The sequence below is a fragment of the Arvicanthis niloticus genome, chromosome 3, assembly GCF_011762505.2.
Source record: "Arvicanthis niloticus isolate mArvNil1 chromosome 3, mArvNil1.pat.X, whole genome shotgun sequence".
NCBI lineage: Eukaryota > Metazoa > Chordata > Mammalia > Rodentia > Muridae > Arvicanthis > Arvicanthis niloticus.
Window position 1 is genome coordinate 108,525,056 of NC_047660.1, and position 277,762 is coordinate 108,802,817.

A 277,762-nucleotide genomic window follows, 5' to 3' on the forward strand; every position below is an offset into this window, starting at 1 on the left:
GCTTTACTCTCCTATCTTAGACCCACTGAGAAATAGTTACACAATGGTTAAAGTTCTTCTGGACTCCACAGAACTCTGAGCAAAAGGAAGAATTAGGAAGAGCAGGTAGGCCCTGCCTGGACTCAGACCCTGGATCGATCCCTCTTGAGTGAGTTTATTCTCCATGAGCCTCAGCTGAGCCAGCCAGATGGCTCAGCAAGTAGAGGTGACTGTTGCCAAACCTGATAACCTGAGCTCAGTCCTCAGGATCCACATAACGGAAGGAGAAAAATTCCTCCACATTGTCTTCTGATGCCCACACATTAGCCAGGGTATGTGAGCATCCATATGCATGCACACAAAATAAAAATATAAAAATGTAATTAAAAATAAAAGTGAACTAGGCAGTGATGGCATAAACTTTAATCCCAGAACCTAGGAAGCAGAGGCAAGCAGATCTCTGAATCTGAGGCCAGCCTGGTCTGTAAATTGAGTTCCAGGATAACTAGGGTTACTCAGAGAAACCCTGTCTCAAAAAAAAAAAAACAAACAAACAAAAACAAACAAACAAACAAACAAACAAACAAAAAAAACAAAAGGAAGGAAGGAAGGAAGGAAGGAAAGAACGTAAAAGCTGATGAAAGCTACATGTAATACATGCAGTATAGGCAGGAGGATTAGAGTTCCAGGTCTGCCTGGGCTACACTGTGAACTGGAGACCAGCCTAAACTACAACAGTGAAGAGCTGGGTGTTGTGTTTTATAAAAAAGAAAAGGAACCAGGGATATGTTTGATAGAGGCAAGGTATGGTGTGGGGTAAGGGAGTCCCTCTGCGGGTCCATGCTGAGACATCCCTTCCCACTGAGGTACCAGCCATACAATGGCTATAGTATGAAATAGAGTTTATTTAGGGTATGGGGAAGGGAGTTGAGGAGGGAGTAGAGACAGCGGAAAGGAAGGGGGTGGGAGAAAGAGGAGAGGCCCACCATAAACATGGGGAGAAAAGGGACAGAGAGGGAAGAAAGTAAGAGGGGAAGAGAGTGAGGAGGGGGCAAGCAGCCCCTTTTATACTGAGTCAGGCACACCTGGCTGTTGCCAGGTAACTGTGGGGTGGAGCCTAGAAGGAATGTTAACACTGGTCTTTACTTTAGCTCCATGGTAAAACACTAGCACACATAGGGTCCCAGGTTCAACCTCCAGTACTTCTGGGCCTCAGTTTCCCTATCTGTGAAAGAATAAGAGCATCTTGCATTGAGAAAAAGAGACCAGAAACTAAATGACCCATCACAGTGAGCTCTCAGTAAGGGCCAGCCATTACAATATCCCGCCACTTCATAACAGGGTCTGGCTCTTAACCTTGCTTCTAGTAGGCACAAGGTCAAGATTCATAGCCATAGCCTCCTGACCCCAGCTCTCCCACTCTTCTATACAGCCTATACTGCCTCTGGTAAGACCCTAGCTGCCACTTAGGAGCTCCAGTGCTATACTAGGCATGGTACTGTAGATTGCCGCCTTAGGAATCCCGACGTGTCTAATCCCGACGACCTTGTGAAGCACCAGATTCTGTCTTCCTTTTACAGAGCAGATGAGCAGAACTTGGAGAGGGGAAGTTCCCCAGGGTTGCACAGCAAAATCAAACAAAACCCACCACCACTACCATCAAAACCAAAACCACCTAGACTTGGCCCTTCCTAGTGGCCCTAGAAGGTCTGCTCTTTTCTCTATGTGGGCCATACAACAGACAGACTTGGCAGCACCACCCTAGGTCTTTCTCTTTAACTCAGCCCTATAAGGGGATTTCCTTGGGAAAAAGTCCCACGTTCAGAATGAGGTTGCTTAGGACAAGTTTCTCTCTCCAACCCCACTGCACTCCAGGAGGAAGCTGAGGCCTCAGGATGTGGGGGTGGGGGAGGTGGGGGTAAAGATTTCCTAGCTGTAGGGCAAAAGAACTTGGACACCTACACCGATATGCCAAAGCCCCTTGGTTGCACCTTGGCCACAGACTGCCCCCAACTGGCCTCATCCACACACCCCTTTTAGCTAGGCTGCCTGAAGACTAAGGGCTGGAGCCAGGCTTGATCTTAAGGCCTCGAGGTTGGAAAGAGACCCTAAGGCCGATTGCCAGCTTCTGGGGATTCCCATCGCCTCAGCGCCCCAGCTCCCCCTGGCCAGAGATGGCCCCCAATAGGCTCTTTTCCCACGAACTTCCCAGCAGCGCTGCAAGTCTTTCTGCTGCCAGAAGCTATATCCACAAGAGTCCCAGAGTCCTTCGGATGCCCCTCCTCATCTCCCCTCGGATAAGCTAGCCCTCCTCCACCCTCCCATTCTGGGTACGGGAATAGAAGTTCTGTAAAAGCTCTGAGGTCCTACTCTTGGGACTGGGAGCGGCCACAGCCGCTGCTGCCACTCAGGATAGGGGAGGGGCTGCAAGGAGAGGAGGGCTCAGTGGGGGATGGGACTCGAGTTGCTCCCCAAGTCTTTTCTTCACAGGTCCATACCATCACAGCGCAATCCAGAGTCCGGGTTTGGGGGCTCCAGGCACAAAAACTCAATATGGGGTCAGCACCCTAATTTCTGTCTTTTCTCAGCTTGGCTCAGTATCTTTTCTCAACTGGGTATCTATCTGCTCCGTCCTGCCTGTCTCTACAGGGTGACCCAGCCTTCCAGCCTCACTCGGGTCAGAAGGGCTTCCGGCCTGACTTGGGATCCCCACCCCCACTCTTAGGTCTCAGGCCGGCCTCTCTGGGCCTCCCAGCTGCTGGCCCTTTCCAATTCTTTCTCCTGGCACCTCCCCCAACCCCGGCCAGATTTAGCTCCTTTAATCTTCCCTGAAATCCAATCTGGCCGTTTCCTGAGCACAAGCTGCACTTCCCAAGCGGCCTGTCACTGGAGAGGGTCCCAGCCAGGGAGGCCTCAGCTCTTAGCTAGACTGAAGGAACCCCACTTCCAATCCTGGACCTCCAGGTGAACCCCTCTTCTTCCCACCCCAGGGAAGCCCTGGGGAATTCTGGTTGTGTAGGGTTCAACTTGGCCTCTATAGGGCCAAGGCTAGCCTGTTCGAATGGGCTATCTCTCTGCCTGGGGCACCTTTACTCAGAGTTCTTTTCTACCATGGGACTCTCCTCTCCTTTCACACTGCAAGCTGCAGCGGGACCTTCCAGTTCTCTTCTTGGAGCCCAGACTGGAACCAGTACACCCTAGGCACTCACCTGAGCTCTTCTTCCCCCTGTGTGATCTTGGGTGTGTTGCCACCCTCTCTGGATCTCAGGATATGGGGATCATAACTTCATGACCCGTAGCTTAGGTTGTGTCTCTTAGCTAAGAGACCTCGTGCCCGGGACAATTCTGGGTGCACGACAAGTACTATTTAGGCACTAATCAAAGGGCTTGAGCTATGACTCGATGTGAGAGTGCGGAACCAGCATCTGCAAGGCCAGGGCCGACATCCCCTGGACTACAAACAGCAGCAACAACATGTTCATTACAGTCTGGATTCTTCTGAGAAACCTTTTAAACAGTGTCCAGTGAAAACGCCATCTCCTGCCTCGAAGCTCTGAGACTTTCTTCCGTGTTAAGATACCATGGATTGTGAGACACTTCATTTATTTAATAACCTCGTTTCTGGAGGAAACAGCAACATTACAGTACGAAATGTGCAAAACTGTCAGCCATCCATCTTCTGAGCTCAGATTGTGTGAATTGGTCTGGAATGCAATGTCTGTGTAGCATCCCTGCCTCTATCCAGACAGAGATCCCCCCCCCGCCCCCCCTCCCCCGTCGCAGCTTCCTTGTATTTGTTTGTTTGTGTACTTATTTATTTTACTGTTGGTGCTTGGAGACTGGGGTTCATGTTATTTCTACCAAAGGCTTTTTGTTGTTGTTTTGTTTTGTAGCTAACTGGCCTTAGGTAAGAGCATTGATTTCCTCATGCCTCGGTTTTTCCTTAAGCAATTCACAATTGTAGTGAATATTAAACAAAATGTATGTATATATTTATTCAGCACTGAATTGGATATTCAACACACGGGAGCTATTATTATTGTAACGATTTTTGAAACGTTTGTTGAATTGAATCCCTTTTCCAAAGATGTGGGAGATGGAGCTGGGTATTCCATGGTCCAGATGCCCTCCAGTGGTCATCATGGGGAATGGCAGGCTTCCTGTAGACTTTGGGACTCCCTTAACTGGTCCACAAATTCATTAAACTACCCACACCCACGCCAGGCTCATCCAATCCTCCTGAAATTCTTCACATTATCCTTCCTTTTAAGGAGACCTTAGGGATTTCTAAAAGAGTAATGAATGATATCAGCGACTAGAAAGCAAGGTTTAGCAACTGAGGCTAACGTAGACACATTGTCTCAGAGTCCAGAGTCCCACAGAAATAGACTGTGTTAACCCCAAAGATGGGAAGAGAAAGACCACTGACCCAAATCATCACGAGCAAATTAATGAAAGCAAGCAATTAATTAAAGCAAACTTTTAAATGGGTACAAGGGTTTCCTCCCACTAAGGCAGGATTTGTGAGGGCAGTTTGGATGTGAGGAGACAAGGTTTTTATAGCTCAGGGGTAGGGAGTTTTTCAAGTTTGAACAAAATAGGCAGGGTTACAGGAGCAGAACACATTAGTCATAATGACCTCTTGAAACAAAGACATGATTGCAAGGAAGTGGAAACTACAAGTAGTCCTAACAAAGTAGCCATAACAACCCGTTTGAAACAAAGACAGGGTTGTAAGATGGTTATTAGCTTTTGAAACAAAGACATGACTGCCATTCCTGGAACAGCAGTACAGAAGCCTTTGTAGTTAAGGTTGCAGATGGGGCACAGCTCAGTCCTTGAGAATCTGAGGTGTAATCACCAACAGGAATGAACCTAGTTTGTCTTTACTGTAAGATGGCTTTTAAGCCTAAAATGGACGCAGGTTGGTTCTTCAGCTGGTGGAATACTATAATCAGCACACCATTCTTCTGTGACCCAGACACTGAGGGACCTGGCCTGTGAAAACATCCTCCTGCTGCCATCTCCAAAAATCCAAGCATCTGTATCTACGTTTAACGGATCTATCCTGTGCTCACCCAGACTGTCTTTCCTTCCTCCATTTATCCATTCATCAATATGTATTGAACAGTGGATATGTACCAAGTCTCATGTTCTAAGTGCTGGGCGTTAAAAAGATCAATTTAACACAGATACAGACACAAGGACTAAGAGTTGTTCACAATGTCCCAGACACCACATGGGGAGCTAATCCTTCCATTCAAGTGTTTACAGCGTCCTGTATGGGGGGAGGTGGGAAGCAGTACCAGAGGCAAAAAAGCCAACATCACATTAGATTCCAGCTGCCAGATTTCCTGGACAAAACATGGCCTGGTCTGACTACAACCTGGCTTCCTTCTCCAGGGTCACTGTTGTGTTTTATTAAAAAAAAAAAAAAAAAAAAAAAAAAAAAAAAAAAGTAAAAGAAGCCAGGGATGTTTGGTGCAGATGTGGTATGGTGTGGGGGAAGGGGCTGCCTTTGTAGACCCATGCTGAGGCATCCCTTCTCCCTGAGGGACCAGCCATATGATGGATATAGTATGGAATAGAGTTTATTTAGCACATGGGGAGGGGAGTTGAGGGGGTAGTAGTGACAGAGAAGGGCAGAGAGAGAGAGACACACACAGAGAGGTAGAGGAGTAGAGGCCAGCCATGAACACATGGAGAGAGAGGGTGGAGGGAAAAGGGGAGAGAAGAGACAGAGAGGGACTAGAGAAGAGCAAGCAGAGCAAGAGAGTGAGGAGGGGGCAAGCAGCCACTTTTATAGTGAGTCAGGCACCCATGGCTGTTGCCAGGTAACTGTGGGGTGGAGCTTAGACAAAATGCCGACTATCACCCTGTTCCCTGGGGAATCCTGCCTCACCTCAAACAGATTCCCACTTCTAAAGACACCAGAATAAGAAGACTTCTCTCCTTTTCTGCCATGGCCCTTACCCAGGCCCAGAGCTAGGAGCCAAGTAGGAGCAAGGTTTTTGTTTTATTTGTTTGCTTGTTTGGTTGGTTTTTAAAGACATGGCTTCTCTTGTGTATCCCTGGCTGTCCTGGAACTCAATCTATAGACCAAGCTGTCCTGGAACTCAGAGATCTGCCTGCTTCCACCTCTATAGTACTGGACTTAAAGGCATGCATCACCACTGTCTGGCTGGGAGCAAGGTTTGTTTATTTTTTGAAGAAGGATCTCATTGTGTAGCTCAAACTGGCCTCATGAACCTCCCTGGGATTACAGCTGTGAGCTGTCATTCCTAGCTTGGAACACCTTTCTAAAACCCATGCTTGCCACAGATGGTCCAGCTGGGGACTTCACTCACCAGTACTTAGCATGGGAACACAGCTTCCCACTTCTGGCCAGATCACCTTCTGGGATCACAGGAGGGAGGGAGGAAAAGAGGGATGGAGGCTGCAGGTGTTTCAGGGTCTGTCCTGCTGGAAGATGGCCGGAGGAAGGTAGAGTCCATAAGCACATGTCACTGGTGTATACAGACTCCTGAAACTGTCCTTCCTTTGTGAGAATTTCCCAACTGTCCTCCCTCCTGCCCTTTTCTGGCTCCTAGCCAGCTGGGCCCATTTCCTCAGAGCCCTTCACAACTTCAATAGCACAGACCATGGTTCCTTCTAGGTCCTCTCAAGAGCCAGGCTGGTGCTGTCCAATAGAAACATATCGGGGGCCACACAGATAACTTTAAATGTCCTAGAAGCCACATTTTAAAGAAGGACACAAGAAACAGATGGAATTGGGTTCAATAACTGAATATAGTTATTCTACCTGAAATACCACATGATCAACATTATGAACATATACATTTTGTTTATAAGCTGATGTGGACACTCCCTTCTACTGCAGCGCCTCTCGGCGTGCAAAGTGCTTGAGGGCATAAGTCCCTTTCAGAAGCTCAGCAGCCACATGTGCCGTGCCTGCTGCATTGGACATCAAGGTTCTAGAACCTTCCTTTGCTATTTGGCATATACTTTTTTTTTTAACTCACGTGGTTCATCATCTCATCTCTGGGTATCTTGTCTCTTAGGGAGATTAGGAGCTGCCTTGGGACGGAGTCTTATTTTATCCTCCTGCTTATCTCCCATGACACCTAAAAACTGTGCTCCACACTCAGACGACGCCCAGAGCATGTTTGTTGATGGGAGTGAGCATTGGGGGATTGATTTTTGTGGTTTGGTTATGGCTGTAAATGGTGTTTTATAGATTGCTTCTATAGAGGCTCCCTGCCGCAATCATAGCAGAAACAAGCAGCCGTGGTTGTCAGCAAAGGCAGAGAGGCCTCGGGGCAGATAGGGCTCCCTGAATCAGGAGGGGGAAATCCTGCTAGACAAGACACCATTTCTCTAACTTAAAAACCTGTCATTGCTGCTGCTTGTTCTCCCGTGCAGCCCCATCTCCATCAGACCTGAGATCTAGGCCTTGTCAGGGCGCATTATACAAAGGATGTGTCTCCGGTTTCCCACTACCAGCCTTGTAGCAGCTCAGGGTTGAAAAGGAGTTATTCAGGCTGACAAGAGCCTGGCCCACAGCAGATGCTCAGAGCATGCTGTAGGGTGAGGAATTGGATGGATCGTGGGTGGCAGGGAAGCCTTTCATTCAAGTATTCACGTGCCAGACACATGTAGGGAGAAGCAGCTATTGGGTTCTGGGTTCTAGACAGAACAAGGCAGGTGTGTCCTTGCCTCCTCATGGGAGCGGACAACCATGGGCACACCACTGCATGTAGATAGAATAACTGTTTAAACACGGGATCTTACAAGCTATCGTGGGACTCTATGAAATATCTCTTCTAAATTGCACTCAGATACCGTAGCAGGCTAAGGCATTGCAGTGAGTATCCTTCAAATTGTGCCAGAGGGGTGCTTGTGTCCACACCACCTTGGAAAATCGGGACCACAGCCTCAGGAGGAGTGGCCAGGTCACCATGGTGCTCATTCTCTTGCCAAGATCTGGGTAACCAGGTAACACCTGAGTAACCAGGCCCATTTCTCCTGTGTTCAATGAGAGTGTCCTGGCCTCCTCGCTCCAATGACAACTGTCATTAGGTGCACTGTCTTAGAAACTATGGGGGGTACATGGTCTCTGTCTTCAGTCTGCCAACAAATGAGACCTGGAGCAAGAGGCTCAGCAGAAGATTGCTACTCATCACCCTGCCTTACTCTGGGTACAGTGCAATCATTCCCAGCAAACCAGTTTGTCCCTAGCTCACTGTCCCACCCAGCAACATAGCAATGAGATGGAGTGGAGCCTGCCCAACGCCCATCGGCACGGGGGTTTTTGAGATTCTAGACCACTGCTCCTCTGAGAGAGACCCAAAGATAGCACAATCACTTGCTGTTCCTGCTAAAAATGCAAATCCTCAGGCCACAAGCCAGATCCTCCAAACCAGGGTTTTCAGGTGTAGGCCTCATGAATGTGCATTTTAAAAAGCCCTCCTGAGAATACAGACCCTCACTCTTGCCCTAAGGTTTAAAGAGTCGCCACATTTCCCCGGGCTGGCTGAGCAGGGTGGGGGTCGGTTTCTCTTTTCAGTTGAGTGTTGGCTTTGACATTTTTATTACTGATGAAAAGCCATGATTCATGGGCTGTTGGTGACCCCCCCCCTGTCAGCCTGGAAGAAGTCAGAGGCCACTCAGAACAGAATCCTCCTATCTGTTCGATCTATCTATAAAATGCTTACCTGAGCAGACACTGTTTAAAGGCCATTAAAATACCAGACACAGAATAACCTGGTTCCTGGAACTTTATAGACATATTTACTCAAACCCAAGTGCTTACAAAGAGTAAATAAAGGGGAGGCAAAATGAGTAAGCACCCCCAGAACTAAGAACCGAAAGTCAACAACCCTGTTCACTAAAATAAACATGGCAAATCCAGCAAGGATTAAATGACTTCTAGTCAGACAGGCTAGGAGTCAAAAATGCTCCATGCCAGCTTCTGGGGGCAGGGGCTGGGGGTGGGGGTGCTGTTTCTGCTACCTGGAGAGAGGGCTCCAGGAGCATGCACCATTGGAGGTGAGGGCCAGGGGAAGGCAGTGCCCTTGTGTCTGTGTAGAGTGTCCCAGAACTCCACATCAGAGAGCCCCAGGGCCTGAAAATCCCCAGGATGGAAGAGTGTGTCTCTATAGGCAAAGGCCACATGAGAGTTTCCTAGAGGCATATGACACTAAGTCACTAATAGGTGCCACTTATTTAGGAATTCCACAAGTATTTATTTAACATATAATATATAAATATTTATTAAAGAGGCCAGAATGAGTAAAACTACATATACACACACACACACCATACACACACACACACCACACACACACACACACACACACACACACACACACACACACACAAAGACCAAAATATAACCTCATCCTCAACTTTCTCAAAGTTTAAAAACAAGACTGTATATAGTAGGGGCGATTCCATGAACTACCATTTGCTGTTCGAGGAACGGATTAAGTCATAGGAACTTGGTGTGTTACCTCCTTTAACCCTGACTGTGTTCAAGATAACTGCTCTTATCTCCTTCACTTTGTTTCCAGAGGAGCAAACTGAGGCTCAAAGGAGAAAAAGAGATCAGTACCAATTTGTGACATCTGCCGATCTGGGTGGCGTGCTCCCAGGCTGTTTCAGTCACTGACTAGAAAGTAGCAATGAGTTGAGTGCTGGCTCCAGCACCCCAGGGCAAACACAGCCCACAGTTAATAAACGGACAGACCAAGAGGTATGATGAGCCAAGCACACATTCATAACCACTTTGTTATATGGCCAAGAGCTGCATGGCATTGTTGACATGTGAGGGCGACACTGCGTGGGGCCTTTGTGAAATGACATTTTTACAGTGTCTCATAAACCCATGAGGCTGGCAACTAGTGCTTTTTTCTCTCTGCCTCATCCAGCAGAAGTGTCTGGTTTTCCTTCTAGGGCTGTTTAATAACAACAACAACAACAAAAAACAAAAACCCCAAACTGTTCATTTAAAATAATTTTATACTCCCAGGGCATTGCAAAAGAAGTACAGGGAGGTCTGTGTTTCTTTCCCTCAGTTTCCCCCCAGTGATTACAAAACACGTAACTATAGCCAGAAAATTGGCATGGTGAATGTGGGTGTATACTAGGCCATTCTCTGCCCCACCCACCCACCTAGGATTGTCACATTTAGTAAATTAAAATACAGGACACTATCTTAGTATCCTAATTGTCAACTAGACCCAGCCTAGAGTCATTTGAGGGAAAAGCCTCTAGTGAGGAATTACCTAGAACAGACTGGCCTATGGGCAGGTTGGCTTGATTATGAACTGATGTAGGAGAGCCCAGCCCACTGTGGGTGGAACCATCCCTAGGCAGTTGGTCTTGGGCTATGTAAGAAAGCTTGCAGAGCATGAATCTGTATGTGAGCCAGCAAGCAGCATTCTTCTATGGTTCCTGCCCTCAAGTTCCTTGTCTGACTTGCTTCAGTGATAGACTGTGAACTGAAGTATGAGCCAAATACACATTTTTCTTCCCTAAGTGTCTTTTGATCATAGTGTTTTTACCACATCAATAGACGGGAACTATGACAAAGACTAAAAAAATTATTTTTAGCATAAGTATGCACCATGCAATATTTGGAACATATATTTTCTGAAACTATTTCTTGCTTACTTTAAACTCATGTGGACCTGCACAAAGTTTAGCTGGCAGATTCTTTCTGCTCCCTTGTGCTGGGGACTCAGTCCAGGACCCTCTGCATGCTACACAAAAGCCCTGCCACTGAACTGTTTACCTGATCCTTGGCAACCCCTATTTTATTATGTGCAGACTCACAACCACCACTATCATTAAAATACAGAATTATCCATCACGCAGATGTTGCAGATGAAGCCAGATGTGGTACTGCATATCCAAAATTCCCAGCATGTGGGAGGCTGAGGCAAGAGGCCTGCCTGGAATTCAAGGACTACAAGACATAGCAGGCAGGCTCCGAGACTATACTTTAAACAAAGAAGAAACAACAGAAAGATGTTGCTCATGCTTTTTTTTTTTTTTTTTTTTTTGGTGCCACACCTACCTTCCTCAATCCTCCCTGCATCTGGCAATCACTTCCCTATTCTTCCCTTCTATTCTTCCCTTTACTGTGTTGGTTTTTTATTTCAACTTAATGTCTGTGAGATCCATTCAAGTTGTTGAATTTAGCAGGCTTCTCTGCTTTTAGCTGCTCAGAATGTCCCATGAAGGTCCTTTATTCCAAAGAACTCTTAGTTTTGAGACAGGATCCTACTCTGTAGTTTGGCTGGCCTCAAACTCATGACAATTTCCCTCTCTTGGCTGCCCAAGTGCTGGGATCACAGTCACGGGCCATCACGCTCAGCTAAGAACAGTTATTTTTTTTTAATGCCAGAGTGTGAATGCATGCGCTTTATGTATAATAAATACGATGTGACATTTATGAACATAATATTTTGTCTGTGTGTATACGTGTGTACCATGTGGGTACTTCAACCTGCAGCTTCAGAAGACGGTGTCAGATCCTGGATCTGAAATTACAGATGGTTGTGAGCCACCATGTAGACACTGGAAGCTGAACCTGATCAGTTAAGAGCAGTAATTTCCCTTAACCACTCACGTGTTTCTCTCATACTTACTGCCCATCTCTGTGCCCCAGGGGCTGAGACTTGGCACTAGCAAATGAGATACATTACCTGTCCCTGACCTGCAGGTTATTCTCAGCTGACAGATACTGAGACTTCTGTGGACCCTAAGAGGTGACACCGGTACCAGGAGGAGAGGACAGGGGAGCAACTTGCTGCCTGTGGAGATGCTCTGGAAGGCAGAGACGGCAGGATATTCCGATGGTTTGTACATATGAGAAAGAGAGGTATGGAGGATATAGTGTGAGATCTGATGAGAAGCTGTCAGAGCAGAATTGTCCTTTACTGAGGACAATTGAGTACGAGCTTGCTAAGGAGACATGGTCTACTCACCCTAGCCAGAGAAGAAACCAGCAGACCAAAGAAAGATTCTGGAGTCCATGTTGGCAAAGTAATGAATTTATTGGGGTTCTGTTCAAGAGCTTGGGGTGACTCGCAGATAGCTGCACAACAGAAAAGGCCTACTCCCAGCCAGTTTTCCTTTTCTGTTTTAGAGTAAGGTCTCATGTAGCCCAAGCTGGCCTTTGTAGACAGAGATGACCTTAAACTTCTACTTTTCTTGCCTCCACTTCATGAGTGCTTGAATCACAGCCACAGGCCACCGTACCAGACTTTGAATTTTTTTTTCTAACCTGTGAGGCAAGCTGCATCTGTATCCCACCACTATTATGTATTTTAGCAGGGTTTAAAGCATTTTTAATGATTTATTTTATGGGCATGAGTGTTTTGCCTGCATATGTATGTGTGTGTACCACACGTAAGCTCAGTGCCCTCAGAGGTCAAAGGGGCATTGGATTCCCTAGAACTGGAATTATGGATGGTCATGAGCCACCATGTAAGTGCTGGGAACTGGACCTGGGTCATTTGTAGGAGCAACGAAGCTCTTACCACTGAGCCATCTCCCCAGCCCCCTTTAGCAGATTTAAAGTTAATGGCAGCTAGAGTCGGAGGGGGTAGAAGTTGGAGTCTCAGGGAAGAATATTGTGAAGATTCTGTGACCTGTTCCTCCCTCTAGGAGCAAATGATCAGTACCATTACCATAGACTTAGCTGTCTGCTGTATGGTTGGTTCTGTTTGTCCCATCACCATGACAGCAGACCTAGGCCTCCTTGTACAGGCTGGTTTGGTGTTAACTTGACACAAGCTAGAGTCATTATAGAGAAAGAAGTCTCAGTTGAGGAAATAACTCTATGAGATCCAGCTGTAGGGCATTTTCTCAATTAGTGACCAATGGGAGAGGCCCCAGCCCAATGTGGCTGCTGCCATCCCTGGGCTGATGGTCCTTGATCCATAAGCCATGGGGAGCAAGCCAGTAAGCAGCACCCCTCCATGACCTCTGTATCAGCTCCTGCCTCTAGGATCCTGCCCTGTTTGAGTTCCTATCCTGACTTTCTTCAGTAATGAACTGTGATGCAGAAGTGTAAGCAGAATAAGCCCTTTCCTCTCTAACTTGCTTTTTGGTTATGGCGTTTCACCACAGCAGTAGAATCCTAGTTAAGACACTTCTGTAGGTCACCACAGTGTCCTGTCCCAGGTTTGGTGAAACCCAGAAGTAATAGCCATGCTACAGTGAAAGAAAGAAGAGATGGAATCACTTTAGGGGAACTCAGAACGTGGTGGAGATTCCCATTAGATGTACACGTGGAAATTTTGAATAAACAGACAAATGTTTGGGGCTGCAGTCTAGAAGATGAAACATCTGGAATAAAGTAGGTAAGTTTGGAAATCAAGGGTTAGACACTAATTAAAGCCATGAGACTGGATCACATTCAGCAAGGGGTGAGAGTGGATGGGTTTCTAAGAACTCAGCCTAAAGCTTTGTCTTATAGACTGTTCTATTGCTGTGAAGAGACACCATTGTAATGGGAGATATCTGGAAAAGGCTCAATGGCTGGCTATCTAATCGGCAGGGCGGCTCTGCTTAGCTCTGGCCGCCATGTTCCGCACTAGAAGCGGCCAGAAGCCAGGAGTGCCACAACTAGACCTACAAGATGCTAGCATGGGAGATAGCTCTGACAATCCACCACACTGCATCCACAAAGCTTGGCTGAACCCCAGACAATATCTTCCATACTTGTGGTAACATGTAGAATGAAGATTCTTAATGCTTAAAGATTATCCAGTGGATTTATATTATTTGGAGATGCTCAAATAACAAGATGCCCACACAATTAGAATTATTACCCAATATCTAACATTTTGATAGAAGTTGCTACTCAGGACCACTTTCAACCCATTCATCCTCTTCTATGGTTGATAGCCTCCTTCTTCTCCTCCCCTTCTTCTCTTTCTCCCCTCCCCTTCCTCTCCTTCTCTCCTCCCAACCCCTCACTCCGCCTACCTTTCATACTGCCCAATCACGGAGCTCCACTGCATATACAGTGTAGCAGTAGCAGGAAATTATCCTGCTACACACCATGACCAAGACAACCCTAATAAAAGAAAACATTTAATTAAAGGATTGCTTATAACTTCAGAGGGTTAGTCCATCATCGGCATGGCAGGAGTGTGGTGGCAGGCAGGCAGGCATGCAGGCAGGCATGGTGTTGAAGTAGCTGAGAGCTTTACATCCTGATCCATAGGAATCAGGCAGAGAAAGACACTGGGTCTGTCCCCGGACTTTTGAAACCTCAAAACCCATATCTAGTGACACATCCCATTCGAGGCCATGCCTCCTAATTCTTTTCAATCAGCTCGTCAGCTGGGGACTAAGCCTGCCAATACATGAGTCTATGGGGGTCACGTTCATTCAAACCACCACAGGCTTAACGCTTGAAGTTGATAAGGCTGGAAAAAGCAGGGAAAGAGGGTGAAGGACAAGTCAGCCAGAAGAGTAACTAACTTGCTGCTGAGAGTTTCTGAGAGGGACAGAAAGTAACTGGGTGTGGCCTGTGGGTCACATGTGATGAGGCCTGAGCATTGACCACTGGCTTCTGAGTTGTGGTGGTTGTTTTGTTACCTTGATAAGAAAAACATTGATGGAATGATTAGGTGAAAATGTCACTCCAAAGAGTTTGCAACTGAATGAGGGATATTTTAGACAGGAGTCTTGATAACTGTTTCCTAAAAAGATTGACTCAAAAAGGGAACAGAAAAAATAAGGCCGTTGTTGGAGGAAAGCTAAGGAATCATGGACCCTTATATCTGCAATCCCAGGGTTCTGGAAGCAGGGAAAGGGCACCCCCGGGGCGAGCTAGCTAGCTAGATTAGCCTAATCTGTGAGTTCCAGGTTCAGTGAGAGACCATGCCTCCATAAAATGGAATCTGACCTAAATCTCTGATTCCTGCATAGATGTATATGTGCAGCTGCTCACACGCCCACCCACACTTATTTGAATACACATATATACATATACACATACCATACGAACATACATCCGCAAAACAAACAGACAAACCCGTAAAAATACTCACTTAAAAATAAAAGAGGGGGGCTAGAGAGATGGCTCAGTGGTTAAGAGCACTGACTGCTCTTCCTGAGTTCAATTCCCAGCAACCACATGGCGGCTCACAACCAGCTGTAATGGGATCCGATGCCCTCTTCTGATGTGTCTGAAGACAGTGTACTCATATACATAAAATAAATAAACAAATCTTTTTAAAAAGCTTTTAAAAAGATAAAAAATAAAAGTAAAAGAGAAATGGAGGAAGGCATGGAACCTTGTATGTGGGTGCTGCAGCTCCTGGATGGGGCCCAGTGGATGGTGAGGGAGGCTCCATACCTCTCTACACACAAAATTGCTTACCTGGTATCAACAATGGGAACCAATGTCCTGGTTTGAAAACCTTCTCCTTACCTGGCTGTTTCCTGTATTGACCCCTGTGCTTGCTCTATGCTGTATCGTGATGCCTCCTCCTGCCTACTCCAGTTTATATGGCATATACGTGTATACATGTATTGAAATAATTGTGAGTGCACATGTGTGCAGGTGCACATATACATACATGTAGACATCAGAGATTTATATCAGATTGTCATTCCACCATATGATAAGGTCCTAAAGTCAATCAAAGATACCTACCATGACACAGCTCCTTGCCAGGGACCAGCCTTGGCTTGGAGAGGGGTTCTGAGGAAGGGGTGTCTGGGAGCGGTGGAAACAAATGATTCAAAGTCAAACTGTGGGTCCAAGCTGGCGGCCTATGTTCTGCTGGAGACACCTTTCCGGCCTGGTTTCTCTCTGTTCTGCTTTCTTTCTCTCTGATCTGCTTTTTTCTGGAGATTTCTCTCTATGTTCTGCTCAAGACAAGCAGTTCCTTCTTGCTATTCTAAAAATTTCTTTGAGTAGCTCATCTCCTGCAGACTGTAGTAAGCCCAGTCCCTCTCCCTCTCCCCTCTCACTCCCTCTCCCCTCCCCCTTCTTTCCCCTCCCCTCTCCCTCCCCTCTCCTTCCCCCTCCCCCCCTCCTCCTCCTCTCTCTCCCTCTCCTAGTATTGCTTGTTCTCCCAAGTCCCAAACCACCCCTAACAATCCAGGGACACATCATCACTCAGGCAGCTTCTCTAATAAGCTGATGGACCAGAAGGGATTTGCATATTGTATCAACTCCCAATGAGCTGCATAATTGATTGCTATACCAACTCATAGGTCTTTGTACTTTAATATTTGTTAAATTGAAATGATGAATGAATAATGATGATGTTATAAACACCAGATAATGCTGCTGAGGAGGATTTGCTCAGAAGGCTGAGGGCAAGAATGACTCTCAGAGACTTTTTGGCCAGGTGTGGTGGCACATGCCTTTAATCCCAGCACTTGGGAAGCAGAGGGAGGCAGATCTCTGTGAGTTCAAGGCTTGCCTGGTCTACAGTGCCAGGACACCCAGGACTACACAGAAAAACCATGTCTCAGAAAAAAAAAAACTGTTTGGTCCATCAGTCCTTCTGACTTATCCATCCCAACCTCATGCCCATCCTATAATCCCACAGACAACTGCTCTTCCAAACCTGTTTGTGTAGATACATATATTTTTCTAGAAGTTAAGTTTATTATGTATTTTACCTAAATGTATTTATTTACCTAAGTGAACATCTTAGAAATGACTTTTTTTTTTTTTTATTTAGCAATGTAATTTGAAACCATGTTTTTAGGTGGTAATATAGAAGGATGTACCTTAAGGTGATGTTTTGGTTTGGTTTCTGCAGCACAGAACTCTGAAACACTGCATCTTAAACTTTAACGTTTATTCAGATCTTCTAAGTTCATCGTGGTGGTGTGTTACAGGATATTTGATCACATTGTGAACCCCAAGATTGTTTCTTGTTGTGGTATGGCTCAACCCTAGCACATACCTTTACCTAAGAGCTTACTGTAAACAAGATTGAATAAAGTCAACCATAGGCCATGAGGCAGAGCAAGCAACCAGTTGACAGGGACTGAACATAAGAAAACACAGGAAATAGAAAGGAGGGACATTGAAACAGCATGAAGGAGGAGAAAGGGCTTGTTCCCTCTGGGATGTTGGTGGTAAAAAAATGAGCTGGGTGTTTTCTCTGCCCCTCTGAGCTAGCAGGCTTTGCCCCAGTGTCTGGCTGTCTGGCTCCTGTGTCTTCATTGATAAAATCAAATATTTGGGGTTTTGTTGTTTAAAAAACATTTTGGTATTCCACCTTCTGGCACAAGTGCATGAACAGAGAAATCACTCCAGCTGTGGACAAACTGAGAAGCCATCAGATTTGGTAAGTCCCCAAGGAGAGCATTAAGGATGGAAGTACCATAATAGAAGGCTTTAGGACCCTGTATAGTGCTACTTTAGATGACTCAAAAATAGAAGCAGGAAATGAAAAGATAATAACTCAACTGAAATTGGTTCAGTATTGATTATGATTATTATCATTATGGTATTTCATACTTTATCCTTAATAGCGAAAGTAGGCCTCTGTACACACTCAAAGAAAAACCCTTTAGAGATACAGGAAAAAGAAAGACATGAAAAGTGTATTGATAAGATACAAGTCTTAGAACGAAAATTAGAGAGACTTATAAATAAAAATGAGAAAAACACTCAAACACAGATAGGAATATAGACAAGCCTTAGAAAGTCCTATAATGAAAATAAGAAAAATACTCAGACACAAACAGGGAAATCTAGACAAGCCTTAGAAAGACCTATAAATGAGAATAAGAAAAATACTCAGGCAAAGACAGAGGAATTTAGACAAGGGCCTAATACTTCATAATGAAACTGAAAGAGAGTGGCCCAAGGTTGTTAGAAAACCAACCCTATAGTTTATCCAGTTACTATAAGACATGCCAGCAGATGATAAATACCCCCAAGATTATGGAGAAATTAAATAGATCCTATAGACATATTAGATTTAAGAAGATTTAAGAAAGCAATCATTACATATGGCACGCATTCACCCTATGTGAAACAGATATTAAATTCTTGGGAAACTCAACAGAATTGTCCCCCGAGACTAGAAAGACGTGGCAATAGCAATATTGGAAGCTAGTCCTCAGTTACAATGGTGAACATAGTGGGAAGAGGAAGCCAGGGCCATAGAGCAATGAAGTCAGGCCAGATGTATTGATATTTCCAAGGATCCGTTGCTAGGTGAAGGTCAATGCACTAAACAAGGTAGTGGTAGTTCATGCCTTTAATCCCAGCACTTGGGAAGCAGAGACAGAGGATTACAGTGATTTAATTTTCAAAGCAGCTTGCAAAAGTCAGGCTGAAATTCAAAGTGAATGTCCCTTGTGGTCTAAAAATAAATACACTTAAACTTTGAAATTATATATAAAGAAAAAGAGGAAATAGGTGTATATATATCCACCAAGGTATATTTAATCTTAAAGTAATTTTAAAAATTTCAATAGAAAGATAATACTTTTTCTATTGCCAAAAAGTATTTTGCCCTAGGAAAGATATAACCCAACAAAAAAGAAACCACCAAGAGTTAGGGTTGGGCAGAGTTTTACTTTTATCTTTCCAGGAAAATAAAAACATCCAACTAAGGAATCTGGATATCACTGGACAAATAAAACATCTGAAGAAAAAGGACAGATCATCAAGAGAAAATGTCCCAAGAAAAGGAGTAAATTGGCCAAGTACTACCCCACCACCTCCATCTTGTCTCTGCTGCCCTCTACAGACATAAATGCAAATGGTCTTTATGTGGTCCCAATTCAATTAAAAACTAAAGCTGGTTTTGGGGTTGAACTGTGGCTCTTTCTTTCTGTAAATCCATTCATGCCTCTTGTTAAAAGAAAATCCAAAATCTCTGTCTCACATCAGAAGAGCCACCTGGGAGCTGGAGAGATGGCTCAGTGGTTAAGAGCACTGGCTGCTCTTCCAGAGGTCTTGAGTTCAATTCCCAGCAACCATATGGTAGCTCACAACCATCTGTAATGGATCCAATGCCCCTTTCTGGTGTCTCTGAAGAGAGCAACAGTGTACTCATATACATAAATAAATCAATCTTTGAAAAAAAGGGGGGATTTGATAGGGGGTTTCTGAAGGGCACACCTGAAAAGGGGAAAACAATTGAAATGAAATGTAAATAAGGAAAATATCCATATATATTTTTATATATGGATATTATATTTATATATAATATATATGCACCACCTGGTATGGGACAGAGAAAAACAAAATATAAAGAACTATTCTTTTTTTTTTTTTTTTTTTTTCCGAGACAGGGTTTCTCTGTGTAGCCCTGGCTGTCCTGGAACTCACTCTGTAGACCAGGCTGGCCTCGAACTCAGAAATCCGCCTGTCTCTGCCTCCCAAGTGCTGGGATTAAAGGCGTGCACCACCACTGCCCGGCATAAAGAACTATTCTATTGTCACTAATCTCAAAATCTTTTGGTTTTCTTTGACTCTCTAAAACTTTCTTAAGGTATAAATATTATCTCAAAATGTATAAGGTTATTATGTATATATAAACTTTCTTTCGTGATACTAGTAGTCTTACATAGTATTAACTAATTCTAGAAATAAGCTTCATTTAGCTTCCTGTATGTATTTTTAGGTTTGAGTCTGAAGCAAGGAACTAGGAACAAAGTTTTTGTGTCTCTGATATATTTAATAGGCTGTGGTCCTCAAACCTTTCTGAGATCTGCTGAATATGGAATTTAAGATGTAAGTTTTTTACCATTCCTAACAGAAACCTTTAAGGTTTCCAAGAAGATGATGGGGCCCCACAATGACAAATTTACCTAGATTGTGACACTTCTGCTGGGTAAGACTGTCCCATGCCTCATGTGCTGCTAGGTGCTGTGCAAACAGTTGACACCTGTAGGTTGATTGCTATGTTCTACCAAGCCAGGATTGCCACTAAGCTGACAGATACCACCCAAAGATCAGCTTCAGACTACAAACTGCTCAGGACATTCAAATTGCTGAATTCATATGAGACTGACAGATTCAACAGGACTTCAAACTCAAAATACTTAGTCCTAAGACTTCCAAATATGTCCATGCTGGACATTGTGGAAAGCTTGGCAGAAATAGCTTCATTATTGTAACTAGTTTTACTGTGTTAAAGTTAAAAATATTTCCTTTTTATATATAGTAAAAAGGGAGATATAGGAATAATATAAGAAAAATAAGGGAAAAGGTAGATTATTGAATCTACTCTTATAGATCTTTGTATATTGATATAAAAATAAGATTGTATTTGGTTACATTGGTATAGATCTTTGTATACAAAATTAAGGCTATCTTTTAGTTACAACATACTATCTATCAACTTCTTTTAAAGTATTGTACTTATGTAATTCTTAAAAATGCAATGTGAAGTTCTAGTCCCTTTGAAAGCTATTATTACAAATTGTTTAGGATAGTTAAGAAAGTTAACTAACTGTCAAACTTGTGGTTTTGTTAGGTACTAGTTTAATCACAGATATTTTCTTAGTTAATCAGATAGTAATAGCTAGAGACAAGCAATATTTGCCAATTCAAATATACTGAGTTAGTTAGATGGTCTTAAAAATGAGAGATCTATAGAATATGGCATTTAAAAATGTTTTATTTAAGACTTTTTTTGGACAATGAGTGTCAGCTCCTGGCAGTACCTCCATTACTTTAAAGAAGATGATAAGCATTGAAGAACCTCTTTCTGGAGTTTGCTTCAGATGTGGCAAGCTGCTACTGGGCACGAAACTGCCCTTGCTTCAACTGCTGACAGTATGTTGTCCAAGCTGTGGACAAGCAGGACACAAAGAATGTTGACTGCCAAACTCTGACAGGACAAGATAGAGAAGTCCTTTATAGTTCCTGCTTCACAGAAAAATCTGTCAGATATTCTGGGCCAGTAGGCTGAAGTGACAGATGCTCCAATGTTGCAGAGGAATCTTGGGTGGCTGTCCAGGCAGCCAGCAGTCTCCATCACTTCTATAGTTTTGGAAGCTGCTTGCTCTGCACTTTCTGTTTACTCAGGTAATATTTATCCTTTTTAGGGCTCTAATGGGTTTAAAGACTAGATAGTTATAGTCTCACAGTTAAGCTTAAGTTGTTTAGAATTTAAGAAAATGTTTTAAGGACTAAAAAGATGGTTTTAGGTTGATAAATGCAAGTTATGATAGAAATTGATTTAGGTACAGAACTCAGGACTCATCAAGATAGGATAGACAGTAATTTCTTCAAGGTTATCACATATAAATAGATTGGACATTGTGAATGTAATTCTTACTAAATAGTATATAGTTAATTTATGTTAGAGAAAGAGTCTTTTATTTAGACAAAAAGGGGGAAATGTTACAGGATATCTGATCACATTATGAACCCCATGCTTGTGAATTAGAAAAACAAGTTTCTTTTTGTGGTGTGGCTCTGCCCTAGCACACACCTTTAATCCAAGAGATTTCTGTAAACAGCATCAAATAAAGTCAACCATAAGTCAAGAGAAGGAACAAACAACCAGTTGACAAGGAGTGAACATAAGAAAACACAGGAAGTAGAAAGGAGGGACATTGAGTTGAAGGGTATTTAAGACAGCATGAAGGAGAGAGGGCTTTTTCTCCCTGGGATGTAGGTAGAGTAAGAAGTTCAGCTGGGTGCTTTCTCTACCTCTCTGAGCTAGCAGGTATCACTCCAGCATCTGGTTCCCGAGCCTTCATTGGTAAAATCGAATGTTTTGAGATTTTTTTTTTTTTTTTTTTTTAAATCAAAGAGTGGTACCCACTCACAATCCCACTACCCAGGAAGCTGAGATAGAAAAAACAAGGGTTCATGTTCAGCCTGTTCTATATAGTGGCTACCTGGCCAGTCTGAGTCACATAGTCATACACTGTCTCTACCACAGCAGTAAAATCAGGCTGGAAGTGTGGCTCAGTGGTAGAGTACTCATCTAGCATTCACAGCAACCTGGGTGTAGTCCTCAGCCCTGAAAGAGAGAAATCTAGCAATGCTTTGTGTCTGCTGGTAAATCCTGTGTCTTAGGGTTTCATTGCTGTGAAGAGTCACCATGGCCATGGCAACTCTTACAAAGGACAACATTTAATTGAGGCTTGGTTAGAGGTTCAGAGGTTCAGTCCATTATCATTATGGCAGGAAGCATGGCAGCGTCCAGGCAGGCATGGCACTGAAGGAGTTGAGACTTCTACCCTCTTGTTCCGACAGCAGCTAGAAGACTGACTCCCATGTGTCTTGGAGGAGGGTCTCATTGCCAAAAACCACAGTGACACACTTCCTTCAACAAGGCTATACCTCCTAATAGTGCCACAGCCTGGGCCAGGCATATTCAAACCACCACACCCTAATTTTCTCCATTTCTAGAAATTTCCCAGATACTGATTTTGTTGGTCAACTTGATGCCAGATGGTGGAGATCCTATGGCACAGAAGCAGCAGAAATAAGATCAAACCTTATAAACCCGTGGTTGGGGAGGCTGAGGCCAGAGACTCACTGTGAATTGAAGGCTAGCATGGTTTAGATATGGGTCCAAGAGCAGCCTGGGCTACTTGGTTGTGGGGAACTGACAGAAGGCAGCTATCATCCTTGCAGCCATCTTGAGCCATATACCCTGACAAGAGACTTGTTTACAACAGCCTACAACAGCTGAGCACACTCTGATAACATCTTGTTTTAGATACCCAGGATCTTCCCTTGGGTGTGTGAGACTTAAAGGCATGACTTAAAGGTGAAATTTAGAGATAAGACTTAAAGGCATGACTTAAAGGCGTGGCTTAGAAGTGAGACATATAAAAGGCAAGAGGCAGACAGAAGAAATTATTAGATATTTGTACTTGGAAGAGTACTTGAGACTTGAGACTTGAGACTTGGGAAAGAGACTAGCAATTTAGAACTAGGATTAGGACTTGAGACTTGGCGCCAAAGCCCAGGACCTGAGACTTGGTACTAGGAACTAGGGACTTGGAGAGAAGAAGAGAGACTGAAGAATAAACAGGATTGAATCACACTCTGTCTGGTCTCCATTCTTCGAGTCTGTTCGCACTCTCTTTCTTGCTGAACCCCGACCCGTGGACTGGAGCAGCTTGGGGCAGTGTGGGCTCTAACAGTTTAGCCCCCAAGGCTTTTGGCAGTGTGGGTTCCAACATTGACAGAGTGGTTCGTGACATTTTGGCCCCCAAACGTGGGGTAGTGCAGTTCTTAACACTTGGTGATACCCTGTCTCAAAACCACATACATACATACATTCATACATCCATGATGTGGTGGTTTCTATATGCTTGGCCCAGGGAGTAGCACTATTAGGAGGTGTGGCCTTGTTGGAGTAGGTGTGTCATTGTGGGCATGGGCTTTAAGACCCTCATCCTAACTGCCTGGAAGTTAGTATTCTGCTAGCAGCCTTCAGATGAAGATATAGAACTCTCAGCTTCTCCTGTACCATGCCTGCCAGGATGCTTCCATGTTCCTGCCTTGATGATAATGGACTGAACCTCTGAACCTGTAAGCCAGCCCCAATTAAATGTTGTCCTTATAAGAGTTGCCTTGGTTATGGTGTCTGTTCACAGCAGTAAAACCCTAACTAACTAACCCTAACTAAGACACGTGGGGAGGGGAACAAATGGGGGAGAGGAGGATACCAAGCCACATATTGCAGACAAGACAGACAAGTAAGGCATCTTTACTATAGCTTCAGACTGAGCCAGCCAACTTCAGTGTGAGCCAAAGGAGCACGCTGAGCCATGATTGAAAGGGAGAGCAGGCTGCTGTTCACTGAACAGAAACAAGCAGCAAAGTTTCATTGATTTTTCTGGAATGGATTAAGGCTTAGTAATTGCCCATTGGTCATGGGAAAGATTTCGAAAGATCTTTTCCTTCTTGGGCAAGAACATTCTGGTCTTGTGGCTTGCAGGCTAATGTGTAGTGACTTAACCCAGGAACCACTGAGTCACTCATTGTCACATAAATGTCCTGGCCCCTGGCTTTGGTCTGAGCCTCCTGAGAAGGCTGAGGAAGGCCCGGGCTTGAGCTGTGTGGAGAGGACAAGGTCAGGGTATAAGATACTCAAAGCAGCTGTAATGGTGACAGGCTAATCCAGCATTATAGTCTTAGACAACTTAAAAATGTGTGTGTGTGTGTGTGTGTGTGTGTGTGTGTGTGTGTGTGTGTGTGTGTGTACTTGCTCATGCCATGGCAAACATCAGGGCAGATGACAATTTTCAGGAGTCAGTTCTCTCCTTCCACCTTATAGGCTCCAGAATGGAACTCAGGCCATGGTTCCAGCCCTATAGGGACAGATACAATATGAAAGACGAGCCAAGGCTTTTGTCCCATTCAAGGATCTGAAGCATAAGTGAAGACCTCATGTTTTCAGCAAAAGTGGCTTTGAGTTTCTCCAAAGTAACTACTATCACAACAAGCCTGATGCCAGAAGTGTCATAGCAAAGCTGGAGGGACAGTCGGTGTATAGCACAGTGCTCTTAACCACTGAGTCATCTCTCCAGCTCCCAGTCTGGTATTTTTGTGGCAGTACATTTCATAGTAAGGATGGTGAGTGTGGGTGGAGTACTGAGCTGCACCAGTTCATGAGAACTGACTGTGAGATTCCCAAGGATTCGGTGATTCTGTTGTTAAACGGGGCAATCATCAAAACATTATGGTACAATTAAGCAAATTATATTGCAGAGACAATAAAAATTTAAAACCATCATATTTTCAAATATCTTACCCCATTTTAAAATTTCTGCTATAGAGGTTATTTATATCCGGTGCATCTGCCAGGCAGAAGCACACACACTGGCTTGCTTTTCTGCACACCTCTTCCCAAATCCATGTTCAGTGACATCGTGTTCATAGTTTGAAAACGGCCATATGGAATATTTACATTTCAGAACATCAACTATAAAGGCAAGTGTCACCCCAAGCCTTTTCCAATGCCTGACGTTGCCAAGCATTTCCATTTTTGCTTATCTCATCAATTAAAAATGGAACATCATTTTAAACTCACATTTCCTAGGTTGACGTGAGACAGGGACTTTCATATGTTCATGCCTAGCAATTTAATAGTATCTCTGGCTCTCATAAATAGCATTTAAAAATATGTTTATACTTTCTACTTAGTTAATACACAGGACCCCAAATACTTAGTTGGATTCAAGGATGCAGAACCCACTCATACAGAGAACCATACCCTGTTTCAGTTATTAGTAGCTTAGAATGTAGCCCCTCCCCCAAGTTACAAGACCCTAGAGAACAGATAAGAAGATCCTTCTCATGGTCCACTTAGCCCTGAGCTTCATACATAATGCGACTTATATAGACTTATATAATTATTAAGGAGTATTAATTGTACAAATTAGTAGGGTTACAATGATATCCAAAGAATGACCAAGAAACTACCCAGATGTAGTCTGTCACCCACTGAAAGGATCTTGAAACTGCCCTGTTTGAAGTGAGGGTGGCAGGACATTTCCAGAATCTATTCCTGTTCATTCCCATCACAAGTATAAAAGCAGCAGATGGCCCCAGAGACCTGTGATCCCTCAAAGACTATTATTACATTCTTGGCAAGTCGATTCTGTTTTGAACAGAGCCACAAGAGTCCTGATCCATTGATGTATGAATGAGTTTTAAGATTGCTACGCAATACTTTTGACATGGAAGCATAATATTGGAATTGTCTCCAAGAATACACGGGGTCTGCTCCCCCCCTCCCCTCAATTATTTTAAGAAGTAGAAAGAGTCAGTAGGGGCGGCTCATGCCTGTATCTCCAACAATAGGGAGATTGAAGCAGGACTGCCATGGTTTTGAGGCCAGCCTAGGCTACATAGTGAATTTTGAACAAAACTGAAACCTTGTCTGAAAGAAAAAAAAATTATGAGTATCAGAATAAAATTATCAAGGCCACCCAAACAGCTGTGTGATCTTGAAAAGGTCACTGACTTCTGTGTTCCTTGGAGACCTACTGAATACCTTAACATTTAACGAAGGAGGATAAAAAAACAAAAAAACAAAAAAACAAAAAAAACCTACGAAGCCTCTGCAGTTGTTCTAGGCTCTGCAAACAAATTCATGGAGTCAAAAGCCCAGCTGTGGCGTCTGTAACTAGAGACGGATTAATCTAATTCCGTTAATTCGTCTACAAAATGCTGACAGTAAAACTGTGAGGATTACATGCGATAACACGTTTAGATTTATCATTTAACATATGCTCAAGGAGGTCAGTGGCTGTGCTAACACCGCCGGGGCGCTAGAGGGCCCTGCTGCCGCGGTGGGCTGCCCCGCCGAAGGTTCTCCAGGAGCTGAACTCCTCCCGTCAGCTTCAAGGTTGCTGACAAAGGGAAGGACGGAGGGAGTCAACGCCGGTAGGACTCCGCTTGGTGGAGGCGGGGCGAGAGAGGCAGAAGGGGCGGGGCCTGCCGAAGAAGACCTGAAGGGGCGGAGCTAGAGGAGCAGCCGGGGCGAGGTCTGGAGAGTAGGCCTGACGGGGCGGAGCCAGTGGAGCAATGAGGGCGGGGCATGAGACGTAGCTCCAACGGGGCAAAGCTAGTGGAGCGGTGGGGCGGGGCGCGGTATGACTGGAGCTGACTAGTCCACGTGGTTAGAACGCAGCCTGATTGGGGGAAGGCGGGTCGGTGAGGCGGGAGCGGAACCGGAACGTGTCCTGACAGGGGCGGAGCTCTCGGAGTAGCGAGGGCGGGACGCGGCATGACTGGCACAGAAGCAGTCCGCGTGTTTGGAACGAGGCCTGACGGGAACTGAGCGAGAAGTGGGGGCGGAACCCGATCGAGGCCTGACAGGGGCGGAGCTCGCGGAGCGGCGGGGGCGGGGCGAGGCCTGGTAGAGGCGGAGACCCGGTGCGGCCTGACGAGAGGCGGAGCTCATAGCTCGGCGAAGGCGAGGCCTGACCCGGGAGGGAGGAGCGGAGAGTCAGGGGCGGGCCGAAGTCCGACCCCTTGAGAGGAGTGCCGTGGGGCTATGCAGGTGGGTGGCTGCCGCCGGTCCCTCTTCAACTTCGGCTCCATAGCAGGCCGCGCGCCCTTTCGGAGCTAAGCTTAAGGCGGGCGTACTCTGGTTTCAAAGTAAAACTGAAATCCTCCGCGGTGGTCTGACCTTCCCGGAGCCGGAAGGGCTGTCCAGTGACTGACTGGGAGGGAGGACAAGTGTAGTGGCGCTTGTTGCCGGACATGCTAGCGCGCCGGCTAGTGGCCTTTTTCAGATTTGAGGTCCTCTCTGAGGCGGGATTTCCTGGCTGGGCGGGGCGTGAGTAGGGGGCGGGCCTTTCCTGTAGCTCCAGGGGTAAAACTGGGTGGTCCTCTTGCCCTGGAACTGAACCTTTGAGCCGAGAGCGATCGCGTTAGCAATCCACATCTGTCGCTAGTGAAGCCCCGGAAGCAGAGGTTGAGCCTTGGAGCTGTCATTTCTAGGGGGTTGGATCCTCGGGGCTCGGGTGAAAAAGAGTGGTCCTAGACCTGGCAGCAGCCTGAACTCTCCCTCCACCCTGTAGGTGGCCATGAACGGCAGGGCTAGGAAAGAGGCCATCCAGGCCACAGCCAGGGAGCTCCTCAAGTTCGTGAACCGGAGTCCCTCTCCTTTCCACGGTAGGTGACCAGGGTTAGGGAGGCTAGAGTGGGAGTGACTTGACCAACTTCCATCGCTATGAGAGCCCTTTTCCTACAGTCGTGGCCGAGTGCCGCAGTCGCCTCCTCCAGGCTGGTTTCCGTGAACTCAAGGAAACAGAGGGCTGGGATATCGTACCGGAAAACAAGGTACTAAGGGATAGAGTGGGGACAGACCCTGTTTCAAAGGCCTGTGTTCCAGGTCATTAAGCAACTCACGCCCCTGTCTTTCAACTCTCTCCCCCAGTATTTCTTAACCAGAAACTCCTCCTCCATCATTGCTTTTGCTGTGGGGGGCCAGTATGTTCCTGGCAATGGCTTCAGCCTCATTGGAGCCCACACGGACAGTCCCTGCCTCCGGGTAAGGAGTTCGGACTTGGCTGGACTGAAGGGAGGTGCGGGGGCAGTTGGGATGAGGAGATCCAGGAGGTACAGTTTGGAAGGCCCTACCCTACGGTCCCATGCTCCCCCGCCCCCCACAGACACTTTCAGCTGTCAACTGATGATATTTACTCTGTATAACGTATTACCCAGGTCTCCCTTCCAGATGTCGTCTTTCAGACATTTCCCTTCTTTTCATTTTTATGCTCAGGTGAAGCGCAAATCTCGCCGAAGCCAGGTGGGCTACCACCAGGTCGGTGTAGAGACCTATGGTGGTGGGATCTGGAGCACATGGTTTGACCGGGACCTGACCTTGGCTGGACGAGTCATTATCAAGGTGGTATAGAGGGGCTAGGAACTGGGGAGGTTCTCACTTCGGCAGCTTGAAGATTGAATGTCACATTTCTTCAGTGTACCAGTGAAGAGTCCTCCTGGGGAAGAGGGGACATGGTTATTCTGGGTTTAGTAAGGGATTTTGTCAGCTGGATTTGGGAGGTGCCCAGTTCTGACCTGGCCAGTTGGCCACAGTGCCCTACCTCAGGACGGCTGGAACAGAGGCTTGTACACATAGAACGACCCATTCTGCGCATTCCACATCTGGCTATCCACCTGCAGCGAAATATCAATGAAAACTTTGGGCCCAACACAGAGATGCACCTGTGAGTCTCCATCAAGGGCTGTGGGGGTGAGACATGGTACTTGGGAACAGAGGATCCCACTGGGACCCAGAGGACCACTCTGTAGTGGCTATAATCGAGTTCCACTTTTGGAAACCAGTTCTGTCCATTTAAGGAATACCCTGGGAGTTGGAGGACAAGAAGAGGCCTATGTTCATGGCTGTTCCTCTTGCTTCTCTCAACCCATTTCTCTGCAGAGTCCCTATTCTTGCCACAGCAGTTCAGGAAGAGCTGGAGAAAGGGTCTCCTGAACCAGGACCTCTCAGCGCCACTGTAAGAAGCTCCCCTGCCCCAGGGAGGGTGGGCAGAGTGGAAACAGACCAACCCCCTGGAAAAGGGCAAAGAGATGAGCAGATCCAGCTTCCAACATCTCTTGCATTATAGGATGAGCGGCACCACTCAGTCCTCATGTCCCTGCTCTGTACCCATCTGGGCCTGTGTCCTGACAACATCATGGAGATGGAGCTCTGCTTGGCAGACACCCAGCCTGCAGTAAGGAGTAGCTGTAGGATCTTGTGTTGGGGTCCTCCGGGGTCCCTGCCAACCATAGCATATCCCTGAAGCTCCTCAGTCTCATCCTTGTTCTTCCCAGTAGGTAGCTCTTCCTTTGCTTTCAGTAGTTCCCAGATAAGCAGAGCATCTCCCCAGAAGACCTTCCTACTGAGACTGGTTGTGATGTATGAGGTGGGCCCTGTGTGCTTTAACCTATGCTGGCTCTGAACGTCTGAGGGCAAGAGCCCTAGTGCCTTCCAGGTGCTAAGTATGGAGCTGCTAAATCTTTGGATCCTCCATCCTAAGTTTCTGTTGGCCGTTTTCTTTCTTTTAGTTGGCATTGTTGTTTTTACTAGACAGATTTTTTTTCTGTTTAGCTCTGGCTATCCTAAACTCACTATGTAGACCAGGCTGGCCTCGAACTCAAGAGATCCACCTGCCTCTGCTGCCCAAGTGCTGGGATTATAGGTGTGTACCACTACTACTGTCTACTTTTCTTTTTGTGGTGACCACTTAGCCCCCCTTTGGCCTGCCTCTCTGGAGAAGTCAGATTCTGTAGGCCGCCCTTTCCTGGCCTTCATTCGCTGCCAATCAGCAAGAATTGTTCCTGGTCCAACAGTCAAGAGTTTCTCTGACCTTCACGGAGAAGTGGTGAGGGGCCTGCCTGGATACTTAAGTGTTTATCCTGTCTTTCTAGGTCCTGGGTGGAGCCTATGAGGAGTTCATCTTTGCTCCTCGACTGGACAATCTGCACAGCTGCTTCTGTGCCCTGCAGGTGAGCAGCCAGAGCAGAGGTGGGGAGTTAAGAATTGACATGGGAGCCACAGGAGATGGTAAGAGATGACTGCTTAGCCAGGCCTTCACCCAGCTGGCGCTGAGGAGGGCCCACAAGCTGCAGCCTTGACGTCATTATTACTGTGCTGGTCTGGGACCAGGAGCTGAGGTGTGAAAAGCTGACAGTGTTTGGGGGGGCCATGGTGTCTTCTACTTTTCCTTAGAAAACAAATGCCTTGCCTCCATGAAAAACAATTCTCTCACTTTCTTCTGCTTCTGTCATTCTGCCTCTGACTTAAGGCTCCTCTTTGCCCCATACCAGCCTTATTTGTGATCCTTGGAACCTCAGTAGGGCTGTCTGTACCTCTTGGTCACCTTTGTGTTCTTCAGTTTCTCTTTACCCGAGTCAGGCTATTTCTCAGCTTTCTACTCTATACCCCTCCTCTGCTTTTTAAGTTGTCTTTCCCTGCCTGTCTTGTGATGGAAGTAGGCTTTGGGTAGTAACTGTAGGGCTGGGGCCTGTGTCTGCTTCTGAGCCAACCAGCTGGGTTGTCTAGAGCTGTTAATGGAAGCCCATCAGTTTGACTGATCTTCATAATCATTGGCCTCCCAGGACTTAATTTTCAGTCTGTCTTCAACATTATCCTCCTGCCTTCTTCATGGGAGTGTATGAGAGCAAATACCCAGAGAATGGATTTACTTATTTCATTAGAATGGTTCTCTTCCACCCTCTGCCAGGCACTGCCCTAAGGGAAAGGTTGCTGAGAGCCCAGCCCACTTCCCTGGCAGGGCAGCATGTCCCTCCCAGGTACTGACAAACAAAGTTGTAAGAAGCAAAAAAAGTCAGGGATAATGAGCCTATTTCCTTCCCCATCTAGGCATTGATTGATTCCTGTGCATCCCCTGCCTCCCTGGCCAGGGATCCACATGTGCGCATGATCACACTCTACGACAATGAAGAGGTATGTGGAGGATTCAGTAACTATCTGGTGGTCAACACTCAAAGTGAGCAGGGCATTCTAGAGGCCACAAAGAGGGAGGAAGGAGAGCTGCCAGTCCTTCCATAGCACTTGTTCCCTTCTGGCTCTGAAGAGATCTTTGTAACGGATTCCATAGCCCATATTCTCTGTGTACCTTGCTGCATTCCTACCCCAAGGATGGGTGCATTACACAGGTCATCTTTCAGGTCTGTGGCTTGCTTGGCATATAGTGGGTCCTCAGCTGTGTTGTTTAGCTGTAATTTTAAGATGCTTTAGTGGAGCTTGCCAGGTAGATAGTTCTCTTTCATGGAACTCCCTGGGTCAGTTAGCAGTTAGGATAGGTCTCTGGTCTATTACGCTAGTTGGCTGTTCCATCTCTGGCCATCTTGTCTATACCCAGTCAGCAGTAAAGGAGAGGGCAGAGAGAATAGATGCCTGTGTCTTCAAGAGTGTGGTCCTGAAATGGAATTCATTATTGCTACATTTACAGAACTACTTAGTGTGGCCACATTCAGCTACAAAGGAAACTGGGAATGCTATCTCTAGCTGGGAGGTCAGTTGTATAACTTTAGCTTGAGTCTTGTTATGAAAGGTATCATGGATAGTTAACAGTCTCTGTCACATGATTCAAGGGAAATAATCCAGGGTGTTGTAACACCTGCCTAGCCCTAGATGTAAATGTGGGGGCCAGTGTGGAAACCCCATCAGTAAATGCTATTTCTGGCCCATAAATGACTGGGAATCAGTCTGACCCTAGTCCACCGTCAGTTGTTCAGGAATGACCTGGGCTTAGGAAAGTCTCTAAGGATACCTGTCTCTACCAAGTGACTCAGGCAGAACTCAGGCGGATCATGGGCCGTTCTGAACACTGAGCTCCTCATAGAGTCCAGGCCCATGTCCAGATTCCCACAGTCAAATCTCTGCCATCTCCAGGTGGGGTCAGAGAGTGCACAAGGAGCACAGTCTCTGCTGACAGAGCTGATACTACGGCGTATCTCGGCCACCCCTCAGCGTCTGACTGCCTTCGAGGAAGCCATACCTAAGTCTTTCATGATCAGTGCAGACATGGCCCATGCTGTGCACCCAAACTACTCGTGAGTCTTCATACCAGACAGTGCCTATGCTAGAGACTTGGCATAGCCCACTTGCAGGCTAGTTTCTGGTCCTACCTTCCTCCATCTGCTGGGAGGTTCAGGAGGCTTCTTTTGATTGTTCTAAGGCCAGGCTTAATCAAAGCCTTGTGTTGCCTAAGCCAGGTGTATATGTTAAATAAGCTTTGTCTGTGACCTTGTTTCCTCTCATGGCTAGAATCTACCTGGAACATTTGTTCTGATGCTCTTGAGGACATGCAGGATTAGGTGGGAAAGAGTGCCATGACTCATCAGGGCCATCTGCCTTGGAAAGGGTGGTGACTGTTGACAACCCCCACTACAGTGTGCCATCCTGACCTTTATCACCTCTCATAGGGACAAGCATGAAGAAAACCACCGGCCCTTGTTCCATAAGGTAAGATGCTGCTTCTCAAAGATGTGGCGGCCTGGCTGACTCTGGCCTATGTGGTTCACACAGGTCTCACATCACCTCTGTTGTTTCTCCTTGACTTTTCCCAGGGTCCTGTGATCAAGGTGAACAGCAAGCAGCGCTACGCCTCTAATGCAGTGTCCGAGTCCATGATTCGAGAGGTGGCTGGCCAAGTTGGGGTGCCCCTGCAGGTGAATGTGCATCTTTTCTGGGAAGGCTTAGTGGAGGGAACATAAACTGATGTGCCCTCCAGTGAGTGGGGAGCATAGGAGAGAGACTTGAGGGAGTCCCAGTGAATGAGAAGATCGGGGATTTTGGGTGCAGAGCTAGGTTCAGTGCTGGCTTTGTGGTGACTTTGGCTTAGTTTGCTGGGTTTTAGTGTGCCCATCTGTAAAGTGAGGGTGATAATGAACCCTGCCTTGCTGATTTCTGTAAGGATTACTCCTACCACATGGTAGGTTAGTCCTGCCCTTTTTCTTTCTAATACCCGACGTCCCCTGTGTCTTTCTTTACTTGTACCTCAACCCAGAAGGAATATTCAGGACTGGAGAGCCTAGAATCCCAAGTGTTCATTTTTTCTCTGGCCTGAAATCACACCCATCACTGTCCTCAGTTGCCCTGCATGTATACACATGTACTCCACATCAGGGATTGGGCCCAGGGCAGTCCAGTGATGGACAACACCCAAGTTCTGGGAGAGGCAGGAGTAGACTAGGGCTGTCTCTGCATCAGTGTCTCCATCTTGTCCCATGTAATGTCTGATCATTCCACTCACAGAGAGGTCTCTGGGAGGAAGTGAGAGGCAGCCTCTGAGAAAGAAATACTATGGGAAGGTCCAGAGAGAGAACATCTCAGTCAGAAGGAACACACAGAAAGAGCCCTGGGGGGAATAGGATTGAGTTAATCTAGTAGCAGGAGAGAAGGCCAGAGTTGAGAGCAGGAGGGACAAAAGAAGAGACTCACCTAGACCAGTTCGCTTCTGAGGCTCTCTTCCTGGTGCCACGCCTCACCTTCTCTGCATGACCCCTTCAGTCCTGACCTTCAACTGCCACTGAGGCTGCACCTTCACCAGTGGCCTCTGCTGGCCTCCCAGTGTCAAGCCTCAGCTGTTTTCCATGACCCCATCATTGCCTTCAAAACCAGTACCACCTAGATGACTCTTACACATTATCAAGTCCAGCTGCAGTGCGGAGTACAGAAGTACAACCTTGGCCGCCTCTGAAACATAGCTTCTCTGTGCTCTCAGAAAACACTTCCCAGAAGACTTCACCTCAGTGATGATCTCTTCTTAATCACTGCAAATTTCTTAGCTCCAGCTGACCAGCATCAATTGTTCTAATAATGTAAAAGTTTCACTTTCAGTCCCAGCAAACCAGAACCACAGAATCTTAAAATCACAAACAACTCTGATAGAGTCTACTCTTCCCTCTGAAATTTTACAAGCCAAGCCTCTCTCTTCAGCACTGCTCTGAACATTCTTATCTTCCAAGCTCCTACAGAACATCACACTGAGGTCTTAACACTCAATGGTTCTTCTAGCTCAAAGTTCCAAAGTCCTTCCACAATTCTCCCCCAAAATATGGTCTGGGTTGTCACAGCAATATCCCACTACACTGATCCCTGTTTGTCTTAGTCAGCGTTTCTATTGCTGCAACAAAACACCATGACCGAAAGCAAGTTGAGCAGGAAAGGGTTTGTTCAACTTACACTTCCAGATCTAAGTTCATCACAGAAGGTAAGCAGGATAGGAACTCAAGCAGGACTGGAACCTGAAGGCAGGAGCTGATGTAGAGACCATGGAAGGGTGCTGCTTACTGGCCTGCTTCACTTGCTCAGCCTGCCTTCTTATAGAACTCTAGACCACCAGGCCAGGGATGGCACCACTAACAGTGGGCTGGGCCCTCTCCCCCATTGATCACTAATTGAGAAAGTACCCTACAGCAGGATCCCATGGAAGCATCTCCTCAGCTGAGGCTCTTTCCTGTCTGATGACTGTAGCTGTGGTGATTGACACACAAACCTACCAGTACAGAGTTAATACTGTAATTCTCACTTGACTAAAATTTGACTTTTACATTTCTGTTTTACACTTAAAGATCTTAAAATCTAGCATTATATTTTGATTTCCTTGGGGTTTTTTTTTTTTTTTTTGATAGGTTCTTATGTAGCTTCAGACTTACTATGAAGCAGAATATAACCTTAAACTCCTGACTCCTCCAATTCCAAAGTCTTGGGATTACACATGTGCACTACCATGTATGCATTGCTGAGGATCAAGCCCCGGGCTTTGTGCATACTTGGCAAGCACTCAACCAGACCAACTAGACCACTAGCCCAGCAGTAATTTTTCGAACACTAGAACTACCAAGTTTTTTTCCTTTGTGTTTTGGGGTTTCATGTTGTGTTTGAGGGTAACAAAAATGTAGAAGACATAGAACTAGATGATCTTCCAGCCCTGTGGCTCTAGGGTAGCTTCCTCCTTGATCTTAGCATATCTAGTGTTTAGCTTTTGACCTCTCCTCTCGCCAGGACCTCATGGTCAGGAATGACTCCCCGTGTGGTACCACCATTGGACCTATCTTGGCTTCTCGACTGGGGCTTCGGGTGTTGGACTTAGGCAGCCCCCAACTGGCCATGCACTCTATCCGGGAGACAGCCTGTACCACTGGAGTTCTTCAGACCCTCACACTTTTCAAGGTAACTCCCACCTGGCCTTCTGCTCCACCAGTAAGTGGCTAGTCTCAGTGCTGGGGGCTGATTGCTGTGGAACTACAATGTAGAAAATTGGTCCCTGTGTCAGTTTCCAAGCAGTTCATAAAAAGTCAGCGTTTCAGAGGCTTTAGTCCATGGCCAGCTGGCTGTTGTTGATTTGAGGCCTATGAAAAAGCAGAATATCATGGCAAGAGCACATGTTAGAGGAGCTGCTGCCTTGAAAGTTGTCAGGGAAAAGAGGGTGTTGGGAGGAGGAGGAGGAGGAAGAGAAGGAAGAGGAGGGAGAAAATGAGCTCCAGTGTCCATCAAAGGTATGCTTCATCCCGGATGACCCGACTTCTCTTCAGGCCCCACTCTCTCCCAATAATGACCACACCTTTAACACAGGCCATACCATTCCTCATTTTCAAGGCCTCAGAGGAAAGTGGTTGTTTGGAAAGGGCCCGAGGGATGAGAAGGCAGGCCAGTATATCAAGCATAGAAGCCTGGGTGCTTCTGTTGATAGACCTGGAGGTGCGTGGTGGGGCACTGCCATCTGCTCACTCACTAATTCCCAGTTCTCTCTGCCTCTCATTTTAGGGCTTCTTTGAGCTGTTCCCTTCTGTAAGCCGTAACCTCTTAGTGGACTGAGGCTGCTTGCCAAGACTTGTCTTCCACTCCTTCGACTGAGAGAGGAGGATCTCAATTTAGCTGATGCTGGATTATTAAAGTAGATTTTTACTCCAGCTCTCTTGTGCTTTTTCTGAAGCTGCTGGGTAGAGGCTTGAGCCTGGCCTGAACCTCTGGAACCAGACCAGAGGTGAAGGTCAGGTGCACATAAAAGGTTGTCCTTCCTCACATCCTACCTGAACCAGAAGCTCCTGTTTACAAGGGACTTCATGCCACTTGTTATTTTATTAGATCTATTTTATGTGTATGAGTGTTTTGCCCACTTGTATGTATATATGTGCCTGGTGCCCATAGAGATCAGAAGACATTGGTCCCTTTGGAACTGTAGTTGAGTCACCATGTGAATGCTGGGAACTGAACCCAGGTCCTCTGCAAGAATAAACACTGAGCTGTCCCTCCAGCCCCAGCTTCACACTTCTTTTTTTGTCTTTTCGAGACAGGGTTTCTCTGTGTAGCCCTGGCTGTCCTGGAACTCACTCTGTAGACCAGGCTGGCCAGGAACTCAGAAATCTGCCTGCCCCTGCCTCCCAAGTGCTGGGATTAAGGGCGTGTGCCACCACTGCCTGGCAGCTTCACACTTCTTAAAGCACTGCCATTCACTGTGATTTCGATCTCCCAGACTTTTAAGAGGTTAGGCTATGGGGCCAGAGAAATGGCTCAGTGGTTAAGAATACTGGCTGCTCTTGCAGAAGATCCAAGTTCAGTTCCCAACACCTACATGGTGGCTCACAATCCTCTAACTCCAGTTGCAGGGGATCCAGTGCCCTTATTTCCATAGACACTGCATGTACACCCATGTCATGCACAAACATACATGTAGGCAAAACACTCATCCACATAAAATTCTTTAAAAAAAGAAGATGGTTCAGCAAAACCATGTATGTGTTTGTATGTGTTGTATAAACAGATTTTTTTTTTTTTTTTTTTTTTTACCACTGGTTCAAAAAGTATTGACTCTGGAGAGACTGGTATTGAGTATATTATTTCAAGTTTTGTATATATGTATTTAAGTCTTTTTATATTAAAAATGCAGATAAAAATTTAGAAGTTCAGGAAGAAGTGATGGGGAAAGAAACTCCAGTAGAATTAAAGCACATAGTGGGGCATGCCTGTTTCCCTATACTCACTGTGGAGGTTGGGACCAGAAGGTCCAGTTTGAGGCTGTCCTGGGCTACATAGAACATGTCTCAATATTTCACAATCCGCTATGTAAAGAGAAATTACAAAGCCAAGGCATAGAGCTGTGTTTCAGTGGATAGCACTTGCTACAAAAGCCTGAGGACTTGAGTTCAGATCTCAGCTCCCATGTAAAAACCTGTGTGCTGTAACCCCAGTGCTTAGGAGGTAAAGACGGGGATAAGTGGGGTGTGCTAGCCCGCAGCTTGGTTATAGTTTTAGTGGGAGACTGTGTCTCAGGGAAGTAAGGTGGGGAGATAGCAAATGCCACCTGACATCCTTGCCCCATACACACACACCCACACAGGAGTGCATACACGATAACACACACAGTTATAAATCAAAAAGGAATAGGTGGACTAAATAACTAAAAAGCTTGCCAAACTGAATGTTTTCAAAACTGTAGCTGACCCACATGGCTGAAGTTAAGCTGGGGGAATACAGGAGAGCCCTAGCCTTGGCCAGTTGTGGGTGACTTTGGTACTGTAACTGGTGACCTTTTCAAGCAATCAGAGGTTTTTGAAATTCTGAGGTTGGTATAAATCATAGACTGTGACATAGTTGACAGCTGTTAAAGGGCCCCACAGTTGGAAGGTAGCTTTACATTGGGGAGGTGCATTTTCTTCTGTGTGATCAACTCAGGAAACCAGGAGTCACCCTGGCAGCAAAAAGTAGGCTGCTGTCTATGGCTGAGTCAGCGGTGCTGTTGTGGGTACCATATCTGTTCCTTTTATATCATGATAAAATGCTATGACTAAGACAAGTCATTTATGGAAGGAAGAGTTTGTGGGACTTACGTTCCAGATGGAGAGTTCATCGCTGTGGGAGATCACATCCCAACAGGACATGAAGCAGAGACAGCAAACTGAAATGAGGTTACAAACCCTTAAAGCCCACACCTGACATACTTCCAAGACTGCATCTCCCAGAGGCTCTATAACCTTCCAACTGGGTGGGGACCAGTTCAAAACTTTAGTCTCTGGGGGCCATTGCTCATTCAAACCACTACAGGTGTCACTTTGCTGTCTTGATGTCTGTCATGTTAAGCTTTACCATTTACAGTTTGCCCTCAGTTTGCTGAAGATGCACAGTGATCTCCAGGCCAGTTTCCACTCTCACCTTTAGTTAGAGTCCCCACGAGATCAAGGACGCCTTAGGATTGCTCTGCCTGTGTGAGCTGTTCAGTGAGGTTTCAGAAGACCTGGTTACAGCATGTAAGACTACCATGTGCAAATACAGAGACAGACATTTAGTATATTTTTCTACTTACAGGACCGTGGCGGGAGGGATAAAAGATACTATTTGTTTATTCACATTCGGGTTGCATTTGTGACCAAAATAAGTGTCTGACTTAGAGAACATGTAAGAAGTACTTCGACAAAAGACCAAAGAGCAAATAATGAAACAGGACCATTGTTTTCTTGGTGACTTATCTGATTGGTTTTATGTGCATAGTTATTAAGACAAAGGGCTCCTGGAGTTTTTTTCTTTCCAGCTGTGAGACATGCTTAAAACAAACAAACAAAAGTGGACAAAGCATCACCTGTATGATCTGATTTTTTTTGTTTGGTTTGATATTGGTCTTTTTGAGACAGGGTCTTGCCATGCAGCTCAGGGAAAGAGTCCCTACCTCATTTGTAGAAGCAGTTTCCCAGGTACTATGTATATCAGTCAGAATTCCTAGAATTGTATGCTTTGAGCTGGCCAAGCTTAAAGAGAGCAAGCTTGAAGACAGAGCCTCTCAGATACCACAGGCTAGCCTCAAGCTGATTCTCTTTCTTTAGTCCCTCAAGTATTAGGATTATAGTATAGTCAATTCATTTAAATTTTACCTCAATGAGACCAAAAACATTTTTAAAATCAAGTCTTCACTGGCCACACTCTGGAAGACATTAAGGATGGGCATCTTTATTTAACAATTGTCTTCTGAATATACAGGCACACAGCCCTTTGTGAGCGTGTCTTTGTGTTCAGTATACACATTAATATGAACAAGTTGAACAAGCCAATAAAACGGGCAATGAGTGAATAGTAACTTCACAAGCAAGTTTCTCAACAAAGAAACACCAGGTTGGGGGGAGGGGCTGGGGCAGTAGCTCAGTGCATAAAGTTCTTGCTATGCTTATATGAGGATTGAAATTGGACCCCTAACACCCACATAGAAAGCCAAATAGGCATAGTGTGCCACTTTGCCATCACCTCTTCCTCCTCATTTGGAAACAAGCAGACACTATACTTTCTATTGGCGTTGGAGTTTTAAATAGAGCCATGTAATATGTGTTCTTGGTGAGTGTTTGTCCTTACAGTTTCACATGAATAATTAGGTAAGTCCTAATTGGTTATTCCTATGGACTAGTACTTAGTAAGCTGCCTACCACTGAGCTGTAATAATCCCCAGCCTGGTGTGTGTGTGTGTGTGTGTGACAGAGAGAAAGAGACAGAGAGAGAGACAGAGAGAGAGACACACAGAGAGAATATGTATATAGTGGAGTTCTGAGGAGAACGTTGGTTCAGTTTCCTGCTTTATTTTTCTGCCTTATTTCCTTGAGACAGGGTCTTTCATTGAACTTAAAGCTAGGCTGATAGCAAACAAGCCCTGGTGGTCCTCTTGTCTCCATGCCCCCAAGTCTGCCCCCAAGTGCTGGAATTACAGGCAGACACAAGCCATACCCAGCTTTTTACATGGATTCTAGGGATTTGAACTCTGGTCCTCAAGATTGCATACAGAGCAGTCATCTCCCCAGACAGACCCCTTTCTATGTTTGAGACAGTTAAGTTACCTTGCAGGGCCTTGAGCTTGGAGCTCTGCCTCAGCCTCGAGTAGCCAGAACTGCTGAGCTGTGCTACAAGGACCGGCTTATTTTCTGAGCCATTACTTCTGTTTGATGATATTTTATTTAGGAGTTTTGCATCTGTATTTATAAATAAAATTAGTTCGCAGTTTTCTTTTTGTACTACCTAGTTCAGACACCAATGTTACTATCACTTCAGAGACTTTTAATGTTCCGGAAATTTTAAATAGCATTGGGACTTTTGGAAGTCTATAGAGTCAGGCTCTCTGACAAACTGTGAATTTAATATTGTTCTGGGAAATTGTTTTATCATGTAGAAATTAGTGCCCTTAAGCTTCTGCCTCTAAATGAACCGATTTTCACAAATTTCATATGAATACTCATGTAGGCATTAATATTTATTTGCATAAGTTTTATAAAGTCTCTTACTAAAGTTTTTTCATATGTTTAAGCTTGCTTCTGTTAAATTTCCCCTCATTATTTTAACCCCTCCTTCCCCTTTCTTTCCTTCCTGTTTTTTTTTCTGCTCCCCAGCTCCTCCTTTCCCTACGTTGTCTAAGATTTTTTAATTCCTCTTTTTTCTTAGCTAGAACTTTGTCTGATATCTGATGATTTCCCCCTCCCCATTACCAGCATTTTACTTTGTCATTGCTAAGTGTGGTAATAACACCCTGGTGTGGGTTATGTCCATCCCTGGGCTCTCAGTGGTGGCTGTACTTTGCAAGCCAGGGTTAACAGTCAAGATGCTGTTGGTGAACTCAGTTCCTCATGTTGACTGATGGTGAGGACAGAACTGCAGCACCAAAGAGCCTGGATGGCAGCACTCTGTCATCAGACTCTGTAGTCTTTTTGTGTGTCTTAACTGTGCTGTTTTTCTTTCTTTCTGCCTATTTCAACCTAAATGACTTTTGTAGGTTGTCTAAATAGACTCAGACTCTGGCAGCTGCCGTGATTCTCTGGAGACTGCCCGTGTTATTTGTACTAGTAATATGGTGAAGGTCCTTATTGGTGACCCTGCCAGCAGCTCTCCTCTGCCACTCCTGTGTGTGTGATCACCTCAGCTGTCAAGATCTAGACTGCTTCGCCTGAGCGCTTCCTTTTGCTGCTTCCTTTTGTATGTGTCTGAGTGTTTCGCCTGTATGTGTGTATGTATGTGCACCATGTGAGTGCCTGGTGCTAGACAGGTCAGAAGAGGGCATTAAGTCTCATGTGACTGAAGGTAGGCATGGCTGTGTGATGGGAACTTGTTTGCAAGAGCAACAAGTACTCTTAAACACTGAGCCATCTTTTCAATCCCTTGTCAGTGGAAGTGCCAGGGAATTCATGCTCCTTTCTGCAGGGCAGCTGCATCCCCGCATGACAAAGCTTTTGTGTGCGAATCCTCCCACTTCCTCTGAGCTGAGAGGTTCACAGTCACTCACTGGCAACATTAAGGTCCAGAGTCCAGCCTCATGACTGCCTTTGCTGCTGTTCCAGTGCTGGGATAAAGAAGTGTGAGCAGCTTAGCCTTACATTCAAGTCTTTCTCAGGTCTACTCCTGGGGAGACCCACCCTCAGTCAGGATTCCTTTAACAATGAGAACTGGACAAGAATGACTGCTCTTAGCCACTCTTCTACAGAAGAGAGGCAATAAAGAAACACAAGGTACAGAGACTGGAGAGAGAGCAGCAAAGCTTATTTCTGAATGCCTTTGGCAGCATAAAAAATCCCAAGATATTCAAATTAATGAGAATATTTATCAAGAAAGCTAGCCAAAAAAAAATCAATACATTAAAATCAGTTCCATTTTTTACTTCTAGCAATGACTAGTTAGAAAATAAAATTTTAAAGAGGCTTGCTTCTACCAAGTATAAAGAATGAAATACCTGTGATTAAATATAAAAGATGTGCGAGATCCCCACAGAGAAAATTTGGTTCAAATAATTTGACAAGGTCTTTTTTGTAGATGCAAAATTTATTGTAAAAATATTCATTACCCATCAAACTGATATGTAGGTTCAGTACAATCCTATAAGAATGTTAACAGGTTTCTTCTTCTTGATTTTCTTTTGTCCAAGTTTGCAAGCTGAAACGTATACACACACACACACACACACACACACACACACACACACAGAGAGAGAGAGAGAGAGAGAGACAGAGAGAGAGACAGAGAGAGAGACAGAGAGTGTCAAGATACATTTATTTATTTATTTATTTATTTATTTATTTATTTATTGGTTATGCATATGCCAGAGTGCACACAAGGAGGTCAGAGGATAACTTGGGGGAGTCAGTTCTCTCTATTCTCGGAGTCCTGGGGATTGAACTCAAATAGGCTTGGTGACAAGTTCCTTACTTATTGAGGCTTTTTGCTATCCCTAGACAAGATACACACACACTCACACACACTCACACACACTCACACACACACACACACACACACACACACACACACACACACAAACACACACGGTATATGTGTATGTATGTGCATGTACATACACACACACACACTTTCCCTACCATCATGGGGTTGGACTCTTAACCCTCTGGCAACAAAATCCCAAGAGATGGATGGATGGATGGATGGATGGATGGATGGATGGATGGATGGATGGGTGGATAGATAAATAAAGACAGACAGACAGACAGACAAAGATGTGTAGCTCTGGCTGTCCTGGAACTCACTGTGTGGAGCAGGATGGCCTTGAATTCACAGAGAGCCACACTCTATTGCCTCTCAAATTCTGGGATTAAAGACATGCACCACTACACATGGCTCTGCTCAAGATAATTTTAATGAAGATAATGGCCCAACCAGTGTAGAAGCTTATTACAAAGCTGCAGTAATTAAGAGAGTATATTTATTATTAATTCAAGGATGGCCTGAACAAAGAGAACAGCATAGAGGTACATGAATAGCTGATGCTTGATTTACACCGTATGTGGTAATTCAGCTGGTCTTCTCAGTAAATGAGATGTGAAAAGTATATATTCATATAGAAAAATGAAATTGGAAAATAATGGACAAAACTAATTACAAGTGTATATTTAACTTAAATGTAAATTGGAGAACAATAAAGTGCCTAGAAAGTACTAGAGGAAATTCCTTTCTGACTTTGGTTAAACAAGACACAGTAAACACTAAGCATAGAAGACACTGACAAATTTGATCCTGTTAGAATTCAGGCACTGGGTCTGGGTATGTAACTGGGTTGTGCTATTGTATGTGAGCCCCAGGGTTCAACCCCCAGCACTGGGGACAAAAAGATATAATTAAGAGAATTAAGGATGGTCATGGTAGCATACCTGGTAAATCTCAGCACTCAGGAGGCAGAGTTAGGAAGTTTGAGGCCAGCCTGGCTCAAATGAAACCTTGTCTCAAAAGCTGGGAAGAGGGGAGGTGGTAGAGAGAGTGCAGGGAGCAGAGGGAGGGGAAATTATGGTTGGGATGTGTGGCAGGATTTTTCCTGCCCAGTGTATTTGCAGTAGAGCTCAGTGATTGGGCAGTAGAAAAGGTAGGTGGAGCTGGAAGTTGGGAGGAGGAAGGAATGAGGGAGGAGAAGATGGCCGAGGATGTCCATGTGGCTTTAGCAGTCTCAGGTAGTTTATTTATTCAAGGTTAGGCAATTGGGTTAACAATTCTAACTGTGTGGGCATCTTGTGTATTGAGTATTTGCTAATATAGAAATCCACTGGATAATCTTAAGCATTAAGAGTCTTATTTCTACTGGGTACTGGGAATTGTTATATCTACCGCGTGGGGCTGGCAGAGTTAGCCCTTGAACCATGCTTAGAGCCATGGACTCCACAGAGCTGACCAGTGGAGGCAACAGCCAAACCAGCGTCTCGTGGGTCCCAGGCCGGCACTCCTGGCTAGCCAGTGCCGTTAGTGTGAGAACAACATGGAGGCTAGCAGCTAGCTGAGCGGCTCACCCCTTCAAACACCTCCCACAACAGGGATGTAATATATGAGAGAAGAATAAAAAAGGAAAAAGATACATAAATGAAAATATGCTTGTTAGTCATCAAATAGCAATTCAACTGTGAAACTGGCTGTGTATGACCTGTAAAATGTCAAGTTCATATAATTTCATGTAAAATATAGATACATGTGTAGGTATACATTTTTTTGCAACCTACTTTAATAAGGATTCAACCTCTCCTCTTGCCCACCACCCAGCAGAGGTAGAGGAAGAGAAAAGTTATTAGGATATGGGGAAGTGGACCTGTTCAGCAATAGTTCTTTGGGGGAGAGCTCAGTCTTCTTTCTTAGCAGTCCAGTCCCATAGCAAACACCAGATAGGACTGGGCAGCTGCAGACCAGTCCTCTAGGCAGGCAGACAGCACACAGGAACCGGCAGCTACAGACCAGTCCTTTCAGCAGGCAGACACCAGGCACGAACCAGCAGCTGTAGTTGCATCCTGGAGAAACCGCAAGGCTCGCCAGCTGACCCGAGACAAGGCTGTGGAAGCAGCAAGCTGCTGCAGGAACCTCACGAGCAGTTCTTTGGGGAGTTTCTCTCAATGGCAGCATTACCACAAGTGGAGCTCAGCAACACTATTCAGGCAAACCAATACATGCATGTAGTTAGCGAAGATCGTCAGGGCGGCAGGGCAGTGCTCAGTGCTCACCTCCCACTGTCTGGGGTCACATTCATACTCCTTCATCATGGCTCCTTTCACATGTCTGCTTTATCAAGAGACCCTTTCACCTGTGTGCCCCAGCAAACCATCATTTGACATAACTAATTTTCCAAAGAATCTAGAAGCATCCACTCCATACATGCTAACACAAAATACAGATTAAAACCATGTAAAGAAACCTGTACACACCCATCACAATAGCTCTGATTGTTTGTCTTGACCAGCAACTTGATTGGACTCGGAATCACTCTGCAAACAGACCCGTGGGGCTGCCTATGAGGGATTACTAGCCTCAGTTAGTAGTCTGGTCGGCACTATTCCATGAACTAGGGGGCCTGGACTGCAGAAGATGAGAACGCAGAGTGAGCACAGGCTTTCAGAGCGTCCTGCTTCCTAACTGTGGATCCAGTGTCACCAGCGAGCTCTGTTCCTGTCACCACACCTTCCCTGCCATGATGGACTCTGGAAGCTAAAACAAACCCTTTGATAGATACTTTCACACACCAATGAAACAAATAACTAATATATATTTTAAAAAATTAAATCTGCCTATACTGAGTGTTGGTAAAGCATCACAGTCTTAGCAGGAATGTAATCTGGCCTTGTCTTAGGGCATCCCTTTGGCGTTATAACGCTGTAACCTGGGTGTACATCCTCAGCAAGTGTGTCTGTGTGTACATTGAGATATATGTATGAATATATATGAGCACCACTCATGAGTCCCAAACTGAAAATAGCCCAAGAGCCTGTAACAGTGCAATAGACAATTCCTAGCGACAACAGCTTTGTGGTGTCTGAAAAATACAACTTTAAATATTTCTTTATGTGGAAGAATGCAAAATTACAAATACAAAATTTAGTACTACAGCAAAACCATGAAGAATATGTTTAAGGGAGACAAGGTATGGTGGTTTGGATGATAAATGTCCCCCAAAGTCTCTGGCATTTGATTGCTTGGTCCTCAGTTGGTGACCCATTTGGAGAGGCTTAGGATATATGGCTTTGCTGGAGGAAATATGTCACTGGAGGCGGGTCTGGGAGCCTAAAGACTTACACTGTCTCTGCTTCCTTTTTGTGGTTCAGCATGTGAGCTCTCAGCTTGCTGTTCTGGGCATCAAGCCTACTTGCTGTCTCTCTTCCCTACCGTAATGGTGATGGACTCTTATCCCTCTGGCTTTGTTAGCCCCAAATAAACTTTTCCTTCTGTAAGTAGCCTTGATCATGCTCCCAGAAATAGAAAAATAACTAATATACCAGGCTTCTGCCCTTCTGGGTTTTAAGGATAGAATTTGAGTCATTGATAGGGGGGGTAGACTGGACTCCCAAGGGAGGCTGCAAATGAGATGAAGCAGAATTTGATTCATGATTCACCTCAATGGCATCTGCTTCCTCAGCAGTCATTTCCCTTCCTTTCTACACCCTCATTTATGAGAGCACAAGGCAGATATATTTCACGTACTAAAGTCCATTTCATTATTCAACACATTTATTTTTTGACTTTCCACTCTGAGATGAGCTCAGTGTCCCATGCTAGAAACTGAGGATGGGATGATGAAGAAAACATGGGTGTCCTCTGCTCTCTTGGAATTTAGACTCCAGCTGGGTGACATGAATACATCAACAAGGGCATAAGTCAGTACAGATAGTGATAACACGAAGGTCATGATGTGATAATGGTTGTAAAGAAAGTGGAATTGTTGGTGAAACAGAGATAGTCCTGGAATGCAAAGAGAGAGAAGGTAAGGTTGGGCTTTGCAGGCCAAGGTCAGGCAGTGTCATAGTTACTGTTGTATTGCTGTGAATTGGCCAAGGCACCTTATAGAAGAAAGCATTTAGTTGTGGGCTTGCTTATAGTTCCAGAGGTTGGTCCATTATCATCATGGTGGGGAGTGTGGTGGCAGGCATGCAGGCAGGTATGGAGCTGGAGAAGTAGCTGAGAGCTTTACATCGGATCCATAGGCAGGCAGCATACAGAGAAACATTAGGCCTTTCATTGCTTTTGAATCCTCAAAGCCTGCACCTTCTCCAACAAGGCCACACCTCCTAACCCTTCCCAAACAGTTCCACTAACTGGGGACCAAGCATTCAAATATATGGGTCTATGGGGTCTGTTATTCAAACCACCACAGGGGCTTAGCAGTTATTGGAGTGGTAAAGAGATTCTTGAACAGTGCTAACCAAGGAAGTAACATGCTTGGGCTGAGAGTTTAGAAAGCTTCCCCTGGTGTTTGTGAAGTTATAAGGAGGAGGCAAGACTTGAACAACACATGTTTGGCAAATATTTTGAGGACCAACAGTGAGCCAGACACTGTTCTAGGCTCCTGGAACATACGTACCCCAAGATACCTGCCATTTCAACTGCTCAGTAACAGGTAGAAGATGATGGGTGAAATGATGGTGGTCGCATTGAGTCTGGAAAAATGTCGGTTGACAAGAGAAAATGTTTCCCAGAAGAAATAACAACAATCTGTAGGAAATGCTAACGGCCAAAAAGCAGAATTGGAGAGAGTAGCTGTATCCCGTCGCTGATGTTGAGTGTTGACCATGTGTCAGTCTGACGTGACAGACATCATCCTACAGATGTGAAACCTAGGGCACAGAGATGTTACAAAGCTGCTGGCAAGTATGTGAGCTTGATCACAAGCAGTCTCACCCCAGGACACGTGACTATTGTATAGCAATTTCCTCCGAGTAGAAGCATTTCATCCTGGAGGAAGTTCCTTAAGACTCGGGAAGTTCTAAGGGAGGCTTCCTAAGACTCAAGATCTAAAGGGAGCAAACAACTCAGAAGCCTCAGGAAGTCCCTGAAACTTTCCAGATCACAAGGCCCTTCCTTCTTCATGGTTATTTAAGCTGTAAGGACTGTTTAGGAAAGGAGTCTCTGAGCTATGGAGCTGCTTGCAAGTTAAGTACAGGGCTCCAGAGTTAAAGCTCTCATGAGTCACTAGGAAGCCTGTTAGTGATGCTCCTGTCTTTTGACTCATCCCTGCTCTTAATCTGTAACCTTCACTCATAGTCCTGTAAGAAACCCCAATAACCTCATGGATTCATCAACTTGGGCTTCAGCTGTATGGTTACTTTGGTCTGTTGTCAATTTCTTACCTGGGATGAGTAGATGTTTATCCATGTCTCCCCAGGAATAATGTCACACAACACCAACCTTAACAAGTGACTGACTCTTCTGAAGAATGACACCAGGTGCCCTTACTATATGAAGCTATGGATTTTATCAAGGCCTTTTCTCCTCTTTTATGCTTGGTGATTGAGGCAGTTATGGCAGAGCATTGTCTTAAGCAGCCTATGGAGTTCTCCTCCCCTCTCCCATTTGGGTGCAGCCAGATCCTTGACTTCATTACAGAAAAGATTTTCAGAACAAATCAGAATGAAGGAAAGTTAGCAAGTTTATTGAGATAAAGAATGTCTGCTTTCAGGCTGAAGTAAGTTTTAGAGAGAGGACTGTGTAGGAAAGGGAGTGTACACAATCCCACAGCATTTGTGGGCTTCCCAAGGGAGAGAGCTGCAGTTAGGTATCATTACAATGATCATTCACATGCCCCATGGCTTTCTTTTTACATTTTCATTACTCTCTCTCTGTGTGTGTGTGTGTGTGTGTGTGTGTGTGTGTGTGTGTGTGTGTGTGCACATGCATGACGCATGGAGATCAGAGGACAACTTATGGGAATTAGCTCTCTCTTTCCACCCAGAATCTCAAAGATACAAACATCTCAGTCCTAGGCAAGTATAAGGCATTTGCTGCTTTTAACATCCTTGTTTGAGATGTCTATAGGAAAACATTTTCTCTGCAGGGAATTTTGGACTTTGTTGCTTGACTTTCAGCCAGGAGGAAAGGCAAACCAGGAGCGTCTTCGCTTCTCATGCCCCACTAGGTTTTCTTTTCCAGCGTGTCTCAACAGGAAGAGGGGCTTGGTGGAAGTGGGAGTCTGGGCATGTGTGAGGGCTTCTGGGCAGGGAGTCTAGAAGAGAACCTATTGTTTTTAGGAGACAGCCTACACTTAGAGCTTATGACAACAACACCATGCTGAGCTCATGCCTGGAGAGATGGCTCAGTGCTTAAAAGCACTGGCTGCTCTTCCCAACATATAGGGCTGTGGCTATGGGTCCCAAGGCTGCTGTGACACTGTGTTCTCTGTGCTCCATTGCTTGTTTAGCTTCCGACTGACTTTGTCCCTTTGTATAGTAGTGTTCTGTTAACTCTGCCCGCCTTCCCACACACAGTGTATGTAAGATGAGGCATTTCTTGCCTTATTATTGATTATTGTGGTTGATATTAGGTTTTTTGTTTGTTTGTTTTGGGTTTTTTTTTTTTTGTTTTTTGAGATAAGGTTTCTCTGTGTAGCCCTGGCTGTCCTGGAACTCACTCTGTAGACCAGGCTGGCCTCAAACTCAGAAATCCATCCACCTGCTTCTGCCTCCCAAGTGCTAGGATTAAAGGCATATGCCACCACTGCCCAGCTTAGTTTTTCTTTCAATACAGGGTTTCACTATGTAGTTCTGGCTCTCCTAGAACTCTCTCTGTAGGCCAGGTTGGCCTTGAACTTGGAGATCCACTTGCCTCTATTCCCCAAGTTCTAGGACTAAAGGCATGGTCCACTATACCCATGAGTGCTGTGTTTCTTAATAAACTTGCTTGCATAGGTCATCAGCTTGTGCAAGACCTCCTGATCCCAAACCTCCCTATCCTTTTATCATCTCATCCTCAGGCTGTTATCCCCCCCTTAGGATCCTGCCACTGAAGAACGACCTGCTGGTCCATGTCAGACATCAATGCAGGCAAAACACCCATAGACATAAAATAAGAATAAATTTAAAAAAAAAAAAAAAAAAAAAAAGCTGAGTTCAGGCTAGATGTGCTAACACATGCCTGGAATCCCAGTACTTGGGAGGCAGAGACAGGCAGATCTCTATGAGTTCAAGGCCAACCTGGTCTACAGAGAGAATTCTAGTATAGCCAGCTCTACACAACACAGAGAACTCTGTCCCCCCAAAACAAAACAAAACCCACAAACAAACAACAAAAAAACATCCCGAGCCCTGACAGGTAGCAGAGGAACTGGAAATGCCAGGCTGGTTTACTGCTGCCGTTGGTGGCACCCACTTGGCTGGGGAGGATGGTGCTGAGCTCTCACGGGAGCTCCTTGGGGATTCAGGCCCTAGAACTAGTGCACCCAGGAAGACTGGAGCAATGCATCCGATGCTATCCCCTGCTGCCAAGCACCTGGAGATGTGAAGAGCATGGCTGAGATTTTATCAGCGCTCATCATGAGAAGGAAACCCGAGTGAAGGGCATGGAGCTGTCTCCAGGGCTGGTTTGCAGGATGGTGGGCGTCCCTAACTCTGAAGCTCTGCAAAAGGAAAGGTGTGGGTGCCAAGGTTTAAAACAGGAAGACAAGTGTGGGAACTAGGAGACATGGGTAATGATGAAGGTTCAACAGGAAGGATAGAAGGGGACCCTGTGTGAGTCAGGGGACTTAGAACTAGATCCCAAGGCCTATCACTGAGGAAGAATCACCAAACCAAGGCAGGCGGAGCAGGAAGCCCTCATCCAGTGCCTGCTTCATGAAAGGCCCAGGCTGGAGGGATAGGCTGTTAACACATCATGGGAGGAGACAGGAGTTCTAACCACTGTCACATCCTACCCCATCCATCCTGGTAGTAAAATTTGGTCCTCAACACATGACTTCCTGGGGCAGGGTAGATCATGGAGGGGCTTATGGAGGGCAGATACAGAAGAGAATGCTTTCGCCTTCTACTGGAGCCACTTTCAGAATGACACCCGTCCCTCTGGAGTTTGTCCACTGGTGAGGAAGGGGAAGTGCCTAGGGTCATCAGGTTCATTTGCTTCCTGGGACCATTATTTTAGAGACTCAGCTTCTTCCCAAAGCCCCGCCCCCTACTGGAGAATGCTGGCACTACAAGGTCTTTTACATTGTTCATTTCTAGCTTCTATTCATGTTAAGAGATATCATTTTTTATTTACACTGTCAAAATTGTCTTTAAAATAATTTTACTGGGCCAAGCTGTCTGAGGCCCTGGGCTCCTATCTCTCCACAAGATGCCTCTGCCCAATGGCTGTTCTTACTTAAAAGTCTATGCCCAAGCAGTGTGAGGGCCACGGAATGAAGACACAAAGAGAAGACAGGAAGAAAGACAGGGGACAGCTCCTGGATGGGAAGGCAGGCATTGGGATCAGCAGGAGGAAGAGGCTTGCTGATCCAGGACCAATAATAGCTAGGATTCTGCTTCTCAGTAGCTAGGACTTTTTCAAGACTTTGGACCAAGTCTCTGCTAGGACAATTCTTGTGCCCTTAGAGGATGGACCCAGTCCTGGAACCTGAGCCCAGCAGGCTCCCCCAAGAGGTCACGAACTCCATCTTTCACTCATCTGGTGAGGTGTGCCTGCCCTTGTGCCTCAGGGTGAATGACGCCTGGGAGAGGTAGGGGAGACACAGTTATAAGGGGCTGTCAACTTGACCTCGAAAGTCCTTCCTAACCGCCCCCCCCCTGCTGTCTGTAACTGCCTGATCTTACCCAATTCTGGAACCTCACCTGCCAGCTCCCAGCCAGAGCAGGAGCAAGACAGAAGCCACTGTACGACCACAGGCGAGAGCTGTTCACTTGAGGAGACAGAAGCTTGGAGAGCTGACAGAGAGTCCCGGCTGCAAAAACAGAATTCCTGTGAGATTACAGCTGACCTCGATCAACCTAATATTAGTCAGTCTCAAAGAAGAATGTTTGCAGAGACAGCCTGTCTCCCAGGATAGTCTGTCTCAACTGAGCAAACCATCTCAGGAAGGAGAAACCACAGGTCCACACATAGTCCCCTGGGGCAGCATGGACTTCCTCAGTCACAAGCCCCTTCCCCACCTCTCTAAAAGGTCCCAGCTAGCTTTCCCTTTTGCAGGACCTCCAACCTGTGGGAAGAACCTGGCTGTCCTTCACTGTCTGAAAGGAACATTCTCTTCTCTTGAGGTCATTGCTGGTCTCTTTCTGCCTTCTCGCTCTTTACTCTGCACGCAAAATCTAAGAAAAGGTTCCTGGAGGAACCATCACCGTTCTACTTAGGAAAAGCCATCTCTGGTGTTATTTGGCTGGCCAAGAGCCAGAAATTATGGAGTCTTCTGTCACACCCTAAGACAGACAGACAGACAGACAGACAGACACACACACACACACACACACACACACACACACACACTCCACTCAGAATTGGAAAAGCTGGGCCATTCAGAATGTGACAAGTTGCATATCTACATGACAAGGTGGGAAAGAAAGAGGTGACATCATGGGGGAAGGGTCTTTTAGACTGTCAAAAGACTTATCTGTAGCCAAATGTGACATACTGTGCCTGTAATCCCAACACTTGGGAGACTGAGACAGGAGGATCAACATGAGTTTGAGGCCAGCCTCATTACATAGTGAAACCCTGTCTCCTGTTTCAAAAATAAATAAAACCAGGCCAAAGGGCACGTCTGTCTTGAGTTCAATTGCTACTAATAAGCTGACAATGCAGTATGTGAGAAGCAAGTGACACCCTGACATTTTAAAAGCAGTTTATAACCCCAGCCTTTTGTGATTCTCGGTGTACTTAGCAGCATTTAATTGCTTAAAGCCAAAAATGAAGCAAATAAACATGGACACGTTACTTCATATTCTCTCAGCAAGGCCGTGAGACTTAATAATCACCTCATGGGTAAGAAAACTGAAGCTCAGCGGATTCGAGTGTCCCAGGACCACAGCGCTCGTAAGAGCAGAGACTCAAATCCTGAGCAGATGGGGAGCTCTGGCACCCCAACAAGTCTCAGATGTTCCAGATGGATCCTCCAAGGGGGACCCTGTCCAGGCCAGCTGGACAGTCAAGTGGGACCCTTAGACCCTGTGGTGATGACTGAGATGTGTGAGAAAATAAGGAGGCACAGCAAGTTAGGAAGTCTGATCAAGCTGGCAGCATTGTTATTGTTCACACAGGTTATATACTCTGAAAACAGGATCTGGGGAGGGGTAGGAAAGGAAAGAGGGCTTTGTAGGTGGAGGAAGCTGGCTGCAGCTGTGGGGTCTAACTAAGTTACTCTCACAAAGCCTTGCTGTTACCAGGGGTTCTAAAAACATCTATCTAGCAGGATGTTGTCTAAATCTAGAGATCAGGAGGAAGGGTTACTAAGGTGAGTTGCTATGAGGCCTTGTTTGAAGTTCTGAGAACTGACAAGTGAATCATGGAAGGTAAGCAGAAAGAAGAATAATAGATAGGAAAGCCAAGGGTGAGTGTTTGCCAAGAGTAAGGCCTTGCCATGGCTTCCCACAGGACCCTATGCAGTTTGGGGAAGGGACATCTCTCTCTCTCTCTCTCTCTCTCTCTCTCTCTCTCTCTCTCTCACACACACACACACACACATACAATCTCTGTTGTTGTTGTTGTTGAAACAGGGTCTTTTTTTATAGCTTTGGCTGTCCTGGGACTCCCTATGTAGACCAGGCTTGCCTCAAACTCACAGACATCCGCCTTGCCTTTGGCTGTCACGTGCTGGGATTAAAGTCATGTGCCACCATGCCCAGGGGAAGGAGGAACAGTAATCACACCCTAGTTTTCTGGGATGAGCCTGGTAGATTTCCCCAAGTATCAGTTCTTCTCACCGGTTCACCCTGTAGGAACATTCTGGAAAGATATCACTTAAAAGTGTGAAGCCAGAAGACAAGCACATGTCCTGGTTCCGGTCCCAGAGAGATGGAATCCAGGGATCTGATGGCCAGTTTTCCTGCCAAGATCACATGGATGAGTTCTCAGGCCCATGAGTGGTCCGTGCTGCACATACCCAGTACACAGGGCAACTGGAAAGGACGTGAGTAATGGGACTGCAGAGCGGCACTGCCGGGAAGCCAGTGAGCAGGCCAGTGGTCTTGTCTCATGTCAGCCGAGAGCCTTTGGTCCATGGCTGATGTGTACGGAAGGACTGGATTGAAAGCACGCCTCCTGTTGCCTACCTTTGTCTTCTAGGGACAGTCACAAAATGAAAGGAGTTCTGGTGACTTACGGGGAGATTACTTATCAAGTGCAAGTGCCTTCTTTCGTTTGGGCCCAGCCCTTTCTTTTTGGACCTGCTTGCTCTTCTCTGATTTGAATTCGTGGATCCCTCCTCACAAACCCCATTGACAGGCATGGCAGGGAACAATATTTAACTTGGAGAGGTTTCAGGGATGAGCCTCGAAAGACACACTGCGACAAAGCCCCGCAGTAGGCGATGGACTGGCCCTGTCTGCTTAAAGATGGAAGCAGGGGGACGGAAGAGTTTAATATTGGCTAAGAAAGCAACAGGGATTCAGAAGGAGCACAGCATAGTGGAGAACCTTCTGGAAGTGGGGGGGTGCCTGGTGGGTAGGCTCTGGATTCCCAGGACATTTCTGGCTCTGTTGAGACCATGGACATATGACTTCAGTTCTTCACACCCTCCCTAACACAGAAAAGTGGTATGGTTACCTTCCTGGGCAGGATTAAAGTCAAAATATGAAAACTCCCTGAAGGAAAAATTCCTCATTTCCCCACTGGAGGGCTCCCCAGTTCCTGTCTCTCAGTCACTGGTAAAGTTCTCTTCCAAGAAAATGAATACAGGCACTGGCTTTGGAGAGACTAGGGAGATCAGGAAATCAGCCTCAGGGGTGCAGATTGAAAGTGTAGATAGGCCTACCATGGTTACATCTATGCTAAACACACAAAGACTTTTCCCTAAACCATACAGTATAACAACTATTCACATTGTATCATCTGTTACACCTAGAAATAAATAAAGCACCTAGAAATAATTTTCATATAAAGTGAGAATGTGTAGAAGTTATGTACAAATGCTAAGTCATTTCATACAAAGCTTTTAAACATGTTTGGACTTTGACAGCTTTGTGGGGAGTCCTGGTGTGTGTGTGTGTGTGTGTGTGTGTGTGTGTGTGTGTGTGTGTGTGTGTTTCTCCCTGTACCCGGTCTCTCCTTTGCTCGTTTTGAAGAATCCGAGCACTTTGGGGCCCTGATAAAATGCCATCAATTTGGTACCTTCAGCCATCTTTATAGAAGGAAAACTGATGTCAGGCTGGGCGAGGGTGGAGCAGGGGTCTTCTCTGCATAGACACACCTCCTCTCAAAGGACCCCAGATGGTTTACACTGCAGGCTCCTCCACAGTTATAGACTTGAGAAATAGAGAGTAGGAACCCCTACAGTGAGAGGTTTGTGATACAGCTGCTTAGATGAAATTCTAGGCCATGTGTAGAGACTGACAGAGCAGTTCTCAGTGTGGGGAATGGGTTTCCAGACCCATGAAGGTCTGTTTAGGCCTAGCCTCTGGAGGATCTTGCTCTGTGTGTAATTTTTATTTGTTTGTTTTTAATTTTGTTTTTGCTTTTGCTGTTGTTTTTAGGGAACTGGGTTTTTTTTTGTTTTTTTTTTTGGTTTTTTTTTTTTTTTTTTTTTTTTTTTCTTATTCAAAGAACACTGGGCAATCATTGGTTTTTAAAGGGATGATATGATGGGTGTTATATGGAGATATAGTGATGCCAACAGCTAATGGATGATGAAGCATAAACAGTATAAATAGGTAGACAGATAAAGGGCTCTGGAATTAACCCAGGAGGAACCTGCTGGATCCTGCTAGAGGGTGGGAACGATGCAGCTGGAGAGCCAGCTGGAGTCTGCCCTGGTCAGCCTGCTTCCCCCTCACCCTCCTTTCAGAGAAATGGTCCCTAGCCTTGTCACCATGGCAGCCAGTCTCCTCAGCTTGGATTGGTTGCTGGGTCACATCATTAGTCCTGTGACTGACCCTGTGATGGGAAATGGTTGCCATGGTTCCTTCAAGTATGCAAACAAGCAGCTGCTGTTCTCCAGGCTCCAGGAGCAAAACCAGAGACCAGTGTGTCCAATGGAAAATCCTGGGAAGATTTGGAGAAGCCTGAGTTGTTTTCCTCTGGGCTTGTTTGACTGCTACCAATAAATGTTCTGCATTTAGTGGAAGGGGAAGGAAGAGAGGGGGAGTCTGGGCTCTCTGTGCATCAGGTGAAAATGCCTGTTTCCTCAGTGGCTTAAGAGCACTTTCTGCTTTTCCATAGGACCCAAGTTCTGTTCTCAGAATCTACATAGCAGCTACCAACCCTTACACATAGTGCATAGACTTACATGTGCCAGCAAAACATGGATATACCTACAATACAAATACATCTTAGAAGAAGAAATTTCCTTGTTTGTTTTTGAGACAGACACTCATGTAGCCCAGGCTGGCCCTGAACTCTATTCCTCCTGCGTCAGCCTCCCAAACGCCAGGATTCCAGGCATGAGCCATCACAACCAGCTTTCAAGCTAGCTCTTTCCAGATGTCTTTGGAGGCCCTGTGGGTGATCTCCCAGCCTTGTCAGAGTCTCTGAGTGAGAGGCAGGAACAAAACACATGACAGGGCAGGGGCTGTGAGAGCTAGTTGTGGCAGGCTTTCCTTTCAGACCCTAGGTCACGTTTGTCCTGCCTTCAGATCCATATTCCCCTCTTGTCATTACTGTTCTCTGTAGGACAATCATACTAACCCCACCATTAACCATCTACCAAGATAGATCTTCACCAAAGACTGTGGAAACGTTGTATTTGGTAGCTACGAACAGTTGCCCCTAGGAAAGGAGAAGTCCAGCCATCAGTGCTAAACCCAGTGAAATTCCAGCATGTTCGAGGAGTCCAGTTCTGTGTAGCTCAAAGCACATTTACACTCAGTGCATCTTCAGACTCTCTCCAGTCTTCAGAAACTGTCTCCAGTACAGATATGTATGTGCCCAGCCCACCTACTCAGGAAATACAACAAGACAAGCTAAGATCCTCTTCTATGCAGATAGAATTAATACACATCCTCACACACACACCCCTGATTCTTGATTGTAAGGGTACAGCTAAAGGTAATGTTGGCATTTAGTCTAGGCTCCAACCCACAGTTACCTGGTGCCTGACTCACTATAAAAAGAGGCTGCTTGCCCCCTCCTCTCTCTCTTGCTCTCTTGTTCTTGCCTTCCTGCTCCCCCCCCTCCACATGCTCATGGCTGACCTCCCCCCCCCCCCGCCTTTCTCTATTTCTACTCCCTCAACTCCCCTCCCCAGGCCCTGAATAAACTCTATTCTATACTATACCATCGTTGTGTGGCTGGTCCCTCAAGGGGAAGGGCTGCCTCAGTATAGGCCTGCAGAGGCACCCCTTTCCTCACACCTAATGGCACCTCCACCAAACATATCTCTGGTCTCTATCTTTGTATAAAACACAAAAGGTAACTCATAGCAAGTCACATTTATTTACTTCCGGTTCCTACCAGCTACTTTGACTGCTAACACCCACCTTCTTCCTCTTCATCTCTCCTCCATTCAGCACGCTTTAGAGAGCCCTGGACTTCGCTCTGCCTGGCCACTACAATGCAGTTGCCTTGGTTCCTGCCCACAAGGCAACTGAAAGCTCATCAAGAAAGTTCAAAACACACACAGTGTACATAAACTACATTCATCCAACAGGCATGAAGAGCCTCTGCAGTAGAGGCCATGAGCACCTGCTCCAGATGCCCTGGCCTGACTCTCAAGTCGCCTGCAGTAACAGGCAAGTGGTCAGTACAGGGCATGAGCTTCCTGTTTAATAAGCCCTGGGAACACTCCACTGCCATCGTGCAGATCTTCTGGAATGCCAGACTCGAATAGCTGTGTATAGACAGCCCCGAGGTGTCTAGGACTTAGGATCCTATGAAGGGTGGGTGATCCTTGACTTCTTAGGAGGCTGAGTGAGTGATAAATATTCTACATATTCCTCCCTCGGAGGGCAGGGTTTTGAGACAGATTTTCTTTTCTTATGTAGCCCTGGCTGGCCTGGAACTTGTTATGTAAAGTCACAGAAAATCCACCTTCGTCTACCTGTTGAGTGAGTACTGGGATTAAAGGTGTGAATCACCACACTTGGCCATCAGCAGGATTGATCCCCACATTCACACAGAAGGGACCCTCACCGATGTGCCCTGACTGCCTTCTGAGGTCCACAGTCCCCATGGCATGATTCTTCCTTTCCCTTGCTTGCCTCACCTGCAACCAGTGCTTACTTCAGGATTCCTTTTGGAAGCTCGCTCTGAGAGATCTTGGATAAGACTCTTGTCATGCAAGCGTGACAGTGGGAGTGCAGGTCCCTAGTACCTACATAAAGACTGGGGGTGGTTGTCTCTCTGTAATCCTAGATCTCAGAGGCAGAGAGTGGATTCCCTAGGGAAACCTGGCTAGCTAGCCTAACCCAGATCACAGAACTCCAGTTTTAAGAAGAGATCCTGCCTCCGTTAATGAAGTGGGAGGTGACTGAATAAGACACCTTGCCTCTCTGTCTCTCTGTCGCTGTCGCTGTTGCTGTCTCTCTGTTTCTCTCTCTGTCTTTCTGTCTCTCTCTCTCTCACATACACACACACACACACACATGTACATACTTAAATGCCATAGCCATGAACTACAGGAGCCTCCTCTCTGAGAGAGGGAAAATGTGTGTTGATAGGTTTTGGTGACTGCCTGGTTTCTGTGGAGAGAAGGAAAGGGAGCCAGACCTAACCTTAGAGAACTGTTGGCTGTGGGCGTAACTGTGGCACTGGCAGAAGCAGGCACTGGCAGAAGCAGGCACTGGCAGAAGCAGGGAATGATTTGGCAGAGATTGTTTACAGCTAAGAACTGAGGACATAAGCAAACTTAGGAGCACGGCTCCCGCCAGCCATCCCTTCCTCTCTGCTGCTGCTTTACTGACGTGTTAACTTCCTGTCACCCCTAGAGGGTCCTTGTGCAAATGGATCAGAATAGTTCCCATATGAAAAAGTAAAACAAAACAAACAAACAACAACAAAACACAAAAGCTTGGTGTGGTGGCTATTCCTGGTTGTCAACTTGACTGTAACTGGAATGAACTACAATCCAGAATTGGAGGGCTCACCTGTGATCCTGATCTCGAGGCACAGTGGCTATGAAAAGCTTAGGCCCAGGCAAGGTTTTAATCCCATGAGACTAAGGCAAGTCCCAGATCCAGGCGTGTTGGTACACACCTTTGATCTGGGCTACACCTTCTACTGGAGACCTACATCAGGACATTGGAAGAAGGAAGATTTGCTCTTCTTCCCCTGCTTGCCTTGTGGGACTGAGCAACGGATAAATCTTGGACTTTTATTCACAGCTGCTGCTGACCATTGTTGGGGAGTTGGACTACAGACTCATCAACACATTCCCTTACTATATAGAGAGACTGCCCATAAGTTCTGTGACCCTGACTACTACACTTGGCTTTTGTTCCTGGAAGTAGTAAGCTTGATCATTTATATCAACCTTCTTGCAAAAGACACCTCCACTTGCGTTCAATCTCATTGCTTGCCTAGGAGTTAGGTTCGAATGCAGGAAGGTTATTTGGCGCCATTATCCTAAAGCACAGTGTAGAGACTGGTCTGCAGCTTCCCAGTGAGCCCGAACCATAGCTCTCCACAGTGATAAACATGGACTTGGGTTGCTTTTCTGTATTTTTTTTTTTTCAGGTTTTGATTTTTCCAGCCCTGTTGTTTCTTCTGCTTCTCACATCCATGGTCTTGTGTACTTTCATGACCAAGTTTTAAAAAAAACCACAAACTATAAAAATCTCATCCAAGAGAAAAAGAAACAAGCTACTCATAACTATCAAAGAAATGGAATTCATCTTAAGCTAGTCTCCAGGCCAGGATGGTTTCACTGGCAAAATCTACCAAATATTTCCAGAAGAAATAAAATAGGGGCTGAAAGATGGCTCAGTGGCTGCAAGCATGAAGACCTGAGTTTGAGTCCCAGCACCTACATAAAGTCCTGGCACAGCTACGTGTGCCTGAAATGTCAGCACTGGAGACACAGACAGGAAGATCCCGAGAGCTCACTGGCCAGCCACACTAGAAGGAATGGCAAACTTCCCACTCAGTGAGAGACATTGGCTGAAGATAATTGAGCAAAGAAGGAGAACAGGAAGACACCTATGACCTCCTCCAGCTTCCACATATAGGCATGGGTGTATATGCTTTCACACTCAGGTGCACACACACACACACACACACGAACACACATGCATGCACACACACAGGCACACACACACGTGCATACACACGAACACATACACACACACACACACACACACACACAGAGGCACCATTGGCAGTGACGTTGAAGTACACGGTGGAGTTGACCATGGCTGCAGCAAGCGGCAAAAGTGACAGTAGCATCTGCCATAAACAAACATTTTAAAAGAAGAAACGAAGCATCTTTACAGTCTCCTCCATCAGAAGAGGGGAGAGTATTTTCCACACCATTAGATAAAGTAAGCAGTGCCTTGATACCAAACCAGGAAACAGGGATAGGAACTGAAGAGGGGCGTTGTTCGTGTACACAAATGTACACAAAGACTCTCTCAGGCAAATGACTTTCTGTTTCAATAATTTGTCTCCATTTTTCCCTTCCAGATTTTATTAATTCATGCTATTATCTCTTAATATAGAGAATCTTTTATTTACTCTTTGACAATTTCATATGTGTAAGCAATGTACTCTGATCACATATACCTCAGCTCCCCCATTCCCAGGAGCCCCCAGCTCTCCCTCCCTCTACGCTTCTCTCCAGCTGCTTCTTCTGATGATTTTTCAGACACAATCACTTAATGCCAGCAGCTTCACGGGAAGCCACTCCTTTACCTTGTACCATGGCTTTTGTTCTGTTTAAAACTCTTTTATTGCCTTTAACACTTGCTCTCTGATGCATGGATTATTTAGAAGTGATTTTGTTGGTGGCGGTGGTTTTTTTTGTTTGTTTTGGTTTGGTTTTGGTTTTTTCGTTTTTGTTTTTATCAGCTAAGTGTTTGAGACTTCTCTGCTATTGATTTTCTGTTTTCAGTGTTATGGCCATAGAACATTTTGTACGGTTTGTTTTGTAATAGAGGATAAGGATAAAATTTCATTATGCACTTGAAAGAAATATGCATTCACTGTTGTTGGGTGGAGTGTTCTACAGATGCCAATCAGAAACAGCTCTTGATGGAGTGACTCAGTCCCTCTGTTCATGCTGCTTTTGTGCCTAGTGGTTTCTCTTGGTTTCTGAGAGGAGAATGTTACAGTCTGCAGACACAGGGGTGATTTGTCTGTTCTCCAGTACTGTTTGTTCTGTGTCGAATGTTTTGAGGCCCTGGCAGGAACACGCATGTTAATGCCTTCTTGATGAGTTAATTCTTTTATTAATAAGCAATACTCTCCTGTATTCTGATTTTCTCTGTGCTAAAAGTCAGTTCATCTAAAATTAATACGAATGCCTTGGTTTGGCTCCGGTTTGTGTTAGCATGATCTCGGCTTTTTTAGCTTGATCATTTCCTATCCACGTATGAGTTTTTGCTTTGCATTTTTTGAGACAGGATTTCAAATTCTGGGATTACAGGCCTACACCATCCCCCAGCTATGAGGTCCTGGAGATCAGATGCAGGGTTTTGCTCACCCTAGGTAAGTACTCCACCCAGCTATACCAGCAGCTCCTCATTTGCATATCAGTTTTGTGTGTGTGTGTGTGTGTGTGTGTGTGTGTGTGTGTCTGTGTCACAAGGTGGGAGAAGGGTTTATTTGGCTTACAGTTTGAGGATACACTTCACTATGCCATAGAAGACATAGCAACAGCAACTTGTGGCTGCTTACTCACATCTGGTTAGATCAAGAATCAGCGTGAAGACAGGAAGTGATCCCACAGTATAAAAACTTTGTGTTTGCCCCTAGTGACCCACTTTCTACAGTGAGGCTCCATTTTCTAATCCTCCAATAACCTAAACAGCAGCTCCAAACTGGGGCTGGCAGTGCAAGTCTTTAATACCAGAACCTGGGAGGCAGAGGCAGGCAAATAGTTGTGAATTTGGAGCCAGCCTGGTCTACATTGTAAGTTCTGGACCAGCAAGAAAGACATAGTGAAACCCTACCTTTAAACAAACAAACAAACAAACAAACAAACAACCAGGTTGTGGTGGTTCAGGCCTTTAATCCCAGAACTCTAGAGGTAGAGGCAGGCAGATCTCTGAGTTTGAGGCCAGCCTGGTTTACAGAAAGTTCCAGGATAACTGGGGCTACACAGAGAAATCCTGTCTTGAAAAACCAAAACCAAGAACAAAAAACAAACAAACAAAACAAACAAACAAAACAAAATGTCATTAGCTAGTGGCCAAATATTCAAACATATGATTTATATTTCATATTGAAGCCATTTAAGCCCCAGTATTTTACTTTTTAAAGATTTTTTTCTTTTTATTATGAGTATGGACATTCTGTTCACAGGAGTTACAGGTAGGTGTGAGGCACCATGTTGGAGCTAGGAATCAAAGTCCATCCTCCACAAAGTAGCATGTGCTTTTAACCACTGAGCCATCTCTCTTCACTTCTAAATGGAACCTGAGAAGAACAGACAGAATAGCCGTAAGGAGACAGAGCTCAGGAAATAAACCCAAGATGACCATAAAGGTCCTTGTAGGGAACAGTAAAGGGTACAAGAGGGGACTTCAGGGAAAGGGATGGTATATGACGGCATAAACAATTTCAGGACTATCCTAGAATTGTTGGAGAATGACCAGCCAAGGCAAGAGTGGACTGGATAAATCTGCTGAAGGCATTGTCACGGCCTGAAGATGCCTGGGGTTTGGAGGTTCAGTGTGCTGGAGCTGTGCACCGTGCACTTTACTCACGCATTCTCACCTCAGGGAAGGAAACCCGGAGTCTCCTGAGTCCAAGGAAATTGCTTCTGACTTCCATCACCATGGTGGATGTGCTGCTTCTGCCTGGATGGGTTGCCAGGGAGACGTTAACTGCACCGAATAACTGATTCCCACAACGATATCTGGTTGTCATGGTGCTATGATGTATGCTAACAAGAACCTGCTGGCTTCCAGTTTCTCATCTCACTCTGCACAGGAAACCAGAGAGAGTGAGAAGACCCGAGTGTGAGAGTCAAGAGGAGGCAAGCTATCAGGCCATGCTGAGTCACTGTGCCTCAATTTGCCCAAATCAATGCTGCTTGTACAGCCCTCTTTGGAGTGGCCTGGGAGAAGGGAGGCCTAGAATGAATGCCCAAAGTTCCAACCCCAGCTTCCTCCCATTTTAAAGCTTCTTTAAAATTTTTCCTTCCCTGAGCAAAACTCTATAGCAAACTAAGGCTTCTCTGCCCTTGCTACCTACAAATCAGTCTAGATTTCTTAAAAAAGGACTTTTTATGAAAATGTTATTTGAGCCTAAGAGGCAGAAGAGCAGGCCATAGCCAGAACCTCTGAAGTGAAATCCATAATAAGATCAGTACACAGGTGTGTCGGGAGGCATCAGAGAGGAGAACAAGGGAGCACGGTGTCTCCTTGATACGGATGGAGACCGCCTTTCTGAATAATCCTTTCTTCCAGGTATTACTCCTAACAAGAATGCAGGACAAAGAAGGACTGACAGACTGTAGCCTTCTCTCACTTGCTGCCCACAGTCATGTGATGTAATTCTTTTCCTTCTCTCCATGGATTAGAAAGTTAACCCCCGCCTCGTGAGCTCTATGTTCAGTAGGCTTGAGATTCCACGGTCTTCTAGGAACATCAGTTGGCAGCAGAATCCCCATCTAACAAACAGCAAAAAGAAAGAAGATCTATGCTTACACATGGTCTCTTTGTTTAATTTGATATAGAGTTTCACTACGTTGTCCTGGCTGACCTGAACTTGCTATATTGACTAAGTTTGTCTCAAACTCACAGATAGCTCCTACCTGTAGGCTTAGAGTTTTCAAAACCTACTTTAATTATGGTCCTTTAATACTTCAACCTCCCTTCTAGCCCACCACCCACCAGATGTAGGGGAAAATAAAGGTTAATAGGAAAAAAAAGAAAGGTTAATAGGAAACAGGGGTTGGGGTCTGTTTAGAAATAATTCTTTGGGGAGATTCCAATGCTGTATGTATCTTGGGGGCCTCATAAAAGCTGGTGTATGCTGCATGATTGGTAGCTCAGTGTCTGAGAGATCCCAGGGCTCCAGGTTAGTTGAGACTGCTGGTCTTCCTGTGAGGTCACCCTCCTTTGTTGTCAGCAGTCCAGTTCACTAGCAAAACACCAAACACAATCACCTAACATGAATCAGTAACAGTGGTTTGATCCAGAAGAGATTACAATGCTCGAAGACCCAGACAGAAGCAGCCGGAAAGAAGCAGTTCTTTGATGTGTTTCTCTCTATAAAGTTACAAGCGATCAGCAAGGTGAACCGATACAAAAGCTTAGTTCATTGCCTGTCGGGTTATACTTAAGGCTTCTTCCCAAACATCACACACCTCTCAAGAGTCCATTCCAGCAAAACATCACATGCCCTTTCACCAGGCAGCTTCAGAAAAATTCCAAACATCCTCTCATAAGAGAGTTTCCAGAAAAATGTCACACAACACAACTGAGTCTCCAACTGTTTTAGTTAGGATTTTACTGCAGTGAACAGACACCATGACCAGGGCAACTCTTCTAAGGACAACATTTAATTGGGGCTGGCTTACAACTTCAGAAGTTTAGTCCATTATCCTTAAGGCAGGAGCGTGGCAGCATCTAGGCAGGCATGGTGCAGGAGGAACTGAGGGTTCTACATCTTCATCTGAAGGCTGCTAGCAGAATACTGGCTTCCAGGCAGCTAGGATGAGGGTCTTAAAGCCCACACCCACAGTGACACACCTACTCCAACAGGGCCACACCTTCTAATAGTGCCACTCCCTGGGCCAAACTTATACAAACCATGCCAACGAAACCAGAAAGTCCCATTTCATATACCTTTGCTTCTCAATTCCTGTGATTAAAGGCTATTATTTTGGTAGCTAGTCCCAGAGATACTGGAATCTTAAAAGGGAAACGATTCAGGTATCTTTTTTCCTGTGTAAAAGCAGGCTCACATTCAAGTGATCCTATGCCTCAAGTTAATTTATTTATGTATTTATTTATGTATTTATTTATGTATTTACTTAGTTATTGGTTTATCTTCTCCTTTTTAAAAAAGCATTTACTATTTATTTACTATTCTTTAATCTTTTTTATAGTCCAGTCATTAATCCCTCCCAGTCCACCCTCTGACTCTTCTTCATTACATTCCTCCTTCTCCCACCCTCCCATCACCACCCCCACCACACCTCCCCACTCCCTGGGGCCTCAAGTCTCTGGAGGGTTAGGTGTGTCTTCTCTTACTGAGGCCAGACCCAGCAGTCCTCTGCTGTATGTATCTCAGGGGCCTAATATCCGCTGGTATATGCTGCCTGGTTGATAGCTCAGTGTCTGAGAGATCTCAGGGCTCTAGGTTAGTTGAGACTGCTAGTCTTTCTATGAGGTCACCCTCCTCCTCAGGTTCTTCCAGCTTTTCCCTAATTCAACCATAGGGTTCCCTGGCTTCTGTTCTTTCAGCTTCTTGTTGGGCCTCTTGGAAGGCAGCCATGCTAGGTTCCTGTGGTCTGTAAGCACACCATAGCATCAGTAATGGTGTCAGACCTTGGAGCCTCCCCTCGAGCTGGATCCCAATTTGGGCCTGTCATTGGAACTCCTTACCCTCAGTCTTTTCTCCATTTTTGTCCCTCCCTGCAGTTCTTTTAAACAAGAAAAAATCTGGGTCAGAGTTTTTGACTGTGGGATGGCAACCCCATCCCTCACTTGATGCCTTGTCTTTATACTGGAGGTGGACTCTACAAGTTCCCTCTCCCCAATGTAGGGCATTTCATCTAAGGTCCATCCCTTTGAATCCTGAGAGTCTCTTATTGGTTTTTCAAGACAGGATTTCTTTGTGTAGCTTTGGCTGTCCCAGAACTTACTCTGTAGACCAGGCTGGCCTCAGACTCAAGAGATCTGCCTGCCTCTGCCTCCTGAGTGCTGGAATTAAAGGTGTGTGCTACTGGGGCTGGAGAGATGGCTCAGTGGTTAAGAGCACTGATTGTTCTTCCAGAGGTCCTGAGTTCAATTCCCAGCAACCACATGGTGGCTCAGAACCATCTGTAACAAGATCCTATGCCCTCTTCTTGTGTGTCTGAAGACAGTGACAGTGTACTTACACACATAAAAATAAATAAATATATTTTTTAAAAGGTGTGTGTTCCCAATGCCTGGCAGGTTGTTTTGTTTTTAGTTACATTTATTTCCTACATGTGGACACATATGTGTGTGTAGGTCAGAGGACAATTTTCCCTTGTGCCATGTGGGTATGAACATTTCAGTTGTCCCCATTGTTTATTTAACCTTATACATTTGATCATTTTCATTGACTTCGTGGAGCTCCTGAATTGTTTATTCTCTGAGACTTAAGAAGCCCTCCTTTAGGGCTGGAGAAATGGCTCAATGGATAAGAGCACTGACTGCTCTTCCAGAGGTCCTGAGTTCAATTCCCAGCAACCACATGGTGGCTCACAACCATCTGTAATGGGATCTGATGCCCTCTTCTGGTGTGTCTGAAGACAGTGACAGTGTACTCACATATATAAAATAAATACATCTTAAAGAAAAGAAGCCCTCCTTTAGAAATCTCTGAGTCTTGTGCCATATTGTGTTGCACACCCTTAATCCTAGTTCTCAAGAGGCGGAGGCAGACAAATCTCTGAGCTCAAGGCCAGCATGATCTACAGAGTGAGTTTCTAGATAATCCTTGGCTGAAAGACCACTTAAAGAAAGAAAAAAAGAAAGAAAAAATAGAAAGAAAGAAAGGAATGAAGAAAGGAAAAAAGAAAGAAAATTCCCTGAGTCATAACAAGTTTCCCTTTATGGTTTCCTAAGTCTTAAAAGGTTCTCTAGGATGGAATATATCAATTCATTGTTTTATAACACCTCTCAAATTGCTTCTATAAATCATTTAAAAATAAAATGTCCAGCATGTAATCAGTGATAACAAGACAAACTTTCAGATCCTGGCATGGGAAATCAGCTTGTGCCAGATAGTCCTGATAATATGTACTGACTATATATATTCCAGACAAAAGACAAATGAAACTGTGTGGAGACACGTAGTCCAAGCAAAAGGAAGAAAAGTAACTGGGATCATAACCCTTGATGAGTAAACACTCCACCTGGTGAGTTCCACGTAAAACGGGCATTTCCCCCAAGACACTCCACCGTTCCCTGCAGCATAGAGGGAAAGCGGACTTGGGCAGATAGTAATGGTGTAACTGGCTGGGAAGCAGAGCTGTAAGTACTTAGATGCCAAGGCAGCCAGAAATTGAAGAGAAATTCTGGGCATTGACTGGTCTATAGAGAGGGAACCTAAAATCTGAATGCAAATTTCCCCCAAATTTTCAGCCGTCTTCTAAATAGCACATACACAGGGTGAGATTTCCAAGAGCCCAAAGGAAAAGCCAAATATCTGAAGAGAGATTTTGGCAGTTGCCGAGGTTCTAGGGAGGCTAAGCCTGGAGTCCAGAACCCACAAAATTAGGGAGCCCTTCTAAACACCTCTCACTGAGTCTCAAAAGACCCTGAGCAGTTAATACTAAAGAAAGATAGTGTAATCCAGAGACTCCACAAAGCATCAACCCCAAAACATCCAGTTTACAACAAAACTTACACTGGAGCTTAGAAACGTGGCACAGGACACGTGGCAGTGGACCAGGCACTTAGTTATTGAAATGGATCTATTTTAAAGTGTACGGTGGTTAGGTGGTTAGGATTAGGGCAACCGCAACGGCTGTGAGGAATTAAGGATGGGCATTCAATGTTTTGCGGGTTGAACCCATACGGTTACTAAAAGATTTTAAATGGATGAAGATAAAACGAGGGCCAAAAGCAATAACCAGTCATCGCGCTGAGTGCTCACTCTTACCTCGCAGTTCATATTTAAATATCACAACCAAACCCATGAAGTTGGTTCCATTTCCACCCTCATCTCATAAGCAATCAATTTCTCCATCCTTGGCGATTGAGAATGGAGGCTTATCTGTAAAAGTGCGTAGAGGGTGGGGGCAAAAATTCCAAAAGGTCGAATGGAAAGAAGCCAAAGGGAATGGCCAACTTGGGTAGGCGGCTGCAGGGGCAGAGCCTGCTTGTGATTGGCCGAGTTGCAGAGGAGGGCTCTGCAGATCTCTCGTCGCGTCGCTAGCGGGTGAGAAGTGACATCTTGGCACAGCCCCCTGGCTGTTGTTGCTACTTCCACTACGACCTAGCTCGAGGAACCGTGCGCTCGGATCCAGCGAAGATGCAGAGTTCGTTGAAGCCCGCGGGCTCCGGGGGTCTTCAGCTACTGGTCTGCTTCCTTCTGCTTTACAGTCGTCCAGGCAGTTGCAGCGACATAAATGCCCACGGTCAGGAGAAAACTTAGGGTGGGGGCGGGGAGTGCGGGCAGGGCCAGAGACCAATTCTGAGAGCAGAGGATCTGGCCCTCAAGGCTAAAAGACTCAGGAGGAAAATCGTTTAGGATGACAAGAGAGAAACGCAGAGGGTTTCAGAGGGACAGATGCAGTCTTGGGACTTGGTGTACAGGGTCTAGACATAGAAGGAGCGGACACAGGCAAAGGTTGGGGGTTGGGAAAGAGTAGGGAAGACAGATGAGCCAAGGGGTGGCTGCGGTATACGCCAGACGTTTCAGAGGGGCCAGGAAAGAGATAATTTTATTGGAGAACCGGGAGTGCTTGTGTTTGGTTATCTGATCAAGGGAATAGGTGGGTGGGGCTGAGAGACGGAATCAAGGCTCAGTCGTAAACCCGCAGAGTCCAGGGGCTGGAGTCCGGTTTCATGAAGTGGGGAAAGCTAGGTTGGGGTAAAACAGGTTGGGAGGAGACCATTCTACTTCCTCCTGCTCTGATCTGCGCCATCCTGGATGGATCTGGCGCGCACTCACTTCTAACAGTCGGGGACAGACTGCGCAGTCTCAGAATACCTGCGCAGACCATTGCACAAAGTCCTAGTCTGCCGCCCAGTCTCCCTGCGGGATTCTTGAGTTTGGAAGCCAATGCAGAGGATTCGCAAAGCACTGTGGGTGGAGACTTGGTGTCAAACGAGGGGAGAACTGGGGCGGGGTGGGGACGGAGTAGAATGGGGGTGGGTTGTGAAGTGCAGATACCGAGGCGCCTCTCAGTACCGCCCACGGTGACTACTTCTGACTCTCAGCACCACGGACAGCTCCAGCCATTCTGTGGATCCGGGTGTCCGCACACCTACATTACCGCCCAGACACCATCTCAGACTGAATACCACCTCTTCTCTGGAAGTTCACGTTTTCAACAGGACGGACGCTAGAACATCTATTTTTTTCTAGGGCCAGGAGACTATTGGGCATTTATCTGAATGAAGTGAGGGGGAGAATTGCCCATTCTTGGGAGACCTATAATTAGAGGCTTGGGATACATAGCAAGAGTCACGGTTTTTGTTGTTTGTTTGTTTGTTTGTTTTTAATTAACTGAAGTGAGGCAGGGAGAGTTTTTTCTTTAACCCTACTCACTTGTCCCTCATTCCCGCCCTTCTCTTACACACAGTTGAGCAAGCTGTGTTTCAGGAGAAAAATACCAACCTTCAGACCCTACACGTAGGAATACAGTCAGCTCTCTCTGCCCTCACGTTCTTCATCACGGAACTCTGCATCCTCGATTCTACCAACTGAGTAGATTGAATGCAGACACCACCCCCCCCCCGTCATTATTCTCAGGCACTGCATAAAAACAGCTATTTACATTATATATTAGCTATTATAAATAATTGGGAGGTTATTTAAAATATACAGGAAGATACTGGCAGGAGGACTCAGTCAATACACAAGGTTGCCACCAAGCCTGACAACCTTGAGTTGAATCCTTAGGGTTCACATAGTAGAAGGAGAGAATTGACTATGGAATTTGTCCTCAGATCTCCAGACTCATGCTGTGCCATATATTTTTATGTGCATGTGTACACATGTGTGAGTGCACACACGCACATAATAAATGCTATGGAAAATAAAGTGGGCAGGAGGATATTTATAAGTACCACACAAATAATGTGTTGTATTAGGGTCTTGAAAATCTTCAGATTTGGTATGGTGGGTATCCTGAGACCCAACCTCTTGAAGACACCTGGGGAGATGGTACTTTCTCTTTCTAAGGATTCAAGTTCTTTTCCATAATCCTTCCTGACTTCCAAGTTTTCCTCAAGTCAGCTCATCCACTTCATGCACCACCTGTTCTGACTGTTCACCACATGTGGACAGCTCCCCAGGGTTCTTTCCATCTGCATCTTCACATGATACTTTTGCCTGTGTGCTTGGTTCTTGGCTAGATACTGATACCAAAAGTGAACGGAAGCCAGGTGTGCTGGTGCACGCCATTAATGCCAGCACTTGGAGGCAGAGGCAGGCAGATCTCTGTGCATTAGAGGCCAGCCTGGTCTACATAGTGTGTTCTAGGACATCTAATACTATTTTTAAAAGGCCCTATCTTAAGCAACAGTAAGAAGAGTAAATGGAGTTCAGAGGCTAGTGGTGATGAAAGAGAAAATGAGAAAGGGAAACTTGAAGAGGAGGAAAGGACCTGTCTCTGTGTTAACCATGGAGGAAAGATATTACCATCTCTTCAGCTGGGATTTGGAGTGATTCTGACCAAGATGCTTGCTGACAGCATTGTTTTGCCCTTAGATGGTCAGAGCCAGGTGGGATCAGAGCAGCTCTGGACGTTCCAAGGACTTATTACTTCAGTATTCCAGTACTTACAACTTATTTTCCACCAGATTGTACCCCAAGGTAAGCAAAGCTGCAGAACAGAGATGGGGTCCTGGTCAAATATTGGGAACATTAGTGAAAGACTATTGGCCAAGGGATAGAATTTCTGTTGTCGGTTCAGGTGTCTCTAGTTTCTTGTCACCTTAGTGGAAGGGAACAAGAGGCTGATGAACACCCAGAAACAGAAGCATATAAGTTGTTGGGACTGGCCCCAACCTCTATCACAGTCTGAGGTTTGAGTTTTTTTCCAAGAGCTGGGATTCCTTAAGTGCTCAGCCAAGAGACCTGCTGCAAACCTCAGCTTTTGTATAGGAAGCAGGGAGACCATGTAGTGGAGGAGAGATATGGAAGGGTGAATCCATTCTTGGTAGAAGGCTGACCCTTCCATAGAGGTTCACATGCATGTAGGTAGAAGAGGAAGCCTACCTTGAGTCCACATGACCATACCCAATACTTTAAGGAGTATGTGATTCCTTAGATCAGTAAGTCTCAAGGTGCATCCTACACCAGCAACATGGGTGTCATCAGCAGGGAATCTGTCGGAAATATTAAATCTTAGGTCTGGGGAGATGGCTCAGTTGGAAGGTGTCTGCCATCCAATTATGAGGTCCTGAGCTTTGATCCCCATCGTCCACACAGAACAGGAGCAATGGGCGTGTCAGTGAGACCAGTGCATGGGGTGTGGGTGGCACGGAGGGCAGAGATGCAGACAGAGGTCCCTGGAGATCACTGGATAGTTATTAGTCCAGACTAATCAATTCAATGAGGGACCCCGTTTCAAAAAACAAGGTGAAGAACCAATGGGATAGCTCGCTAGGTAAAGGCACTTGTCACTGAGCTGGATGAATTGGTTTCAATTTTTAGATCCTTTATGAAGGTATAAATCCTACTCTGACCTCCAACAACCATGCACATGTACACACACACACAATGATATTGATAATGACGTATAGAGTAAAATGAAAAGTCAAGGAAAAAATCAGTCTCAAAAAAATAAGGTGGAAAGTAATCAATTGAGGAAGACACTCTGGTCTATACATGCCTGTGTGGGTGAGCATGCACACACGCACAAACACACACACACACCACAGACGCACGCATGCTTGCATGCAGAGTAAAATATTAAATGTACTGCTCTGGAGGGGTTTGAGGGCTTTTTGTCTTGTTTTTGTTTTTTTTGTTCTGTTTTGTTTCGGTTTTGATACATTTCTGAACAAGTGAACCAGTAGACTCCTTAGAAAGGTTGTGCAGGACTCTGCTCAGCAACCTTTCCACACCACAGCATCTAACTTTCTCCATTAAATGTGGTCTCACATAGACTTGAAGAAGAGGTCACTCTGGCCCCTGGTGTCAATTCACTCCATCCTTTCACCCTACAGGCATGTTCTGGACAGATGACATAGCCTATGAGTTAATGACCAAAAAGGTGGAACACCTCAGCAGACTCCACCCCCAGTATCCGTGCCGGAAGGATGTGAAGGCGGTTTCCCCCACTGCAGCCACTGGGGTGAGGTATGAAAACCTGTGGTAGGCCTCTGCTATTTAGGGTACCAGCACTGTACATAGAAGCTACCAGAAGTACTGGGCTCCAGCAATCATCAGTAGGGAACAGTTCTAAGGGGCCAATAATTGTACTTACAAAGGGGGAGAGGGGTTGGTGGGTCTAGGTTCCACCTGTCATCCCTGACTCTTCTAGGGGCAAGCAAGAGGAGAAACTTCGACTCTTATCTCCCCAAAAGGTGAGACTATCTCCCCAAATTATCTTCCCAAATTGGGAAGCCTTGACCTGGGTTCCTTTGGATTTCCTCCTAAGACCATCTCATCCTTCCTGCCTCCTTCCTTACTCCTGATCCCTCCCCACCCATTAGAGTCCAGCAGTCAAGGTGAACAGGGACCGATGCTTTACCACCAAAGTAATCCCAAAGGCCACCAAACAAGAGGCGACCCGTCCCACCAAGGTGAGTGGCTCAGTTTTCCCAAGGAGACTAAAACCAAAAGGGTGTGTTTAAATGGGCTCAGGGGACAGGTACAAAAGAGGAAGTGGGTATTGGAATAAACTCTTGTACCCAAAGGGTAGCCCTGCTTGTTTATAAACTACTATCTAGACATCTAGATGAGAGCGGAGGGCTGGGCCATGACAAGCTCCTAAGGACAAAAGCTTCAAGATCATGCATCAGACTTGATTTAAAACAGGAATTTAAAGAAAAAAAAAAAAAAACAGAAGCATCGTCAGTTTAGATATGAGGAACCCTTGTGTATAGTGAAGGCAGGGCGCAGAGGCTTCGACCCCATCTGCTTTGCTTTCTTTATGGTCCAGGCAAGGCTCATCTCCTTGGATTCCAGACTAGAAATCACCCTTTACAAATGAAAACTGGGGGCACAGGCTGGTTATGCGACTTCCTCAACCTGCCATTGCTGTGTCTGTGCTACTGGACCCAAGCTGCCCAGTTCCCAGCCTCCCCTGTGTGATTCTTGCCCTCTCTCAAGGCCTGTTCCAAACATCATACTTATCAATAATGAAAAGTTTTGTTTAGGGCTAAGACATGAAAGACAAGAGAGTGACAGTTGGAAGAAATCACAAAGGAAGGGCATTGTAACCACAAATGTCCGGAGGCAAGAATGGCCTCACCCTCCAGAGGAGCAGAGCATCCAGTGACAGAGATGAGCACGGAGAAGGAAGGAAGCCCATGTAGAGGCTCACAGAGCACACTTCATGTTTTATTTCAAGGATGGCGGGGAGCTACTGAAATATTCTGAGGAAGGAAATGTCCTAATGGGACATTTAGTTTTTAAAAGGCCACCCTAGATGTGAGATATGGTGGTACATATCTGTGGCCCTAGTACTTAGGAGGCTGAGGTAGCAAAATTGTAAGTTCGAGGCTACCCTGCTAAAAAAAAAAAAAAAAAAAAAAAAACAACCAACCAACCAAACAAACAAACAAACAAAAACACTACAATGAGGTTAAGTAAATGGAAAGTGAGAAGAGCAAGAATGAAAGCCAAAAAGATGTGAGAGAAGGCCCATTCTGGTCCAGAGAGGTGGGAAAGGCTTGGATTTGGGCAGAAGCAAAGGAGCTGATAATTGTCCCTTCCTGCTTTCCGTATTCACACCTACCATCTAGAGACAGCCTGTGAGAAGTGGGTCCCAGCCCTTGATACTGTCCAGGAAAACAGGCTCCTGTTTCTGCAGCATGGCAGCTAGAGTTCCTAAACCTGGATTAGTTGCTGGGGTGACACAATGTGAGCTAAAAGGCAGAGACCCACCTGCGTCACTTCCAGGAACACGAATGAAGTTCTGCCGTTCTTCTCCAGCCCCCAGTATAATGGAAAATCACAGAAGGAGGAGGAGGTGTATGTGGGAGCCAGGGGCTTAGGCTAACAACCCTTGGGCTGAGTCACCATGGGGAAGGCTTACTCAGATCAAGCGATTATTATTTGAGGAAGGAGAGCAGGTAAAGAGGCACAATGTCTCTCCAGCCTAACTTCAATTTCTTGGTTTCTTCTCTTTTAGGGTTTCTTTGGGCCGTTCCCCACTGTGGGCCTCAACCTTGTTGCTGACTGAGATCTCACTGCATAAGATCCTTTTCCCAGGGAACCTCCTCATTGCCCTCCAAGGGGCAATTCTTGGATGATCCAAATATGAATAATTAAAATTGATGTTTATGCAAACACTTTCTGTGAGCTTGTCTTGAGGCAGGGTGTGTGGAACATGGATTGGCCAGATGTTCCCAAGGGAGAGAAGGGACAGAGAAAGCACAGCTCTGAATGCTTGGTCAAAGGCTGGTTTCTGCCCTCCTCCCATCACCTTTTCTGAAATAGAGAGCATGAGAGGTGACCACAGCTGTCATGGCGGCCTATTCATGTTATTCTCCAGTGGCATCCTATTCATGTGGCATGATTTGGATACCAGCCTTTCACTTATTGGGGAAGGAAAATTCATATTTGCCTCTAGTCAGTTCTTTTCATTCATCTGTTTTTCTTGGACCCATCAAATCAATTAACCATTGCTACTCTTCCAACCCCCCCTCCTGTACCTTTCTTCATTTGTTTAACCCTGAAAACCATTGAGCCAAGCTCCTGTGACTGTATTTGGTACCTCTGTAAATGTATTTAATAATCTCAAAACCCATGAAGTCTGGGAGAGTATAGATTTGTTCAGGTGTCTGAAGAGAGCACATACAGTGGGCATCTCATCCCTTCGCTCCTGGACCATATCTTCTTCACCCAACCTCTGCAAGTGAATAGTTCCTGTCTCCATTAACATCTTCCCATCCCAAAGCCATGGACTTCTCTGCTTCTCATCTGGAGATGCATAGACCATGCCTTTCTGTGATTTAGACTGTCTGGAAGGACCTGGGATTTTATAATCTTCATACTGCTCCTGGGGAAGCTCTCACATAGAGAAGGACTTTAGTTAGCTTAGTGTTAAAATATCTGATTCCGCCGGGCAGTGGTGGCACACCCCTTTAATCCCAGCACTTGGGAGGCAGAGGCAGGTGGATTTCTGAGTTTGAGGCTAGCCTGGTCTACAGAGTGAGGCCAGGACAGCCAGGACTACACAGAGAAACCCTGTCTCGAAAAACAAAAACAAATCTGATTCCCCCATCCTTGTGGACAGTTCTGAAGCATAGTCAGCATTCTTGAGGATGCCAGTGACATTCAACACAGTGGGCACCAGTCCACACTGGTGGTGACTTGTACAACAGCATGCTTCAAGGATTGTACCAGGGACCTTTTTCTTTCTTTTTTCTCTCTCTCTCTTTCTTTCTTTTTTTCTCTCTTTCTTTCTTTCTTACAGAATTTCTCCGTATGGTCTTGGTTGTCCTGCAACTCGCTCTGTAGACAAGGCTGGCCTTGAACTCAGAGATCTTCTTGTCTCTGCCTCCCAAGTGCTGGGATTGAAGGTGTGTTCCGCCATCACCCATCTTTAATATGACTGAGTTTTCCAGTTCTAAATTGTGATTTCCAGTATTGTCTCACACAAAAACTACCACACCTAACTTCTTCCCTTTTGACTCAGCTCCTACTGAGGTTACTGTGTGCTACACACTCCTCTAGGCCTTGATGAGCCCTTTAAGAATAATACTTCATTTATAATACTGTTGGGGGGGTTGTAAATAATTTTCTAGGGAAAAGTCCAAGCAATAATGTGTCTAGCCAACAGAGTAGCCAAATGCTTGCCTATCCCTTCAGTCCACTCGGCCTTCCCTTGCTGGACTCACTCTAGCAACTTGGTCCTAATTGTATTGCCTAGGATCTATGCATCCAGATCCTTGCATGGGCCATTACTTTTACATACAGGCACCTCATTCTCAACACACCTTCTCAGTCACATCCTAAAAATCCTAAAGTTGACCTATGTGGTCCAACCCTAGTCTGAATTTCTTTCTTTCTTTCTTTCTTTCTTTCTTTCTTTCTTTCTTTCTTTCTTTCTTTTGTTTTTGTTTTTTTGAGACAGGGTTTCTCTGTATAGCCCTGGCTGTCCTGGAACTCACTCTGTAGACCAGGCTGGCCTCGAACTCAGAAATCCTCCCACCTCTGCCTCCCAAGTGCTGGGATTAAAGGTGTGCGCCACCACTGCCCGGCTAACCCTAGGCTTTCTAATATTTCCACCTCCAGAAAAAAAAAAGTGGCAAAGGTTAGAAAGAAAACATGGGAGTGGAGGTTTGGAAGTCTGGAACTTTGAAATTTGAAACTTGAAACTGTGAGACAGATTGAACAGGTGAAAAATGGGAACTTTTAAAGATTTATGTGTTTTTTATCTTATGTGCGTGAGTGTCTGCCTGCACGTAGGCATGTGCACCACATGTATGACTGGTGCCTTCAGAGACCAGAGAAGGGTGTTGGGTCTCCTAGAACTAAAGTTACAGTTAGCCACAAACCACTTTGGGAGCTGGGAACCAAACCCCAGTCCTCTGCCAACTGTTCCACTGCAGACAAAAACTTTTAAAAAGAAGGTAGACCTATTTTTTGTTGTAGAGGACCATGTGACACTACTTGAATCACACTTGACAGACAGGAATCACTAAGATCGTCTGAAAGAGGAGGGGCGTGCAAGTTATAGCAAGGTAAGGTTTCAAGCTTCTGTATAAGAGTGGGGTTAGGAGCAGGAGGAGCAGGGATTGCTCCTGACTGAAACACAACCCAAAAGAGAATGAGAAACGATACCAAGAGGTCTTCCAGATGAACTCACAGACCCAGCAACTGTTAGGATGATTTAAATTGTCTCCTCCAAACTTATGTTCAAATCCTAACTTCCAGACCCTCCAGACATGACCTTATTTGTAAGTAAGGCTATTGCAGCTAAATTAGTTAAAATGTGGTCATCAAAATGAGCTTTAGTCTGAAAATGAACTTTTAGTGGCTGCTGTTCTTACAAAAGGGGAAGTTGAAGACAGGGAATCACAGAGAAAAGATTTGAACAATTACTTTCAAAAAGTATGACATCATCATCATCAAAAGAAGGAGAAGGAGGAGGAGGAAGAAGGAGAGGAGGAAGAAGAGGACGAGGAAGAGGAGGAGGAGGAGGAGGAGAAAAGCTACTTATACTAACCAATGATTTCTACTAAAAAAAAAAAAAGAGAGGGAGAAAAGAAATTTAAAAAATGGGTAAATAAGTGGGCACTTTGTTTTCTGCTGCTGTAATTTTCCGTTCATTAATTTTCACCTCCTTTTCTGTTCCAAGGGAGTTTTGGGAATAAATACATTACATTGTTTTGCAAAAGGTTCTAAATAAAATTATATAAAGAATATAAGGCACTTCCCTGAAACTAAAAATAAACTGAAACAACAGCCTTAATTATATATCAAATTGCCAATCATAACTACATGAACACAACCAAAAGAGATGTTTGAAACAATCATAAAACACAGTATTTTGATGATATATTCTTAGAAGTTGTGTTTAAAGGCAAAATTTAGGCTAAGTGTTTATGGAGATGCACATTTTTATTCCAGTACATGGGAGGCAGAGGCAAGAAGATCTCTGTGAGTTCCTGGCCAATTTGCATAGAAAGTTCTATGCCAGCCAAGGCTACATAGTTATCTAAAAGCATGTATTCATTGCTTTATTTTATGTGTATGCATGTTTCCCCTGCATGTATGTATGTATGGGCACCACATGCATGCCTGGTACCCACAGAGGTCAGAAGAGGGCAGTACAGATGGTTATGAACCTCTTCATGGGTGCTGGGAACTGAAGCCATGTTCTCTGCAAGTGCAGCAGGTGCTCTTAACCACTGACCTATCTCTCCAAGCCTTCGCTGTTTTATTAGTAGAGAAATATTTGTATTGTTCTATGTTAGGTGTGTATCAAACATACAAGTGGTTATATTAATGTCATCAGGAACCTGAGTTTCCAGCAGAATAATAAAGAACTGTAAGTGTGGAGAACTCAGTAAAGAGCATGATTAAATATTGGCTGGAGTGTTCATATATATATGTGTGTACATGTGTGTGCATGTATGTTCATGTGTGTGTTCATGTGTGTATGTTCATATGTGTGTGTTCATGTGTGTGTGGGGGTTCTATCTTAATATCCTCTGTTCATAGAAAATGTCTAGAGTCAGTGCCCCTCAGTTGCCATTATCACCCCTGGCATCCAGATCCCGGCCTCTAAAACCACCCTTACTGAGAGCTAAGGCAGCCCTGTAAATGAATGGCTACTTCCATATTGCAGAGAGAATGAAAAAGAAAAACCTGGTACAAAAACAAATGCGGGTTTCGTGATTGATAGGGTGTTTCAAAAGAACATTGGAATCTGATTCAAGGGCCTGTCACTGGCTTGTTTTAGGATAATTTAAATATCAAAAGAGTAATTATTGTGACTGAACAACATACATTGAATTTACAAATAGAAATGTTCAAAAAAGAAAACTCACAAGAATACTCTAGGAAAACTCGTTAGCCACTACTGAGGTGACTTCTTCAACTGCTCCTTCATTTGCAAGTAGGTAAAGAGCAAAAGTTAAGAATATATTATATTCTACTTCCAGTTGGCATTTTGGCATTGTATTTCAGGTTAATGACCAAAAGGCGATAAATATCCAAAAAAAAAAAAAAAAAAAATTGGAAAAAGAAAAGAGAGAAAAAAAACACAGTCTGCAACGTGGAATGAAATATTTTAGTTGGTTACCATTGGGACTAGAGATGTAGCTCAGGGTATAGGACTTGTCTAGCATGTCAGAACCACTGAGTTTCATACACAGAGCAGAGGAGGAGGAAGAGGAGGAGGAGGAGGAGGAGGAGGAAGAGGAGGAGGAGGAGGAGGAAGAGGAGGAGGAGGAGGAGGAGAACTATGAACCTAGATAGAAAGTGGCTGGTTGATGGGGAACTGAATGTTCCTGTGTTGCCAACATATTCACGCTCATCAGATAAAAAAAGATGGGCCTGGCTCTACTTTAAACTACTTATCAGTTTTAGCATCTTTATGTAGTAGCATAACCAGGTGTTATACATCTCCTGGAGTAAAGCAATATTCTGTTTACATTTAAAAAAGATACAACCCAATTGGCATGTCAAGAATAATGTCTAGTTTGCACAGGGGAATTCCGAGGACATGTGTGCTGCACAGAGGGGCCACACAAGGAGAGGCCACACAAGGAGATCAACCATCAATTGAGAAGAGGAGGAATCCACAGAAAATAATGACCTGCTTTCTGTTCTACGTGATAATGTGAAAAATAGAAGAGGGATGACTTTGGGTGTCTATGTTAAGTTAAAAAGAATTAAGAACATAATTATATTCAGCCAGGAGGTGGTGGCACAGGCCTTTAATCCCAGCACTCAGGAGGCAGAGGCAGGCGGATTTCTGAGTTTGAGATCAGCCTGGTCTACAGAGCAAGTTCCAAGACAGCCAGAGCTATACAGAGAAACCCTGTCTCAAAAACAAAACAACACAAAGAAGGAAGAAAAGAAAGAATAATTAAATGTAATAGAGATCCCTGGTTGACTCCTATTTGAACAAACAGCCAAGAAGACATTTTGGAAACAGTTCTAGATAGTTGAGCATGAACTGAGTTCTAAGTGATATGATTGTAGGAACACGTCCCTAGTTCCTAGAGATGCATATTGAAATATTTATGAGGAATTTCATAATGTCTACCATCAACATTAAAAGGGAGCAAACACATCCCAAATGCCAATAACTTGAAGTCTAGATGAGTGTTTTTTTCACTAAACCATTTTGGGTCTCTCTCTCTCTCTCTCTCTCTCTCTCTCTCTCTCTCTCTCTCTCTGTCTCTGTCTCTCTCTGTCTCTCTCTGTCTCTGTCTCTGTCTCTCTCTGTCTCTCTCTCTCTCTCTGTCTCTCTCTCTCTCTCTCTCTCTCTCTCTCTCTCTCTCTCTCTCTCTCCCCGTGTGTGTGTGTGTGTGTGTGTGTGTGTGTGTGTGTGTGTGTGTGAGATGAAGAGGGCATGCCACAGCACTCATGCAGAGGCCAGAAGGCAACATCATAGAATTGATTCTCTCCTATCTTTATATAGATTCAAAGAATCAAACTCACGCCATCAGGTTTGGATAGTGAACGTCTTTACCTGCCGAGCCATCTCAACGACCCATATTGTCTTAAAAACGAGACAAAATGAAACAATAACTAGAAAGCAAAAGGGTAATGTAATTGATTTGAACTTTAGACAACTCACCCCTTTGCTCACTGGATAAATAAGAGTATTAAAAAGCCACGGAGGAAATTACTGTGATAAGGCTTGAGGAAATGGTCTAACCAGAGCAGTGTGTGGGGAGGAGGGAGAGTTGGTCTGATGTGATGTGTACCTTATGTAGAAATCATAAGACCGTCGATAAGGGACAGTCAGAGCTAATAACAAATGGTGGCACTCACAGGGGTGCGGCTGGGGCAGCATGACTGATGCTCTGTAGTCCAGCAGGATAACTACAGGCGCCCACACTCAACGGACTATTTCAAATTAGCTGACAGCAAAGATTCTGAGTGTTCCCAACACAAAGAAATGATATATGTCTGAATAGACGTGCCAGGTATGCGGATCTGATCATTAAGCATTGCATACATCCGTGTACATGTACTGAATGTCACACTGTACATTTGTGTACGATTGCTATGTACCAACTAAAAGAAAAACAAATATTAAAGAAGGAAACAGTTTCAAGAGCCAGATGAGTAGATTGCAACGGGAAAAGAACTTAATGCGTAGGAGTGTTTACGATGTGCAGGTCCAGGTCTTGCTGCAGTATCTAGTTACATAAATTCTCACCACCACCTTGTGGGGCAGGTGCTTTTTTGCTTCTTCAGACAAGGGTAAGCAACTATCGCATCCCTTTCTATCCCAGTGCGCGTGCCTAACTATCTCTGATTTTCGGGATGACGCCAATAACCGTAATGGAGCCGCGGTAAGAGTTCCTATTCTGGTCTCTTAGCTTCTTGTACCACGGTTTATACTCCCTGGCCCACGTATCTTTCCTGTTCCCTATAGAAGTTGAGTCCTTCGTACCAAACCTGAGCCAGGGAGACAGAGGCGGCGGACCTGAAGAAGGTCAGGTCAGGAGTGGGTGGGCCCAGTGGGAATTCTAGGGAAGAACCTACTATATGGTGGAGGAGGCTTAGGTTGAGTAGGTCCCTGGCTAAGAAGGGGCTCGTACGCCAGTATGACGCAAATAGGCATAAGAGCCGGGGGGTGGAGATGTCGTCATTGCACGCCTGCAGTTGGCCAGGTCGCCTCAAGAGGGGCAAGTAGACCCCGCCTTGGAGGTGGGTGGGAAGTGGTAGACTCCGCCTAGGCTCCCACCAACGTCGCTGAGACTCTGGCTGGAGAGCGAGGGCTCAGAGCCGGGAAGGATGAGGCGCCCGCGGCGGCCCGGGTGTCCCGGGGGCTCCGGAGGCTCCGGGGGCCTCCGGCTGCTGGTCTGCCTGCTGTTGCTGAGCGGCCGCCCTGGGGTTTGCAGCGCCGTCAGTGCCCACGGTCAGGAGGAAACTTGATGGGGGTGGGGGGAGCGTCGCAAAAGCAAGAAGCTCGGGTAGGATAAATGTTGGTGGGGTGTGTGTGTTACGAGGTGAGGAAGATGAGAGGAGATGAAGGGAGACGAAGGGAGATGGAGGTGAGGAAAGGGGCGTAGGCTGGGAGGTGGAGCCGGGATTCGCAGGCGGGACCTGGAAAAGTGGGCTCCAGGGAAGACTAGGTTCAGGAGGAGTGGGGGTGCGTGCGAGTCGAAGGATTTAGAAGGACTACAGGACCGTGGGAGAAGCCAGAGGCATCGAGGTGGAGACCCGGGATGAGAAATCGGAAGCCGAGAAGGAGAAATTGGCGACCACCGGCGGCAGGAGCCTCTCCTCTGTCACCCGACTCCAGCTTCCTCGCAGGACTGGCTAGAGACAGAGCAGGGTTTATCTTTTTACTCTAGAGAGACCATTTGCTCTAGTTGGTCTGCTATAAGAAGGGGGATACGCGGGGGAGGGAGCGGAAGAGGAGTAAAAAGGGAGGGTCCTCTCCTTGTCCCCCTCCCCGCAGCCGGGCCTAGTGCTGACTCACATCTAAGCAGACGTAGTCAGCGCTGACTCATGGGCCCGGGATCGGGGTGGGAAGGTGGAGCGTGGGGGAAGGGGCGCAGCCTCTCCATCTGGCTCCCTCTTTCCCCACCCTGGCTTGGAGTGCGTGGTACTTCCTGTGAGGCCCAGAGTTAACAAGATAGAGCGGAAGGATGAGGTTCTGTGGCCACTCCTTGTCCTGCCACCCCTCCCTTGGTAAACGGCTTCTTTCCCGACGTGCCCTTAGCTCCCAGCTTCAGCACCACGGACAGCGCCATCAACTCTGGCCTGGGACAGGCTGCCTTAGAACCAAGCACCTGCACCCCTTCCCTACCACGCGGGGGAGGTGTGCTGGAGTTTCCGTCTCTAGTTTCAGGCTACTAGAATTAGGATGCTTTGAGAGACTTGGGGAGCTACCGTTTCCTTTTGAATTTGGCCACGAATTCTCCTGCAATGCTACAGGATCTACCCTCCCCTCCTTCCATGTTCCAAGTCCCCCTTAGGCAAATTGAGTCTTTTAAAGATTGAAAATAAGATCTTCAGACTCCAAAGCTAGACCTCATACTTCCTCAAGAATTCTAGGCCTTGGGACTGGAGAGATGACTCAGTAGGGCGCTTGTCATACAAGCAGAAGGACCTGAATTTGGATCTTCAGCACCCATATAAAAATCCATGCATAGTGACTGATGCCTAACCCCTGGGAAAGTGAGACAGTCAAATTCCTTAGGTGTGCTGAGTGAATGCTAGGTTCAGTGAGATACCCAGTTTTAAAAATACAAAGTGTGAAAGATACCCAACACTGACCACATATATAAATGTGTATGCAAAAATATGCCAGGGCCGGGGGAGGGAGTTAGTTCTAGGCCTCTTTCCCACCGTCCTCCCAACTTAAAGTCTTCCTTAGAAAGAAATAATGAGCCATATTTCCTTCCCCTGCTTCTAAGCCATCTGACCTTTCTCTGTGTTCTGAACATCCTCTCTTCCACAGGCTGTCTGTTTGACCGCAGACTCTGTTCACATCTGGAAGTCTGTATTCAGGGTGAGTAGGGCCCTGGCATAGGATTCAAAAAACAAGAGTGGGGAGTGACAGGCCAGCTGTAAGAAGGACAGAGGAGCAGAACTCTAAAGCCAGAGAAGATGGAGAGAACATCTTCCATCTGCAGCCTGGACTTTGGGAGGCTTCCTGCAAAAGCCCTGACAAGACCTTTGTGCTTTTAGATGGCTTGTTTGGACAGTGCCAGGCGGGGGTGGGGCAGGCACGGCCCCTCTTACAAGTCACTTCCCCAGTTCTCCAGCGCTTGCAAGGCGTGCTCCGGCAACTCATGTCCCAAGGTGAGGTCTGGTTGCATTGGAACACAGAGATTGGAACTTGGTGGGGGCAGGGGAGTAAATGGCCACCTCACCCAAACTTTTTCTCCATGAAACTTAATTATTATATCTATTCATGAAGTCCTACCTAGATTTTGCTAGATAAGGGTCAAATAAACATGATGATATGGTCCTAGAGATGGGCTGTTCACATTCTTTGGAGTTGCACACAGAAAGCCTTGCAGCTGAGGTTGCTGGAAAGGATTAAGTTTGTTGGAATCTTGCTTGCTTGTTTGTTTTGAAACAAGCTTTTGCTGTGTAGCCCAGGCTAACTCCAAACTTATTACATCACTCAGGTTTGCCTGAAATTAATGGTAATCCTTCTGCTTTAGCATTCTATGTCAGAACTACAGTCATGTACCTCTGCATCCAGCTTCTGTGTATGTCTTAAGCTTGCTGCAACAAAATGGCCACTTGGAAGAGTTGATCGTAACAGGAACACAGATAGTTCTAATGCGTGAATTGAATGTTTGCAGATCCCAGGATATGAGTCATGAGTAACCCAGATTATGAATCCAGAACAGGATGTGGGCAAGGTGGCATGCAACTGTGATCCTAGCACTTGGGGGGCTGAGGCAGAAGGATCCTCATGAGTTTTAGTTCACCCTGTGCTATATAATGAGACCATGACTCTAAATAAATAAACCCATAGAAGGAAGAATGGAGGAGAATGAGGTATGGTCTCTCTAGAATGAATGAGACATCTCTTCTGAGAGCAGAGCTTCATGGGTGATGAGTCAAACAGATGCTCCATGCTGCTGCTGGGAGATCATGAGAAGGATGGTAGTGAGGATGGTCCAGGTGTTTGAAGCAGGCATATTGGGGACTTCATTTTCCTGACCATATTTTATTTCTACAGAAGCCTACAGAATGTGGTTTTTTTCCCACTCCATAAAAGATCCAGGCTCAGAATGGAGACCTACAATGGTGACAGGGGCAGTGGTGTTTGTTAAGAGTTTTCCATGTCACAGAACTGTTTTCCAGGATAATTATCAACAACAATCTTAGGAGTCACATATCCTCAAATGAGAAAGTTGAGGTCCAGAGAGAACCAAGATGAAGGAATGAAGGTTTAACAACTTGCCCAAATCCCCCAGTTCTTTGGGAGCCAAAGCTGGATTCCAGCCCAAGCAGTTTGACTCCAAAAGTTGCAGCTGAGGATAGAGGCAGGGAGGCAGCTCAGCTCACCCACTGTGTCTCCAATCCCTGGCACCTCATCCCACCCCCACTCTGCCCATCACAGCTCACTGTAGGGAATGGGGTGTACTGACCACCACTGGCTCTGGAACTGGGACCCCAGTCCCAAGTCAACTTTGCCCTGCCTTTCCTCCCAACAGGCTTGTCCTGGCATGATGACCTCACCCAGCATGTGATCTCCCAGGAGATGGAACGCATCCCCAGGCTTCGTCCCCCAGAGCCCCATCCAAGGGACAGGTAGGCAGCCTTTCTCAACAGCCTTAAATTGTTGAAACTGCTGATCTGTGACCTCCCTTATAGTCTGGGAGGTTGGAGGGGCCAAGGTCCACAGACTGGGACACAGGTTAAACCACATAGAGAATGGTCCTTCCCTCTGATAGGCTCATGTGCTCGGCAGGAGCTGAGTTTATCCTGGAAATCCAGCAAAATGGGACACTAATGGATACTTTGAGAAAACGTTGGCATTTGATGTCCTAAAAGAAGAATTAAAGTAGTTGTTATGAACAAAATAGAATTTCTCTGGACCTAAGTAGTTTGTTCCTGTACGAATTATGCACAGCAGGAAACAGCACTGTCTCTGTGGTGAGAGCCTCTACATCAGCGGTTCTCAGCCTTCCTAACGCTGCGACCCTTTCATACAGTGCCTCGTGTTGTGCTGACCCCAGCCATCAAATTATTTCTTTGCTACTTCATAACTGCAATCTTGCTACTGTTATGAATCATAATGTAAATATCTATGTTTTCTGATGGTCTTAGGTGACCCGTATGAAAGGGTCCTTTGACCCCCAAAGGAGTCAAGACCCACAGGTTGAGAACTGCTGTTCTAAAGGCAATTCTCAGACAAAAGAAGGGCATGTGAAGTTCAGGTGTGACAAATGGTCCAAGAGGGAAATAGAGTGGTGGGGCCAGGAGGTCTCTGTTGTTTGAACATATACTTAGAGAGCTCGGGATGGGGAATGGCACACAGGGACAACAACGCAGAGGCACCCTACAGTCACAGTCCATCCCATGTATGCCCATACACCTTCCCCTGCTCCCATCTCCCATACACCACCCCCTGAGCTTCCCCAGCCTGTGCAGCTGTGTTTAAAGACATGCATATGGATGTAGTACAGTGGTAGAGCGATCATCTTGCATACATAAGGCCCTGGATTTGATTCCTAGATAAACACACACACACTCATACACAAATTCATATGCACATACTCATACACACATACACTCATACACAATACACATATACACACTCATGCACACATACTCACACACACACTCATACACAACACACATGCACACACATACACACACTCATATACACTCATGCACGCTCAATCACACACACTCATGCACACATACTCATACACACACTAATACACAACACACATGCACACTCATACACATATACACACACAAATACACACGCACACACACCTACACCCCTGTTCTTTTCTACCAAAACCAGAGACATACCAAATTACCTTGGCAAGCTTGCCTCTCTAGCCTACTTCATCTCCATACCCTCTAGCCTGTCTCTCCTCTTCATTTCTTGAAGGGACAGGGCTATTCTAAAACACTGACTCTGTCCAACTTCAACCTTGTAAACTGTCCACACCTTTGTCCTATACAAATATACAAATAAATCTCTCAGCTGGGTGGTGGTAGTCTATGCCTTTAATCCCAGCACTTGGGAGGAGTCAGAGGTAGGTGAATCTCTGAGTTCAAGGCCACCCTGATCTACAAAGTAAGTTCCAGGACAGCCAAGACTTCACAGAGAAACCCTGTCTTCAAAACCCCCCAAAAAAACAAACAAATCAATCTCTCTCTCTCTCTCTCTCTCTCTCTCTCTCTCTCACTCTCTTTCTCTCTCTCTCTCTCTCTCTCCCACTCCTTATCTCTCTCTCTCTCCTTTCCTCCCCAGGTCTGGTTTGGTGCCCAGGAGACTAGGCCCTGCAGGGGAATTGCTTTCTCAGGGCAGTCCCACTGGCTCCTCTCCTGCTCCCCAGGGGCTCTCTCGGCCTCCAGGGGGTGGGAATGGAGCTGGGGTGGGCTCCCCACTGTCCTCTCTGCAGGCTGAGTTGTTGCCGCCTCTCTTGGAGCATCTGCTAATGCCCCCACAGCCTCCACACCCTGCTCTGACGTATGAACCTGCACTGCTACAGCCTTATCTGTTCCACCAGGTGAGCCTTCCGCTCTGGCCACGCCCCAACCCCAGGTCCCAGCCCTGATTCGGTTCTTACCCACATCTCTGGTTTTCCACAGTTTGGCTCCCGAGATGGCTCCCGGGGCTCAGAGAGCTCCTCTGGGGTAGTTGGTGCTGGCCACCTGCCCAAGGCAGAAAGTCCTGCAGTCTTCAGCAGAAGTATCTCCAAGGCCATTTTGGGGACTCACTCTGGACACTCCTATGGGGACCTTACAGGTCCCTCACCTGCTCAGCTTTTCCAGGATTCAGGGCTGCTCTACATGGCCCAAGAGCTGCCAGTGCCTGGCAGGGCCCGGGTGCCAAGGTTGCCAGAGGAAGGGGGCAGTAGCCGGGCAGAGGACTCTTCAGAGGGCCATGAGGAGGAAGTACTAGGGGGTCATGGGGAGAAGTCCCCTCCCCAAGCAGCACAACCAGGTAACAGTGTCCTCGGCATCTACCTCTCTGTCTGCCAGGGGCCTATATTATATTTTTATTTTTAAGATGAGGTCTTGCTGTTATCCCAGGCTATCCTCATTTTTAGTTCAGGCTGGACTCAAACCTGCTGCAATCCTCTTGCCTCAGACTCCTGAGGACTGAGATTACAAGTGCGAGTCACCACAGTTGGCACTCTGCCTTTCAGTCACACATTTAACTGTCCATTGACAAGCTGATCTACAAAGATCCTAGCATCGATGTGGGGACAGTGGGGTGTGCACCTGGCACACCCCGAGTATGTTCCAGGTCTGGGAATGGGCATCCGTGTCCTAGTGTTTGAAAAGAATTCGAAATGTGCTTGTCCCGCCCTCCACCCCCCATCCACCTATCAGCATTGCATCAGTTTATTCCTAAACTCCATGTCTGGCTCCCAGCAGATGTAAGTCTGCAGAGATTGGCTGCGGTACTAGCAGGCTACGGAGTAGAGCTGCGTCAGCTGACCCCGGAGCAGCTTTCTACCCTCTTGACCCTGCTGCAGTTGCTGCCCAGGGGCACAGGAAGAAATCTTGGTGAGTGTCCAGCCAGGGAGGCCAGCAACTCCCTTCTCCATGGAGGTTACTGTACGGGAGAGTTCTCGGGTTTTCTTCTTCTCGATATGGGGTCTTGCTGTAGTCTAGGATGATTTGCAAGCTCACGATCCTGCCTCTACCTCCAGAGTGTAGACTACAGGCATGGTCCAGCATGCCTGGCTGAAAAGAGAGTTCTTCTGAGGACAGGGAGCAAGAAGCATTAGACCAGGAAAGGACTAGAGAGTGAGAAACTCCGGAGATGGTGAGCGGCTGCCTGGGTGCAGGGGACGGCATCTGAGGATATTAACAGGATAGGGGTCACACAGATGGAACAGGTTCAAGAGCTCTGGTCCTTTCTCACCTTGGCATTGACTCTCTTTCCTAAGACGATTGCTTTTTGTGTCTCTACAGGTGGAGCTATAAATGTCGCAGGAGCTGATGTCAAGAAAGTGAGTTCCCCGCACCTCCCTGTCTCATAAGCCGCCCCCTTTGCTTCGAGATCACAGCACAGAATCTATCCTCTGGTCCCTCACTTTAAGGCTCAGAGACTTCAAATGATCCCCTGTGGCCTCAGCCCTCTCTTCAAGTCAACAGGACAAGAAGCCAGATCCTTAATTTGCTCCTCTTTTTACCACAATCCTCTCAGACTCCCGTGATTCCTACAGTGGCGGCTTTGGTGGAGGCTCCATCCTGCTGTAGCTGGATGGGCTTTGTTTGTTTTAGGTGTAGGCCTCTAACGTGCTGCCACTGAACAAAAGCCTAAAATCCGTTGCCTTTCTGTTTAACTTTCCCGATTATCAGGCTCACTCCCCCCCCCCCCACACACACACACTCTAGCCCCACTCTGTGATTTACAGACCACACTTCACTCGCTAAACCCTATATTCTCCCATTCATACATTTGACTCACATTTCATGGATGCACTTTCTGTTATCCATTGTGTGGGCTTCGGGGGTGAAAAGCTAAAACATTCCTAAATTCCACTGTAAAGAGTTTAGAGCCCAAAGTGTGACCGCCCCCCCCCCCAGCCCTTCCACTCTAGAGGTCACACCTGCATCCTGTCTTGTAACAGACAATAGAAGAACAAACACAGAGGAGAGACACAGCAGAGGCTCGGCCCCCCATACCCTTGCTTCCTGGACACCCCACCTCCAGCCCCACCTCCAGCGAAGTTCAGCAGGTGCTGAGCCCTGGTTTCCCTGAACCTCCCCAGACATCCAGTCCTCTGGGCACCTCATCTGTCCTACTGGAGAAGAAAAGTCCCTTGGGCCAGAGCCAGCCCACAGTGGTGGGACAGCCGTCAGCTCGACCATCAGCTGAGGAGTATGGCTATATAGTCACTGACCAGAAGTGAGTGTTGCAGCCTGGGAAAGTCTTCCAGTCCCTGTGGGATTGGGTTAGCCTGTCTGGCAAGAAGCAGAGAGCAAGAATCCAGCTCTATTTAAAAAAAAAAAAAAAAAAAAAGGCAGAGAGGCAGGGCGTAGTTCTACACCTCTTGAGGTGGCCTGTCTCAAAAGAGTGCCTGAGAATCACCACGCCCCTGTCGCTGCCCGCTCCCCTCCTGCAGACCCCTGAGTCTGGCAAACGGAGTGACGCTGCTGGAGATCCTGGCTGAGCATGCGCACATGTCCTCGGGCAGCTTCATCAACATCAGGTGGGGCTGCCATTTTGGGACAGCACGGGGGTCTCGCCTGAGTGAGGTGGTACTGAAGGGTCTAGGGAAGAAAGGAAGACAGCTCTGGGGGTCAGGGTCCTCTCAACTTGTCGAAGTAGGAGAGCCACATGTAGGCCTGCTGCTAGCCCCATCCTGAATCTGCCTGTATTAGACACACTCGTGGGAATCCCTGATCCGCAGTGCTGGCCTCTTTATTTAGAATCTAGAGTCTCGGGTGGGTAAGGGAGTAACATATTTCCTATTTGGCAGTGTGGTGGGACCAGCTGTCACCTTCCGAATCCGGCACAATGAGCAGAACCTGTCTTTGGCAGATGTGACCCAACAAGCTGGTAAATAGCACCCTATCCTTGAGCCCAGGCTCAGCATGACCCCAGCCTTGACTCCCAGGCCTGTGCTGATGCTCACCTAAACTATTTCCAGCCCACGTAGGGCTGAAAAGAGCCTGGCTTGCACCCTTCCTGCAGGGCTGGTGAAGTCTGAACTGGAAGCGCAAACAGGGCTCCAGATTTTGCAGACAGGGGTGGGACAGGTAAGCACTAACTGTAGAATCCGTCAAAGCCCTCGTAGGTCAGACTCTGAGCACAAAAGAGGAGGCAAGAATAAGAACCCTTTTTGGCCCTTTAAGGGTTGAAAGTTCATTGGGTTCACCAGCCTTCTTTCCCACGCAGCCCACCTCTGTGTAGTTCTCATTTTGACCATCAGATGGCGGAGTGGCGCTTTCCTGAAGGATCATTCTTAAAGCTATACCATCATTTTCTTGACTTCTTTTCTCTTTGGGGGTCACCCAAAGGCTCTGGCTCTTGAATTGGTCCAATGTGGACTGGGAAGGAATCCGTATGCCCTCCTGCCTGTTACCTTCATATCCCTGCCTTCACAGCTTTGTCCCTAGAGGTGGCCTAAGAAGGAGCCAAGGTCCAGTCTCCCCTGCCATCATCCCTCTGATTCCAGCTTTGTTCCCACAGAGGGAGGAAGCAGCTGCAGTCCTTCCCCGACAAGCCCATGGCATATCTCCCATGCGCTCAGTGCTGCTTACTGTGGTGGCCCTGGCAGGTGTCGCTGGGCTGCTAGTGGCTTTGGCAGTGGCCCTGTGTATGCGCCATCATTCCAGACAGCGGGATAAGGAGCGCCTGGCAGCGCTGGGGCCGGAGGGTGCCCACGGTGACACTACTTTTGAGTACCAGGTGTGAAGCTATAGAAGCAAGCTCATGGAGAGACTCAGTCTTGTGTGGAGTGAGCATGTGGACAGAATAAGGTCCTGTCTGGGTAGAGGATGGAGAGGTCCTGGAAGGGGTGTTGGGACATACTTTTTAAATGAATATGGGCTGGGATAGTTGGCTCCCGGGATGCCTCCCAGTAATCTGATACTGGGGTTCTACTTTGTGATATCTGAGGTTGTCATAAACACCCAGGCAGGAAAGAATGAAGTTCATGAAAGACAGACCTTACTCACCCCATAGATCAGAGACAAGCCTAAGGCTCCAGAGTGGAATCCGAGGCATTGTTTGGAGCACTGGAAACTGAACTCTGCATGCTGGGCAAGCACTATACCTGCAGGACCACTAAGCTCCAGCCTGTGGCTTAGAAACCTTTGTAGAGGGAGTTTAAGGAGCCCTGGCCTCACCCAATCCTTCCTCTGCAGGACCTGTGTCGCCAGCACATGGCCACAAAGTCCCTGTTTAACCGGGCAGAGGGTCAGCCAGAGCCTTCTAGGGTGAGCAGTGTCTCCTCCCAGTTCAGTGACGCGGCCCAGGCCAGCCCCAGTTCCCACAGCAGCACACCATCCTGGTGCGAGGAGCCTGCCCAGGCCAACATGGACATCTCCACAGGACACATGATTCTGGTCAGGAAAGGGCCCAAGCCTAAAGTGGGGAGGGAACAGGATAGCAGGAGAGGCAGGACGGGCAGTGTGGCCCAGAGCCAGGCTGTGGTGCCCCTACAGGCATACATGGAAGATCACCTTCGGAACCGGGACCGGTTGGCCAAGGAGTGGCAGGCCCTGTGTGCCTACCAAGCAGAGCCAAACACCTGTGCCACCGCACAGGGTGAGGGCAACATCAAGAAGAACCGCCATCCTGACTTCCTACCCTGTAAGCAAGCTGTGGGCCAGCCTGGCCCCACACTCTACTAGGAGCAATTCGTGGCTGGGGGAGAAGGTGCCAGGCTCCTGGTTCGGGCTGGGTGGCAGGGCCCTGGTGCCAGAAGGTGATTTGTGAGTTCTGTGCAGATGACCATGCCCGAATCAAGCTGAAAGTGGAGAGCAGCCCTTCTCGGAGTGATTACATCAACGCCAGCCCCATTGTGAGTGGCTCTGATTCCCACATTCAGTCTGCCCATCTTCCCTGATCCTCTTAATCCAGCCACGCCCTGAAACTGTAGAGTCCATGTCCTCAAACTAAAATATAGGCTTCTCAGCCACCCCCCAAACCCCCACACATACCCTGGCCCACTCTTGACCGAGCTTCATCCGAGCTGGCCCTTCTCATTCTGGCTCATGATGTATCCTCTCTGCCTTTAGATCGAGCATGACCCTCGGATGCCGGCCTACATAGCCACACAGGGACCGCTGTCCCATACCATCGCAGACTTCTGGCAGGTGCACACTTGGAGGGGGGTTTTCTCAGAACCAGAGGCCCCTGACCCCAGCCAAGGCTAGGGAGGCTAGAGGGCCGCTTACCTGGATCTCTGTCCTTAGATGGTATGGGAGAGTGGCTGCACTGTCATCGTTATGCTGACCCCATTGGTGGAGGATGGTGTCAAACAGTGTGACCGCTACTGGCCGGATGAAGGATCCTCTCTCTACCACGTCTATGAGGTCAGAGTACCCAACAGTAAGGAGTGGATGGTGGCCTTTTAAAATATGAATGTATGTATGTATGTATGTATGTATGTATGTATGTATGTATAGACGTGTTCTCTCTCTCTCTCTCTCTCTCTCTCTCTCTCTCTCACACACACACACACACATACACACATCATACATACATGAAAGCTTGTGAATTCTGTCTAGCACCAAAAAGCATTTGTAAGGACTTTGATAAAACTCAAGAGCCATGCGTATGTAAAACAGGGAAAATAAATATCCACAAACTGAAATTACCGCCTTTAACCTCCTCAAATATTTAGCATTTGCACTACTTGGGAACAGGAGGGTGGGGACCGGAGCGGAGCGCGTGCGCACCTGACCTCAGACCCTGCCGGCTACCTGACAGGTGAACCTGGTGTCGGAGCACATCTGGTGCGAGGACTTCCTGGTGCGGAGCTTCTACCTTAAGAACGTGCAGACCCAGGAGACTCGCACGCTGACTCAGTTCCACTTCCTCAGCTGGCCGGCAGAGGGCACTCCTGCCTCCACCCGGCCGCTGCTGGACTTCCGCAGGTGAGCAAACTGCCAGCAGCCACCCATCAGCTTTTCCTGCGGACCAAGGTCTGGCCTGGAACCTCGCCCTTGATCTCTGTCCCTTCTACCAGCCTCCCGTCCCCAAACCAGTACAGACAGTTTGGCCGTCCCACCCTAACCTGGTGCCCTTCTCTCACCCACTTTCCCACACAGCCGTTCCACCATCTGGCTCCTTTGTCGGCTTCCCTGGAGGCGAGGGAGTGGGGGGTGGGAGGTGGGAGGGTGGGGGTTTTCCTGTCTAGTTCCCTCTCCTCTCCTTCGGCTGGGCCCTACTTTATCACCTGCCTTGCCCTCTGGCCCTCAGCCCTGTGCCTGCTTGCTCTTTCACTCTCTCCTGTCCAGCTTTCATCCTTTCTGTCTTTCTGTCTTTTTGGCTCTATTTTTTTTTAATTTCTTCTTTTCTTTTCTTTCCCTCTTCCCTCGCATATCCGTCACTCTCCCCGCACCTGTTCTGTCTTCATTTCTCCCTCTGCACCTCTCCCTTCTGTCTCTCCCTCCCAGTCTCATGGCTGCCAGCATCATTTATTTATTTACTTTTGTGATCTCTGCTGATATTCTCACTTCTGTTGAACAGCCACAAAAGTGGTCATTGGCAGGTGTGGCAACCGCAGGGATGGTGCAGGCAGGCGGGCGGGCGGGCGGGCGGGCGAGTCGAGAAGGGACCGGCCTGAAAGCTGCTTGGAGAACTGGGCCAGGAATTTAGAAAGAGACCAAGATTATCGTGCAGGAAGTTCATGGGCTGGTGGGGAGGTGTTTTGGGGGGTTCCTGGGGTGGTGGTGGTGGTGCTGAAGCAGAAGCTTACAGAGGGACGTAACTTGCAGGCCGGGCATCCAGCATCCCTTGCCATTCCACATACACAGGTGGCAGAGAAGCCTCTGTACTGAAACCTTCTGTTCCTTTGTCTTGTGCCAAGCTGGCCTGGGTTTCCAGGCAGGCAGAGGGGCAGAGTTGAGATGGGGACCTTGGTAGTTTCTGAACTCCAGGATGACAGTGATTTCTGACTACCCTGCAGCACATTTTGAAAATGATGTCAGAGTATTAAACTATTTCCAGCTTTTTCCACATTTAAAAATGCATAGTCAGAGGCAGGCAGATTTCTGAGTTCGAGGCCAGCCTGGTCTACAGAGTGAGTTCCAGGACAGCCAGGGCTACACAGAGAAACCCTGTCTTGAAACAAACAAACAAACAAACAAACAACCTAAAAATGTCTAGTCAGCAGAGATGGCACACACCTGGAATTCCAGCTGTGCAGGAGGCTGAGGCAGATCTGCAAGTTCAAGGCCAGTCTGAGCAACTTAGTGAGACCCTGTCCCAAAAATAAACAGTGAAAAGGGCTGGGGATGTAACTCAGTGGTTGAGAACTTTCCAGGCATGCACAAAACCCTGGGTTCAGTCCTTCCTGCTGAATAATAATAATGTTAATATTTTTAAAGTAAAAGATTTTGAAGATTTATTTAGTTATGTTTGTGAATAGCCTGTTGCTGTCTCAGACACACCAGAAGAGGGCATTGGATCCCATTACAGATGGTTGTGAGCCACCACATGATTGCTGGGAATTGAACTCAGGACCTCTGAAAGAGCAGTCAGTGCTCTTAACCACTGAGGCATCTCTCCAGTCCCCTTCATTCATATATGTGTGTGTGTGTGTGTGTGTGTGTGTGTGTGTGTGTGTGTGTGTGTGTATGTGTGTATGTGTATATATATATGTATATATATATATGTAAAATTCTCCCCTCCCTTTTATTGAGAATGGATTATTTTATCATACAATATATCTTGATTACAGTTCCCCCTCCTTTTACTTCTCCCAATTTCTCATCACTTAAGTAAAGGTTTTGGTTGGCTCAGTAATAGAGTATGAATGAGGTCTTGGCTTGACCACAAAAAACACTAGCAAACTCCTTCATAGAGGAACTAATAAGGTCACTGCTAAACAATCACTGGGGCTTACAGCAGAATTCCATACATTCAGCTGGCATGTGACAGCTAGAACAAAGTCGTTGTTGCTAATGAATGCATTTTGGTGACCTGATATCAGGGCTGGTGTGGACCAAGGGCCTGGGTAGAAAGGCATGATTTTCACAACAGTAGAGGAGGAGGCCTGGAAGTTACCAGGATGCCTTGGATTTGATCAGAACCACTTGCTCTTTCTCCATCCTTACTACCACTTATGGAGAGCGCCTGTGGCCTGTTGCATTTCATAAGAATCCTAACAAATGGTCCCTGTTATTGGCTCCCATTTCAGGGGTATGGGAACCGAGAGGTTAAATTGTTATTCCAGTTGACAGCTTGGGTGCATGGCTCCCAAGTAACAGATCAAACCCAGTGCCAACCCCCCCCCCCCCCCAGTCAACTGTGATCCTTTGTCACCAGCCCTGAACCTTCTCTCTCTCTTACTGCTCTGTGATTGCCACAAGGCAGGAGAGTAAGAAAGCCAGCGTGTGGTCACATGATGCTGTATGCTTGATGTTCTTCTTTCCGGCTAGTGGTCTCTGGCCTTCACACTCACCTCTCATTGCAGGAAAGTGAACAAGTGCTACAGAGGCCGCTCCTGCCCCATCATAGTGCACTGCAGGTGGGTAAGGACCAGCCACAGAGGCCCTGGGCTGGGGCCTTCCTCATTCCGTCCTTCCCTCTGGTCCTTTTCCCTGTGCACAAACCATGGGCACACTGCCTGTCTGCCTGTTGAAGTTGGTGAGCAACAGACAGGAGCCAGATCTGGCACACCCTGTCTTTAATGAGTTAAAAATAGCCACAGGCTCGTGCGCGCACGGGGGCACACACACATACACACACACACACACACACACACACACACACACACACACAAGAATGTCAGCTCACAGCACTGGAAATGTTTACTCTGAACAAAGCCTGACCCTAGGCTGTAGAGGGCCATTCCCCACTCTGTCCTGCTGCCTCCACTGAAAGTGGAGCCATGGCTGTCTTTTCTAGTTGTCCCCATGCCTGGGGACATGCTAGGGCTCACAGGCCTGCTACTTGGGGCCTCTGTTGTCTCACCCATGACTCACTAACATTCTTCTCAGGCCAACTCGAATAATCAGCCAATGTCTCCACCCCAACCCCCATGGCTGCTCCCTTCCTGCCTTGTCAGGGCTAAGCCTGTCTGTCACCATCTCCTATTTCAGTGATGGTGCAGGGAGGACAGGCACCTATATCCTTATTGACATGGTCCTGAATCGCATGGCGAAAGGTAAGGTCCTGTCCCCACAGGACCCACAACCCCTGGTCCCTCCTGGCTCCCCAGCACCCAATGGGCCTGAGAACCCACTGGGGAGCATGTGTTCCCATCTCTCCAACCTTTGCCAAGAGTGCCCAGGATGTATGGGACGTGTTCTCCCCTGGATACCCTCTTAAGCATCCCTTACTCCATCCTATCTCCAGGAGTGAAGGAGATTGATATCGCTGCCACCCTGGAGCATGTCCGTGACCAGCGGCCTGGCCTTGTCCGTTCTAAGGTGACAGTGGCTCCCTGCCCACCCCTAGTTGATTCTCTTTCCAAGTACTCTCTTCATGGCCACCATGAAGAAACCAACAGCAGTCTGCCCCTCCCACATCCCTCAGGAAGACTCCCCTTTTTCCAGATGCCCAGCACCCTCCACCCCTGCAAAGTCCCCTGGGGCAGAGGCAGAGGCAGAGGCTAGGTTTCCCCTGACCCTTCTGCCACTGGCCTTGCACAGGACCAGTTTGAGTTTGCGCTGACGGCCGTGGCGGAGGAGGTGAATGCCATCCTTAAGGCCCTGCCCCAGTGAGCCCCCTGGGCACCTCAGTGGGCATCCTGGCCTCTGCTCCTTCTGCCTGTGTGAGCATTTGTGCACCCACTCTTCAGCCCCTACCCATCTGCCACCTTGGTCCGACTTGGGCATGGTAGCCCTTCTCAACCCAGTGTGGAAGGGAGTCAGGAGGGAAGGGGTAGGTCCACCCTGCTTTATCCATGCTAGAACCAAGGTATCCCATGGGAAACAGACAGCAGGCAAGGGGAGGAGTGGACACCAGCAGCAAGTGTGCCCGAGCCCCATCCTACCTGAGTCTCTGTCTCCCTCTCTGGATGTGTACCTCCCCACTCCCACCAGCCTATTGTGTATAGACAAAGCAGAATGAGAAGGCCCCAGCTCCCTCCACCCTGCTACCACTGGCCTGCCACCTTGACCCTGCTTAACCTTCTCCCTCTAGCACAAGGGAACATTTCTAGAAAAATCTACTTTTGTATCAATGTGAATAAAGTTAGTGTGTTGTCTGTGCAGCTGCAACATGGATACCTTCGCAGTTCTGTCTGTTAAACTTCCAGGCTCCAGGCAGTGTAGCCTGCCCTGTCTCCCTAGAGACTCAAAGCTGAGAGCCAGGAATGACACTGGCTACAGAGGCTGGCTGTCCTTGGTTTGAAAAGTAGTGCCTAACAGCACGGCTTCTGGGTGGCTGTCAGGTTCCAAGTACCATGCATGGATTAGTCTTATCTTCATAAAACCCAGTAATGCCTCATGCACAAAGAGAACACAGCATGACCCTTGCTAGCCCAGGCTGTGAAACTTGTATGGCGTGGAGGCGGGATTCAAGCCTGGGCAGCCATCCTTCATAAAGCCTTCCCTCCCGGCTCTTTGGCTACTTTGTGCCCTTCAACCTCAGGAATGACATTTGTGTCACACGGGACGGAGCTCGGGGCTGTGGAGCGTCCACCCGATGCCTGGCACATCTCAGGCCATAGACGCAGCCAGTTGGGGACGACACACTTGCCCCTTTCACCTTACCCAGCCTCTCTGCCCTTTACCTTTAAGGTGGCCCTTGTGCCCCTCCCCCAGGCGCCCTCAGATACACACACACACACAATGAACTGAGATGAAACCCTGGGTTCATCTGGGCCTGGGGCTATCGTTCATGATGGAGTTCACTCCATGAACTTCTGAATGCTGGGGCGAGCGACAATGCCCATCCTACCGACTGCTCAAAAGGTCTACAAGACAAAGGCTCTAAGTGGGCAAAGCACCAGTTCTGCAAGGCCCAGCAGATGATCAGAAGGGGGGCTTGGAATTCCCCCTCGGGAGTGGCTGCTGCTTTAGCTTCCTGAAGTCTGCTATGCCCTTGACTCCAGATTGTGAAGCTGACAGTGAATTCTGGGCTAAGGAAGCCAGGGCCACATCCTCTTGTAGAAAAAGCACAAAGGTGTTGGTCCTGCAGTTAGAGACGGTGAGGGGGGAGGAGCTCCTGATTCCTTTATCCCTGGGCCTGGACGACGGGGATGGTAGCATTCTGCATGCTCCTGGATCACATCCCCTGGAAGGGCTTATTCTAGGGCCCTTGGGTGCTGTTTAAAATCATTAGGCATCATCTGAGTCCCATGCTTCCAATCAAGTCTTAACTTAGTGTGAGCCTGGCTGGGCTGCAGAGAACCAGGAAATGCATCCCCTTCCAAGAGAGAGCCCCAAGATGAAGCTAGTTGTGGGGCCCTGGAAGGGAGGGCAAATAATTCTAAGCATTTTTTTTTCTATCATCACATGACACATTTGGGGAGGACAACCTGGTCAGAGTTTGTGCCTCCAGTTATTCGGCATGAAGGAAGATGGAAAGCCTCGAGTGTCATCTGGCAGTTCTAGGGGGTCTCTGAGCCCCTGTGGAAAGGAGGAGCACAGGCACCAGGCTCTCAAAACTCAGCTTTATTTGCCTCCATTTCCCCTCAGTCTGAGCTCAGCTCATCTGGCTTTGATGGGTCGCAGAGGCTCAGTGTTAACAGAGGCTGGCCACTGCCTGCTCGCTCCACCAATCCCCTTGCTGGCCTTGGGCTCCCCAGGCAGGAGGACAGGTGGCTCATGGAGGATGAATGGATGATAAGAAAGAATGGGAGCAAGGTCAGAGGTCAAAGAAAGCCATTCAAGCAACATGTCCAACACTCCCTCCGCATGCCAATCCTTGCCGTACACATGCCAGCCAAGGCAGCCTCCTCTCCCAGGTTCTGCCAGCCCACAGCCATCCAGGACCATGCCCTACCTACTCCATCCACTGCCCCGTTAGCTTATTCCTTTGGACCCCCAGGTTACCCAAGGGAAAACATCCTCTCTCAGATGCTACAGGAATCTGCTCACTCCACCCTGGGTCTAGCACGAAGGGTCATAGGTTCTGGTCATCTACAATTCTCACCACCCTGGCCAGGGACAAAATAAAAGACAAGATCTCCCCATTCTGAGAGTGTGACAGACTGGCCAAGGTTGGAACTACATATCCCAAGAAGCTCAGTTTTCTAACTGAGCAGCTCTTCCTCTGGGATAAGAACTATAAGAACTGAGGCCAGGGTACATTGCACTCTGGGACTTGTAGTCCACAAAAGATGGCGCTAAGCACCCAGGGAAGAGAGTTCAGAGGCTAAGACTACAGGTGCCTCCTACTCAGTCCCCACCCCCACCCCAGCCCCCAGCTCTACACTCAGCATAAATGAGGGAGAGGAATGTAGTATTCCCTCCTAGCACATTGGGGAGGGCGCTGTCCTGATGGAACTGCAGCAACTCTGTATCCAGGATATCCAGCTCAGAACACATCTGGGGAGAGAGCAGGGGTGGGTGACAGGAGAGAGGGTCAGCTGCAAGCAGATGGAGGATGGAGCTGAGCATGCACTTCTAGGCCAGCCCTGTGGCCGGCCCCTGAGCTCTGATGGGCAGGTGGTACAAATACAGTCCCCACCTAGGCCTCCCTCTGGGTCACCCTGGCCCTATCCCACCTCTCCAAGGATAGCCAGCCTCACCTCTGCCTAGTCCTATGGCCAGGGCAGGCTGAGGCAGCAAGAAGAAGGGAAGAGGAGTTGACTCTGGTTGAGACTCTGGAGGGCTGAGAGGCTTCCACCCCACCTAGCTAGCCTCCCCAGAAGATCCTATGGACCCACTGGCCCCAGCATCTTCCTGGGCTTCAAAGAAAAGGAGAAGGGAGACCTAGCCAAGCAGCAATGAGAGCAGGCGTTGCGGCTGAAGGGTGGGCGTTGCAGAGAGTGGAGTGGGAGGAAGGCAGTACCAGAGGGGAAATGAGATGGTGGGTGAGAGCTCAGTGCTACACAGAAACAGGGAGGGCTGCAGCTGGCCAAGGACAGCAGAGGCTCTGCTCGGCCTGCACTGTTCCCTGGGGGAAGCTGCCAACTCAAGCTCAGAGCATGCCAGGCCAAGTCCTCCTTCCTTGACAGTATCAGCAACACAAATGGCAGAAAAAGACTCGGGCACAAAAAGCCCACCCCAAGCCCACTAATGTCCTTCAGCAGTGTCTGATCCAACCAGTGCCTCTGAGCTCCACAGGCACTGATGCCCCCACCTCCAAATCCTGGGCTTTACCCAGGCACCTATCAGCCCTGGACAGAGTACAAATTCCTGTCCCCGCTACAGGACGGTGGGCCTGGGAGGGAAACGTGTAGAGGGACAGAGTTTGGAATCCTGCAGCTCAGGCCACACTATTCTGCACTCCTGACTGTAAGCTGGACTCTGAGTCAGGACCTGAATCAGTCCAGGCTCGTTCTGGTTCTCAGAGAATGAGGCAGCGAGAGGCCTTCTCCTCTGAGGATGGGCTGAGTTTGGCTGCCTCACCCCTCACCCCCTTGTGTGTGCCCCCCATATCAAGGTCTCTGTGCTGGGCCTTGGGCTGCCCATGCTGTCGTTGCTGTGCCCCCCGCCCACCTGCTGGCTTCTGCCCAGCTGCCTCCATCTCTGACAGGCTGTAAGCCATGGCAAGCTGCAGGTCCTCATCCTCAGAAAGGTCGTGGTCAAGGGGACGAGAGAGAGAGGTCGGCCGGACCTGCATGACCCCCAACCCAGGGGTGACTGAAGGTTGCTGCTCACGACGGCTCAGCTCCAAGCCTAGTGCCAGGTCATCTGGGACACCTGCAAAAGTCACAACCACCATCAGGTCTCAACCCAAAGCTAGAATGTCATGGGGGACCACCTCACCCAGTAATGACCCCGGCCACTCAGAGCCTCTCTCTGGAACTGACATCCATGTGTTAGGTGACAAGGCTATCCAGCACAGTACTCAGCTTCCCTGTGCCTCCCCTGTCTATGACACGGGAATGAGGAGATTGTCTGCACATGCAAAGGTTCCAATGACTAAATATGACCTGCATACAGTACTTGTTAGATGGCTCAGCGTTAGCAGGTAAGTGGCTAGCCACTGTGACTGTGTGCGATTCCTGGACTGATGCAAGTAGCCCAGCATGCACAGGGCTCTGTCTCATACTCTAGTACCTGATTTTGATCCCTGTCTTAACTTATCCCCTTTGTTTGGTAAGCAGTAGTCTTAAACCAGAGGCTACTTGGAAGTGAGGGTCATTCAAACATGCTTCAGCTCAGGCCCCTCAAATAAAAACTAGGTAAATATGCCGGGCAGTGGTGGAATACAACTTAAATCTCAGCACTTGGAACACAGAGGCAGGTGGATCTTTGGGAGTTCAAGGCCAGCCTGGTCTACAGGGTGAGCTCCAGGAGAGCCAAGGCTACACAGAGAAACCCTGTCTCTAAAAACCAAACAAAAACAAACAAAACAAAAACAAAAAAACAAAAAACCTACCACCACCAACAACAAAAACTGGGAAAGTATGATCGGCGGCTTTACTCCCCTGTTATGTCAAGAACACAGGAGGACTTCGGAGATGGCTCAGAGTTCAGATCCCCAGCAACCATGAAAAAAAGCAGTGTGAGGCAGAGCACACCGGTAATCCCAGTGCTGGAAAGCAGAGACAGGAGGATTCCTGGGGCTTGCTGGCCAGCCAGGTAAGCTGAAGCAGTGACCTCCAAGTTCAGCGAGAGACTCTGTCTCAAAAAATAAAGGGCTGGAGAGATGGCTCAGCAGTTGAGAGCACTGACTGCTCTTCCAAAGGTCCTGAGTTCAATTCCCAGCAACCATAAGGTGGCTCACAACCATCTGTAATAGGATCTGATGCCCTCTTCTGGTGTGTCTGAAGACAGCTACAGTGTACTCATAAATATAAAAAAGGAATCTTTAAAAAAAAATAGAAAAGACAAAGAAGACATGAAGGAGAGAGAGGAACATGGTGGGTGCTGGAGAATGAAGGTGGAGCATGAGTCTGATCTAAATACTACATGGTGTGCTTATATGAAATTCTCAGAAAGTAAATAAGGACTGGGGCAGAAGAGATGGCTTGGCAGTTAAGAGCAGGTACTGTTCCCCCGGAGGACCCAAGTTCAGCTCCCAGACTCCACATCAGGAGGCTCACAACTGCCTGTAACTTCATCTCCAAGGGGGCCTGGAGGTGCCTTGGACCTGTTAGCACCTGCACAGATGCAAACACATATGTGCACACACATACATACAAAACTGCACATAATCAAAAATCTTAATAATTATGTATGTAGGTAGGTAGATAGATGATTGATAGACAGACATTGACTTTTGGCCTCCACAGGTGCATTCATGGGCACATGCAGAGTGTATATCACATATATACACACACAAGACACATATTCAGAGAGACAGGAAGATGACAGAGAGAGAGAGAGAGAGAGAGAGAAGAGAAAGGAAGAGGAAAAGGGAAGGGAAGGAAACCTCCTCTGTGGACATGTGTGTCCTCTAAAAGTCAAGTGCAGGCTCAGGCTATAGCTCAAAGGTAGAGTTTGCCTAGCATGCCTAAGGGTTCAATACCCAGTATTACACATACAGAGTGAAGAGCCTTGCAACCAAGGCATCCCACTAATGATGCGGTCTGAGACCCTTCTTCTCCCGCTAACCCTACCCCAGGAGGTAGAAGGAGGCGCCACTCACCGTTGATGGACACTGACTTCAGCTGTCCATCCTCTTCCACTTCTACCCGCTCCTGCCCGTTCTCCATGATCCTGTGGAAGGCGGCACAGGTCAGTGAGCAGACCTCTGAACCGTCCAGGCTCTGAACAGTCCAGTGGTCAGGGAAAGACTCCGTGTTCACACAGCACTTGCTTCTGTGCCTCCTCCCCAGCCCCTCCACCTGAACGGCCCCAGAGGGAGAGCTCACCTGCGTGTGGTGATGCGGCGGCCTTGGACAAAGGTGGTGGACGTAGAGACAGAGCGGAAAGCACCAGCCCCTGGGCTGAAGGAGAAAGACGAGGAGGAGAAATCTGGCATTGGGACAGACGAGGCAGAGAGGAGGTGATGAGAGAGAGAGAGACTGTTGGCTACTTACCACGGTCACCAAAAGCCAGAAATCTTGGGGGCCTCACTCAAACTTGCCCAGGCTAGCCAAAACAAAACCAATTCCCAGGATCCCAAGACTTGGGATTTGCAAAAATGGACAGGGATAGTGCTTACCAGAGTTGCCAGGAAAGGAGGAAGAGAAAGTGAAGAAAGGGCCTGTGAGTCGGGAACTCTGGTTCTGAAGCTCCGAGAAGGCACCCAAGTCATCTGCAAGAAGATTAGTCAGTGGTGAAGAGTTTGCCTCCAAAACCTGTGTGGTTGTAGCCTTAAAGCCTAGAAACCAAGCTAACAAGCAACCCGGTACACTTTGGATGTCTCCTGTTTTGGGTTGTGTAAGTTTACAAAAACTTTTAAGGTTATTGTTTTTTTTAAAGATGCATTTATTCTGTGTATGTGAGCAAATTGTCCCTCTCTTTAGACACACCAGAAGAAGGCATTAGATCCCATCACAGATGGTTGTAAGATACCATGTGGTTGCTGGGAATTGAACTCAAAACCTCTGGAAGAGCAGTCAGTGCTCTTAACCGCTGAGTCATCCATCTCTCCAGCCCCAATTTACAAATTTTTTAAACTTTTTTTTTGGGGGGGAGGAAGGGTATCAGTAGCTCAGGCTAGCCTCAAACTTAATAGATAAGGAGGGCCTTGCAGCCCTGATCTTGGGGCTCCACCCCCCAAGTTTAAAGTTCTTTGGGGGCTTTGAGACAGGTTCTCACTGCGTAGCTCTGGCTGGCCTGGAAATTGCTATGGAGAGCAGGCTAGCCTTTAACTCAGAGTGCCTCTGCCTCCTGAGCTCAGGGATTAAAAGTGTACACCACCCTGGCCAGCTCTCAGTGCTGAGTTTTTTACAGGCATGCGCAACCCTGCTTGTCGAAGGAGTCTTTTAATCAATAGATAGATTTACCTCCGTGTTTTGTTTCATGGTGCTGGAGGGCTGAAATCAGGGCCTCGCACATGATGGGCAGGCCTCTACCACTGAGCTCCTTCCTAGCCACCCAGTTGTGCCAATTACACGTGTGAGTCTAAGCTAACTAGTAAGATGCTTCCATTTTCTCATCTGGAGATGGGGATGGCTCACCTCTCAGGATTTACAAGAGGCTTTAGGGGATGTAGAATTCTTGGCATATGTTACTCATTTTTAAAAAAGGTGTCTGTTGTTATGTGCAGTGCTGTGCAATGGTCACATGATGCCTTTGAGTCTTGTTCCACTGGTGGCTGTTGTGGAGGCTTAACAATGTGTTCTTGTTGTCATTTAATAAGGCCAGTCTGTGAAGTGTCACTGGTGTGTCACGTGAGTCCTGCCATGTGTCAGGTTCTTCTGTCCTAGCTTTCACTGGACTCACGCCTACAACCTCAAATGTTCTGTCTGTGAGATTCCAATTCCATCTCCGGCTCTAGCCTGAGAGATTCCCCACAGGACAGACAGCAGGCTGGAGGAGGGAGTTGAGCAACCTTGAGTCTACGTACCAAAGAGCTCTGAAAAAGGATCTCCACTCCCGAAGAACTCCCGGAAGACTTCCTCAGGGCTACGGAAGGTGAATGTGAAGCCAGGCCCCATACCACCAGTTTCCGATCGAGAAGGACCACTTCCTGGAGGAGAGTCAGGATGAGGAGGGGGCTTAGTTTGTACATACGGCCCTGAGCCAGGGGATCCCACCTAAAGGAACCTTTGAAAGAGCATGCTATGAAAGAATTTGCCTGCCCCTCCCTCCCTGAACCACCTCCATCTTGGCACCCCACCACTCTACCTACCTGCCCCCGTCAGCCCTTCCCGGCCATAGCGATCATAGATCTCCCGTTTGTGCTCTAGAAGAAGAGACCCAGTCATTCCTCCCAGGAGGAAAGTTATCTCCCCTCCTGGGCTAGGACAAGTGTCAGAAAAATGCAACTTGGAAGATGGCAGGGTGTCCCGGGGAAGAGCATGATTTGAGCAGCTGCTCATCTATATAACAGACACACCAACAGCACCCACTCCAAGCCATCGGGAGAATTAAAGGAGATAACTCACCAAACTGCCTAGCAAGGTGCTTAACACATAATGCAATAAATTAGCGAGGGGCTGAGGCAGAGCTCAGTGGTTCCACACCCAGCTCCACAGAAATAAGTAAATACATGTCAGCTAATTATGCTATATTATTATTAATAGGCTTACCCTAATCAAGCCACTTCCACAGAGACCAGCTAGGACCACAACCAAAGCATGCATCCGCCTTCCCTGGTTCAATGGCTCTCCTTTGGAATACTCTTCTCAGTGTTTAAGCTGTCTCTGCATATTCCTGGCTATTGTGGGTCTTCTCTGACCAGAATAGGATAGACCACAGGATGAGGACGGAGCCTGCTTGTCCTCCACTGTCTCCCTAGTACTGCGAAATACCTGGGATGGTACATTTAGGGGCTATTTTCTGGGATCATTTGTGGGTTTTGTTTTTGGTGTTTTGAGACGGGGTCTCATTCTGTATCCAGGCTGTCTTCAACCTCTCCACAATCATCTCACCTCAGCCTCCTCAGTGCTGAGGTGACAGGTGTGAACCACCACCCACATCTAAGAAATACACTTTTAAAGATACTGTTCACGTAGCCCAGGATGGCCATGAGCTTGACATGTGGCCAAGGAAGACCTTGAACTTTTGCTCCCCCTGCTTCTGTCTTGCATTGCTAGGATTACGGGTATGTGGCACCATGCTTAGTTTATGTGGGGCTAGGGATCAGACCCAGGGCCTTGTGTATGGTACCAAAGCATTCTACCAACAAAGCTACAGACTCAACCCATTGATGCTGGTTTTCACGTTTGTTTACTTATTGAGACAGGACCTTTGACCTTAAAAGGTCCTCCTGCCTTACCTCCTGAGTGCTGGAATTATAGCCATGTCTAGTTAGAATGTTTTATGAATGAATGAATGAATGAATGAATGGCCTGGGTCTGGAATTATGGCTTGACAGTAAAACACTTGCTTTAGCATGCGCAATGCCCTGGGTACACTCTTAAGCACAGGAAAAAAAAAATCATCTATCAGACCTGGATTCATATTCTAGCTCAAGAAATGGGCAAATCATTTCATCTCTCTCAGCCTCAGTTTACCAGCCTATAAAATGGGGATGATAAGTCTGCCTGGCAGGAAAGCTGTGACCTTCCCTGATCAGGATCCAAACTGTTTTCCAGACCCTGGGAGACAGACATAACTTGCCCCGTGGAAGGAGGCAATTAAACGCTTAGATAAAATCTTGGAGGAGACGGGATGGAGGCCTGGCTTTAGGAAGGAGTGAATGGAAGCAGGGGTCCCTGCAGGACCCCAAGCCTTACTGTCAGATAGTACTTCATAGGCCTCTGCCACCTCCTTAAATTTTTTCTCAGCAAACTCTTTATTATCCGGGTTCTTGTCTGGGTGCCACTGCAGAGCCTTCTTTCGGTACCTGCAGGGAGTGAGCACAGAGGGAGGGTCAGGGGACCGATGCAGGATCTTTCCACCTGACCACCCTACTTAGTTCAACACCCTTTCACTGGCCCCATCCCAAAATACCCCATGACTGCAGCCATGTATTCAGGGTTCTCAGAGGAAAGTCCCTGCCCTAAGCCCTCTCTTGGGCTTCGTTCGATAGAGCTATCTATAGCCACACAGAGAGTGGGGACACTGGCCTACTTCATAGAGCCTGGGCATTTTAGCACTGCAACCTGGGCAAGCCCACACGTAGGAGCTGGAGGGGAGGGGAACTGGGTGTGTAGCGGGCCCTAAAGAAGGTCAGCTCTTCTTCCCTTGCTGGACTTGGTCTTCGAACTTTCCCAAGGGTCTCCTTCCTCCTTCAGTCAGCCCTCCTCAAAAGGGCCCCTGGCACTCGGGGGAGGGGGGGCGGGGAACAAGGGTCAGAGCCTTTCTGTAACACAGCCGAGGCACTTACGCCTTCTTGATGTCATCAGGGGACGCACTCCGCGGTACGTCTAGAATCTCGTAGTAGGATGCCATGGCAACTCAGCCGTCAGACGGCCCTCCTGCAGGCTGCGGGAGAGAAGGGGTCAGGCCGACGGAGGCACCGCAGCTCCCTGCAACCCCGGGCAGGCAGGAGACACTGCGCGGTGGAATCGGGTCGGGGAGCCACGCCTGCGGCCGGTGACTAGGCTTCTTCGCAGCCTTTATCTGGTCCCGCAGGCCGGTGCCCAGGACTATCTCACGGCAGGAGGGGGGATCCCTACCCGAACCCCCTAACTCCAGTAACCCGATCTGAGCCCCCAACCTGACCCAGCTGGGGCCGCACCTCCTCTGCCGGGAGTCCCGCCCCTGCCCCCCGCGGGGGAACCGCCTAGCACCCGCTGCCCGGCTCGCGGCCGCTGCGTACGACGCGCCTGGCCGGGTTATGTGCGCAAGCATGCGTCAGCGCCGTGGAAACTACTAGAGACTCAGAGAGGGCCGGCTCGGCCGGTCACACGAGGGGGCGGAGGGGGGGCGGTGGCGCTGCAGGGGCTGCTGGGAGATGGGGGCGGAGCCGTTTATTTTAGTTTTGCACCCAGACGACGTCATTCCCAGGTGGGACTTAGGAGACTGAAGTCTGATACACATCCTTCCAGCCGTGACACTGTCTCTCAAACACAGGCAGGGGGCAGTCCGCAAGCTAGGTGCGGACCCCGTGTCCTTCTGTCGCTGGCCTCTAAGCGTGCTTCATGATCCCTGAATACCCCCCCCTCAGGCCATCACCTCCAGGACTCACGGGTCTCCTCTGGGCCTAACTCCTCCCCTTCTTCATAGCCTAGCTTCAGCCCCAAGTCTTCAAAAGAGGCTGCCCTGGCTCTCCTGAGTAGGTCAGACCTGCTTTTTATAGAGTCTTGTGGCATTTCCTTCTCCACGCCTGTCAGAGCCACAAATTAACATTTGATGATCATCTACCTCCCCCGGTAGAATGTAAATTCCACAAGGTAAGAATTGTGTCGTCGTTTGTCATCCATATATATATATATACATACATACATACACACACACACACACACACATATATATATATTTACCTAGAAAGGGTGCGGTAGAAGAGCCTAGTAAAAGGAAATTAGTAGACTCAAAGCTCCTCTTCCACAGCCGATCCTGAGTAGATCTGTTCAACGTTCAACCTCATAAATGATTCCTGGATTCGGACCTCAGGAAAAAGGGAGCCTTCCAGAAGTGGGTCTAGTTTTATTCCATCTAGCTGATTCCTAGGCATTAGTGTGCTATTTTCTATTTAGTAGTTGCTGCCAGAAGATAATAAGAACGTAAGGCTATAGGTTTGGTTTAGGGGCAGAGTGCTTGCCTAGCAGACATCAGACCTTACTTAGCCTCAATCCCAGCACTGGGGGAAGGATAAAGCTGGTACAGAAGGTGACCCTCGCCAACCCCCAAGTCCCTGCTAAGACAGCAGCTGACATGACAGCAGAACCCACCGGGAAACTTAGGACTCTGAGAACAGGGAGACCTGGCCTTGCAATCGGCTGCTGCTGTGTGACTTGGGAACTTCCAAGGACTGTTTTCCTCCTTAAATATAGGTAGCACCCAGAGCTGTTGAAAGTCAAATGAAGCATGGTTCATAGAAGGTGTTATTAGCATGATGCTCTCTGGTGTCACACATAACCCAAGCAGTAATTGGTGTCTGAGTCCAGTCAGTGTTGGAGGACGAGTGACCTGGGGACATATCATCAAAGCAACAGCTTGAGCGTCACCCAAAAGAGGAAGGCAGCAATCATTTTTGTCCCCTTTTCCTGACTCCCCACCTTCTGAACTCCTGCCTATATTTGGAGACTTCCTGCCTACTCTTAGGGAATTTTGATCATTTCAGCCCTGATAAGAGATGAGTTATCCACCACAGAACCTTGAGGTTCTCGCTTCCCTGGTGTAAGGGTGCAGGCACAAGACAAATTCTGTCAGTGAGAAGCCACTGGTAAGTGGGACTTCAAATCTGGACAGAGGGAGGGAGATGAAGATGAAGGTAGCTAAGAATTTATTTCTGTGTGGTGCAGGTTGCTGTGGATCCTACAGCGACCTCTTGTGCCTGGAGGGGAAAGTGTCAGTCCCCCTGCTGAGGACAGATGACCACTTGTGTGGTGGAGCGGGGTGGGTGGCAGAGGACAGAGCTGCCAGACCTCTTTTGACACTGCTGTTTGAGGTTTGGCTGCCAGCCCTGCATTGACCAAGTCGATGTGAATTCCATACGTTGCTAATTTGAGGGTGATTTTGTGGCGGGAAATGGTTGGTTTAGTTTAGCTTCCTTTGCTTTTTGTTGTTGGTTTAATTTACTTGAGCTGGCTTCTACTGTTTGCAATAGGAGTTCTATGTGACCCAAGGACCAATACTTATATTTGGTTTAAACACATCAAGAGTAAGTAAATTATTCCAAAATCTTCCCAACTTTTTGCTATTTCTTTTTCTCTCATCTCAACACACGGCAGACTAGCACCTACCAGGTATGTGATCTTAAGAAAGGCCAGGCTGGAGAGATGGCTCAATGGTTAAGAGCACTGACTGTTCTTTCAGAGGTCTTGAGTTCAGTTCCCTGACATGGTAGCTCACAACCATCTGTAATGAGATCTGGTGCCCTCTTCTGGTGTGTCTGAAGACAGCTACAGTGTACTCAGATACATTAAAAAAAAAAAAAAACTGGGTGGGGGGAGGGCGTTCGAGACAGGGATTCTCTGTATAGCACTGACTGTCCTGGAACTCACTCTGTAGACCAGGCTGGCCTCGAACTCAGAAATCTGCCTGCCTCTGCCTCTCAAGTGCTGGGATTAAAGGCGTGTGCCACCACTTCCCGGCTTAAATAAATCTTAAGGGAAAAAAAAAAAAAAAAGAATTGAAAAACCAGGGCTGGCGAGATGAAAGCCAAATTGGATTATACAACAAGACCCTGTCTCAGAAGAAAGGGAAAAAAAAGATAAACACAAAACAGTGTCAGGTTTGGTAGCTGCCAAGAGGAGCATGAGATAAAGATCTATTGTTGCATTTCACAAAAAGCTGTTGGTGCCTTTTACCAAGCTGTGGTACCCCCACACTTGGGGACTAAGTGTCCTGGTCCATTTGGGTCAGTCAACAGGGTCTAGCAAGAGAGAGAATGGGGATGGAGGGACAAGAGATTCGAAGAATGGAGACAAGACAGAAAGTCTGGTCAAGTCCCGTTTATTGAAAGGAAATCATGGGTATATATACACTTTACCACCTGCACCTTGCAGGTGGTAAACAACACTAAACAACAAAACAAGATATGTGGGATAAACAAGATGTTTATCAGAGTGTGCTCAGCTGTTGTAGGCTGTTGAAAACAAGTCTCTTGTCTTCTTGTCTCTTGTCAAGGGTATATGGCCTGAGATGGCTGCAAAAATGATAGCCGCTTTCTGCTAGGAGTTGGCTCCCAACACCTTTTGAATCCTGAAGCATGCACATGTTAAGTATTCAAATACACATGAAAAGTTAAAATCTAGGTGGGGAATTAGGGCAATTCAAAGAAACTACATATAAGCCATAAAATCACAGACTTTGGCTCACTCCAAGTGCCAGTGAGTCACAGGGACAGATAGAAGATAAGACCCAGGGAAAGCCAGTGAAAGGAAAGTGTCAAGGTTCTAGATGGTTCTGGATGTCTGTGACCTAAGCTGGCCGGCGTGGCAACAGTAACCCCAAGAGGAGGAAGGCGGAGTTTCAGAAGGAAATGGACAAGAAATACACCTTAGGAGACATAGACATATTCCTGACACAGCGGAGGCAAGATCCAGGGCTGGGAACCTGTCTCCTGAGTCTCCCTGCAGGAGGTAATTGCACCCTGGCTTTAGAAGTGTGAAGGATGAAAGCATTTCCTTGTGTTGAGGAAGTCCCCGGGAGCCAGTCTGGGTGGTGCTCATAGCTGCCTCAAGGGAGCTGGGTGGTTCCCTTCCCACACTTAGACCCCGTCCAACCCAGGCCTGTCAGTGCACGCCAGTGGGAACATGGAGATGTGTGTACTAGCTAGGCCACATAACTGGAAGGAGATATCACAGAGACTACCAGTGTTGGCTGGCTAATACACCCAACAGAAAGGAGCACTGTGCCTATCTGTCTGGGAACCCTGCCAAATTGGCAGGTGACTGACTTTCTTCTTAGTCCTCCTGGTGGCCTGTTCTAGGCTCTTGCCACACCTCCTGTAAGATATTGTGAGATTCTTCCCAAGGGCAGTGGCAGCCCAAAGACTGTCCCCAAAGAAGTGTCTGTCCTGGCTCAGGCCCTCTCTCATCTGGTGCCTTGATGCCCTCTATCCCAGAGTCAGGGCAGAGGAGTTGTTGAGCATCACCCACTCCCTGCCCTCAAGGTGCCTGAGTCACTGTCTAGGCATTGGGTACCTGGCAGGCCAGAAGAGGTGGAGTCTGGCTCCACCATGGAAAAGAGGAGCAGTGATCTGAAGAAGCCAGAGCACCAGTCTGGGTTTGACTCCTGCCCCCTTCATTTAACTAGCAAGGTAACCTTGGGCAAGACACAGAGCTGCTCAAAGCCTCATTTCCACAATTTTAAAATAGGCATCCATGTAACACTTCCTTAACAACTGCTGACTGACTAACATAGCAGGCAACATTTGGGGTGCCAGTAATAGAGTGGTGAGCAGACCTTGTCCCCATGGAGCTTGCAGTAGGTATAATGACTACATGCCTTCTAGGTTTAAACAAGATAATATAAGGTATCCTGGGGAATGCTTACAAACCACTGTAGCTTGTCCAGAGTGCTGGCTGGTTTTCATTGTCAACTTGATGCAACCTAGAGTCACCTGGTATGCTGGCTAGCTAAGTCCGTGTCAACTTAACAGAAGCTAGAATCATCAGAGAGGAGGGAGCCTCAAATGGAAAAAAGTCTCCATAAAACCAGGCTGTAGGCAAGCCCGTAGAGCATCTTTCTTAGTGATTCATGAGGGAGAGGCCAGCCCATTGTGGGTGGGGCCATCCCTGGGCTGGTAGTCCAGGGTTCCATAAGAAAGCAGGCTGAGCAATCGATGGAGAGCAAAGAGTACTCCTCCATGGCCTCTGCATCAGCTCCTGCCCCCAGGTTCCTTTTGGGGTTCCTGTCTTGGATTCCTTCAGTGATGAATCACAATGTGGAAGTGTAAGCCAAATAAACCCTTTTGTCCCCGACTTGCTTTTTGGTCATGGTGTTTCATCACAGCAATAGAAACTCTTAAGATACCTGGGAAGAAGGAACTCCAATTGAGGAATTTCCCAGATCACATTTGTCTGTAGCCACATCTGCGAGAGGCTGTCATGATTGATGTAGAAGGGTTCACCCCAGGACAGGTGGGTCTGGGCTGGACAGGATCAGCTGAGCACGGGCCAGAGAGCAAAGCAGTAAGCTGCGTCCTTCACGCTTTCTGCTCCAAGTTCCTGCCCTGACTTCTCCCAAGGATGCATGGTGACTTGAGGGTGGGAAATAAAATAAACCCTTTCCTCCCCAAGTTGCTTTTGGTTGTGGTGTAGTGACATTTGATGAGTTTCATCTAACTATTGTTTATCTTGCCTGGGCATGCTTTCTACTGACAGGAGAGGGGAAGTAGCGTCTGACCTGGGGACTCGGGCATGGTATAACCACAGTCTCTAGGTCTGGAGTTGAAATTGGTGGCAGAAGCTGGAAGGCTGTGAGGATGAACTCCAAAGCCCTTCAGCGATGCAGCTATTCTGCTGCACACTCGGGGACAGGGACTGATCACTGCTCACCAATCACAATGGTCTCCAGGCCCACACACACTGCATGGGGTACATGGTTTCCAGTCTCACTTTCTCTAAAAAGGTGGTGAAGTCAGGAATCAGGAGCTGTCCCCTCCACTGATGGGTTGTCACTGGGCATCTGCCCATCCGGTTGGATCCCATGTTCCAGGCAGTAGAGCTCCCAGTGGGCACTGGCCTTCTACACACTGGACTGCCCCAACTGGACTGAGATGCACTCACACTGGGCAGGCAGAGGACAGCTTTGGGAGAAACATAGACCTTGCCTGAACACAAGCTCCATCCGCTTTTCCTTTTGCGTTCTTTAACTGAAAGTCAAGGATCATGGGCTTGCTCTCCTTGCCCCACCTCCTGGGTCTATGCCTTTACTGACAGCGTTGAGGACTGTGCCAAAACTCTGGGGGAAACAGATGTGGGTAGATCCAAACGTCTAGCGCCTCACTTAGTGACTAAGCACCCCAGTGAGGGACAGGAGGGGATCCAATGGGTCTGGCAGAGTGTGATAGTGAACCATCTTTCTTTCAGAAAGAAACGGGAGCCAACAGTGATGACAGCAAGAGAAAATAGGAGATAGTGACAGCAAGGGAAAACACTAAGACCAAGTTTGGGATGATAGATCTCTCTGGCAGAAGGAAGTGGAGACAACTGGAGGTTTGATAGCCAGCACTTATTATATTATTCTTTGTATTTTATTCCGTGTACTTTTTTTTTTTTTTTTTTTTTTGCATTACTGTGTTTTATTTGTTGTCATCGTTGCTGATCTCAGGACCCCACACATGCTCAGCAAGTGCTCTGTCTAGTCAGGGTTTCTATTCCTGCACATCATGACCAAGAAGCAAGTTGGGGAGGAAAGGGTTTATTCAGCTTACACTTCCACATTGTTGTTCATCATCAAAGAAAGTCAGGACGTACAGCTTGATCTCATGAAGGCATTTATTTCCTCAAGGGAGGCTCCTTTCTCTGTGATAACTCCATCTTGTGTCAAGTTGACGCAGAAAACCAGCCAGTACATGCTCCATCTCTGTTACTTCATTCTCTGTTCTTAAAAAGTAGTTTATTGGTTGGTGGTGCATGTCTTTATTCCCAGCACTCAGGAGGCAGAGTCAGGTGGATCTCTGTAAGTTCAAGGACAGGCTGGTCTTCAGGAAAACCCTGTCTCGAGGGAAAAAAAATTGAGACAAAGTCACACTAAGTTGCCCATGCTGGTTTTGAACTTAGGTAATTTTTCTACCTCAACCTCTCAACTAGCTAGAGTTACAGGCCTATGCTGTAACACCATGCCTGGCTAATATTTTGTAACATTTAATGAGGATGTTTTATTCATAAACCTAAATTCATAAACCTAACACACCATTGACTTTTAAAATATGACCTAAGGACCTTGACTTATGATTTTTAGGCGAATGGGATTTATCTAGAAGTGATGGACATCTGTGAGCTAGGGTGTCTCTCTCTCTCTCTTATATAAGAATCTTAACCCTCTTATTGATGTCCTCCTTGTAAAATATAGGTGATAATAAGAGCCCTCTCCTGGGGTGAATGACTCTGAGAGTCAAATAAAAGAATACTTAAAGGGGGCTAGAGAGATGGCTCAGTGGTTAAGAGCACTGAGTACTCTTCCAGAGGTCCCGAGTTCAATTCCCAACATCTACATGGTGGCTCACAACCATCTGTAATGAGATCTGGTGTTTTCTTTGGGTGTGTCTGAAGACAGGGACAGTGTACTCATACATAAAATAAATCTTAATTTAAAAAAAGAATACTTAAAAGCCTATTGCCTTACATACACACCGGGTGTTTCATGCATGTTGGAGTTTTCTCAGCCTCCTGTGTCATGATAAAAGAAAATAATGAATTGATCTTGAAGAGATTTAGACATTCAAAGACTCAAGAACTCCCCAGGTATGGGAGGGAGGGAGCCTGCCTTGCCTCACCCAGTGTCTGGCAAACCCAGAGGTATCCCTGAGCCTACTCAAGCTCTGTCCATGAAATTAGACACAGTCCTGGCTCCAGGGCCAGCAGCCTACACAGGACATCTGGCTTCTCAGAGGACAATGCTCACGCTGTGAGGCAGCGGGTTTGGAACAAAAAACTCACCTCAGGAGACATGTTTTTTTCACCTTTCTGAGCTTCCTGAGCTCCTATTTCTGTAAACATGGTTGAATCTCCTACCCAGAAGGCTTTGCTGCAGTGTTTGGTTCCCATTGCCTAAGTACTAATTAGATTCCTTCTTTAGGACAATCCCCTTAGGTAAGAGCCTCCCCCAACCCCCACCTCACAGTGCAGGAAACTGACTCTCAGAAAGGTCAGGCAGCTTTCTCTGACCAAAAAGCAGACATACTCTGAGCAGGGACAGTCTGGCTCCAACCATGCCTTTAACTGTTCTTCTATCTTTCCCAGTGGAGAGACAGTTGAAAATAGCAAATGTGCCTGGCCCATGTACAACCCACCCCAACAAACGTAGACACACTCCTTTTACCCTGTCTCATTCTCCTGCTAATAGGTAGCTGAAATGAGTGGTCAGTCAAAAGTGTGACACACGAGCAAGGCGTGAGTGACAGTGTGTAGAAGGGCGTCTGTCCAAAGCTGTCCTTTGACAGCTGAAAGAAGGAACACCAGGGACCCAGCAGTCTGCATCAGTAAGTGGATGCAGGGTATGAAGATTCAGCCAGAATGAAGTGTCTGCACTTTCTGCTCAAATGCTCATAACCTTCCTGCTAATGGCTACACATGAATTCAGAGCCCTTGAACAGCCCTGCTCCTGAACCTAGGCTGCCCTTCCTCTGCTCCATTCCCTGTACATGCTTCCCTGTTTCAGCAAATACATATGGAAGCCTCACCCAAATTTAACATTGTGCCACTATGTGCTGTAGCCCCATGAACATCTGGACTCTCAAGTTTCTTTTACCCTGGGTCTATTGGGCCCCCCATCTCTGCTTACCATGCTGGCTGGCCAAGAACAAGTGGAGTCTGATGCCTGTGTGTCTGCCACTAGCAGGAAGATGAATTTGTGAGAGACCTCCTGATCTCTCTATCCTCTCTGGTGGCTCTTAGCAGGGAATGTTAAATACATACATACATACATACATACATACATACATACATACATACATACAAAAAACAAAACCCCACTGTGTCCCAGGAGAGCTAACCTATTGACTGTTACAAAAACAGCAGCCAAGCACCCAAGAGCCCAGTCTGGGTCCAAACAGGGGAGCTAAGTGGGATGGGCAAAGGAGGGGCCAAGACTATATCCAGGCTGTTGTCTGTAGCCAGTCATACAATGCCATTTCCTAGCTGACCCTCATAGCCAGTAGAGAGTTTTGAAATCAAGTCCCCAGAGCAACACCTTCTTCTCCTATGGTTGGTAAGTGCAGACAGTGGTGGGATTAAGAAGATATTTGCAGCAATCCAGAAATAATGAGTCCTCGAGCAAGAGATAAAACCTAGGGCATTCTGGGTAGAAACTCAGAATGTCATGAAATTTAGGGAACTAGAGTCTAAAAATCCCACGTCTAAGACCTACAGGTCTAAGACCTTCTTTTGCCCTGGGCTTCCTCATCTGTCCAATTTGGAGGAGTGATAAGAGTTTCTTAAAAGGGAAACACCTTTTTTTGTTGTTTTGTTTTTTGTTTTTTGTTTTTCAAGACAGGGTTTCTCTTTGTAGCCCTGGCTGTCCCAGAACTCACTCTTGGTAGACCAGGCTGGCCTCAAACTCAGAAATCCACCTGCCTCTGCCTCGCAAGTGCTGGGATTAAAGGCGTGTACCACCACTGCCCGGCAAGGGAAAAACCTTTATAAATGCTTGGCCCAAAATTGCTGTTGTTCTCCACCAGCCAAGCAAGATGGTGGCTTTCTTTGCTTAATTGGTGTTTGTTTGCTTGTTTTTGAAATAGGGTCTCACTGTGTAGCTCTGGCTGACCTGGAACTCACTATGTACACAAGGCTGTCCTTGAACTCACAGCAATCTGCCTGCACTAAGATTATAGGCATGACCACCATACTTGGCTTTTGCTTCATAATTTGTAATGTTGCTCTGCCCTTGTCTACTTTGATTCCCTCAGCAGCTTTGCAAAGGGGACAAGATGGTCCTCACTCTCCCAGGATGAAGAAAAGGAAAATTAAGTCTCTGGTGTCCTGCCCAAGGTCACATGGGAGTTCATTAGTGGTGGAATTAAGATTCTTCTGAGACTCAGGTTCAGCTTCTTACACACAAAAGTGTTTGTAGCCTGCTTTACTTAAAATTATCTATCTGTCTGTCTGTCTATCTATCTATCTATCTATCTGTACATGCCTTTTGAAAACCCCCTCCTGTTTCTTTATCTCCTTCCTTCTGAATTGCATGACCAGCCAAAATCACTCCTTATGTATCCCTAATCCCCTCCCTCACCCTTTTAGCTTCAGCATTCTCATCTGACTAACTGAGAACCTGTTAAGCCCTGTTACCAACTGAACAGTAGCTGTAGGGAAACGCGAAACCTTACCTACCAACCCATTCAATTTCAACAGACCCCAGTGTTGGTCACTAAAACTAAAAGTATGTCAGTTAGCAACACTGTCTGGGAAGCAGTGGCCAATGTGAAATTCTAGCCACTGTGCCCAATGGTAGGAAACTTATTTTGAGATAGAGGCTTTCCCAGAGACCCTCTTTACCACACAGGTAAGGAATCTCCTAGAATCTCCAGGTGACTAACCTGGGTCATGGATATGGACTGAAATCTTCAAAGCCAGAATTTTTTTTCTGGTCTAAATTGGCAAGAGAGGAGACATGGATTATGAAAATACTCAAGGTTGGTGAGAGAAACCTCATGCTGAATTGGTCTACAGAGAAGCCAGAGACTTTAGGAGTTATTAACCAGATAGATACACGTAGAGGAAGAGGGCCTTCTAGGCCCAAATCACACTTGTGTATCCCTTAGTCAACCAACTCTACTATCCAAATGTTAGATGGATATAAGGCAAAACAGTTTAAAGATGCTGAGAGGGTCTTTCCTTTGCTTTGTATTGAGATGGGATCTTTCTTGCTGTATTACACAAGACTATCCTAGAATTCACTATGTAACCAAAGTTGACCTCAAATCCCCTATCCCACCTCAGCCTCCCTAGTGCTGGGATTACAGGTGTGTACCACCATGCTTGGCCAGAGACTGAATTTTTTTAAGCATATGATACTATCTAAGTTATAAATTAAGAGACAGTCAATATTGCTAATTCCTTTAACAATTATGATTGGATAGTCATTGCATGCCAAAACACTGTCAAAAATTCTGTACTAGGGGCACAGTAGCAGACAAGAAGTCTTAAGGAGCTTCCTTGGGGAAGACAGACAGTAAACAAACATAAAACTCAAAATGGCCAAGGAAATGGCTCAGCAGATAAAAGTGCTTGCAGAACAAACCTGATGACCTGAGTTTGACCCCCCAGATCCCGTGGTTGAAGGTGAAAAGCAATTCCTGAAAGTTGTTCTGTGACTTCTCCACACCCACCCTTGTGTACCTATACTCACACACCAATGATGATGATGATAAACATAAAGCACACAAGTGACCTGAAAGGCTACTACTTGAGGTTGAAAATGGAATGGTTCTCTCAGAAGACGATATTATAACCAGGTGTGCTGGCACATGCCTTTGATATCAATACTTGGAAGACAAAGGCAAGGTAGGCCTCAGAAAGGTCAAGGCCAACCTGGTGTGACCCGTCCACACTACTCCACACTTGGGGGCTAAGGTGACCTGGTCCGTTCGGGTCAGTCAACAGGGTCTAGCAAGAGAAAGAGTGGGGATGGAGGGGGAAGAGACTCGAAGAATGGAGACAGTCTGTTCAAGTCCCGTTTACTGAAAGGAAATCCTGGGTATATATAAGCATGAGCGGGGAACACAGCTGAAGGCACTTTACCACCTGCGTCTTGCAGCTGGGAGCACTAAACAGCAAAACAAGATATGTGAGAAAAACAAAATGTTTATCAGAATGTGCTCAGCTGTTGTGGCTGTTGAAAACAAGTCTCTTGTCAGGGTATATGGCCTGATATGGCTACAAAGATGATAGCCGCTTTCTGCTCGGAGTTGGCTCTCCACAGATGCCCCTTTAAAATTTTTTTTTCAAAAGGGAAGGCTGGGAAAACTTACAGAAACCGTGCCTGCCTTAGGTCAGAACAAAGGACCCGGCCTCCCTTTCCCGTCTTTGGATACTCAACAGCCATTGGTTGAGCTCCTGTCTTAGGATGGTGAGGCCTCCCTTTTTAGGGGTGAAGGTCTTGAAGTGTTCTCTTACCCGTCATTGACTTTCCAGCTTAGCGTGTAAATTAGGGGTTAATCCTTGCTAGTCTTGATGACAGAGGTTTTAGAATCCCCTACTTCCTACTGTAATGATGGACCTGTATGGGTTTCATTTGAATAGCATCTATCTGTTGTTATGCAAAAGCCATCAGTTTGTTGAACAGCATGACCCGAGAGACAAGAGACTTAACAATGCCTGAATAGTCAGTATAACAGCAACACTCTCTTTTAAGGGCAACACATAACTCCCTCTGTCCGAGGAGTAAAAAGTATAAGCCTCTTCTATTCTGTTTACAAATGTGTTATAGCAGAATCTAAATCTATAGAAATACAGAACTGATCATAGCTTTGATCTTAACAAAACAAGTAGGGAAATCCTCATTTCCACTTCAATCAATCTCAAACCCAAAAAACAACTATAGTAACTGTGGTAGTGGGTTTTCTCCTGGGTCTAAACAACGCTCCCCACTAAATCATATGTTGGGGAACCAAGAGTCCAATAGAGCCACCCTGGAGGTAAGGGTGGTGATGTCTCCTTCCGCATTGAGGACTTCCCAAGTCAGGTTTGCTGGTTGATCTGTTCCAGTTTGAAGGCAATTGAGAAGCATCTTCATGTTTTCTGCAAAGAAAAAATACACTTCTCAAGGGGGTTTCTCCTCCCTGGATTTGTTATTGTTGTCTATTTGTTTAATCAGTCTCTCTGGCAGGCATCTGCCATTTGGGAATATATGCAGACAGAACCTCTTCCCCAGATAAGCACTGGATCTGGCCCATTCCAGGTTCCAGTTAGTGGGTCTTTCCAGAGGACTGTTGCAAAATTCTTTTTGGTATCAGGATGCCAGAATCTATTTGCAGCAGATCTTCCTTCAGAATCCAAAGTTAAAAATTTTTAAATAAAGAGCATGTGAGAAGGATATTTCTGGGGGATCCCTTGGTAGGGTACCATTCCCCATTCTTAATTTTTTTCAAATTGACATTTAATGGTTTGATGTGCCTTGTCTACCATACCTTGGCCCTATGAATTATATGGAATACCTGTTTTGTGTAGTATTCCCATTTTTTTCAAAAAATTGGTGGAAACTGGAGCTTGTATAACCTGTGCCATTGTCAGTCTTTATCTGTTTAGGCACACCCAATAAAGCGATTATAGCAAGCATATGAGTGATCACATGTTTGCTTGCTTCTCCAGTTTGTAATGTTACATAAATGAAACCACTGTATGTATCTACATATACATGTATATATTTGTTTATTTCCAAATTTATTATAATGAGTAACATCCATTTGCCAGAGACTGTTTGGTATCAGTCCCTTTGGATTTACACCCAAATGAGGAACTGGTAAAAGTGTAACACATGATTGACATTGTTTGACAATTTGTCTAGCTTGCTCTCTGGTAATTTTTTTTTTCAAGACAGGGTTTCTCTGTGTAGCCCTGGCTGTCCTGGAACTCACTCTGTAGACCAGGCTGGCCTCGAACTCAGAAATCCGCCTGTCTCTGCCTCCCAAGTGCTGGGATTCTCTGGAAATTTTTAAACACGACCTTTGAAGTCTTAGAATTAAGATGATATAACTCATGAGCCTTTATGGCCTGATCCAAGTTAGATGGTGGATCTGATAAAGTCACTGCAGTTACACGAGTGGCTAGATCTGCCTTGGTGTTTCCCTCAGGAGAGAGGACCTGGTAGTCCAGTGTGGGTTCTCAGGTGTCCTATAAAGAATTTACACTTTCTCCTCAAAATTAATTGTTGACACTGTAAAAACAAATCAGCTGCTTCTGAGGAATGCTTTATTTGCACAGCAGTTTCTAATAGAGGGATAGATTGAGCTATTTATGAGCTATCTGTGTAAATATTACTGGTTTGGAAATGCTTGAAACACAGTGTGTAATTCAACCAACTGAGCTGACACAGATGATGTAGCAAAGGAGATTACTTGATCTTTAAAGGCATAAGCTGCTGTTCCTGATGAGGACCATCAGTGAAAATTAGCAGTGCTTCCTTTATAGGTTCATGGGCAGTACGAGATGGAAAAACGAATGCATGGCGATTACAAAACTGAACCAATTTATCTGGTGGATAATGATTATCTACCTGACCACCAAATGAGGCACATGTGATAGACCAGACTTCAGAACTCTGCATAAGCCAATCAACCTGATGCCTTGTATAGGGTTGTACTATGACATCAGGATCTTTTCCAAAATATTTTTGACTGTTATCTCTGCCTAACATAATCATATCAGCTACAGCTGCATAGTATGGATAAAGGAGATGAGGGAAAGTGAACCCAGAATATGAGTACCGTTTGCCAAAAAACTGCAGTAGGAGTTAGTTTAGTGTTAAAAATAAGAAAATATAAAGCCTTAGAATAATTAATATGAGTTACAAATTGGGATGAAATAGCACTCTCAATCTTCTGTAAGGCTTTTCTACCCTCCTCTGTTAGAGCCCTGTCAGACTTAGGGTCAGAATCTCCTTTGAGAATATCAAACAGAGGCTTCAATTCTTCTGTTATGAGTTTCAAATGTGGTTGTAGCCAATTAATGTCTCCCAATAGTTTTTGAAAATCATTAAGTGTCTTAAGGGAATCAGTCTTAAAGGTGGCCTTACTATTAATAATACATGGACCATTAATCTGAAATCCTAAATAAGTATATGGATCTTGTAACTGTACCTTTTCTGGTACTATCTGTAACCCTGCAGTCTGTAAAGCTGTTTTAAGATCATCAAAAGCACTGGAGTACCTGTTTTCCATCTTTTCCTGCTATTAAAATATCATCCATTAAATACAGATTTGCTTCTGTATTGTTCTAACACCCTCTATTGTGGAGGCCACAAACTTTTGTCACAAGGTAGGACTGTTGGCCATATCCTGAGGCAAAACCTTCCATTGATATCTTTTCATAGGTTCTCTAAAGTTTATAGTGGGAACACTAAAAGCAAGGTGCTTTCTATCATTAGGATGCAAGGGGATAATAAAGAAACAGTCTTTTAAATCTATAACTATTTTATAATAACCTAAAGGTATGGCAACCGGTGTGGGCAGTCCAGGTTGTAAGGCTCCCATCAGAATCATGGTCACATTAACAGCCCTCAAGTATTGCAACAATCTCCACTTTCCTGACTTTTTCCTAATGACAAATATTGGGGTATTCCAGGGAGAGTTACTCTCTTCTAAATGTCCTGCCTGTAATTGCTCCTGCACTAGCAACTGGGCAGCTTGTAATTTTTTGGTGGTTAGGAACCACTGATACACCAGATGGGCAGGTCTCCCTTCTAGGTGATAGGATCAGCACAATGCCCTAGGGGTGCAGCTGAATCAGTAACCCCCATCAAAAATACCCCAAGCCTCTTCTTCCAGTGTTACCATGGACCTCAATAGGATGAGACATCTTTACTGTTTCCTAATCCTTTCCCTGGGGAGAATCCAGAGTTTATCATTTGAGCTGTGATTACTTCATTAGGGCTGCACATAATCAATCCCAACTGGGATAACAGATCTTGACCCCAGAGATTAATGGGAAGGCTGGAGATGACATAGGGTTGTATATTCCCTGTAGTTCCTTCTTTATCTTTCCAAGTCAGCACCTTAGAGCTTTGTTGTGGGTTTTGACTTTGGCCAATACCCTTAGATTGGTTAAGGTTGGGGTCAGAGGCCAGGTGGCGGGCCAATCACTTTGTTTTATGGTTGTCACATCAGCCCCTGTATCAACCAAGCCTTGGAATGCCTTTCCATCAAGCCATATTGTCATCATAGGTTTTTGTTTAACTATAGGTTGTACCCAGAACGTATCAGAGGAGCCAAAGCCTTGATCCCCTCTCTTAGGACTCTTATATTTGTGATTAGTAGGGAACAATGGAAGTAACAATAGTTGAGCTATCCTCCTTCCTGTAGGAATGGTGACTATATTCTGTATTACCTTGGCCATTACCTTAATCTCACCTTGATAATCATTGTCTATAACTCCAGGAAAAAATTTGTAGTCCCTGCATAGTAGCACTGCTTCTTCCCACTATCAGGCCAAACACATTTGGATAGAGCTGTCCAAACACTCTTGTAGGTAAGGCCTGAGGTCCCATTTCTGGGGATAATACTGTGTGGGTGACAGAACTGAAGTCCAGTCCTGCGTTTCCTGGTGTTGCTTGACTAAGTTCTGAAAGGGATTGTTATTTGCTGGTATAAAACTCATCTACCTATAAGCCTGTTTTAGCTTGCATTGGTTGGGGGCCTGGGGATGGCCCCTGTTCCTGTTTCCCTGATTATGGGAAAGGGTGTTTCCTTGTGCATCTATCTTGGATCTACATTCATTAGCCCACTGCATTCTACATTTGCAATGTGGGCATAGCCCAGGCTGTTTTCTGTGCTGTTTCTGGCTTAATCCATTTTTTGCTTTGCAATATTTTGCAAAGTGTCCAGGCTTGCCACACTTAAAACAGGCCCTTTTGCCTCTACTTGCCAAAAAAAAAAAAAAAAAAAAAAAAAAACCTCTTACTGATTGTCTTTGCATGGCAGTCACCATAGCTAAGCCCTGTTGGTAGGAGGGTCTGTCAGAACAGAGTCTGATATACCCTGTAAGGTCTGTCTTCTTCATGTAGGATCTAATGGCCGCTTGGCAGGCAGGATTGGCATTTTCATGTGCAAGTTGTTTCACATAATCTACACCTGACTCTGCATTACCAAAAATCCTCCCTGCTGTTGTCATTATTTGATGAACAAAATCAAAAAATTGTTCATCAGGCCCTTGTCTGATTGCTGTCAAAGATGTACCAGGGTCTCCCTTTACTGGGACTTTACATCGAGCCTTCATGGCTGCATTTTAAATTTGAGCAAATAATCCTGGGTCATATTGCATCTGGTTATCACTAGAAGCAAATTGCCCTTCTCCTACTAAGGCATCAAAGGACCAACCATTGCCTGCCTGAATGTTTTTCCTAGCTGTCTCTTTACAATTCTCATGATACTCTAATTTCCAAATAAGATGCTCACCACCACTAAGAACTGCTCTCACTAACATATTCCAATCTCCAGGAGTCATCCACTCCTCTTTAGTAGATTCTAAGATTGCAAGAGTAAAAGGAGCAGTGGTGCCATATTGTGACACTGCATTTTTTAAATTCTTTAATGTTTTGAAAATTAAACCCTGTGTGATGTCTCCAAGAAACCCCTAGCAGAAAGTGGCTATCGTCTTGCAGCCATGGACAAGCAGGGGAACACAGCTGAAAACACTTTACCATGTGCACCTTGCAGCTGGGGGGCACTAAACAGCAAAACAAGATATGTGAGCAAAACAAGATGTTTATCAGAGTGTGCTCAGTTGTTGTGGGCTGCTTTCAAAACAAGTCTCTTGTAAAAGGGTATATGGCCTGAGATGGCTGCAAAGATGATAGCCACTTTCTGCTAGGAGTTGGCTCCCAACACTGGTGTACATTCTACATAGTAAATTCCAGGTCAACCAAAGCTACATATTAAAACTCTGTCTCAAATAATAATAATAAAATAATAAAATAATAATAATGCTATAGGAAAAACCTGGAAAGGCTGCTCTTAAAAGAACAGCCAAGCAAGACTTGCTAGACAGTAACAAGCCTAGTGTGTTCAAAGAAATGAAAGGTGGGAGGGAAAGGCAAGAGTAAGAAGGGCTCCGAGAACAGGAAAAGCCTCAATGGCTTAATGTTTTAGGCACAAAGGCCAGCACATTTGTGTTCAGGGGGTGGGGGTGGGGAGCAGAGATCATAGCTGTGTGAAGAATGTGCTATTGGGAATCAAAGTAGACCACAGCCCTGCTGGGAGGTGACTTTTCAGGCATGGGGGACTGTGGCTTGGACTAATTGTGTAGCAGGAGAAAGTGAGTCTAGCTCCCACTAAGGCAGGGTACCAAGGCCCTCCCAAACAGCCTTCCCTGCCCTATCCCAACTCTTTGGCCAGCTTCTCTTTGAGTAATCGCCTTTCCAATTGTTCAGACCCAGGGGGAGAGTTTAGATCCCTCTAGATCTTTCCTCCCTCTTTCTCAGAGGTTGGTTGTGGAATGGCATCCTTATGTTGAGACATAAGGCTGTCTGCTAATGTGTCTCTCCCCATCCCTTCCTTTTCCATTTTTCTTGCAGGGGGTTTGCTTTAAGGGAAGATTTTTCTCTCAGATGAAAAGAGATATAAGAAATCTTTCTCCTTTCCTGCCTTAATACAGCGTCATATGAGGCCATGACACTTGGAGCTGAGGCAGCCATTTTGTGATCCTGAGGAAAGATGTCATCAGCCCACTGATGCCAGAGGAGAAAGCTAGAAATACTGGAATTATTGGTGACATCAGCCCCACTCTGACTTCTAACAGGGTAATGAATATCTGCATTGTTTAAGCCATGACTAGACATGTATTCCATTATTTTCAGCCAAAACCAATTCTAATAAAAGAGTAGGAAGGAAGGTCAGGTGTGTTGGCATACACCTGTAACCCCAAACGTCCTGTCTCACAAAAAGAGGTAGATAGAGAAGGGGTTGGAGGAGGGGAGTATAAGGTTTTGCCTTCACTATTGTGTGAGCATGCAATGTAGTGCTTTCTGTAAACCCTTAGAAATGTTACAATTCTTATGCAATGAACATTCAACAATCCCAAAGTAGATATGCTATAATGAAAACCCTAGCTGATTGTGCTGGTGCACACTCAGGAGGCTAAGGTTGGAAGAGCATGAGCTTAAGGTCAGTCTGGGTTACACAAGGAGATCCCATCTCCAACAACAACAGGTCATAAAGTAGCACAGTCACTGTACATAGACTGTGTAAGCAATATGGTTTATGTCAAATACTTTCCACTATCATTTGAAGATTTTGATAAATGCTAGGCAGAGGTGCTTAGACAAGCCTCCAGAAAAATCTCCAGTGGGTTTCCATGGGTAGTGTAGCCCTTGAGACTTGGGTATGGAAACCTGACCAAGTCAAGTAAATGAAAACAGACAGACACATGCCCAGAAAATCTAGGGTTGGGTGGACAGTGAGCACTGTGACAGAGCCCCACTAACTACTGAAAGAACTAGAACCCGAGCATGTTCTTATGTCCAGCACAGGCAGAGAGGTTAGGCTCTGTAGGGGAGCGGGCTCCGGCTATAAACATCCAGGGAAGCTGTGGTTGCTAGTTTGGCCAACAGTTCATAATCATTCCTGCTTGGACCAGAGGAAGGCTTTGCTATTCCTACCTTGACCAAAGAAAGCTTTGGTTCTTTCCCATGGTTCTGAGGTGTTAGTCCCTGACATGGCTGAACCCACGTCAAAAATGCACATTGGCCCAGGGTGTCATTCACCCCTTTTATGTTCACTCAGCCTTCTTTGGCTCCCCACACATGGACAGAAATACTGCAGGGGGATGTTTTTATGACTAAAGCAAGAGCATGCTCCACATGAGCCCTGATGGGAGTTCAAAGGCATAAACTTCTCCAGACCCCACCTATTCCCCTTTGACCTAGTCGTCCATCATCACTGCATAACAGCAACCAACCTTAGCCATGAGTACAAGTATGTGAAAACTCTGAGTCCTAGGGACGCTTCTGACATGGAGGTGACTTGGAGGGTACCACAACCCCAAAGTCCTTGATCTTTTCATATGCTAAACACTGTGAAATCCAAACAAAACCTTTCTTCTTTTGTTTATTTGCTTTTTTGCAGCTCTAGGGTCTGAACACAGGGCCTTGTACACACCAAGCAACCTCTCTACAACTAAGCCATACCCCCTAGCAGAGTAAAACATTTCTGAGAGAGACTTTGGTCTATCAACTGCTCAATCGCAACTCCCCGAGGGCCCATCTCTGAAGTCCAACGGTTCATTGCATGAATACATGTTTATCAAATGTTCTAAGTATCATACTAAGAACCAGGGACCCAAAGAAGAATACACCATAGCCCTTGCCTTGGTTCACAAACAACACAGCACACACTGAAGTGCAGTGCATATACTAAGTGTGAGTGGAAACTCTGAAGACTCAGGTGGTTCCTTATGGGTTGCTCTGCTGGGTGTGTACACAGTCCTGCGCCTGTCTGGGCCTCATGATTTAAAGTGGTCACCTCAGTTTTACAAACGAAGAGCTGAATCTAAAGGCCAAACGGGTTTAGAGTTTTGCCTGATGATTCAGATCTTTTCTATCCCTTCTGCTATGTGGTTTCATAGGAAACAAGAGAAGGCCTTCAGAGTGGCCATTGTGTCCTGTGGTCATCAGGACTCCTTCCTTTGCCCAGACCACGACCCATGTTTGCCAGCAGCTTAACCAAATGCCCTTGTCCGTTTTCTTTTTACCAATGAGCCCCTCCCCCAAACTTGGTGCTAGGGATTGAACCCAGAACTTCACAAATGATGACAAACATGCTACCAACGGAACCAGACACATCAGCCTCTCCCAACAAACCTTAGTTCTCCTAACCATATGTCAAGGACTAGAAAGAGAAACCTTGTGAAATTTTATTGTATTCTATGTCTTCTCTAAGTCAAATGCCAGTAGCTACTTTGTTGATAGAAAGTTTGCCACCATTGTATATATTAGCACATTGTATATATTACCACATTGTGTCATGCTGGCAACAGCTCTGTCCCTGAGAATGGGAACAAATGTTGGTGAAATCTTTTTCAAGTGATGACTAGCCTGGGAGTCAGATTTCTTATGGGCATGAAAACCTCCTCCTGAGGGATTTTTTTTGGGATTTTTTCCCCCAATGGGAGTGATGTATATCTGAGAAAGCAAAAATAGCTTTTAGAAAGGCCTGTTCTAATGCGAAATGGAAATAAAACGCAGAATGGAAGAATCTCTTCGACTGTACAAGCCAAGAACTCAGTGACGCTAAGTCACTTGCCCAAGGTTGCATAGGGACGTCCAGATGCTGTTCCAGGAGCTCCAGGTTCTGTGCCCCACCGCAGCAGGTAGGCGGTCGTGGCGGGAGCTCACTAATAGTGACGGCGGTAATGACGGAGCCTCTGACCAGCGAGTGGCCAGTGAAAGGTGGCAGATTCCCGCGTCGGCCCTCACAGATTGGCTGCAGCTCTCGGCTTTGAGGAACAGTCTACCGGATCGGCGCCCTGGGGCTCAGGCTCTGTAGTTCTAGGTCCTCGGCCTCCCACAGGTGTGGGCGAAAGCCTGTCATCTCGGCCGGGGACCAGCAGGCGGCGGTCTGCTGTAAGGGGGTCTCGGGCGACCAGTCCCAGCTGCCCAACCCGCCCGAGCCCGGGAGGCGACGCTGGGAGGACAGCGGAGAAGGCCGGGGACAGCCACTTTTGAAAGATTGCTTGAGCTTCATCCGCCCTAAATCGGAACACCTGCACCATGGGCGTCTGCATGACGCAGGTGCAATCGAGACACGCTGTGTCACCGCACCCTGCGTCCTTGCTTCGGACCTTCGGAATCCGGGGTGTCGGCTCAAAACTAGGAACGAATATGGGCCGCAGCTTCTAAGCCAAACCCGACAGGTGAGCGGCAAGGGGAGGGGATCCAACTAGGCTTCACTCCTGGTGGCCACCTATCCTGACGGGGTGTAGTCTTTAGACCGCCTCGCCCCATGGTGGGCGGGCTGAGCGCGCAGGTCCCGCCTCCTGCCTATAAGAGTGGTGCGGCACTGCAGCTCCGCAGATAGCTCCGCAGATCTCACCGAGACTCGTGGCCCTGACTCTACGTGAGACGCACAGCCCAAACTCATCATGGTGAGTGAGGCCCCACCTGGATCTCTCTGGTCCTATAAATAATATGTCCCGCTCCTCTGGGAAATCTTCCTCTAGAGATGCTGAGGACCCTTTCCTTAACATTCCGAGTCTCCAGGAGATGTAAGAGTTTTGCACTTCCCCCACCCCTCCTGGTGACTTTGGCCTAGTGTGTTGTCCACCTTCAGAAGCTGGGGACTGAGGGAGGGTGCTTCACTAGCAGAGAGGAGCCCTCTTGTAGTGTCCTCCTGTTCGTCTGTGCCCCAACTCTCCTGAGGGGAGTCACGAGGTCCTGCACCCAGTGCTCTCCTCGAGCGGCAGAAGTCCTGTTCGGCTGCCCCCGCCACCCATACCCCCTGAGTGAGTCCCTGGAACTGACCGAACACGTGCTTGGCGCCGGTTGGTGTTAGGGGTTACTTGGTACTGCACCCCGTCTTCCTCAGTGTGCCTCCTTCCCATCTACACCCCCCCCACATGACTCAGCACCCCCTCCTGAGCCTAGAGGGGTGGCGGGAATGGGGTTCGGCCTCGGGAGGCCAGCGGGCCCCTCCTACCCGAGTGCGGGTGCTCGGCCGACAGGCAGAGACAGCTGGCGCTGATCTACGGCCCCAGCCGAGGCCAGGTTGGCGGGGGAAGGGAAAGAGGTGTATGAAGGGGGGTTGTATTTATAGCCCGGAGCGGGGGCAGAAACCCAATCCGAGCTTTCAGCTGGGAAGTAACTGGAAAGACTCCAGTGGGAGAGCAGACGTAGGGCCCAGGTACAGATGGCGCTCCCCTGGCCTTGTGCAGCAAGGCGGGTTTCCTCAAGGGCCTCCTAGCAGGTTCTACTTCCTTTTCTGGGTATTTAGAAATTGTCGTGCCCCACCCCGCCCCCACGCGCTATTTGGCTGTGGAAAGGGAGGATCACAGGTCCTACAGACCTGGGTGTTGCAGGGGTTAAATTGCGGACCACCTAGACTGAGCGAGCCTTAAGTTGCCAGGGCTCTAGTATGTACACCTGTATTGCCTGCCCCTGTCGTCAGCAGTCAGCGCTTCCCCGCATTATCGCTGCTATTTCCATGCGGGCTGAGGCGAGGATGGAGGTGGTGAAGCAACGCAGAGTGTGGGGGTGGAGGTGGGGAGAGGAGCCAGATGGGATTGATCCCTCAGGGCCAGATGGAATTTAAAGTGGAGGTTCCAGCATCCCGAAGGCCAGAATGGTCAGTTGATACCAGATGGAAGGTTGAGACACCTCTTTGCCCACAGGGAAGAAGGAGAGAGGGTTGTGAGAAATTTTAGTTAATCTTCAAAGCAAAGCTTATCCAGGTAGGAAGCTGTTGGCTATAAACTGTAAAACATATTTCTAGAAGCTGCACAGACTGGAAGCAACTGGAAAGTCTGTCTCTCCGTGTATATCCCTCTCTGTCTCTGTGCCTTTCTCTCCCCGCACTCCCATTATAATTGCTGAAGCCCTGCCTGTCACGTGTACATGTCCTCTCTGCCCTCTCTGGGTATACTGTGGATGTAACAGGATTATACAGCTCTCACTTGATAAATTCTCTACTGAGAAGTAGGCTAAGGGGTTGGTCTGCCCTGATGGCTGCCTCCAATCTGGGGGAGTCTTGTGCTGAGGAGACGGGAGAGGCTACCAACTGCTTCTGACCTCTGTGTAGCCCCAACCTTACCATACTTTTACCAACTGAGTAATCTCAAATAGGCAAGAGGGTGGGAAAGAACCTAATGAAGTGGGTGGTTGTGGATGGGGACTTAAGCTGTGACCTTCTCTGTATCCCTCAGCGTGAGTGCATTTCAGTCCATGTGGGGCAGGCAGGTGTCCAGATGGGCAATGCCTGCTGGGAGCTCTACTGTCTGGAACATGGGATTCAGCCTGATGGGCAAATGCCCAGCGATAAGACCATTGGTGGAGGGGATGACTCCTTCACCACCTTCTTCTGTGAAACTGGAGCTGGAAAACATGTGCCTCGGGCAGTCTTTGTGGATCTGGAGCCTACTGTAATTGGTGAGCGGGGATGGGAAGCAGGTTTCCCTTTTGAGGAAGGTGGAGGGTGTCTCTTTCAAAGAATGTCTTGACTGGGTTTTTGTGATCTTTAAAGCCTTTTAATTTTATCTGAAGCTGAAGATGGATGTTGACCCCCCAAGATGCTGGCAGAAGGATGAGCTAGCTCTTTCATCTATCTGGCTTCAGTTGCCACTCTGTGGGTGGGGAGGAGGAAGGAGCTAGTCATGTGGTTTTTGCCGTAGCAACGTGATATATGGTCTTTCAGATGAGATCCGAAATGGCCCATACCGCCAGCTCTTCCACCCAGAGCAGCTTATCACTGGGAAAGAAGATGCAGCCAACAACTATGCCCGTGGTCACTACACCATTGGCAAGGAGATTATTGACCCAGTACTGGACCGGATCCGCAAGCTGGTGAGACTACATACAGCCTGACAGGGAGGGAGCTTTGGACTCAGAGCTCAGGAAAATTGTTTTTTCAGATCCGTGTCTCGGATCATCACTAGTTTTGTTTTAGAATTTGATGCTCGTAGGGGACATTCAGTCTTTGTCCTAACATCTGAGATACTTTAGAACTTATAAAACTAGAAAGTTCCTCAGGCCTTTACCCTACCTATATATTGCTCTTTCTTCCTTGCCTTTCAGTCTGATCAGTGCACAGGACTTCAGGGCTTCCTAGTATTCCACAGCTTTGGAGGGGGCACTGGCTCTGGCTTCACCTCTCTGCTGATGGAGCGGCTTTCTGTTGACTATGGCAAGAAGTCTAAGCTGGAGTTCTCCATCTACCCAGCCCCACAAGTGTCCACGGCTGTAGTGGAGCCCTACAACTCCATCCTGACCACCCATACCACCCTGGAACACTCAGACTGTGCCTTCATGGTGGACAACGAGGCCATTTATGACATCTGCCGCCGTAACCTGGATATTGAGCGCCCCACCTATACCAACCTCAACCGCCTCATCAGCCAAATTGTCTCCTCCATCACAGCTTCCTTGCGCTTTGATGGGGCCCTCAATGTGGACCTGACAGAGTTCCAGACCAACCTGGTGCCCTACCCTCGCATCCACTTCCCCTTGGCTACCTACGCACCAGTCATTTCTGCAGAGAAAGCCTACCATGAACAGCTGTCAGTGGCAGAGATCACCAATGCCTGTTTTGAGCCTGCCAACCAGATGGTAAAATGTGACCCTCGCCATGGCAAGTACATGGCCTGCTGCCTGCTGTACCGTGGAGATGTGGTGCCCAAGGATGTGAATGCTGCCATCGCTGCCATCAAGACGAAGCGCAGCATCCAGTTTGTGGACTGGTGCCCCACAGGCTTCAAGGTTGGTATCAACTACCAGCCACCCACTGTGGTGCCTGGGGGTGACCTGGCCAAGGTGCAGCGTGCAGTGTGCATGCTGAGCAACACCACCGCCATTGCTGAAGCCTGGGCCCGCCTGGACCACAAGTTTGACTTGATGTATGCCAAGAGGGCTTTTGTACACTGGTATGTGGGTGAGGGCATGGAAGAGGGTGAGTTCTCTGAGGCTCGAGAGGATATGGCTGCCCTGGAAAAAGATTATGAGGAAGTAGGCATCGACTCCTATGAGGACGAGGATGAGGGAGAAGAATAGACAGCTACTTGGAACCTGTTCACTGTTTATTGCAAAATCGTTTCGAAATAAAAGTTTCCTTGCATGGTTTCTTGTCCCCTTTGTCCCTTTGCAACTGCTTGAGCTTCTGCTTGTCCCCCCCACCCCCCATTCTGCTTTGGCTGCGACCTCCCGATATTTGCTGCTCATGACCTTTTACCTTTACATGGCTGACAGTGAGACTTGCCAAGAGGCCCCACAATGAGCCCAGAAAGTATGAACCTAAGGACTTTGATGTAAGGTCCTATGGACACCCAGGATAGGAAAGAAACAAGGACCGAATCCTGGACCTGTCTGTCTAGCTACAAGCTATTGCAAGATATGTCTTCACTTGTTGAAATGTCTGATAGCTTATGTTGGATGGTTGGAGTACTTTATTCTTCTTGCTGCTGCTTCACTCAACAGCTCTAAAAGCAAGGCTTGGCCCAGGCTAAGTTGAACACTGAGGATTTGGGAATGGTGGCTGGGCGGGCCCAAAGTTCTGGGCATACAGCCACTTCACAAACTTGGGGGCTGGGCAGGGACAAGGGCAATCTCCTAGTTGTTTGTGCTATTGCACCTCTGGCAGCTTTGCGTAGCTTGCTGTCTATCTTGCTGTCTGGAGCTGGAGCTATGCTATTAAAAGTCCGGTCGTCTCCCGTTTGTGCTTTCTTTTGGCCTCAGCCTCTGCTCGGGGTGGAAGCCTCCCACCTGGACCCTAGGGATAAATTATACTCCACTAATAGGCACCCTAGGACTCAGGTTGACGTCAGCATGTAGGGGTGGACATGGCTTGGGGGAGGAAGCTTCAAAATCTCTAGAACAGGAGCACCAACCCTGTCCTTGCCTCCCCTCCCTGGTGATTCAGGGAAGCAGTGCCCTTCCCAGAGGAACAAGTTTAAAACCCAGCTAAGGCAGGGTGCCTGTTTACTCAGCAAATAGGGCAGGAAGTGGCTGCTGGATACTGCCACAGGCCACTAGCCTCATCAATTATTAACCATGTGTGAGCTAGAACAGTCAGGAAGACTGGGGAAAAAAATGGCTGCCAGCTCCACTCCCTTCGTCCTCTGCTGAAGGGAAAAGACCCAGTGAGCTTCTACACAGAGGTCATGGACTTGGCAAACCTGCAGAGCTGGGCTGTTCTAAGCTACCCACCCTGGGAATGAATGACAGAACTAGTTGAGTGTGCTTTCAAGGGGACCCTGGTCGCACTTCTTGGCACAGACAGAAACCAGCTCAAGCTGGAGGCTCTCTGGTTTTGACTAAGGCAAGCTTAAAAGACCTGCCTGCTGCCAGGCTGCCACAACTCAAGAAGTATCTGCCTCACGACGTCATACCAGTACTTCTTGCCAGGAGATTCCCTTGGAAATAGCAACCAGAGAGTTCATTCTTTCCCTCCAGACACATTGACCTAAAATACAGTCTGTTTTCACTTTATTCTTTTTATGTATTCTCCTGCTCCCAGAATTGGAAGCAGAACATGATGTGTGCCCAGCAGCCCAGCTTTGAGCCATATTTTCTGTTTCATTTCCCCCCAACTCAGCCTAGGCTCCTTGCCCCCAGGTATTGGGATAAGAGAGCAGAATACACAGGGACCCACCATCCTTGCCCCTGGGTTGAGAGCCATCCTGGGTAGAACGGAAGGAGTTCCAATGAGGGATGAAAGCTGCTTCAAGGTCATCTTCCCAATATGCCTGCTGATTTGCTCAGATCTGGGTGGTATGCTGGCCAGGAGCTGGTGGCTGCAAGGCCTCCAACTGACCGAGGAGGACAGGGATGTGAGGTCGCTGCTGGGGATCCACAGTCATCATCGAGGCCAATAGCTGTCGCAATGCTGAAGAATGCCTGTGGGGGGCAGGGGAGGCGAGGACTGGAGGACACCTACAACTGCTAAGATTCCAACTTGGCTGAATCTAAACAAGAGTCTACAATGCTTGGTGTCCCTCTTACTGCTCACCTGGGGCTCTGTGGGATGCTGAGTTCATTCTGAACAGCAAGAGCCACACTGTCACCCTTCTGGAACACCATATCATAAGGGCCTTCCCCAAACATCATGGCATAAAGCACACAGCCTAGGGACTGAGCATAATTTGGTTAGTTCCTAGAAGGTGAAAAATGGCATCTACCTCCTTATTGCTGTGCTAAAAGGAGACCATGTAAGCTAAATATATGCCAACCGCACCCAGAGGAACCGTGTTAGCTGGAGGAAGGCCTCTGTGGCCCCTGCTCAGCTAGTGCCTCTAGCAATTCAGCCACAGCGATTGCACGGCTTCCTGAGAACAGTATCAGTGATGGTTCCCAGGAAGGAAGTGGACGGGTGTGGAGACATTGTGGTTCTGGGGTTCCATGCAACTGAAACCAAAGGTCTCCTCCCCTTTACTCCAAGATAGTTACAAAGCCACACCCTTCCCCACCCAGGTTCCCACCCACATGCTCCTCACCCAGACATCAGTCCGCTCATCGATGACACAGTGGCTTTGCACAGAAAAAAGTTCAGGTGCCCGGTAGGAGATGGTACACCGCTGGGCTGCCCAGTCCTGGAACAGTGTCCCCAGAGCTCAAAAGTGGAGCACAAGCCATATCATGTGACCAAATTGGTGCATGCATCAGAATAATCTGGGGATGGGGAGGAGATGGCCAAAGAAACCAGGAGACTCTCTTACCTGTAGAGCTAGGGCCTGGCGAGAGCCCTCCACTTGAATGCATGCTTGATTCATGGAACCCAAGTCCATTAAAACTGGCTGCCCCTCATCACCAAGCAAAATATTGGTGGGCTTCAGGTCCCTGGAGGGAAGTGAAAATGACCCAAAGGCATCCTGGGCAGGGAAGCTGGTATCCCAGGGAGCACCATGGAGAGTGCAGAGAAACTCCAATTCTCCTGGTATTGCTCTTCCCCCGACCTCATTAAGTGCATAGGGCCCGCCCACTGACCTGTGTGCATAACCTTTGGCATGAATGGCCTCAAGGCCTCTGCAGATACCCAGCAACAACGGAAGGATTTGGTCTTCGGTCAGGAAGTTGCCTTGGTCCTTCAGCCTTTCTATCTCATTCCACAGTGTGCCTCTCTACAACACAAGTTTTCCTCTCTTGAGACATTTTTAAAGCCTCTACTTCCAAGGGCTCTATTTTGTGTCAAAGTCTGTCCACCCTTTTACCATATACACTCTTACTGATCATTTGAGGCTTTGTGTGATGTCAAGTTCATAGGGGACCCTATGGTCCTCTGAGCCCCAAATTTAAAGTGACCAAAACCAGGGCATGTGATCCTAGCATGTTTATGTTTGAGTGCCCACAGAGCCCTTGGTGGGGTTGTGCAATGTTACAATCCCCTCTAAAAACACAAGTTTTTCTGACCTTGAAGAAGGGCAGCAGCAGCCAGGCTTCATGCTTAGCGCCTCGTTCTTTCAGAGAGTAAGCCATGAGGCGAAGGATGTTTGGATGCTGGAAGAGGCGATGCATGTCTGCCTCTCGTTGGGCCTCTTCCTGGTCCTGCTGCTCATGACACAGGATTCGCTTCAGGGCGTAGAAATGTCCATCATGCAAGCCCTCCACTAGGTCCACATAGCTGAACCCACTGTGGGCCAAAGGGGTCAGTGAAGGACGATGGTCATCTCCCACATAGCTTGGACCCAGAGTAATTCCCTTAGGGAGCAGTGCCTCTCACATGGAATAGAAACCCTCCCAAGATGTAGCTCTCATATAGTTTCAAGACATGAGGGTCTGCGGTCCTCAAGAGTAGGGGCACAGAAATCACTGGGGTTCTTGGGTCTTAGCATAAGACGGTCAATTAATTTCAAGTAGCAATCAAAATTTAGTAAGTCCTCATGAGCCAGGCACTGGGTGACATGTTTTAAAGAATATACTATCTCATTTAGTTCTCACAAGTCCTTTAGTGAGGCATTATAATCATATCTCCGTTTAAGCAGAAGAAACCAGTTTACCTAAAGTCACACAAAGTAGATCCAGGAGGCCAGGATCTAGAATCCACTTCTTGACCCAGTCAGCTACCATTCAGTGAGGTAGAATCTAAGGCTAGCTAGCACTCTTGTGTCTCTAGTACTGTCCCTAAATGACCTGGGTCTAGCTAAGTGACTTCCAAACACTCACCCCTCCCCCAATTTCTGGACGAAGAGGTAACGCTTATTGTCAATGATGACAGTTCCCCGGGAGCAGACACACAGTGCGTGGCCCATAACGTCTCAGTCATCCTCTTCAAGGATGGTCTTTCTTCCAGGGAGAGTGGGCTCTTCCAGGAGATGGGTTGGGGTCCCGGCGGATCATGCTAGAATGAAAACAGCAGGTCAAGGGTCAAGAACAATCCTGACAGCCACTGAGGTACCAACTATGAGAGCTCTGGCTCACCTCCGAGAACCCAGATTCACGCCTAAAGAAAAAAGGCCCTGGCGACTCCAGAGCTAAGAAGGCTGAGTTCTGGCACCCCAAAGCCTCAGGCCACGATGCGTCTTACCAGGCCGCTTCCTTCAACCCCGGCCCAACTTCGGCCAGGTCCAGCTCTCACACCCGTCAGGCATCGGGTAGCGGCGCAGGAGGTGCGGGACTCGAGCCCACCTCTGGCCGAGTCCACCCTCCGTTGCTCAGAACCGAGCACAGGGTCTGTCAATACGAATTCCTCACTGACCTGGCTCCGGCCTGAGCAAAGGGACAGGGACAGGAAGCCACGGTGACATCATCAGTCCGCGTCGAAGTAACGGCCCGCTGTATCCTAGCAACAAGAGGCGGCAAGAGGATGTGGGGACCCGGAAGTGAGAGGCCGGGGCCCGGCTAGACCTGGGGTGGATTGGTTTCTATATCTCGCTGAGGGTTCCCACTTGGCCTTCAGTAAGGGTCAAGACGCAGGGACTTGTACCAAAGGGGAGCAAAGCAGGGCTCTGCCCGAGGCCCCTAGTACCTCCGTCTCCCAATGTTGGAGGTAGGAGGCCTTAAAGCTCCCGCGCGCTGGAGTTAGAAAGTGGCTTACTACAATCTAGCTTGGAGGAGGGACCAGAGAAGGGCGGGTACTGACCCCTTAGATGCCGGGAGGTCTAACCCCTTAACACTTTGAGAGGTCTGGTCTGTATTCCACTGCCTTGGCTAGTGTCAGAGTGTGCCCTTGGACTAGGTGCCGGTTTCTAAATCTGGTCCTAGGAGTCTCCTAGCTGTGTGACCTCCAGCAAGTTATTTAGTCCTTCAGATCCTCACGTTTCCCAGCTGTAAGTCAGTACCTAGGACTAAGTGTTGTGAATTATGAGGCCAAACTGACTAATTATCCTAGCTCTTCTGAACTAGTTGTGACTTTGGACAGCCACTTAATATTTCCAGCCTTCATTTTCCTTGTGTGTAAGATGAGAGAGAGAATTATTTCATAGGTTGTTTCAAAATTAAATGAGATGTCTTTCGTACAGTTTTTGAAACTGTACACCTTCAATGTGTGTCAAAAAAAAAACAGAAATAATAGTATTTTCTACCCTGATCCTCAAATCCACTGTGTGAAGGCAGAAGAAATGGAAAATTAGACTTCTAAGCCTATGCAGTCTGTTCACATCTCTTGCCTAGTCAAGCCGGTATATATTGGAAAAGGATGCACCTCCAAAAAAGATAGAGTGACCAGGACAGACTCCTTGCAACCCATTTCCCCTTTCCATAGTCATGATCGCTGTGAAGATTTTCTCATTTTCACTGTTTCTGAATCCGTTTTAACCCTACTGCTACCATGCATACAGATTTAGTCTGACATGTGCCGGATCCTTTGTTAGTCATGAAGATTTAAGACGCCCTACCGGCCCTCCGAGAGTTCAGTGTAGAAGAGCAGGCTTGTTAAAGTACAGACTCTAATTCTATAGGTCTGGGGTAGACCCGAGACTCTGCGTTTCTAACAAGTTTCCAGGTGGTGCTAATGGAGCTTATTCGGGTTCAGCACTTCGAGAAGTAATATGTAGAGGATTTTTGCAAACTAGTGGATGGTGGATGGCTACAGGCAAAGTCCGGGTTAATGGCCTGAAAACTTGAGGTGGTCTCCGCCCCTTTGCTTGATGAGGTTCCCTCCCAGGAATCCGACACGTGACGGGTGGAAAAGCCCTCACTGAATAGAAGAACTTTGTAAGCTCCGAAGATGCCACCCGACCTGCCTTCCCTGATGCTGCGGCTTGTGATCCTGCTGCTGCTATCCCAGGTAAACCTGAGAGGGTCGGACCGCCTGTCTGGGTGTGGGGAGAGGAAAATAGATCCCGCAGTGGAGAAATGGTAAACTACCGACAAGGCCATTTTATGCCTTAAGCACTTGGCAGACACTGATCCTTACTCCAGCCCTCTGCTGAGCCAGGCTTTCGCCCTTGCAGGCAGAAGCTCGCTCCTTCGTAGTGGATCGGCAACATGACAGATTCCTCCTGAATGGGGTCCCGTTCCGCTATGTTTCTGGGAGCCTGCACTACTTTCGCGTACCGCCGGTTCTTTGGGCTGACCGGCTTCTCAAGATGCAATTGAGTGGCCTCAATGCTGTGCAGTTGTAAGAAGTGCTCGCGAGTGCTTTGTGGAATCGAGGTTTACTCTTCCTTAGAATGGGGTTCCCCAGGAAAACTGACTTGGGTTTGAAAAGGGTTTGAGCTCTGGGACTCCTAAGGCAAGGGTGAGAACGGGCGGCCCAGAACCTCTTTTTAGCTGCTTCTCCGCAAGTTCTGAGTCTCCTAGAGAACCTTTGGGTCTTGTTAACATCTTCCTTTCTCAGTTACGTGCCCTGGAACTACCATGAGCCAGAGCCTGGGATCTATAACTTTAATGGCAGCCGGGACCTCATTGCCTTTCTGAATGAGGCAGCTAAATTGGACCTGTTGGTCATACTGAGACCAGGACCTTACATCTGTGCTGAGTGGGAGATGGTGAGTTAGTTGGGAGAAGGGCAGAACCAAGGATGAAGTTCCTGTGGAGTTTCAACTCCTTTGTGCCCACACTCTAGCTAGGGGCCATTTCCAGTGCTACACTCAACTCCCTCTCTTCTCCCCCCCCCCCCCACTGTACTGCAAAACAAAACCTGTCTCAAGAGGGGGCTTATCCTGTAATCTCAGAATTTAGGAAGTTGAGACATTAAGACTGAAGCTAGCCTGGGCTATGGAGTGAAACTCTGTGTCAAAACAAAACAAAAACAACTCCCCCCCCCCCCACAACCCCGCCTGCTCATGTGCCCCACCACCACCTACTCATGTGCTGCTTTTATGTTTTTCTTAAGGGAGGTCTCCCATCTTGGTTGCTTCGAAACCCTAATATTCATCTGAGAACCTCGGATCCTGGTGAGTTGAGACAACAGATTTGAATGCCTGAACAAGAGGCCACCCCTCATTTAGAGATCATACATTTATTCTTTCCTTCAGATGCCAGAAACTGGGAACTCAGAGACCCAGTCCCTGCGCAAAATAAAAGTACAGTAGCCAGGCAGTGGTGGCGCAAGCCTTTAATCCCAGCACTTGGGAGGCAGAGGCAGGTGGATTTCTGAGTTCAAGGCCAGCCTGGTCTACAGACTGAGTTCCAAGACAGCCAGGGATACACAGAGAAAACCCTGTCTCGAAAAACCAAAAGCCAAAAAAAACCAAAAAATCCATACAGTAGTGTGAGTTACAGAGCAGGCATGTGATGCACACCTATCATCCCAGTGCTTCTAAGGTAGAGATGTGAGGGTCAGGAGTTCAAGATCATCCTCTACTATGTAGGAAGTTGGAAGCCAGCCTGGGCTACAAGAGGCCTTGTATCACATTAAAGGAAAAAAAGAGAGTGGGAGAAACAGAGACATTTGTTTTTCAAAACTATAAATAAGTCATATACTGTGACTATACTGTACAAAATCCATATGAATAAGGAGTTGAAATAATGAATAATGAGAAGTATTGAGGGTAGTAAGTAGTGAGGAGAGTCTCTGAGAAGGTAACACTTTAGTTGGCTTCTGAGGAAGAGAAAGCACTGATTAAATGAAAAATGTGGCTGAATGGTCCATCCCTGGGATGGGAAGAAACATGGCGAGACAGAGGTAGGTAGACCTGCATGGCTGGAGCAGTAGTCAGGGAGGCAGGACTGTGAGGGGAACTAGAGCTGAGGTAATTGTGCAAATGGAGAGGCCCTTGCAGTCCTGTGATAGAGCTTTGTGATTTTTTCCAGTCACAGTAGAAAACCCTGGAAAATTTCCCCAGAAGTATACCACAGCTGGATTTGCTTTAGTGTTACTTCAGCCTGGATGCAGCTGGGTTAAAGACAGCAAGAGTGAGGAAGTGACTGGAGGCTCTCATGGCAGTGAGGCAATGATGTTTAAGTACAGTGAGAGAAGTGGAAGTGGGAAGAAGAGGCAGACCTAAGAGATGGCTCGGGAGCAAAGAGCAACAAGCCTGTGGACACATTTATATTGGAAGAGGAGGCCAGGTTGTGGGGGGGGGGGGTGGCGGGAGCATGGGTAGGAAAAGAAAGGAATTAACTTTCTGACTAGTCAAGACCGTTTACTGAGGAGAATGGAAGAGGCTGGAGGTGCAGATGACTGGGCAGTCCATTCAAAATGTGAAGGGTTAACAGAGTGCCAACATGCAGTCTGTTTTGTTCAAGTGACCTCTAAGTTGTAAACTTCACTGTGATCTGGCAGACTTCACCACTCTTGACTAGTGAGCAGCACTTGGCACGACTGGCCACCCTGTCTTTAAAACACATTCTTCTAGTGAAGCATGGTGGTGCATGCCTGAAATCTCAACACTAGGGAAACTGAGGCAAGGTGGTCCAGAGTTTAGTGCAGCCTGGTCTACACAGTGACACTATCTCAAGAAAACAAAACAGCACACAAAGCACGTACTCTTCCTTTAATGACGCTTCAGTTGTCTGTGCCTGGCCTCACACAAGCTTTCTGACCGTTTGGTCACAGTCTGTTTTTCTGTTTCCCTTTCCTCTAAGGGCTGGACTGTCCCAAGACTGTGTCCTTGAATATATCTCTTTTCTAATTTTGTTCTCTAGGTAATTTCATCCATTTGTGTGGTAGATTTAGCCTGTGTTGACCCCCAAATATGTGTCTCTCTCTCTTAGGACCTTTCCCATGGCTTCTCTACACATACCAACCTCCTGTGTCGCTTCTCAATTAGACAAACAAAATGTGCAATGATACAGCAGAAACCGAGTATGGCCTTTCAAAGCAGCTACTTCTTTCTAGAGTTTCTCCATCCCAGCACTGTAAGCACTGCAGTGCAACCCTTCACACCTCTCCTATCACACCACACACTCTCTCCTGTCACCCTTCATTCAGTCCACCAGTGTGATTCATCTACTAACATTGAATTTAACTATTTCCGGTCACTTCCACTGCCACCACTGGTGCGAACCTCCCCTTGCTGCCATTTTCACAGCATCCTCATTGCTCTTCCTAGTTGGCCTTTCCTCACATGTAGTCTGTTCTTGGTATAGCAACTTGTGGGCTTCTATGAAAACAGTTTAAACATCCATCTTGGTTCAAGTCATACCTCCCTAATAAACTCTCATCTCATTGAATATGAACCATGTACTCAGCCTCCCAGGCCCTAGGCCTGGCTCCCTGGTACCTGCTGCTGCTCCCTTGGCCCCAGCCATACTGCCCTTGTTGCTGTTCTCCATTCTTACCAGTCTCTGTGGCCAAGGCATCTGCATGTGGCACTTCTGCAGCACCTCTGCAGAAATCACCTTCAGGGGTCTCTTCCTGCCACCAGCTACATTTTAGCCATGCCATAGTAAGCCTATGGTGTGCCTCCTTCTCTGCCTTGTTCCTCTTGTCCCGAACTCATTCACTATGTAGTTTTTCTCATGTTTTCCTCCACTCAGGAAAGAACCCATAAAGCAGAGATTCTTTCTGCTTGTTGCTCCTTCTATACACCCAGGACAGTGCTTGAAGCAGAGTCATCCTGCCCCCATGCATATTTGTTGAGTGAATAAAAGTGGTTCCATATGTGCTTGGATGGGTCTCTTTTATGTAAAACAGAAGAAGAAAACTAATTAAATGGTTTAAGATTTTTAAAAAATGAGCTGGGCATGGCAGTGTATGCCTTTAATGTGCTTGGGTGGCAGAGGCAAGCACATTTCTGGGAGTTTGAGGCTAACCTGGTATACATAGGAAGTTCTAGGCCAGCCAGGGCTACCTTTTGAAACTTTTTTTTTTTAAAAAAAGAAAGAAAGAAAAGAAAGAAATAATACTTATGAGATGGGCCAACAGGCAAAACTACTTACTTCCAAACCTAACAACCTGAGTTTGATGCCCTGGGATTCCTGTAGTGAAAGGAGAGAACCAACTTCTACAAGTTGTCTTTTGACCTTTACAAGCATGCCATGGCTTGAATTCACATACACACACTCAATAAATGTAATTTAAAACCTCTTTTAAGAATTTAAAAATGGCCGGGCAGTGGTGGCGCATGCCTGTAATCCCAGCACTTGGGAGGCAGAGGCAGGTGGATTTCTGAGTTCGAGGCCAGCCTGGTCTACAGAGTGAGTTTCAGGACAGCCAAAACTACACAGAGAAACCCTGTCTCGAAAAAAAACCAAAAAAAAAAAAAAAGAATTTAAAAATGACCAGGCATGCCTTTGAGCCCTTTGAGTCAGAAGCAGAGGCAGGCATATCTCTGAGTTTGAGGCCAGAACAGCTAGGGCTACACAGAGAAACCCTGTCTTGAAACAAACAAACAAACAAACAAACAAACAAACAAACAAACAATTCAAAAATGCCCAGAATGTGGTAGCATACACTTTTAATCCTAGCACTCTGAAGGCAGAGGCAAGTGGATCTCTTGAGTTCGAGGCCAGCCTGGTCTACAAAGTGAGTTCCAGGACAGCCAGGGCTACACAGAGAAACCCTGTCTCAAAAAGAGAAACAAAAGAATAATTTTAAAATGTTCTTTAAAATACTTTTCACTGCGTTTCCCCAGAGACTGCTGTCTCCTGGGCTCTGTCCTCTGGGGATCAGGAACGCTCCAGCTGCACTGGATCCTGCCATTGGTGCAAAGGTTAAAGACAAACATACAAGTGCTATTTGTAAAGTTCTTAAAAGAGCCTGCATGACAAGAGACTGTAACAAAAGGATCCATTCTTATCTGAGGACAGTAGAGGTTTGTTTGTCTGTTTGCTTATTTGAGACAGGTTCTCATGTAGTTCAGGCTGGCCTGTGGCACAACCTTGTTGCTATTAGAATTTCTTGTTGCTTTGAATTCCTATTCTTCCTGTGCTAGGAGGGGCTTTCTGGAGAAAGTTATCAGCAAAGATGAAGATTTAGTCATGTGCAAGCCTTTAATCCTAGCCCTAGGAGGTTGAAGCAGGCCGATCTCTGAGTTCAAGGATAGTCTGATTTACATAGTAAGTTCCTAGATAGTCAGGCTTCACAGGGAAACCTTGTCTGAAAAAAAAAAAGGGGGGGGGGTCTAGGCATGAGAGAAAATGCTTGTCACCATACCTGGTGACCTGAAAGCATTGTTTGAGACCCAGATGGTGGAAGGAGACAACTGACTCATAAAGGTTGTCATTCACACATGTGCCATGGCACATACATTTACACACACACACACACACACACACCAGTGTTACTCTCAACAACAATGAATTGAATTACATTACTCTGGTTATCCCCACTGCTATCTGCTGGTCAAAATCACACCTTGGCTGGCATACACATCTTAATAGCACATATGTACACATACATATACATACATACATACATACACACATACATACATACACACATACATACATACACACATACATACACACATACATTCCTCAGCTGGCATACACATCTTAATAGTATACATGTATAAATGAATGAATGAATGAATGAATTAAATGTAAAAGCATGACTATAAACAATTGAGGCATAAGTTAGCATCAACTAGGGAAAGGAAGATGGGAAGAAAAGTGCCAGGCAAAGGACATAACATGCATGAAGTCATTGAGGGAATTCTAAAAGTAATAAATAGGAGTTGAGAATTTAAGGCATAAAATTGCACGAACTGATTCTATACAGGTCAAATACTACTTTCCTGTTAAATTTTATAGTACTCTTAAGTGCAAGTTGATTGTATAATAACTCCATATAATGTGTTTAGACTTTTTCATACATGGAGTCTTAGGAAACTCTACTTTGCTGTTTCCTGTGCTGAGAGTCACTGCTCCTGAGACTGGAGTGGTGGCTCAGCACATCAGAACATTGACTGCTCTTATAGAGGACCCAGGTTTGATTTCTCCACCCATGTGGTGGCTCATTACTGTAACTCTAGTTCCAGAGGCTCCAACCCCATCTTCTGGCCTCCTCTGCAATCATCAATCACTTGGTACAAAAACATACATGTAGGCAAAAATACTCATACACATAAAAATACATACATACATAATACATACATACATACATAATACATACATACATACATACATACATACATACATAATACATACATACATACATAATACATACATACATACATACATACATAATACATATATACATACATAATACATACATACATACATACATACATACATACATACAATTAAAAATTTTAGAGTCATTGCTCTCTCAATTTAGTTGTGAGCCAAGAAAAGGATGCTAAGCCCAGACTTAGCACTGAGGTTGCTATCAAGGATGCTGTGGGAGGTGGGAGGGTGAGACCTTGAAAGTTGTGGCCCCTAATAAGCAGAGCACACTGCTCCTTCCTTCAGACTTCCTTGAAGCTGTGGACTCCTGGTTCAAGGTCTTGCTGCCAAAGATATATCCATTTCTCTACCACAATGGGGGCAACATCATTAGCATTCAGGTATGAATGGGAAGTGGGTTGGTCACGAGACATAGGTACACACTGTTCCTAACCTTGTCTGTCTCATAGCTGGGCTCCTCTTTTCCTTGTCTCTGGCAGGTGGAGAATGAATATGGTAGCTACAAGGCCTGTGACTTCAAGTATATGAGACACCTGGCTGGCCTCTTCCGTGCATTTCTAGGAGACAAGATTTTACTCTTCACCACAGATGGGCCTCAAGGACTCAGATGTGGCTCCCTTCAGGGACTCTATACCACTGTCGATTTTGGCCCAGGTCTTTTAAACAAGGGCTGGGAGTGGAGTCTGGGACACAGGCATCTCCTCTCTGATATTGGTTTTTTTTTTTTTTTTTTTTCAATACTTTTTTTTTCTTTGCAGCTGACAATGTGACCAGAATCTTTTCCCTGCTTCGGGAGTATGAACCTCATGGGCCATTGGTAAGAGGCCACAGGAAAGGGAATGAGAAAAATAACCTGTCTGGAGGGTCCAGCTTGTTCCCACCTCACTATGGCTCCTTTTACGTCTCCCTCTAGGTGAACTCTGAGTACTATACAGGCTGGCTGGATTACTGGGGCCAAAATCACTCCACACGGTTCAGTGCAGCTGTAGCCCAAGGACTAGAAAAAATGCTCAAGTTGGGAGCCAGTGTGAACATGTAACTGGAGACACAACATGTTCCTGGGAGCTGGGGTTTGAAGTTGAGATTCCATAGGTCTGATTTTGCCCTTTCTCCCACTGCCCATCACTTTAGGTATATGTTCCATGGAGGTACCAACTTTGGATACTGGAATGGTAAGTGTCACCCCTTGGTGGAAGCAGCGAGGAGACAAGGAATCAGAACCTTGGGCTGGGTGGATTAGGATATGTAGAAACTGTGTATGACAACCACCTTTTCCTCTAATGGCAAGATTTTCTGCACAAGGCTCAGTGCTTAGTGCCTATCAGCTAAAATGATGTTGAATTAATTAAATGACTTTAACCCAGGTGCCGACGAGAAGGGACGCTTTCTTCCAATCACTACCAGCTACGACTATGATGCTCCCATCTCTGAAGCAGGGGACCCTACGCCTAAGCTTTTTGCAATTCGAGATGTCATCAGCAAGGTGCCCTTTTATTACTTGGGGAGAAGGGAGAGTGCCCATATTGTAAAGGAGCCCTACAAACTGGTGGTGCTTGTCTGGGAACAGAGTCCTCTTAGCTTCCATGAAGCAGTTCCCACTCACAGAGAACAACTGGGGAACTCCACATAAGACAAATGATAGGGTCTTCATGGCTCCCTGCAGCCCATCCCTAGGTTCCAGGCCAAGAACCTCCTTTTAGAGCCTTGGATTGTTTTGGTTTTCCTATGACTACTGAGAGAATTTGGGCTCAGTTCCAGGAAATTCCCTTGGGACCTTTACCTCCCCCCAGCCCCAAGATGAAGCTTGGACCTTTGACTATGAGGCTGGTAAGTTTCTCCCCATCTTTTCTGATTTTATGTTGTTGTTTTTTAAATCAGTTACCTTGAGCAGCCCTCAATTCAGAAGTTTAACAGTTTGGTTGCTCTTTGTCCTCACAGGATGGGAATTTGCTGTCTTTCCTAGACTTTCTCTGCCCCCAAGGCCCCATCCATTCAGTTTTGCCATTGACCTTTGAGGCGGTCAAACTGGTAAGTATAAACTCATATGTGATGGGAACAGTAGGCTCCTGTAATAGCCAGCTACAACCAAAAGTCCCTGTGGCCTCTAATCTTCCTTACATTGCTCCTTGTCACCATCTCACCTGAAGTCCTCATTCTTCTGTATCTAGGACCATGGCTTTATGTTGTACCGGACCTATCTGACTTATACTGTTTTAGAACCAACACCATTCTGGGTGCCAAATAATGGAATTCATGACCGTGCCTATGTGATGGTAGATGGGGTAAGAACCTAATTCCCAACTGTTATGCTTTCAATCTCATCCCTTGCCTAAACACCCTATGGCTTTAAAGTTTCCCCATCCCCATCCCTTCGTTCCCCATCTGTCTGCCCAGGTTATAAGCTGGGATGTAGGGAGGATGTGATTAAGGGAAGTTTATTAACTGGGGACATGGTGGAGCATACTTGCATTCTCAACACTAAGTAGTCTGAAGCAAGGAAATCACAAGCCTGGGCTGTATAGTGAGTTTTCACAGTCTGGAGATAGAGACCCAGTCTCAGAAAAAAGCAGAGTATCAGAAGAATAGTAGACAACCAACAAAGTGATTTCATTCTCCTTATCCTCCAAATAAAGTGTTCTAACGTGACTCACTGTGTAGTGGCCAAGAATTAAACACTGGGCCCTTCTTTTACCAGGGCCCATCTCTTATCCACAGGTATTGAAGGGTGTTCTGGAGCGGAGTTTGAAACAAGAACTGTATTTGACTGGGAAAGTAGGGACCAGGCTGGATATATTGCTAGAGAATATGGGGAGGCTCAGTTTTGGATCTAACCACAGTGACTTCAAGGTGGGTTTGTCTCTTCTTCCCTTCTTAGCCACCTCTCTTGGGGAACAAGCCCAATGGAAGAACTGTGCCTTTAGATGTGGGCAGAGGGCTGGAGCTTGAGGATGTGGACGTGGCCAGTTACACTCCAGGGCTTGATAGGGACAGTGTAGGCCCTGGCTCAGTGACTTTTCACTTGCCTCCCACAGGGCCTGTTAGAGCCACCACTTCTGGGGCAGACAATCCTCTCTGAGTGGATGATGTTCCCTCTCAAGGTGGACAAGCTTGTAAAATGGTGGCTCCCCCTGCAGCTGATGAAAAGAGCCCAGCCTCAAGCTCCCTCTGTCCCTGCCTTCTATTCCGCAAAGTTTCCAGTTTTAGGCTTACTTGGGGACACATTTCTCTATCTACCTGGATGGACCAAGGTATTGCTAATGGTGGTAGATGGAATTGTGGGGGGCACGCACATTACAAGCAAACCAAACTGGAAATACAAATTACAATCTGATTAGAAAGCTGAAAGGGGATGACTCCACTGTGGAGTGCTGACCCTTTGTTTTTCCACTCCATCCCTTCCCCCAGGGCCAAGTATGGATCAATGGGTTTAACTTGGGCCGGTACTGGACAATGCGGGGTCCACAACAAACCCTATATGTGCCAAGACTTCTGCTGTCTAGTAGATCAATCAACAAAATCACATTGCTGGAGCTAGAAAATGTGCCTCATGACACCCAAATCCAATTTTTGGATAAGCCTATCCTCAATAGTACTTTGCACTGGGGGTATAACTATAATCTCTCAGAAATACAAGATCCCTATGAGCCAATGGAGTTAAGTGGGCACTGAAAGAAAGATGACCCTGGAGTCCGGGACACAGAGCAGGATCCTTTGGTGATGGCCACAGTGACCATAAAGAATCAAAGGCTATAATCCCTCTGAGTGTAAGTACACACAGTTTTCTTGCCAAAGTTTATTGTGATTAAAATTCCAAAGACAGCACTGGCTCCACACACCTTCATGGCCCTGTCTCTGCCCCGGTTCCTGAGTGTCCCTCAGTGCCCATCTTCACTGAAGAGCTTCCTGAGGAGGAGGAGAGCTCTGGGTCTGGATGGGTCCTCTTGGGACCCAGAATTGGCCCCAGGTGGCTGTAAGAAATCAAGATGAAGCCCTCCCTGCCTGACTGCGATGGTCTTGAAGGCAACGCGTGGAGCAGAAAGAGAAGTCGAGGTAGTGAAAGGGAACGAGGCCTTGGAGGGACACTCCACAACTCCAGCAGCGTCTGAACAAAAGGAAGAAAAATGATTGGACAGGTACCCCACAAACTTTCCCATCTAAGCATTGCCCAGTCCTTAAAGTTCCCAGGGAATCTCAAGTCCCCTCTGCCACCCTTCTGAACACCATGAAGACACTCATTCCCCTTACCCCAGATGGTTCCTATAACATAGGAGCCCACCCTTTAACTCATCCCCTGGCCCTCATACCCAGCATTGACAACTGTAGAGTCAGGAACTGGAGGGCTAGGGGCTCCTAGCTGGGCAGCAAGTCGACGCTCTGCAGCCAGAGCTCTCTGCAAAACAGAAAAGATGTTACAGACAAAAGTCCCAGAGATGAACCGTGCACTCAGGAAATAATGGCTCAGTCTGGGGAGGGGAGGTAGGCGCTTATAGAATCTTGGCAGTGCAAGACTATGTAGTCTCACCTTCTCTCGGTCACTGAGCGCAGCAAACCGCCGTTGCTCCTCTTGCTCCTTTTCTTCCTGCTCCCTCTGCTTCCGCTGCTGCTGCTCCCGTTGGCGGCGAGCTGCCTTTTGCTCCTTTTTCCTTGTAGCCTGCCGGGCTTCCATTTCTTGACTCAATGGCCCTGGCACCTGGAAGATTTCCCAAAGGTATTATAAAACTACAAGGAAGTAGAAAGGACCTGATGAGGATCTCTGATACCCTCCACTCCGTAGTTCCTTTTCCAGCTCACCCGAGCCTTGTTGTAATCATAGGCATCAAGATTCTTCTCCATGAACCTCCGGAATTCATTACGTGTTGATTTGTCAGCTGCTACAGTATAAGGTGGCCGGGCCCTAGAGTCCCTAAGGACAAAACCCAAAACCAAGTTCAACTTGCCTCCTGCTTTTCCTGGCATCACCCAAGGAAACAGCATCAAATGCCAACATGAGCTACCACGTAATGCTCTCTATACCTAACCGAGGTCAGGAAGGAGGTACTCACTGCACAGTGGGGTCAGCCCCAGCCTCCAACAGCAAACGAACTACTAAGGCTCTTCCAGCTGCAGCTGCTGCATGCAGGAGAGTAAAGCCACCGGAGCCCAAAGGGGCATTGAGTAGGGACATAACTGCAGGGTCTACAGGCCCAGTGGCTAGCTGCAGCTTTAGCACCTCAACTTCCCCAGCACGACAAGCAGCTAGAAGCACATCCCAGAGCTCTGGTTGACCAGGGGCTTTGGCCTCATCAACAGAAGTGTCCAGTGGGGTTGCAAGCACTCGGGTTGGCTGTGAGAATGGCTCATCTTGAGGCTGCTGAAGAAGAGGCCCATGTGACCCACACTGCTGCTCTTGACTTCTCTCCTTCTTCTTCCTCCTCCTCCTCTGCTTGGGCAATACTTCAAATTCACGAAGATCCAGGGTCCCCAGTGTCAACTCTACTAGCTCCAACTCTACTTCGGAGCCATCTTGTTCCTGAGACTCCGAACCTAAAAACATACAATCTTAGATCTATGTATCTAAGGAACAGTGAGAGGGTAGAAAGACATGGGCTTCCTCAGATGGGTTTACATTTATAAAAAGATACTCCAGATCATCCTGAAATGAAGTGTTTTTATTCTGTCCCTGGACTCTCCCACTGAACAGGACAGCACCAGCATGGTGGTACACGCCTTTAATCCCAGCCCTTGGGAGGCAGAGGCAGGTGGATCTTTATGAGATCAAGGTCAGCCTGGTTTATCTGGCTGAATTCCAGGACAGCCAGAGCTACATAGTGAGACCTTGTCTTAAAAACAAACACCAAAACCACCACCACACAAAAACAAACAAACAAAAAAGACAAAACCAAACAAACAAAAAACCCCAAAATGTAGAGGAAAACAAGCTTAGCCTCAAGCACAGCATCCAATCAAACAGCACATTCCCTCCATGCTGAGTACCAGGAATGTATCTATGAACAGTCTAAGATTTGGCAAATCACTAAACATGTCCCATTTGATGGATGTGGGACTACAATCCTAGCATTTGGAAACTGGAGACAAAAGGACTGCGAGTTTAAGATCAACCCGGGTTACAGAGAGCTCCAGGCCAGTCTGGGCTAGACAACAAAGACCCTGCCTCAATAAAAAAGCAGCTTGGTGTGGTGGCTCATGTGCAATCCCAGCATTTGGGTGGCTGAGGCAGGAAGATCGCCATGATTTTTCAAGGCCAGTGTGGGTGCTATACAGTGAGTTCTAGACCAGCCTGGGCTGAAGTGAGACATTCTCAAAACAACAAAAGAAAACCATGTCTGCTTTTCACAACACGCCTTATTTTTATCACGAGATGCTCCTAGGGGTGAGTGGCTGGCTGGCTGTGGGTCTAGTTTAAGGGGTCGCCTAGCAACCTTTAGATGGGTCAATTTACAACTGCCAGATGCTGCTCAAACCTTGTTTGAGTGGTTCTTCATCCTGCCCAAGTGCCTTATTTGCATCACTGGGGACCTTTGTTTTTTCTTTCCCAGTTTCCTTTTTCCTCTCTTCTCTCACTGGTTTCCAGCGCGTCTCAGGAGAGTGAAATCTGACCATTTCTCGAGGGTCTTCATCTGCCATGAAGAAAAAAAAAAAAAACCTTTCTCAATTTTAGGTGTGGAGAAACTAACTCAGGTCAATTGGGCTGCAGTCCATAAGCTAGAAAACCCCATGGATACACAGGTCTGTGTATGAGGTCCCAAGATCTGGAGTAACTCACCATACACCTGCAAGGTGGTCAGCTTATGGAGTACACGCTGAAGCTCTCCAAAAGTGGGTCTGCGGGTGGTAAGAGGGATATCCCACAGTCGGGAATCATCCCTTTGGAGGGGTGCCCCTTGGCCTCCAAAGAACAAGGACCGGCCAGAGCGTGGGGCACGGATCAGTATTGTTTCTGCCTCCCCTAGTGCTTTGGACCAGGTTGGCCCTGCCAGCAGGTCTCGGACATCCTAAAGAGAGTAACTCCACTTAGCATAGCTTCATCTGCTGCTTTAAAAAATTCTCCAAACCAAACAATGGCCCTACAATCATATGAAGGGAAAGGAAGATAGAAAGAATGAAGGAATGTTTCTGGAAATGTCTATTCTATTGTCCTCCCAGAAAACTAGAAAAACCTGAGATCAGTGGACTACCATATCTGTGAGGCCTAACTCACCTTATAGAGCATGGCTTCATTGTAACGCCTCAGGTTTGCTCCAGCAGAGCGGGATGCCCTACCCTGGGCATCCTGAAGCCCCTGGGCTGTGCCCCGCTTGGCCCGCACAGTGTAACGGTGAAAGGTTTTGTGTGCCACCACTTCTTTTCTGTAAATGGCACAGACTCAGTACTGGAGACCAGGCAGCACTCCCAGGTTAGTTGGGTCCATCTTTACCCCATGCAGTACCCTCTCACCCTTGAAAAATGGCACCAGCAAAATGTCCAGCTGCAGCCATGAGCACCACGTAGTGTCTGGGACCTCCATTTTGAAGGTTTTTTAGCAGCAATTCTGCCCTTTCTGGGGGAATCTAGATGACACATCAACAAACATTCCACATGCTGCATGCATTGAAAACAAGAAACCAAGTGTTATACTGCATTACCTCACTCATTATAACCATCGTGGCCTCATTTCCACTTCACAAAGGATATCTGAGGCTTCAAGAGGTAGTGGAGGAAGATGGGAAGGATATAATCACAATTTAGACTTAATCCTATTACACCTGACCCTTTCAAGATTCTGGCTAGTTTCAATTCAAGATTATGCTGTCAGGTATGATATAGCCTGACCCAAAAGGAAAGAAGAAAATAAGACATACATTGGCTGCAGAAAACCTAGTATACAAAAGCTGGGACTGATCACACAACCTGTACTGTTACTTGCCTGGTGAGGGCCTAGGACACAACGATAGGCATACAGAAACTGGCCCTGGGCGTTTCTGAAGAGAACCCGATGTGGGTAGAATCCGGTGGGTCGGTTAGGTTTCTCAGATTCAGCCCTCCCCTCATCCAGTGTCAGCAAGTCCTCTTCACTAGCTGAGTCTGAGTCTTCTGATCCCGAGATGCTGGAAAGATCTCCTGAAGACAAATATGGGACATACAAGTTTGACACTCCACCCTTGACCTTTCTTCGAACCCCATGGGGTCTTTCCCAGCCCCACCTCCTGCTCCCATACAGGCTTTCCTATAACAAGATCACCTGTGGAGCTTTGCTTTTCAAAGTCTGAAGCAGACAGGAGAGGCTTGTTCTTGAGACGTTGTTTTAAGTTAAAGCGATGCCAATCAAGCTTATAATGTTCTCTCTGGGATGAAGGAAAAGAGGAAGGCAGAGAGTGGAAATATATTATACCTGGCTGTGTATAATAGACAAAGCTAGTCATAGACCTACAGGAAATATAACCCAGTTAACACTAAGTACATAGACAAAGTATGAACCTTTATTAAGTTTTTTTTTTTTTTTTTTTTTTTTGTTTTTCGAGACAGGGTTTCTCTGTGTAGCCCTGGCTGTCCTGGAACTCACTCTGTAGACCAGGCTGGCCTCAAACTCAGAAATCTGCCTGCCTCTGCCTCCCAAGTGCTGGGATTAAAAGCGTGCGCCACCACTGCCCGGCTGAACCTTTATTAACTTAAGGTAAATCCATGCCCACCTCCTCCTATCCAGAATTATACTTCTGCTTCTAACATCTAACTCTATACTCTGGCCTTTTACCTGTTCCTGGTGGTTCTGGAAGATCTGGTCACAGGCTGAACAAAACAATTTATCTGAAATATCCAGAGAACATAGAGATACTTGTTTTCCTGAGCTTGTGTTCTCTCCTGAAAGGAAGAAAAGGGTAATTGGAAGTAGAAAGGGATTACAGCCAATCTGCAGTGAGCCTACAATACCCAGGACTATATTGACTACCTAATAATACAGAAGAAAAACATGGCATGACCTTGCCTTCCAAGAATTTACAATTGGGCAATCATGAAATAAATGATAGTAACTATTTTGTACAATAAATACACTAAGAATGTACACTTAAATACTACATTTCAATTATCACAGTGAATTGTTTAGGGAACTCTTGTAGAAAACAAATGGTATTAAGGTTCAAGCTTCTTCTTTTTGGTGTTGGGGCTTTAAGATCTCACATGTGTTCTCTACCACTGAACTGCATCCTGCCCCCAACTCCTTTTTCAGTCTATTAAGTGCTACCCAACACATCTGAAGAACCTTCTAACAAGGTTAAATTATCAAAACTGAGCCATCAATCAGGAAAATGCTTCCTGAATCAATGTTTTCCAAATCTTCAGATACACAGTAAAGGCTAACTCTAGAACAACCTTACTTATATCATGGCGTCGGAAAGGTAACTGGACTTCAGCTCCCTTCCTAGTAAGCCCTAAAATACTTCTGTGGTACTGGGGATGGAACCCAGATCTACTAACGAGCTGCATTCTCTAGCACCTAAAATTTTTTTTTCTGTTTTTTTTTTTTTCCTCCAGACAAGGTCTCACTGTACAGTCTAGGTTGTTCTTAAAATCCCACTTCTCTTTGCCTCAGATTCCTAAATGCTGAGATTACAGGTAGGTGCCACAACTCCCAGATTAAAATTTCTTTTAACCATATAAAACCAGTTCATAAAGGGCAATTTACATCTTATAGTCCCAGTTACAGTGGACAATCTAAGAAAAGTGTAAGAAAACACAGCCAAAGACAAAATAGCGTACAAAATCATTCTGTAAATTAGTCTGTATTCAGCAAAAGGAAATATATCTGACTAGAGTCCACTTCGATTTGAAATAGACCTAAGAACGGTGTTTTAAAAGCAGTGGTATTACTGTAACCGATATATAAACAACGGCTAGAAACTTTTATGGTGACAATTCATGGGCCAGACCTGTATAAACAACCCAAAGCTGAAATATATTGGGGAAAGAAAAATTGGGCCAACAGAAAATCAGTGTGGATTCCTCAGCTGGGAAATCACGTGTTATTAGACTCCACGGAACTCTGTGACGTCCATCATAGGTCCACCCCAAAGCATCCCGGATACCTGGACAGGAAGTACGCGGCGCCCAGGCCAGAGCCTCCCCAGGAGCTTGGCTCACCAGGCTCAGGCCCCGAACGAGTGGAGCTTCCCCGCTGAGAGCCAACAGGGAAACCGAGGCAGGGGCTGGGGCTGCACGTGGAGCTGGCGACATGGCTGAAGAAGAAACGGAGGGTAGAAACAGCCCTCCAGAGCGAGATTCTACTACCGCACCGTTAGACGGCTTGGCCATCCCCACGCAGAACTGCCCCTCTACCTTTACCCGCTACCACAAATACGATAAATACGTAAGGATCTTCAGGAGTGAAATGGAGAGCACCCAGACCCAAATGGAGTCCAGGAGTTACCAGTCAGAGGCTACCCAACCGATCTACTAGCACCGTCACCGAGCCTCGTCACTCGACCCGCCTTCAGAAGCCTCCCCTAAGGTCCCAAGAGCCGAGCCACACGTAAGTCCACCGTTCGAAAACTGGATTTCTGCAACACCACAACAATCCGGCAGCTACGGAGAGGCGAAAGGGACACACTGCCGCGCCCGTAGCCCAGCCCCTCTTCACGTAGAGCACACTATTGGTCCTCTGCTCTCCAAGACCCGCCTCCAGCCTTTCGTCCTGCCCCCTGGGCTAAGAATTGGCTATCATGTCTCCACCCACTTTTTTCATTGGCTAGACTGGCTGCGGGTGACAGTGAATGACAGACGGAGGGCCTAGCGCTCCGGGTCTGGCTGAGCCCAGCAGAACAGACCAGCCTTCTGGAATCGCCCGGGTCGCGGTTCCTACGGTGACACGCGAGGCTGGTAACTGGAATCTCCAGACCCAGGCCCAAGCTGGCCAGGGGTGCCCACAGAACCCCAAGTGAGCTCGAGATGCGTAACGGGGACAGGGGAGCGGCGGGCGGGCCGGGGGCGCGCAGCCAGAATGTTTTGATAGAGGGCGCGCGCGGCCAGGGGAGCGCGCGTGCGCCGGGGCCGCGCGCGGGGTTGTCCGCTGTTGGGAGCCTAGCCCCGGGCCTGGGGCCGGGCGACCCTGGGGCGCCCTGTGCTCAGGTCTAGGTGGCTGGGATTGGGGAGGCATCCCAGCCCACCAGGGATATCAGCTGTAGATCTGGCTCGACCCCCTCCGCCATCCACAGACACCCCTGAGCACAGGCCCTTCCTGGGGAGATCCATGGGCCCTGGGTCTACACTGACCAGGTGAGTGTGTTTCCTGAGGCACACGCCTCTTACTAACCAAGGGACTTCCTCTGGGACCAGGTCGGACCAAGATCCACCATCCCCAGAGTCTTCACTGATTGGGAGTATCCCATACCACCTTGATCCCACCTGGCACTAGACACCCAGGGAACCCACTTATTCAAGCAGAATCCGGAGTCTACATGGACTGGAAAATTCCGATCCAGAAGCTATGCCTACCTAAGTCTCTGATGCTAGGGAAGCAGAAGGGATTGTCCAAAAAAATCTTGAAGACTCTCATTTGGGTTTTTCTGGACCCCAAAAAGCATGTCTGATTTATAAAGTTGAGGTAGACCAAATATAAAGCAGTCCCAAAGGGCTGTGTGCATTCTGACCTGTACTGACTCACTCTCCACAGCGTCAGAGAGTTTAGTTTCTCCTGGGTATCCTCAAAGTAGATGAATGGTCCTACATAGAACATTAGGAGACATCTGACATAACTAGAATGGTGTCTCTTCCCCATCTCTCTGCCCTCCTCTTAGTGGGGCTTGGGTGGGTGGGAGGGTTGGATTTTTTTCTGTCCCAACTCCCCATTCTTTGAGGCCTGACACCTTTTCCTCCAGCAGCTGTCCAGCCAGGGCACCCAGGACTGACGTGGAGCAGAAACTGTCCATGGAGCTGGTAGGGCCATGTGCTTATCTTAAACATTTGTTTACAAAAAATGCTTCCAAACTGTTAGTCTCTAGAGAGACCAGGGTTTCCAGGAGGGGCAGGGGAGGAAACTTTCTCATCATTGGACAGAAAATAAAACAACTCACCCCATACCAAAGGGGCAGATTCTGGCCCAGTAGCTACCCAGTAAAGGTTCTGGGGATGATGACCAGAGTGAAGGCCCTTAGGTCCCAAGGTTAGCTGTTCTTCTTGGGCTATTATCCCTGAACTGCTTCTGAGCCAAGGAGGTTAGTGGTGAAAACAAATCCCAAGTATACTTTCTTATTCCTTCTGGCCTGGTGGGCAGGACAGCAAGTAGACAGTGCCTGGATCTGATCTGGGTTCTATTCACTGGCAGGTTAACAAGGTGGACAGGGGGCTGCGGTGATGGCACAGTTTGACACTGAATACCAGCGCCTAGAGGCCTCCTATAGTGATTCACCCCCAGGGGAAGAGGACCTGTTGGTGCACGTGGCTGAGGGGAGCAAATGTGAGTTTGGGGACATGACAGCCAGAGTTGGGGCGCGGACAGAAGTTGCTGGAGGAACCCTGAGGGAGCAGGGCAGTGAGTGGGGGAGGGGGGTAGCTACCTCAGAGATCTGACATCTCTGCTCCTTTGTCCGCAGCACCTTGGCACCACATTGAAAACCTTGACCTCTTCTTCTCTCGAATATCCTTTGTGTGTCTGCACTGGAGCTCTTCCACCGTTTAGCCTTTCTCTGAGCTAGGGCTCTGATGGGAAATGGGGATGAGTTTCGCTCCAGTTCATGAAAGGGGAAATGAAACTCATATTGAAATAACGATTGTTAAAATAATGATGCCTTGTATTTGCTGAGAGCTCTATGTCCTTGTGTTACTTTATGAAGAACTCTTCTAAGGGTGTTAGTTGTTAAGGGTAATTATGTCTTTTGACTCTGTCATTTTGGTATTAAGTACTTTGAATGCCTTTTCCTAGACCCAATAACCCTAAAAGGTAGCTATGGTTATTATCATTTGCCACTGTGGACAAAGCTTAGAGAAGTAACCTGTTAATGATCACACTCCAGAGAGTTATAGAGCCAGGACTTCAGCTTGGGAGTGTGTGGACGTCAAAGTCTGTATTTCTTAAGTGTCTTTGCTTACCTGCCACTTTTCCTTAACACTTACACGTTTATAATCTACATCAGAAGAATGGCTTCACATGTATGCTCATTGGAGAGATTTTTGAACTCATGTAAGTATACAAAGGGATGCTTGCTGTGGTAAAAGAATACTTATTCTGGTCTTCCCTTCTGCTCATGCCTGGCTACATCTGTCAGTGCAACGCAATCCTAGGCCCCAAACTCTACAAACCTTTATATCTCAGGATCAGGTATAACATTTAAACCTCTTAAGGTCTTCCCTCGGGTTGTGGTGGCACACGCCTTTAATCCCAGCACTTGGGAGACAGAGGCAGGTGGGTCTCTGAGTTCAAGGACAGATAGGGCTACACAGAGAAACCCAGTCAGAGAAAAAATAAAAAACAAAACAAACAAACAAACAAAAAGAAGAGCTTCCCAAGTCCTATTTTTTTCATAGCAAGAACTTATAACTTAATCATTTCACCAAGGCTATAGGAGGATATATGTGGTTTAGTCAGGAGGTCTTGCCTGACTGCACTTTAGCCCTGCTGTGGGAGTCGGGAGAAACAGTCTGGTGTTACTAGTGGGGATGGGATGGTTTAGAAGGGGAGGGGTTTGTTTGTTTGTTTGTTTGTTGTTGTTTCAAGGTTTTGTTTGTTTTGATTTTTGTTTGGGTTTTTGAGACTGGGTTTCTCCTTGTAGCCCTGGCTGTCTTAGAACTACCTTTGTAGATCAGGATGACCTCAAACTCAGAGACATTCACCTGCCTGAGTGCTGGAATTACAGGCGTGAACCCCCACACCCAGCAGGAAAGGCGTTCTTGCTGATAAGAAAGGAGTTTATGGCTGGTCGTGCTGGCGCAGGCCTTTAATCCCAAGCACATCTGCATGAGTTCAAGGCCCATGTGGTCTGACCAAGAGAATTCCAGGACACCCAGAGATACACAGAGAACCCTGTGTGGGAAAACAAAACCAACTAACCAACTAAACAAAAGATTGCTAAAAGTTTGGGCTATTGAGCAGCAGAAAAAGGCACCTGTGTTGTTCCCGTTGACATGAGTTGGATCCCCAGTCAAAGACCAGAGACCATATATATCATCAAACCTCTGAAAATCAGATCCAGTGGCTGTGGCAGCTTATCGTGACGAAGCAGGCTGCTTCTGCAGCACCTGAACCTAGGAGCAATTTGTGCCCTTAAGTCTTGTGAGATTAAGCAGTAGCAGAGGCCATTAGGAACACTTCAGCCCCTTTAATTTCCTCTCTTGTTCAGCAGTCTCCAGCCTCTTCCCTCACTCTGTTTCACCAGCACCTCTCTGACTCGTGGCCTGTATCCTTTCTTTTCAACTCCCCAGGCAGTTCCTCTTTGTGGTTGCCTTCACCACCTTCCTGGTTAGCTGTGTGGACTATGACATCCTATTTGCCAACAAGATGGTGAACCACAGTCTCCATCCTACTGAGCCTGTCAAGGTCACGCTGCCAGATGCCTTTTTGCCTGCCCAAGTCTGTAGTGCCAGGTAAGGATGGTCCTGAGACACTGCTCATGAGTAAAGAGGAGAGTGGGGTATGAAGCAGCAACTCACACTCCAGAACATGTTGCTAAGATTCCATCCTCAAGGACCCTACTTTATCCCCTTCTTTTTCCATGCCAGGATTCAGGAAAATGGCTCTCTTATCACCATCCTGGTCATTGCTGGTGTCTTCTGGATCCACCGGCTTATCAAGTTTATCTATAACATTTGCTGCTATTGGGAGATTCACTCCTTCTACCTACATGCTCTGCGGATCCCAATGGTAAGACAGGAAGTTGGACCATTAGCAACACAGCCCAAGAGATCTTAAGAAGGATGATATGTATTCCTGAGCATCACATGTCTATAGTTCTCAGCGGCAGGTATGATAGTCAGAGTTCTGTTAATGTAAGGAATATCTGAAGACGATCATCATATTAAAGAGAAAAGATTGATTTTGCCTCAGTTTTGGAGTCTATAGTTGGTTGTTAATATTGGCTGGTCCAGTACGCACTTTAAGGTAAGAGCACATGACAGAGGAAGCCTGTTCACTTCATGGCAGCTGGGAAGTAGAGAGGCCGCAGGAAGGGGTGGGATCCAAAGTCCCAGTTAATCTCATCTAAGAGCAGCCCCTGATTGGCAAAGGACCAAGCCCTTAACACATGGGCCTTTGAGGGACAATCCAGAGCTGAACTGGAACAGCAGGTCAGGAACTATCTCTGAGCACATGACTTACATCTTATATTAAGCAAAACTTTGCATCTGTGTTGAACAAACGGCTTAGCTAACATCTCCTACACTGTCTCTTGTCCGCCCTCTTCTGCAGTCTGCCCTTCCATACTGCACATGGCAGGAAGTGCAGGCCCGGATTGTGCAGACACAGAAAGAGCATCAGATCTGCATCCACAAGCGTGAGCTGACAGAGCTGGACATCTACCATCGCATCCTGCGTTTCCAGAACTACATGGTGGCCCTGGTGAATAAATCCCTCCTGCCTCTGCGCTTCCGTCTGCCCGGTCTCGGAGAGGTTGTCTTCTTCACCCGTGGCCTCAAGTACAACTTTGAGCTCATCCTCTTCTGGGGACCCGGCTCTCTGTTTCTCAATGAATGGAGCCTCAAGGCCGAGTACAAACGTGGAGGGCAACGGCTAGAGCTGGCCCAGCGTCTCAGCAACCGCATCCTGTGGATTGGCATCGCCAACTTCCTTCTGTGTCCCCTCATCCTCATCTGGCAGATCCTCTATGCCTTCTTCAGCTATGCCGAGGTGCTGAAGAGAGAGCCAGGGGCCCTGGGAGCGCGTTGCTGGTCACTCTATGGCCGTTGCTACCTCCGCCACTTCAATGAGCTGGAGCATGAGCTGCAATCCCGCCTCAACCGAGGCTACAAGCCGGCCTCCAAGTACATGAATTGTTTCTTGTCACCGCTGCTGACTCTGCTGGCCAAGAATGGTGCCTTCTTCGCTGGCTCTATCCTGGCTGTGCTTATCGCTCTCACTATCTATGATGAAGATGTGTTGGCTGTGGAGCACGTCCTCACCACTGTCACCCTTCTGGGAGTCACGGTGACTGTGTGCAGGTGTGCCAGGGTGTGGGTGGGAGTAGCACAGTGGCATTCTGGGAAAGGCTTCTGTCTCACCATGCACCTGATCCCTCTAGGTCCTTCATCCCAGACCAGCACATGGTATTCTGCCCCGAGCAGCTGCTCCGAGTGATCCTTGCTCACATCCACTACATGCCTGACCACTGGCAGGGTAATGCCCACCGCTCGCAGACCCGGGACGAGTTTGCCCAGCTCTTCCAGTACAAGGCAGTGAGTGGAGTTGGAGTTAGGGCCTGCTAGAGACTGGCTGGTATCTTGGTGATACAGGCTGGGCTGTGTCCTGCTTGCGTGTAACCTCAGTCCCCTCCCTTTTAGGTGTTCATCTTGGAGGAGTTGCTGAGTCCCATTGTCACACCCCTCGTTCTCATCTTCTGCCTACGCCCACGGGCCCTGGAGATTATAGACTTCTTTCGCAACTTTACAGTAGAGGTTGTCGGTGTGGGAGACACGTGCTCCTTTGCTCAGATGGATGTTCGACAGCACGGCCATCCTCAGGTACTAGGAGAGGTCAGAACAGATGGCCAGGGACAATGCTGGCACACAGTAACCTTGGGAACGCTGCAAAAGGCTACCCTTTCTGAGCCAACAAGTCACAAAAAGGGTAGCCCCTCCTGTGGGCATCCCTGCACCAGGGACATGTTGTTTGGTCACCAGGAATCTGGCTGGATTCCAGCCTTGATTTGAACCATCAGTCACACTCCCTTGAGAAAAAAGTACAGTATAAGTGACTGACCCAGTATGTGGCCACTCCTGGGGTGGGCATCAGGGCTTTGACAGATATGACAATGCCCTATTGTCACTGTCCTCCAGGAAGGGCTGCCGTAAGCATTCAGACCTGATCACTGTCTTCTCCCTTGCACAGTGGCTATCTGGAGGGCAGACCGAGGCCTCAGTGTACCAGCAAGCTGAGGACGGCAAGACCGAGTTGTCACTCATGCACTTTGCCATCACCAATCCTGGCTGGCAGCCACCTCGTGAGAGCACAGCTTTCCTGGGCTTCCTCAAGGAGCAGGTGCAGCGAGATGGAGCAGCTGCTGGCCTTGCCCAGGGTGGTCTGCTCCCTGAAAATGCCCTCTTCACATCCATCCAGTCCTTACAGTCTGAGTCCGAGGTGTGTATCTGGGGCCTGGGTGAGGGCAGTGGATTGTGGTGTGGGGAATGGCACTGGGCACAAGGTGCAAGGTTTCCTCTGTCTATTCAGTCTGGGCTGTTGGGTCCTGAGGCTGAGGACATTGGAGGACCTAGAGGCCTCCCCTGCCCTGAGAATTCTGCTTACCCTATTTTTTTTTTTTTTCCATAGCCATTGAGCCTTATTGCAAATGTGGTAGCAGGCTCATCCTGCCGAGGACCCCCACTGTCCAGAGACCTGCAGGGCTCCAGGCACAGGGCTGATGTTGCTTCTGCCCTTCGATCCTTCTCCCCTCTGCAGCCTGGACAGGCCCCTCAAGGCCGGGTTCCCAGTACCATGACAGGCTCTGGGTGAGTGGATGGGGTCAGGGTGGGAGGTCATGGCAGTAGCCTACAAAAACTGGTGTAGATCTTGAAAATGTTGATGCCTGCTGTCTATCTGTGCTGGGAGGGACAGAGTGGATGCCAGGACAGCCAGCTCCGGGAGCAGCGTGTGGGAAGGACAGCTTCAGAGCCTGGTGCTGTCCGAATACGCGTCCACTGAGATGAGCCTTCATGCCCTCTATATGCACCAGGTGAGTGGGCAGCTAAGGAGCAGATTTCAGCCCTTCTCTGCCTCTGCGTTTTCACAGAAATCCTTTATTGGAGGAGCTGGGGTTAAGATGGGGCTTCTCTGTGTAACAGCCCTGGCTATTCTGGAACTGGCCTTGAACTCTAAGAGATCCACCTGCCTCAGCCTCCTGAGTGCTGGTATTAAAGGTATACACCACCTTACCCAGCCGTCATGTATGTCCTCTTAATGGCATCTTTAGCCAAGAGTACTCCCATGTTCCCTGCCCTGTTCTCCTCCTCCTGCTCTCTCCAAGACTCAGTACAAGTCTCCACTCTCCTGAATTTAATTTTTTTCAGTCCTGAGGATTGAACAGATAAGGCCTTGGAGATGTTAGGTAAGCCCTGAGCTATATCCTTAGCCTTCTTTTGCTTTATTATTCGGAGAGCTATTTTCACTAAGTTACCTAGGCTGGCCTTGAACTCACTTTGTAGCCAGGCTGGCTTTGAACTTGTGATCTTCCTTCCACAGGCTCCCAAACAGCTGGGGTCGCAAGCATGTGCCTCCACACCCAGCCCTTCATCATAAATCTTGATCTTTCCCTTCCTTTCCTTTCTCCTCGTCTCTCCTCCCTTTCTTCACCACTCCCTTTGGCTGTTTAAAAGGGAGTCTGACTCTTGACTATGTAGACCAGGCTGGCCTCAGTCCTGCTACCTCATGTTTCACTGTCATACACAGCTGCCTGTGGAATTTTCTTGTTCTGATTTTCTCCATAGCATCTGATGCTATCTGACATTCTTGGGTTTTGTCTTTTTTAATACTTTATGGTCTATTTTTCCTTACAACCACCACCACTAGTGTAAAGGCCCCACAAAGACTGGCAATTCTGTTTGTTCACTGCTGTGTTCTGAGTGCCTAAAATAATACCTGGCTCTGAGACCCTCTGTTAACTTGTTCTTTATTCAAGGAGAGGGTAAAACGAGGGACAGAGATGTAGCTCAGTTAGTAGACTGCATTCCCGGAGTGTACAAGGCCCGGGGGTCCATTCCTAACACCACCTAAACATCTGTAATCCCAGGGAAGATGAAGTCAGATCAGAAATTCAAGGTCATTCTCAACTACCCGTTGAGCTCAGGGTCAGGGTCTCCTGAGAAGATCATAGAGCACACATCTAATGTACACCACTAACATCCGGGATGCAGTGAGTCTGGGATTCTAGGTGAGAGTTTGTGAGTGGGAATTAAAGATGCTGCAGTGGGAGGAGGAGCTGTGTCAGATGGACATCCTTCTGTCCCCAACTAATCAGCCCTCCACTTCTCCAGCTCCACAAGCAGCAGACCCAAGCTGAGCCGGAACGGCATGTGTGGCATCGCCGGGAGAGTGATGACAGTGGAGAGAGTGCCCCTGAAGAGGGCGGAGAGGGTGCCCGGGCCCCCCAACCCATCCCCCGCTCCGCCAGCTACCCCTGTGCAACACCCCGGCCTGGAGCACCTGAGACCACCGCCCTGCATGGGGGCTTTCAGAGGCGCTACGGGGGCATCACAGGTATCCAACTGGGAATACAGGGTTCTTTCAAAGAGACCATCAGAATGGGGTCCAAGGAGACTTACCCTCCAAGTAGTCCTCAAAGCCTTTCCATTGTTCCTCATGGTCTCATTTCTCTCTATAGATCCTGGCACAATGCCCCGTGCTCCCTCTCACTTCTCCAGGCTGCCCCTGGGAGGATGGGCAGAAGATGGGCAGCCAGCATCAAGACACCCAGAGCCGGTGCCAGAGGAGGGCTCAGAAGATGAACTCCCCCCTCAAGTGCACAAGGTAAAAGCTGTGAGGCCAGGAACCACGGCCACAAATGGTGACTTTCAGTGAAGACAGCGTCTCATGTAAATGAGCGTGTCTCCCGTTCCATGCTGTTGTCTACTCTCCGGATACACTTTCTTGGGCTGGAGAGATGGCTCAGTGGCTAAGAGCACTGGAGGCTCTTCCAGAGGATGCAGGTTCAATTTCCAGCACCCACATGGCAGCTCACCACCATCTGTAACCCCAGTCCCAGGGGATCAGATGCCATCTCGTGGTCTTCACAGGTACCACATGTGATTCAGACTTAGATGCAGACAAAACACTCATAGACAAATACATTTTTTAAAAGCAAAAAAAACCACTTTCGTCCTTTTGCTGCTCTGAAGTTCAAGGCTTACTTCCCCAGCTTCCAGTTGTTTTTTTTTTTTTTTTTTTTTTTTTCTTTATTTCCCCAGACTCCTCTGGGGCAGGAAGATGGCTGAATACTGTCTGTATTACCTGTCTTTTCTTTCCTCCACAGGTATAGACAAGGCAGAAGCTGGCTCCCATGCTCCAGGATGGAGGCAGCAGCTGCCCTGCCATCCCTTCTGCCTGACATGAGAAGGATTCTCCGAGTGTCGCCTGGCCCCACATGTGTGGTGTTTTGTGTGTTCCTGCCTGGCCAAGGGAGGTGCCAACGCTGGGCTTGCCATAGCCCAAGAAGAATTTGAGGCCTAGGGACTAGGGGCACACAAGAGTCTGACCTCGTCCCCAGGATTCCCTTGGCTCAGAGTGTGGTGCTAGAAACTGGTCCCCAGCCCAGCCCCAGTACTGCCATCTTTGCATCCACCCCTGCAAGTCTCCAGAGGGCTTCCTACCACAGAAGCGCTGCCAAGCAGAAGAACCTGTGCCAACTGTGGAGTGGGGAGGCAGGGCCTGAACCCTCAATCCCTGCAGCCTAGCCCCCCATCTGGAATAGCTGAGCAGCTCAGGCTGTGGGCCCTTACCTCCAGTCCTCACCCACTGCTGCAGCACGACCCCCTCTTCCCTGCACATCACTGGCATGTGTGTGCTGCTTGCCTTCCTTCTGTTCACTTGCCCCCCCCCTTCTGTTTGGCTTTGGCTTTTTGTTGGGGTGAGAGCCCTAGCTCCCAGCTCCCCTCACACTATCTTTTGACACTAAGATGGAAGGTTTCTAAGTTGCAGGAACAGGATGAAAATTCTTTACTACCCTCTTCAACCCTTTAAGGATGGGCACTTGGGAGTGTGAGGCCTTTCTGGCTACTTATAATATACTCCTATCACCTGCACAGGGGGCAGACAGGGCAGGAATGTGACCTCAGTTATATATACATCCCAGCAAGACAGCTCTGCCCTGTATCCCTCACTTACCAAAAGGAGGGTGGAGGGATAATGGACTCACCCTAGCCTAGGGCTTCGACACTGCATGCTGGGATTCAGCTCCTACCCTTACCCCATACTCCCTTCCCCAGTTCTGCTCGGCTGTGGGAGGTAAACTTATGCCGAAGGTGGAGGACTCTGCTGTCTCAGCCCACAGCAGCCCGGGTGGGAACCCTGTACAGCTTGATAACCCTTAATAAAGAAGGGACTTTGATCGGGTTGTGGCTGTGTAGTGTGTTTCGGTAGCTTGCTAATGTGTGAAGCCCTGGGCTCGCTCTTTAGCACTATGACAAGAGGAAACTAAAGCGGGTTCGAGACCAGCGAGGCTACGGTGTATTAGCTATTTAAAAGATGACGGTGAGGGGTGGCAGATTCAGAAGGACAATTCTGTGGAGGTCAAAGTCTGCAGTCAGGTTCAGGTCAGATTTCCCGCCCTGAACACGTGACCCCGTCGGTTCTCAGCCCTATTTGCGTTCCTCACCCTTGGCCAATGGGAACCCTGGATAGATCTGGTGGGCGGGGCCGCTGCCGTAAAGGACACAACATTTTTTGTGCGGCGCCTCCGAGCTGCAGGGTCCCAGCTGCTGGCGAGTGGGAACCGGCAAGCACGGCGTACGTGGCGTGGCTTGCGTGAGTATGCGTGGTAGCGGCGCGTGCGTGAAGAGAGTGGGCAGTGTAGCAGGTCCACGTGCGTCCCATCCCGCGACCCCAGCGGCGTAGCTTCATGTCCCAGGACACCCTGGTATCTGCGGCCCTCTCTGAATGGCCTGCCCGACTCTGATTCTACAGTGACTTCAAGTTCAGCCCAGCAGCCACACATCGCCATGGTGACTGTGGGTAACTACTGCGAGGCCGAAGGGCCGGTGGGGCCGGCTTGGACTCAGAGTGGCTTGAGTCCCTGCTTCTTCTTCACGCTAGTGCCCTCAACACTCATGACTTTGGGGGTACTGGCCTTGGTGCTGGTTCTTCCCTGCAGGCGTCGGGAGGTGCCTACTGGCACAGAACTATCTTGGGCGGCTGGCCCTCGGGTGTCTCCATATGTGCTGCAGCTGTTTCTGGCCACACTTCAGATGGCACTGCCCCTGGCCGGTCTGGCTGGCCGAGTGGGCACTGCTCGGGGGGTCCGCCTGCCAGGCTACCTACTATTGGCTTCTGTGCTGGAGAGTCTGGCCAGCGCCTGTGGCTTGTGGCTGCTTGTGGTGGAACGGAGCCAGGCACGGCAGAGTCTGGCAATGGGCGTCTGGATGAAGTTCAGGCATAGCTTGGGTCTCCTGCTCCTCTGGACTGTGACATTTGCAGCTGAGAACTTGGCCCTAGTATCTTGGAACAGCCCGCAGTGGTGGTGGGCCAGGGCAGATCTGGGCCAGCAGGTAAGGGGACTTCCGGGGAGGAGACACACTCATGTTTGACAAGTACTGCGCCTGGACCTACTGGCTCCATGCTTTAGAAAAAAGAATGGAATGTCTGGCGGTGACTGGAAGCTGATAGCCAACTGGTGGGGCTACCCAGCATTGGATGGGGTGTGTCTATGCTGAGTCACTGTGCTTTTTCTTTTTTTAAAAAGCCTGTTGCTAGGCTCCTGATAAGCATCTGAGCAGTGTAAGAAGTAATACAATAAGGTTTTGGTCGTGGTTCACACCTGTTCTCTCTTTCATTCTAGGTTCAATTTGGCCTGTGGGTCCTGCGTTATGTGACCTCTGGAGGGCTATTTTTCTTGGGGCTCTGGGCCCCTGGACTTCGCCCCCAGTCTTATACCCTACATGTTCATGAAGAAGACCAAGATGTAGGAAGGAGCCAGGTATGCCAAGTGTGGTGGCACATTCCTTTAACCCCAGAGACAGGCAAATAGATCTGTTGAGTTCAGAGCTAGCCTGGTGTACAAAGTGAGTTTCAGGACAGCCGAGGCTGTTGCACAGAGAAAGCCTCTTTCAGAAAAAAAAAAAAACAAAAAAAAAAAACAAAGGAACCAGGTGGCCCCAATTTTCTCAGTCAAGAGTGTATCTTGGTGCATGTGCTGGGCTAGAACCCAGTACCTTGTGAATGCTAGACATGTGTCTACCACCAAGCTACTTCCCAAGGCCCTCTGAATGCTGGGATTTATTTTAATTTTATTCAGTGTCATCCTCTCTGAATGAAATGGGTGCAGCAAAGAAACCAAAATAGCCGCTTCATAGGTGAAAAGGCAAAACTTTATTTATTTCAAAACACCAAAGCTGTTTCTCAGGGAAAGCAGAAAAAGGCATGGGGTGGGGGTCTCCCTGGTTATATGTGACTGGATACCTGGATGAAGGGAACTTGGGAGTAGAGACTGGGAGCAGTGACTCTGACATGCTCTTAGGCATCATAGTGTGGTCATAGTTGTGGTAATGGAAGAACCACGTGTCCCTTTTGCCAGAGATGAGGAGACCGACCCCCCTTTGCCAGTAGAAGTATCTTTAAGCCTCTGAAGGAATGCTGGCTTTTGTCTAAATACCAGACTTTGGGGAAAGAAATTTCTTGGGGGACCTGATAATCCCATCCCGCAAGGTGAATCAGTTCCCATCCCAAAGCTCAGTTTGTGACCCAGTGCCTTTCGTAACTCTGAAAGGGATCGAGTGTGAGCCTTAGATACCTGTGAACTGTGGTCCTGTATATTATTCCCTGTGGGATACCTGTGCAAGTATACTTCCTTGTAAGCTCCCCTCCTGTGTGACATCTTCCTAGGGCCGCTCAACAGACCCACGATCCACCTGGAGAGACCTTGGCAGGAAGCTTCGACTGCTGAGTAGCTACTTGTGGCCTCGGGGAAGTCCATCACTACAGCTGATTGTGCTTATATGCCTGGGACTCATGGGGTTGGACCGAGCACTCAATGTGTTGGTCCCCATCTTCTATAGGGACATTGGTGAGGGGATGGAAGGGTATGTTCGACCTAGTGGCTGGGTTGGCCCTTACCTGGGGAGGTTAAGCAAAGATGGGAGGTAGGTGGTCAGAACCTGGAGCAGTTTTGCCTTAAAGAGTCCTAGTTGTTGAAGGTAGACCCTGATGCTTTTAATCCACAGTGAACTTACTGACTGCGAAGGCTCCTTGGAGCTCCCTGGCCTGGACGGTTACCACCTATGTCTTCCTCAAGTTCCTCCAGGGGGGTGGCACTGGCAGTACAGGTATGGGGGACTCTGTCTTCACATTGTCTCTCTCATGGGAGCTCCCTCACTGTCTTGCTTCTGATATCCCTTGGGTGCTTAGACCTCTAGCATCTGGGTGTTGGGCTAAATTCCTTCAGCCCCCAAGACATCTTAAAACCTCCCTGGCTTCCTCAGGTTTTGTGAGCAACTTGCGAACCTTCCTCTGGATCCGGGTGCAGCAGTTTACGTCCCGAGGTGTGGAGTTACGTCTCTTCTCTCATCTGCATGAACTCTCACTGCGTTGGCACCTGGGCCGGCGTACAGGGGAGGTGCTTCGGATTGTGGACCGGGGAACATCCAGTGTCACAGGACTGCTCAGGTGCCACACCAGTGGAAAGTGTATATGGGAGGGGCGCCGGGAGGACTCAGCCTGAGCTGCTCAGCCACACCTACCTTGCTTGGTTTGGTCTCTTTGGCAAATTACAGGAAGAAGCATAAAGTCAAATAACGCCAGTAATGCAGACAGCTCAGTGTGGTGGCACATGCCTGTAATCTCAGTAATTGGGAGGTAGAAACAGGAGGATCCGTAGTTCAGGGCTAGCCTCAGCTACATACTGAGTTTTAGCCTCTCTTGGACTACTTAAGATTCTGTCTCAAGAAACAAAAATGGGGTCTTGAGAGAAGGATCCACAGTTGAGAATACACATTGCTTTTGCAGAGGACCCGAGTTCCCAGTACTACTTGCCTTAGGCAGCTCAGACACCTGTCACTCTAACTCCAGGAGATCTGACACTGTCTTCAGGCTTTCTGAGGCCCCTCCCACACCTACAGACATGCACATAATTAAACAAAAAAGAAATGAAAATATAGACGAAACCTTTTGAGTTCCATTCATTTCTCCAGAGTTTTCCTACTGTGTTTAGTATGGTAAGCTATGTATTTTATTTTAAATCTCTGAAGACTCAGAACTAATATGGTACTGTGAACATCTTTTTAAACCAAAAGATTCCATGACATAGGCTCTTTTTTGAAATTGCTTTAACAAAGTATCATGGGGGTTAGTTTTATTTCTTTTTTGGTTTTTCGAGACAGGGTTTCTCTGTGTAAAAGCCCTGGCTGTCCTGGAACTTACTCTGTAGATCAGGCTGGTCTTGAACTCATGGAGATCCCCAGTGCACCACTCACTACAAGCAGCTGAGATTCTTTTTCATCCATGCACAAAGATCTCTCTTACTTGTAATTGATAGAGGTTACTTTGTTGTTGTTTGGGGGTTTTGTTTTTTGTGCACGTGAGTGCATGAATGTGTGTGTGTGTGTCTGTGTGTGTGATGCTGAAGACTGAAGCACCTACTGCCTTGCATATGCTAGGTAAACACCCCATCCATATCCTTAGACCCTTCTTTACCTGGGCTAGCTTGCCTTAATCTCAAGAGGGCTGGGATTATAGCCTTTGCCACCAGGCCTTCTTAGCCATCTACCTCTTGTGGGGTAGAGTCATTCTAGTCTGTTGTTGAAAATGAAACTATGCTAAAGTAAGTCCATAGAGGTAGGGTTACTGGGTCTCAATCCTCAAGCCTTTCTCTCCTTGACTTACCCTTCTAGCTACCTGGTGTTCAACATCATTCCCACCCTGGCTGACATCATCATTGGCATCATCTACTTCAGCATGTTCTTCAATGCCTGGTTTGGCCTCATTGTGTTCCTGTGCATGAGTCTTTACCTCAGTGAGTGCTGCCCCAGGAAACCATCTCCCTGAACTGTGTAGGGTCTTCCTTGGCCGTGAGCCCTACACCCACTAAGCTGACTCAGCTTCAGCAGGCTGAGGGCTGGTAGGCTAGGCTAGGCTCTGTTTACTGCTAGTGTGATAGGCAGGTCTACCCCCCTGTTAAGGTAAAACAGATAAAAGCCAGGGAAGGGCATGTATAATGTATTACATCCTCACTGTGTGAGCAGTCCTATGTAGAACAGTGCATCTTCTCATATGCTCATCAAAAGCAACTTCTACATGAAACTTTGCAAGACTACAAAGATATCTTGTATGCAACTCCTTTCCTTGGTGAATTTACAGTTCTTTCTCCAGGTCTGGGTCTCTGGGTGCTAGCATAGGTTTGGTATGTGTGGCACAGGGGATGGCCATCTATATTTGGTCTCAGCTGTTGGGGATGATGTCTTGTTCTTTCCACTGCTGTCATCCTCCTCTAGTCCTGACTATTGTGGTCACTGAATGGAGAGCCAAGTTTCGCCGTGATATGAACACACAGGAAAATGCCACCCGGGCACGAGCAGTAGACTCTCTGCTAAACTTTGAGACGGTAACAGAGGCTCTGAGATGGTGGTGGGAATCAAGGAGAGGTGGAGGAGCATGGCTGGAACCACCAAAATGATAAGAATCTGGAGGGGATATTAGAGATTGGGAAGAAGCAGAGGCAGGTGGATCTCTCTGAGTTCAAGCCCTAACTTGGCCAGCAGAGCCTGTTTCAGGCCAACCATACTACACAGCAAGACCCCATCTCAAAATTTTTTTTTCTATTAAAAATAAATTTAGAAATTGGGAAGAAGGGATCATGACTCTGGGGAGAATGATCCCTCAGCTGTGTCTCGTGTGACCCCATCAGGTGAAGTACTACAATGCTGAAGGTTATGAAGTAGAACGCTATCGAGAGGCCATCCTCAAGTTTCAGGTGAGAGGACTCGTGGGACCTGTCATTCATTACCAGGCCTGAGGACAGTGAGACCCAGGGCTTCAGCTGAAAGTGCTGGCAACCAGAGTAGGATTTGGTGGTAATTGACCCACCCAGGCCATTCCTTCCTCCTGGTTGTTTTTTGTTGTTGTTGTTGTTTTAATCCCTAGGGTTTGGAGTGGAAGTCAACCGCTTCACTGGTTGTACTGAATCAGACCCAGAACTTGGTGATTGGACTTGGGCTCCTTGCTGGCTCCTTGCTTTGCGCATACTTCGTCAGCGAGCAGAAGCTACAGGTGAGGCAGAAGCATGAGAGAAAGGGTAGGAGACAGAGAAGAGGGACATGTGTGAGCCACTAGGCTCCTGGATGACACATAAATGAAGTAACGATGAGAGCAACCTGCAGGCTTCCTGTGACATATCTGCTTCTCCGGGTCTCTATAGGTTGGGGACTTCGTGCTTTTTGGCACTTACATCACCCAACTGTACATGCCTCTCAACTGGTTTGGCACCTACTACAGGTAACCTGATTTCTTTCCCTTTGCTGCTCAGGGTGCATTGCTAGCCCTCAGTTCCTTGAGGGAACCCCAGTCTTTGCCTTTTGCAGGATGATCCAGACTAACTTCATTGACATGGAGAACATGTTTGACTTGCTGAAAGAGGAGACAGAAGTGAGTAGAGGAGGAATAAGACAGTGTAGGGAGAGTTTCTTGTGTCCAGAGAATCCCAGGCCAGTGATGGTAGCACATGTTGGCTGTGTTCCAGGTAAAAGATGTTCCTGGAGCAGGGCCCCTTCATTTTCTTAAGGGCCGGATTGAGTTTGAAAATGTGCACTTCAGCTACGCTGATGGGTGAGCTCCTCCTTTTTGCTTGTTTTCTCTTTCCCTCACACTGCCTTCCTGTCCCTCATCCTGCTCTGAACCCCACCTTTGCAACCTACCACTGTGGGGCAGGGTACAGGGAGCCTAGACAGGAAAGGGTAAGGACCATCAGTAGCTCTGGGGATGAAAATCCATCTACTACTGGGTGATCCAGTAGATTCAATACAAAATCCACCATCCTTGCTTACAGGCGGGAGACCTTACAAGATGTGTCCTTCACTGTGATGCCTGGACAGACAGTGGCTCTGGTAAGAGGAATCCTAGCTACTTGGCCCACATTCCTTGAGTTTCTCTCATTTGGTGCCTATGATTGATCATTATAATCTGGGCTAGGTATTCAACACCTGGTTATAACAGGCAACAAGACTGAATGTAGCAGCCCTCCTGGATGCTGGTGGCCTCTTAAAGAGGGAGCCTCAAAAGCCAGAGGGAGGTCCTGAGAATGTTCTTCCCATGTTTCCAATGTAACAGGTAGGCCCATCTGGGTCAGGAAAGAGCACAATTTTGCGCCTGCTGTTTCGCTTCTATGACATCAGCTCCGGCTGCATCCGAATAGATGGACAGGACATTTCACAGGTAAGGTTGCTGCAGAGAAGACTATAATTTAGGGATTGGTGGAAGAACAGCAAGGGGTGGGCATCCCTGAGATGTCAGCCTTGCAAAAAAGCTAGGCCCTTGCGTGGTATGATGGTGTGTGTAATTTCAGCATGGCAAGGTCAAGGCATTCCAGAGCTACAAAGAAGTTCAAGGTCAACCAGAGTAACTTAGCCAGACCTGGTCTCTAAATAACTGGGGAGGCGGGGGGTGGGGGGGAGAGGCTGGAGCTATATAGCTTAGTAACCTAGCCAAGGCCCCCAGACTTGCTCCCCAGCACCTCCAAATGTTTAAAAACCTGGGTCTTAGTACCATGCGATCAGCAGTCACCCAGGAAAGTAATGTGAGGTATGCTTTTCTGTGAAGCAGGCAGAAACCATGTTTTCTGTTCACGAATGGGGAAGATTTGAAGTGATTGCCCAATTTGCCCACCCAGCTAAGACTTGTGGTGGTCATGACTGGAATCTTACCCTCTGCTGCTTATCCCTGGTGCTTCCTAGAAGCCTGGAGGGCTCTCACAGGACAGGGCATTTTTGGTTTTTTGGTCTCAGGTGACCCAGATCTCTCTCCGGTCTCACATTGGAGTTGTGCCCCAGGACACTGTCCTCTTCAATGACACCATTGCCAACAATATCCGCTATGGCCGTGTCACAGCTGGGGACAGTGAAGTAGAGGCTGCTGCTCAGGCTGCAGGCATTCATGATGCCATCTTGTCTTTCCCTGAAGGTGAGATCTTCCTCCCTATCCAGTGATACCCTGTCACTCTCTCAAATTCAGTTCCACCCCTTCCTTGCCCACCTGGCCACAGAAAACCACCTTATTTACATGTGATATGAGGTGGGTACTTAATATCCACAGGATATGAGACACAGGTCGGGGAGCGGGGTCTGAAGCTGAGTGGTGGCGAGAAGCAGCGAGTGGCCATCGCCCGCACCATCCTTAAGGCTCCTGACATCATTCTGTTGGATGAGGTGAGGCCCCAGCGCTTGCCTGTCATTCTCCCTCCCATCTTTGCCTGAGCAGTTCCCTACCTTACAACATCCATCTTCACCCAAACAAGTCATGAACCCAGACTCTCCCTGAGGCCTCCACAAGCAGCCTGCATCCTCCCTCCCTGGAACCTCTGGGGAACAGAGTGATTCACCCAAGCTCTTTCTGTAGGCAACATCAGCACTGGATACTTCTAATGAGAGAGCCATCCAGGCCTCTCTGGCCAAAGTCTGTACCAACCGCACCACCATCGTAGTAGCACACAGGTACAGGACTACAGGGTTGACATGGCTGGCAGTGTGGACCACTTTGGATGCAGGTAGTAACTGATGTCTAACCTCTCAGGCTGTCAACTGTGGTCAATGCTGACCAGATTCTTGTCATCAAGGACGGTTGCATCATAGAGAGAGGAAGGTGAGCCATGAAGGGTATGAACAGGGCAGAGGCTCCCAGAGGGTGTCTCCCTTGTTCACCCCTCTGTTCTCTTTGAGATTGGGATGAAACCAATGAGTGGGACTTACCCCTCCTTTGTCATCCCAGGCACGAAGCCCTGCTATCCCGAGGTGGTGTGTATGCCAAGATGTGGCAGCTGCAGCATCAAGGTCAAGAAACTGTCCCTGAAGACTCTAAACCTCAGGACACAGCGTAGAAATAAAAGGGACCTTCCAAAGGCTAACTCAGGAGAAAAAGATATGGCCCCTCTCCTTGCCTTCATTTCATCCTGGTTAGGAGTTTGGTGCTAGATACTTAAAGGAAAGGGACCTTCTAGAAAGCACCGCAAGGAAATAAATGGCCTGTGCAAGGACCGCTGTGGTTTGGTTGTGTGGCTGTGGTTTGGTTGTGTGTGGGACTGCAAGGGGCTGCCACCCTTGAGCTGAATGCACATTCCGAAAGAGAAACACAGCACTCAGACATCTCATTGCCAGTCTTTACTCTTCCAGCCCACTCCCTGTCCGATCCATGTGGTAGCCCCAGGGAAAAGGGGGTAACATGATGAAAGACCATGTGGGGATTGAGTCTGGTGAGCACCTACCAAGGCCCCAACCAGAGAGCGCTTCCCGGCCGCCCTCTCCTTCAGCAGCTCAGCTAGGTTAGCTGCACAAGCTTCCTTCCTCTCCAGGCTCCATGGAGCGTCCTCCACGTCACTCCTGCTTGTCACTGCCATCCAGGCTTCTCTGTGCTTCCTTTCCCTGTGTACCCTGGAGATGTGAGGGCCACAGTCCTTGGGTGAGCCTCCCTCCCCAAGCCCAGGACCCTAGCACAGGCTGCAGTTGGACGGCTTCAAGCTACGACTCTGCGCCTGGAGCAAGGAGAGGAGAAGGAGGAGACGGTGTGAAGTCAGACAGGAGAGGACAGGCTTCATTTCAGGGCTCAGCATGAGCTGAAGTCACTGGAAAGAAGCAAAGGGATAATCCCCACGGCAACACTATCCACAGCTGGGCAGGACCAACCCTCCAACACAGGACCCAGTTCACACAGTTCTCATACCCGCTGCTGCTGGTATTCTGCCTCACTGGCTGACAGTGCCTGTGCTAACGCCAAGTCTTCTTCCTCCTGAGAACTGGAAAGGAAAAGCTTAAGTTGGTGACAGTAATACCTAAACTCCGAGGATTTGATCTGTTCAGTATCATGGTACTGAGTACTTTTGAGTGTGACCTCTATCTTTATTTTCTATAATCAATATGGTATTTATCAGCATTACTGCCATTGATATGGCCTTTGGGGATATACAGTTCATCTAATTTTGAACTCAAGATTTTAGCAGTTGTAGTGGGTTTGGTGATCCAAAGAGATCTTGTCCTCATTCAGAATAGGTACCTTGGGACCTGGGGTTTAGCCTCTGCAAGGGACAGTTCCAGGGCACGCTGCAGAGCCTCGTCCTCACTCTGCAAAGGGAAAGAGAAAGACCAGTTTCCATGACTTTGCTCTGTGTGGATTTACTTCTGTCTATCTAACCTTTCCCCAACTCACCAAGCCATTCTGCAAAGCAATAACTGGAGGGGCTGTCCTGGGTGGAAGCTGGGGTGTGGCTCTACAGAAGACAGTAAACAGGCTGTGGTCAAAGATGTGAAGGGGTTAAAATGGGGAGAGGAGAAATGGGTAGGCCTACCTGCTGGGGGAGGATGATGAAGGCAAGGTCCGACTTGGACTGGGGACAGTGCTTGTAGAAGCCAGACCTTGTGCTCTGGAGATAGCAGCAAGCCTGAAGGGAAGAAAATCATTCTAACAAACCTCCCAGGATAGGCTTTGGATGTCAAGAGGGTAGTCTGTAACTTTAGCTACCTAGAAGGTTCAGACAGGTAAACTGAAAACTGTACAGGGCACAGTGAGTTCAATGATAGCCCAGGCAACTTTGTAGAATCTTGTCTCCAAGGAATAAAAGGAGCCTGAAGTAATGTATACTGTAATATACAGGGTCTGAGGCAGGAGGACTGTCACAAGTTTGAAGGCAGCCTGGGCTAAGAAGTGAAACCTCTCAAAACAAAACAAAAAGGGGAGTGGGGGGCAATGCAGTATCTCAGTGGTAGAGTGCTTGCCTAGCTTCAATCCACAGTACCTCAAAAGGGGACAAAAGCATATAGACTGCCTTGGTCAAGGCAGACATGGCTGAAGCAAAGCGAGTAGGGTACTTGGTGGTAATTACCCTGCCCGGCTGGTCGGATGACCTTCCCCAGAGCAATCATGGTCCAGTGGGTGACGGTGCTTGATGCAGAAGTTTCGGCCACAGCGGTCACAAGTCAGTTTCATCATCTCCCGCTGCCGGCAGCCAGAACGTTCGCACTTATTGGTGAAGATCTGGGATGAAACAGGGTTTGTTATTTATGAAACTCTTACCTCCTCCTCTAGCTCCATGGAGCTAGCCTTTTAGGTTTGTACACGTCAGTATACCAAGCTGGGTTGTGTCACTAACCACCCCCATTATTTATTTACCTTGCGTTTTTGCTGTGCTGGATCAGAGCGACAGTCTCTGTCAATGTGCTCTCCCACAGCCCGGTCAGGAGGCTCCCCTCTGGCCACTGGCACTGGCACATTACAGAGGGGGCACACAGGTACCTGGATATCCTATAGTCAAGGGTCAGGAGTCAGTCTGAGAGCCAGCCAATCTCTTAAAGAACCTGAATATACCACTCACAAATACACAAAGTTTCCCAGTCCTGAGCTTAGAAACACAGTAACTAAGAGGGGAAAACATAACATAGACAGATTCCTGAAAGCATCTGCACCCGCTCTCCTCTCCATACAACCACCCCTACCACCCTCACGATCGCCCCCTCACCTTTTGGTAAGCTGATCCACAGTGATGCTGGGCGTAGGCCACATGGTCTGCGCAGAAGATGCCCGAGCAGGCATCGCACTTGAGTGGCAAAAAATCTACAGAAAATGGGTCGGGTTGCAGGTTCAAAGGGAACCTAGATGTCCTTTCCTCTTGCTTAAAGCTGCTACTCCAGTAGGAAAAACTATTTGCAACACATTGCACCTCTTCCACAGTACAGGATCAATTTGGTCACGCCCCTAGTCTCCGCCCACAACTTCGAGCCCCGCCCTCCTGGCCTTTCCAGCTCCAGTGCCCACCCTCCCTGCCCTACCTGCAGTCCCCAGCCCCAGTCGTCCGGCCCCGCCTCCCGCGTGCTCCGCCCCTCACCCAAGCGCTGACAGCTCGGCTCGGAACAGTGAGCCCCGAGGTCCGGAAACTCCATCGCCTGGCCGTGCGGGGCCTGCTGCGGGGAAGAAACGAGAGCTGAGCGTGCCAAGGACTCCTGCTCCGGGCCCGGTCCGCAACACAGCAACTCCGGGGGGCTCCCCACCCCGCCCCTTCCTCTCCCCCGCCCAGCACAGGTTACCGAAGCCCGGGCGCCTGCCGGCCCGCGGCCCCTACTCCTCCTCCCGAGGGCGCGCGCGCACTGACGTCATCACGTTGGGCGGGTCCATCGCGGGCAACAGTAGACTGCAGGCGGAGAGTCCCAGAAGAGTTGAGCCACTCCCGGGAGCCTGTGTAAAGCTTTGAAGTTTTTTTTTTTAGAACCAACCAGTGAAGGCAAAGTGAACAAGGGTGGTTTAGAAGCAGTTCGGTCTTTGGCCTGCTTCTCACTTCGTTACTTTTCTCTAGCCATTTCTCAAGGCCCAGGCTGCCTCTTTTTTGTGATGAGTTAATGTGTTGTTCTGTGGTGCAGATTCCTCTCCAGGTTTTAGCGTTGATGTTTACCCTCAGACATCCCTGGCCCTTGTCAGTAAGACCTGAGCACACCTGCTCTGGCATCTCCTTTCCTCCATTCCAGTTTACCAACCTGGCATAGTGTCTCACGCCTTTACTCCCAACACTTGGGAAGCAGATGCAGGTGAATCTTTGTGAGTTCGACGCCAGTATGGTCTACATATCGAATTCTAGGATACCCAAGACTACATAGAGACACCCAGTCTCATGGGAAAAAAAGAAAGAGAGAAATAATTACCTGTCCCCCAGTTCCTAGAGAATTGCAAGTTGGCTCCCAAGGTAAAAGCATCTGCCACACAAAGGAGACTACCAAGTGAAAAGGGACAACCATAGTGAGTGAAAGGAGAGAAGAAAAACAACCGGGGAGAACTGCACACCGCTCTCTCCAATAATAACAATTAAAATACAGCGACAAGTCAGGGACTAGGTTTCATATTGGATCCAGGCACGTAATACCTAGAGTACAGCAGTCACAGATGTGGAACTTTTATCATCTACAAAGCTAGTTTAAACAGACTTCTGGGTCCCAGGACGTCTGATTTAGTGGGAAGTTAAACACACACACACAAAACAAAACGACCCCAAACCCCAAAACAAGCAAAAGGACATAAAGCAAGGTGTAGTGGCTACACCTTGAGTCCCACCCAGCACTCTGGACTGAGGCAGAGAGACAGAGAGCTCTGTGAGTTCCAGGCCAGCCTGGTCTACAAAAGCAAGTTTCAGAACACACAAGGTTGTTACACAGAAAAGCCCTGTCTGGGAAGAAAAGACAAACAACAACAAACCCCAAAGACATAGTAGGTAGGAAACAATTTAAGCTGCGACAACATACTCCCACAATAGCATAAAGAAGAAAGAAGTTTAATTTCTTGCTTGTATTATAACCCTGAACTGGTATGACATTTAGAGGTCCCAGTTTCTCTTCATTTTGTTGCTGTAGCATCTCTGAGGTGCTGCTTTAACCCATCTATTTCCAATTAAGTTTTTATTTCAGGCAGCAGAATATGGGAAAAGAAAAAGAGGGCCTACCTCTGCCATTTGAGGGCCTGACCCTGAGTCAGCTTGATTCATCTCTGGATACTTTTCACTGGCTGTCACATAGTCACATGGTGATTCTAGGTTCTAGGGGAGCTGGAAAATGTAGGTGGCCACGTGCCCAGATAAAATTTCAGGAAGAATAGATATCTGTAAAACAATCAATGTTACAAAGGTAAGAAAAGGATGGCTTTTATGGTATTGAGAACAGGCTGAGCTTGAATTAATGAAACAAGTGTTAGGTTGTGTAAAGCTTTTGTCTTGGCTCATGGGTTTTGATCTGGAGAACAACAGGATTGAGTGCTGCTTTGTCAGGTCTATTGTGACCTGGCTCTGTTGGTTGTCTGTCTAATATCCATGCCCCACCTCTCTTAAAGACAAAACCTTAATTAGGGATTATATAGTGAGCTGGTGTGTTTTTGAGCAGGTGTGTTTTCTTTTTGATGAGTGTCTTGCAGTTCCAGATTGATATCTCCTCCCTCTTCCTGTCAGCTTTGGGGACTGAGCCAAGAATTTACAGGGCAAGGGCTGTGCTATTAAATTACATCTCCAGCCTCTTTCTTTCTTTCTTTCTTTCTTTCTTTCTCTCTCTCTCTCTCTCTCTCTCTTTCTCTCTCTCTCTCTCTCTCTCTCTCTTTCTTTCTTTCTCTCTCTCTCTCTCTCTTTCTCTCTCTCTCTCTCTCTCTCTCTCTTTCTTTCTTTCTTTCTTTCTTTGGTTGGTTGGTTTTATTTGGTTGTTTTGACTTGACTTGACTTGACTTGACTTGACTTGCTTTGTTTCTCTGTGTCTTGAAACTCAATCTGTAGCTCAGGCTGGCCTTGAACTCAGAGATCCACCTGCCTCTGCCTCTAGCTCCCACGTGCTGGGATTAAAGGAGTGCACCACCACTGCCTGGTCCTTTTTACTTTGAGACAGAGCCTCTTCTCTTAAGTTGCCCAGATTGATCTCAACTTTGTGATCTCCCCCTCCCCTGCCTCAGCCTGGTGAGTAGCTCAGATTGTAGACACTGACCAACTAGAGCCAGTCTTTTAAAGTAGATGATTTTGTTAATGTTGCTGTTGTTTTATGGTAGCACAAGCCTTTAATCTCAGCACATGGATATAGAGGCAGGATATTTGTAAATTCCAGGCCAGACTGGTCCACAGAGTGAGTTCTGGGCCAACAAAGCCTACATAGTGAGACCCAGTTTCAAATCTTTACCCATTATCTGTATTAATAAAAACCATGTTTGCCAGGTGGTGATGGCACAAGCCTTTAATCCCATTACTTGGGAGGCAATGGCAGGCAGTTGTGAGATTGAGGCTAACCTGGTACACAGAGCTAGTTATAGGACAGCCAAGGCTACACAGAGAAAGCCTGCCTCAAAAATTAAAAAAAAAAAAAGATAGATAAATAATAAAACATTAAAAAATTAAAGCCATGTTTTTCCAAATGTGGTGACCTACTCCCAGCACTGGAGCCGGGGGATAACTAGTTTGAAGCTGAAAGGGTTAAAAATTTTCAAAAACTCCTAGCAGGCTGAGCAGAACCAAGAGTGCAGGTCAGCTTGGTCATGAGCTCTGTGTTTCAGGAACTTGGCTGACCACAAGATAGATGGTTGATTACAAATAGGCTCTTTGAGAATAGCCTATACAAAATATTCCCCATGACTGTTCCTTGGATCCTGTCACAAACTGAATAATGGGCTGGGACTTTCCACAGGTACTCTCCAATAACCCTCCTTTACTCCACCTGGGTTGTGGTTTTTGGCTTTAAGTTCTCTCTGTCTCCAAAGCCCCAGGGTCAGACCCATTGCCCCTGTGTGGGCTATGGGTCTTGACCTCAACATGTTGATTGAAATATACCTCTTGCTGATTGCATCAAGTTCGGTGTCTTGTGAGTTATTGGGTGGCCTTGAATTTCTGAGACTTGGGTGAGGTCCTCCTTTTGTAGGGGCCTTACATTTTTGGTTTCCTGACCCAGAAACTGCAACCACCCTAATCTCCAAGAACCCACTTGGAGGTATGATTTCTGTGGTTTTGGCCAATTTGTTGTCTATATTGTCTCAGTGAAAGATTTCTGTTTCTGTGGTTTCTGTATTTTGGGCCCATTCTCTTGTCTGTATTGTCTCAGTAAGTTGGTTTCGTGAAAGTACTTTTGGTTCTTTGCAGCTGTTTACAGCTGTTTCTGTCTTGGGAGGAGACGAATGGAGTGATTGGCAGATGTGCTAGGGAAATCACCTGCTGTAGCCCTGGGAGACGTCCCAAAAGGGCAGGAATTCTCAGGGATGCCTGGGAGATTCCCATCTGGGTGCCAGGGAGGACACGGTGGTCCTCCTGGTAGGGAGGATGTGGAATCCCTCCCGGCTGGCACAGGGTGCTGAGGAGAAAGTGGAATCTCTCCTGGCTGGCACTTGAGATTGAGACAGGTCTTTGCTAGTCTTTCTGTGTATATGTTTTGTCTGGGTTTTATGTTATTTGTGATGATGGGACAGACTGTGACTAAAGTTTAACCCTAGACCATTGAACTGAAGTTAAAACCAGAGCACATAACTTATCAATTGAGATCAAGAAAAGACTGTGACAGACTTTTTGTGCCTCAGAGTGGCCAACTTTTGATGTTGACTGGCCGCCAGAAGAAACTTTTGACTTGACTATTATTTTTGAAGTTAAAGCTATTATTTTTCAGGAAGGACCGGGGTCACATCCCAATCAACAGCCATACATTACTGTGTGGCAGGACCTGGTCCAAGATCCACCATCATGGGTGAGAAGGAAGAAGCCAGGCTCCTGAGCCTTGGCCCTCCTTGGAATGAGACACAGACCAAACTGGAAGATTAATCACTCTTTTTTTCAGATAACCCTGCCAGTCTGACTGGACTGGAAGTCTTTAATGTTTTTCCACCAGCCTACCTGGGATAATTGCCAACAACTTTTACAGGTTCTCTTTACCACAGAAGAATGAGAAAGGATTCTGTTAGAAGCCCCCCTTAACCAACCAGACTGGGACACAGCTACAGATAGGGAGCAGCTGACAGTTTGCCCCGCCGGGCTCTGGTGACAGGTAAGAAGTTACAGTGTATAAAGGGATTACAAGATTATGCCCTGCAGGATTTAGTTAGTGAGACAGAAAAAGTGTGTCACAAAAGAGAGACTGAAAACCAGAATACTGGCCGTAGTTGTAGAAGTTAGAGAGAGAGAAAGGACAGGGCCTAGACAGACAAGGAACCTGGGAAACAGAAGACCAAGACCAAATGGAAACAGAGAGATAAAAAGTCACTGGGCTCGAGACTGCCCAAAGAAGAAAGGAAGGACCCCTAAGGTCCTGGCTCTCAAAGAAGATGACTAGAGGGGACCCTGAGAGTGGAGGGGACCCCTGTGGACTTTCTGGTGGATACTAGAACAAAATATTCAGTTCTGAAACAGTCATTGAAAATTAAAAAAAAAAAACAAAAAGACTATAGTTATAGGGGCAACTGGACAAAAACAATATTCTTGGACTACTTCATGAACTGTTGATCTGGGGAAAGGACAAATGTCTCATTCCGGTTATTCCTGAGTGCCCTATGCCTTTGTTGGGGAGAGACAAAGTTAAAGTTTACTCAGACAGGACCAGGGCTGTCTTGAGAGAACCCCCCACCTCTATGATGTTGGCCTTAAAGCTAGAAGATGAGTACCGGCTTCATGAGCTCCAAGAACAGCAAGAAGCCCCGACATTAGTAAATGGTTAACAGAATTTCCAAAAACTTGGACTAAAACCAGTGCCTCCTCTATTGGAGTGCAGCAGTACCCAATGAGTTGTGAAGCCAGAGAAAGAATTAGACCTCACATTCACAGACTGTTACAACAGGACATTCTGGTTCCTTGCCAGTCACCATGGAACACCCTCCTGCTACCAGTAAAAAAAGCCAGGCACTACATTTGACTACAAAGAACTAAGACTTGTCTGAAAGCCATCGCTGCTGTGGCCTAGCTTAAATTGACTCTGGGACAGCAGACAACTGTTGTGGCACCCTACTCCCTTGAGAACATTATCTGGCAGCCCCCTGACCGATAGATGACTAATGCCCACATGAAAGGGTGATCTTTGTCTCCCCGGCCATCCTGAACCCTTTCACCTTACTGCCTGAGACGGATGATTCCTCCCCTGTCCCTCACTGTATACACAGAAGGGAGCAGCTTTGTGATTGAAGGTAAGTGGATGGCAGGAGCAGCAGTGGTAGATAGGCCAGCAGCCTGCCAGAAAGAACACTGATAGCAGGTATGCTTTTGCTCCTGCCCATATTCACGGGACAATTTACAGACAGAAGGACTGCTGACTTCTGCAAGAAAAGACATTAAGAACAAAAAAACTACTGAGCCTCCTCGAGGCCATCCATTTGCCTAAAAAAGTGGCCATAATTCATTGTCCTGGACATCAGAAAACTCAAGATGCTGTTGCTAAAAGAAATCAGATGGCAGATTTGACTGCTAAAAAGGCTGCTCAAAGATCTATGATCCTGACTGTTGAAAGTCCTAGAAAATATCTTGATGTCCATGTTAAAAATAGTCCTTTCACAGAGAGAAGGATGAAGTTATGTGACAAATTTACATTGTTTAGCTCACCTAGGAGTTAAACACCTAAAGAACTTGGTAATTTTATGTGTTGAACTTATTTGAGAAAACTGTGAGGCCTGTGCCCTGACTAATGCTGGGTATGTCACCCAGATGTCACCCAGGAAGAAGACTTCAAAGAGGCAGACCTGGGGCCTACTGAGAAGTGGACTTCATGGAAGTCAAACCTGCTAAATATGGTAACAAATACTTGTTAGTCTTTATAGATACTTTTTCAGGCTGGGTAAAAGCCTTTCCTACAAAGACTGGGACTGCCAACGTGGTGGCTAAGAAGATCTTAGAAGAGAACTTCCCCAGGTTTGAAATACCCAAGATAATTGGGTCTGACAAGAGACCTGCCTTTGTTGCCCAGGTAAGTCAGGGACTGGCCACCTAGCTAGAGATTAATTAGAAATTACATTGTGCTTACAGACCCCAGAGCCCAGGACAGGTAAAAAAAAGATAAATAGAACTATTAAAGAGACCTTAACTAAATTAGCCTTGGAGACTGGTGGGAGATGACTGGACAGCTCTCCTTCCTTTTGACCTGTTCCGGATTATGATTTAAGCTAACACCTTATAAGATTTTATGTGTGTGTGTGGGGGGGGTCTCCACCACTTACTGAGATAGATAGAATATCCCTGTTTGTCCACATGAAAACACTTAAGGTGGTCCAATGTGAGGTCTGAGAGCAGTTAAAAGAAGCTTATGAGACTGGAGACCTGAGTGTGCCTCATCAGTTCCAGATTGAAGATGCTGTTCTCATCTGCCACCACCGGGTCAAGAACCTTGAGCCTCACTAGAAAAGACCATACCTGGTGCTCCTGACCAACCCCACAGCAGTGAAAGTCGAAGACATCTCTAAATAGATTAGTTACCTTTGTTAAAAAAATAAATGCTGTTCAGATTTTGATGTTATGCCAACAATATCACGGTTTACAGGGTCAAAAAATTTACATTATGAAGATGCTAAAATTTAGTTTTATGATTAAAACTCTTACATCAGAAGAAATGGGGAAATGAAAGGGTTAAAAATTTTCAAAAACTCCTAACAGGCAGAGCAGAACCAAGAGTGCAGGTCACCTTGGTCATGAGCTCTGTGTATCAGGAACTTGGCTGACCACAAGATAGATAATTGATTACGAATAGGCTCTTAGAGAATAGCCTATACAAAATGTTCCCCATGACTGTTCCTTGGACCCTGTCACAAACTGAATAATGGGCTGGGACTTTCCACAGGTACTCTCCAATAACCCTCCTTTACTCCACCTGGGTTGTGGTTTTTGGCTTTAAATTCTCTCTGTCTCCAAAGCCCCAGGGTCAGACCCCCATTGCCCCTGTGTGGGCTATGAGTCTTGACCTCAACATGTTGATTGAAATATACCTCTTGCTGATTGCATCAAGTTCGGTGTCTTGTGAGTTATTGGGTGGCCTTGAATTCCTGAGACTTGGATGAGGTCCTCCCTTCGTGGGGGCCTTACAAAGCCAGCAGGACTACATAGTGAGACCTATCTCCAAAAAAAAAGAAAGAAAGAAAGAAAGAAAGAAAGAAAGAAAGAAAGAAAGAAAAAGAAAAGAAAGGCAGGTCTCTAGAGTTCCTTTTAACTTTTAAAACATTTTTAAAATCTGTATTTAATATCCAATAATGCATATGCACGTGTTCTCAGACAGACAGGCACACTGAGGCAAAAAGTTAAAACTTACCCTTATGTTTTGATATGTTTATTTGCTTCATTGCTCTTTTTTACATTTGATATATATGTGTGTGTGTGTGTGTGTGTGTGTGTGTGTGTGTGTATATATATATTGGTTTTTCGAGACAGGGTTTCTCTGTGTACCTCTGGAACTGTGTACCTCTGGCTGTCCTGGAACTCACTCTGTAGATCAGGCTGGCCTCGAACTCAGAAATCCATCTGCCTCTGCTTCCCAAGTGCTGGGATTAAAGGCAATGTGCCACCACTGCCTGGCACATTTGATATTTTATTCCATTCTATTTGCTTTTTAAAAGACTCTGGCTGCAGTATAATATGGATGTTTTCATCCTACTGTGATGGTAATTTTATGTCAACTTGACACAAGCTAGAGTCATATGACAGGAAGACTTCAATTGAGAAAATGCCTCCCTAAAATATGGATTGATAGGGCAGTCCACAGTAAACAACACCATCCTTGGGCTGGTGGTCTTCAATCCTGTAAGAAAGCAGGCTGAGCATGCTGAGCAAACCAGTCAGCAGCATCCCACTATGGCCTCTGCATCCGCTCTTGCCTCCAGGTTCCTACCCCACTTGAGTGGTTCTTGCCCTCACCACTTTTGATGAGATAGAACTGTGAGTGAAACAAACACTTTCCTCCACAAGCTTTTGGTCATGGTGTTTCATCACAACAGTAGGAACCCTAAAATACCCACCATTCCATTAATAGTTTGCAATCTAAAATGGGGGGGGGGTAATTTCTGTAAGCCAATTAATTAAACTACCCTCATTGCCCTTGAGCACTGCATGTGTGAAAAGAAAATAAACTTTAAAAAAGACAAACATGTTAACTACTTTCTTTTTAAAAGATGCCACTAGTAACCTTTCTAGTAAACCACTTTCTTTTTACCTGTCCCCCTTAGAAAGTGTAAATGTTGTTAAAGTGTGTGGGTGACTGACAACCCTCTACTGATAAAAGTGGTTTACTCTGCACGAATTGATAAGGCCACTCCTGTGTAGCCCTGAAGAGGCATTAACTCCAAATGCATTCTGGGGCTTCCATTTGTTTTGAATATTAATCAATTGACTTTATAACCTAGTAACTTCAAGACTTATTTCCAGAAAAAGTTGAGAATTTTTGTATTCCTTATTAGTGATTCAAATGTTAAAATGTAGATGTGGTTTTTTGTTTGTTTGTTTGTTTGTTTGTTTGTTTTTGGAGATAGGGTCTTATTGTAGCCTAGCTGCCTTAAAACTCTCTATGTGTGGCCTTTAATGACCTTGCACTCCTGAGCTGCCTGCACCTCCCCAGTGCTGGGATTATAGGCATGAGACACCACACATGCCCAGTTTTAGGCAGTAGAGAGGAGAGAGGGTGAATTAGAGGCTTTAACCTGGTTGGTTAGTTTTGCCTGTGACTATCTCACCAAAGCCCTGGCAAGCCTGGAACTTCATGTAAGCCTGTTCAAGACTTGGTCTTGAACTCCCAGAGAGCTACTCTCTGTCTCTGAAGTGGTGGAGTTCAAGGAGACCACCACCATGCTCGGCTCACTTTGGTTTGCTTGCTTCGTTTGGAATAGCTGTGCTATGAAGCCCAGACTATCCTTAGACTTGTGACAAACCTTCTGCCTCAAGTGCTGGGATAATAGGCTTGGGCTACCGTTCCCAGCTCTTACTATGCATTCAAATGAAAAATGATTTCTGTTTTGAAGTTACTTGTGGTATCCATCACTCAGCCTTTTAAGCAAACCAACAAACAAAACATTGAGTGAACAAGCCAATTCCCTGAAGATGGTAGAAAAGATAGGCAGGGAAAGTTGAAGGTCACTGGTAAAGGTGACTAACCCTGCACTCTTGGTACAGAACTGAATAAATGTCCTTGTTAGTGAGACTGTATTTTGCAAGCCCAAGCTCTCTTTTAGATAACAGCTGTCTCGGTAGCTTATCTTAATAAAAACGAGCATTTGCCAAGTCAGAACTCTTTACTGGCTTACTGTCTACATCCTGGTGGTTTTGATGGGAGCTGTAGAACAGTTGCTAAGCTCTGGAAGTGAACACTCAACACCTGGGAAGGTTCCCCATATAATACACTGTATTAATAGTCCATTGACCAGGACCAAGAATATCAGTCAGTAATAGACTACTTGTCAAGCATAAGTCAGGTCTTGGGTTTGAGCCTCACCAATACCAGTATATTCGTAGCATGTATGCATATTCTTTCATTAAATTAGTTTTCTTTGTTTGTAAATGATTTGTTTATTCAGTTATTTAGGATTGAACCTAGACCTTAGGCATGCTCAGCATACCCTTTACCACTGAGACGTATCCCTAACCACTTAATTTTGTTTATTTGCTTTCTTTATTCAAGATAGGGATCCTCCATGTTGCCCTGGCTGTCCTGGAATTCACTCTGTAGACTAGGCTGGCCAACTCAAGAGATACAACTGCCTATACTTTCTGAATGCTGGAATTAAAGGCATGTGCCACCACTGCCTGGCCCTAGCCACTTAATTTAACAAGTGAACTTATTATTTCCAAGTGAAACTATAATCAGATGGTCTCAGGAGCTACAGTTTTTGTTTTCCATACTATGCTCAATAGTGGTTTTAGAACTGTAGGCTTCCAGTTAGAGGAAATTTTGTGGGGGACAGATGAAACAAAGATGAGCAGTATCATTCCTCAGTCCCACTCTGTGAATGACTAAAGGGTTTGAGAACTCAGAGGGGAGGAAAAGGAGGGAGAGAGGGGGGAGGGGAGAGGGAGATTGAGAGAGAGTGAGCTAGAGAGCAAAAGAGAGAGAGGGAGACTGATTGATTTTGGGGGTTCTCTCTTGAGCATGAATCTGAATTGTTTGATGGCTTTTGTTTGACATTTATAATGTTGGAATGGAAGGAAGCCTTACACATGCTGAGCAAGCACTTTGTCACCAAGGTACGCGTTAGCCCCCTGCCTAGAATATCATAAATTTTTGTTGGTTTTTGAGGCAGGGTTTCTCTGTGTAGTCCTGGCTGTCCTGAAACTCACTCTGTAGACCAGGCTGGCCTCAAACTCAAAGATCTGCCTGCCTCCACCTCCCAAGTACTGGATTAAAGGCATGAGCCACCACCTGACAGATATTTTAATTGCCACAATAAATTTACCTCAGTAAGATAGGCTGGCATTCCCAACATCTTCTTAGATACTGTTTTCCCTACTGACCTGTTACCATCCACACAGCAATTGTCCTTCATTATCACTGTCTGTTTAGCTAACGCTGTTCCTTAGTTTCAGAGAGAAGGCCAGACAAACCAGTCTCAGCTCTCCTAATACATAGCTCAGATGTACTTTCCTTGGTTCTCAAATAAAGGAGAATGCTGAAGGAAATCTAATAATAATTTGCAACCTGCATGGCTATTTCAGGAGATATCAGTTATCAATTGAGCAGTGCTAAGTCTGTGTCTTTTATAGATCAACAAAGCATACCTGAACCTGCTAAACGACTTTGTCCAGCAGCAGTGTTAGCCACACTAATCAGCCATAGCCTGTGGAATAGCAGACACTGGCACTACTAAAAGTTAGCAAGTACAGTCATGACCAGGTATCTCTAATGTCAGCTTCAGTAGGCTTAAAGCAGAAAAGGTCAAAGCAAGAATTACAGCAAGACGGTCTTGGTCCTGATTCTACTCAAGCTGAGACCGAGAGGGATTACGTTACTTGATTAAAGAGATAAAATCTGAACCCAGATTTTTATATTTTGATTTTCAAGACAGGGTTTCTCTGTTTAGCTCTGGCTGCCCTGGAACTTGCTCTGTAGATCAGGCTGACCTAGAGCTCAGAGGTTGGATTGCCTCTGCCTCCTGAGTGCTGAGACTAGGCTGGCCTCTAACAAAGAGATTCATGTGATTCTGCCTCCTGAACGCTAGGATTAAAGGCATGTGCCACCAAACTCAGCATCTGTTCTGTATCTTGTACAATATCTCCTCCTGTAAATCTACTCTATAATGTCCTTAACAACCAAAAACATGGAGTTGTTTGTTGAAACAGGATCTTACTATATATCCCAAGATGATCTAAACCTTGTAATCCTCCTGCTTCAGCATTCTGAGTGCTGAGATTACAGGCATGTGGTACATTGTTTTGGTTCACAATTTTATTGCAAGGCAAGGTACCCACATCTGCTAAGACCTCCTTGCTGATAAAGCTCCAAGACTGCAAGAGTCAGAAATGCAGGAGAGGCTTAGTCACACAGGATTTTGTAACAGAACCAATCTTGAGATAATTCATTACAGCACCAGTGGTCTCTTCAATGTCCCACTTGACCACTATTAGTATCTCATAAGGGGGTTAGATTTATTTTTCTTATAGTGTGATAGCTAAACAAACACTTTACCACCAAACCAATACTCTTTAATGGGGATCAACTCTCAATATAAATTTCAAAATGGATAAACCATATATAACTCATAGCAAAGTCTTGTTGAAGGAACAGGTCCTTAGACTCCTAATCTGGACTGTCATGTGCTTGCACTCTCATACCCCGAGAAAAGGCAGGAGGACTATTCTCTAGGGTAAAGTAGAGGGACCTTCTGCTGAGTGAATGTAGACAGAAGGAGACACCACAGTCTGTCTTTTCTCCAGGACCCAGGCCAATGCACCAGACTGGATACTACAAGTTTTTTTTCCCCCATGGGCCTAAACAGACTTAAAGATTAATGGATATTGCCACTGGGGGTTTCCAACAAACATTGACCCTGGGGCCTGAAGAGATGGCTTGGCAGTTAAAAGCACTTAGTGCTCTTCTTCCAGAGGACCCTGTTTGGTTCCCAGCACCCATATTGATCAGATCAGAGGCAGGTGAATCTCTGTGAGTTTGAGGCCAGCCTGGTCTACAGGGCTAGTTCCAGGACAGCTAAGGCTACACTGAGAAACCCTACCCAAAACCAAACCAAACCAAACCAAACCAAACCAAACCAAACCAAACCAAACTAAATCAAACCAACCAACCAACCAAACAAACAAACAAAAAAACAAACAGCACCACCACCACCAACAACAACAACAAAAACCCAAACTAGAACTGTTCTGCCAGGACACACATGCCAGTGGGTGGCAGGTGCTGCAGATGGACAGACAAGCGAGAGCACAGTGGGCCTTTCTAGCATCTCCACACGTCTTATCTTTACAGCGAGAAACGTATTTCCCTGACGTGATGTTCAGAATCAAGTCTTGAATATGCTAAGCAAGTGTTCTCTCAAGCAACCCATCCTACCAACTTAGTTTAGCCTGTTTATTTCTTTATACCCAGGGCATACTATATCCCAAGCTGGCCCCAAACTTCCTATATAGCCAAGGATGGCTTTACCTTTTTTTTAAAGTTTGATTTTATGCATATGGATATCTTGCTTGTATGTATGTCTGTGACTGGGCATTAGATTTTCTAGAATTGGAGTCACAGATAGTTTTGAACTGCCACATGGGTGCTGAGAATCAAACCTGCCTTCTCTGGAAGAGCAGCAGTGAGCTTAACCCTGAAATCACCTCTCTAGCCGGACTTGAAACTTTTGACTCTCCCACTTCTGCCTTGCGAGTACTAGGATTATAAGCTTGCAGACCCATCCGACAGCTTTGTGCAAGCTAGGCAAACACTACCCACATTTCCAGCCTCAATAACTCATTCTTAAAGCAAAATGTTCATCATTTACTTTGTAATGTTTTATTACCCTCATTATTATTGTGTGTGTATGAGAGTGCCAGTACATACATGCCATGGCCTCATGCCATGGAGGTTAGAGGACAAGTTTTGCAGTTGGTTCTGTCTTTCAGTTTTTGAGATAAGACTTTCTCTTGTTTCTGCTGTGATCCTTACTCCAGGGTAGCCTGCCTGCAGGCTTCTGTGTGATTCTCATGTCCTTGTCCCTTCTCTCACTGTAAGGATTCTGGGATTAGAGATATGCCCCCACCAAATCTTCCTTTTTAAATATGGGTTCCAGGGATTGAATTTATGTTGTCAGACTTGGGCACATTAATTAATTTTTTACTACAACACAACTACTTATACTTTATAAAAATGAGAAACATTGTGTATAAGTAGCTTTATAAGTAGCTGGAAGCCCGGAATGGTCACACTTACTTTTAATCCTAGCACTTGGGAGGCAGAGACAGGCAGATCTCTGCATGTTTGCAAACTTGGTCTACATGGAAAGTTCTAAGCCAGCCAAAGCTACACAGTGAGACCCTGTCTCAAAAAATTCTTTTCTCAAAAAAAAAAAAAAAAAAAAAAAAAAAAAGCCGGGCGGTGGTGGCGCACGCCTTTAATCTCAGCGCTTGGGAGGCAGAGACAGGTGGATTTCTGAGTTCAAGGCCAGCCTGGTCTACAGAGTGAGTTCTAGACAGCCAGGACTACACAGAGAAACCCTGTCTCGAAAAGCAAAAACAAAAACAAAATTCTTTTCTAAAGTGGCACATACCCATAATTCCAGCACTTGGGAGGTAGAAACAAGAAAACCAGGAGACTCAAAGTCATCCTTGATTGCATATAAGTTTGAAGCCAGCCTGGAATAGAAGTAACAACATTTCAACCCCAGCACCAAAAAAGTATTTACCCTTCATAACCTGTTACAATCACACTGGGAATCACAGCCCTAGCTGACCTAGAACTCACAATGTTGGCCAGGTTGTTTCCAAATTTGTGGTGGTCCTCTTCTGTGTGTCCCAAGTGCTGGGATCACAGGTGTGTACTCTTCACAATTGGCTGGGGATTAAATTCAACATAGGAAATTTGAGGGATGCTATGACTGAACATAATTGTGCCTAATTGCATCTACTGAAACTTAATCAATATCCTTTAAACATTTTGAGCACCAATGACTACTCATCAATCACTGTTCTACAGTTTCTACTCCAGGACTTCTAATACCAATGATATATGAGGTCTAACTTGTCTGTATTGGTCAATAAAATAACCAAGGCCTAACACAATAAATCTACAAGAAAATAAATAATCTAATTGGTAATATGATAGTGTGAAACATGAGGTCTTCAGGAAGTAATTCATGAAGATGAAACTCCTATGAATAGGATTCATGATTTTATAAAACGAGTGCAAAATTGCTATCTAGCCCTTTCATCCTGCCATGTGAGGACACAGCCAGAGTTTTCTGGAAGACACAGCAGTTAATCCTATCTTGGGAGATTAGCCTTCACCAGACAATGAATCTGTTGGATCCTTGGTCTGAAGACTCCCCAGCCTCCAAAATGGTGAGAATTAAGATTCTGTCTATAAATTATCCAGATGAAGATGTTCATTATTATCAAATTATCAGCAAAAATGGACTTGAAGCAGGGAAACATCAACATTCAGACCACAGTAAGTGTGACACAAATACAAAATTAGATAGCCTAACATGCGCTCATAAATGCAACACTCCCATATAACCAGCACTCAGAGTAAAAGGGGCTACGAGTAGTGTGGTGATGATACTTATTTGTGTTTGTGGGCTCAGTTTCAGCAGCAAAATAAAGGAAAATATATAAACTGAATTTCAGAATACACACACACACACACACACACACACACACACACACACACATATATGTATTCTAGTGAAGGTGCCTAGGTGGAAGTGAGGTGGTTTTGGAAAAGGAATTGAACTAAGATTTAGACCATTATCAGTATATGACTAAGAACCAAATAGGGGAACACGTGAACTGCCCAGGATGAGTAAGCAGAGCACAATGGTGGGTGGGCCAGTGATGCACATAATGATATGCTCATATTTAAAGAGAAGAAAGCTGACTTTAGTGCAGTGGTTCTCAAGCTGTGGGTCATAACTCATTTGGCAAACTTCTATCTGCAAAATATTTACAATTCATAACTAGCAAAATTACTTATGAAGTGACAATGAGAAATATTTTATGGTTTGGAGCACAACCTGAGGAACTATATTAAAGGGTGGCAGCATTCCACAGGTTAAGAACCACTGCTTTAGTTGGTCAGGGAAAGCAAAGGGACAATGTTCCCTCCATGATAATATTACTCTTAGAACTACTGTAACTTTAATCATTTGGGAGATGACGCTGTTCAGAGGGAGAGCTCTTGTTCGGCCCCATCCCATCCTGTTAAAGTCACCAATCCTGTCTGTTCTTTTGCTGTTTTGTGTTGTACATCTGTAATACCAGTCCTCCAGAGGCTGGGGCTCCAGGAGTTAGAGGCTAGCTTGGGCTACATAATGAGACACTGTGTCAAAAAACAAAACCAACCTGTGGCTCCCCCATTCTCCCTAGACCATTCTGTTTTGCTGTGTCTTGGCCAGGAAACTAAATTCTATCTAGCGTTTTATCTATCCATGGCCACTCAAATATTCCTGCCTTCTGAAGTCTTTCTGACAAAGAACTTTGAAGGCTGTTGACATAATCCAACTCATTTTTTTTTTTTTTTTTTGTACTAAACATTCCCAGCTCCTTCAAGAATTTTTGCCTACAATATCCAACCTGTGTAGTCTTCTCTTGGGTGGGTACCTTGAAGTCTGTTAACTTGCCAATAAACACAATACACAACACCATCCTTTGGTAGCATGCTAACCTGGGCGTGGCACAGAAGTATCTATCACCTTATTCAATACTACATTTTCATTAAGGCAGACAAGTTACATGATTAGCTATTTGGATACATAGGTTAACTACAATGTACTGCCTCCTCCTTGAACATAAACCAGGCAACAAACTCCTCATTCGTCTCTCTCTCTCTCTCTCTCTGTCTCTGTCTCTCTGTCTCTCTCTCTCTCTCTCTCTCTCCACTCTCTCTCTCTCTCAGGGATGGGGTCTTTTATATAGCTCAGGCTGGCCTCAATCTATCCTCAGTCCTTTAGTCTTGCCCTCCCGGGTGCTGGGATTATGTGTGTGTGTCCTAATAATGAGTTTCACATTTCTGCTCATTTTTCTTTTAGTCCCGAAAAGTTTTTTTCTCAGGCTTTTCACTGGTGAGCACAAACTGGTCAAGACATCTGATAGTGAAAATTATCACCAACGAAGCACGCAGAAACCATCTGACAATGGTAAATGTGAAGAGGTGACACAGACTGCTGACCTACTTCCGATATTTTGATCCAGCTACAGGGTTTCAGTTCTAAATCCAAACTTTAGAGATTAATAAGGAAATGATTTAAGGCAACAATTCTTTCTAATTGGTTACTTCCTTTTGGATCTGCCTGTTTTTTTGTTAGACCTATTTTTGCATTCTCTTCAGAAACAGAAATCTCATGTTCCTTCAATAGCACAGAACCAGGCCTCACTTAACACTGATTCTCTCTGGAACAGAGGAAATGTATCTCACTTCTGGGATACAATAGGACACACCTGTATAGAAGTCCTCCCCAAAGACAATTTAACATGCTACATTGTACCTACAGCTAAAGGTTGAGGACATGAACTCACTAAGTAAACTATTTGCTCTGTTCTGAGCTGTTCACCAAAGTAGAAGGGCAGCCAAGAGTCCACTTTCCACAAAACTAAGATACTGGATCGGTTTTGTCAGTCCCAAGCTTCTTCCTGTGTGTGCCCATCACTGGACAGGAGCTTACAATGTCTGCTGGTGTCACTCACTGGGTTTGAATCATGGCTCCATTCATTGAGCCTGTGTGGCCCTGAGGAAGTTAAGCTGTTTTTAAAAAATGGAGCTGAGAGCAATTATTTTTATTGTGGTGGGCTTTCGTTTTGAGATAACATCTTCTCTCTCAGGCCAGCCTGAAGCTCTCAATCTCCCTGCCTGCCTCCCAAGTGCTGGGATTAGAAATGTGAGCTACTATTTACTGTTCAGCAGTAAGACAATTCATTTTAAAACTTGATGAAAAGCCCCCATGTTAAATACTAGTATATAAAAATCACTTAGATAGCTAGGCGGTGGTACACACCTTTAACCCCAGCGCTCTGGTGGCAGAGGCAGGCAAATCTGAGCTCCAGGCTAGTCAGAACTACACAGAGAAAGCCTGTCTGTGAAAAAAAAAAAAAAACAAAACAAGTAAATAACCAAGAACATATGCTTTAGAAAATCTTGGATACTATTTTAGTCCTTTGACCTTTAACCAGTTTATATAAATATTTAACCAGTTTATATAACCATTGCTGCTTAGTGGGCCTAGTAAGACAATTAAGACTGAGTTGTTAGCATATAGATATGTGTCTTATAGAAATAAGATTAAAGGCATATAGTAGGAACCGGTTGTCATGGCTCCATGATCCTTTGACTAGGAAGACAAGGCAATTTCTTCCTCCAGGTAATTTATTTACACATGCTAAATCTAACTTTGTATCAGTCAAGGAAGAGGACTGAACAGCAGGTAGAGTTGTCAGGATAATCCCTGCCTCTGGCCTTTACAAGGAAAATAACCGAGAGAGGCAGTGCTGGGTGAGGAGGGGACAAAGTACAGTGTGGGAGGTGGCTCGCAGTGAGACAAGCAAGCAGATAGGCAGCAGTTCTAGCCAATCAACAGTTTATTTTTCCAGTTAACACCTACACAGATCTTACTATCCACTTTAGACCCTTAGCAGGGAGTCTCAACTGTGGTCCAGACGAGTAGGTTTTGTTCTTCCTCTCTAATACAGAAGGGAAGTCCCTCACCTCAAAAAGAGAGAGAACATGCCATCCTCAGTGCTGGCAAAGTGCTATGGGACCCTGCTGTCCTGCATCATGAGTGTTGAACTGGGCAAGGGTACAGTGTAGGTTCAAGGCGACAGTGACCCAAGCACAGCACTGCTGGCCTGACACCACCCAGTTTCCTCAGAAGAGATACCTGCCCTCAAACTTGGCCAGTGCCTGTGGGAAAGAGGAGTTGGCAAAGAGTGGGGATCACACTGCGAAGGACAGGACACAGCAGGGAAATAAAGCCAAGGGGAGTGTGGGACAGTAGAGAAAATTATAAAGTGCCTCAACTAAACAACCAAGTGGGACATGAGGGTGGAGCAGCACAGGTCCCTGAGGATAGGAAGAAAAAGAAAAGGTAGACCACCAGGGCTTGGGACACAGTAGAATGAGAAGGGATGAGTCAGGGAAGCAACTGCAGGCTACGGAAGGACGTCCCTAGCCTTCATCACATCCACTAGCCCAAATGGAAAATTATTTACAGACATAAAATCAATCCTAGGCACAGGTACTATACCAGGTCCCAGGACAGCAGGCAGGCAGGCAGAGTGGGCTGGCTTCCATCTGACAGCCAGCTTTTCCACATAGTGCCTCTCCCCAGAGTGGTAGGGAGAGGAGAAAATGTGACATGCCTAGTTAGGAAGCCCGAGGATGCCTGCAGCTCATTCTGCCATGGTTCATGGCTCAGCCACTGCATGAGCCTCTTGGTCTGACTGTACCAGAGAATGGCTGTCTGGCCCCAGGGGAGGAGGAGGCAGAACATCGGGGGGCTTTGGGGGCATCTCTGGCCCCAAGCCCAGCTCTGCATTCAGTTGTTCCAGCTCCCCCTGATCCAGCAACTCAAAGTCCTCAGTGGTGAGTGCCTCTTCCTCCTCGGGAGCAGCCAGGGTTTGAGGTGAGTCCTGGGGAAGGGATGGGAGCACAGAGGGAGAGAGGAGGGTAACTGGATCACTTTCAGCAAGGCAAAGTTGGGGTGAGAGGGTGCTGGATGGAGCCATTGGGTCACCACTCACTGCCTCTGGGCTCAGGGTCTCCACTGGTCCTCCAGGAGGGCATTTCACTCCATCCTGGGGGGACCCTGCCCCATTGAAGTGCGTATTCACAAAGTGAAGAGGGGATGAGAGCTGAAGCAAGGTTTCCTTGTCTGCAGACCCCTCCTCTTCTGTATCCAGGGCTTGCCTTGAGAGGGCTGGAGGGGCACTTAGCAAGTCTTCAGGAGGGGCCAGCTCTGTGTCTTCCCCGTCTCCCAGTTCCCGGCTCAGAGCCTCTTCTGGCTCACTTGGCAGGCTCTGCTGGTCCAAATCTGTGCAGAGAATAAAGAGTTAAGAATGAGCCGATTTCTCTAAATGGCCACAAAAGTCACTAAGTTCCTGAAGATAACTTTGGAAGCCAGGCCCTGTGGCACATGCCTATTGTAATCCCAGCATTTGGAAAGTGTGGGGAGGAGGGACCAGGAGTTCAGGTCATCTTCTGCTACAAAGATAGTCCAAAGCAAGCCTAGACTAAGATCCTTTCTCAGAAAGCAAAGCAGAGCTGAAGAGATGGCTTAGTGATTAAGAGCACTTGCTGCTCTTGTAGAGGACCCAGGTTCAGTTCCTAGCACCCATATGGTTACTCACAACCAACTGTAACTCCAGCTCCAGGGGATTAGATGCTCTCTTCTGACTTTTGCAGGCATCAGGCATGTGTATGGTGTGCACACATTATGCAGGCTAAATATTCATACACGTAAACAGATCTAAAACCAACCAAACACTACAAAGCAAGAGGATGGAGCTGAGGTTCTCGGGAGCTTAGAGTAGGATTAGAGAATCCATGGTACAGGAAGCATTTGTGGAAGTACGAGAACACAGCTGGCAACAACTCAGTATCAGAGAGCAGGAAGAGAAAGAGGGAAAGACTCCTCATACCCTCAGAAACATCTGTCAGTTGTGGGGTGGTGGCCCGAGATACAGAGAAACCACCGCTTTCTAAGATAGAGGCTTCCTCATCTGACAGCTCGGAGTCTGTAATAGCCAAAGCCAGGGCTGTTTTCTTCACATCCACCTGCGGGAGAACCAGGATGAATCCAACATATTGGGATAATAACACTGTACCCTCAAGCCTCTGGTCCCAACTACTTGAGAACTGGTAGCTGTAAAGCAGATACACTGTGGCCCCTCTCTGCCTTTTTCTGTTTCTTTCTTTGGAGATAGGAGGGTTTTATGTAGTCCAGGCTGATCTCAATCAAACTCATAATGGAAACCAATCTGGTCTTGAATTCTTGGCCCTTCAGTGCTTCCTCCTCTCAAATAGGATTACATGTGCGCACCACAATACCCAACTTCCCTTTAGCCTTCTACTTGACACCCCATCTTCCCTGGACCTCACCACTGGAGAGAAGCCAGCCAACTCTGCCTCGCTTTCACTCTCTGTTTCCGCCAGTGGCTCATCTCCTGCTGGGGGTGCATTCTTCCCTTGCCGCTCTAGAGAAGGGTAATCAGGCAACAATGAGCAGAGATAACGGTGGTGACAAATATGGCTAAGGAACTGGAAATGATTTCAATTCCAGGACACACCACGAGCCACACATGACATGCCCTCCCTGCCTTCCCCCGCCCAGGTTAAGAGAATCCCTTACTTCTCTTGTCATGCTTGTGGTGCAGGGCATCGGCTTCTGCTTTCATGCTGTAGTCCAGTTGCATGAGCAAGGGCTCCAGGCGAGTATACATCCTCTGGATCAATTCATGATAAACCACCAGGGGCCACAGCAGGATGCTCAGCACTAGGGGTGAGAAAAGTCCACTCAGAGCTCAGAAAGCCTCTTTCCCAGGAGCCTTCATCCAAACTCTCCCCTGAACAGGTAGGTCTGAACAAAGATGAGATCCTTTCCCAAGGCAGTGATAACCTCTTCCCCCTGTCTACTACTCTCCTCCCCAGACAGGTAACTAATAAAGAAAATGCAGTCTTTCCTTTGGGTCAACCCAGGGAAAGAAGAGTAGAAAGGGCTTTGGAAATAGCAGGGATGCCCTCCACTCACAGACAATGTAGGAAATCATAATCCCTGGAACATAGTGTCCCAGCACAGCTAGCACAGCGCAGCCAGAGCAGACTCGAGCACAGAACTGCAGAGAAGAGCACAGGATCTATGAGGAACACTAGGCTTACACCATGTGCACAGTCACCAGGGGAAGAAACTACTGTTTATCTGGTGGAAAAATGGGAACCAGTTGAGGAAATTTACAATCGACACTGGGCATTTCACTCCTCTCCCAGCCCCTCTGGCTCCTGCAACCGTTACAGGATGAGGCTTACCTGAGCTGGATTCTGCCTCTTGTACTGCAACAGCTCTTGCAGGTGAATCTGGAAGGTGAGCCAGCTCTCAGCCAGGTATCTGCACAGCTCGGGCACACTCAGCAGGTGCGGCTGGGCGCCTGACCCCGCACCCTCACTGGGGAGACATGATATGACCCCTGGAAGCCTCAGAAACCAGCTAAGACACTCAAATCACTTTGAGATTGCTGATGAGATCTTCGTTCTAGAGATATGGAAAACCCCACCTCCCCCAAAGGAAGTCATCCTAGTCATGGGAAGTAAATTCCCAGGGTATTCAACCCTCTACCTCCACAGCATCTGCATAGAAAGAGGCCTAGAGCCAGGCACACTTTTGCTTGCTGTACGTCCCTTCACTATACTGGGGCCCATGCCTGCAAAAGCCACAGCCCTGCTCCTCTTTGAGCCAAGCACAGCAAGCAGACCACATCTGGGCATCTTCTTTAAAAGGTGGCCTATACTCACCTGTCAGAGTGCGGTTCTTCAGGGGGTGGTGCTATGGAGAAAAGGGGGTGGGGGTAAATTAAGAGTGCAAGAGGCACTTAGAGACAGATCCAAAGTTAGAAAGAGCTGCCTCTCTGCAGCATTCTCAGTCTCAATTTCTCAGTAATCCTCTTGTCTCTTGCTTCCAGGCATGAACCGCTATACGAGGTCCAGAACATTTCCTTCATACACCAACAATAAGCTGTGTGACATATTGTTCCTGTACCTGTCTGTCTGTCTGTCTGTCTTTCTTTCTTTTTCTTCTTCTTTTTTTGTTTTGTTTTGTTTTGTTTTGCAGTAATGAGAGTTGAGCCTGGGGTCAACATTAGGCAATGCAGTACCTGAGCTGCATCTCCAGGGTAGGCTTTGAACGTGTACCCTCCCCTGCCTCAGCATCTTAAAGAAGCTGGGATGGCAGGCCTGTGACACCAAGCCCATCTTTGCCTCCTTTAGACTTTCCTTTATCAAACACAGGACCCCACATTTATTCATTCGTGTCCCGAGTAATTCATACACAGCCAGATATATAGCTATTCCAAGATGTACATTAGTGTGTATAGGAAAGCAATGCCTACCATGTTCTCTGTAGACATTTATTTAGCCATCTCCCTCTGGGATGTTCCTGTTTCTACAATTCTGTCTTGCCTGCCTGCCTTCCTTCCCTTTGACAAGGTTTCTCTGTGTAGTTCTGGCTGTCCTGGAACTCACTCTGTAGACCCGGCTGGCCTAGAGATCTGCCTGCCTCTGCCTCCCAAATCTGGGATTAAAGGCGTATACCACCACGCCCAATCGCTTGAGCAATTCTTTACAAGGCCATACCCAGGCCCCCCCCCCCCCCCAAAGGGCAGAGTAGGGAATGGAACTCAGGTGCTTCAGCCACAAACCCCACACTTTTATTTGTTTTGAAACATTGTCTCACAATGTAGCTCTGGCTGACCTGGAATTCCCAACATAGACCAAACTAGCCTAGAACTCCCAGAGATCTCCCCTCCCTCCGTCTCTTGAGTGCTGGGATTAAAGGCTGCACCATCACACCCACCTTTAAATGTTAGAGTTTTGACTACTAGACTCACAAGAACATTATTTTTGAGAGAGAAACAATTTTCATTTCAGGCAATTTTCTTAAAAAAAAAAAAAAAAAAAAAGATGGAAGAGCATGCAGGATGCCTTAGGAGATAAATGGCCTTGCGGTGCCTTCCCTCAAGTAGTAGAGTGGTGCACAGGGCAGGTGCACAGCGTGCATGTGGAATGAAGAAACTCACCTGAAACGTCAGGGAGAAAGCGAGGATGCCAGAGATCCAGGAGAAAATAGGTCAAAAGTGAGATGCTGAGCAGGAAGAAGGGCCGGAGGGACGACGAAGACAACAACCTTAGGGAGACAGGCATCTCAGCCGAGTGTGGGTGAGAGGCTCCCAAAATCCATCGAACATCACAGAAAGACCCACTGATGGGGAGGTGGCCCTCTAAGCCTTGCCCATCACTAAGAGACTAAGAAATGGGGCAACCCGGTGCAGGATCACCGCCCCAGACGCTTACAGCCCTCCGAGGGAGGGAGCACCGGGTCCTCCCGCCCCCGCTCTCCCGCGCAGCCCGGCCCCGCCCCCTCCTCCGCGGCCGTTACCAGAAGAGGCCGTTGAGTGTGGCCGCCGTGACCAGGCTGTGCAGCGGCTTCTCCCATACCAGCAGTCGCTGTGCGGCCGCCAGCACTGTCTCCCAGCCGCGGAGCCGCAGCCACAGGGACGTGGCCAGGCGTCCCACTGCCTCGGCTGCGGCCGCCTCCTCCTCCGCATCGCCGGTGGCCTCACCCATGCCGAGGCTCAGCCCCAGGCCCAGGCCTAGCCCCGAGGTGCCACCCGCGCCGGTGTTACCGCCGCCGCTGCTCGCCATCACCGCGCCGCAGCCGCTGCCCGAGCCCGCGAGGAGCCAGGGCTGCGCGGCCGCCGCCGGGGGCGCGTCAGACGGAAGGGGGCGCACGCCCGGGCGAGCGGAAAAAAAACCTGCGGTCAAGCGTCACGTGACGGAGCGCGATGCCATGTGACGTGCCCTAACAGCCCGGATGGGAGGCCCGCGCGTGCGCGGTGGCCGCTGTCGTGATCCTGCACCCATCGAGGTGTGCTTCTAGGGTGCTGGAGTGGTGATCTGGACGGGCGTTGAGGCTGCGAGGCCTGATGTCTTCTTTCTGTGTTTACAGGGCGGCTGGAGACCGCTTTCTAGTGTGAGGCCCCGCTCAGAGGAAGTGGGCTTCCAGGCCCCCAGGATCTTGGCTACGATCTGCTTGGAATCGGGAAGGGCGGTGCCATCCCCATTACTCAGCCCTCCTCGCCTCCAGTCCCCTCCCCTCAGCGGATAAACAAACACCAGCGCGTGACTTTAATGACTTCAAAGCAGCTTCACCAACTTGGAAAAGTTGCTTCTTCCTTCTTCGAGCGTCGGCCCTCTTTCATCCCAAAATCTTTCCGGGACAAATTGGGTGGAAGGCGTGCTCGAAAATAAAACATCCAGGCGCTGTTTACTTTGGGGAGACCTGCTTAACATCGTACATTGAGGCTTTATAGCTTTTGAGATTTAATTGCTGGAGTAACCCTACAAAATACAGTATGTATTCGAGTTTTACAATTTCAAACTTCTAAGGGGCGTAAAGGTTCAACAGATTCCCTCCCACCTTGTTCACAATTCTCCCACGGGTAAGTTTCTTGTTCATCTTTCCTGTGCATTGCTGATTGAGTACATCTTCGCTAAAACCCAGTAAACAACTCGCCGCGTTGCCTTTGTGTTGGGCTCGTTAATATCTGTACCAGGACCACAAAGTCTGGTCAGCGCGTTCACCCTTGGTGTGCCGCGGTCCCCCGGGAACCGTATTACAATTCAGCCCCGGGTGCTCGTGGCTCCTGAGACCGGGAGCGCTCGGCGGGAGGTTGGGCAGGGCAGGAGGCATTTCCTGCCGGGCGCGCAGACTCCTCGGTGACACTCCCGCAGCTTATAAACGCCAGGCGGACGCAGCACGGGCTGAGAACACTTCTGGCCCTCGTACCTCCTGGTTTGCCTGGTGAGCGCCGCGCGTAGCGCGTATCTTCGGGCGCCGGGAGGCCCAGTCGCACGCGGAACAGGAAGAGGCGTCCCACGGCCGCCTGCGAGAAGGGAGGAGGCTACGAGCAGTCGGGGCGGTGGCCCTTTCGGGAGAGGTGGGCCAACGGGTGTGGACCGCTCTGGGGATCACTTACGATTCCTTCTCTTCCCTTCCACCTTCGCAGGGTGGCCGCTGACAGTGCGATGGACCTGGCTGGGCTCCTACTGGACGAAGAAGGCACCTTCTCCCTCTCCGATTTCCAGGACTTCACGGTGAGAGCTCAATCCGCCTGTTCTCTGCTTCTGGTAGACGTAACTCCCCAGCGTTCTCCAGACCCGAGTGGAATGGGCGCTCTTTTACTTGCTATGCCCTGGATTGGGCGGCTCTTGAGAGCAATGCCTACTCGGAGGCCCATGCCGCTTGGGCCTGAAGGCAAAGCCTCAGGTTATAAGGGAACTGTTTGTGGTTAGACTGGGGTCCATCTGGTTTCTAGTTGTCTAGTTTTCTACTGGGAGCCCTCAGTGATGGCAGGGGCAGAGTGATTGTCTTTCTTTCCATGTGGACAAGATAATAGACTGCCATTAGCAAATGATCCTGAGAACTTGGGACAGGGTAGAGTATAGGCCCAGTGGCAGTACCCAGGATTTCCACCAAACCTTTCCCTGCCCTTCACCCTCCACTACTCCTGGCTCTGTTTCAGTTCCTTCCAGGACACCAAAAGCTAAGTGCTCGAATCCGAAGGAGACTCTATTATGGCTGGGACTTGGAGACAGACTGCAGCCTGGAGGAGCTCTCCAGCCCTGTGGCAGGTTAGGCTGTGGTGTGTGTGTATGTGTGTGACTGAGCAAGTGGAAACTTGGAGGCCTGGGTTGTCATAGTCACCCAAATGCCTGGAGGTTTGCCCTCTGAGCTGCACTGTGTCTCATAACTAGCTTGGTTGGTACTTGGTTTGACAGTGCAGGCCATGTTTCAAATTCTTTTAGCCCACGTGAGTAAAAACAGCTCATAAATTGCAGTCACATAGTTGTAGGGCTTTGTGTATGCTAGGCAGGCATTCTACCAGAGAGCTGTATTCCAAGTCTGCTGCCCCTTTTGATTTATAAGTCAGAAATTTAGTTTTCTAATTATACATGTTACATGTTTCTCAAGTAAACGAGGCACACTTCTCAAACTTTAGGGAAAGATAAACATGAGTAACTGAATGGAAAAACAAGCCTTTCTGCTGGAAAAAGCTGGGGATCAACCTTGGGATGGGCTTTTATCCACTTAGAACTTGGGAGTAGGGTATGGTGGGGAAATGGAGGGCTGAAGGGTTGAGACGGTGTCTTACTACATAGATCTGAGTAGCCTGGAGCTCACTGTAGATCTGGATGGCCTCCACCTTGTAGTAATCCCCCTGCCTTATGTCTTGAGTTTTGGCATTACAGACCTGTTTCATCATGCCTTCCCTCCCATCTTAGGAGAATTCGGTTTCTAGTTTTTTGTGACAGTCTTGTCCCCAGGGCCTCAGATACTGCAGCCCTCAGTCTTCTCTGAGAGTCGTGGGGACTGCTGTGTGTGTTGGAGTACCTCGGTCTTCTCTGACAGTCGTAGGGACTACTGTGTGTGGTGGAGCTGCTTATTCTGCTCCCCGTCTCCTTTCAGACATTACTGTGGAACTTCTTCAGAAGGCAGCACCCAGTCCTATTCGCCGACTCCAGAAAAAATATGTAGCCCATGTGTCCCGGTGAGCCTGGGATGGAGGGGATAGAATGAGATGGAGCATGTGGGATGTTACTGTCCCTAAAGAGAAAGTGTGATGAGCATCTTGAGAGTTTGAAGAGCAGAGGACCCTTGGGTTTAATTACTGCTCCTTTCCACCTCCCAGAGAGGCTTGCATCTCCCCATGTGCTATGATGTTAGCTCTGGTGTACATTGAGCGGCTCCGGCACCGAAATCCAGATTATCTGCAGCACGTGTCATCTTCTGACTTGTTTCTGATCTCCATGGTAAGGTACCCACTCCCTTTATCTTCCTGGTGAGCCAGGCACCAGGTATAAACTCCACTGATGCCATTCCTGGCTTCTCTGCAGATGGTGGCCAGTAAATACCTTTATGATGAAGGGGAGGAAGAGGAGGTCTTCAATGATGAGTGGGGAGCTGCTGGGGGAGTTGCTGTGTCTACTCTCAATGCCCTGGAGAGGAGCTTCCTGAGTGCCATGGTGAGTGATTCTTCTCTTCTCTGTCTTGGTTTGGTTTTGTTTGGTTTGTTTTCGAGACAGGGTTTCTCTGTGTGGCCCTGACTGTCCTAAAACTGTCTGTGGACTAGGCTGGCCTTGAATTCAGAGATCCTCCCAAGTGCTGGGATTAAAGGTGTGCACCACTGCCACTCAGCTTCTCATCTGCCTTTATGTTCCTTCATTCTTTGTTCTCTCTCAGCTTTCTGTTGTCTCTGTCTGTCTGTCTTCTCTCTCTCCCTCCCCCTCCTCTCTCTCTCTCTCTCTCTCTCTCTCTCTCTCTCTCTCTCTCTCTCTCTCTGTGTGTGTGTGTGTGTGTGTGTGTGTGTGTGTATCAGATAACCTTGAGTGTTTCCCTGAGGACTTGTCTACCTTGCTTTTTGAAGTAGGGTCTATTTAGTCTGGGTACTCACAGAGTAGGTTAGGCTGGATCTGCTTGTCTTTGGCTCCTTACTTAGTGTTGAGATTACAAGTGCATGCTGTCATGCCCACTTGTTTTCCATGGGTTCTGGGGAATCTCAGTTTTTCATGCTTACATACAAGGTGTTTACTGAGATATCGCACAGTCTCAGGCAGATCTCTGTGAGTTTGAAGCCAGACTGGTCAATTTCAGGAGAGTTAGGCCTACATAGTCAGACATACTCACATTCTCTGTCTCTCTCTTAAATATTATTTATATCATGTATATGAGTACACTGTAGCGGTCTCCAGACACACCAGAATAGGGCATCAGATCCCATTACAGATGGTTGTGAGCTACCATGTGGTTGTTGGGAATTGAACTCCAGACCTCTGGTAGAGCAGTCAGTGCTCTTAACCTCTGAGCCATCTCTCCAGCCCCAGCCCCTGTCTCTTAAGGAATATATTTTAAATTGGGCTGACCTAGAGCTCACTGTGTAGACAAGGCTACTCTTGACCTTGTGATGAGATCCTCCTGTTGCTTCTCCTGCTTTTGTCTCTCAATGCTGACTATAGAAGTATGTGCTGGCCGGGCGGTGGTGGCGCATGCCTTTAATCCTAGCACTTGGGAGACAGAGGCAGGCGGATTTCTGAGTTCGAGGCCAGCCTGGTCTACAGAGTGAGTTCCAGGACAGCCAGGGGAACAGAGAAACCCTGTCTCGAAAAAAGGATGTACTGCACCTGACTGTATGTCTGTTCTTGTGTCTTTTTGGTAGGCTCCCCTTTCCTGTCCTCTCAGGACTAGTCTAGAGGTTTCTGAAGCAATGAGTCTCAAAGTAGAGGCTTCTTCCTCTTCCTCCAAGGACACTTTGAAGCAGAACTTGTAGTGTTAGCCTCTGAATATTTGCTATCAAGCTTTTTCTGCCTTAGATTTTGAGCTCCATGTGGACACTGAGGTTTATTTTCTCCGCTTGCACTTTATAGAGGGGATAGCTCAGTCAGGTAGGTGGTGATATAATATGTGCAAGCTCCGGAGAATAGCTAGCACATCTCAGCTAGTGGTATAGCTATAACGGCTCTGAGCAGGTTAGCGTGGCTTGTGGCTAACATTACTGTGGCTCTTTCCTGTTTTTTTTTTTGTTTTTGTTTTGTTTTGTTTTTATTTTTTTGGTTTTTCGAGACAGGGTTTCTCTGTGTAGCCCTGGCTGTCCTGGAACTCACTCTGTAGACCAGGCTGGCCTCGAACTCAGAAATCTGCCTGCCTCTGCCTCCCAAGTGCTGGGATTAAAGGCGTGCGCCACCACTGCCCGGCGCCTGTTCTTACTTATTTAGGGTTTGTTGAAGTAGTTTTATACTATAGTTCAGGCTGGCCTAGAACTCACTTTGTAGCCCAAGTTGGCCTATAACTTGCCATACAATTGCTTCAACCTTCCAAGTACTGGTATCCCAGAAGTGAATTACCATGCCAGCCTTTTTTCTTGCACATAGGATTGGCGTCTCTACACTGACCCTCGGGAGATCTTTGAGGTGCTGAATTGGCTGGAGAGCTGGTGAGTTCTGGAAATTAGTAAGAGGGGTTTGAAGCATTTAGAGGCCTAGGCAAATGCCATAGGAGCTAGAGATAAGATATGTGTACCTGGGAGAAAGAAGAGAAAGAATCGTTCAGAGTAGTCATTGTCTAGCCCTTCTACCCTCCTTTGACAGTGTGAGCAACTTACTTGAAGTTTAGGTCTGGTTTCACCTTCTGGATCAGTGGGTAGCCTAAGGATCTGTATATTTAGTCAACTCCTTAGTGTCTTCTGATGGGTCATAAAAAGTATAAAGGTACCCCTGGGCTAGCTGCAGAAAGTCCCTAACCCCTCATCTCTTCCCGTTAGTGTGGCTCAGCAGCAAGGACGGCGGCGGGGCTGGTACACCTACACAGACCTGTGTGTGCTGCTGGAGCAGCCAACATGGCAGCTGTCTCTGGGCTCCCTCTGCCAGCGGCTGGTAAAGGTGAGAAGAAGTTATGAAGAGAAGCTTGAGTAGGGTGGGACAAGCACATGTGAGTCAATGAGTGTGTGTGTGTGTGTTGAAAAGCAAATTCTGAAAGATTCAGGAGCTGAGAATAGATGGGAGGGTGGAGGAGGCAAGGGGAGTGACAGAGAACTTCAACTTGAGAGACTAGGAGTAGGGGATAGTTACAGTCATCAGCCTGCTGTTTTGTTTTATATCTTCTCTCCTGCAGCTGTCCTGCCTTTTAGCCGTGGCGTATGTGAGCAGCGTGGCCCTAGCTGTGGCATCAGTGGCTGTAATACACCAGTCCTTGGGGCTGTCTTCCAGCCCTTCACCAGGTCCTCCTGAACTCACACTGGTCTCCAAGAGCCTCGTGCAACCCTGCATACCTGCCCCTGTGCCACAGTGCCTAACTAATGTCTCCAGCTGCCTGGAAGGCAATATGGATTTGCCATCACTCTGGGGCAGTCTTCTGGCCCCATTGACACCCCCTCTAATACCTCCTCCAGACCCTCCTGTCCCTCCCACTCCTCTCCACAAATGCCCCTTTTGCCAGAAGTTCCAGAGAAACCCTTCAAACTGCCGTGCCTCCCACCAGCCTAACCTTACGGTGTCTATGGTGTCTATTGGTCCTTCCCACCCTTTTTACCATACCCATGGCCTGGCCCCACCCTGGCTCTGGAGCCCAGTGGCCCCTCCATTCCTCCAGCCCCAGCAGTGTTCTCTTTTTAATGTCATGGAGCTGGCTCGTCTCAAGTCTGTCATTTTCCCAGGCTAGGTAGGGCTCTGGAATGCATTAAGAAGGTTTGGGAGTCTTTGAGAACCTGGAAGAGGAAAACTTGATTTAGATTTTTGCTACCTCTCTGGGCCCTTGGTTAGTCCCCTGTCCTCCTGGGTAGGAGCATAAGGGATTATGGGGGCAGTACAAGATCATTCACTCTCCTAGACCTCAGAGGCTGGCTAGTAGGCTAGGACACCAGTGGTGCCTGGGACAGTGTCAGCTCAGTGACCAGAGGCATACCACAGATGACAGAATCACCTATCTCTCTGCCTTCACAATCCCAGAAAAGTAGATTTTTGGTTTGAAGTTTCCAAAGATGGAAAGGTAAAAGTGGGAGGTGTGGGAGTGGATGAGGAGGAGAAGAACGCATTGATGTGGGTCTCTGCTGTCTCTGAGTCAGGAAAACCAAGATGAGAGCTGCTGAGGGACGGAAGCTTGCCACACCTGTCCCCTGGATGCAGTTGTCACAGCCAAGAATTGCTGGGTCCTTTAACCTTGTCCCTTTGTCTTCCAACTGTAGCATTCTGCTCCAAGGCTTCCCACTCTGCCTTTTTGGGTGTTCTCTGCACAGGCCTCCCTGGGCAGTGGTGACTGCTTTGTATCTGGGTTTTTCATGCTTTTATAGAACTGAAGTTTCAATAAACAGTTTCTGTTGCATGACCTGGCCTTTTCCTTCTGCAACATTCTTTGATGATCTTCCATCCCTCATCTGCCTCCCAAGTCAGATGCACAATCCTGTAATCAACACATAGGCATTTTCTCTGAACTGTTTTAGAACTTCCTAATAGTTATTGGTTCCTGTTTTAAGTTTTCCTGCATCGCCGCTGCTACTTCCTTGGAGGCCCTGAAATTGCTGGATGTGGCCTGCCATGGGATACAAGTGGTGACTGTCTGAGGCCTGGGAAAACCTTGTCTATTGTTGCATACCCTGGGTGGGTACCAGTCTTGTGGATCCTTATGGTTCAATACATATATCCAGTTGAGCACCTAGAATACAAGCTCTGCTGACCTCTTCACCAAGGTGACTTATGGAAGTAGCTGGTGCTGAAGCACCAGAGCTGGGTCATCACTGGAAGAACCATCTTTGTTGTATTTAGACCTCTGACTGCTAAGGATCATTTAGGGAGTGTGGGGGCTGCCACCCCCAAGGGGTCATTGTAGAAATGTACTGACCTTTTGTTAGAACCTTTGAGAAGCCTATTGGCATTTTTTTTTTCAGCCTGAGTGGGATGTTAGATATCCTTAAGAGCTTGAAACCTCCTTTACTATGAGCAATTGCTAAGACATCAGCACTCATGAAAATCCTGTTTTATCTGAGCCTGGAGTTACCTGCTTTTGGAAATGGTCTCAACTAGGTTCAAGCTAATCTGGAACTTGCAACTTGCTATTCACTTTCATCAGCCTTTGCCTGATCCTAATGTTATATTTTAGGTGTAAACATTTTCGTGCATTTTTTTTAAAAAAGAGAAACCTGAGGCCTCAACCCTACACAAAGAAAGGTGCCTACAGAATGGTGCATGTGGGAGGAGTAGTCTTCCCCAGGGATAGCATATAGATGGTCATCCAATACCAGATACCAGATCGTCAACTCTGAAAACATACATAGGAATAATGACACAAACTGACAGGTTACATTTAGGAACACGTGCATACATATGTATATGTGATAACAATGAAAAAAGCAATGAATTAGAAAAATGAGATAGAGGGAAGGGTTTTGAAGGAGGAAAGGGAAGGGAGAAATAATGTACTGATAATCTCAAAAATAAAAAATAACCTCAATTTGTAGGAGATTATAAAGTAAATGCATACTTTGTTCAATGTTTTACCAGAAGTTTGCTCACTATTAAAAAAAAAAACAAAAAACAAAAAACAGGTCACCAATGCCTATGACATTTGAGTAAAGTGTCATTAGTGGCTGGCCACGTAGCTGTCACACCCACAGCAATCCTATTTATGGGTATGGGCAGCAGACTGTTCCATTGTCTTCTGCTTTACTTGTCCCCAAGCATTCACATTTTGTAATACACGTTGCTATTAAGTCCTCTTGCTTCACAGTGAGTGCCATATATACAGTGGTCATTGTCATAAAGGATGAGGGCATTCTATGCACTGGTTTTGTTTGGAACTGACCTGGGGCATGTCTTGTTTGGCTGAGGAAATGTGAACCTAACTGAGGTGATGCTGAATGTTGATGACCAGAAGAGGTAGTTTGCACAGTTTCCTCAGAAGGTGTGATACATGTCCCCTAACCCTCATTCTCAGAGCCTGGTCTAGAAGCAGAGGATATGGATGAACATTCTTGAGGGAGGGGTCCAGGACTCAGCTGCTAGGTTAATGGCTGATGGAGTTTTCACAAGAGCTGGGCAAAGGTGAAAGAGCCATGTCCTGTTCCCAAACCCTTATCCCTTCTCTCCGCTTCGTTGACACCCCACCACCCCCTCCCCACTGCAGCCAGCTCACTCCACCCAAACTCTGACCTCTTACTCTTTACTCAACTAGCCTGGGGCAGCCAAGACGCAATCAAGTCAGGGCAGCATGAACGGATCACCTCTCCATCCCATGCCACTTCTACCTGTGGGCTCCCAGGATACCCCTGCTCCCCTGCCACCACTGCTACCCCCTCTCCAGAATCCCTCCTCCCGATCTTGGGCCTCTCGGTGTGGGCCTTCCACCTGGGGGCTCAGTTGTTTTCTGGCTGTACAGGTAGGAGGTGGAGGTGGTAGGAGTTGGCACTATCTGAAACGGAGATTTGGAGGGAGTCGGGGAGTCAAGAGAAACCTACAGATAGGTATTTCGGAAGCTCCTCCCTCTCCATTCCTCTCCAGCATTTCCTGGTCTTGACATCTCTGCTCTGGGCCTCCCACCTGCTGCTGCTTCATGGTCTTCCCCCAGGAGGGCTCTCATACCCACCTGCTCAGCTCCTGGCTTCCAGTTTCTTTTCATGTGGCATGTCTACGGTCCTGCAGACTTGGATGGGCAGCAGGTGAGGGGAACTTCATTGAGAGAGGGAGTAGTCTCTCAAAAAGAGACTTAGGGGAATCCTATTGACTGCCACATGTTTCCAAACCTGCTGGGGCCGCTGTCCCTACAGGCTACCTCTAATCCAGGCTCCGTCCCTAGAGTTTCTTATCCCCGCACTGGTGCTGACAAACCAGAAGCTACCTCTGAAGACCAAGACACCTGGAAATGGTGAGTACAGAGTAAAGGTGGGCTAGTGACGGAGGTACAAATTGGCTGGAGGTTGGGTGGTACTAGGCATTGTAGAGGTCTTGGGGTTATGCCAGGCATCATCTAGGACAGAAGAGCATCTCTGTTCCATCTACATCTCCTTTCTTCACCCCAAACCAGCCTCCCTCTCCTTGCACCTATGTAGTTTGACCAGAAGCTGCCATGGCCTGGAGCTCTGGAACACTTCTCTCCGAGAGGTGAGTGCCTGGAGGAAGACAGCAGAAGGACTGGATGGCCCCAGCCTGTTCCCATCATTAGACACTGATGCTATGGGGGGGAGTTAGGCAAGGGGCTTATCCTTGGAGATAGTTAGAAATTCCAGGCTGAGGTCAACTTGACTGAGTGGAAATTCTTCTATCTGTCCTCCCCTCTACTTCCATAGGTGTCGGGGGCAGTGGTGGTGTCCGGGCTGCTGCAGGGCACTATAGGACTTCTAGGGGTGCCTGGCCGTGTGTTCCCCTATTGTGGGCCACTGGTGCTGGCTCCCAGCCTGGTTGTGGCAGGGCTCTCTGCCCACAAGGAGGTGGCCCAGTTTTGTTCTGCTCACTGGGGCCTGGCCTTGCTGTACGTGAGTCCTGAGAGGTGTGGGTGGTAGCCAAGTAGGTGTGTAGACGGTGGGAGGGCAGAGCTGCTCAGATTCCGTAGCCACCTGGGCGGGGACAACAGTGCTTGCATTTGGAATCCAAGGCTTTCCCTTAATTTATTCAGTCTCCCTGATATTCATAGTCACATGCTATGATACCTCAGGGTACCTCCCTACCTCTTCCCCGAGCAGTTTCTGCCCTAGGACCTCCTTTCATGATATTCTGCATGCTCGCATTGCCATCATTCAGGATTCTGATGCTTCTGACCAGCAGAGTTCCTTCTCTTCCCTAGGCTCATCCTGCTCATGGTGGTATGCTCTCAGCACTTGGGTTCGTTCCAGGTACCCCTTTGTTCCTGGAGGCCAGCTTCAACTTCAACACGCATTTGTATTCCTCTCTTCCGACTCCTTTCGGTAGGTGGGGCTCTGGGCAGATGAAGTGAGAAGAGTTGACTGATGTGCATAGCCAGGTGAGGCACACATCTGTGTACTGTGACTGATGTGCATAACCAGGTGAGGCACACATCTGTGTACTGTGACTGATGTGCATAGCCAGGTGAGGTACACATCTGTGATCACACACTGGGAAAGAGGGAAGCAGGGAAATTCAGGAGTTCAGGTTCTGCTACTTAGAAAGTTTCAGCCCATCGTGGGATACATGAACGACGACAAAAAAACCACGTAAAGATATTGATGCTCTTCCAGAGGATCTGAGGACTCCTGTTTGGGTGTTAGCACACATGTGGGTAGCTTGTAACTGCCTGTAACTCTGGCTTCAGAACCTAAGTTCCTCTTCTGCCCTTCAAGCACCGTCTCCACCCTCCAACCCTTAAAAAAAAAAATAGTTTGAGCTGAGCATGGTGGCACACACTTTTAATCCTAGCACTTGGGAGGCAGAGACAGTTAGATCTTTGTGAGGCCAGCCTGGTTTATTAGAGTGAGTTACAGGACAGCCAAGGCTACATAGAGAGATGTGTCTCAAAAATAGGATAAAATAAAATAGTTGAAAACAACAAAAAATGTACTGACATGGACTGTTCCTTTCGTCTCCTTTCTGAGTTTCTGTTGGCCTTACTCACCCAGGCTGCCTCAGAAGATTCAGGGTGAGGGGGGAGCTCTTTGCCATGTCAGTATTGTTCTCCAGGTGCTTGCCCCTGTGGCCTGTGTGTGGCTCGTCTCTGCCTTTCTGGGTCTGAGTGTTATCCCCCTGCAGCTGTCTGAACCCTCCGATGCACCTTGGTTTTGGCTGCCTCACCCAGGTAGGCTTTCTCCCATGCTCCCCTTCTCTTGCTCAAATAATCAAATCAAGATTTAACAGACTTCAGCCAGATGAGGTGGCACACATCTGTAATCCCAGTACTTGAGAAGTAGAGGCAGGAGAATCTGAAATTCAAAGTCATCCTCAGTTACATTATCAAGTCTGAGGCTGACCTGGGCTATGTGAGACCCTGCCTAAACAAAACAACACCCCCCCCCAAATCCATGAATGATTTAATGGAACTTACTTCTCACTTCATATTTACTCAAAACACAGGCGGAGAAATGCCAAGTTTCACGCCCCCCCACCCACTCACTGCAGGTGTATCACATGGATTAGTGTTGAGAGGCTAACGTGTATATTTCTCTCCATCCCACTGATTATTCCCGACACTCCCGATCAACAAACAAGTTTACATTATCAGCCCCTGTGGACATTTCTGTTGGTGAACTGTGTAGTTACAGTCTTGGAGTGAAATGTTGTCATTCATATTTATTCGTCATGGTGGTAGGGGTCAATCAACTCAGAACCTGGTATATACTCGGCAAGTGCTTTACATGGAACTCTCTACCCCAGCCCTTCAGTTAACAGCTTAATAATGGCCCGTTGAGTTCTGATTATGTTCTAAACATATGACAGGCATAGTGAGCAATACAGGCGCAATAATGTCTGCTTCACGGACCCAATGGTCTATTGCGGTATACAGATATGAATCATATAAGCACCTAAGTAAAGGTGAAATTGGCATTGTGGTAAGTGTACCTAAGTACAACTAGGTTTTGTGGTGAGAGAAAATAATGGAAGAAAATAATCTGATACCATTAGAGGTGTTGAGAGAATTGGTTTTATTTATTTTTTTTTAAAACTTAGATGATTTCTTTTTAGAAGCATTCTTTTTAATTATATTTTAAAATTACTTGTTGATATGTTCCATACACATATACAATGCATCTTGATCATATCCAGCTCTTCCTCCCACTCCCTTTGAGAACATAGCTCATCCTAATCCCCTTTTCATGGCCTTTAAAAAAGTGATTCACTGAGTCCGATTAGTGATGTCTGTATGTGCATGGGGATGGGACTGTCTACTAGCACAGAAGCATCTCACCTGAAGGAAAATGACAGTCCTTTCCCATGCAGCCATCACCCAACATAGCTCCTCAGCTAGGGATGAAGCCTCCTGAGCCTTTACTCCATTCATGCTTCTGTGCTGGAGTGGTCATCAGCTTGACCTTGTATGGGTCCTGTGCACATAGCCACAGCTGCTGAGAGTTCATGAGTGCAGTGGTCATGTCATATCCATAAGACTTCTCCCAGCTCTTATGTCCCCCCTCCCTTTTTTTTTGAGACAGGATCTCACATAACCTTGGTCAGTCTTGAACTTGCAGATGTAGCCAAGGATGGCCTTAAGCTCTAGATCCTCCTGCCTGTACCTAGCAAGTGTTGTAATTATAGGGGTGCATCACCACACCTGACTAGAAGAAACACACTTGAAGAAGTAAGATGGGATGTAAGAGAGGGAGAGAGTAGCAGCTAGCTGGATAGGAGGCAGGAGACCAGAGTGTACTAGGTAAACAGCAGGTGCAAGGGCCCTGTGGTTACCAGGAACACAGCAAATCCAGGGCCTAAAACTAGGCCAATGTGTTTGAAGTAAGATGGACGATGATAGGAAATAAGGCTAGGAACTGAACTTTAGACCAAAGATGACCTTGTAGGTCATAGTGAAGAGAAGGGTCTCTCTCCTAGAGTGCAGTGGTTTTATGTCCACAGTACTATCTTGAAAAGCTAGAACATCTGGGATTTTTGTGGTACAGACATTTATAGGTAGAGGGATGCTCCAGGCTCGAGTCTGGTCTCCAGGTGACTTCTTTTTCTTCCTCAGGTGAGTGGGAATGGCCCTTGCTAACACCCAGGGCCCTGGCTGCAGGCATCTCCATGGCTTTAGCAGCCTCCACCAGCTCCTTGGGTTGCTATGCCCTGTGTGGCCAGCTGCTGCATTTGTCTCCTCCACCACCACATGCCTGCAGTCGAGGGCTGAGCCTGGAGGGGCTGGGCAGTGTGCTGGCAGGGCTGCTGGGTAGCCCCCTGGGCACTGCATCCAGCTTCCCCAATGTAGGCACAGTGAGTCTTTTCCAGGTGCGTGGATCTGAGACAGGACTGGGGAACTGAAGGTACAGGGGCTGGAACTCACACTGACTGACTGCCAGCTGGGCTGGCTCTCAGTCAGGCTGTTCATTGAGGGAGGTGCTAAGTGCTTTGACTGTGGAGAAACAGGAAATTGCCGTGCTATGTGCATCAGGAGCTCGGCCAAGGCTCAGTGGAGTGACAATGAGTTAGAGAAAGCCCTGTTCTTTTGGGAAATCCATTTAAAAAGGAAGTATATAGCATGATTTGAGGGAGTACAAACTATCATGAAAGCAGTCATGTATGGGCTGAGTCAAAGAGGTACCTATGATAGAATGGCTAGGATGCTTAGAAGAATTTTTTTTAAGATTGTATTTATGTGTGTGAATACATTGTCACTTTCTTCAAACACACCAGAAGAAGGCATCAGATCCCATTACAGATGGTTGTGAGCCACCACATGGTTGCTGGGAATTGAACTCAGGACCTCTGAAGGAGCAGTCAGTACTCTTGAGGGTTGAGCCAATTCTCCAGCCCCTGCTTAGAAGAATCTTGTTTAAGCTGGGATACAAAGGATGAGGAGTGGGCCAGGCAAGGAGGTGGCTGTGTTTTCTAGTGTCTCCTCTTCCTCCATACAGACTGGCTCTCGGAGAGTGGCCCACCTAGTGGGGCTCTTCTGCATGGGGCTTGGGCTCTCCCCAAGGCTGGCTCAGCTATTTACCAACATTCCTCTGCCTGTGCTTGGTGAGTAAATAGGTGGAAAGACAAGTACTAGAATACTATTTCCCCCAGTATGACCCAACCAGTTGGCTAGGCTGATGCTGTTTTTTCTAAATAGCTTCTCTGAATGGATACGGACATATGATCTCGTTTTCTTAGCTGAACTGAGTCTCTTGCAGAGTCAGAAACAAGCCTGTTGGTAGTATTTCCTCATTACAACCCGCCTGTTCTACAAGCCCTGAACTTTGTCCTCTTCCCACCTCCTTGTTTTCTTCTGTATGAGACAGGTGGGGTACTGGGAGTGACCCAGGCTGTAGTTCTGTCTGCTGGATTCTCCAGCTTCCACCTGGCTGACATTGACTCTGGGCGAAATGTCTTCATCGTGGGCTTCTCCATCTTCATGGCCTTGCTTTTGCCAAGGTGGCTCCGGGAAGCCCCAATCCTGCTCAACACAGGTAGGTGGAGTGGAGACGGAAAGGAGTTCCTCAGCAATGGGGTTGAGGCTTTAGGCTCTCTGGATTCTTGGTCTCACAATGGGATTTTGCATGTGCTTCATTCAGTTATTTAACAAATATCCATTGAGTACTTTGCTAAGTGCATGCCCTGGTTTTATTTCTGTTGCTATGGTAAAACACTTAGATCAAAAGCATTTTAGGGGAGGAGAAGTTTTATTCAGTCAACAATTCCAGGTCACATTCCATCACTGAGGCAAGCCATGGCAGGAACTCAGGATTCCTGCCGTCAGGAATCTTGAAGGCAGGTCTGCTTTCGAAGCTAAACAGCTTTGCCTCCAAACAAGGAACTCACTGCACAGCCAAAAAAGTACAGCAGGAACCATGGAGGATGCTGCCTGCTAGCTGGCTCACACACAGCTAACTTTCTTATTCAGTTCAATACCACCTGTCAAAGAAATGGTACTGCCTATGGTGGGCCAGGTCCTACTAAGTCAGTTACCAGTAAAGACAGTCTCCCACAGACATGCTCAGTGGCCGGTCTGAGTAGGTAATTCCTCAATAGAGACTCTCCTCTCAGATGACTCTAGGTGGTGACAAGTTGACAGTTAAAGCTAATTACAAAACCCTTCCCCTCAAGCACATAAACAAAAATCTAACTAGGTCAGAGCACAAAAGTCCTTCTAGGCTGGGCAGTGGTGGTGCACATCTTTAATCCCAGAACTCTGGAGGCAAAGGCAGGTGGATCTTTGTGAGTTCCAGGCCAGCCTGGTTTACAGAGTGAGTTCCAGGATAACCAGAGACACACAGAGAAACTCTGTCTCAAAAAACCAAAAAGAGCAATGGTTTTCAACTGGGAGTGATTTTTGCCCCATGTGGAATGCTTAGAAATGTATAGAGACTTTTATTTTTGGATGCCATAAATGGGGAGAAAGAGGATTGTTATTGGGATTCAATGCTTAGAGAGATTATTAAACATTCTTTGATGCAGTGGACAGCTTCTTATAACAGAATTATCTGGTCCAAAGTGTTAGTAGGACTGAAGTTGAGAGGCCCAGGGTAGAGCAGAGCTCAGAAGTGGGTGAGATTAGGGCTTTGTAATGCCACACTTTCCAGAGAAAGGGAGCTTGGGGCAAAGGGTACCTAAGAGATGTGGATGCTTAGAAAACATGGTGCTGAGAAGGGATGCTGTGGGAAGGGCCTGAGTGTGGGCAATGAAGTGTGCAGAGGGACAAAGGTAAATGGGATGGAATGACAGCTTTGTGAGATATGTAACTGGCCTGAGACTTAGTTTAGGTCTGATTGGGAAGACTCATTGCCTGGGACAGTATCAGTTATCTTCCTGCCTGGTCCCAACCCTTTGTAGGCTGGAGCCCCCTGGATATATTTCTGCGTTCTTTGCTGGCAGAACCCATTTTCTTAGCTGGTCTATTGGGCTTTCTCCTAGAAAACACTATATCTGGTAAGTTGAGACCAGGTCATAGGGGAATGGCTGGGTACCCATTACTCCCTGGGTTGGATAGTGACCTGAGCAACCTTTCCTTTTATTTTTATTTAATTTTATTTTAATTTTAAAATTATGCATATATATGCATGTCTGTGGGTATCTGCATTCATATAAATGCAGAGACCAGTGATGCCAGATCTTTCCAGATCTACCCTAGGTCTTTCAGTTTGCACACCAGGAAGAGGGTGGAAGTTCCCACAACTGTTGACAGTAGGTGAGATCAGAGATACAGGCAGGTTTGAGCCATCTGGTATGGGTGCTGGGACTTGGAACTTGGGTCCTCTGTAAGAGCAATACCAGCTCCTAAGAGCTGAGCTCTTTCTCCAGCCTGAGCATCCATCCCTCTTTTTACAGGTACTCGGATTGAGAGAGGCTTAGGTCAGAGGCTGCCAACTTCTTTCACTGCCCAAGAAACTCAAATGCTTCAAAAATCCAGGAAGAAGGCTGCTCAAGAGTATGAGCTTCCTTTACCCATCAGAAACCTGTGTTCCTGCATCCCACAGCCTCTCCATTGCCTCTGCCCAATGCCTGAAGACTCTGGGGATGAACGAGGATCCCCTAAAACAGGAGAGACAGCCGACTTGTTGCCTAACTCTGGGGAGCCGTGTTCTACAGCTGGCAGAGAAGGGTTTAGGTCCCAGTAATTACCAAGACCACCATTTTTGTCTTAATGAGTTCAGCAGTAACTCCTATCTTGTTGGACTCTCGCCTCCAAGGCTGTACTTTCTCCCAGTGGAGGTGTATGTAGTCCACTAGTAGAATGGGCTGCCTTTCCTCCTCTTAATAAGACTTAAGTGTTCAGGAGCAGAGACCATGGTTTAGTGGGTTAGAAGTGAATAAATGAGATTTTTGCCTGTAAACTGCCAAGGTTGCTTGAATGAACTCTAGCATTCAAATATTTACTGAGTGCTTCCCATGAGCAAGGTCCTACATCCATGGATATGAATACGACAGGGTCCCTGTCCTCTCCCTGCATTTAAGATTCAAATAAGTAACTAAAATGTAAAGCAGAAGACAGTCTATAATAAAAATGAAAATAAAGATAAAGATAAAGAAGGAAGAAGCAAGAAGGAAGAAGTAGCATTTCTGCAGAGTTGCGAGTGGTCTTAACAAGTGAGGTTTAGGGCCCCGCCCACCACGAGCCCTGGCTCCACCCCACACCCCAAGATCCCGCCTTCCCGAGTGTGAGTGTGTGGGTTGGGGGGGGGTGGCCTTTCAGTTTGCGCACCAGGGCAGGCCTGCCGTGTGGAGGGTGGGCGTTCCCGCAGCCGTTGACGGTAGGTGGGATCGGCGCCGAGATCTGGGTCTGTCAGGACGCCGAAAAGCAGAGTTAAACTCGTATAGTGGCCCCCGACCCGGGCGCTTTTTCCCAGAAGGGACCGCGCGCTGCCCGAACTCTGGGGCAGACCGCCAGGAGTGGGCGGGCCTGCGCATGCGCAGTCCGCTCTCGGCCTCTGTCTTTGAGGGAGGCGCGTGAGGCTCCTCCTTAGCAGGCTTAGTGTTTGTCCCGCTGGGCCGAATTAGCTTTGTTCCCCTTTGGGGCCCTGAGTCGTAACTGTGTACAGCGGATGCTGTAAAAATGAGAGACGGGCGATACGGTTTCTGCAGGGGAGGCGGACGGACGCCTAGGCCGCTCGAGGGCGCGGCGTGTGACCTCTGGCGGCAGGGCCTAAGGTTTGCCCTCTGGTGGCACAGGGCGTGGGCCCGCCGGATGGTCTGTAGGGCCTTGCTGCCTCCTGTAGGGTGTTGTAGGAACTATCCCTGAGAGAGGAACCCGAGTGACAGGCTGTCGTCCTGCAACTTTACATTCTCCCTCTTAAAGACAAATTAAAACGGCGAGGTTGGTTAACCTGATCTTGGAAGACCAACTTGAGGGGGGTGGAAGGCAGTGAAACCCCAGAGGACTTAGATTCCTTCTCCTTCAATGCTGGGGACAGTCTCAGGCCCCAGTCTGTTCTACCACTAAGTTATCTTGTTTGTTTGTTTGTTTGTTTTGTTTTCATTTGTTTTTTTGTTTTGTTTTTTTTTTTTTTGAGAGGCTCTTGCAGTGATGTCCAGGTTGGCCTCCAAATCCAGATCCTCCTGCCTCAGCCTCCTGTGTGCTAGGATTACAAGCATGCCTCATCATGCCTGACTCACTGAGTTGTGCTTACCTCAGACCAAGCTGAGTGGTAGGAGCAGCCAGACTGGGTCTGGTCCTGAATGTTTAGACATTTTTATAGGGCCAGCTGTCCATGGCCACATTAAAACAGCTTCCTCCCATTCAGACAAAACCATCGACTTGTGGGTTTTGACCTTCGGAACTTAAGGAGGGACCAGTTAGGCCAATAAACTCAATTTTGGTGAGTTTTAGAATGCATGCCAGGATGTGCCTATAAGGGAAATTAGAGGGTTTGGCAACTTCATGTGTATTTCTAATCTTTCCCAATGTAAACGTTTGCCCAGTGAAGACTCTTTAATCATTCCAAGACCAGTCTATCCAGTTGGAACAGCACATGATACAAATAACCATCTCCATACACGTTTCAAGGTGGCTGCAAAAAACACCATATATGTAGTCCATTGTCACGTGAAATGGCCATATGTATATTTGAGAACTGTGTCGTTAGGCGATTTTATCCCATGCAGATATCACACAATGCATGTACTTGAACCAAGGTGGCACTAATATCACTAGGCTCTATGCTCTTTGAGGGTCCCCGTCATGTATGCAGTCTTTCTGAGCATATACATTTGTATTCCACTTGTTAATTGCAGTGCAAATTAATTAGTGCCACAAGACAGTGCTTTGAAAACTAGGAAGATGATGGTTTAGATGGAGTTGAAAATGACTGTTATTTTGATTTAAATGGAAATTCTATTTTTTTTTTGTAGTCTAAGTTTTTGGCCCCTGGCACTTCCTTTCCTTTTGTATTTATGGATGAAAATGATGAAGGAAATTTATGACATTTTGTGTCCACAGGAAAAATAAATTCTGTAGATTTAGTTATATATATTTAGCTAAGCTGAGGAGACAGCATTCTTTATTGAGGTAAAAACATTGGTCTTCAGGAGTTCCAAGCTGCACAGAAGGCATGATGCTGGTGAGGTGGGCCTTAGTGTGGGCATGTACCCAATTAATGAAGTGATTGTCATTTCCTCTGTGGTGTGAAATGTGCTGCCTGTTCAATTGTTGAAAGGAATTTGGGACATTTCTCTTGTTCTCTTGTTAGTGACACACTAACTCTTGTGTGTCACTGTGTCTGTTGTGTAATGTGATATACCATCATGCATATACATATGAATTTTCCATAATTGTAGAGGATTAACTTGAACAGACTCTAGGTAAGAATTTCTGTTTTAGATAAGGGGGAATATGATTAAGTACATTATATATATATGAAATTGTGGCCAGGCAGTGTTGGTGCACGCCTTTAATCCCAGCACTTGGGAGGCAGAGGCAGGCAGATTTCTGAGTTCCAGGCCAGCCTGGTCTACAGAGTTTGTTCCAGGACAGCCAGGGCTACACAGAGAAACCCTATCTCGAAAAACAAAAACAACAACAACAACAACAAAAAAAACCCAAAACAAAACAAAAAAAGGATTTATTTAAAAAGTAAAAATTATGATTTGGTAAAAAAAAAAAAAAAAAAGAAATTGCGAGAGGACAAATAAATCAAGACTTAAAGATGAACCCCTGTTTTAGATAGTTTTTTGAGACAGGGTTTCATTTAGTCCAGGCTGGCCTTGAACTCACCACTATGTAGGTTGAACTTTTATTTAATTGAAAAACATCTTTAATATTTATTTTATATGAGTGTTCTATTTGCATGTATACCTGCACACCAGAAGAGGGCAGTACATCCCAGTGTAGATGGTTATAAGTCACCATGTGGTTGCTGGGAATTGAACTCAGGACCTCTGGAAGAGCAGACAGTGCTCTTACCATTGAGCCATCTCTCCAGCCCCCTGAAGAAAAAAAAATTTTTTTGTGTGTGTGCAGGGTTAAGGATGTGTATACACATGTGCGTGTTCATATAGGTGTATGTATAAGCACACTGAATATGAAGGTCCTCAGGTGACTCCTACTGTTTGTTTGAGGTATAGTCTCTTGTTAGACTAAAACTTTGTTATCTAGGCCTGGGTAGCTACATCCTCCTGAGTCTTTCTTGTCAGTGATGGAATTACTGATACATAGCACCTTACCAGCCTTTTATGTAGGTTCTGGGGATAAGCACACTGAATATGAAGGTCCTCAGGTGACTCCTACTGTTTGTTTGAGGTATAGTCTCTTGTTAGACTAAAACTTTGTTATCTAGGCCTGGGTAGCTACATCCTCCTGAGTCTTTCTTGTCAGTGATGGAATTACTGATACATAGCACCTTACCAGCCTTTTATGTAGGTTCTGGGGATCTGAACCCAGGTCCTTATGAGGCAAGCATTTTACCAGTAAAACTAGTAGGGCTGGTTTATCCTAGCCCGATCTTAATCTTCCAACACCATCTCCCCAGTGCTGGGATTACAGGTGCAGAACATCAAGTCTACTTTAGGATTTTACTGTTCCTTCCCATTCTTCCTGAGTTTTGCCTTTTCTTTTTTTCTTCTTATAAAAAAATTATAACACTTATTTGGTGTATATGTGGAAGTCAGAGGACAACTTACAGGAGATAATATTGTCCTTCTAGTGTGAGTCCTGGGGATCCAACTCAGGTCATCCGACTTGGCACAAGTGCCTTTTTTGCTGAGCCATCTTTTTGACCCAAACTTTGCTTTTATCAATCAATCAATTAATTTGTTTGTTTTTGAGATAGCGTTTTTCTCTGCAGCTCTGGCTGTCCTGGAAATCACTTTGTAGACCAGTTTGGCCTGGAATTCAGAGATCTGCCTGTCTCTGCTGGGACTAAAGGCCTGTGCTGTCGCCCATTTAGGACTTCAATTTGTGTGTGTGTGTGTGTGTGTGTGTGTGTGTGTGTGTGTGTGTGTGTGTGTGAGAGAGAGAGAGAGAGAGAGAGAGAGAGAGAGAGAGAGAGAGAGAGAGTCATTCTTTTCCTTCTGAAAGTTCTAAGAAAGATTGGATTCAAATAAGGATTCAATAGGAATGGCTTGAGTGTCCATATTATATTAAATGTATCAATGTGGTGACTTTTAAACACTATGAAAGAAACATCTGCTTTTTCTCCTCCTTTCTCCTTTTCTCTACCTTTTCCTTTCTTCCTCCCCAAAGTTAGTCTGTCTCATGTATCCTCAACTGGTCTGGAAATCCTGAACTTTATGCCTCCATCAAATTCTGGGATCAGAGGCATGCAGCACCTTCATGGTAAAGACATATTTTATGTTCTTTAGGAACTTAATGTGAGAAATATTCTGATCTTTAAAAAGATGCTACTTATTTTTATTTTATGTGTATGAGTGTGTTTGCCTGCACATATGCAGGCACTACAAGTGCAGTGCTTGAAGAGATCAGAAGAGGGTACTGGATCCCCAGGAACTGGAGTTACTGATGGTTGTGAGCGGCTATGTCATCGGTGCTGGGAATCAAATCTTCTGGAAGATTAACCAGTGTTCTTAACCTCTGTGCCATTTCTCCAGTCAGATTCTAGAGAAATTTTAGGTTAGTTGTCAAGGGGGTAGTTAGGTTGATGCTAGGCTGGCTATATGGAGGGAGTTTGTGCTTTCATGCCTCTATTTTACTGGGGAGGATTTTCATGCGATTTCAGTTGACATGGAGTTGTGAGTGGTCCTCTTGAGGGCTGAATTTCCTGAGGGCACTGTGCTAAATTAGGACTTTTCTGCAGATGGAAGAACTAGAGCAAGGCCTGTTGATGCAGCCATGGGCATGGTTACAACTTGCTGAGAACTCACTCTTGGCCAAGGCGTCTATCACCAAGCATGGTTATGCCTTGCTGATTTCGGATCTTCAACAGGTGTGGCATGAACAGGTGGACACTTTCGTGGTCAGCCAGCGAGCCAAGGTAAGAATGTTAGTGTGAAGAGAAGTGTCACTGTGGAGTGGCATACTGGCCTTAGTACACTAGTGTCAGCCAACTGGCTAGCTGTACGTTGGCTAGGAAGTTTGGATTGGTTTGAAGCAAGTATAGGTTCAACATCCTTATCATAAAGATCCAACCTCTCAAATGCTCAAAATATGAACCTTTTCACATCCTCAAAACTCAAGCACTCCTAAAGTTTTGGATTTTGGATTTTGGGGTTAGAGTTGTAGAACTGGTAAAAATCGATGCATGTATTTCCAAAGTCCAAGGAACTCAGAAATCTGAAATGTTCTGAGACATAGACAGATAGGTTCTGCACAAACAATAATGCATTATGTCATCTGTATTATATGACGTATATAGGCCCTCAGGGATCTTGCCCAGGACAGAACTGTGGAGCAGATTGGTTGATTTTTGCAACTCTTTGTTGTCTTCATTCTGCCATAAAGCTCCCCTTTGCCTTGTCCTCTCCTCCCCACTGTGTTCATGGCCCCCTTTGCTCCCCAGTGTGTTCATGGCCCCCTTTGCTCCCCAGTGTGTTCATGGCCCCCTTTGCTCCCCACTGTGTTCATGGCCCCCTTTGCTCCCCAGTGTGTTCATGGCCCCCTTTGATCCCCAGTGCGTTCATGGCCCCCTTTGCTCCCCACTGTGTTCATGGCCCCCTTTGCTCCCCACTGTGTTCATGGCCCCCTTTGCTCCCCACTGTGTTCATGGCCCCCTTTGCTCCCCAGTCTTCATGGGTTCCCCTTTGCTCTCCTTTGAGGCATTTTCCTTTCCCACTCTCACTCTGTACTACCGTTGTCTCTAGGAACTGAACAAGCGTCTCACCGCTCCCCCTGCAGCTTTTCTTCGTCACCTGGATGAAGTGCTTCGCCCACTGTTTACAGATTCTGCTCACCAGGATGCTGCTCACCCTAGAGAAGCTACTTTCTCCTATGACCGAGGAGAGGAGGTACTGATTCTGCGGGTGCAGAGTGAACTCTCTGGTCTCCCCTTCAATTGGCATTTCCACTGTATTCCAGCTAGTTCTTTATTGGTAAGTGCAATTTAGATATGAGGTACAGGTGGGGATCTCAACTACTTCTGGTAAAGATCTGGGTGCCCTTGTATTTCCTGTAACCTTGTTTGAAATTCTTTTCCAATAGTAATAGTAATAGTAATAGTAATAGTAATAGTAATAGTAATAGTAATAATAATAATAATAATAATAATAATAATAAAAAGTTTCCCTGACTATACAGAAAGCCAAGGGGATTTTTGACTGATATAGTTTTGTTTTGCAAAGGGAGCAGGGTTTGGATCTCCATACTTTGTTTGATGACTTCATCCAATATTATTATTTTAATGACAGGGTCTCAAGTATGCTAGGCTATGCTAGAATGACCTTATCCTTTTACTGAGTGTTAGGATTACAGATACACCACCATGCTCGGTTTATGCAGTACTTATGCAGTAGAGAAGGTTTGAACCCAGGCCTTTGTGCCAGGCAAGCACTCTACCAGCTGAAGTATATCCCTGGCTTTTCTTGATTTTTTTTTTTTTTTTTTTTTGAGAACTTGCTTTGAACTTGAAGCAGTCCTCCCGTGTCAACTTCCAAGTGGTCTATGTAGCAAGTTCTAGGACAGCGAAAGTGATATAATAGCAAGACCCTGTCTCAAAAAACCCAAAAAAGCCAACCAAAGAACCAAACAGCAAGTTTTGAAATTGAAAGCTGGGCGTGGGTATACATATCTGTAATCATAGCACTAGGGAGATAGAGGCAGGAGGATCATGAGTTCAAGGCCATCCTCAGCTACATAGTAAGTTTGATACTCTGTCTCAAAAACCAATGAATTGCTGAGTATGGTGATAAATGCCTTTAGTCCCAGCACTCAGGAGGCAGAGGCAGGCAGATCTCAAAGCTAGCCTGGTAAACATAGAGAGTTCCAGGACAGCCAGGGCTGTTATACAGAGAAATTCTGTCTTGAAAAACAAAACAAAAAGAAATAAAAGAAAAGAAAGAAAATAAAAAAAGAAAAGCTGACTTTGACTTTAGATTTCATATGTCTGCTTTGAACCCCATGTAGCCTAGTAGTGGTATATCACACCTCTAATCTCTGTGAGTTCAAGGCCAGCCTGCTCTACAGAGCTAGTTCCTAGAAAGCCAGGGGTATACAGAGAAACTCTATTTCAAGAAAATAAAAGAATGATGAAAATATAGTCAGGTATAATGGTATATGCCTGTAATTCCAGTACTCTATAGGTTGAGTCAGGGAGAGCACAAGTTTGAGACCAGCTTAGGCTACATGGTGAGTTCTAGGCCAGCCAGAGCTCCACAGTGAGACCCAGCGTCACAAAACAAGGAACAAATCTCCCAGCCTCCTTTTCCCACATAGATCTGCTCAAACATTTCTTCACAAAGGCTTTGTTTGTTTGTTTTACTTTTACTTTATTTTATGTGTATGGGTGTTTTGTCTGCATATATGTCTATGCATCACATGTGTGCCTGCAGAGAGAGGTCATCAGACCCCCCTGGATCTGGAGTTACAGATGGTTATGAGGTGCTATGTGGGTATTTGGAAATTGAATGAGCCCAGGTCCTCTGAAGAGCAACTGTTGTCTGTAACTGCTGATCCACCTCTCCAGCCCCACTGTCTTAGTGTCCAAACCAGAAATAACCCAAGAACTTAAGAAAATTAGAGGGTATTCACAATATATATTTAAAAAGAACAAATTTTCAGAATTAACAAATACTGTTTGTTGTACTCAGTAGCACTCAGTGATCAGAGTGTTCTTCGAGAAGTGTGGGGCTCAGGTTGGCCGCAGAACACTCTGCAAAGGTATTTTCCAGTTTCTGCTTCAAGGTGTAGTGTACCTGAAGTACTGTAGGCGATGTGATCATTTGGCATCAGTAATCACATTGTGATGCTGACACAGCCACTGTGGGGAACAAAGAACTTGTTTGTTTTTAAAGGTTCTATTTTTAATTATGTGTGTTTCTGTGTGTGGGTTTGTATGCATGAGAGGCAGAAGATGGTGTTGGATTTCTTGGGACTAGAGATACAGGTTCTGTAACTCCCAAACCAAAGTGGGTGCTGACACTCAAACTTGTGTCCTCTGGATGAGCTGTCTCTGCAGCCCAGCAAAAGACTTCTTGAGAGACTGTTTACTGGTTGGTGTTTATTTATTTTTGTCTGGAACTTTGAAACGCTGCACTTGAGTGCTAGAATTGCTCACTCATCACAGGCTTGTTTGTGGTTCTGGGGGTCCAGCCCAGGGCCTCACACTCAGTAGGCATGCACTCTACCACTGAGCTATACCCTAGCTTCTCTAATGCTGCCAAGGCAACTGACCACATCAGTTTTCCAAGTAGTGGTGGCTACAGGTGTGCTCCATTGTGGCTGATTTCATGAAGAAATTGCCAAGGCCCATCCACAGGTCCTGTTGTGTAGTAAGCACTCACATTTGTTGATTTTAATTGATTTTTTTGTGAAATCTTTCATCCTACGTTAGATACTGAATTTCATAATCATTCAAAACCTGTGATTTTTTTTCTAGGTGACACCAGAGGGCACTGTTTCCTCAATGATGCTTGTTCTGGCATCTAACCATTTGGACCACCTTCGAGAATTCTTAGCAATAGCTGGTCTCTTCATGTATTAGATAGTTGTACAAATCAGTGTGAAAGCTGTGGGGACAGCTTTCCTGGAGGTTGGCGGGCTCTAGTAGTTTCTTCTCTCAAAAGTACAGAGTAAGTAGGGTGTAGCTCAGTGTTGGAGCACTTGTTTAGCATGGGCCAGGATCAGCCCCAGCTCTGGGGGAGGGGAACAATAAAGAACACTTGAATAGTGATAAAAATGTTGAAGGAAAATGAAAGGAGAAGCTAATTATTTTAGTGCAGTCTTCCAGCTAAGGAGCTGTCCTGTGAAAGAAGCTTCAGTATTTAGAGGAGAATGAGATTTGGTTGGCTACAGGGAGACATGTGATATACCTAAAGTGGGTGCTGACACCCAAACTTGTGTCCTCTGGATGAGCTGTCTCTCCATCCCAGCAAAGGACTTCTTGAGAGATAGAACAATTGATTAACAAGTATATTTTAAGTTCAGATTAAGTTCTTATCATTAAATGAAGAAGACTTCTCCCAGGGAAACCCCGGGGCTGCAGGGAAGGATCCAGAGCTGGTAGATACTATCAGGGCTGTAGGCGGCCACTATTTCAGGCCAGTGTGTGTGTGTCTGTGAGGTCATGTGGTTGGAAGCTTTGTTACTCATTCTTGTGATAGTTTTCATTTACTTTCTTTTTTTGAATGGGTAATTCATGCCAACGGCAAACATTTCAAGCAGCACTTAAAGGTATACAATCAAAGAAACAAACAGGCTTTCTGTCTACTCTGTTTTCCTTCTAAAGCAATTACTGAGATCAGCTTTCTGTTTATTCACCCCCACACACACACACATTTTTTTTTTTTTTTGAGGCAAAGTCTTACGTAGTGCGGGCTATCCTCAAAATCATGTAGCTGAGGACCTTTGAAGTTCTACCTCTGGCCTCCACCTCCCTCGCCTTGGGATTACAGGTGTGTTCCATGCATTCGAGGCAAGTGCTCTATAAGCTGAGGCACGTCCTTGGCCATCGCTTCCTTTTTTCTTGATAGCATGTTACTCTGTAGCCCAGCTCAAGTTTGAAACCCGTCTGCCTTGTTTCCCACATGCTGAGATTACAGATATGAACCACCACACCTTGTTATTATCTCTGGGGTCTTAATAGTTCTTAATTCTCTGTGGGAATTGTGAAATATATAAGGCTTTGGGTGTCTGCTTCATGATTCTACATCTGTGTGGACTTGAGATAGCTTTCTCTTCATTGCTCCCTGTTTCCTTTTTTTCTGTTTTCCCCAATATCTAATATAAGTGTTTCCCTGCTTATTGGTTTGTGTTTAAATGTTTTTATTAGACTTATTTATTTTATTTTATGTATATGAGTATTTTGCCTGCCTGTGTGTATGTGCATCACATGGATGCCTGGTGCCTAAAGAGGCCTGAAGAGAGCATCAGATCTCCTGGTACTGGAGTTACAGATGGTTGTGAGCTGCCATGTGGGTGCTGGGAACTAAACCCAGGCCTTCTGTAAGAGCAGCCAGTGCTCGTAACCACTGAACCATCTCTCCTGCCCCTGTGCTTGTGGCACTTAAGTTTTTTGAGACTGAGTTTCACTGTGTGGCTCAGACTGTCCTCAAACTCGTGATCTTCCTGCTTCTGCCTCCTTTCTGCTGAGATTACAGGTGTGCCTCTAATATAATTCTTGATATTTTATATTTTTACTTTCAGATTTGTCACCCCCCTTTGGTTGTTTATGATCCTCAGGGGTCATATCCCCCAGTATATTAGTAGTAGGAAGAACACAAGTTTTGGAACAAGCAGACAAATTCACAATCAACCTTACTACTGTTAGATTATTTAGAATATTATCCTGAATTAGTACAGAATTTTTTATGACTCACCTTCTCCACTTGTCAAATAACAAGATTGCTCTGAACTTATGATTAAAGAAGAAAACACATGCAGCATTACTATAGGATTGTAATGGGCTGTGGGAGATGATGTTCCAGAGAATGTTCTTTCTTCATTGAAAGCTGAGGTCATGTGAGATGCTGCCAGAGCCAGCACTAGAGTCGGTCTCTTGATCCCCAGTCTGTGGATGGGCTCACTGGGCTCTCTGATATGACTTGATATCTGGGCTAACTCCCTCCTGCCTAGGGCTCTTACGCATTCTGTAGGAAGTCAGAAGACTTAGGGGGTGGGATTGAGGTGTTCCCCTTTCTGGGGAAGAGTGACAACCTCTGTTGTACCCATCACACTTCCTGGCCAATCATGGAGTTCTTCAAAGGCAGACGCCTCAGCGCCTTGTTCCCAGTGGGCACAGGCTGCATTGACTTGTGATGGAATGTCTTCATATTTTGCTTTCCTTGAATGAAAGTGAGTGTCCCTGACCTAAAGCTCTGCACAGTTTTGTTGTTGTTGTGGTCCTTTGGAGGCACACTGATCTTTCCAAATGGTTGCGTGCCTTTCATTTTTTATTTTTATACTAGTCTTTTTATGGCTATTAATATGTATTTTGGGGACTTCTAACCAGCATTCATCTAAGCTTGAAAACAGAACAAGGCTCTCAGGCCTAAGAGAAATCATTTTAATGTTCATGTAGCTTTCAAATTAATTATAGCTCAGGAATTCAGAGTGGTATGAAATTATTTGGGAAGTTGAACTATTTCCTGATTTAAAACTCCTTTTTGTATATAGATATTGAAGTCTAATAGATCATTCCAGTTGCCTGAGGCCAGTATTCCTATTTCAACAGACATGGCATTGGTTAAGAACTATTCCTCGCCATGTTTCATGCTGTTATATTTAGTACCTCAAAGGTGGTACCCCACCTCCCGTCCATCATGGTGAGAGGCTGGTTATTAACGTTAGGAGTTTCTGTTATTTGAGGGGTGCCACCAAATGGCCACTGTGGCTGCTTGGTTAGCAATGATAATTATTTTCAGTTCAATCCACCAAACCTCTATTGGCTTGCATACAATTATTTGACTGTTTTTCTAATCTACCTTGACCGGGACCAAACTTATTGTAGGGCATAGAGTTTTAATTACTGTATTGAGTTAGTTATTATGTGTGTGCATGAATGTATAATGTGCATGTGGAGATTGGATGACAGCTTATAGGAATCAGTTCTTCTACCATGGGGGTCTGGAGGACTGAACTCAGGTCACCAAGCTTGGCAGCTTGCAGAGCCATCTCACAGGCCCAGGAGATAGCTTAAGGCTAGGAGTTCTGAGCAATACTTAGAGGTCCTTTCAGAAGACCTGGGATAGGATTCAGTACTAGGTTGGCATGTGCCAGGTGACCAAAATAAGTTATCTACAGCTAGCCTTGACTCTGATTTCCTACTCTGCCAGTACACCTACACCTTTTGGATTATGGTACAAAAAGCCCTTATCTGCCCACTCATACCTCCACAGCCAGTCTTTTTTTTTTTTTTTTTTTTTTTTTTTTTTTTTTTTTTTCCTGATGTAGAGAAGGTTTTTCCTTACAATCTGAGCTGCACCACAAGCAGTGTTTTTAGTTTTCTCTAGAGACTTAATGGAAAGTGAGATTGTAGATGCCTAGAGAATCATCACCTGGCATCCTGACCAGGTGACTCTGCACAGCACCAATGATGGCACACTTGTCACCTTTTTCTTATTTCAAGCCTGGGATGGGGTATCTTGTCTAAAGTGCTCCCCTTTTAGATCTAGCCAGGGATGAGCATTCTATGGCCAGCAGGCTAAATCTGGCCTGCTGCCTGCTTTTGTGGAGTTACATTGGAGCACAGCCACCTCATTTGTTTGCATACTGTCTGTGGCTGCTTTCGAGAGTCACAATAGTGAAGTTGAATAGTTGCAGCAGAGACTCTGTGGACCACAAAGCTGAAAATATTGATTATCTGCTCTTTCTGAGAAAAGCTTGCTGACTCCTGATATAGGGCATCTCTTTTGTTTAGTGTCTCTTTTAGGTCACGTCCTTGGTGCTGATGACATCCTCTAGCCACAGGCTAATGGACACCGTGCATAGGTGACTTATGTGACTCTGTATACGTATATGTCATTGTATGAATACTCATTGCAGCTGCACTGTAACAAAGCTATACCTGCATCCTGCTACATGGAGTGGGCTCAGCAACTGGCTGGCTTTGCTTATTATTATTATTTTACAATAACTTTAAAATCTGCTCTATTTTTTGAGAATAGGTTAAAACGCTAACCTCTTATTAGCCCTGAAATGGTTCTTAATAAATACCTAGGTTGAGTTTGATAGCTTTCTGTTTTCTGTTTTTGTTTGTTTGTTTGTTTTCTTTTTTCTCCCACTGGTGTACTGTTTCAGCCACACCCCTTTCAGGAGGATTCTGCTCTTATTTCTGTTTGGGAGTTAAGTCAGTACTTCCCTCTTCTCAACAAGACTACCTTTTTATTTTTATTTAGTTATTTTAATGTTTTTATCTTTGTATGTATATGGGTGTTTTGCCTGCTTGTATGTCTGCATACCATGTATATGCACAGCCTATGGAAGCCAGAAGAGAATGTCTGGTCCTCTGATCTGGAGTTACAGACAATGGTCTGCTATCATATTGGCTCTGGGAATAGAATCCATGTCTTCAGGAAGAGCAGCCAGTGTTCTTAACCACTGAACAGTCTTTCCAGCACCTATATCAGTGGTTCTCAACCTATGGGTTGTGACCCCCTTTGAGGGTTGTATATCAGGTATCATGCGTATCAGATATTTACATTTATAACAGTAGCATAACAGTTCATAACAGCAGCAAAACTGCAGTTATGAAATAGCAATGAAATAATTTTATAGTTGGGTGTTACAGCCTTAGGAAAGTTGAAAAACACTGCCCTTTCTTTTTTTTCTTTAAATCAGAAAAATTTTCTGTATATTTTTCTGTCCATTCATATTCCTGTTTTATCCTTCCCATTCCATATCTGGGCTACAAAGAAAAATCTCTGAGTCTCTTTAATATGTAAATTTAATATTGTATTTGTGTTTATGTTCATGTAAATGAATTGCTTGCCTGTGAAATTGTAAGTTCCTGTGAAAATGTTTATTCTTGAGTATTTTTCTTCTAGTAGCTCATGCAGTGTTTGGATGTACCTTATGAGCACCTGTTGGCTAATTGACATCTCTTTTTCATCAAAGGTCTCTCAGCATTTGATCTGTCCTCTGATGGGTGTGAGCCTGGCATTGCAGAGTCATGTGAGGGAGCTAGCAGCATTGCTTCGGATGAAGGACCTTGAGATCCAGGCCTACCAGGAGAGTGGGGCTGTGCTGAGCCGAAGTAAGAGGGCATTCTTAGAGGAATGGGTGGGGAGTCCAAGAGTCTTAGAAAAGGGAAATAGAATTTGCATTAGGAATAGTTCTTGAGCTGGAGTTGTGGATGAGTTGGCAGTGCACTTGCTTAGCATACACCAACTCCTGGGTTTGAAACTTAGAACGTATAAGTGGGAGTGTTGACATAGCATATGATCATAGCACTCAAGAGGTAGAGGCAGGACATTATTCTTGGTGACACAGCAAGTTTAAAGCTAGCCTGGGGTACATTAGACCTTGTCTCAAATGAAACAAAACCCCTAAACAACAAAATTTTCTCTTCCTGTATAGGAACTCTAGCAGCTGGAGACTTGATACTAGATATCCTAAGGTACCTGCCTTAGATACCTGGCTGGGGACCTTGTGGTCAGTAAAAGCCACAACCAGGTCCAGACATGTCCTAGGCAGTGATGAAGAAAGGGCCAACAACTCTTCAAAATCATATTAGCAGAACATGGATTCCAGAGCCAAGAAGCCTCTGTAACTCTAATTTTAGAATAAAAATTCTATTCAACCTTTGTCGTTGTGGCAGGACAGTCTTCTAGAGCAAATGCTACTGCTGAACCATTGTTGCTAATTGCCCTGTCTTCTCCTTTTTGTTTATCCGCATACTCTCCATCCGACTCTTGAGGGCCTCAGGCTCTGTGGAGGTCAGATCTCTGACTTCCTTCCCTAGAAGTCCTGGGTCCACTTTCCTATCGTCTGATCACTGTGACACTCATCCTTAGGCTCATGTTCCTTCCTCTATCTCTTCTTAATTACAGGTCGATTGAAGACAGAGCCATTTGAAGAAAATTCTTTCTTGGAACAGTTTATGGTAGAGGTAGGGTATTTGTTATTTCCTTTCTCCTTCTATAAATTTGAGCAGAGTGCCTGGGTGGCAACCTGCATTTTGGGCGTTAGGTGGCTTATGTGGTTGGAAAGCCCTTTGCCTGAAAAAGTTGCTTGTGGAAAGTTTGATGAAGTTTGAGATGTGTGTAGAGAAGTTGGGGGAAAGAGTGAAGAACGTGAAAGTGGGCTTTTCCTACTTAACATCTCTGATAAGGTGACATGTGGGTGTCATTTAGAATTCTGTAGCCTTGGGAAGGTCGGTTGGCCAGTGTTCACTTCTGCTTGTTGAGATCTGGATTAGTAGAAGGGTGGTCATTTGTTGTCTGGTGCCTTTAGCATCTAACAATAGAGGAAGGTGTAAAAAGCCCAGGGCTACCATTTGGGGACTGTCTTGTGGGCACAGTAGGCTGTGGAAAATCACAGTGTTTATACAAAGGGACTGGCACAGGAATGAATGGGGAGTAGATAATTGTGGCCTGTCAGAAGCTTCTGCCTAGGTTTCCCTTCTAAGGATTGAGCTTGGCCAAAAGGAATAGTCACTGGATGCCAAACAGTGGGAGTATTAATAATAGTGACCTTTGATAATACCAGTCAATATTGGTCTTTCCCTTCTTGACTCTTCTGGAACTTGTTGGTTATGTGGGTAGTACCTTAGTATTGTTGCTCCATTTAAAAACTGTATATGTTAGTTATCCATGTTACTACTTTAGGATGAAAGTAGACAATGCCTTTATAATACTATGTATGGATTGTTCATATTTCTGTCTTGCTATCAAGACTAATGGTAAGTTTTTTATGGACAAAACCTATGTCTCATACTTCTCCTGAGTAGGAAAGTTAGCATTTTCCCCTCAGGGAGGGGCATAAAGTGAGTGTACTTGATTGGGAACCTTCCATTCTTCCTCTGAACGGTGGCTGAGCTCTCATATATAGACTCTTAAGAAAAACTGAGAGCTGGGTGCTCTGTCCTTGTACTGGAAAACTAATGCTCTACAGGAGGAGTCACACATGCAAAGTTTCGAAGCTTAGTAGGAGTTAGCTTAACAAATGTTTGATTTATCATAGCATGCATGTGTAAATGGTGTACATGAGTGGGAGGACAGATGTGGCACCACTCTCAGGATCTGGCTCTTCCCCTCCAGCATGGTATCCTGGGATTATGTGGCAAGTGCTTTTGTCCAGTGAGCCATGTTGCTGGCCCCAGGTGTTAATCTTATGGGAGAAAAAGAGATAATATTAAGCAGAACTTGTAAGAGATTCTGTAGGCCACTTTTCTCTCAGTGGCTTCTTCTCTCTATTAAGTTGAGCCTGGGGAGGTTAATGATGTGCTAGTTCCCTGCCTCAGAGACTCAGGGAAGCAGTACAATGATAATTCTCCTGCCTCACTCCTCTCCAGCTTAGCTTCTATGCATTTTGCTCTATATGCTTTCTGTGTTAGCAATGTGGAATGTCTTTTAATTTTCCTAAGTGTTATCTTCTTTTGCCTGTATCTTTGTGTACATTCTTCCCTTTGTTAAGAGTGTCCAGTGTCTCCTCCTTATCTACCTTGAACACTTCTATTCATATTTTTAAGCAATAGCTACAGGTTCTTGGGAGACCTTTCTAGACCTTCCTTGTAAGGGTAATCCTTCCCTGCTACTAAAGTGCTGTGGCTTAAATCTCTACTTTATGGCTCACTGTTTCTATGTCAGCAAGACTGTGGCTCTTTTTTATACTGACCTGAGGACATTTCTGAGAGCAAGGACTGGATGAATGCATTTCTATATCCTTTACATAGAGGGCAGTGGCTAGAAGTAGTAAGGTCTCAGGTTTTTGAATGACTATTTTGATACATTTGTGCAAAGGTGATCTTGTGAAAATTGTGGCAGTGTATCCCATGGATACTGTATTGCTTATTAGAGTTGTATTTGAGGATGCTTGTTATTCTCAAGGCTTATTTTTACAGTGTGGAACAAATCACTTCCCTCAGAATAGCTATTATCTCATTTATAAAATTAAAGGCTTATCATTTTAATGCTGTCATGGAAGAGAGAGCCCTCCCTGTAGGGTGGTATGAGAAAGGATGTAGAATCAGATGCCACCCCAGGAAGGGTGTTGTGTGTGTATAAAAATAAAAGCTGTCCAGGTAAGCACAGTCCTGGAATTCCAGTTCTTGGGAAGCTAAGGTAAGGAGGATCAGGAGTTGGAGGCAATTTTGGTCTCTATTGTGGCTTTAAGTCCAATTCTGGCTGCATAGTGAGAACTAATCCTTAAAAAAAATAATAATAATAATAAGGACTGGAGAGATGGCTCACTGGTTAAGAGCACTGACTGCACTTCCAGAGGTCCTGAGTTCAATTCTCAGAAACCACATGGTGGCTCACGACCATCTGTAATGGGATCCGGTGCCCTCTTCTGGTGTGTCTGAAGACAGCTACAGTGTACTTATATACATAAAATAAATAAATAAATCTTTAAAAATTAAAGAAAGAAAGATCAGAGAGATGGCTCAGTGGGCAAAAGCACTTGCTGTCACACCTGATGACCTGCATTCAAACCCAGGACCCACATGGTTGTAGGAGAGTACCAATTCCTGCAAACTGTCCTGTGACCACACACACACACACACACACACACACAGAGAGAGAGAGAGAGAGAGAGAGAGAGAGAGAGAGAGAATAACAAATGAATAAAATTTTTAAAAATCAAACTAAAAAATCTTTCAAATCTTTTCCATTTGTTTTTTAAGTTTGTGAGGCTTGGCTGTGCTCCACTCAGCTCCCAGGGGACCAGAATTATTAGAGCAGTTGGTTCCAAAACATAACACCTGAGTCAGGTGTGTGGCTCATATCCATAAAGTCCTAGTCATAAGGAGGCTGATGCAGGAAGATTACCATGAGTTTTAGGCCACCCTGGGCAGTGAGTACCAGGCAGCTTACATAGTAAGACCTTATAAAACACAATGTGTGTGTGTGTGTCTGTCTGGTGTCTTTGTGTGTGTGTCTGTGTATGTCTGTCTGTCTGGTGTCTTTGTGTGTGTGCGTCTGTCTGTGTGTCTGTGTCTGTCTGTCTGGTGTCTCTCTGTGTGTGTGCGTGTGTGTGTGTGTGTGTGTGTGTGTGTGTAGTTTAGAGCACTTGTGGGAGACAGTTCTCTTCTTTCACCATGTGTGTTCTGAGGATCAAGACCATCAGGGTTGGTGGCCTTTTGCTCTCTGAGCTATGTCACCAGTCTCAGATTTCTATTTTGAAGATAAGGGAACTAAGTCCCAGTAGTTAAGTGTCTGAAGTCTGTATGCTTAAGGCTCTCTCCATCTATCCCTTTTATATCTCTTGTATCTAGCTGATTGTACACTCCAGTGAGGGGAACCATGAATGCCTGGGTAATGAGAATTCTTGGGACCTCCAGGGCGCCTGTGCTATCTTCAGAATGTCTCACGTAGCTGCTAGAACTAAAAGGCTGGGACTGGGACTGTAGAGCTACAGTATCTTTTCAGTTACTATGCTTGCCTGGGGTCCTATAAACAGGACATAAAAGGGTCAGGAGGTCATCCAAGACTGGATTGAAAGGATGTGCCATCAAAATAAGCAACGTGGAATAGAAAATAAACAAACCAGAGAGACAGTTTGGGATGAACAGGCAAGAAGGCCAGGCCAGTGTCAGAGGGCCATGCGGTCAGTGCCTGGGGATACTTCTATTCCCATTGGAAATCCTGCTAGGCAAGAGGCCATAGACACATAGAGCACAGGGCCAGGAGGGCATAGAGAGTTCTAGGATGCTAATGTTAGAGAAGATATTTAACCATCGAACAGGGATTACTTTCTCATATTTGATCTTTTGCTCTACTTCTTCCCTTAAGAAACTCTGACTTAGCCAGGTGCACACCTTTAGTTAGCCCCAGCACTTGGGAGGTAGAAGAAGCAGGCAGATCTCTGCAAATCCAAGGCTAGCCTGGTCTACATGGCAAGTTACAGGCCAGATAAGACTGCATAGAGACTCTATCTCAAACAAACTAACAAAATACAATAAAATAAAGAACCTCTAATTTTTCACTTTCAGAGAACATAGACTTTCAGAGGACACCAATTGCTAGTGACCCAACTGAATGGGAAATTTGCTATGTAGAGCAGCTTGATCTTGAGCTCATAGAGAGCTACATGCTTCTGCCTGCTAAGTGCTGGGGTTAAAGGTATGCACCTGGCTATATCAGAGTTTCTTAAAGGAAGAAGTAAAGCAAAAAGATCAAATATTGAGGAAGTAGCCTCTGTCTAATGGTTAAATATCTTCTCTAACTTTAACTTTCCTAGTAATGATGATGTCCAATGGTGTCCATTGACATGATCCTTACATAGGCTAAGTTTCCCATAGATAGCGCTGTTCAAGACTAGCGGCCGAGGGGCACCTTTAAGAGTGGAAGAGAAGCTGAGGAATTGGTGACTGTTACACATGACAGTATGACTATGTTAAGGATGAGAATGGGCTGGTGAAGCCTCTACAGGCTGTTCTGTTGAGGAGTTCCTTTCCCTGGTTCTGCCCATGCCTTTCTTTCCCCATCTGGTTGCTATCAGGCTGTGTGGCTGCTGGCGGACTCTTTATTTATTTATCCCAGTGTAATGGGGTGAGGAGGGAGCTGGCCTGAGGTTGGCTTTCTGAGGCCATGCCACTGAGCCACAGGCGGTTAGCATGGGTGTGTGAGTCACTGGGGCTGCATGCTGCTCAAACCAGACTCAGCCAGGCTCAGGGACAGCAGGCAGCCCAAAATAGAGCCCCGCCCTCTGCAGCTGGCAACCTCTGGCTAGGAATCAGCCCTTTACACCAAAACCTGGGCAACTGCACAGTGTTGGCTTTCTCTGGGTGGGGGCCCTTAACAGAGATAGGGATTTGTAGCTCTCTTCTGAGACTTTACACAAGGATAGCCAGCACACCAAACATCTCCCATTGTTGTTCTTTAATGTCTTGGAACACTTAAGTAATCTCTTTGGTATAATATGCTAGCTAAGAAGTTTGGGGGCGATACTTGACATTGATCTGACTTGGTATCCTAAATGTAGCAAAGAAGCTACCCACTGCTGCTCTTCCTAAGCTTGAGTTTATGTCAAAGACATAGGACAGACTTGTAGAGACTCAGGAGCAACCTGAAAACTACTATCCTGTTACATGCATCCACAGGGGGTTCTCCTTGTTTTCTCTGAATGGGTCTCTCTTTTTTTTTTTTTTTTTTTTTTTTTTTTTTTTTCACCTGCCTCAGGAATGTTCATGATACCCAGAATCGGATCCAAGATCTTACTCATTCTCCCTTCCTCTGGGTTGTCTCATTGTGAGCCTAGTCCCAACACCACTATAAACTACTGAGAGCCAGTTTTATAGCACCATGTCATATAGACCCATGCTTTTTTCTGCATCCTTGATATTTCCACATGGATATCTTACTGGTATCACTGCCTCCTATGCAAGTTTCACATGAATTATTTACTTCTTTCTTTAAACCCATTCTTTATTTGTATTCTTTTCCTTAGCCAGTTGAACCATCATCAATCAGTTTTCTAAGATAGAAACTAGGGTTTCACCTGTATTCCTGTATTCCTCCTGGTCTTCATTTCCAATTATGACTCACCAACCACGGTGGAGTCTGTTCTTCTTTAGTCTAGCTTTTGTTGCCTTAGATAAGCTGATACCCTTTAGGCTTGACCCTGTAACAGCCCCCTTACCTGCCTTTCCATCATCCCCTTTCTTCTTCTCAGTTGAATTTACATTTATCAGAATAGTCTCTTTGATTGTTTGTTTGTTTGTTTGTTTTGGTTTTTTTGAGACAGGGTTTCTCTGTGTAGCCATGGCTGTCCTGGAACTCACTCTGTAGACCAGGCTGGCCTTGAACTCAGAAATCCGCCTGCCTCTGCCAAAAGGTTGTTTTGTTTTGTTTGTTTGTTAGAATAGTCTCTTTGAAAAAGAGACCTGATTGTCTTGCTTTCTTGCTTATAGTCCTTTAGTGGTTCTTAGGTGGGTTATAGTGGCATGTAGGGTAAAGTTCAAACTCCTTCGATGCTATACAAGACTATTTATGATTGGTCCTATTTACCTCTTCATCTTGATCCTCTATCATGGTGCCCAGCACTTATACTCCTAAAGAGTTATAGCTTCCTGCTTGTACACACCTCATTCATTTGTTTGGTATTGTTTTCTCTCATCTTGTTCAATGTTCCCAACTCTATGTAGGTATTATTCCTTTGTGGGCCTTGATCCTTCCTTCCTTCCTTCAGCCTATTCTTCTTTCACACATAATAGACCATGGTGTTATTCCTATAACCCTCTGCAAACTGTTTGTCATATGGAATGATCCAGATATCAAGAAGGGAGACAGGGAAAATTGAGTTAGCCAGCGCTTCTCCATTTAGATTTTTCCTGTATGGTGCTTGGTAAGTCCTTTCCTCACCTTTTTTCCCTTTTGAGACAGTCTCACTAAGAGGCTGAATTGGCCTCAAACTCATGATCCTCCTCCCCAAGACTCCCAAGGGTTGGAATTACAGGGGTATGCCTGAGTCCTGTGGTCCTTCTTAGTATTGTTTGGTTCTTGTCACAAGCTGGTGCCACTGTATTGATGAACTGTTGGCGTGCCCTTGGAGCCAGTCCCTGGTCTTCTTATCTTCCCCTCACTGTCATTCATCTCAGCTAGCTCAGCAAGCCCAAGTACTCATTGACTGCCTTCCCTACAACTCCAGACTTTTTGCTCAGTATTCCCAAGTGGGAGCCTGGTGTGCTGGTACATGATGTAGTCTGAAATACTCAGAAGGCTAAGGCAGGAGGGTGATGGAGTTTGAAGTCATCCTGGGCTATAGTGAGCTCAAAGCCAGTCTAAACTGTAAACTACTCAGTAAGACCCAGTCTCAAAAACAAACAAACAAAAAACCAAAAACCAAAAACAACAACAAAAAGCAAAAAGCCTGCAAAACTCCTAAAACAAATGCAAATAAACAACAAACCAGTAAATATTTCTATGTGGAGATATTGTAGACATTTTTACATTCAGTATTTCCCAAACTGAATTCTTACTCTTACATATCAAGTTGTTTTTTTCCAAGAACCCAACACCTTCCTATTTAAGTTAATTAAATTAAACCTCACTTAATTGAGCCAAAAGCCTTGGAGTCACCCTTGGTTTTTATCCTGTTACATCCTGTATCCAGTCCCCCAGAAAGTGCTATTGGCTCTACCGGAAAGAAAGGAACCATAATCTCCCTGCAGTTATCACTGCCCTGAGCTACCATCATCATAACTGCACTTCAGAAATGGCCTCCCTACTGGCATCTGTTGCAACTTCAGGAATCTAGGAGCACTTAGCTGGTCAGTTCTAGCTCAGAGTTTTTCATGAAGTGGCTAGTTAACCCCATAACCATCAATGTCACTATTGCACCAGTAGATACAACTTCTGGGGAGGTTGGCATTGTATAGCATGCAGGGTCTAGTGCTCGTTAAAACCAGGGGTGTCTTTTCTTCCCCAGCAGCCTGTATAGTACCTTCTGACACTGTGTGGACTAGCCAGCAGGGAACCAGTTTTCTGATCAGTTTAAGGTTGATTTCTTTGTGTCCTACATCCAAAGAGAGTGGTGTGTCTTCAGTAATTTAGTTTTATAATATAGATATATAACAGTAACATGGTTTTACAGTATAGTTATGGTGAACAACCAACAGTGATGGCAATAACCTGTGTTCTTCTAGATGCCTCTGGGGCTTCCCTAACCAATAACTTGTAGGGTGTATCTCATGCCCGGTACTGAGATTTGTATTTAATAATCTATATCTTTTAGAAGTAGAGTTGTCCATCCAGAAAAGGAATTTCTATTCAAACTCCTTTTAAAATATGCCTTAATTAGCCTGTAAACTAATGGATTTTCATAAGGCCTCTTCATATATCCTTGGGTTGAAATAAAGACCTATAAGGTAGATATGGTGAAACATGCCTTTAATCCCAGAACTTGGGAGTTAAAGGCAAGTGGATCTCTGTATTTTTTTGGTTTTTTGTTTTTTTTTTTTTTTTTTTTTTTTTTTTGGTTTTTCAAGACAGGGTTTCTCTGTGTAGCTCTGGCTGTCCTGGAACTCACTCAGTAGACCAGGCTGGCCTTGAACTAAGAAATCTGCCTGCCTCCCAAGTGCTGGGATCAAAGGCATGCGCCACCACCGCCTGGCGGATCTCTGTAATTTGAGCCAGGCTAGTCTACATAGTGATTTCCAGGCAGCCAAGGCTATATAGTGAAACTCTATCTTAAGACTCCAAAAAGAAAAAAGAAAAAGGGACCTTTAGAAATTGAAGCTTGTATTGAAAAGACACATAGACAAAGGAGCAATGTTCAAAATCATGAGGATGGATTCGCCATTTTCTGAGGAAAGCATAGAGAGAAAAGAAAGGCAAAGGCTTGGTGATAGAGACTTGGAGAACTTTCATAATTGGATGGAACAGGAGTCTGAAAGAAACTTTAGGGATGAAGAGAGTCAGGATACAGTGGTAGAGAGCCAAGAAGGGAATTAGCAAGTTTCTCTTATATAAAATATGCTGTGTGTGTCTACTAGACCCCATACTGCTTCTTCATCTAAGCCATAGCTTTGAATTTGTCTTAGTTACTTTCCTATTTCTATGAAGAGGTACCATGACTAAGGCAACATTTAGGAGAAAGAGTTTATTGAGAGCTTACAGTTTCAGAGGGTAAGTCCATGACTACTGTGATAAGGAGTATAGCAGCAGGTAGGCAGGCATGGCACTGGAACACTAAGCACTGGAAGCTTATATCTTGGGACACAATCACAAGGTAGAAAGAACCAAGTAGGAATGGGGTGGACTTTCCAAACCTCAAAGCCTGCCCCACAGTGATACCCTTCCTCTAACAAGGCCACACATCCTAATCCTTCCCAATCAGTTCCATCAGCTAAGGACCAAACATTCAGACATATGTGCCTATGGGAGCCATTCTTAAGTAAACTACCACAGAATCCTTACAACAAACCCAGGCACAACTATTGTCTTCATGATAAAGATAGAATAGCAGAGTGTTAGGAGAGAAGTGATTAAGCTGATTCACCTTTATTTGTCTTGAATCAGATCTTATGCTATTGTCATCACCAGAGAGGATGGATGAGCCGCAGTGCCACATGTAGGAGGGAGACCATGAGAATGACTGACTGACAAAGAACAGATGTTAGGAAATGTGTAACCTTGGACAATCTCTGCAAACTATAGGCAGTTCAAGAAGGATCAATAAATAATACCAAGGAGATAATTAATATAGATCTCTTGTTAGAGAAGTTTCACGACAAATAAATGAGAGAACCAGAAGAGTGGGTTAGCCTAAATAAAACGGGAGGATCATGCATTTGAAGTCAAAGGAGAAAGGTGGAAAGGAGGAATGTGTTTTGGCAAAGGGAAGTGTGGGACCATTAGTCTGTGGGGCTGCCTGTGGGATATACAAATGGCATGCAGGGACAGGTGGTAGTTTGAACATAGATGAAGAGTTTATGCTGACTTTCAGCTTCTTTCCCCCAAGAAGTGCAGTCTTTTTGTTTAAAAATTTAAAACTCTTTTCCAAGGGCATCTACTTCATCCTTCACTAAAAAAAGGGACAAGAGGGTCTCCTCATAGTAGTACAAGAAAAAAAAGATGGTCAAATGGTTGCATGATTCTGTGTGTGTGTGTGTGTGTGTGTGTGTGTGTGTGTGTGTGTGTTAGAAACAGTGGAAAGGACAGAATTTAGAGTCTGAGTGATATTCTTCCTCATCTGAACTCCTACAACATATTAGATTTTTTCCTGTGTCACTGATGCTGCTGTTACAAAAATTTCTGTACTTGTTTCCCAAGGTTTTTTTTGTTTTTTGTTTTTTTGTTTTTTGTTTTTTGATGGGGAAGACATGGCAGCAGGAGTGTGAGGCAGCTGCTCACATTGCATCTATGTATCTATGTTCGGGAAGCACAGAGAGACAGATACTGGTGTTCAACTGATATTCTCCTTTTTATTCATCCAATGGCCCAACCTATGGTGTGTTGCTGCTCCAATTTAGGGTGGGTCTTCCTCCCTCAAACTACACACTCTGTCATATTCATACACCCAGAAGTTTGTCTCCTAGGTGATTCTAGATCTTGTCAAAGGGGTAGTCAATATTATCTATCACATGATGGTTTAAGGGAATCCTTTAAGAGCTCATTTGGTCCAGTTAATTTTACACTTAAAGTCTGAGAATGTTTGATGTTGTATATTGACCTTTTAGAATCTTTACTCCAAGAGCCCCTTCCAATACAGTGTAGGTAAAGGTAGAAATGGGGCAGCCCATGGAGATGTTGATTTAAAGAAGAAATGATTAAGGGCTGGTAAAGATACCAAGTCTGACAACCACAGTTTGATTCCCAAGATCCATACAGAGGAAGGAGAGAACCTACTTCCACAAGGTGTTCTCCAACCTTCACATGTGGCATACATGTGCCCATGTACATCTACACATGTACAAATGAATATAATTTTAAAAATTAAAAAGAGCAATGGAACAGTTAGTTATCTAGTTGTAGGGGTTTATGTCTATAATTCTTGCAATTGGGGATGGACTGAGGCAGGAGGATTCTGGTGAGCTTGAGGCTAGCCTTGGCTACATTGTGAGGCCCTGTCTTAAATAAAACAAAATTAACTAACTAAAGAAAGAACAGTTAGTGAAAGCTGCAGTGTTCCATTGAGAGGCTAAGGGGAGAGAAGAGTGAAACTGTTTAATTTAATGTTCTTATATACCATTTAAGAAAAACATTTCATGATGTCTGGGGACATTTAGTAACAGAGAAAAGATAAACCAAGAATAACTATTTATGTATCTAGCATTTTGGGAAAGATTGATACAGTGTAACAACACATTTTTAGCTCATACAATGTATGAGAACTCCCTCTAAAGCTGTTTGCTACTTTTTATTTTTTCTGGTTTTAGCAAGTAGCTTTCTCAGTGTGTAGTCAATTTCCCAGGGAAAACAACCGCTGAAGATGTTTCAGTTATTGGAAGAGCATAACTTCCAAGTAGTAACTAATAAATTGGTTTTAAAAGTCTTCATTCCTAAATGAACTAACAAAAAACAGGTTAAAGATGTTAGACCTTTCTGTTTTGACTAGGCTAGTGGGCCAGTGAGGTTCTGGGACCAGCCTGTCCCTGCTTACTCTATGCATGGGTTGGGGAGTGTGCCTGGCCTTTACATGGGTGATGGAGATTCTAACTCAGCTCCTTATGCTTACACAGAAAGTATTCTTACCCACTGAGTCAGCTGAACCCCCAGGAAAGGCCTTCCAATCCATGCACTTCTTTCCTACCCCAGATCTCTTTCCTGTCCTCCTCTTCCTCCTCTTCCTCCTCTTCCTCCTCCCCCTCCTCCTTATCTTCCTCCTCTTCCTTCTCCTCCCCCCCTCCTCCTCCTCCTTTTTATCTTCAGTGGAAGCCTGTTCCCTAACATGTCCTTGAACCTATGGGCTGTAGCCCAGGTTCCTGGTAAACAGAACTGCAAGTTTAGGCTTACCTTCCTTTCTCATTTGTACTGTCATCAGAAGTTTGGGGTGGGGGGGGTACCTTCATGGTTACCAGATGATACCAGTGATAACAGGGTCCCCTCTTGGTGTTCTTGATCTCATTAATAAAGGAATTTAAGAAAGGGCTCATGTAGAAGCTTGAGGACAATTTTATTGGAGTTTAAAAGAAAATCACAGGGCAGGCAAGCTAAATCTCTGTAATGCCTGGAGGAAGAGCATGTAATGGAGGAGAGCAGGAGAACGGTCATGTTGTTAGAGTTAAGCAGGCATTGAGATGAGGCGCAGGGCAGCAGGCAGCCACATGATGGGAAAGGAAGCTCCAGAGAAAGGATAAGAAAGTTCAACATGCTAGGAAAGCTCAAAGTGTTAGAGAAAGCGTGCTTAGGAAAGAGATAGAAAGAAAAAAGGAAGTAACCCTTTTCTGGGTAATTTAGAAAAGTGGGCAGATGTAAGCAGCTTGTCTACAATTATGTAAAAGAGATGCTAGGGGTGAGAATTCTGGGAAAGAAAAATGCATTATCTTCCACCTATCTCATTAACATGGCTTAAGGTGAACCCACTTTCCTAGATGTAGTCCCATCTCCCTGAGGGGCAGTTCCTATTGGCCAGGTGATTGACATGCCCAAGTCCATCTATGCTAGAGATTCTAGACTCTTGACCAGAAGTTTTTTCATAATGAGTCTCTACTGATTTTGTGTCAGTATTGTGTGTGTGTGTGTGTGTGTGTGTGTGTGTGTGTGTGTGTGTACACAGATCTTTTTGGAGGATCCAGAAGTCAACATTTGAGTGTTTTTACCAATCATTCTCCCCCTAGCTTGAGAACTCATCCAGACTGGCTGGCCAGCTCACTTGCCCCTATGTTGGGACTTTAAGCATGTGCTGCTGCCTTTGGCTTTTTACGTGGGTGCTAGGGATCAAACTGTGGCCCTCAAGCTTATACAGTGAGTACTTCACCAACTGAGCCATCTCCATAGCCCCCCTGCTCCTTTTGATCCCCCTAATTTTTTATTACAAACATTGAAGATGGGAGGGAGGTTAATCCTCTAATTGTATCTTGAGTTTAAAAGTGTTACAGAAGATTGGAGATTGGTTTTTGGATGCTATGCCCTTCTTCAAGGAAGGATGCAGATTCAATTATTCAACTTTCATTGAACCTCACACATACAGTGAGAAATTCTCCCTTACTTCTAGGGCTTTGCCTGTCTAGAGAAGTCCTAGATAGTAAGTGAGCAGTGTAGAAGTTCCAACTTGGGAAGGATCCCTCTCTTAACTCACAGCTGCCTTTCTGTAACTGTATTGGCAGATCAAACATCTGTGGCCATCTGCCTTCTGTTGTTTTCTTGTATTTTGGACAGTTTAGGATCTAGAGTTTTTAATTCCCCCTGGTGCTAGAAAGCCCTAATCCCCAGGGAATGTTCTAGCTGTACTGACTTCTCAGAACCACCCAGGTGGACCAGCAGCAATACGTAGACCACGAGCCGGACTCTCCTAAAACCGTTCCTGAGGCTGGAAGCCTGAATCAAATGGCTGTTATACTGTTCCTATCAGGGCTCCCAGTGCCAGTGTTCAGCTTGTCCTCACATATAAATATAGGTCTCTCTAGATATAAAAAGTGAGAGAGTCTGAGAATTGCTTTTTTTTCTATACTCCCTTTCATGGGGCAAGCTAATGAGATGCATATCGTTAAAGGTATGATGTTTTGTGGGATGAAGTCTTTTAAACTGGATGTGCCTGGCTTAGTTATGGCAAATATTTACAAAAAAAAAAGGGACATACCATATAAAATTAGAGTTCTGAAAATAGCACTGAGAGAAGGAGGAAAAAAAAAAAAAAAAAAAAAAAACCAGGACAGAAAATACAGGCCAGTCTGTTTGGGGAAAAGGGGGAAAGATAAAATGAGAGAAGCGCCGGCAGTAAAAACAGCATCTTAGTAAACAGACTATAAAAAAAATTGTGACCTGCTTTCTGGCAACCCTGGCGGCTGTTGAGCGGGTGAAGGTGGCAGAGCTGGCGTCTGTGTGGACACACGGTGCCCGGGGCGCATGGCTCCCCTGGCCTCGCAGGGCGTTAAATTTAGCCACATAATGATGGGCCTGAGTAGCTGCCTCTTGTTGACCACACCATAATTACTGCTTTGCTTTATGAATTTTATTTTGCTTATTCTGTTTCCTCCTTCTTTGGCACAAAAGAGGCCTGGAGTGGGGGGAGTCCCGCCCCCACACCCCTCCCCTTACTGGACAAATGAGTCTTCACAGAAACTTGGGCTCTTGGGACATCAGAGTATAGAGTAAGAGCCATTGATTAATCAGAGTTGGGAGGGAGGGTTGCTGGCCTCCAAGGGTTTTGCATCCTTGGCCCTGATTCTCAGGTCCTGTCCTGCAGTCTTTGCTTTTAGATGGAACTTTCATCTGAAAGTGAGTCTGAAATGTCAAGACTTACTCTATTTACACCTTAAAGAGTGAGAATCTTCCAGGTGCTTTTAGTGTTTGGTCATAAGTCTTTCCCCAGCCACCTCCTGCCAGCTTAAATGGAAGCTTGGAAGATTTGACAGCATTCTGCATCAAGAGGAAGTACAGCTGGGCATAGTAATGTATGCCATTAATCCTAGCAGTTGGGAGGCAGAGGCAAGTGGAGTTTGATGCCAGCCTGGTAAAGACAGTTCCAGCACAGCCAGGACTATGCAGAGGCCCCCTCCAAAACAAAACCAAAGCAACAGGTGCATTGTTTTGAACACTTTCATTATAGTGATAACAGAACTTTTAGCATATTAGTGACTCTTTGATAACATAAAACATGTGAAGAAGGCTGGGAAGATAGCTCAGCAGGGAAACTCATGAGGACCTGAGCTTGTGCTCATTCATCACGTGTGGAGGTAGACGAAAGGGTGCACATGTGGAGGAGAGAGGACAGACAACTTGAGAGTGTTTGATCTCTCCTTCCACCATGGGAACTTCAAACTTGGGCTTGGCAACAGGCACCTTTACTGGGTGAGCTATCTCATTGGCCTTGGATCTAGGTTTCTAGCATTCATGTAAAAAACCAGATGTGGTGACACATGTCTAATCCCAGCTCTCAGGAGGGCAAAGGCAGGTAGATCCTTGGAGCTCAGCCAGTCTAGTCAAAAATGAGATAGAGAGTTAGTGAGACAGCTCAGTGGGTAAAGATGCCTGCTGCCAAGCACACACACACACACACACACACACACACACATACACACACACACCAAATAAATATTTAAACATTTAAAAAAAGAATACAGTGGAGAGCAGCAGAGGAAGGCACCTGGTGTAGCCCTCTGGCCCCCACATGCACATTAACTTGAGTTTTTGAACACCTATTCACACAGAACACATAGATATACATGCACACACACACACAAATGTGTGCTCAGAATATTTTGGTAAAACTTCAGGTGTTCTTCTTGAACTTGGATAGGTGCTGCTTGGGACTTAGTTTGCTAGAACATGCCATGGTCTTTATCGGAGAGGTATGCTGAACCTTAGCTTACCTGCAGCCCCAGAGAATGGGCCAGAATCTATGGCCTGCGATCAAAAGTGCAATACTGGGGAGAGAATAGAGGCTGCAAGGGCATTAGGAGAGTTGTATGGATGAGGTGCTGGGTCATTGGGGGTAAAGTTCTTAACTGTGACCTAGGCTGCCATCTACCTGTGTCCCCAGAGTGGCCCTGCAACTGAGGAAGTGGTGGGAAAGGAAGGGCAAACAGGGGTTGTGGTCAGGGTGCTGGCTTATCCGTCACTGGCCATGACTGTCCTATTTGTGTGTTGGGGGGGGGGGGGGGCTGTTGCACTCTGCTAAAGCCAGACACGAACGTGTCAAGGAAAAGCTTCTTGCAGCTCTTGTTTTCTCAAAACAAAGGAAGCTCCTTGCATTGCTGGAAGTAGCGTGCTTGAGTACTGAGTTTGTTATTGCCTGATAACCTGGCCACCAATTCCTGCCCTTCTCTTCACCCCATACAGCCAGTGATTTAGTGGTAACAGCTTCCTGTCCCTACCCAAGGCAGCAGGTTCACTCTTTCTTGACCCCAGAAAGAGAGAGGAGAGGAGTTAGCTTCCTACCCCAGGACCTATTGGTATCTTCCATTGAGACCTTCAGCAAGTGCTTTTCAAAATGATTTACATTGCACGTAAGTGATAGGCCATGAGCCCACAGGGCTTTATAAGTTCAGCTGCATCCAAGCTATCCTGTAGATACCGATTGTTGAGATGAGTCCTCTGAACACACGTTTGGGGTCACGGCAGTCAGTGTGTTATAGATGTGTTTAAAGGCTTGTGCTCAGCTCCTTTACCTCTGTTAGCCAAACTTCAGTATACATTATGGATCGGCACCACTTGTCTGATCATACCGTTCATAGTTATTTTAAAGAGGGGATCTTGCTGTGTTGCTCAGATTGCCTTTGCATTTGAGGCCCTCCCTTCAGCCTCCTGAGTAGATTGCTGGGATTAGAGCTGCAAGCCGCAGCACTCAGGCTCTGCTCTTACTTAAATAGCCTCATCCTAGAATTTAGAGACATTGTGCAGCCAAGGCTACACAAAGAAGCCCTGTCTCAAAATCAAACCAAATCAAACAAAAACTCAAAACAAAACATAATGAAAGATAAACAAATAAGAATTTCTAGGAAATTTGGCTGTTAGAAGCATGGAGACTCAGTTGCCAGTTCATGCTAAAGGGCTCTGACATGAGGTGGAAGGGTGAACTGAAGATTTCTTTCTCAATGCCAAGGTTCTGAGACTCTAAGGTTAAATGGTGTAAGCAAGAGATAAAGTTAAAGACTATGGTGGTTTTCCGGTAGGGCATTGATTCTAAGCCTTAAACTATGCTGTATGCAACTTAATGAGGTATGGGAGAAAGGGGAGGAGTAGAGGCTTTCATTTGGTTTATTTTCTAGTTTTCCATTATCAGCTAGATATGAGGTCTTTCTTACCCAGATTGATCACATGTTTGGCCAGCTTTATCTTAGTCTTCTGTTAGAGGGCCACCAAATTGTTCCTAGAGGCTGAAGGATCTAGGATTGAGGAAAGAAGTAAATATTGACAAAGTTGGTGGGACTCAGGTGAGAGATAAGAAATGAGCTTTGGATTAGAAATGTGGATTATTGGCAGGGTCACTTGACAGCCCTATTTGGAGGATGCAGTTGGTGAGGAAATAGTCAAGAAAGAGGCTAAGAGCCCAGGTCAATAGGACAGCTAGGTGGAAGGCATCAGCTACACAATCAAAGGGTTTTCCCTGCTGGGTGGGGGCGGTAATAAGGGCTGAGAGGGAGCCTGTTTGGAAAGTAAACCAGCCATTTAAAGGACTAGAGAGTCTCATGAGGAAAGAGGTGGGAACTGCTGAATTCCTCTGTTGCTAAAGGATGAAAAGAAATAAGCAGACCAAGGCTGAAGCTCTGTTTCTTTACTAATACCCAATAGCTCAGGAGATCCATAATCAGGAAAGGAAACAAGGTAGAAGCTAGTCACCAAAGAGAATCTTAAAAGGTTGGTGGCTTCCAATTACCCTTAAGATAAATTTCAAACTCCCTAATCTGTCAAAGGCCCTTTATAATTGAAGCACTACTTTTACCTCTACTTTTATCCCCATTCTTATGCTAGCTAGGCCATACCCATACCTACACATCCTCACTTTCAGTCACTGAGCTGCAGACAGTTCCTGGAGCCCATTCTTTCCTGTGGGTTCTAGGAATTGAACCCAGGTCCTCTGGAAGAGCAATCAATGCTCTTAACTTGCTGAGCCATCTCTCCAGCCCACCCATTGTTTTCTTATCTGTGGTTTTTAGCATGTGGGGTTCCTCCTTGTAATACTGCCAGAAGCACACACAACAGCAACAAAGATTTTCAGCTTGTTCTGTTTTTCTCTGTGATGCAAGTGCTCTACCACCGAGCTACAGCCTTTGCCTCTCTTCATGTTTGGATTTCTCTTTCATGTTACTTCTTCTGAGGGCATGTCCTCTGGTCCTCTACATTCTGTCTCCCTTATATGATTGCTATTCACCTTCACTGTTGTAAGCCTTCTCAACAGTACTGTGACTACTATCTTTTGTGGCCTCCCTCCGTAGGCACATTGCATATTGTTTAATTTGGCTGCTTCATTGAAAGCTTTTAGTATTTTTTTTATTTCATCTCCTCTCTCTTCTGCCCTTTCATCCCATCCTTCACACCTTCTTCCTCCCTTCCCCTTCTTTTCTCTCTTCTTTCTTGCCAGGGTCTTACTTGTAGTCTAGGCTAGCCTAGAAATCGTAATCTTCCTGCCCCTGCTTCCCTAGTACTAGGATTACAGGCATACACTGACCTACTAGCAAAAGGAGTTCAAAGGACTTTTGTCTTTAGGATGTTATAGTTATCTGGTGAAACAGGTAGGCTCCACTGAGTGTAATCAACACAAGAGTTTGATCACCTACTTAGATTAAAAAAAAAAAAAAAAAAAAAAAAGAATAAAATAAGCCGGTGTAGTGGTGCCAGCCTTTGATCTCAACACTGTGAAGGCTGAGGCAGGCAAATCTCTATGAGTTTAAAGACAGCCTTGTCTACATAACTAGTTCAAGGACAGCCAGGGCTACATAGTAAGACCTTGCCTCAAAATAAATAAAACAAATAAAAATAAAGTACCAATTTACATAGTCATTGTTTTGTGTTAAGCCCACATTTAAGGTAAAGGAGATATGATGGTTTGGCTCAGAGAAACTGAGTGAACTGAAGTCTCACAAGTCACTGTGGTGGAGACCTCATCCTTTGACTCTCTAGTACAACTCTTTTCCTACAGTCTCACATCTCTGAGACTCTATCCTAATGAGACATGTTCGATGAGACAGCACTATTACATCTCACTGTAAACCTGCCAGTTGAAGTGTAGGTTCTGAAGTGAAAGGAACATGGCTAAGCAGGAGTCAAGGAAAAATGGTAGAATTGTGCAACATGGGAATGGGTTGGAAGGACTCCTCTATTCTGGAGAAGGGTCTGAGACACACTGACACTTTCAGCTGTCAAATGCTTTTCTTGGGGCTAAGAATAGACTGGCCATGTGGGCTGAGAACAGAAATGGGGGTGGGCACATATTTGGCAGGCATCTTCTAAGACTATCAATTCTTTAATCCCTAAACAAGTAAGGTGGAAGAGCTATAATGTGATCAGCCTGCAATCAGCCAGGAGGGATTCCTCTCAGCTTGGGAACTGGAGTGATGGGTGTTATCTTCCAATTCAGTGGGAAACCTAGTCTGCAGGGAGAGTCTGTGTCCTGCCTTTGGGCAGAGAAGAGCATGGCCCTGCAGGGTCAGTAGATTCTAGCCTTCAGGACCAGACACTCTCTGTCCTGCTGTTTCCCAAGTGTCTCCTGGGGAGTGATTCAAGGCCAAGGTGACAGTGGGTTTGGAGCCCAGATGAAAGGATTTTGGGGACCACAAGACAAGATCCCTTGTGTGGTGGCTGCTGGAAAGAGGAGGGAGTGTGTGAGGGTCAGTGACGCAATTGCCCTGGCTCGAAGGCAAGGAGGAGGAGAAGGCTGTCAGTGTATCTCCTTATAAAGAGGGTTTCACCACATGAAGCAGGGGGTGAAGGTGATCCCACTGTGAGTCACCCAGGAAGGGACGCCGTGTGCCCGGAGCCCAGAAGGGAGGATCTGTGGATTTCCCACTCTCCCTTCTATGATCTTGTGCGTAGTCTGGGTTGTTTCAGTCCAGCCAGTTACATTGCTCCTCTCTTGCCTGCAACCACCCCCGTGGACTATTCTTAATATGTCTGGGTTTCGAATCTGTCAGTTTGTTCTTGAGTTCTAGTTTTTTTGTTTTATTTTGTTTTCTACTGAAATTTGGAATCTATTGATTTCAGGAAACCCAAACCATAACTAATTGTGTTTGTCTTTGAGAAGATGGCCTGGTGGCTCTTTGCCAAGCACAGTCCTGGCTCTTAGGTTGTATTTGTTTTTCTCCTTATCTTCCAGCCAAGGCAGGTATCACATCCTGGACTGGAATCTGGAGGGATTCTAGGGCACCCTGGAACCAACGGCTGCTCACTTGATGGCAGCTATAGTCTGTCCTTTATTGAGGTTTGGGACTGTAGAGAGCTCTGGGGAGTTTCCCTGTAATCAGCCAGCCACCAGCCCCACACTGCCTTGTAATAAAGCAACTCTATATTTGTTCTGTTTATAGTCTCCTCTGTAATAATGCCACAGCCCTCACTTCTCTTTCTCTTTAGGGAGATTTTCTGGGTAATAGAAAATTCTGAAATGTTAAAAGAGGAATGTAGACTCAGAAGACATTTTTATCTAGACTGTCTTTATCTGGGAAGATGCCCAGGAAAGGCAGGCAGTCTATGCTTGAGGAAGCAGCATGCTGTGGTGAGCATGCATGTGCTCACATGTGTGTACGTGTGTATGTTTATGTGTTTATATGTATATTGTGTGTATTGTATGCACTCACATGCATGTATACTGTGGTCCTGAGGATGTATATATGAAGATGGGCCCTGTGGGAGAAGCTGTGAGTGTGTGCTGTGGCTGGGGCAGATGTGGGGTACAGTACCATTGTAAAGAGTGTGAGTGGTATGTGAAAGGGGTGAGCACAATAATGGGCAGGTTTCAGAACTGTTAGCTATGTTGAGCAGTGCTAGTTTAGGTTCAGAATAGACTCTTTCAAAGCCATCCTTCCATTCATTCTTACAATGACACCCCTTTTCTCTGTCCCCCAAGACTTTTGGGGACTAGGCCAGTGATTTTGTTAGTGTTCCATATTCTTCTTGCCTTTCCTCACCTCACTTGTAGCTAGTCAGAGAGAAGCCAGAGACACACTGTTGAGGAAAGGGTCTGTGTTGTGAGTTGTGTTCATGCTGTTCCTTCCCCCACAGAGGAGGCTCTGCATTGAGGTTTAACCTGGATGGCCGACACTGAGAACTGTTGTTGCCAGGTTATTACTAACAATTCTGATTCTGCCCATTCCCCCCCCCACACACCCCCAGATTCTATAAATACTTTATTATATGGCGCTAATAAAACTTCAAGTATTTCTTTTTATTAGAACCACATAATATGGTAATTGTGTGACAGAACACAGCTCTGGTGAGCAGCCCCCACCCTCCTAGGTGTGGCCTCTTAGCACCTCAGCTTGGGTTAGGTCCACAGGCCCTTCTGTTCCCGAGTGTGTGAAGGGGGCTGGGTTAGTGCTTTCAGATAGAACTAAGGGGTCAAGGCCTTTGAGCAAGATCAGCCTAGAGGAGTGAAGAGACACTTTCTAAGTTTTCAGAGTAGTTTGTCCTTGAGTGCGAGGGTAGCAAGAATTTCTCCATTTAGCATTAAGTCTAACTAGCACAGAGGCTCTTTGACCTTTTTCCTTTTAGTAGGACTGTCATGTGGTGTAGAAATAGGCTTTGAACTTAGACCCTGGGTGAGGGGCAAGAGTTATTTGGTTATTTTTTATTCACAGTACTACTTTTAAAAAAAAGTCATTCTTCTTGATGTCTCCTGGCTCAAAATATGTAGATGTATCTTTACATCTGTATATATATAAAACCATATACTCATGTACACATACATGTATATGTATGTGTATGTACATGTGATTGAACCTGTGCATTGTGCATGTCCTGCAAGTTCTCTGTCACTGAAATATACCCCTAGCTATGGGTATAGAGATTCACCCTTTACACTTCTTACCTTTTCAGCTTGAGAATGTCTTTCCTCTTAAACCTGTCATCCTTCCCTTTGTCTTCTAATTCAGTTTGTATATCTTTCATTACTGTTAATATGTGAACTGCAAAGTCCATATTTTGTTAACTGGTTGTGTCCTATTTGATCATCAGTTCTCTCCACCATGATCTGACTTTAAACCTTGTCTGCTTCTCTGCTTTAGCAATTGAATTAGGTCAGTATATTTGTACCAATGCTTTTCCCCCCTGAATTGTGTGTAATCTAGCTTCTGTATCTTAACTTGGAAAGCATACGAATTGGGGATTCCTGCCTGGGTAGCAGCTAACAGAGCCTCCAGTTCTAGGGATGTGAGGCACATGTTTAATCTTTTCTTAATTGCCCACGTGCCCATGTTTGCATAGAGGCAAACCCCTAAACTGGCCCCTACCATCCACCCATTACTCCCCATGGGTATGTATGGGCATATGCTTATTCCACCTTTCTGGCCTAGCCAAGGTTAATATTAGACCTTCTAGCTGGGCAGTTATTCCCGAAAGCCACAGGGCGTTGTTAATATTCATGTGACCGCAGGGACCCATCAATATTCATGAGGTATCCACAGTCTTCCTTCAGGCTCTTAGCTTGGAGAAAACAAGAATGATTAGAGTTTCTAGAACTTAAAACTAACCCTATTTCCTAGAGTCTTTTGAGGAGGAGGAGGCAAACCTTAAGAGTAAATGTCTGGGCCAAGAGTAAGAGAAGTTTTCATGCCAGTATCCTGAACTGGTCTGACAACTTAGTGGAGTTGTACTGGACCGCTGATGTTAATATTATTGTCCTTACCCAGAATTTACTGAGTACTACTGGGTTTAGATTTCTTGAGCACAGGCACTGGAGTGGGGAATAGGAAACTAGCATCTCTGTGTGTATGTGTCTACATGTGTTTGTGTGTACATGTCTACATACATATGCATGTTTGTGCACATGCTTGTGAAAGCCAGAGGCCAATGTCTTCAATAGCTCTCTTATTTGAAAAATTTTTTAAAGTTTGTGTGTGTGTGTGTGTGTGTGTGCGCTCGCGTGTGCGTGTGCACATTCATGTGTGTGAACGGAAGTGCATGCAATGCCAAGACATGTGTGTGGAAAGTAGAGAACAGCCTTCTCTACCCTGTTTGAAGCAGGTTCTCTTGTTTTTTTCCCTACCACAAGCCAGGTTTACTGGCTTGTGATCTAATGATATTCTCCCCATCTTTCCATAGAAATGCTGGGATTACAGATGTGTGCTACTGTGCCTGGCTTCACGTGGCTTCTGGGGATTCAAACTCAGGTTCTTATCCTGTCCTTTATCAACTGAGCTATCATCTCCTTAGTACTCAAACTGTTTTTTTTTTTTTTTTTTTTTTTTTGAGACAAGGTCTCTCATTGAGCCTTTACCTTGCAGATTCAGTTCAACAAGCTTCATGGATCCTCTTATTTCTGCCTTCCCAGTGCTAGGATTATAGATACATCCATCAGAGCCTGGCATGCATGCATGCATGCATGCATACATACATACATACATACATACATACATACATGTGTATGTATTGAACTCAGGTCCTTCTGTTTGTACAAACACTTTGCCAATGGAGTCCTCTCAGACCCAGAGACTAGTGTTTTTAGTACTTATTAAGTGCTGGTAACGCAAAGATGACAGACATGATTCCTGCCTCAAGCATCAAATGTCTTAGAAGTGAGGACAGGTATTCATGCATGCACAGCCCAAGAAAGAGTATTGCATAGGGAAAATGAAGTGAGGACAAATGAAGTGTTCTCTGGGGAATTTTGGAATCCCAGAAAACTCCTGTGGCTCTTGACCCCTGTGAGGGGATTCAAATAACCTTTTTACAGTGGCTGCATATCAGATATCCTTCATATCAGATTTTTACATTACAATTTATAACAGTGGTAAAATTATAGTTATGAAGTAGCAACTAAATAATTTGGTTGGGGGTCACCAGAGCATGAGGAACTGTATTAAAAGGTCACAATATTAGGAAGGTTGAGAACCCCTGAAGGAAGGCTCAGATAAGAAGACAGTTAGAAGTTCAAGGCCAGCCTGGGCTATACAGTAAAAAGCAGTGTTTTTTTGTTTTGTTTTATTTTTAAGAGAAGAAAAAAAAAGTCTATTGCCTTTGGATTTTTCTGGGTTTTGTTTGTTTGTTTTGTTTTTGTGTTTTTTTAAACAGGGCCTCATGTAGCACAGATTGGCCTCAAACTCACTAGATGGGCTTTGGATTCTTGATTTTTCTGTCTCCAACTCCTAAGTCCTGGGATTATAGGCTTGAGAGTCTGCCTAAAAATACATAAACAAACAACAGCAACAACAAAATCCAAAACAAAAGCCCAAACTAACCAACTAAACCAACAAAAAACCTGAGATCACAATACAGCTAAAGAAAGGATAGCACCAGGGTCCCAGGCTACCCTTCTATTGTATTTAGTATTAATTTGCTCTTGGAATTTTGGTGTCAAGCTTGAATAACTCATGGGGCCTTAGTTTTCCCATAGGGAAACCAGAACAATAATAAATGGATTATACTCCTAGGCATTCCATTCATGATAATTCAAAAAGGAGATAATAATAGCAAACATAATAATAAATGATGATGATGATGTCGTTGAGGTAGAGAGAATGCTTTACTTGATAGGACTATTACCAGAAGCTTCGGGAACCCTTTTCTAGAATTCAAGGTGCCTTTTCTAATAGCCAGTGTATCAGTCTCACTTTGGAAAACTAGGGAGCTGGGTTAGGAGAGGACATGTGTATCTTACAATTCTGTGACTGACTTTAGTCCCCTTAACTTACCAGCTTATAATAGGACCAGTTAAAAACCTCCATCTTCTTGTAGAGAACCAGGGCTCAATTCTCAGTACCCACATGGCAGTTCATAACTATCTGTAACTCTACTTCAAAGGAGGAATTAATGCCCCCTTTTTTGGTCTCTGTGGGCACTGCATGCATGTGGTGCACAGACATACATGCAGGCAAAACACCCCTACACATATAATAAATTAAGTAACTCTCTTCTATTCCATTTGATGGCATCCTATATATTTTTTGTGGTGACATTTGGAGAAGTACTTATATATAACTTAAGCAGTTAATCCTGGTGTGGACTAGATAGTATCTTTTCTCTTTTCTTTCTATGAAAGGCCTTGGGACTGGAGGAAGCTGACCTTGGATGCTGGCAAATAGTCCCTAGAATTGGTTTAGTGTTATGTTGTAGGAGAAACTCAGTCCCAGTCTTTAGAGACAAAACTTATAAACCTCCTTCCTCTTCTCTCCCCACAAACTGTCCTGCTGGCCTGGAACTCATTTATAGTTCAAACTCAGAGCAATCTTCCTGTCTCAGCCTTCCAAGTGCTAGTATTACCCATCCATTGTCCACACCCCCCACTCCTTCTATTTCTTCATTTTATCTCTTTACAAAGTCTGTGTATGGTTTTGTCTTGATATTTGTGGTTCACACAGGTATTATTTCAGATGAATGTGGAATTTCTACACCAAATAAGTCAGTAGGTAAAAGATGTTAGAATGTACAAGCATATACACCTTGTGTATCTTACCACCCTACTTACAGTTATGTCTGCTCTGTGGTAGGTGCTATAGTGATATCTGGTAAATTGAATGAACAGATGTACTATCTGTAGCAGAAATTGACTTCTCAGTGAACTTATTACATATCAAAGTGAGAGACAGAATGATACAGCAGGATAAACTGTCTAAGTCATTGCTTGTGGAACACTGTTGTCGTTATAGAGTTGGATGAGAAGCACTTGATCACGTCATGTAGGTGCAAATTGGAATATCTTCTTAAAACCAAGAAAACCCAAACTATTGTGCTGTAGAGAGAATTTAAAATAGACCCTATTTATTAGCTACAAAAATGCTTGTTGAGTTCTCACTGTTCTCAAATGCCATGACTCTTAGAAAAGGAACTTTGCAGACTAATAGCTTTAACAGTGGATATAACCACACAATGAAAGGCTTTGGAGCAGCAGTTCTCAACCTGTGGGTCTCAACCCCTTCAAGGTGGCCAAATGACCCTTTCACACCCATCTTTAATAGATATCCCTTTTCCCCACAGGTGTCTTATAACAGATATCCCTCCCACCTGCTCGCTTGCTCTCTCTCTCTCTCTCTCTCTCTCTCTCTCTCTCTCTCTCTCTCTCTCTCTCTGTGTGTGTGTGTTTGTGGTCCTGGCTGTCCTTAAACTCAGAGATCCACCTGTCTTTGCTTCCCAAGAGCTGTGATTAAATGTGTGTGCCATCACTGCCACCATCACCACCGTGTGTTATCAAATATCCCCCATAGCAGATGTTTAACTTATGATTTATGACAATATCAAAATTACAGTTATGAAGTAGCAAGAAAAATAATTTTATAGTTGGGGGTCACCACAACATGAGCAACTGTATAAAAAGGGTTGCAGCAGAAGAAAGGTTGAGAGCCACTGCTCTGGCTGAGCCAGAAATGTCCCCAAGATATCAGACCAGGAAAGCAGAGTAAATATTTCCAGGGGTCACCCTTCTACTAGAAATTAAGCAAGTGCTGTAACCCTCCCTGAGTTGTATCATGGTGCCAGAACTTATAGTATAGTTAATGTTCTCTTAAACTTTGTTCCTTTAGCATTTGTGATGAATTAAAGCAGGCAAATGTCAGGTCCATTCTGTCCACTCAGCTCTCAGGGAGTAGACAGCAGGTGGCGCCAAAACCTTGGGATACTTGTGCTGCTGTGAACTGGAGATTCGGAGAGGGAGGGAGTCTCTTGAATTGGGGGTTGGGCATTGGAGGATTGGTTGTCTGAATGTGGCTCAGATAAGAAATTCTTGTAGGCTTAGTGTCTTCTAGCTTCCCATCTCCATTTCACAGGTGTTATGTCTTGACAACCTACTTTGGCAAGAAGATTAATGGTAGGGAGGGGTCCCCACAAATCTGAGCTGATGAGCCTGGTCACTCCTGACCGTCTCTTCCGAGCCTTGTTCTACCAGATAAATAATTTGGGAGGCTCTGGCCTATTCCATGGCTGTCCTTTCCTCTCTCTGAGTTTGTTTTGGGTGGTTTTGTTTCTGGTACTGCTAAACATGTTCCCTGTTGATGATTGACCTTCATCTGCATCTCTGTTTTTTTTTTGTTGTTGTTATTATCCCCCCCCCCTTGAGACAAGGTGTCCCAGTGTAGCTCAAGCTGTCCTCAAACTTGATATATAAACTTTGCTTACCTTAGACTCACAGCAATCGTGCTGCAGCCTCTTAGGTGCTGGGAGCAGATGGGTGCCGTCACACCTGACCTGATTCTATTTTATGATGATTTTTCTTCTTGGCATACTTTCTTTGTCTTGTGACACTCCCTAAGGATCTCTCTCTCTCTCTCTCTCTCTCTCTCTCTCTCTCTCTCTCTCTCTCTCTCTCTCTCTTTCTCTCTCTCTCTTTCTTTTTTCCACTGTCCTCAACTCCAGTTTCTCCAGGAGGCTGGGACTAGGTGGGGAAGAAATGCACACTAGATCCTGGTCTAATTTAAAGTGGAGTTGCTAGCTGGGAGAATAAAACCAGGGGAACAAATTGATCAGTAGCTCTCTGACTCTGAGAAGGATTCAGTGCACTTTCAAGACTGTGGGACAGACAACAAAGCAGGGCAGTCACCCAGCCTCTGATCAAACTCCCCAAGTCTGGTTCCTTAGCATCTCTGAGCTGGCCCAGGCCTAGGTTGCCCCCAACTTTGATTGATTCCAACAGCCTAGTTGTTAGTTCCCTTCTAGCATTGTCCCTGAGACGCCCCTAATTTCCCCACTCCCTTGGCAAACCCGCCGGGCTGTCTCCAGCCTTCATTCCTGGAGCTTGTTCCTTGGGCCTCCCCCTTCCCTGAGGCGTGTTTAAGGGCTGGGCGGAGCTGGCCGCCTGAATCCCCTGTGGCTCCTTTGGTTCCTGGTTCTATATATATCCCTGTCCTTCTCTGCACAGGGTTTGATATGGCTTTATGGGCATTTCCATCCGCTTTACAGACACAGCTACCACAGAGGCCTATTTCTCCCGAGAAACCTCAACGGAGCCCGGCCTGTAGAGAACTCAGTCTGGTCGCTGAATCAAAGCTCTCTTCTCTTCCTGCCCTCCCCAACCCTCCTGCCCTCCGCCTCCATCTCCTGGCTCCTTAACCCCAAGTGAACAACAGAACCCTGGGGGAGTGCTCCAGCTCCCTGGCAGAGCAATTGGAGCCCCAGAGACTTGTGGAGAATTCCTTAGTGTCCATTCTCAGCCAAGTTAATTGGGGGAAGGTCAGACCCTCATTTCTGGCTTAGGCTCTGTGGTAAGAGGGCATTTTAGGGAAAGAACAGATTCCAGCAGTGTTGGCAGGTTCTCTGGAGGCCTGTGATGAGAAAGCATAGCCTTTGACGCTGAAGCTAAGGAGCTTCTGGGATATATGTGGAGACATAGGAGCAGATGTAAATTTTAGGTGTTCAAAGTGATGATACTATGTTACTCAAGATAGTAGGGAAATCCAGGCATGGGCATCCATATCTGTAATCCCAGCACTTGGGAGGCTGAAGCAAGTGGATCACCAACGTACATTTACATAATGAGTTCCAGGTCAGTCTAGGCTACAGAGAGAGACACTGGTTTAGAAAATGAAAAACAAAGACAGTAAAACAGACACCACTAGGAAACTTCCTTTGGCTTATTCTTGGGTTAGATCAATCAGTGGAATCTGGTTTTGAAAGGGAAAGTTTGCCCAGAATAAAGGAAAAACCTTGTTGAAAGTTTAACTTTGAGTTAGGAAGGAATAGGAACTGCTACCCTACCCCCATTTTTCAAATTAGATCACAATAGCTACTCTTCTTGTGTGCCCACTGTATGCCGGTTACTTGGCTGTGACTCTGACCACTGTCGCATTGGTATCTTCCATAGTACAGAGAGTAAAACTGAAATTCAGGTATGGCTTAGTCCCATGAAGGATCAGCTTAACTGTATGCAGCTGCTTCTTACTTGTCCAGGCAAGAAGGCTTGTGCTTAGAGAGAGGCCTTCATCCCTGGCTTAGACATCTGTCCATTTGTGACTTTTGCTGTCCTGAGTATCCTGGATAGGTATTTTCTTTCCCCTGTGCTGTTTGTTTGTTTACTGTTCTTTCGTGGGATTTCAGATTTCCATGATGGTGGAAGGCTTGTAAAATGAAAGGGTGGAAAAGGGTTACCATGGCAGGAGCCAGTGCTGGGCCAAGTTGAGCCAGCAGCACAGACATCTTTTATAATGGTGTGTAGGGTTGGGAGGCTTATAAAGCCGATGCAGGCAGATAGGGGATAAATCATGTAAGCAGTGGGCAGGGTGGTGAAGTCGAGGTTACGAATTAACTTTGTGTTGGATGAAGCCCAGATTGTGGGATGGGAAGAGAGGCCTCTCCTCTTTTCCTCTCCTCAGCGCTGTTCTTTGCCTTTTCTTTCTGTCAGCCCTATTCACTTCAGGCTGTGACATGTTTGCCTAGCCCTTCCTGTCCCTCCTCCAAGTTGCCTGAACTAAATCAACAAGGGATAGTGTACCCCAGAGCAAGGGGCGGGGGATGTATTCCATGCTGCCTGATCAAACTGCTTTGAGTCTTGCAAATTTGAATGGAACAGGCTGTTTCCTCCCCCCTTGCACTGTATACAAGGGTGCCTACCTGGTTCCTTGTTATGTGTTCTTATAGATTATGGCCTTCCTATAGAAAGTGGACTTAAATCCTCTCAGGTCATAAGGAAGATATGCAGTGCTGTTCCAGCCATTCTGTATTGGTCTTGATGTGTGATACCCCAGCCTATCTGCTGGTGTAAGCTTCCCTTGGCTTCTCTTGAGATCTGGGGCAGATGCAGATCTCTTCATGCAGAAACAGTTGATGATAGAATGGTTTTCTCCTAACTCTCTGGGTATTATGTAAAAACATTAGTATGCTCTGAGAGAATGCAGAGAGGCCATGTGAGTTATCCATGTGGATTTGTGTCTCACAAGAAGTAGAATTTAAAGTTCTGGAACCCTTGTGAATGTGTGTATAGTGGTAAATGCTGAGCCTGTGTGGCGTCCTTTCCCTCACTGCTCCCTGTGTAATGCTTCACACATGGTGGCTGATCAGTGTCCCTCTGCACCGTCTGCTCTGGCCCCTGGCTTGTAGGATTGGCTAGCCCCAAGCCCTGTCCTTCTGCTCCTCCCTTTCTCCACCATCTCTCCTCTCACCATAAATTGTCCCCCTCTAATCACCACAGCTTTCAAGTGGATGGCTCATCCCAGAAGGACTAACTGCATTTCTTCCCCTAGATCTGTCAGCTGTGCCACTCCTCTTTCTAATTAGGCCCTAATTGAAACCTGGCTGCATTTGGACTTCTTCTTTTTCACTTTTTAGTTCCAGTGGTGGGAAAACATTAAGTTGAGGTTTGGGGTTTTTCCTCCCCATATCCCACCTCCATTTCTCGTCTTCTTTTTAAATATGGTGAGATGCTTTTGGAAAAGTTGTCCCCAGCCTGTTGGAGCCCCTGCTCACAAACCCCAGCCTTCTCCTAAAAGATTGGGTTTTTTCAAGTGGTTTGCATAGAACATGTCGGAGGCCCCTGATGCCTGTGACAGTCTCTGTTAATTATAGAGGCTCTTTCCCCTCTCACATTAGTCAAAGGAGTTCTGTATGTTTTAACAGCATTTTCCCTTGGCCTGAATAAGACTCTATTCAGGCTGTTTCCTGGGGCTTGTGAGTCGGCAGCACTCACAGGTACCCGGTAGCAATGTTTCCTTATTTGCTTCTGTGAGAGCTTCAAAGAGTATGGTGGAGGGGTTCTTCCTAGTACGCTTCAAGTTCAGTAGTTTCTGAATTTCAGACAATCCTGAAGGCAGCCAGAAACTTCTGCTATGCCTGGGTCTCAGATAGAAAGTTGCTTGTGTGTGGTCACATCTACTGGATCTGTGAGTCTCTCCTTCCCTCTCTCAGTCTCTGTCTTTAACACAGGGCCTAGCCCTGGCTGATCTAGAGCTCATGACATACCAAGCTGACCTCAAACTCACAGAGATCTGCCTGCCTCTATCTCCCTGGTTCTGGGATTAAAGTTGTATGTTCAAACATCCAGCTGAGTCAGTCAGTCAGTCAGTCAGTCTGTCTGTCTGTCTCTGTCTCTGTCTCTGTCTCTGTCTCTGTCTCTGTCTCTGTCTCTGTCTCTCTCTCTCTCTCTCTCTCTCTCTCTCTCTCTCTCTCTCTCTCTCGTGTGTGTGTGTGTGTGTGTGTGTGTGTGTGTGTGTGTGTGTGTCTTGGTCGTCCAGTTTTTATGTAAGAGTCCCCTTCTTGTTGGGCCATATGTGCTCATTTTCCCAGGACCCTGGCTTCCATGTCTCTCTCACACCTGTGTATAATCCTTTTGTGTCTTACTGACCTATGGAGTACGTATGTTGTTATTATCTTCATGGTTAAAGGACCCTCTGGTTAGAAGCCTCCAGGAATAATATTTTGCTTGCTTAGACTAAGACATTCTAAATAGGAATCAGTCCTAATGTCACATGATCTGCTTAGGAATGTCTCAGAGAGACCAGTTTACAAACTTGGAGATCACTGAAAACAAGAGTATGTAACTGCAAATCTTATGTGAGGTTGTAGTTTTCAAACTATTGAAGTTAGGTGTCCTAACTTAGTCTGGGGAATTTTGTCTGGGGAATATCAGGGTGGTCTCATAGATGGAGCAGTGGGTAGGATCAGGAAACCCTTTGTAGACAAATGGGTGTGTCACATCTTCTGCTGGACGACCATCCTTTGTCCTATTGTGTGCCTGTTTGTTCTTTTTTTTGTGCAAAGCCCTGGATTTCTTCTGAAGAATATTTTGCTTTCTATATTGCTTGTTTTCAGCCTCTACCACACTTTCCTCCCTGGAACCTCTTTGCTAGACTTATTGGTTTCGGTGGGTAGGGGATAAGAATATTGTGGGAGGAAGAATCTGGAGAATGGTAGACTATGTTCTATCTCAGGCTTCTCCTGGGAGCCTGGGCACCTAGAACAGAATGGTTCTCAGCCTTTTCTCTCTGTCTCTGCCTCACTTTGTCTCTGTCTCTCTGTCTCTGTTCTCTCTCTCTCTCTCTCTCTCTCTGTGTGTGTGTGTGTGTGTGTGTGTGTGTGTGTGTGTGTGTGTGTGTGTGCTTAAATGGATAGCAATTGTAATTATGGAACTTTTCCTTCCCTTTTCTACAAGTATAGAATACCTTGCAAAAAAAAATACCCATTCTGGCTATAGCCTGCCTAATGGACTTGACCAGAAATCTTAGGCATATACAGGGAAGGCCAGCTAGTTCTCCTTCTTCACATTTTTGTAGAAGAGACTATTGAGGTGAGCCATTTATCCACAAGAAAGAAGAGTGTGAGGAAAGGACTCTTCTGTGCATGGCTGAACCTGAAAGCTGAGGGCCTTTCTGGAGCCCATCAAGGACAAAGCCACGGAAGGAGGATTATAGCACTTGCTAGAGATTGTATTGGCATAAGTTCTTGGATTGATATCCAAGGAAGACATTCTTCCACCTGGAGCTTAATTCCCCACCCACCCTTGCCCATCCCTGTACATTATCCCTCCCTAATTTGTTTTGAATCTGTTTCAGCACATATTTGATGCAGTGAATGCAAAAACATCTTTCTGCCTTGTGACCCCAGAGACTGCAACGTTGGGAATTCTTCCTGAGTTGCTGACATGGCTCTACTGTACATGGTTTATGTTCTATGACAACACATTCAACAATATAAACTCTGACATATTAAGGTAAAAGACTGAATGAGCAAAGCAGAGTCAAAAGACACTAGTGGTTTAATTTTGCTTAACACCAAAAAGGTAAAGGACTTTAATTTAGTCATTTCCTCTTCAGATAAAAAAGTGGTAGCTGATTGTCCACGCCATGGTTTTAAGATGTATAGTGTGAGCACTGTACTGCATACAGGCACAGGAACATCATGTAAAACTGGACATCTAATTTGGGGGAAGAAATCTCTTTATATACTTTTGGGGTGTTTGTTTGTTTTGTTTTGTTTTGTTTTTTGTTTTTCTAGACAGGATTTTTTAATATAGCCTTGGCTGTCCTGGAACTCACTCTCCAGGCTGGCCTCAAACTTAGAGGTTTCCCCCTGCCTCTGCCTCCTAAGTGCTGGGATTAAAGGTGTGTGTCACCACCACCTGGCTTTTATGTAATTTTTATTTGCAATACTCTCTGAATTTTAGTGAGTATGTTAGCTTTCTGCTCTGGAGACAGAAATACTTGAGAAAATGAACTTAAGGGAGAAAAAGGGTATTTGGCTTAGTGTTTCAGACATTCAATTGTAGATGTGGGCTGGGTTCCTGGGCTGTAGTGCAGTACAACACCGTGGTGAAGAGCATGTGCTAAAGCAAAGATGCTCATATCATGGTGTCTGGGAGGCAGAGAGGGTAGAAGGAGGAGGCTGGTGACAAGATATAGCCCCTAAAAGCATTCCGCCAAGGCACCATTCCTTTTAACTAGATCCTGCTGCCTAAGTTTTTTTGTCACCTACCAATAGCATCATCAAGTAATAATAATAAGTTGATAAGGTCAGAGGCTCATAGTTCAATTACACCTCCCACAACCTACTTCTGATCTTTGATTGGTTGGCAAACAAACTTTTAATTCATGAACTTTGAAGGGTATTTCATATTCAAACTTATAACAGTGGGGGGGCATGGTGTCATGCCACATGGAAATGAATCTAGACTTTTATACATCTTGCTATACAGTGTAGGTCATGAGCATAAAGGAGAGGATGAAAAAGGAAGAAGGTAGAGATTTGAACAGAACTAATTTTCCCAGGACCTTTGACACTTGTTCCTGTAAAACCTTGGATTGCTTGAATTCAGCTTTCAGGATCTCATTGTGAGTTCTTTCTCCTCCTTCATGTCTGACCTAAGTCTGGATTGGGGGTGGAGCTATATTTCCTCAGACTGGCCTCCCTGTTATCTTACTGCAGGGGGAGGATCAAGGTGTGGCCCTTAGGAGACTTTAAACAGTTAAGGACAATGGTAAACTCTCTTTTCTAGCTTATGACTTTGTTTATGAGAGATTTTAGTTTGCTCTCCATTTTGTAATATGATATAAGATGCATAGTTATCAGGTGCAGAGTTAATAAAATGATTGATATCTGTGTGGTCTTTATAGCTGGCCACTCACTCTCCCCACACTGCCTTTTTTTGATTCTAGTCTTTGTGAATTAGGTCAATTTTTGTTTGTTTTTGTTTTTCAAGCCAGGGTTTCTCTGTATAGCCCTGGCAGTCCTGGAACTTTCTCTGTAGACCAGGCTGGCCTTGAACTCATAGAGATCCTCCTGCCTCTGCCTCCTGAGTGCTGGGATTTTTAAAATTATTATCTCTTTTTTATAGATAAAGAAACTGGGGTGAGGGGGTCATTGAGTTCCCCGGTTACATGTCCAGTAAGCAGCACAACTCAGACCAGGTTAGTTCTTGTTCTTCTGCTGGGTTACTTAAATTGGTCACCCAGTCTACCTTAAAACTCTTAGTTTGACCAAGGGCCAGGGTTCAAACGGATAAGCTTCTCAGTGTTCTCTGCATTCTGTTTCCGTGGATTCTACATCACATTCTTCTTAGCATTTTGCCTTTTGGATATTTCCTTTTTCTTCTCTATTCCTATTTCTCTGACACCTCTATTCTCACTTTCATTGACTCTCTTATTTGCTTTCCTAGAAATTCCACTGTAGCGCTTTTGGGAACTTTGACCCAAAGAGAAAGTACATCTCAGAAAGTGTTTAAAATGTATTCTGCTCCTCTCACTCATCTCCCACCCCAAAGTGGGCCCTCACCCCATCCTGCCATCATGTTGGCCAAGCACGTGGGGCAGCTGTGGTCAATCCCATTTATAAAACTGGTAAATATGGGACCAGTTTCTGTCCCCTCCAAAGGTCAATATTTGTGCAGAGTTTAATTTTAACTTAACAAGCAGTTGTTTTCTGCAGCTGCTCTGGTGTGTTGTGTTGTGTGTTCTTTCCTTTTCTTGCCACTGACTGTACACGTTTGTGCATGCATACACAAACTCTTTCTCCTCCCTCTCTGTGTCTCTGTCTCTCACTGTATGTGTATCTGTCTGTCTCTGTGTTTCTGTGTGTCTATGTGTTTAGATTCATGCTATAGATTTAGTTGTGCAGAGCCTGCAGCCCTTGGCTAGTGAAGTCTCTGTCTCCCAAAGAACATCAAGTTGAAGGGAGCTAGGTAAAAGTGGACCCAGACTTTTTTTAAGGGTCAGAGGACAGAAGGTTTTCTATGATCCTGATGTCATCACCAGATCGTTCCTTGCAGGAGAGTTTCTAGAATGTGAGATTTGAAAGAGCTGCTCTCTTTTTTAAAAAAGCTGCACCATTTTGCTTTCTAAGGAGTTTTAACCCCTTACTTAGGAAACATGAAGTTTACTTTTGATACCTGCTTCTTAAGTAAGATGGGAAGTCTAGGAAAGATACTCTGTCTTGTGTTTTTTAGTATTCTGTGATCTTTATGCCTAGGGGACCACGGGACAGGGTAACAAGAACAAATTCCTATTCCAGCTCTAGCTTTAGAATCATTTTAAAATGATTCCTCTCTCCTTGCTTGTTCTTAACTAAAGGATAGACTGCTATTCCTTAAACCATACTGTGAGGATGGATGAGATTCTGTCTATGGGAACTTGAAGATAAATAAAGAGAAATCCTTTAATATTAAGCTCTTACTTAACATGTGCTCTTCTTCCACCAAGCTATTTAAGTTTGTTTCTGCTTGTTGGCACATCCCTGGCCTGGATGATTTAGTCCAACAGGCAGTCAGCCCACACTACCCTATCCAAGAAAGAAAAAGCAGCCAGTGGTATGTATATAGGCTCAGCTCTGTGGCCACCTCTGTCTACTGGTGTGTCTAATGAATGATTCACTAGGTATGTGCCCAATTTCAAACCTCATTTGCTGTTATTCAGATATATGCATGACTCATTTTCTCTTTTTAAGTTACATTTTTATTTATTAATTTTGTGTGCATGTGTATGGTGGGGTTTGAGGCAAACACACATCAGGATATGTTTGGAGGTGAGAGGACAGTGAGGCAATCTCTCCTTCCATCATGTAGAGCCTGGGGACTGACCTCAGGTGTTCAGGTTTGGTAGGCTGCTGACGCAGCTTGCCAACACTTCTCTTTCTTTAGGTCTTTTCTCAAGGGCTACCTTATCTACAGTGTCAGCCTCACCTTCATCCCTACCCTACTACTAGTACTGTTTGAGAGATTGTAGCTTGAGTTGGCCTTAAACTTGTAGTTCTCCTGTCTCAGCCTCTGGAATGCTTGATTGACATGTAGCACTATGCTCCCAGCTCTCTTTCTCTCCCTTTCCTTACTCTGGTTTTGTGTGTGTGTGTGTGTGTGTGTGTGTGTGTGTGTGTGTGTGTGTGTGTGTGTGTGTGTGTGTGTTAGCATTTACTGGGGCCCATGGCCTGCAGATGCCGCTTTCCTTCTCTAGTGGGCTTAGATTTTTAATGAGAGTAGGAATTTGGGTCTGTATGTTCATGCTTTTTCCTGATGCTCTAGAACAATGCCTGGTAGAGAAGCTCTCAGGTGTATTTGTTGAATGTAGAAGGAAAGGAGTGAGGAAGAAGTCTCTCCAAAGAACTCTTCTTCATGTTTTTTCCTAGGGGTACATATCCACAGGACAGTGGGTGATTCGGAACAGGAGTGATTTGGAAGGCTTTCTAAGCTACTCAAACTTTTATCAAAATAACTAATATGTGTCCTCTTGTCCCAGGATAAGTCAGGGTCACTGTATAGTGAATCCCAGTATCCGGTGGAAATCTCTGCTGAGTCTCATGTGCAATAGGTGGAAAAAATGCTGAGAACTGCTGTCTGGCAAGTTCCCTCCTGGTCTGTAGATTTCAGGGAGCCTTCCTTGTAGGGAGAGATCTTGGGTGTGTCTTCCCCTTTCCTCCCTGTTCCTACCTCATACACCCCAAACCATACCTCCTCGTCCCTTCTCTCCTTTTTCTTTGCAGCCAGACATATAGAGGCTATATCATGAGCAGTTGTAGTTAGGACACAGAGAGCCCTTGATGACTGCAAGTGCTTCTTGTGACATCAGCTGTGTGGCAGGAGGCTGTGGCTCTGGGTCCTGGAGGGAGGGGGCTATTTTTCTCTTCTTGATCATTCACTTGGTGCCCGTCTGACTTATAAACTTTAATGGCCAGTTTTAAAGGTTACTGCCATGGGGCACCTTTGTTGCCAGTTTTAGTTTTTTAATTTGGAAACTTTTTCTCCCTTGTGGTCTTGGGAGGAAAGATTTGGGGCTAGGAACGGGTATTTGTGGGTGATGATGAGGTAGCTCAGCAACATTCTGGTTCCTGCTTCAGAATAACTAGAATCCTGGCGTATAACCCAATGGCTAAATTGAACCCCCACATGAGAGGATGACTGGCATCAGAGTGTGTAGTCTTGAGTGGTATAACTCAAGGGCACAGAGGGTGGAGACTTGTTGCACTGTCTGAGGAGAATGGTGACCATAGTTTGGGAAGAAAGGGACCACCTTTCTGTTATTATATCTTTTCCTTCATCACTCGTCTCTGTTCTTTGTTCTGAATAAGATCATCATTGATAACTGCCAGATTTAACTGGAATGAATGGGACCGAAGGCTCAGATATAGAATCCACGGTGGAGATAGTGATCCATTGGTAGCCTTCCAATGTAACTCGGGCACAGATCTAACAAAGCAAACAAACAAACACCTTAGCAAGTCTTTGGGCTAAACTTTGTCTTTTGCTCATATGTATGAGACTGTTTCTGCTCTCAGGATAACTCACATGGCCTCATATGCCAAAGAGTAGTCATTGCCAATTTTAGTATTCTGCATCTCTGGGTAAAGTGTACTGTAGAATGATACTCAAATAATAGTGTTTATACTATATATACTATTATACATGCATATATACTATCATGTATAGTATATATACTATTATATTATAATTTATACTATCATCTACCTCTTGAGGTCAGAGAGATTACTCACAACATTCTCAGAAAACTCATACTTTTAGGGTCTCTATCTAGAGGATTTAAGTGTATCCTGTAGGTGCTTGAGAAGCATTTTGAAAAGTTTGATTCTGAGCATGCCTTCTCTCTGATTACTCTCCTTGCTTGGGACAACTGGAGTAGTAATACAAATGGATAAATAAGCTAACAGACCCAAGAAGAGGCACATAGCTCCATAAACGCTTAGACACTTAGTCAAACCCTCATCTTCCCTCTTTATTGTGGTAATGGGCTAAACTGAACTCAGGATTTACTTTGGATGAATTTAGAATATTTAGAAGAGATGCCATCTAGAGGGTAAGACAGCTCAGCTCTCCAGCACATGCAGTACAGGGCAGCAGAGCTTAGACAACTTTGATATCTTCTGAAAGGCATGTATTATCTGGTCTTGGGTTCAGGTCTTGTTCCTGGCTGTGCTCAGCTGGACAAAGCTGGGTTTGCTTCTTCTTGTTCCTTGTGTTGCAGGGTGGAGAAGGAGGTGTGGAGTTGGCTCTGGGTTGGGCCACAATTAGTGACCTGGAAGCTGGGCTGGGCACCCAGAGACTATAAATAGCAGCATGGAGCAGTCACTGAGCAGACTGGAAGCCCAGCCAGACTAGCCGCGTTTCAAGTGGTCTGGGTGGGATTTTTCCCCCTCTGTTAACCATTTGTACATCTGGTTTCCTTAGCATTGGTGGGAACAAGAGAGGAGGGTGGAGTTGTAAGCAGAGCCAGTTCATATGTGGAGTGACTTCGGTTAACTGTGCCATATGTGAAATGTGATGTTTGTAGAGCCCTGAGAACCAGGAGGCATCTGGGAATGAGGATGGTGTCCCTCAGAGGAAAGCAGGTCCCAGAGCTGGGCACATTGGTGAGGAATATAGAAGTTCTGTGGGGCCCTGTTGCTGATTCAAGGTGTGGCAATAATCCTGAGGAGAAGGGACCCCCTAAGATTCTTTGCTTGGTTCTCATCCCTTTGAGTTGCCCCCCATCCCAGTCAATCCACCGCTTACCCCATCCTTGCAGACTCGGCCATTCCTTGCTTCTTTTCATCTGTTCCCGTCATCTGCCCCAGATTTGAAGTCAAAATACTTAGGTTTGTATTCTAGTTCTTTTCTTTTAATTTGTCATGTGGATATATTAATGAAACTCCCTGGGTTCTGTTTAATTCATCTGTCAAACAAGCAATTTTGATAGCATACTTTTTAATTGCTTTCAGCTAATCAATGTTTATCTTTCTTCCTTGGGAAGCTCATCTGTGGCAGGAAGCCCTCCTCAGTATTAGGTTCCCCACATTTCACAGCAATTATATAGTTTATCCTACATTACCTTGTGGTCACTGTATTTTTTTTTTTTCAGTATTTTCTTGGGGTTTTTTACATACTTTTTTTATATCTTATTTTTCTTATAATGTGCTCATGAAGAACACCATGTGTTCCGTATCCCAATCACTGTCGGTATCATAGGAACCACTAAAACCTACCAGAAGGCAGGCAGGCAGGCAGGAAGGCAGGCAGGCAGACTTTACCAAGATAGAAAGTGGGAAGACGTGAGCATGACTCTGCGAACTCCAGTTTGAGGGGTTACTGGTCGTGGACAGTGGGGATCATGAAGGAGAATGTGCCTGGGAGATTTCGATCATTTGCCCACACATGGGGTTAGGGGAATCCAGTTCCATGGTTTTGATGAGTCTGTGTTTTTCTTCTTTCACTCTTCTGGTGAAGGTACGTTCATTCTCTGGAGCACCACTTTGATAACACTGGGCATAGGACTGTATTTGCATAATGGTTAAAGGACTTTCTCTTACAAGCATAGGTGTTTACATCAAGGTTCAGTGCTTTTAGCTTTAGTGGTCCACCTGCTTGTAGACCTCTTTTATCCCTAATACCGAGGACAGTAACACTTGTTGCTGTCTGTGAGAATGTGTATGGCACTGTTTCCTCAGTCCAAACAGAGCAGTGTCTCTCTTGCTTCACCCTCCTGTCATAGGTCTTTGATCTCTCTTCCTGGTTTCATTCTTTCTCTTGCTTTGAGCTTGTTGGGCCAGGCTAAACAGTTCCTCCCCTCTTAGGTGTTTACACTCTCCCATGCTGGCAGAAGGTTATCATGTCTAGTTTCAGACATCACTTAACACATCTGCCTAGCTTGAGCACCTAAGCTCTGCTCTTTTACTCCTTTTTCTTCTATTCTTCTAGCCCACATCACTTATGGTACTTTTATTTTATGTTTTTGTATTTTCTTGTGTGTGTGTGTTGCATGCATGTTTGCATGTGTGGTCAACACATGCATGTGTTCACATGCAAGTGTGTGTATAGGCCTGAAGTTGGTGCTGGAAATTGTTCTTCCTTGGTCTTCCACCTTACAAATTGAGGCAGAGGTCTCTCAGTCAAACCCAGAAATCACCAATATGTCTAGTCACACTAACAAGCTTGCTCTATATAGATCCCTTGTCTCTCTGCCTTTGGAAGCAGGAATGACATTCTCATCTGACTTCTATGTGGGTTCTGGGAACCTGAACTCTGGTCCTCACTCTTGTGAGGAAAGCATTTTAACTACTAAGCCATATCCCAGCCTCAGTTACTGTATTCTGCTGGAACTACCTCAGACTCATCTCTATAGTTTCGGTGCTAGAGTGCTCAACACTGGTGACAGGGTCTAGACAAGGTCTTTGAGTCATTTTGGAAGCCTCAAAAGAGAAAATGCCCCCACTAGATTGACTTGTGGGCAAGACTGTGACCTGAGAGTTATGAGATGAGATTAACTCTTTCCTCTCCAAGTTACTTTTAGTCATAGTATTTTATCACAGCTATAGAAACCCTAGCTGGGGCAGTCTGCTTAGAAACAAGGGAAATAGAGGGATTGTCTCTTTATATTCGAAGTATGGTGTTTCCCAACCCTGGAATTTGAAGCACCTTAGTTGTTTTGGAATTACCTTTCTTTCAATTAATTCAGGTAATGAACACTTGTGAGCATCTAATATATGCTGGTATCTTATTGGACACCAAGAATATAATTCTATTTTATGAAAACTAGCAGACATTTAAGTATCACTATGCTGGAAGGTGGAAGTTCATGATGGTAGTCCTAGCACTTAGAAGGTTGAGGCAAGAGGCGCATAAGTTCCAAGTTAGCCTGGGCTATATAAAGTGACTGTCAAAAAAAAAAAAAAAAAAAAAAAAAAAAAAAAAAAAAAAAAGGAAAAGAGAAGAAAAGAGAGAGAAAAAGAAAGAAAAGATGATGATGTACAAAAATGACTAAAATTAGAACCTTGCCCTCATGGAGTTTATAACTCTATATACAAGTCAAACAAGTAAACATTATAGTTTAACATGGAATGAATGAGACAGACCTGGTGCTGCAGGCTTTATAATCTTTGCTACTCAGGGGTCTCAGGCAGGAAAATCATGAGTTGAAGAGCTCCTTGGGCTACAGAGTGACTTAATGGCCAGCCCGTGTAATTTAATTATAGATATTTGTCTCAAACAATAACAAGATAGATATGGAATGACTGAGTAGTATGCTATAGAGAATAAAGGAAAATAAAGAAGGTTTCATTCTGACTCTTTAAGGGAGTCAGGGCTGTGGGCAGTAGGAGAGATGTGGGAAGACTGAGGAAGTGAAATATGAGCTAGACCCTGAAGTAGGAGAGTCTCCTCAATTAAGGCAAAAGTTACATTAGATACATCATTCATGCTTGTTTCAGAGAATGCTTTAGAAGGAAGGGGTTGCATATTTAAGGAACACACATTCCTTTTGCAAGCCAGTACTTTTAAGAGCCTACTGTGCGTCAGTCAGTGTTTTGTCTACTGTGCACCAGACAGTACAGGAGCAGTGATAGGGTAATGACCAATACAAAGTCCTTGCTTTCACTGAACTGCTCTCAGAATGTGGCATTTCCATCTCTTTCTACTGCTGCTATTTACTGTACTCATAAAGTACTACATCTTTGAACAACAAAGAATGTCTCTTTTTTTGTTTGGGCACTATCATTTCCTTACTTGGTACCATCTAAGTCTGTATAGATATTTCTTCTTTGTCAACTCTTTGACGAATCTATAACTGAGACCAGATTCTTCACAATCTTTAGACAACAGTGATGATTGGCACTTTTGATAAACTCTCCATGTTTTGGGGAGATTGTGCAAAGGCTTATATTTTTGTGTTATTTTTATTTTATAATGTATCTTCTAATTCTTTGGAAATTGCTAATCTATATAAGAAACAAATGGTAAACATTAAAGTAGAAAATGTGATTAGCTAGAGGACCCCTTCTCAATCAAGCAACTCAGCACTCAGCAGTGACCATGGTAACTGTGGCTGGGGCGTCTCCATCTGCTTCAGGCGTGCACTGTCTGTCTCTCAGCCACTCTTCTGCCCTCGCTGATGTGTGTTTCTGTTTTACCCATGGTCTCTTCATGGCTTTAGGCCATTTTAATTTGGTCAAGTTAAGCCTTTCTTCCCAAGTCTGCAATTGCCTTTGCCTCAATTCTAAGAGAGGCTGACAGTAGGGATGAATCCAAAATTCCATTCATTTTATACTTACCACATCTGGGTTTCTTTTAGCATCATTTTCTCCCTTGAGAACATTTTCAAGGTTTTCCTAATTTTCTAGTGCTTTTTTTTTTGTGTGTGTGTGTATGTGGGGGGGGGGGGGAGTGTCGTTGGAAGATTGTGTAGAAGTTTCCAGGCCTGATGATCTTGAGTCTGTTTCTGTATATATCCCCTTCTTGGCCACCTTTTCTCTTGTGATGCAAGTCACTCCTGTCCAGTCATCATTTACTTTGTGGATGTGTTGTTCATGGACCTGAGTATCTGTGCACTGGTTGTCTGTAGACTTGGTAGATGTCAAAGACTCATAGGGAACACCCAGGATAGAGAAAACAGTGATGCTTTGGTGTCTCCTGAGCCCACTTGGGCAGCTACTACACCAGTTCTCAATTCTGGACTCCAGCTGGACTCTTGCAAAGCACAATACCACTCTCAACCACCAGGGGACACTCTGTTCTTCTTAACTATTGGCAACCTGTGAGCAGAAGAAAATTTCCCTTTCCTGTAGTCAGCCTGTATGTGGTCCAAGGCCACCATGTTGAGTGCTATGTGTACTGTTCACACAACAAAATGCTCCTGGAAAGATGCAATGCAGTGGTTGTTAGTTTGTCAAGGCAATGCCAAAAAGAACCCAAAATACCAAAATTATAACCTAAAACATGTTTGGATTGTGTTAAAATCTTCTCAATACTGTCATCATATTATTTATACAGATAGTGTAAATTATATGAAACAAAAACCTCACCTATGTGTGCTATAGAGTTAGGCAGGCCTGGGTTTGAATTCTGACTGTATTACTTACTTGCTATTCTACTTGAGGTGAGCAAGTTACTTAGTCTGTCTAAATGGGGGGTTCACAGTCAGATGCTCTGGTTCAAACCTGACTACTTTGTTACTCTTGTGTGACTTTGAAAAAGTTAATCTATATGGTTTCAGTTTCTTTCTGTGCACTAGGGCTAATGTACTGTATAGAGTTGTGAGAGCTCAGCAGGAGGATAAACAATGGTATTCTTCTTGGTGTCTGCACATTATAAGCATTCAGAAGTAATAGCTTTGCATGTGATAGATACACTGTTCCCAAGCTTCCTTTCATTTAGCAGAGTATTCAATGAAAATGACATATTTTTGTTTCATTGTTTTATGCATATGAATTTGAAGTCTATTTTCAGTATTCTTAGACAGACATACTCCTTATTCACCAAAACAAGCAAATGTTCACATTAAAGCAAGAGTGAAATTCTCTTCTATCAGTTAGCAAACCTTAAGATTGTTATGGCTTAAGCAGGAGAGTGGGAGATTGAATACTCTATTCAAATTTGGTAGGAAGATAAATTGGTAGCTTGGGGTGGTGTGTGGCAGCCTCAGATATATCTTTTAGTCTAGCAGGTAGGGATGTAATCTGAAGTTATTCATGTGCAAAGACATCTACATAAGCATTTTCAAGGTAGCATTGCTGGGCTGGGAAGATGGTTCAGTCAGGAAAGTGCTTTCTGTGCAAGCATGAGGACCCGAGTTTAATACTCATTACTCACAGAAAAGCCAGGTTGATCTGCTATCCCAGTGCTGAGGAGATAGAGATAGGATCCTTGCTGCTTGCTGGCCAGCCAGCCTTGCCAAAAGATGAGTCACAAGTTCAGTTAGAGATTCTATCTCAAAAAGTAAGGTGGAGAGCAATTGAGGAAGACACCTGGTGTTGATCTCTGTCTTCTACCATACACAGACACATATAAACACACACATACTTACACACAAAACCAGCATTGTTTATAATATAGAAAATTAGAAATATGGAAAGTAGCCAGGAGTGGTGGCACACACCTAGTACTCTGGCAATCAAGAGTCAGAGGCAAGAGGATCTGTGCAAATTTGAGGTCAGACTGGTCTACATAGTGAGCTGTAGGCCAGACAAGGCTACATAGCAAGACCTGTTGCAAAGCAATAACAGTAACTATAAAGGAAAGAGGAAAATATGGATAAATCATGGTTTATCTATGCAGTGGAATGCAGTGAAGCCACTGAAAATAAAATCAGCCTATATATACCTTCAAAAGATGGTTTTGAAACGATATGTAATAATAGACATATGTAAAACAAAGTATTGGTATACATGCCCATAATCCCAGCCCTTAGGAAGATGAAGCAGAAAGATCACTTCAAGTTCAAGGCTAGCCTGAGCTGTATAATAAGTCCTTGTCTCCAAAAAAGAGAGAAAATAAAAAGAAAAGAAAAATGACAAATGTATTTAGTATCATCTCATTTGGGGATCACTGCCTGTGAGCCAGTTTTGTGTTTCTTATTATTCTTTGATGTTTTTATGCACATATGCCATGTGTGTGGGTCATTTTCACCTCATGTTATGCTCACTTATACCCCTCCTTCTCTCATTTTGCCCCTCCCCCAAAAAGGTCTCCCTCATATTTTCACACCTGTTTTGTTGTATTGTGTTCTATTTGTGACCCATTTACTTTAATTAGGATTGATTGTGTAATCATGGGTGGGTGTTATTTAGTGGAACATGGGTGACTACACCATTGAAGAAAATGACTCTCCCTTCTCTAGCAACTATTACCTGCTAATAAACAGCTTCTCAGGAAGGGGTAGGGCCTT

General features: G+C 46.3%; 15 protein-coding genes and 2 long non-coding RNA genes across 56 annotated transcripts in view; 11 read left to right on the plus strand and 6 right to left on the minus strand.

Moving 5' to 3' along the window:
- The first annotated feature begins 26,657 nt into the window (after window positions 1-26,657).
- On the plus strand, window positions 26,658-35,872 carry Dnpep (aspartyl aminopeptidase). 2 transcript variants are annotated; one of them, XM_034498481.2, is made up of 15 exons: window positions 26,658-26,975; window positions 27,499-27,592; window positions 27,672-27,760; window positions 27,858-27,971; window positions 28,203-28,328; window positions 28,520-28,650; window positions 28,866-28,941; window positions 29,053-29,160; window positions 29,858-29,935; window positions 30,813-30,896; window positions 31,848-32,008; window positions 32,381-32,420; window positions 32,525-32,626; window positions 34,965-35,132; window positions 35,727-35,872. In XM_034498481.2, the coding sequence occupies exons 1-15, from the start codon at window positions 26,970-26,972 to the stop codon at window positions 35,775-35,777; spliced, it is 1,428 nt and encodes a 475-aa protein (XP_034354372.1). In that variant the 5' UTR covers window positions 26,658-26,969; the 3' UTR covers window positions 35,778-35,872. The 2 variants fall into 2 exon arrangements, with proteins under 2 accessions (XP_034354372.1, XP_034354373.1); XM_034498482.2 differs by lacking the exon at window positions 26,658-26,975 and adding an exon at window positions 27,259-27,391.
- Window positions 35,873-42,546: 6,674 nt separating this feature from the next.
- Window positions 42,547-67,444, minus strand: LOC143441789 (uncharacterized). Of its 2 annotated transcripts, none has more exons than XR_013109474.1 (5): window positions 67,254-67,444; window positions 62,163-63,060; window positions 50,981-51,090; window positions 46,750-47,002; window positions 42,547-44,327 (listed from the first exon to the last, which is right to left on the minus strand). It is a non-coding gene; the product is annotated as an uncharacterized LOC143441789 (long non-coding RNA). The 2 variants fall into 2 exon arrangements; XR_013109473.1 differs by lacking the exon at window positions 42,547-44,327 and adding an exon at window positions 44,337-46,130.
- A 48-nt stretch (window positions 67,445-67,492) lies between these two features.
- Window positions 67,493-73,787, plus strand: Resp18 (regulated endocrine specific protein 18). The gene is made up of 6 exons (XM_034498484.2): window positions 67,493-67,731; window positions 70,032-70,136; window positions 71,495-71,627; window positions 71,812-71,854; window positions 71,984-72,073; window positions 73,627-73,787. Exons 1-6 carry the CDS (start codon window positions 67,626-67,628, stop codon window positions 73,675-73,677), a joined length of 528 nt encoding a protein of 175 aa, XP_034354375.1. The 5' UTR covers window positions 67,493-67,625; the 3' UTR covers window positions 73,678-73,787.
- Window positions 73,788-80,379: 6,592 nt separating this feature from the next.
- Ptprn (protein tyrosine phosphatase receptor type N) lies at window positions 80,380-96,704 on the plus strand. Of its 11 annotated transcripts, XM_076931632.1 has the most exons (24): window positions 80,380-80,479; window positions 80,563-80,622; window positions 82,600-82,650; window positions 82,830-82,943; window positions 84,317-84,413; window positions 86,095-86,353; window positions 86,436-86,790; window positions 87,228-87,359; window positions 87,771-87,808; window positions 88,433-88,710; window positions 88,928-89,014; window positions 89,285-89,364; window positions 89,500-89,564; window positions 89,998-90,216; window positions 90,675-90,875; window positions 90,975-91,122; window positions 91,260-91,333; window positions 91,551-91,628; window positions 91,728-91,847; window positions 92,245-92,411; window positions 94,955-95,008; window positions 95,583-95,647; window positions 95,839-95,912; window positions 96,135-96,704. In XM_076931632.1, exons 4-24 carry the CDS (start codon window positions 82,934-82,936, stop codon window positions 96,204-96,206), a joined length of 2,673 nt encoding a protein of 890 aa, XP_076787747.1. In that variant the 5' UTR covers window positions 80,380-80,479; window positions 80,563-80,622; window positions 82,600-82,650; window positions 82,830-82,933; the 3' UTR covers window positions 96,207-96,704. The 11 variants fall into 11 exon arrangements, with proteins under 11 accessions (XP_076787747.1, XP_076787748.1, XP_076787745.1 ...); XM_076931633.1 differs by lacking the exon at window positions 80,380-80,479 and having other exon boundaries at window positions 80,519-80,622; XM_076931630.1 differs by lacking the exons at window positions 80,380-80,479; window positions 80,563-80,622 and adding an exon at window positions 80,720-80,837 and having other exon boundaries at window positions 87,225-87,359.
- Window positions 96,705-98,087: 1,383 nt separating this feature from the next.
- Dnajb2 (DnaJ heat shock protein family (Hsp40) member B2) lies at window positions 98,088-107,001 on the minus strand. Of its 4 annotated transcripts, XM_034497853.2 has the most exons (11): window positions 106,843-106,986; window positions 106,489-106,586; window positions 105,896-106,005; window positions 104,347-104,400; window positions 104,062-104,184; window positions 102,712-102,804; window positions 102,419-102,521; window positions 102,193-102,263; window positions 100,095-100,298; window positions 99,182-99,209; window positions 98,088-98,978 (listed from the first exon to the last, which is right to left on the minus strand). In XM_034497853.2, the coding sequence occupies exons 2-11, from the start codon at window positions 106,551-106,553 to the stop codon at window positions 98,903-98,905; spliced, it is 927 nt and encodes a 308-aa protein (XP_034353744.1). In that variant the 5' UTR covers window positions 106,554-106,586; window positions 106,843-106,986; the 3' UTR covers window positions 98,088-98,902. The 4 variants fall into 4 exon arrangements, with proteins under 4 accessions (XP_034353744.1, XP_034353747.1, XP_034353743.1 ...); XM_034497856.2 differs by lacking the exon at window positions 99,182-99,209 and having other exon boundaries at window positions 106,843-107,001; XM_034497852.2 differs by lacking the exons at window positions 98,088-98,978; window positions 99,182-99,209 and having other exon boundaries at window positions 99,803-100,298.
- A 20,119-nt stretch (window positions 107,002-127,120) lies between these two features.
- On the plus strand, window positions 127,121-131,912 carry Tuba4a (tubulin alpha 4a). Of its 3 annotated transcripts, none has more exons than XM_034497860.2 (4): window positions 127,121-127,999; window positions 130,004-130,226; window positions 130,492-130,640; window positions 130,872-131,912. In XM_034497860.2, the coding sequence occupies exons 2-4, from the start codon at window positions 130,046-130,048 to the stop codon at window positions 131,841-131,843; spliced, it is 1,302 nt and encodes a 433-aa protein (XP_034353751.1). In that variant the 5' UTR covers window positions 127,121-127,999; window positions 130,004-130,045; the 3' UTR covers window positions 131,844-131,912. The 3 variants fall into 3 exon arrangements, with proteins under 3 accessions (XP_034353751.1, XP_034353750.1, XP_076787754.1); XM_034497859.2 differs by having other exon boundaries at window positions 127,833-128,230; XM_076931639.1 differs by lacking the exons at window positions 127,121-127,999; window positions 130,004-130,226 and having other exon boundaries at window positions 130,498-130,640; window positions 131,017-131,912.
- A 1,345-nt stretch (window positions 131,913-133,257) lies between these two features.
- Stk16 (serine/threonine kinase 16) lies at window positions 133,258-136,596 on the minus strand. 3 transcript variants are annotated; one of them, XM_034497863.1, is made up of 8 exons: window positions 136,203-136,539; window positions 135,948-136,122; window positions 135,195-135,414; window positions 134,772-134,905; window positions 134,504-134,624; window positions 134,282-134,377; window positions 133,798-133,919; window positions 133,258-133,685 (listed from the first exon to the last, which is right to left on the minus strand). In XM_034497863.1, exons 2-8 carry the CDS (start codon window positions 136,031-136,033, stop codon window positions 133,547-133,549), a joined length of 918 nt encoding a protein of 305 aa, XP_034353754.1. In that variant the 5' UTR covers window positions 136,034-136,122; window positions 136,203-136,539; the 3' UTR covers window positions 133,258-133,546. The 3 variants fall into 3 exon arrangements, with proteins under 3 accessions (XP_034353754.1, XP_034353755.1, XP_076787755.1); XM_034497864.1 differs by having other exon boundaries at window positions 136,309-136,529; XM_076931640.1 differs by having other exon boundaries at window positions 133,379-133,685; window positions 136,480-136,596.
- On the plus strand, window positions 136,559-149,877 carry Glb1l (galactosidase beta 1 like). 2 transcript variants are annotated; one of them, XM_034497871.2, is made up of 17 exons: window positions 136,559-136,770; window positions 137,887-138,009; window positions 138,176-138,342; window positions 138,562-138,712; window positions 139,060-139,120; window positions 144,525-144,619; window positions 144,719-144,893; window positions 144,998-145,056; window positions 145,153-145,274; window positions 145,371-145,411; window positions 145,604-145,722; window positions 145,992-146,066; window positions 146,178-146,267; window positions 146,408-146,521; window positions 146,955-147,086; window positions 147,272-147,487; window positions 147,645-149,877. In XM_034497871.2, the coding sequence occupies exons 2-17, from the start codon at window positions 137,950-137,952 to the stop codon at window positions 147,906-147,908; spliced, it is 1,941 nt and encodes a 646-aa protein (XP_034353762.1). In that variant the 5' UTR covers window positions 136,559-136,770; window positions 137,887-137,949; the 3' UTR covers window positions 147,909-149,877. The 2 variants fall into 2 exon arrangements, with proteins under 2 accessions (XP_034353762.1, XP_076787753.1); XM_076931638.1 differs by having other exon boundaries at window positions 136,648-136,770; window positions 137,875-138,009.
- Window positions 148,018-154,783, minus strand: Ankzf1 (ankyrin repeat and zinc finger peptidyl tRNA hydrolase 1). 3 transcript variants are annotated; one of them, XM_034497870.2, is made up of 13 exons: window positions 154,298-154,783; window positions 152,968-153,074; window positions 152,458-152,560; window positions 152,143-152,336; window positions 151,674-151,786; window positions 151,438-151,585; window positions 151,003-151,231; window positions 150,701-150,856; window positions 149,282-149,762; window positions 149,031-149,142; window positions 148,762-148,929; window positions 148,544-148,629; window positions 148,018-148,341 (listed from the first exon to the last, which is right to left on the minus strand). In XM_034497870.2, the coding sequence occupies exons 1-13, from the start codon at window positions 154,521-154,523 to the stop codon at window positions 148,218-148,220; spliced, it is 2,247 nt and encodes a 748-aa protein (XP_034353761.1). In that variant the 5' UTR covers window positions 154,524-154,783; the 3' UTR covers window positions 148,018-148,217. The 3 variants fall into 3 exon arrangements, with proteins under 3 accessions (XP_034353761.1, XP_076787751.1, XP_076787752.1); XM_076931637.1 differs by lacking the exon at window positions 151,438-151,585 and having other exon boundaries at window positions 148,197-148,341; window positions 151,674-151,817; window positions 154,298-154,671; XM_076931636.1 differs by lacking the exons at window positions 152,458-152,560; window positions 152,968-153,074; window positions 154,298-154,783 and having other exon boundaries at window positions 151,674-151,817; window positions 152,143-152,283.
- A 175-nt stretch (window positions 154,784-154,958) lies between these two features.
- Atg9a (autophagy related 9A) lies at window positions 154,959-165,448 on the plus strand. Of its 5 annotated transcripts, none has more exons than XM_034497867.2 (17): window positions 155,006-155,145; window positions 155,423-155,483; window positions 156,086-156,143; window positions 156,532-156,663; window positions 156,800-156,843; window positions 157,322-157,386; window positions 158,625-158,786; window positions 158,922-159,063; window positions 159,607-160,355; window positions 160,436-160,589; window positions 160,695-160,874; window positions 161,242-161,490; window positions 161,680-161,858; window positions 161,965-162,082; window positions 163,380-163,602; window positions 163,727-163,872; window positions 164,375-165,448. In XM_034497867.2, exons 4-17 carry the CDS (start codon window positions 156,561-156,563, stop codon window positions 164,378-164,380), a joined length of 2,520 nt encoding a protein of 839 aa, XP_034353758.1. In that variant the 5' UTR covers window positions 155,006-155,145; window positions 155,423-155,483; window positions 156,086-156,143; window positions 156,532-156,560; the 3' UTR covers window positions 164,381-165,448. The 5 variants fall into 5 exon arrangements, with proteins under 5 accessions (XP_034353756.1, XP_034353757.1, XP_034353758.1 ...); XM_034497868.2 differs by having other exon boundaries at window positions 156,089-156,143; window positions 164,375-164,521; XM_034497865.2 differs by lacking the exon at window positions 155,423-155,483 and having other exon boundaries at window positions 154,959-155,145.
- A 300-nt stretch (window positions 165,449-165,748) lies between these two features.
- Window positions 165,749-174,290, plus strand: Abcb6 (ATP binding cassette subfamily B member 6 (LAN blood group)). Its single transcript, XM_034497654.2, has 19 exons — window positions 165,749-166,604; window positions 166,895-167,032; window positions 167,938-168,118; window positions 168,276-168,377; window positions 168,534-168,717; window positions 169,941-170,062; window positions 170,541-170,650; window positions 170,954-171,019; window positions 171,190-171,315; window positions 171,464-171,540; window positions 171,627-171,690; window positions 171,785-171,870; window positions 172,091-172,148; window positions 172,372-172,476; window positions 173,046-173,220; window positions 173,353-173,465; window positions 173,656-173,750; window positions 173,830-173,898; window positions 174,025-174,290. The coding sequence occupies exons 1-19, from the start codon at window positions 166,059-166,061 to the stop codon at window positions 174,131-174,133; spliced, it is 2,526 nt and encodes an 841-aa protein (XP_034353545.1). The 5' UTR covers window positions 165,749-166,058; the 3' UTR covers window positions 174,134-174,290.
- A 108-nt stretch (window positions 174,291-174,398) lies between these two features.
- On the minus strand, window positions 174,399-177,438 carry Zfand2b (zinc finger AN1-type containing 2B). Of its 3 annotated transcripts, none has more exons than XM_034497655.2 (10): window positions 177,327-177,438; window positions 177,128-177,203; window positions 176,762-176,856; window positions 176,416-176,547; window positions 176,129-176,280; window positions 175,595-175,687; window positions 175,456-175,516; window positions 175,303-175,370; window positions 174,973-175,045; window positions 174,399-174,683 (listed from the first exon to the last, which is right to left on the minus strand). In XM_034497655.2, exons 2-10 carry the CDS (start codon window positions 177,180-177,182, stop codon window positions 174,627-174,629), a joined length of 786 nt encoding a protein of 261 aa, XP_034353546.1. In that variant the 5' UTR covers window positions 177,183-177,203; window positions 177,327-177,438; the 3' UTR covers window positions 174,399-174,626. The 3 variants fall into 3 exon arrangements, with proteins under 3 accessions (XP_034353546.1, XP_034353550.1, XP_034353549.1); XM_034497659.2 differs by having other exon boundaries at window positions 174,399-174,784; window positions 177,327-177,436; XM_034497658.2 differs by having other exon boundaries at window positions 177,128-177,200; window positions 177,327-177,411.
- Window positions 177,439-182,202: 4,764 nt separating this feature from the next.
- LOC143441790 (uncharacterized) lies at window positions 182,203-184,702 on the plus strand. Its single transcript, XR_013109475.1, has 3 exons — window positions 182,203-182,904; window positions 183,419-183,504; window positions 184,046-184,702. It is a non-coding gene; the product is annotated as an uncharacterized LOC143441790 (long non-coding RNA).
- Window positions 184,703-195,445: 10,743 nt separating this feature from the next.
- On the minus strand, window positions 195,446-201,303 carry Retreg2 (reticulophagy regulator family member 2). 2 transcript variants are annotated; one of them, XM_076931643.1, is made up of 10 exons: window positions 201,028-201,303; window positions 200,669-200,775; window positions 199,389-199,419; window positions 198,906-199,041; window positions 198,631-198,715; window positions 198,232-198,375; window positions 197,982-198,076; window positions 197,522-197,657; window positions 196,625-196,914; window positions 195,446-196,513 (listed from the first exon to the last, which is right to left on the minus strand). In XM_076931643.1, the coding sequence occupies exons 1-10, from the start codon at window positions 201,291-201,293 to the stop codon at window positions 196,289-196,291; spliced, it is 1,515 nt and encodes a 504-aa protein (XP_076787758.1). In that variant the 5' UTR covers window positions 201,294-201,303; the 3' UTR covers window positions 195,446-196,288. The 2 variants fall into 2 exon arrangements, with proteins under 2 accessions (XP_076787758.1, XP_034353188.1); XM_034497297.2 differs by having other exon boundaries at window positions 195,446-196,914.
- A 73-nt stretch (window positions 201,304-201,376) lies between these two features.
- On the plus strand, window positions 201,377-208,521 carry Cnppd1 (cyclin Pas1/PHO80 domain containing 1). Of its 5 annotated transcripts, none has more exons than XM_034497298.2 (10): window positions 201,377-201,516; window positions 201,598-202,090; window positions 202,658-202,745; window positions 203,174-203,282; window positions 204,118-204,199; window positions 204,341-204,461; window positions 204,546-204,674; window positions 206,577-206,638; window positions 206,966-207,083; window positions 207,316-208,521. In XM_034497298.2, exons 3-10 carry the CDS (start codon window positions 202,677-202,679, stop codon window positions 207,859-207,861), a joined length of 1,236 nt encoding a protein of 411 aa, XP_034353189.1. In that variant the 5' UTR covers window positions 201,377-201,516; window positions 201,598-202,090; window positions 202,658-202,676; the 3' UTR covers window positions 207,862-208,521. The 5 variants fall into 5 exon arrangements, with proteins under 5 accessions (XP_034353189.1, XP_034353191.1, XP_076787759.1 ...); XM_034497300.2 differs by having other exon boundaries at window positions 201,598-202,001; XM_076931644.1 differs by lacking the exon at window positions 201,377-201,516 and having other exon boundaries at window positions 201,524-202,001.
- A 137-nt stretch (window positions 208,522-208,658) lies between these two features.
- Slc23a3 (solute carrier family 23 member 3) lies at window positions 208,659-218,707 on the plus strand. Of its 3 annotated transcripts, XM_034498663.2 has the most exons (13): window positions 208,659-210,236; window positions 210,367-210,570; window positions 210,693-210,850; window positions 210,959-211,056; window positions 211,216-211,292; window positions 211,478-211,659; window positions 211,972-212,092; window positions 212,823-212,937; window positions 214,819-215,072; window positions 215,699-215,804; window positions 216,068-216,235; window positions 217,599-217,694; window positions 218,094-218,707. In XM_034498663.2, exons 2-13 carry the CDS (start codon window positions 210,403-210,405, stop codon window positions 218,381-218,383), a joined length of 1,833 nt encoding a protein of 610 aa, XP_034354554.1. In that variant the 5' UTR covers window positions 208,659-210,236; window positions 210,367-210,402; the 3' UTR covers window positions 218,384-218,707. The 3 variants fall into 3 exon arrangements, with proteins under 3 accessions (XP_034354554.1, XP_034354555.1, XP_076787757.1); XM_034498664.2 differs by lacking the exon at window positions 214,819-215,072 and adding an exon at window positions 212,312-212,314 and having other exon boundaries at window positions 208,659-210,570; window positions 212,003-212,092; window positions 212,892-212,937; XM_076931642.1 differs by lacking the exon at window positions 217,599-217,694 and having other exon boundaries at window positions 208,659-210,570.
- An 80-nt stretch (window positions 218,708-218,787) lies between these two features.
- Nhej1 (non-homologous end joining factor 1) overlaps window positions 218,788-277,762 on the plus strand; it is an 87,439-nt gene continuing 28,464 nt past the window's right edge. The window contains exons 1-5 of one of the 5 annotated variants that reach the window (XM_076931645.1): window positions 218,788-218,923; window positions 223,514-223,690; window positions 224,517-224,744; window positions 232,420-232,558; window positions 233,355-233,413. In XM_076931645.1, coding sequence (XP_076787760.1) covers window positions 223,514-223,690; window positions 224,517-224,744; window positions 232,420-232,558; window positions 233,355-233,413 — 603 coding nt within the window. In that variant the 5' untranslated portion in view covers window positions 218,788-218,923. Of the gene's footprint in view, window positions 219,017-222,937; window positions 223,036-223,513; window positions 223,691-224,516; window positions 224,745-232,419; window positions 232,559-233,354; window positions 233,414-277,762 lie in introns of those variants that run through there. The other 4 variants (XM_034498442.2, XM_076931646.1, XM_034498441.2 and 1 more) reach the window with 4 other exon arrangements.

Coding starts and splice junctions, on each gene's coding strand:
- Dnpep (XM_034498481.2), top strand. Junction 27,761..27,857: donor ATATCGTACCGGAAAACAAG/GTACTAAGGGAT, acceptor TCTCTCCCCCAG/TATTTCTTAACCAGAAACTC. Junction 32,627..34,964: donor AAGTTGGGGTGCCCCTGCAG/GTGAATGTGCAT, acceptor TCCTCTCGCCAG/GACCTCATGGTCAGGAATGA.
- Resp18 (XM_034498484.2), top strand. CDS start 67,626: ATGCAGAGTTCGTTGAAGCCCGCGGGCTCCGGGGGTCTTCAGCTACTG. Junction 70,137..71,494: donor CCACCAGATTGTACCCCAAG/GTAAGCAAAGCT, acceptor TTCACCCTACAG/GCATGTTCTGGACAGATGAC. Junction 72,074..73,626: donor AGGCGACCCGTCCCACCAAG/GTGAGTGGCTCA, acceptor CTTCTCTTTTAG/GGTTTCTTTGGGCCGTTCCC.
- Ptprn (XM_076931629.1), top strand. CDS start 82,443: ATGCCAGGGCCGGGGGAGGGAGTTAGTTCTAGGCCTCTTTCCCACCGT. Junction 91,629..91,727: donor CCATCGCAGACTTCTGGCAG/GTGCACACTTGG, acceptor CTCTGTCCTTAG/ATGGTATGGGAGAGTGGCTG. Junction 95,009..95,582: donor CCCATCATAGTGCACTGCAG/GTGGGTAAGGAC, acceptor CTCCTATTTCAG/TGATGGTGCAGGGAGGACAG.
- Dnajb2 (XM_034497852.2), bottom strand. CDS start 106,553: ATGGCATCCTACTACGAGATTCTAGACGTACCGCGGAGTGCGTCCCCT. Junction 104,401..105,895: donor CTATGAAGTACTATCTGACA/GTAAGGCTTGGG, acceptor CTCTTCTTCTAG/AGCACAAACGGGAGATCTAT. Junction 102,264..102,418: donor CGCCGCATCACCACACGCAG/GTGAGCTCTCCC, acceptor CGCCTTCCACAG/GATCATGGAGAACGGGCAGG.
- Tuba4a (XM_034497859.2), top strand. Junction 130,227..130,491: donor TCTGGAGCCTACTGTAATTG/GTGAGCGGGGAT, acceptor ATGGTCTTTCAG/ATGAGATCCGAAATGGCCCA. Junction 130,641..130,871: donor TGGACCGGATCCGCAAGCTG/GTGAGACTACAT, acceptor CTTGCCTTTCAG/TCTGATCAGTGCACAGGACT.
- Stk16 (XM_034497863.1), bottom strand. CDS start 136,033: ATGGGCCACGCACTGTGTGTCTGCTCCCGGGGAACTGTCATCATTGAC. Junction 134,906..135,194: donor TGCTGCTGCCCTTCTTCAAG/GTCAGAAAAACT, acceptor CTTGTGTTGTAG/AGAGGCACACTGTGGAATGA. Junction 134,378..134,503: donor GCCAGGCCCTAGCTCTACAG/GTAAGAGAGTCT, acceptor ACACTGTTCCAG/GACTGGGCAGCCCAGCGGTG.
- Glb1l (XM_034497871.2), top strand. CDS start 137,950: ATGCCACCCGACCTGCCTTCCCTGATGCTGCGGCTTGTGATCCTGCTG. Junction 138,343..138,561: donor GGCCTCAATGCTGTGCAGTT/GTAAGAAGTGCT, acceptor TTCCTTTCTCAG/TTACGTGCCCTGGAACTACC. Junction 138,713..139,059: donor TCTGTGCTGAGTGGGAGATG/GTGAGTTAGTTG, acceptor GTTTTTCTTAAG/GGAGGTCTCCCATCTTGGTT.
- Ankzf1 (XM_034497870.2), bottom strand. CDS start 154,523: ATGGCCAAGCCGTCTAACGGTGCGGTAGTAGAATCTCGCTCTGGAGGG. Junction 152,561..152,967: donor TCCAGAACCACCAGGAACAG/GTAAAAGGCCAG, acceptor CCTTCATCCCAG/AGAGAACATTATAAGCTTGA. Junction 150,857..151,002: donor GACCACCTTGCAGGTGTATG/GTGAGTTACTCC, acceptor TCTTCATGGCAG/ATGAAGACCCTCGAGAAATG.
- Atg9a (XM_034497865.2), top strand. CDS start 156,561: ATGGCACAGTTTGACACTGAATACCAGCGCCTAGAGGCCTCCTATAGT. Junction 156,844..157,321: donor TTGACCTCTTCTTCTCTCGA/ATATCCTTTGTG, acceptor TAACACTTACAC/GTTTATAATCTACATCAGAA. Junction 160,875..161,241: donor GACAGCACGGCCATCCTCAG/GTACTAGGAGAG, acceptor TCCCTTGCACAG/TGGCTATCTGGAGGGCAGAC.
- Abcb6 (XM_034497654.2), top strand. CDS start 166,059: ATGGTGACTGTGGGTAACTACTGCGAGGCCGAAGGGCCGGTGGGGCCG. Junction 168,119..168,275: donor CATCTTCTATAGGGACATTG/GTGAGGGGATGG, acceptor TTTAATCCACAG/TGAACTTACTGACTGCGAAG. Junction 173,751..173,829: donor ACCATCGTAGTAGCACACAG/GTACAGGACTAC, acceptor CTAACCTCTCAG/GCTGTCAACTGTGGTCAATG.
- Zfand2b (XM_034497655.2), bottom strand. CDS start 177,182: ATGGAGTTTCCGGACCTCGGGGCTCACTGTTCCGAGCCGAGCTGTCAG. Junction 175,688..176,128: donor CATCCGACCAGCCGGGCAGG/GTAATTACCACC, acceptor TCTTCCCTTCAG/GCTTGCTGCTATCTCCAGAG. Junction 174,684..174,972: donor CAGAATACCAGCAGCAGCGG/GTATGAGAACTG, acceptor TCACATCTCCAG/GGTACACAGGGAAAGGAAGC.
- Retreg2 (XM_034497297.2), bottom strand. CDS start 201,293: ATGGCGAGCAGCGGCGGCGGTAACACCGGCGCGGGTGGCACCTCGGGG. Junction 198,716..198,905: donor AGAGGCAGAATCCAGCTCAG/GTAAGCCTCATC, acceptor TCTTCTCTGCAG/TTCTGTGCTCGAGTCTGCTC. Junction 197,658..197,981: donor TGGCTGGCTTCTCTCCAGTG/GTGAGGTCCAGG, acceptor GTTCTCCCGCAG/GTGGATGTGAAGAAAACAGC.
- Cnppd1 (XM_034497298.2), top strand. CDS start 202,677: ATGGACCTGGCTGGGCTCCTACTGGACGAAGAAGGCACCTTCTCCCTC. Junction 202,746..203,173: donor CCGATTTCCAGGACTTCACG/GTGAGAGCTCAA, acceptor GCTCTGTTTCAG/TTCCTTCCAGGACACCAAAA. Junction 206,639..206,965: donor CTGAATTGGCTGGAGAGCTG/GTGAGTTCTGGA, acceptor TCTTCCCGTTAG/TGTGGCTCAGCAGCAAGGAC.
- Slc23a3 (XM_034498663.2), top strand. CDS start 210,403: ATGAACGGATCACCTCTCCATCCCATGCCACTTCTACCTGTGGGCTCC. Junction 211,660..211,971: donor CACTGGGGCCTGGCCTTGCT/GTACGTGAGTCC, acceptor TCTCTTCCCTAG/GCTCATCCTGCTCATGGTGG. Junction 212,938..214,818: donor GTTTTGGCTGCCTCACCCAG/GTAGGCTTTCTC, acceptor TTTCTTCCTCAG/GTGAGTGGGAATGGCCCTTG.